Source organism: Rousettus aegyptiacus, unplaced genomic scaffold (genome assembly GCF_014176215.1).
Source record: "Rousettus aegyptiacus isolate mRouAeg1 unplaced genomic scaffold, mRouAeg1.p scaffold_m13_p_3, whole genome shotgun sequence".
NCBI lineage: Eukaryota > Metazoa > Chordata > Mammalia > Chiroptera > Pteropodidae > Rousettus > Rousettus aegyptiacus.
In genome coordinates this window covers 17,133,721-17,351,203 of record NW_023416306.1, presented here as the reverse complement: position 1 = coordinate 17,351,203, position 217,483 = coordinate 17,133,721, and the positions used below count along the sequence as shown (strand labels likewise).

General features: G+C 48.2%; 6 protein-coding genes, 2 long non-coding RNA genes and 1 pseudogene across 39 annotated transcripts; 5 read left to right on the top strand and 4 right to left on the bottom strand.

Annotated features, from left to right (window-relative positions):
• The first annotated feature begins 5,517 nt into the window (after positions 1-5,517).
• BSPRY (B-box and SPRY domain containing) lies at positions 5,518-23,757 on the top strand. Of its 3 annotated transcripts, none has more exons than XM_016126294.2 (6): positions 5,518-5,788; positions 9,108-9,206; positions 15,274-15,504; positions 16,670-16,695; positions 21,056-21,180; positions 22,441-23,757. In XM_016126294.2, the coding sequence occupies exons 1-6, from the start codon at positions 5,576-5,578 to the stop codon at positions 22,965-22,967; spliced, it is 1,221 nt and encodes a 406-aa protein (XP_015981780.1). In that variant the 5' UTR covers positions 5,518-5,575; the 3' UTR covers positions 22,968-23,757. The 3 variants fall into 3 exon arrangements, with proteins under 3 accessions (XP_015981780.1, XP_015981781.1, XP_015981782.1); XM_016126295.2 differs by having other exon boundaries at positions 5,531-5,788; positions 16,673-16,695; XM_016126296.2 differs by having other exon boundaries at positions 5,531-5,788; positions 21,056-21,100; positions 22,441-22,603.
• Positions 23,758-25,411: 1,654 nt separating this feature from the next.
• HDHD3 (haloacid dehalogenase like hydrolase domain containing 3) lies at positions 25,412-27,920 on the bottom strand. The gene is made up of 2 exons (XM_016126297.2): positions 27,775-27,920; positions 25,412-26,485 (listed from the first exon to the last, which is right to left on the bottom strand). Exon 2 carries the CDS (start codon positions 26,329-26,331, stop codon positions 25,576-25,578), a length of 756 nt encoding a protein of 251 aa, XP_015981783.1. The 5' UTR covers positions 26,332-26,485; positions 27,775-27,920; the 3' UTR covers positions 25,412-25,575.
• A 2,245-nt stretch (positions 27,921-30,165) lies between these two features.
• ALAD (aminolevulinate dehydratase) lies at positions 30,166-43,875 on the bottom strand. 5 transcript variants are annotated; one of them, XM_016126302.2, is made up of 13 exons: positions 43,768-43,821; positions 39,178-39,276; positions 37,893-38,071; positions 36,880-36,930; positions 36,315-36,411; positions 35,832-35,967; positions 35,643-35,726; positions 35,438-35,526; positions 35,092-35,147; positions 34,918-35,005; positions 34,743-34,829; positions 34,285-34,414; positions 30,166-33,704 (listed from the first exon to the last, which is right to left on the bottom strand). In XM_016126302.2, exons 3-13 carry the CDS (start codon positions 38,003-38,005, stop codon positions 33,646-33,648), a joined length of 990 nt encoding a protein of 329 aa, XP_015981788.2. In that variant the 5' UTR covers positions 38,006-38,071; positions 39,178-39,276; positions 43,768-43,821; the 3' UTR covers positions 30,166-33,645. The 5 variants fall into 5 exon arrangements, with proteins under 5 accessions (XP_015981788.2, XP_015981787.2, XP_015981790.2 ...); XM_016126301.2 differs by lacking the exon at positions 39,178-39,276 and having other exon boundaries at positions 43,768-43,875; XM_016126304.2 differs by lacking the exon at positions 39,178-39,276 and having other exon boundaries at positions 43,656-43,772.
• Positions 43,876-44,817: 942 nt separating this feature from the next.
• Positions 44,818-50,367, bottom strand: POLE3 (DNA polymerase epsilon 3, accessory subunit). Of its 7 annotated transcripts, none has more exons than XR_004956227.1 (6): positions 50,163-50,367; positions 49,974-50,059; positions 49,472-49,590; positions 48,996-49,197; positions 47,615-47,688; positions 44,818-46,725 (listed from the first exon to the last, which is right to left on the bottom strand). XR_004956227.1 is itself a non-coding variant. In XM_016126309.2 (5 exons), exons 1-4 carry the CDS (start codon positions 50,226-50,228, stop codon positions 49,025-49,027), a joined length of 444 nt encoding a protein of 147 aa, XP_015981795.1. In that variant the 5' UTR covers positions 50,229-50,367; the 3' UTR covers positions 44,818-46,725; positions 48,996-49,024. The 7 variants fall into 7 exon arrangements, 5 of the variants coding, with proteins under 5 accessions (XP_015981795.1, XP_015981797.1, XP_036094466.1 ...); XR_004956228.1 differs by having other exon boundaries at positions 49,020-49,197; XM_016126309.2 differs by lacking the exon at positions 47,615-47,688.
• An 80-nt stretch (positions 50,368-50,447) lies between these two features.
• On the top strand, positions 50,448-63,967 carry CUNH9orf43 (chromosome unknown C9orf43 homolog). Of its 3 annotated transcripts, XM_036238570.1 has the most exons (15): positions 50,449-50,561; positions 50,847-50,917; positions 51,509-51,708; positions 51,812-51,962; positions 54,309-54,375; positions 55,995-56,095; positions 57,469-57,532; positions 58,297-58,469; positions 59,107-59,257; positions 59,652-59,739; positions 60,003-60,085; positions 60,317-60,404; positions 62,510-62,589; positions 63,272-63,338; positions 63,549-63,967. In XM_036238570.1, exons 3-15 carry the CDS (start codon positions 51,558-51,560, stop codon positions 63,770-63,772), a joined length of 1,488 nt encoding a protein of 495 aa, XP_036094463.1. In that variant the 5' UTR covers positions 50,449-50,561; positions 50,847-50,917; positions 51,509-51,557; the 3' UTR covers positions 63,773-63,967. The 3 variants fall into 3 exon arrangements, with proteins under 3 accessions (XP_015981793.2, XP_036094463.1, XP_015981791.2); XM_016126307.2 differs by lacking the exon at positions 50,847-50,917 and having other exon boundaries at positions 50,448-50,561; XM_016126305.2 differs by lacking the exon at positions 50,449-50,561 and having other exon boundaries at positions 50,641-50,917.
• Positions 63,968-65,611: 1,644 nt separating this feature from the next.
• Positions 65,612-65,730, top strand: LOC118600660 (annotated as a pseudogene).
• Positions 65,731-78,821: 13,091 nt separating this feature from the next.
• On the top strand, positions 78,822-193,823 carry RGS3 (regulator of G protein signaling 3). Of its 17 annotated transcripts, XM_016126269.2 has the most exons (23): positions 78,846-78,978; positions 90,968-91,018; positions 93,507-93,565; positions 94,585-94,679; positions 95,645-95,713; positions 103,528-103,588; positions 104,688-104,778; positions 105,405-105,460; positions 112,001-112,082; positions 112,919-113,024; positions 113,773-114,124; positions 115,003-115,042; positions 119,905-120,101; positions 122,421-122,504; positions 127,743-127,854; positions 134,165-134,208; positions 139,368-139,490; positions 179,597-180,562; positions 188,044-188,108; positions 190,702-190,803; positions 191,206-191,267; positions 191,914-192,080; positions 192,868-193,823. In XM_016126269.2, exons 1-23 carry the CDS (start codon positions 78,900-78,902, stop codon positions 193,051-193,053), a joined length of 3,249 nt encoding a protein of 1,082 aa, XP_015981755.2. In that variant the 5' UTR covers positions 78,846-78,899; the 3' UTR covers positions 193,054-193,823. The 17 variants fall into 17 exon arrangements, with proteins under 17 accessions (XP_015981758.1, XP_015981755.2, XP_036094644.1 ...); XM_036238751.1 differs by lacking the exon at positions 78,846-78,978 and having other exon boundaries at positions 90,809-91,018; XM_036238752.1 differs by lacking the exons at positions 78,846-78,978; positions 188,044-188,108; positions 192,868-193,823 and having other exon boundaries at positions 90,950-91,018; positions 191,914-192,077.
• On the bottom strand, positions 146,773-155,957 carry LOC118615004. The gene is made up of 2 exons (XR_004956243.1): positions 155,721-155,957; positions 146,773-146,993 (listed from the first exon to the last, which is right to left on the bottom strand). It is a non-coding gene; the product is annotated as an uncharacterized LOC118615004 (long non-coding RNA).
• Positions 193,824-204,384: 10,561 nt separating the features above from the next.
• Positions 204,385-215,234, top strand: LOC118600420. 2 transcript variants are annotated; one of them, XR_004950078.1, is made up of 3 exons: positions 204,385-204,553; positions 213,737-213,951; positions 214,155-215,234. It is a non-coding gene; the product is annotated as an uncharacterized LOC118600420 (long non-coding RNA). The 2 variants fall into 2 exon arrangements; XR_004950077.1 differs by having other exon boundaries at positions 213,737-214,036.
• Positions 215,235-217,483: the final 2,249 nt, after the last annotated feature.

Sequence of the window (217,483 nt, the reverse complement as noted above, 5' to 3'; positions counted from 1 at the left end):
ATAAAAGCTTAATCCCTCTTTCCCACAACAACCTTCAAGCAGGAGAGACGGATTGCTTTGCCTTGGGGAATCAGGCTAGGCTAAGTACAGCCACGGAGTTGACTTATGAGGTCCATAACCTCAAGATGCTTCAGCTCTGGGGATATAGCCCCTGGAAGATGCTTTAGGCTTAAGGCACCTGAGACTTCCAAACTAGTATATCTAGCTAGACTTTTCTCAGACCTGTATATCCACCTGCTTCCTTCCCATTTCCATCTGGCTATGTAAAATACACCTCATCCTTGACGTGACTCACTGGAAACATTATCTTCCCCCCAAACCTGTTCTTCCTCTTTTCTTTCTGAATGCGGGGCACTACCATTCACCAATCACCCACGCAAGGATCTAAGAGTCATTTGTAACTTCACCCTATCTTCCTTGTTCCAGAACAATCCCCAAGACTTCTCGATTTTACCTCCTAAATATCCTAAAAATAAAAATCTCTTTACCAATCACCTCAGTTAAGGTGTGATAGATTAAAAATTATCACATATTCTTTGTAGCTTCTCCCATCAGGACTGGCCTTGTAACTTGTTTTGATCATAGAATGTGGTGAAAGTCACATTGTGCTATTTCTGAGTTTAAGCCTCAAAAGCCTTGTAGTTTCTGCTCTCATTTTCTTGGAACACTGCCACCATAAGAAGCAGCCCAGGCTAGACTGTTTAAGACATGGCCCATCCAATAACTAGTACCATATGTCAGATATGCGAGAGAGACCATTTTAGACCATCGCTCTAGCTGAGTCATTAGATAACTGCAACCACATGAGTAACCGTCAGAAGGACAGCCCATCTGAGCCCAGCTCAATTTTTCAATGCACAGAATTGTGAGCAAATAAACAGTTGTTATTTTAAGCCACTAAGTTCTGGGGGGGGGGGCTTGTTATACATAGTAAATAACTGATATCCAAGGCGAAGTCCAAATTCCTTCATTAGGTCTATCAGGTTGGCTATATATCTTTAGCCTCATCTTCTGCCTCTGCTACCCACACTTCAATGGTCTAAATTACTTGCGGCTCCCTGGCTCATTTTGCTGTCCTCTTTGAATCCTTGTACATGGTGTTGTCTCTGTTCAGAGCATCTCCTTATATCCCCTCACCTATCTTTGTCTGGATAACTATCCTTAGCTTAGAGACCAGTCCCCTCTCTACCCTCATCTTTCCTAATCACTCCTCTCCTCCTTCAAACTGAGTTAGCTATCCTTCCTTTATGCTTCCAAAGCCAGCACACTTTTCCCTATATAACATAATTTTTCATTTGCTTATCTCTCACTTGCCTGTGAGCTCCATGTGAGCAGTGACTAAGTCTTATATACACCTCTATTTATTGCTGGTCTCTAACCCAGGGTCAATCACAGCACTGTGATAAAACATTTACCATGATGAAAGTGTTCTATATCTGCACTGTCCAATATGCCAGCTCTGAGCCACATGTGGCTATTGAACATCTGAAATTTATCTAGTGCAACTTAAGAACTGCATTTTAAATTGTCTTTAATTTTAACTTTAAGTAGTCACATGTGGCTAGTGGATATGGTATTGGACAGCACAGGTCTATCACACAGTAGATCTTCAATGAGTATTTCTGAATAAAGAATAAAAGGGGAAGATAGTCATGGACAACCAATTAGGATACAGGATAGAAAACTCTTAGTGTAAGCAACCATTTCATGTCCCCTCTTGTTCCTCTTCACCCTTCATCCTGTCAACCTAACACTACCAGTGCCTCCAATTCTGCCTTATAGAAATATAATCCTAGTTCTTAGCTCTTTACTGCCTGAACTGGTTATTCTCTCCTGGACTTGCCCAGTTTGACATCGTCCCTCCTCTGAAGTGTGGTGATCCTAAGAGTCCTCTGGAAATGAGACCTTGTCTCATCGAGTCTAGTCTGGTCTGGCCAGGGCAGAAAGGATTCTCTCTTCTTGGGGGCCTGGACTTCATCACATGGAACCCATGTGGTCTGAGTCTGTCTGCCCTGGCAGGCTGCCAGATTCTTAAAGGTGACAGTTGAAGCTGGTTGTGCTGTGAAAACGTCACAAAAGAAGCCGCAGAATTGACAGTTTTCTTGCCACTCCTGGAAACCATGCAAACCCCAGTCAGATGATTTCCAGCCCCAACACCAGAGACGGTGGTTGGATCAGGGTCTGAGGAGGAAGGAGGCACAGGGTGAGGCGGGGCCAGAGATTAACCAAGAGCCCCACCTGGCAAGCAGAAGAGGGCTGGGTTCCCGGTTGAAGAGCAGGCCTGAGGCACAGTAAAGGCTGGGGAAAAACAGTCCTTTATGATAGAATTTCCCAAGTACTCATTATCAAAAAGGTGAAAAAAAAAATACAAAGCCAAATGTCATAAATGAGCAAGTGAAAAGGCAGGTTACAGAGCAGAATGTAAAGATAATCCCAATTTTTGAAAAATACTTTCCCCTCTATGCCATACAGTCAGGGGATAATGAATAAGTGAGGGTGTGTAAATATACCTGTAGCACCTTTTCAGAATATGAATTCTGTATGATTCTTTGGTGAGTGCAGAGCAGAGTTTATGGCATAAAAAGAAATTTTGCCCTTGCTGGTCCCTCTGTCTGGAAAGCTCCTTTTCCAGTTATTCAAGGCACGCTTGCTGTCTTTATCCAGGGCACAGTTCCAGTGGCACTCATCTAAGCGATCTCCTAGATCATCCTCTCTAGATCAGCACCTCCATCCAGCTCTCTTCTCTCCAATGTCTGAGTCTTTTTCACAGCTCTTATCGCTTACCGATGTTATATTACACTTTCATTTGTTTTATTTGTCCAGGAGAGTAGACTTTGTTCTTTACGGCAGTATGCTCAGTGTTTTAAATACGGCTGACACATAGATAGGTGCTCAATAAAATCTGTTGAATGATTAAAATGTAACAAAGGTGTCCATTCTTTTCTGTCCCCAGCTCAGGGGATCCTGCTTAGGCAAGCTTTAAAGTTCAAGCACAACCTTCCCCACTCCCACCAATGCTCCTGAGGTCACCTTTCAAACTTTTCTGACCATGACCCTCAGTAAGAAATACATTCGATCCCCAGTGTTCATAAATGTATATGTACTATATTTAACTGAAACAAAAAACTCTTAGTATGAGCAATGTTTTCTCTTTTTTCCCTTTTTTCTTTTCTTCTTCTTCTTCTTTTTTTTTTTTTCCTAAGATGCTGGTCTCCACCCCTTAAATTGATTTCACCACCTATTAAAGGGTGGCCACTGCCTTAAGGAGTGTTTTTGGTAGTCAGAGGGGTCATTTGTATCCTAGTGTCAGTGCAACTGCTACAAATGTGTGTTCCTGGCTTCCCCCCAGGATTGACAAAGGAGAATCTTACTAGAAAGTCTACATGCCCGCCAGGGTGATCCTGAAGCCCGATAAAGCTTCAGAGCCACCATGTGGGGGTTTATGAGTGTCCTGAGGCCTCATGTGGGGACATGGGTCGGCCTCGTGCACATTAAAGGAAGGGCCTCTGAATGGTGGAACAGATGATCCCAATTTTATGAAAGCAAATCCACTCCCACCTCCTAAGCTCCTTGCACTTCCTAGTCCCTCTGTGTGGAAGGACTTCTGGTGATTTTGCTGCTGCTGCTGCTTCTGCCCTTCTAGGGCCACTGACTGCTCCAGGGTTACACTCATTGAAGAGAAGCCCCACTCTCCCCACGGACCTTAACCCTTTCATCTTCCCCCTGCCCGCCACAGTCTCTTTTCCCATCACACAAAATCACTTCTTTGTTTTCTTTGTTTTTACCATAAGAGCAAATAGCCCTCCCTACCCTCAGTCCTTAGAACAAAAATTTCTAACCACAATCTCTAATTACGGTGGCTCATTTCCTTCCCCACCCCTAGAGGAGGGAAAATGCCGTTACGCAGTCTTCATCCCCCTATTGGGATTGCATTAGAAACTTCTTTTGATACCAGTAATGCTGCATTCCCAGCCCCCACCAAAGAACGTCACACAATTTACGTTCTAAAAAACTGCTACAAGTATACTTACTGATCCTTACATGTATAATAAAATATTTATTAGTCCCTAAGTGTATGCCATACACCCAAGCTAATAGATCTTTGCAGACAAGATGTCGTTTAATTCTTGAAGCAGCCCTCAGAGATAGATACTACTACACCCCCATTTTAGAGATGAGAAAACTGAGACACAGCAGGACCAAATAATCTGATTAAGATCCCTTAGCTGTTAAGTGACACAGCTCTGGTCTGTTAGCTGTTCTTACCCTCAGGGGCTGAAGCTGTAGGGACTGAGAGAAGGGAAAGTTTCTCTTTTGTGTAGCGGCCACTCAGAGGCACCTCAGGGTAGAGGTGCTTGAGCTCCAACAAGTTGCAGGATGCAGTGATGTTTCTCTTTCTGATTTTGCTCTCACAAGTGCCCAGTTCTTATGAACTCAGGATACTCTTTGAAGTCGAAGGCCTGGCTCCTTCTTGCTTTGGCTGAGTTCTCTCCTCAGCCCTCTGCCAAGACCTCCTAAAATATAATTTGGGGGTTGGGGAGCAGTGCTCTTCTTGTGTGCCCAGAAAGACTGGGCTGGAGCCCCAGCAGAGGGTTCAATTTGGGCTTAGACTGATTAATCAGATCCTAAGAAAAAAAGCTTCAAGACAGGTCACATACATATTAGCAGTGCTGTTGGGTTTTTCCCCCCCCTGGGGATGGGTTTTTCATCCTGGTACTTATTTGCATAGTCTAATTTCTTCAATAAACATGCATTAATTTTTTTTCAGTTCTAGTTCAGAATTTTTTCAAATTAAAATTTGAATGTAAATTCTTTGGGGGAAATCGGCCTAACATAGAAGTTCCTCATTAGGCTTTAATACGCGATTAAAATTATCAATCATATTAACCATATGTCAAACTGCCTGGTTTCCAATCTCATTGCTATCAATTATTAATGTGACCCCTGGCAAGTTACTTAAACTCTATAAAAATGGAAATCATAGTACTTCCCTTGTACTATCAGCAGACGCTTAATTGCAGCCCTGTCCGTGCTCCAGATACTGTTTTAAGTGTTTTAACTCATTTAATCCTCAGCACAAATCTGTGAGGTAGGTACCTTCCTTATCCTCCTTTTACAGCTGAGGCCCTGGAGAGTATTCAGCCAATGGGCAGCTATACGGGACTGGAGCCCAGATAGTTTGATAACAGAACCTACCTTCAAGCTAGCACTTGTCTAAAGCTGCCTCTCAAAGAAAGCCGTTGTATTACCTGATAGAACTCTTACAAAGCGCTTAGCAAAAGTCTGGTACTTACAAGTGCTCAACTAAGTTTTCAACGTTACATTAATATCTGGTGTTTCAGCAAAAAAAAATAATAATTAAAAAAATAAAAATAACTGCCGAAGAGGGCGGGATCTGGGCCAGTGTCCCGACGCGGATTCGCGGCGCCCACCCACGGGGCGGTGAGCGGTGGGGAGGAAGCGCGGTGACCGCGCGCGGGGACGCCCGTCGGGGCCCCGGGGCGGGGTCATCGAGGCCCCGCCCAGCAGCCACCTGCGACAGGTGGAGCGCGCGGCGCCCGGCGGGCGCTCGGCCATGTCAGCGGAGAGCGTGGGGCAGGGTCTGGGTCCGAGACCAGAACCTGGGTCGGGGTCCGAGTCGGAACCGCTCTGTCCCGAGCATGGCCAGGCTCTGAGGTGGTTCTGCTGCTCCGAGCGACGGCCGGTGTGCGCCGCCTGCGCGGAGCCGGGCGGCCGCTGCCAGGGACACCGCATCCGCCCGGCGCAAGAGCGCGCAGAAGAGCTGCGGGTGAGCGGGCGTGGGCGCCACAAGGCGGGGGTTCCGGAGGGAGGGCGCGCCGGAGGCAGGCGTGCTGGGCGAGACCCGGCGGGGCCCCGAGAGCCTGGGGCCAGGCTGACCGCGCGGCGGGGCCAGGAGCCCTGCCTCCGCAGTGGTACTGACGGTAGAACGAGGCGGTTAAGGGTGTGGCGGCCGGGGTCGGGCAGACCTGAATTTGGATCCCGCCTCTGTCTGTCCTTCTCCTGAGTCTAGCAACTCCCTGAATCTCAGTGTCCTCATCTGTAGTTTGGTGGCAACAAATTGCACGCATTTAATAGAGTTATACGATAGAAATAAGATTGTGAGATCACATACTGGTGGATTCAGCTGCCGTTTCTCCGTTGCTCTGTTGAACCGGTTGGGAGCTGGGCCTGGGCTTGGGCAATAAAGGGCTCTGCTGTTCCAGTTGCCCCAACTTCCACCCGGGGGGAAGCTGACCTCTGGTTAAAAATCCAGCCCCTCCTCACTCCTCAGCCCATCTGTTCAAAACCCCTCTCCTCACCCGCCCTTCAGGTTTCCTGGTGAGGCGATTTCTTTTCCTTTTCAGGATTGGCCTTGACTGTATGTACTTGAAGCTGGTGTCACCCAAGTAAATGGGGGAGCGGAGGAGGATATCAGGAGGTTCCTCCTGGAACCCTAGGGTTTCTCCCCGTCTCCACCCTCCACTTGGCTCCAGGCTGGTCACCTTTCTATCAACACCCCTGCCCTGAGCTGCTGAGATTGGAGAGTCGAAGTCACCTTGGGGCTTCCTTCTTCCTCCTACCCTACCTGTGGCCCCTGGGGATTTCCTTGCAGTATGATTAAAAGTTAATTTTCCCAACTTCTCCCTGGAGTTTGCCCAGCTGTGAGGCTGAGGACTCTAGCTGGGGACTTGCCTACCGTCTAGACTGTATCAAACACATCTGACAGGGTGCTGGGACCAGGAGGGATTCAGGTATTCAATGACACCTGTAAGCTCCTGGTTGGTCTTACTTGTCTCCATTATCCACAGTAGCGAATGGAAAGAAACTTGGATAATGTGGTTTAATAAACTTGCATAATGCATAGAAACTTTACAAGTTCCAAAGCACTTAAATATCATCATTTCATTTCATCCAGACCAAGCCTTTGAAGTGGTAGTCCTATCCACATTTTACAGATGAGAAAGTGGAGGCCCAGAACAGGGCAGTAACTCCTTCAAGGTTCCCACTGTTCAGAGGCTGGACCAGGGCAGTCATTGACTAGGCCAGAGGAAACCACTACCACTTTGCTTCAGTGGTTGGAGGGAGGAAGTGAAGCTAATGGGAGTGAGAGTTTAATGAAAACCTTTAAAAAGTTGCCCTTTGGGGCTGAATTCGAATGGTGGAAGAGGTGAAGCCTGGGGCAGGGTGGCGGGCCTGGTGCTTGTGTTGGAATGCACTCTACCTGGGGAGCCTTCCCTGGACCCTACTAAGCATATTCAGTGCTTTGCCTGGAGGGAGGTTCGTCTTGTCCTTTCTCCCTCCAATTTTGATTAGATCGTGACTTTTTTTTGTGCCCCTTTCCCTATCCCTTCAGCCAGCAAAGAAATTTCACCCCAGGGCAAGATTGTTTCTGAACTGGACAAAAAACAGCAGCCTTTCAAACAACTTCTCACTTACCTTCTGGATTTCTGCCCCTGTAGCTTTTCAGAAGCTAGTCTCAGTTCCTTCAGTCCCGTGTTGAAGGAACTCAGCTTCTTCCCAATCAGCTCAATTCTATGACTTTGTATTTCGGACTGGTGAGGTGTCAGTCTAATTCCTGATTGGGGCGGTGTGGGGGTGGGGGGTGGAAGGAGGTAAGGATTTACAAGGTCTTCCTAGAAGAGGTAGCTGAGTTGCCTTCTGGCAGACGAAACTAGGGCAATGCTCTTAGGAGAGATCGTGGAGGGGCTGCTGCTTAGAAAGGCTCTGGTTGTTATAAGGAGAAATGGAGTGAAAAAGCAGGGACCTGGCCATATCTCCTCGGGCAAGTCAGTTCCCTGTGGGCCTCAGCTTCTTCATTTCTAAAACTCTCCCCTGCTCTCATGGGCGATACTTACAGCTTTGGCAGCTGTAAACTGCTGAACTTCTTGTGTCAAGGAAGTGAGTTTCATTTATTCAACAAATATTTATTCAGGGCCTTCTATGTGTAGGAACTCTCTTTTAGGTAGTGGAACAAGGAGAGTAAGTCAAAGTCATGGTGCCTATGTTCCAGTGGTGGAGGGAAGAGGGCAAAAAAAAGGGTAAACAAACACATAATATACAGTCAGAGAGTGACGGCCCCAGGGAGAAAAATAGGCAAAATTAAGGGAATGGGATGTGGGGTGGTCAGGGAATGTTTCTGAATAAGTGACATGTGAATGGATGGGAGGAGCGAGACAGAGGTATATGGAAGAAGAGGTATAGGGAAGAAACAGCAGGTGCAAGGGCACTGAGGTTGGATAAATTTGGTGTGTTTATGGGACAGAAAGAAGGCCAGTGTGGAGAGTGGTAAAAGCAGAGGTACAGAGTCGCATGAGGTAGGGCCTTGTTGGCTAAGGTAAAAAGCTTGATCTCATCTCACTGTGGGTGTTTTGCAAAGTCATTGGAAAGTTTTGAGCAGGGACAGTGAGTGACCTGATCTGATTTTCTTACAAAGGTGGCAGTGTCTAGCTGTGGGGTTCAAGAATGGAAGCCCAGTTAGGAGGCTCTAACAGTGGTCATTGTGAGAGATAATGGTGATCTGGTAGATTATGGTAGAACAGCAGGAGTGGAGGTGAGCAGAAGTGCCCAGAGGAGAGAAGAGATTCTGCTGGTTTTTTTTTTTTCTTTTTTCTGAGTAATGAGGTTAATGATTGATGGTGTCATTTAATGGGGAGAATATTTGAGGAAGAGAAGCTTGAGAAGCCATGCTCGTCTGCTCAGGTGCAGGTATGGTGGGTCAGAGAAGTGGGTATGAAGAAGGACTGAGAGTACTTGCAGGAAAATGATTATAATGATAGGCCACCGGATTTCAGGAGAAAGATGGAAACGAGGCCACAAAAGAGAATGACGGTTGGCGAAAAGTGGTTAAGACTAATGTATTGGTAGCTCCAACTGAACCGAAGAATTGTTGGAATGGAAATTCTAGAGTGAGTGGTCCAGAAGGGTAGGAAGTGGTAGACAGGGTGTGGGGATCATTGAAATGAAGATTTTGGAGGTGGTATAGTTTTCAATAATGATGAGGTCTGGCATACGACAGAGGGTGTGGATGGCAGAGGTGGGGTAAAAGGGAAAACTCAATGGAATAGAGTGAATGGATCAAGACACCATGGGTGTCATTTGTGTTGCAGAACAAGATTGTGGACCAGTGTGAGAAACTGCAGTTACAGAGTGCCAGCATCACCAAGTATGTGACCGAGGTCCTGCCAGGGAAGAACCAGGGAGTAGTGGTATGTAATTCTTTCCCATTCTTCTCTACTCTGGACCCCCTCCTAGGATAAGACCCCAGCCTTAGGGGCTTGAACCAGTCTAGGGTTTCTTCTCAGCCTCACAGACTCATTGTGCTGCTAACAAAGCTGGATACCCCGGAGGGATGATTTCCTATTTCTCTGAGCCTTCGTTTTACTCTGGGCATAGTAAAACACTGGGTGCAAAGACTCTGCTAGAAGATAACTTCGTGGGGGGTAAGGGATCAAGAAGGGCAGCATTCTTCTATTATGTAATTATTTTGTGCTCAGCCTGAGAATTATGAAATAACCTAGGGACTTGTACATTGAGTATTCTTTATGACAGTCTTATGCAGTAGGTGGCAGTAACATCCCTGTTTACAGATGTGGAAACCCATAAAGGTTAATTGACTTCTGCAAGGTCCCACAGTTTCCTGCCAGAGTCAATTTTATGACCTGGATCTTGTGACTCCAAGGCCAGTGCTCCTTCTGCTACATTCCACTGCTGATCCTTTATTCAGTTGACTCATTGCCATGGCTACATTCCTCAAGTACGCCTTTCAGGGGCAGGAGCTATGAATTTTCTTCTGCACATTCCCTCTTTCCTTCCCCCATAGTACCTGAGAATGGACCTTTGGATTTAGTAACACACACAACATTGGAGATCCTGACAAGAGGAGTTTTGTAGAGTGGTGGATTGGAGTGGGTTTAAGAGAAAATAGAAGAGCAGTTTGGGGTGGTTGACACAGACAACTCCTGGGGAGCTTTGCTGTAGAAGGGAGCTGAGAAATAGGATAGTAGTAGAGGGGCTGTGGGATTGAGGGGAGCTTTGTTTGTTTGTTTTGTTTATTAGATGGTGGTAGAAATTACTCTATGTGTGTATGCTGATGGGAATTGTCCAGGAGAAAGGGGGAAATTAATGACGTAAGAGAAAGGGGAAAATTTGGTACAGCAAAGAAGGTAGGATCTAGCAAACAAGTGGAAAAGCACGGACAGTTTATCCACAGAGAGTCAGAGCACAGGTGCAGGTAGATAGGTAGGTGATGGGTAGAGCTCGTGGAAGTTCTTTTCCGATTGCTCCTATTTTCCATTATATGTTACCTTTTCTGTAGTTTCTTAATGATGCTGTTTGTCAGTTTATAGATATATTTTGTACTCTGTCAATCTGCGAATATGGTAATGTTTTAGTAGAGTTTCTAATGCCAAACCATCCTTGAATTTCTGGGGGAAACTGACCAGACTTGATCAAAATGTATTTTTTTAACTTTTAATTTTGAGATAATTGCAGATTCACGTATAATGGTACCATCTTGCCTGACTATGGCATAATGTCATAACCAGGAAACTGACATTGATAGGACACATTATTCAGATTTCACCAGTTTTACATGCATTCATTTGTGTGTGTGTGTGTGTGTGTGTGTGTGTATTCTATGCAATTTTATCACATGTATAGATTCATGTGACTTCCACCACAATCAATATACAGAACAGTTTCATCACAAGGATCCTTTGGGCTACACTTTTATAGCTACGCCACCCCTCCTCCTTCCCCTTATATTATTGTTACACAGAATTTCTGGGTTTGGATTGATATCTTCATTTAGCATTTTAAAAAAGAATTTTTGCATCTATGCTCAAGAGTAGGATTAGCCTATGAATTTCATTTTATAGTCCTTATCGGATTTTGGTATCGAGGTTATGTAAGCCTTATTCAATGAACTGAGAAACAGAACTCTATTTTCACTGGTGGAGTTTGTATAAGATAGGAATTATCTGTGCTGTTTTTTTGACTAGGATGTTAAATCAATTTATCACTTGTTTGGTAACTTCCTCTGTAACACTATCTGGACTTGATGGTATTTCTTTTGGTAGATTTTTAACTACTGATTTATTTTCCACAACTATAGGATTATTCCTGTTCTTTCTTTTTCTTTTTCTTTTTTGGTTTTAGTAAATCCTTTCTGGAAAAATGATCTATTTTGTCTGTTTTTAAATTTAATGGCATAATGTTGTTCTTAATCTTGATCAAAGTTGTCACAGGTTTGTCTACCATGTTAGTCTTATCAAAGAATCAGCTTTTAGTATTTTAATCCTTTCTTTTTTGCCTTTAAAAAATTATTTCCTCTTTATAAATTTTTCTTTTAGTTTTCGTTTTTACATATCTGTTGTGGTTCATCTTCCTGAGTTGAACCAGTCTGTTACTTTAGTCCTTGCTTCTTATTTCTCAAGGTGAGCATTTAAACCATATATTTTCTTCTAGGTGTTGATATAGGTACATCATATAAATTTGATGTCTTTTTTTCATATTCATTCAGTTATACATATTTCTAAATTTTCATTATAATTTGCTCTTTTACTACGAGTTATCAGAAATAGGCTTTTAAATATCCAAATGTAAGAGTGTGAACAGTTAAATATCCATAGATGACTTTGAGATAATTGTACATTCACATACAGTGAATTGCAGAGAAATTACTCTATATGTGTGTCAGTTTACTTTTAAAAATCTTATTATTAGGATTATTATTATTATTATGTTTTACTGATTTCTAACTTAACTACGTTGTAGTCTGTATGATGTGAATTGTTCGGAATTTGTTGAGGCTTGCTCCATGCCATATTCAATTTGGTGAATGTTTCAATTTGGGTGAATGTTTCACATACACTTGAGAAAATGTGTAGGGTTCTATATATGTCTATTAATTAAGCTTATTAATTGGCCCGAATCTTTTCTATACTTACTAATTTTTTATCTGTCAGATTTGTTGACTACCAGCAAAGGACATTTACATTTTCATATCATGCTGTGGACTTGTCTGTTTTTCCTTAATAATTCTTTCCTTAAAGAATAATTCTGTCAGTTATCCTTTTTATATTTTTATGCTATTTGTGTAATTTAGGTTTGTTACCTATTCTTGGTAAACCATTTCGTTTATCACTTTAGAGTGGCCTTTTATGCCCAGGAATTCTTTTTGCCTTAAAGTCTATTTCATCCTTTATTTATTACTATATCAACAATATTTTCCTGGTGTATCATTTTCTTTCCTTTTACTTTCAACTTCTATATGATCTCATGTTTTGGTTGTGTCTTATAACTGGATTTTGCTTTCTTTTTAAAAAATTCAATCTGATAGTTGCTGTTTTTTTTTAACTAGGGTGTTAAATCAATTTATCACTATTGTGATTGCTAATATACTTGGATTTATAACTGTCATTCAATTATGTTTTCTATATAGTATACTTTTTCTATGCTTTTTTTTCTTTATTTCCTGCCTTCTTTTGGGTTAATCAACACCACCTCCCTCTTCTTTCCTAGTCTGAAAGATATTTAGTCTATTTAAGGCCTTTTTTTGGTATCCTTAAAAATTTTAACACAAATACTTAACAATGTCTAAAATCAGTCAACTAGAATAATACAAATACCATAAAAATGTTTTAATCCAGCGACCCTTCTGGTCTTACATATTGTTGCCCAATATTTTAGTTAAAGTACATCTTTCAATAAATCCTTTCTATATATAGGAAATATTCCATTTTTGATTAGAGACATTTTATTGCTCTCTTTTCTGTATGATGGTTTAGATGAGTATACAATTTTAAAGTAAATCATAGGCTCTATCCTGGACAATTGAATCCTCAGCTCTTTTTTATTTTTAATTAAATTTGTTGGGGTGCCATTGGTTAATAAAATTATATAGATTTCAAGTGTATAATTCAATAATACATCATCCGTATATTGCATTGTATGTTTACCACTCAAAGTCGAATCTCCTTCTGTCAACATATTATTTGATCCCCTTTATTCGTTTCTACCTCACTCACTCCCCACTTTCCCTCTGGTAACCACTAAACTGTTGTTTGTGTCTATGAGTTTTTATTTGTTTTGTTTGTTTGTTGCATTCAGTTTTATATCCCACATTTGAGTGAAATCATATGGTTCTTCATTTTTCTTTCTGACTTATTTCGCTTAGTTTGATATTCTGAAGATCCATCCATGTTGTTGCAAATGGTAATATTTCATCTTTTCCTATGGCTGAGTAATATTCCATTATATATATGATGTGGTGTGTGTGTGTGTGTGTGTGTGTGTGTGTGTGTGTGTGTATCTCACATCTTTATCCAATCATCTATTGAAGGACACTTTGGTTGTTTCCATGTCTTGGCCACTGTGAACACAGGGGTACAAAAATCTTTACAAATAAATGTTTTCAAGTTTTTCAGGTAAGTGCCCAGAAGAGGGATTGCTGGGTCATATGGGAATTCTCTTCTTAATTTTTTTGTGGAACCTCCATACTGTTTTACATAGTGGCTGTACCTATTTACATTCCCACCAGCAGTGTGTGAGGGTTCCTTCTTTCCCAACAACCTCTCCAACACTTGTTATTACTTGTATTGTTGATGATAGCCATTCTAACAGGTGTGAGATAGTATCTCATTGTGGTTTTGATTTGCATTTCTCTAATAGCTAATGAACTCAGTTCTTGATTATACTGGTTTTCAGTTTCCTTTCTACTTTTGAACCCCAGGGGATTTTCTTTATTTAGCCACCAAAGCAGCTTCACTTTCAAGTTTTGGGCTCTTTTTCTAGCATTTCTATGTTTTTGTTCTAGGAGGATTTTCAGTTTATTCTGTCATATCTTCGGAAAGGGAACTTTTTTTTTCTTTTCTATTTATTTCTGGGAATGAATCAAGAAGTGTGTTAAAACTGACATCTTCTAGTCACGGAGTATCCGATGCCTCTTGGATCAAGGTCAGTTCTTGATCCTGATCACACAGTACAAACATGGCTGCAGAGACCCACCACCGTGGGTAAGGCATTAAGGAAGTACAGAGAGGAGAGCCGTAGCTGATGTTATTCAATAGTCATGTGCTGGCTCTGTTCTATTTACTATATACATATTAACTCATTTAATCCATCATAGTAGCCTTATGAGGTAGGTACTATTATTGCCCTCAGTTGACAGATTAGAAAACTGAGGCACAGGGAAGATAAGTAACATGCTTAAAGTTCCACAGTAAGTGAAGCAGCAAGAGTAAAACCTTGACATTGTCTCTAAAGCCTAATTTTCTAAGCACTCTGTCATATTGCCTCAAGAGAGCACTGAAGTTGGGGTCTGAACTCCTGGGTTCACATGGCCATCTACTTCGCACTCTCTCTTCCCCATTGGGGAAATTGCGGGTCACAGTTTCTCCCATTCATCAGGGATAATTTCCCCCGCACCGAGCAAAGCGGGTCTTCAAGGGCAAGGCACAGGGAAGCTGCTGGCCATCTCTGATTTTCTGGGTGAAGGAGACTGTTCTCACTTGTCCGGCAACAGTGTAGGTGCTTCATACAACAGACACCTTCGGGGAGGATTGGTTACCTGATGGCATTGGTGTAAGGAAATAGTGTTGGACTGAGCGTCAAGGGAACTGGGTTCTGGTCCCAGCTCTATCACTAGCTTGGCATGTGAGTGCTACCAAGAGATTTTTGACTAAGTCAGAAAAAATTTTCCCAACAGTTATTCAGTAGATATTTAAGTGCCTACTGTGTGCCAAACACTGTGCTAGTTGCTAGGGGACACCTATTAACGTCACTGGCTGAGAACTGATTTCAGGCCTCCTGTGTTGTAGAAAAAAATTCTACCATGGAAGCAGTTGGGTTGGACAGATTAAGAAATAATGAGGTTTTTCCCCTCAGACTTGGTCAAAAATATTAACTGGACCACTGTGAGTACAGATCCTGTTGATGGGGATGACTTTGTAGGTGCTCCTGCTCTGCAATTCTGTGATCTCTGACTTTGGTTCCTTCGCATCTGTGAAATAAGCCGGTGATTCCAGTGGATCTCTAGCTCTTTGATTCTGTGATCCTGCTTCCACGAGGTATGGCCTGGATGTCTGGATCTCACATTTCTTTACCCTGAACCATATTCATGAACTCTTAGGGCTGGCTGGGATGGCTTAGGCACCATTACTCCTGTTACAGGACCCATGGCAGACCTCAGCTCTCCTTCCGGCCGAGCCCAAAGCCTCCTGACTTTGCGTGGGGCTTTGCCAGGACCCGACTCCTTGTCTGATCCCTTGTTAGAGCACCGCCAGCGCCGCGCGGGAACTGGTCATCCAGCGGCTGGGTCTGGTGAGGGGTCTGTGTGAGACCGAGGAGCAGCGGTTGCTGGAGCGCGTGCATGGCGAAGAGGAGCGGGCCCACCAGAGTATCCTGACGCAACGAGCGCACTGGGCCGAAGCACTCCAGAAGCTCGACGCCATCCGCACCAGCCTGGTGGACGTGCTCACCCATGTGGATGACCTCCAGCTGATTGTAAGTCAGGCAAGGGCAAGGGCATGACCAGTTGGCCAGTCTTTCCAAAAAAATCTGAAAACGTTGAGTATGTTTACTGATAGGAGGTGGATAGATAATAATAATTTGGAGCAGGGGATGAGGCAGGGGAATAAAATTATGCAGATTTTTTTTTCTGCACCCAATAATTATTCTTTTAATAGTGAGCAAATATTTACTGAGTACTTACTATATGGTAAGCATTGTGCTGTGGAATGGAGTTACAGGATACAGCTGTCGGTGACTTACAGCCTTATAGAGGAGACAAATACATAAATTTATAGTGTATAGAGGGATATGTGCTGTGGTATATAACATTCCTAGGAGCTGGGGACCCCACAAGCCAGTCTTGAGGGAGTGGGTGGTGGTCAGGGAAGGCTTCCTGGATGAAGTGACTTAGAAGCTGATACCTGAAAGATAAGAGTTGCAGCTATGTTAAAGGAAGAGGGGAGGCGGTGAGAGTTTTGAAGCACACAGAGAGAACTCTGCACTTGGGAGAGCTGACAAGGGTGCCATATGAAGATATAGAGCTCACCTTTAATCCTACCACCTGGAAATTACAGTGATTAATATTTTGTTGCACATCCTTTCAAAGTATTTTATGTAGATTTGCAGATACCTGCAGTTTTAAGGGACAGCGTGATGTCTGAATAAATATGCCAAGCAGAGAAATGAGAATGCAGAACAACTGAACTGTCCCACTGCAATTCAAGTAGGACAGTTTCCATGACTGTCCTAGATTGTGCATTCATTCAGTCACACAGCTTCCACGTACAGAGCACATTCTGTCCCAAACACTGGGACAGTCACAATAGAAGATTCAAAAAGAGTCCCAGCCATCTAGTTGCTGACAGTCTTGATGGGGGCGTGAAATGTTGGGTAAATATGTGATTGTCCTGAAGTGTAGTTGAGGGAAACTCAGGACTCCCTGGGGAAAAGGGACAGTGATTCATTATGAGTGTGCAGGATGGGGGAGGTATGTGAAGAACCATACAAGCTTTGTGCTATGTCTTAAAGAAGTAAATTTTTTTTTTTATTTTGGGGTCTCTGTTCACGTGGAGCCCTCCACGCCAGTGGCATATATTTGTGTCTTGACTGCCTGCTAGGGTTCTGGTGCCAAGCCTAACTCTGTTTTCTTTTCTCACAGCAGAAGGAGCAAGAGATTTTTGAGAGGTGAGTATGGCTCAGTAATTTGCTTGGGCAGTCACAGAAACCATGGCTCTTAGGCCTCTACCTAGTTCATTGCATTCAGGCCCTGTTGCTCCTGGGAGAAAGCCGAGGACATGCAGCTGAGTGACTTCTCTGGCACCAGGCTCGATGGACAGGGGTCTTCCTGGCCCTTGCTTGGAGAACTGCTTTAGACCCGTGTAGAAAGGCAGTGAAATAAACACTTACTATTCAGGGGCCTGCCAGGGGCTTTCTAACATTATCCTATTAAAAACTGTACAGTCACCCTGTTGGAGGGTTTTACACCCCCATCTACAGATGAGAATGCTGAGGCTTGAAGAGGGGAAGGGACTTGCTTAAGCTTCAGAGCTCGGACTGGGACCCGCACTTGACACCCGTCATGATACTGTCTTCTCTACCTCACTCCCCTTTCTTTGATGAAAGAATCTTTGAAACAAATCTTCATTACCATTCAAAATGTGCATTTTTAATTATTCAATAATAAAAGAATTTCACCAGGTCCTACTTGGGTCCCAAAAGGCTGAGAGCCAAGAGCCTGAGAAAGTAGCCATGAAGATGTAATTTGCCAGGCAAAGAATTAAATTTATAATCTTCCATGCAAGATTTCAGGTCTATTCTTAGAAAGCACAGCCCATTCTTCTTATCTGTTTTTGTGTTTAAGTCTCAATAGCAATACATGTGTATGAGTGGTAAAAAATATTCCACCAATGTAAAACTATTAAAATTTAAAATGAATTACCCCTTTCCAATCCCATTCCCTAGAGGTGATCAATTTGAACAGATAGGTGTATTTTGGACTTTCCTATATATAGTCATAGGAGAATATGCAGGTTGGGTTCCCCCTGCTCTTTAAAATAATAATAAAAAAATGTTGTTTAAACACTGATGGGATCATTTTATACTTTCTATTCGTTACTTTACCTTATCAGGCTTTCTTGGAATCTTTCCATGTCAGTACACGTAGACTTACCTCACTTCTTGGAAAGCCTGCAAAGTATTCCACGGTGTAGATGCACCCACATTCATTTACTCCTTTTAATGTGTTTTGGCTTGTTCCTACTTTTTGCATCCTATAACCTTTCCACAGTTCTGTTAGTCTTCTCTTTCTCCTTTATCTTCACCATCTTCCTCTAACACAGTCTGTCTTCAATATCAGGCTGATGTGACTTTTGAAAACAACTTTGATCTTCAATTTTTTTGTTTGTTTGTTTTGAAATATTTCAAACTTATGGGAAAGTTGAAAAAATAGTATAATGAGCTTCACCTAGAAATACTAATTGTTAACATTTTGCCAGATTTGCTCTTTCCCACTCCTTTTTAAATTATCTATTTATCAAGTGTGTATATTAAAAACTTATTTTTTTTTGACCTGAGAGTAAGTTGCAGACAGCATCACCTTTTATCCTTAAATATTTCAGCATTTCTGTCCTAAGAACAAAGACATTCTCCTACGTAACCATAGTATAATTACAAAGTCCAGTAGTTTAACATTGATATAATACTATGATCCAATATACGACCCATAGTCAAGTGTCGCCAATTATGTCCAAAAAGTTCTTAACAGTGTTTGGCGTTTTTTTCTTTTTTCTTTTTGCCGGTTCTATCTAGTCTTTTATTCTGGTGGAATTGTTTCTTAGCCTTTTTCTTCTTCTTCTTTTTTTTATTTCTGTGTTTTCTTTTTCTTTGTTTTACATTTCTAATGGGTCTAGGACTATCGTTTTATAAAATATTCCTCAATTTGAGTTCATCTGATTAGGTTCATGGTATACACTTTTGGCAAGAATATATCATAAGCGATGTGTCCTCAGTCTATTAAATCAGGGGCACATGATGTCACTTTGTCCCATTATCAGGTATACTAATTTTGATAACTAAAGTGGTGCCTACCAGGTTTATTCTTCGTTATAAAATTATATCTTCCATTTTGTAATTACTAAGCAATTTGAGGAGATTTTTTTTTTGTGTGTAAATAGTCTATTTACCTTCAAACTTTCATCTAATAGTTTTAGCATCGATTAATGCTAAATTTCTTCCTGAATTATTCATTTATTTATTTGCTTGCTTGTTCATTCACTTATTTAGGATCAATATAAACTCATGGGTTCTTAGTTTACTCAGTGCATTATAATCTGTTATACTATTATTAATTTTGATCTTCAAACTGTCCTAGTATCCTTTGACAAGTCCCCATCATTCTTAGAGCATTTTCTTGCATTCTGGAACAACAATATGTCCCAGAATCAAATTGTTCTTTTTCTGCCTCAGACCTGGATTCCGCTATTTCTCCAGGGGATCTTGGTTCTTTTTAGTAGGGAGTAATATATAATAATATATAGAAACCGAGATCTGGGCATTAGCTGTGCATTGCAACTGATGTGTCATTGCTTCCAGGCCTTTTCAGTAGACAGCAGACAGAGCTGGGAAGTTTGTGTGTGGTCTGGTCCTTTTATTCGTGAGTCTGTATCACAACTTCTAATTTCAGTGGAACACCACAGCATTTTTCCTTTCCCTTCTCTTTCTCTGTTTATATCTTTATTCTTTCACAGTGAAAACCCAGCTCTCGAAAACAGCGATAGAGTGATTCATTTGTTTACTCTTACAGTACACACATAGTTGTTGGAGAATTGCCAAACTCGTACTACTATTGACAAACCTATTAGTAGAGGTCAAGATTTGTTTGTAGTTCTTTGTGCCTTTAGGTTGAGGGTATGTGCTCTCAAAGTACCGTGTTCAAAAGCGTTGTCAAGCGCGTTCTAGCTGGGAACTCGCTTGTCTGAGAAATGCCTTTGCTGGCTCCGATTTTGTTTCCATGTCCCCATCTGGGCTCAGCTCTGGCCTGTTATGGCAAGAGGACCTGCTGCACAGACCAGGCATTCTGATTCCAGCCAGTGCCCTGCTGTGTTTGAACCCCAGTTCACTCCCACTCCTTTGGAGTCATGAGTTTTCTCTTCTGTACCATGAAGTACCTGGATCAGCTGGTTCTCTAGATTCGAGTGTCTAAAATTGGCCTCATATTTGCCCTGGGATGACAGCTTAGCCCTGCTGATATTGGCTCCTCATTCCTCCCCACCTGAGAGCTGGGGCTCCTCCAGACCCAGCCTCGGTGCTTTGGGAAGGTGGCAGCAGATCCGCTGTTGTCCACAAAGAGCCTTTGTTACTAGAGCCCACTCTCGGCTTTTCTAGGGCTCTGCTCACTTTGTTCCTCCCAAGCCAGCAGAGTAAAAGATAGTCTCGCAAAGAGCTGGCACCCATGAGGAGACGTGCCTCACCTTTCTCCCTGCTCCCTTATTAATGGGAAGAGCCATGAGGTTTGGGGAAGAGAGTGCGTATTCTCAGAACTGCTGCCTGATCTCAAGGCCATCTTTCCAATCAGAGGTGGTTGGAAGCTCTTAGTTGGATCCCAGTTCAGAGGTCTGCAAAGCTCTGTGTTGAAACCTCACTTTGCTCTACAACCCTTTGAGATTTCATTTCAGGTCAAGGGAAGAATTATGTTGAATGGAGTCTGGACTCTAGCCTAGCTTTGTTCTTTTTTTTTTTTTTTTATGGAGGCAGGACTTGAATCCAGCTCCCCTTTTTAGCTGAGTGCCTTCTAGAAATCTCTGTTCTCTCCTGTCAAATGGCTAACAATTATCTCCCAGGTTATAGCAAAGACGCTGTGAGATTCTGCACAGAAAATAGCAAGCTCAGAGCCTGGCTGCTTAATAAATGGCAGCTCTCCTTGTTCCCAGATTCTCTCTGCAGCCAAATCCCAGGGTCCACTGTGAGCTGAGGAGAGGTGATTATTGGGAGCAAAGTGCTGTGAATAATTTATAGTTGGGGAGATAACTGATAGTCCCTTCCAATGGGCGTTTGCATTTTAAGATCAGAGAAACTGGCTGTACCTTTTGATTAAACCGAGGGTAACATAACTGCTGCAGCAGGTTTTGGGGGGAGGCGAGATTTTCTCTGGGCAGCATAGTGAAGTAGAAAGACTGCCGCAGAGGTCCAAGGCGCCCAGGTCCTAGTCCCAGCTCTGCTGCTCACTTACTGGAGACACTGGCGGGTTGTTTCCCCGACGGAGCACACCAACTCCATGTCCTCATGCACCAGATGTTTACTTGCCTGTAAATTGTTTGCCTTACTGGAATTGAGGCTCCTTGGGGTGGGATAAGGTGGGAGGAATGTCCACCTTCCCTTTTGGCTCCAGACCCCTTTAGAGGGCTCCTGTGTGAGGCCTGGGAGCAATTTTGGGAAAGGGATTTTCCTTCTGTCTCTCTCCTGTCACTGTGTATTGATCCAGATACACTTCCAGAACCTTATTTAATCTTTTTTTCTTTTCTTTTTTTTTTTTTTTTTTCTGTGTAAGGACCGAGGAAGCAGAGGGCATTTTGGATCCACAAGAGTCAAAAAGGTTAAACTTTAATGAGAAGTGTGCCCGGAGCCCACTGGTGACCCAACTCTGGGCGACAGCAGTTTTCGGGTCCCTCTCAGGTTAGCAGCTGCAAGAGCCCAGCACCAGTGGAAGCAGCTGGGCTTCTGCCTGTCTGTCTGTCTGTGATTTGCAATGGGGTCAACACTGGGGATCAGTGCATGTGGGATGGTAGCTTAAACAACCAGTGATGCTGGATGCAGGCTTGTCAGTGGAGCCAAGGTTCTGGACAGGCCTGGAGCACCTGGGCCAGGTCCTTCTTGTTTCCAGACCACTCCACTCTGTGGCTGGGTCTAAGATAAATCTTGTTCCTGTACATAATGACCTCCTTATGTCCTGCCCTGCTGGGACAGTTCAGTATTATTTCTTGGAAAACTAGTTTCTGTTTAAGAAGATAAAATAGATGGCCAACAGGAGGGCATCTGGAATGAGAATTAAGCTGCCTGAATTCACCTCCCTTAACAAACAGTGACTCAGGCTGACTGTGGGCCTGGCCTTGTGCTGCATGCCGGGGCCACAGAGGTGAATGTCACGTGGTCTCCCGCCTCCATGAATTCCCACTTAATGTGGGGGTTCTCAAAGCAGGCTTCCCCCAAGCTGGATGGAAGCTTCCATACTCCCAGTTTTGGTTTTTGCAAAATTCACAGAAAAGTTAGGTTAATTAATAGATCTATTTTTTTCCCCCTCAATTTTAATCCTCCCTTTCCCCAGCCCCTGTTATCCTTAAAATGTTAGTACAAGCTAGAGCTTGTCTTCTCTAGAATCTGGTATCAGTGCCTGATTTACCAGCAGTTCCATTTAGTTGTTGGAAACTGCATATCTGATGCTTCCGAGCTTCCAGGGGCCATGTCCCTAGGACAAGTCTGATCTGGAAGCCACAAATTTGCACAACTGGAATGCAGTATGATTACTGCTAGGTGCTAGATGTAGGAACAAAATGCTGAGTCTTAATTTTGCCCCTGCCATCAGCTTGTTGTGACCTTGGGCAACTTGCTTCTCTTCTCTGGGCCTTATTTCTATCAGAGTTTACAGACGAGTGTCTTAGATAACAATAACTACTGTTGTCACAGCCACAATTTATTGAGCACATATTATTGCTATGCACTTTCCATGTATCATCTCATTTGATCCTCATGTCCACCCTGTGGGAAGACCTACTTTGATCCTCATTTTACAGGTGAGGAAACTGAGGCTCAGAGAGAGTAAATGGCTTGTCTGAGGTCACACTGCCAGTAAATGGTAAAGAAGCCCTTTGCTAACTGGCGGGACCAATGTAGGGCTGAGGGTGGGCCTTGGGCAACTCTGAGAATTCTTTCTGGCAGGCACGGAGGATGTGCGTATTGACGAGAAGACTGTCAGTCCCTTCCTGCAATTGTCAGATGACCGAAGGACCCTGACCTTCAATGCTAAGAAGTCCAAGTCCTGTGCAGATGGCCCAGAGCGCTTTGACCACTGGCCCAATGCCCTGGCCACCACCTCCTTCCTGGCTGGGATGCACGTCTGGATGGTGAACGTGCAGAACAGTTGTGCCTATAAGGTGGGCGTGGCCTTAGGCCAGCTGCCCCGCAAGGGTTCTGGCAGTGACTCTCGTCTGGGCCACAACATCTTCTCCTGGGTCTTCTCCCGCTACGACCAGGAGTTTTGTTTCTCACACAATGGCCAGCACGAGCCCCTGGGGCTGCTGCGTTGCCCAGCCCAGCTGGGCGTGCTGCTGGACTTGCAGGCCCAGGAGCTGCTGTTCTACGAGCCAGCCTCAGGCATGGTGCTCCACACCCACCACGCGTCCTTCCCTGGGCCCCTCTTCCCGGTCTTCGCTGTGGCTGACCAGACCATTTCCATCGTACACTGACCTTTGTCCCAGATCTACCTCTCTACTACCCTTTTAGACCACATTTCTACCCAGCGTCCTTTTGCCGAATGTTGCCTATGCCCACTGGGCAGCTTAAGGAGGGGTAGGGATCCGTTTCAGATCTGGTACAACTGTTAAGTGCTGGATATCTGTGGGGAGCTTGCTACCTCCTGGCCTTAGTCTCCCAAATCCACCCTCTGAGGGTGTCTTGTTCACCACTTTATCTCTGGCATCCAGCATGGTGCCTGGTGAGTGTGCAGTAAATGTTTGGTGGTGAGTGGGTAGGTGGGTGGACGGGTGATTGGTTGACTCTTCTGGGGGCCTGTTGACTCTTCAGGCATCTGCCCCAGCTTCGAGCACATAGAAGTGGTTCTCTGGTAGAACAGCCTGTGTCGGAAACCCTTTCATCCTCTCAATTCAGTGCTTCTCAGTCCTTTTCATGACATGGCACATAGAGAAAATAATATTTTTCTAGCATACAAGGACAACTTGGAAGGGATTTAGAACTCCTCCCAGGCTGTTCCTAGTCAGAGGACTCTGGCCTGGGGAGCTGTGTCCTCCCTCAGGCCTGTCTGGCCTCTCAGAAAACAGAGGATTCCACCATGGTGACTGGGGTGAACTCCCGTCCCTCTAGCCTCCCACCACCTGCAGCTGATGAGTACCCCACCTGATGGCCCCTTCTGACATAATGTAGAGACCTGAGGGCCTTTAGGCCAGAAAGAGCTAAGGGAGTAAGAGAGCCGGCCTTAGGGAACGTGTACCTTATTAAAGGTTTTAAAAGACTGAAAAATTTCTTCCATGTTTTTTGTTGGTAATTGGGTAAATCCCCCAAGTGGCAGCTCAGATCTAGAGGTATGTTTGCTGGGAAATCGATGTCTTCCTCACCTGCATACACAGCAGAGAGCTTGGAGATGGTTCTGTGCCCTGCTCCACTCGGGCCCCAGGCCAGTGTTTTCCTGTTCTCCAAGGAGGTCACATTAGAATAGTGGTCCTCACCTTTTTGTTTCTTCAGGGAACACAGTTCAAAGGCAATCTTACCTATAACTTCAGGCTCTTGGGCTCAAAGATGGGGGCCAGAGCCCTCCCCACTCTTAAGTTTGCTCAGTCACTCACTTGGAACAATGGGAAGATAAATCTAGTTCACAAACCTACTGGCAACTTTTTTGTTTGCAACGACTGCTGAGGCCTTTGCAGTACTGAGACCACAGCTCGCGCCCCCGTCCTCACCGCCTGACACTAGGAAGGTGTCTGAGAAGACCTTCCTCACTTTCGCCTGGGCAAAAAACTGGGGCCCAAGCCAAATTCTTCCACACAGCACTCAAAGGCCGCTATGCCATGCTCCTCAAACCGCCAGCCCAACTCCCCACAGCAGCCCTCAGTCCACAGTTCACAGGCCTCCTGCTAGGGAGGAACTTCTTATCCTTCTGCCCATCTGAATAGCAGCCCCAGTTCAAGGTCCATTCCAGAGGCCTCTCTGGCTGTTGGCACCAGAACATACACTGTGTATGTGTCTGTGTGCTTTTCACCTATGGTAGCTCCTGTGCTTGGCCCTGGGTAGTGCACAGATGTAAATGCCAAAGAGAGAGACGTGTGTGTATAAAGGGGAGAGGCAGGAAGAGACACGGAATTTAAAAAACCCAACCTACTTCTTCAATCTCCAGTGATTTTTCCCCCCCATATTCCCAATACTGCCACCTGGGGCTCCGGTCCCCATTCTGTGTTTTCTTGTCCCACTTATGACTGGGGGTGTCCTTCAAAACTGACATCCTGTAGGACATCTCACCTTTTCTCCCAGGATCTCCACTGCACTATGTCTCATGTGACGTGGATCCCTTTCTACTTGCAAACTACTGGTCAAGCCCATGGGCTTTAGAGTCAGACATGCCTAAGTTGGAATCCCGGCTCCCTTAGGTACTAGCTGCGACCTCAGGCAGGCTACTTCCCCTCTGAATCTGTCTGACATAAAGTGGAGGTCACATTACCCATACCCACTAGATAGCTTTGAGGATTTTATATGCAAATAAAGGACTAGCAGAGTACCTAACACATGGCAGGCATAAATCGGTAGTTTCTTCTCATGATTGTAATTATGGTGTTCCTTGTCTAAAATCTGTGTAGTCTGTGTGGTCCTAGAGGACGACACATCGCTACAGTACAGCTTATCGCCCTGATTTTCAAACTATGTTCCTCTGACCTCAGGTTTTGGGGGTGTGGAGGGGCTTCAGGACCTCTGCTTCAACCCTACCAGTTTCTCTTTTTTTTCCTGTTTCGCATATTGAGGTTCCACATAAGATCTCGCACAACAAAAGGGCCCGGCTGCTAAAACAAAGTTCGAAAGTACCTGGTTTTGAAGCTAATTGTGCCCTTAGTGAATCTTGCTGGAGGTGAGGGGGACTCGTGGTAGAAAAGGGACACAGGTGTGATGAATGAACCATCTCAGAGACCAGCAGCTGGCCAGTGGGGCAGGGCTGAAAGCCCCACACTCACCGCTTTATAGTCAGAATGCGTTGTATAAAGACTGCAGGGAGGAGGCAAAGGCCAGGTCTTGGGAAGGAAAGGGCTCCCTGTCTCTACTGTTTGCTGGGTCCAGCCACTTCCCTCACCAGACTCATAGGCCCGGGGGTGAGCCCTCCAGGCGGTCAAGGGCAGGCAGGAGATGGGGCAGTGAGGGGAGTATATGTTCTTGGGGTACAGAATCCTTGACTTCAGAGTCTAAAGGCCCTGGACCAATCACCAGGAAGCTGTGCATGCCTACAGCCCGTGCCCCCCTGTAATCACATTGGTAACTGTCCCCAATATGGGCTGCCACTGCCGGTTCCACATGAGCAAGCCGTAAGGCCTCATGGAAAATGCGGGGGTCTGGCTTGGGCCAGCCAGTAGCCTCGGAGGTCAGCACAAAGTCGAAGTGTTCTCGTAGGCCAAGACCCACCAGGATGTCCTCTAGTCGCCGATCAAAGTTGGAGACCACTGCCAGTCTTAACCCTCGCTTTCGGCACCCCTTCAGGGTGGCCTCAGCCCCTTCCAACACCTGCCAGGTGGAGGGGCTGCTGAAGTCCTTGTACAGCTGGTCAGCGATAGGGGCCACAGCCTGGGCATCCCGGACACCCGCCAGGTGGAAAGTCTGTAGGACCACATCCAGCCACCACTGGCGGGAGGTGAGGCCGCGGCTCAGGCCATAGTTGGGGAAGCTGTGGCTCTGAGCCCTGTACGCCTGTCTGAAGGCTTGTTCCAGGGCCGCAGCCTCCACCTCCAGCCCGTGGGCCTGGGCCTTGGAGGCATATTCCTCTCCAATGGGGCGGCGGACTCTGAGCAGTGTGTCCTTCACGTCCCACGTCAGCAGTCGCATCTGTAGCCGGTGTGCCATGGGTCTGTAGGAGGGGGCCAAGTCTACTCCAGCTCCACCTAAGGTCCCAAGGGCCAAGGGGAAACCGACCTGGAGAAGAGCACCCCTCTTCTCTTTCCAGGACCCGTGGGTCAAATTTGCTGGGACTTGGGTAATGTCTTCACAGCAGAAGATCCTGGAATGAGATGGCAGGTGAAGTGGAAGTTCAGGCTTTAGAGTCATATAGACTGGGTTCAAATTCTGGCCCTGGCAACCCTAGGAGTGTCACTCTTTGAAGCCCTGTCTCCTCATGTATAAGAGGGACACACTGACCCAATCTCACAAGGTTGTTGAACTAAATGAGATCATCTGTTCATGTCACAACAAATTTCTGAGCACCTCTTAGGTGCTAGATGCTGGGGACAGTACAGGTTTCCAGCCCTCATGGCATTTGCAGGCATTAAATAATAAGGGATACAGACATTAGACAAAGAACTACACAAACATGGGTAATGAAGACAGCATGAACCATGAGGTTCTAAATCCAGGGACTGGATCTAGTCTTCCTCCGGGAACTTCCTAGGCAAGGGAAGTTTCAGTGGGGATCTGAAGAATGGCTATAAGGGAAAAGGAGATGGTTAAGTGTTCCTGGCATTGGGAGCAGCAAGTGTAAAGGCCCTGTGGCAGGGCGAGGAGTCTGGGGCTTTGGGTAGACAGGGACCGGCTCAGGCAGGGCTTTGTAGGACAAGGTAAGGAAACAATCACAATTGCTATTCCCATTGTTAGCGACGGCAAAGACAGAAACTCGCCTATGGTCAAAGCCAGGACTAGAACCCAAACTTCTAAACTCGGTGAAAGGATTAGTGACTCATGCACAGAAATCAAATTCCTCAGCCTGCTTACCAGAGGCTGGATGCAGCTTTTCACCCCAGAGTTGATTCAGGCTTCCAGTAAAAACCCCTGGGGGCCCGAGATCAGAGTGCAGCCGCGTGCTTGCACAGGGAGGGAAGTGGCTGGTGAATCTGGGGGTGTGTCTTAGGAGAAGTTGGTCAAGAAAATGAATTTAAATCTGTCTAGAACTTAGAGGGACCCACCCAAAGACCCTCTCACTTTGTAGGTGGAGAGATGGAAGAAGCCCAGTGAGGGGCAGAACTCGCTCAAAGTCACGCAGGGAGCCAGCCACTGGTACAGCTAAGACTGGGACAAAAGGCTCTGGATCCCGACCTAACGTATTTCCATTTTTGGAAGCCGGAGCTGGGGACTCTAGGCTACAGGCCTGAACGGCTCCCCCTTCTTCCCTACCTTCAGGGCTTGGTGGCGGCGAAGTCCACGTAAGCCTGCCATTAGAGAGAAACCTCTACAGCGTGACCTGGGGCGGGAGAGTCTTAGGGACACTGGTCGCAGCTGCGGCCGCAATCCTGGGTACCCCTTCTCAGCTCTAGCGCACTCTGACCGCTCAGCCCAACCCCGGGGCCTAGGACCCACCTGCCTCGCAGGGAAGCCGATCGAGAAGGAATCTGCAGCCGCTCGCCAGCTCAAGAGACAAAAGCTGATGTCCCACGGTCCCACGGAGCCAAAATCCGCCCGTCGCTAGGCCCCTCGCTAGGCCCCTCGCTGCTCCGTCCCGCCTCCCGCCGGCTCCGCCCCCTACGCCGCTCCTCTCTGCTGCCCTCCGCGCCCTCCTCCCGCAGCCTCCGCACCTTGACCTCGCTCCTCCCCACCCCTACCCGTCTCCGGCGCCCTCTGTCACCAGTTCTCACCGCGCTCCTTGGTCCGTTCTCCGCCTTGTCGTGAGACACCCTCTCAGTTCCCCATCCCGCGCCCTTCCGCCCCTCGCCTCGCCTCTCACGGTCACCTTGCACCCTTTCCGTCTCCCTGCGTACCCTGTCCTCTCCGTCTCCCGCCTTAATCTCCTTTCTGCCCTCTCTCCGCTCCCCCTTTCCCTCTTGCAAGCCCCTTCTCCTCCCTTGGGTCCGGACACTCCTGGGAGGGGCCCAAGATGACTTGGGAAGAGGGGGATTTGGGTCCCGGCTTGGCTTCCTGAGTGCTGTGTGGGCTTGGGCAAGGCAATGCCCCTCTCTGGTGAGAGTCTTCAGTCAGCACCAGGAGGGAAGTGCTTTCAGTTGGAAACTTGTCTAACGCAAGACAATTTGCTGAGGCTAGAGTCCTCCGCAGTACAACTTAGCTGGTTTGTTTGATTGTTTGTTTGTTTTTGATAAAAGTCAAAAAGTATTCATGCTCATCTCAAAAGTATTTAAAAATACAAAGTGTACGAAGTAAAAACCAAAAGCCCAATCTTATTCATTAAGTATTCACTGAGCATCTGTCTTCTGCTGTGTTTGACGCTGTGCTTCGCTGAGGATACAGTGGGAAACAAAAAGACTTTCTACCTTCATGGAACATTGGAGGAGCAGACACAAATCAAGGAAATTAACAAGATTTCAGATAGCGATGAGCGCTATGGAGGCAATCAAACAATGGTTTCATGAACAGTGACAGGGAGCCTCTTTGGATGAGGTGGTTAGGGGAGGAGCAAAGATCTGAATGGCAGCCAGGTGAAGATTAAGGGACAAGGAGCAAGTGCAAAGGTGCTGGGGGCCTAACCTGCTTACTGAGCAAGGGCAGTGGCCTTGGGGGTGGGGAGGAAGAAGGAGGCCTCCCTGCTCACAACCCAAGGGAAATTGCAGTGGCAGTTTTGGTTATTACGTGATCAGACGTTTTTCTGGAGCACATAAACATGCATATAATCCCCCCAGCCCCCCCCCCCTTTTTTTTTTTTAACAAAACTTCCTTCTGTATTCCAGGGCTGGTCTGTTCACTTCATTTAGAACTGCCTTGCCTTCACTGGACTCAGGCCTGGGAGGGAATACAAAGTGCAGAGTCACAGACCTTGGGCCTCAAAGGAGAGCCTGATTCCAGAGACTTCCTAGTAAACATCGTTATGTGTCGCAAGCATGATTTCTAGAAGCAAGAGTGGGAAGTGTGATTGGGAGGCCAGAGATCCATCTGCATTTCACAGAATCCAACCATGTCTGAGATTGTCCACTTTTCAGTCACCTAAAACCCAGCCCCTTAGGTTCTACTCCCAGCTCTGCCGTCTGACCCTCTGTGAGCCCTCCATTAAATCCTTTTCCTCTCTGACCCTCCGTCTCACAGTATGCAAACTAGGGGGATTGGACAAAATAACTTCCTGTTGAAGTCCAGTTTCACTTAAAAATTAAATTTCCAAGTTCGTTAACTTTGCCTATGGAACCCTCAGTTTCTCCTTATATTAATAGAGCATGTTTACTTCAGGATCAAACAAAAGCACATGGAAAAACTCTTTGAGAAATAGAAGATGATTCTTTTCTGTTGAAATAATTGAGTCTACTGAGCCATTAGGGTTTCATCTGATTACATAAGTATTTCAACTCAGGGCACCCATTGCACAAGGGGCTTATTTCCATTACAATCCATGTGAAAGCGCCCCCTGGAGTTATGGCCCTGACTTAACTGCCCTCTAGGTTCTGCCTATTAACTTTTTTAGCAGAGAAAAAGGAGCCTTGTGTGTCACAGGAAAGCTAATGACAGGTCCCTGCTATTCTGAAAAAAGCTTCTTTCTGATTTGCCAATTCAAAATGGGTACACTTAATGGGTGTAGTGTCTTCCCTAATCAGGTGACAGAACTCCTCAGAGGGTTTCATTGATCTCTTCTGTGTGTCCTGGCCTGGTGATTGCTTCTGGAGACACCCGACATGTCACTACACTGGATGTTGGTCTAAATTATTTCTCTTTGAGAAAACAAGTTTCTTACATGAGCGTTTTTCCCTTGAGATTTTCACATTGATAGCACTGAATAAACCCAGGCTTGGCACATCAGACATATGTCTCTCTCTCTTAAATTTTCATCTACTTATTTAAAAATTAATTTTAATTAAAATATATCACACATAGAGAACGGTACAAAGTATAAATGTCCTTGAATTTTTACAAGTTGAACATACCTATGCAACCAATACCAAGACCAAGAAAAAGAACATTTCCAGAACCCTGGAGCCCCTGTCATATTCCGGTCGCTTACCCCCAAAAGGGTAACCACTAGCCTGATTCCTGATTGCATATTGACTTGTTTTTGAACTGTATAAAAATGGAATACAACAGGCTGTGATGCCGGGAAGCCTGAGAATAATATGCCATACCGATGGTGAAGGCTGAGTTCTCTGCCCAGGGATAAAATTACTACTAGTAAGAGCAGGAAACACAGCAGAAGAACTGTGCAGGAGTCAGACTGCCCGAGGACCACCCAAACCCCTCCAGCTACCTGCCTGGTCATTATTGCCTCTGTAGATAAAGCATGGAGTTGCTGAAAGGGACACCAGGCTGGCACCCCAGGAGACAAGTCCTGACTCTAGAGGCGCCATTCACATAAACCACAATGCCTGAAGGCAACTTAATCCCTCAGTCTGGCCCACTACTGGAGTTAACAAAAGCATCATGTTAGATCCATAATGTTGCTGTTTATTGGGAGATGGTATGGTATAATGGTTAAGGTTAAAGGCCTTGGAATTTGGCTATATGGGTTGAAATCTCAGCTCTGCTGTTTTTGGTAAGTAGAGTTCTAGACCCAGCACTGTCACAAACTTTTGAGTAGCCTTGGGTGAGACATACAATCTTTCTAGATCTAGCTTCTTCATTCAAATCCCATAGATTGTAGGATTCCCCCTCCACCCTGACCCTCTTCCAATCTTTTCTGTCTCAGGAAATGGTCCATCAGCTACCCAGGAGCTCAAGCCAAGTTTGTCCTTCATATCTAATCTACCTCCTAAATCCATTCCTTCTCCATCCTGTTACTACTGCAGTCTCGGTCACGAAATTTCTCATTTGCTACAGTGCTGTCAAAATGCTTTTATAAAATACAAACAGAGTGAGTCATCCCCCAGCTTAAACGGCTTCTACTGGCTTTCCTTCCTCTTGGAATAGAGTTTGAAAAGGCTGCCATGGCTGTTGAGCCCCTGCATGGTTTGGCCCTGGTCTCTTCACTCAGTTTAGGCCACTTCTTCCTGGGGCCTTCCCTGAGCTTCAGCTCCAGGATTCCCTCTGCCAGGAATGCTCTTCCCCAGACATGTCTTCACTTGGTGGCTCCCCTTTCAGGTCTAGGTTGTCAGTCCCTCAGGGAAGCATTTTCTGATCCTTCAAATTAGGTCAGGTCCTGGAAACCTTCATAGCACCTATCATGTCACTGGTGACATGTGTGCCACCTGGTCCCCAGGGACACTCATTCCACTTAATGTTACCCCTTGGTAGGGGGTCTGGATACAGAGAGTCGTTTGCTTCCTATGTCTCTCTGCATCTAGAACAGGGTCAGCACTTGTACTCGTTTGGCAATGATGAATCTGCGATGCCCTTGAAGAACCTTCTCTTTCATCACGCTAGTCATTTTAACCAGAAATGAGCTCAGAGGCTAGGGGCCAGGAGACAGGAAGCCAAGAAGCTATGATAGTCACAGGTTCTGGTCTGAGCTAAGTCCCAAGGCCCATCAATGACTCACCTCCAATGAGTGCCTCAGGGGATTTGCCCCTAGGTGGTAAATACACTCAAGCTCCTTAGAAGCTTTGTGACTCTTCAAGCCCTGATTTTGGCTGGCCACTTTCTATTGGCTGAGAGTAGGTCTTCAGTTAAGTTGGCCACAGCTCTAGGAAGGACTACCAGGAGTCAGAGGAGGTTGGTCTGACTGCAGGAGCTGCCAGGAGTTTATAATTCTAAATTTTAAAATGGGTTGTACTGCTTTATGGTCCAAATTGAACTTGTGTTGGGCCTGGAGTTGGGATTCCCTGTCATTTTGCAGATGGGAAGGTAGACTTGCAAACGGGCCCCTCCCTTGCTGGGCCTTAACTTAAGCTAGAGGGAAACATTATGTCCTGTCAGACTCAGAAGAAAATTGAAACCATTCATCCAGTTGCTCACGTCAGAAACCAGGGAAGGCATCCTTATCTCTTCTTACTGCCTCATCTTTGACCCTTCCGATTTAAAGCATCGGCAAGATCTGCTACTTCTGTCTCTAAAATGTATCCCGAATACATTTGCTTTCTCCTACCTCCACTGCCACCACCATGGTCTGGGCCACTATCACTGCTCTCTGGAGTCTGCAGCAGCCTCCCAACCAGGCTCTCTCTAACCTTTCCATTTTCCCTACAGCAGCAGGATATGGGAAACTGAACCATATATAACTGGTTAAGATCCTTCAGATGGCTTTGTAGCAGATGCAAAATAAAATCCAAGCTTCCTAAATGGTGCAGGATCTACCTTTCCAGCCTCCAGTCCTGTCGCCCACCTTCCTCTTGACTCAGCACTGCCAAGCTCCTCTCACTGCATGATCTTTGCACACTCCGCGTCACTCCTGCAGCTTCTGGTAAGCTTCCTTCTGCTCTCTGAAGGCTCTTTCCTTGTCAGCCTCAGGGCTTTTCAACCACCCTCTCAAGAGAGGCTTCCTCATCTGTTATCTGTCTCACACCCTTTCTTTCCTTCAAAGCACTTAATACAATTTTTAACTGCTTCGTCTGTTTTCTTGTTGTTGTCTGTCTCTCCCATTCTCCTTGTACAGCTTTCTTGCAGAGAGACAAGCTGAGGTCTGTCCTGGTAGATGCTCAAGAAGTACACAGCACCGTGCCTGGGCACAGAGCACATGTTCTCAAAAAATATCTCTTTAATAAAAAGCCTTTTCGATGGCGACATTTCCAACAGTCAGGAATTCTCTTTGCTTCGGAATTTTGATCCTCAGGCAATGTTTCTGTTCATTAATGAGTAATTATCTTCCAGGTTTATGGCTCAGGGCAGAATAGGAAATCTCAGGCAGCCTGGCAGCCCCTGGCCTGTGTGGGAATCATCTTTCAGTGGAATCACAGCAGATCTCAACTCTAAACCCAGGGATGTCATTCTAGGCCTCAGTCTCAGCACCCAGCAATGCTGCCAGAGGACTCGGGCTTTCCAGAGCGTCTGAGGGTCCTCGATACAACAACTTCCTCTTCCCCTAATGTTCCAAGCCCCTCTCCCAGGCTCCACTGAGGCGGTGCCAACACTCCTGGGAACTTTCAAGTCGAAGCCACACCAGAGGAAGGAGCTGGAGTGACAGAGGTAGTCTCAGAGCTGACCCAGGGGAGTGTGGGGATGCTGGGGGAGCCCATGAAGATGTGGCTGTGAGTGGTAAGATTTGGCATGCCGGCAGAAAACACCCAGCAGTGCTGGGCACCTGCCAGCGTGTGAGCACGAAGAGGGAAGGATGGCAAAGTTTGAAAAGCAGGATTTACTTTGGTTTTCACTTCTCCAAGGTCCCTGGACCTTTTTCAAGTTCTAGTTCTTGGTTGTTGCACACTCTCTCTGTCATTCCTTCAGCCACTGCAATAGCTGAGGTGTGTAGTAGGTGATGATGACGTCGGCACCTGTGTGGGGAGAGAAGCAGGGGAGGGGCAGGACATCAGCTCTGGGCACAGTTCCTGGGAGCTGAGGGCCAGCGAGGGAAGAAGGCTACTATGAAAAGGGAGTCAGTGGGAGACACAAGACTGAGCCCGACTCTTGTTGGTTCTAACTCTGTATGAACTGTGGGCAAATCATTTTCTCTTTGTGGGCTTCGGTTGGGGAAACAGGTAAGCTGTAAGTTTCCTTTCCACCAGCAAAACCAGCTCCCAATTATGGAGTGACAAGCAGATGCCAATTACATATATCTCTCATTTAATCCACATAACAACCATGGATCAGGTATCTTATCCCAGTTACAGGTACTGAGGTTCGGAGAAGTGGCTGGGCCAAGGTCTCGAAAGCAAAAAAGGGGGCTCTGCTTTCTTCAATGCTCCATGTCCTGTTCTAGTTCCATGTCTCTTCGTCAGCCTGTGTCTGTTTAGATCACTGTTGTTTCCAGGCCTAAGACCCTGGGCTGTCTCATGACTTCAATTCCCTCTCTCTAAACGAAGTACCTATTAGTCCATGCGGCACAGGTCAAAAACCCCACCTCGGCCAGCTTACCTGCCCTGCGGAAGGCGGTCATGGCCTCCAGTACAGCAGCCTTGAGATCGAATGCCCCAGCTTGGGCTCCGTGCCACAGCATAGCAAACTCTCCAGAAACATGGTACACAGCGAGAGGAAGCTCAGGGTGCTGCAGAGAGGCAGCAGTAGGCAAAAGTGGGGGGTGGGTGTGCCTCTGGGAGTGTCCCTTCCTCTCCGCCCAATCTGTGACCATCTTGAGCCCCATACTTTGAGGAACTGATGCTGGCAGCCTGGCCCATTCTTGAACTATTAGAGCAGAGCTGTTAAAGGCTCCTGCCCACTGGTGGTTCTGGGCAGGAGCAGGGAGGGGAGGATTCCTATTTAGGGGCAGATTGCTTCCAACTCTGAGATTCTGCAGTCCCTTAATCTAAGGTGCCAGCGTCTATGGACACACCCTCTCGACTCCCTGATTCCCCCTTTGTCTCTGCTGTGCTTACCTTGTCCTTCACCTCCCGCACAATGTCCAGGTAGGGCATCCCCGGCTTCACCATGAGCATGTCAGCTCCTTCCCGCACATCCCGGTCCTAAGGGATAAGGTATGATGTGAGCGGTACCTGGGAGGTGAGGCGAGAGGGAGACAAGCTGGGTGAGGCTCAAGCTATGGTCACTTACCACTGCTCGGAGGGCCAAGCCTCGTGCTCCGGGTGGCAGCTGGTAGCAGCGGCGGTCTCCAAAAGCTGGGCTTGATTGAGCCGCGTCCCTGGAAGCAGAGACATCAAGGTGGGCTCCAGTTTTGGGTTAACGGGTCAAGGATTTAACAGAAGACCCCTGCCAGTTCCCACTCACCGGAAAGGTCCATAGAAACAAGAAGCAAATTTGGCACTATAGCTCATCACTGATACCTATGGGGAGACAATGAAGGTCGAGGCTCAGTCAGCACTTTCCAGATGCCCCTAGGGGATGTGGCAGGAAAAGGACCCAGGCTGGGAACTAGAGTGCCTGTGTTCCAGCCCCTTTGGAGCTCTGGGCCTTAATTTCTCCATCTGAGGTACAGAGGTTGAGAGAGATCTCAAAGGCCTTTCTACAGTGCTGTCTTCAGTTCCTTGATTATTGGCAGATGTAGGGGTGGGGCTGGTCCAGGCTCAGGCTCGCTCACCTCCCCAACACCCCTCCGCGTACTCCCTGCCCCTACCCTGTTGCCAAGTCCATGTGCCATCAGAGCCTCCTTGATGGCTTCCACGCGTCCATCCATCATGTCCGATGGGGCTACCACCTGACATCCTAAGGGGCAAAGGGTGGTCTTCAGGACTCTTGGGCCCTCCTATCCACCTTGCCACCTCCTATCCACCTTGCCACCACCTCCCAGAGGTGCGCATCCCTGCTGGAGTCTCACTCACCTGCCTTGGCATAAGCCAGTGCCACCTCCGCCAGCCGCTGCCGACTCTCCTCGGCCCGGAAAGCCCCATTTTCACTCAGAAGCCCTGCAGGTCAGACAGCTGGGTTTTAGGGAGCAATTTAGGCCCTGGCTTGTCCCCGCCATGGGGAGCACTGGGCAGTGGGAGTTCAGGTGGCAGGAGGGAACTCACCGCAGTGACCATGGGAGGTGTAGGGGCACAGGCAGACATCACAGGCCACCAGGAGGCTGGGGAAGGTCTTGCGCAACAGACAGATTGCCCTGATAGTTGGGGAGTCGTCGGCATCGGCTGCAGAGCCCCGCTCATCCTAGTGGCAGGGGAAGGACAAAGCAGTGTGTCTGTCACATGAAGCCTTCGGGAGGCAGAACAGCCCTCACAGAGCGCAGCTCTAGCCCTCTCCTTTTATCACCTCAGACTGTGGACAAGGAGGCGCAGTGAGGACTGCCCCCATTCTGCAAAGGGACTTGACTTGTCCCCTACTTGGTTTCCTGACCCTACATGGGTGCTGTCATAACAGCAGGTGCCTTGTCCATTCACTTGTGGCTGTAAGGCCAGCACAGGACTGGAACGAAGGTGTGGTCACTGTGGCACCTTAGCTCGCCCTCACCCAACCTCCCCTTCCACTCCCCTCTAACTCATCCTCTGATTCTTCACCTTGGGAACGCTGCTGGGGACTCCAAATACCAGGACACAGCGCAGGCCCTCTTCCACCAGGGGCCTCAGCATCTCTTCTAGCCGGTTCACACCATACCTGGAAGTGGGGTGGAGGGGCTGAAGTGAGGTGGATCCCAGGCAAGGGCCCACCCCATTCTGCCATACTGTGTCTCTGTGAAGAGCCAAGCTGGACATGGCGCCAGGAGGACTCAAGCACCATAGTATAGGGAGGGGCAGGAATGCATCCACCAAATAGATGGGGAAACTGAGGCCCCGAGCAGAGGAGCTATGGAATTCAGCTGTGGAAGGTCCCTCCAATGTTCTTATTGAATTCCCATTCAAAGTTCAGATCTCCTCCGCAAGACCGCTATGACATCTCTTACTTCATGAGGCTGCCTCTTCTGTTGTGGAACAACTCTGACCCTGAAAAAACCCTTCTCTCTAATGAGCTGAAGTCAGACTCTCTGGATCGTCTACCTTCTGGGTCCGCTTCTGCTTCCTGGCACCTCCACCTGCGACACCTCTCCCTTCATTATCCCCCTGCTTTCCCCACCATGTCTCCTACCTGGCCACTCCTGGGAGGCTGGCGATAGGCTGTACGTCATCAGGAACATCCCTGCAAGAGCGGGGGTGAGCTATGGATTGGTAGTGGCAGGAAGGGCCCATGGTGAGAGAGTGACTAGGGGGGTGGTGGGGACGGTTGGGGAGCTGGAAAGGAATATGTAAGTAGAGATGGTGGAAAGAGGATGGGGGTCCAGTGTCTGGTTCCCTTGCCTAGCCAAGCCCAGGGTCTGAAATAATAGGAACAACAACAACGAAACAATGAACGATAAGAGCAACTATACTGAGTAATCCCAGAGAGCAGTAAAGTAGTTAATAAATTGGACTCTGAAGCCACAAGGTCTTCACTTGTTATCGTAGCCACTTACAGACTGAATGACCTTGGCCAAGCCACACCATCTCTTCGAGTCTCAGGCCCTTTATCTATATATCCTGGGTGGATCCATTCATTCAGTCAACAAATATTTACTGAGCGCTTATTATATGCCAGGTACTGTGTTAGGCTCTGGTGATACAACAGTGAACAACAGAGACAAAAATGCCTGCCCTTGTGGAGATGACGTTCTAGGGGATAATGTCCATAGCGTTTTTATATAGATGCTGTCAGGACTGAATGAGATAATAGATGGACGTGCTTAGCATAGCACCTAGTACACAGTAAGTGCTCAATAAATGTCAGCCATTGCTATTATTAACAGTCATGACTGCCATCTCCTACACGCACACAGCAGTTTATAATCCACAGAACACCTTCTCGGCTTTCGTCTTCTTGTAAAAGCTCAGGAGGGATGGCAGGTAAGGGTTATTCTTATTCTCTTACTGGGAAGATCGTGTTCTTTTCAGGTTTGTTTTGTTCCTAAGATGGCTGTCCTTAAACCTGCAGCCACTTCCAATACCTTGAGCTCCAAGCCGACGGCTCATTTTACCTCCCAAAACAACACAGACGCCTGCTTTCGTCACATACACACCCGCCGACCCGCCCCTGCATCAGAGATCTGGCTCATTCTGGGGACTCACGTGACAAAGATAGGGTAGATGAGGTTGGAGGCATGGAGGGTGGTGGCAGCTGCCTGCCAGGTCCGAAGAAGTGGGTGGAAGTAGCCGCTGTGCAGAACCGACTGGGGCTGCATGGCGGGCAGTGGGGGCGCAGGGCAGCCAGCTGGAGGGCTCCTGAAGTATCTGCTGCGTGCTCAGCTCTGTGGGGACAATGAGAGACACGTGAGACATGATCCTTGTCCCCAGGAGGTGGTCCTCTACGTCCAGGCTCTTCGAGATTCCTGCCTCCCCTGTGCTCTACCCGAGTACCCCTTTGAGTGTGGGTCACCAATCCCTGCCAGTCTGTAAGTGGAAAACTGAAAGCAGGCCTTAAGAAACTTTCATGGCAATTTGAACCTGGTAATATAAAATTTAGGTTTGTACTTGAGATGATCTCTCTTCTTTATTTTAAGTAACATTTTTCCAGTAACTAATGTTTATTTTATTTTATCAAACAATCAATCTGTGATGGACTGGAAATTAGAATGAGGAACAATGATCTAGCCAACATTTAAACTTTGTTTATTCCATGAAAAATGTCCATATGCTTGGCAGAAATTTTAGATAAGCCAAAGGAGAAAAATCTCCTGTAACTCTACCTCTAGAGAAAAGCACTGTTAACCCCTTGGAACATGGACTTCTTGTCAAGCAAGACATACACTGAGAGGATTAAATACCACCATACCTGGCAGACAGACAGACGCCCCGAGGAGTAGCCACTGACCACAGTCTTTTCCATCCCTAGAGCCTCCTGCTGCTCCCCAAACACAAGCCACGTTTGGCGAGCGTCTGGGTCTGCACTCCGTGTTCCTTTATCTAGAAGGCTGTGTTCTCTCTGCAACCTCCCCACCCCAGGGCCTATCTGGTTCTCCACAGGGCACCCCCTACTTCCCTCTCCCACGAAAGCTTCTCTTTTTGCCCAGATCACATTCTCTCTTATATAACAGTTCTTTGTGGACCCGCCTTATCTCGTTCCAGTAGACTGAGCTTTTTGCAGAGCAGGGTCCATAGTGAATCAATTTTTGCCTCCTCCATACACTCTGCCACATAGTAAATATTTAATTACAGGAAATACCAGACAGTGTTCCCTAATGCCAAACAAGTATGGGATAAAAGACAGAAGGAAGCTGGGGCATTATCATTTGTTTCTTGAGCACCTACTGTGTGCCAGGCCACACAGGACATTGGCACATATTACTCATCAAGTTGGTACTACAGTCCTGAGAGGGAGGGCTGACTGAGTGCACCTAGGAAAGGCGGAGCCTACCGAAAAAGAGTCGTGCGTTCCAATGTGAGTCTGGAGGCCAGAAGGAGCTCGTTGAAAGATGAGGACTTGAACTTGGTTTCGCAGGCTGAGTGGGTTCAGCTAGGCAGTGAAAAGGGGGAGAACATTTCCTCAGCAAAGGAAGAAGGAAGTAAAGGTGGGGAAGGGGGGATGGTCGTGGACTCTTCTCAGGACCTGACCAGGTAATCAAGCCAAGTGTGGAGGGGAGAGGATGAGACGGGGCCAGGCTGAGGACAGGGGAGATTTCTGACTAGGGGGTGTGGGAGTGGTCAGAGCTTTTGGAAGAAAATTCTCACAGCCTGAGTACAGCAGATTGGAAGAGGGAAGCATAGAGGCTGTGGGGTCAGAGGGGCGGAGAAGGAAGGGCCATCATAAGGCTGCCAAGAGGCAGTCTCTTGGGGTGGATGGTCGAAGTTTGTTTGACCTGGAGGGTGACGGAGACAGGGACAAGGCAGGAAGGGGGCAAGGGGGAGAGCAGACTTGGAGAGGGGGTGGAGAGCTCCATTTCAGACACTTTCTTTTAGAGGTGTGTATAGATGTTGATGTGAACAAAACCGACTCCATCTTTGTATGCCTGCTTTTGTTTTTCCATGCTGAGAACTCTGACCTAACTCGTCTCAGCCAGTACCAAAGTCTCAGTTAATGATTAGCTGTGTCCTGTAAGCTTACAAAATTAACCTTGAAGATTCCTGTCAGTAAACGGCCAGAATGGCATAGCAACTGAGATAAATATCAAACTAGTGTCGGCATCAATTCTAAACAATTATCCATTATAAGACCACCTGTCTTATACTGCATTCCTGTCTTGTACTGCATTCTTTGTCCCCTTCTCTTGTCAATCATTAGTAGTTCAGTTATACTATAAAATGTTTCCTGTAACAACTACCTAGCATCCAAGAATAATCTGTGCAGGCTGCTGCTGGGTCCTCTCTTTTACTTCAATCTAATCTTCTTGTAAGTAAATTACCCTGTAATAAATTCTGTTATTCAATGGACTTGTCTGCTTCGTTTTTCAGTTTTAAGACACCTTTATAGTTCAGTGGTCACTATACCTCCATTCTACCTTCAAACAAGGTGCCTAGGGGAACATCCATTAGCTGAGTAGGTGGAAAAAAAAAAAAAAAAAAAAGAGCCACCAATCTCTTCTGTGTAAATGGAACCTGAAGGTCCAGAGAGGTTCACACACTCCCTGGGCCTGGGGGTGGGGTGGGGGGTGGGGTGGGTGCTTTAGGACACTGATGATGGCTGTCTTCCAGGCACCTTTAGCTCCCTCCCAATCAGCTCTGGGGCCCATTTTATCGGATTCTCTTCTCTGGCAGTGCTGGGGTTATCTGCACCCACACAGGAACCCACCCTACCACCCCGCCCTTGAGCCCGCCACATCATGATGCAGGAGTAAGCCAAGCCTTCCTAAAGATACCCCAACCACCAAATGAGCAATCGTTCAACAGTTACAAAGTTCTGAGTGCTCATTTTGTGTAAGATTTTACTCTCAGGTCTGCCAAGGATTGGCCTAAATCAGAGAGGTTAAGTCGCTTACCCAAGACTACACAGCTAGTTAGTAATCGAGCTAAAATTTGAATTTGTCCTAGATAATGAGTGCAGGGTTTTGTCTACTATACTCCATAGTACTGGTAAAGACTTGATTCAGTAGGTATCTCTCTTCCTCTACTATCTTTGCGTTGGAGGCTAGAGAGATGGAGGCAACAAGAGAAAATATACCATGTGTGTCATGTGCTGGGCACTGGACTAGGTACTTTATATATACTGTATACATTATTTCATTTAATTGCAGAAAAGCATTCTAACTTTTCGCAATAAGGAAATGGAGGCTCAGAGAGGTTAGGGTAGTGACTTGCTCACTGTTATTCTGAAGTCAAGTCAGATTGTGAAGCTGGGTCTACACATCTCTGATTCAATTTTCAGAGAACAACATTTGTAGTAGGCCCCTGGCTTCTGGAATCCAAAGCTGCATTCCACTGTCCTTAGCTCTGCAGCTCCTTTAGAAGGCTGAGGGAACAAAATACCTTCTGTTTATCAGAAGCAACAGGGCAGGGCTGCCTAGGAGCTTTGCAGTCTGAATTTCACCCCAGGGAGACTGGGGGTTGGGGGTAGGGGACAAGGGAGGAGGGTGAGAGTGGTGATGGGGAGGACTCACTAGGGCAGTTCCACTTTATACTTTTTTTTTTTTAAATTTTAGGGTTCATAGAGAGATTTGATTTGAGAAATGAGTGTCAGTAATGAAAAAGTTAAAAAGTTGAAAATCATCAATCCTGTTTATATCTTACATTCCGATGTGGAAAATTGGGTGCAGAGAGGTGACAGGACTTGTCTGACATCACGCAGCAAGTCAGGTACAAAGCTGGGGTTGACCACGGGGTCTTCCGGCTTCTAGCCCAGTGCCCTGTGACCTATACCACACACGGCCATTCTAGTACAACAGGTGCTTAATATCCGTGAAGTAGAAAAACACCCGACTAACAGAGTTGTAGTTCTGTTTGCAGAGCCAAAGCCAGGTGGAGGTTTGGCTTTCCAAAAAGTCCTTTGAAGACTGGGAGATTTTCACACACTTGGGAGGGCACTTCTCCCAAATCAAAGGAGCTTGCAAGTCACAGCTTAAATCCTATTATACCACACTGAGGTTGAGAGCAAGTCACCAGGGGACACAGCACCTACGGTTGCCCATGTTAGAACAGGTTAGCTTAACTGGAAGGCAGTATACAGTGGTGCAGAAAGAACCATGTTTCAAGGTCAAATAGTCCCAGGTCTGTGCTCTGTGCGTGCCTTTGAGTAAGGTTCCTGGCCTTTGAAAGTCTTTATTTTGTAATCTATAAAGTGGGAGTGATACTATCAAACTAGCAAAGCTGCAGAGAAGATTAGATAGGGAAGAGGTACATGCCTAGCTGCACAGTAAACATGTAGCTACTTTTATATTAGAACTAGGCTAAAACTAGGTCTCTTGGCATGCTCCTGGAGTGCCATCATAGCTGTGCCTTCTGCACCACACCCAGAAGGATAAATTTTCACTATACCTGTGTAGGCCACAGCGTCTTCCAAAATATCCAAGGATAGTGTGTGTGGGGGGGTCCCCTGCCTTCCAGCAGCTTATGTGGGGAGAGGAGAAATAATCAGCACACAGATGCTATAGTAGAGGGGTGGACCAGGTGCTATGAGAGGAACCTGTGTCTCTGGAAGTCAAGGATAGCTTCATGGAAGAGGGGACACTGAGGGATAAGTAGCTTTTCATACTGATTGAGGTAATCTCCTTCCTTTGAAGGCAACTTCCCCAACCTGAGAGTAACCTGTTGGCATCCAAGAGCTGCCACTACCAGGGGCTGAGAAAGAGCTGCAGTACCAGAACCTTCCATGTTATTCTTGGTTGAGGATACCAGAGGCTGTGGTCTTGGCATAGACAGGTGGGAGCTGTTGCCAGCTCTGGCAAGCTGTGCCATTAGTTGGGGAGGAGGCAGTCAGGAGGGCCAGCTAGGTAGAAGGTGGCCAGGGCTGAGAAATCCAAAGCCCCAGAGGGGCCCAGAACAGCAGCTGTCAGGCAGTACTGAAAAGGAACCAACTTGTTTATTCAACTCTCATTTCCTGAGTCTCTACTCTGGACCTGCTCAGTGCTACATACAGGAATTAAAAAGAAGAGTGAGACCCAGGCCTTGACCTAGGGCTTTGAAGAACTCAATTTCCTCTGAGCTTAGCTATTTGGAGCTATGAAGAGAATTTGCAGGTCCACAGACTCCTAAAACTTCTTGGCTAAGAGGATCTTTAAAGCTTGTTGATTACATCATAGAAATGATGGTGAAACTGAGCTCAGAGAAGAACAGACACAGGCCCAAAATCACACAGGGGGTCAGTGGCAGATCTAGGACTAGAATTCTGGACTCCAGCAGCCCAGTTCCCAATGGCCACTATTACCCCTTGATACTTTAAGTACAGATTTCAAAGCTCACAGCAGAATTGGGTTGTGGAGAGCTCTGGGTGAAGGGGTTGGGGGAGAGAAGTAAATAGATTGGTGACTTTGGACGAGGCTGCAGCTGGCAGCATAACGGTAAAGTGTGTGGGTTTTGGAGTTTGTACTCATGGGTTCAAATCTTAGTTCTGTCACTTTCCAGCTGTGTGACTTCAGTTTCCTCATCTGGTAAATGAGGACTCAAACCGCCTTCAATGGGCTGTTAAGACTGAATAGACCAATGCCTGTAACGTACGTACAAGTATAGTACAAAGCGACTGTTATTATTACCACCTCCCTCCTACATCAGCGATGGCACCGCGCGCTCCTTATTTATTTATATACAGCCCGCACCAGCAGTCTCCAAGGGAGTGGACCTTAGAGAGTAAACGCGGAACCCGAACCGAGGCCCCCAAGGGCTACGGCCACGTGGAGACCCCGACCCCGGCTGCAGCACGACATTCTACCTCTAAGAGACCAAACACCGGCCCCACAGGATGGATACCTCGCTGCACTGCCAGCGCTTCAGCACAATTTAGGTCTGGGGAAGCTGGATTCTTGGTGCTACAGCCCCCGCCTCCAAGTCCGCCATCTCCCCGAGTCCGGACCCAGCTCACCTGCCTCCCTAAGGGCTCCGAAGAGACGGTCCCGCCACCGGAGTCGTGCACTCCCTGGGCCCACGTGGGGGCGGGGCGGCTCTCCCGGAAACAGGCCCCTCCTCCGCCTCACCAACAGGGAGGCCACGCCCCCTGGGGCACTTTGCCGGCGGGCTGGTCCCCGCCAGCCGCGGCCTCGCACGCGCACGTTAGACGTGAGGCCTGGCCAATCGAGTGTGCCGAAGGGCTGGAGAGCCTGCCCCTCCCCACGCTGGTGCCCGCTCATGGGTGGGGAAAGCCCGAAGGAGCCCACCTGAGGGGCACAAGAGAGGCGCAGGGGATCCTACGAGTGAACCTGTCTTGCAGTCCTCTCCCCAGCCTAGCTCATACTTGGTGGTTGGTTAATTATTTGTTGAAAGAATAATTGGACGTCAAAGACATTAAAACAACACCATAATGTCTAACACAATAGCTAAGTCCATTTTTTGCAGACTGAGCATTTTAAAGTTGAGTTCAGCAGCAGGCTGCCTTCCAAGTTTTCAGAGAGAATTTATTCCAGTGTACTTGCTCAGGGTCTACTGTGTGTCATGTTTTGGGAGATGTGATGTGAATGACAGGGATACTTTGGGCATCAGACCTATGACGGTTACAATGGGAGTTCTGACCAGAGGGTTGAGGCAGGCTATATGCAGGCGCAGGGGGAACCTACTGAGGCTTTGGGGGCTTGGGTGAACTGGTAAGTATGGTTCTGAATCAATGCCCTAGTGATGGAATGCCTTTATAAAGGTGAATAAGAGATTATTGAAAAGTTGACTTTAATCTGTAGAGGATGCCAGTGAATTGTACTACACTTATTCTCAGCTTTGCTTTTCAAAATCTTTAACCGAAACCTGTTTTATACCTCTTTATATTCCAAGTTAAAGAGGTAGAGAGACTTAATGCTATGGAAATATGACACTGCTTAATTTCCAGCTACTGGAGTTCTGATCTGTGTTTAAATAAGAAAGGCGGTGGGAAGGAAGGAGGAAGAGTGAAGAAATAAAATGAAGTCACTGTGATCAAGCTGCTAAATTGTTAAAATCAAGTAAGGCTGAGGCAAGAGGAAATGATTCTATTCTTGCTTTGACTAGCCTGGGAACTTAAACTTTTTAGTGTGCATCAATGCCTGGACATATATTAACGCCACAGAGAACCATCTGAACAACTCAGGAAAGAATATCCCATTAACCGGACCACTGGATACCTGGAAGAGTATCACCTTGGATCAAGTCAGAGGCTAAGAATGTGGGACTGGTTCTTCTCGAAAATGTACTTTTTATTATAAAACGTTTCTTCTTCTGAATACTTTGGGTATTGCCTAGTTGTGTTTCCTGTTTCCAGTTTGCAAACCCTAAGACCCTTGAATAAAACTTTCCTTTTAATTTTAGCAAAGCCTCCTGATTCATTTACACACAGTTGACAGGAAGTAATGTGTTGTGTATGTGTGCACTGGAGTCAGAGACAGTACCATATATTTCACATTCACTTACCTAATTTTGATGACAATATCCTCATTTTATATATTGGGAAAGTAATTATTAGGGATAAATAATTTGCCCCACATTACACTGGGCTTTTTCTGCAGTGCCTGCTAAATGATCATGCTCCTTCAACTCTAGGGATAATTACTGCTCATCCCCCCATTCCATTTAGATCCCGGGCCCAACATTTCTTTCATGACACCTGTTCCATGTCTGAGTTTATTGATAACTGAAAATAATTAGGACTATCTAAGATCCCAGAGTCAAAAAATTTTAAATGTTGCTGTTTGGTGTAATCTATTTTTCCTGTCTCTCATTCTTGATAGAAAGACTTGTTCCTACCCCCAACTCCCACTAATTTTACCTTAATTTTTCACTCTGATCCATAAGAGTATTGTGAATGCAACAACATGAATATGTCTTGAAACAATGTTGAGCAAAAGGATTCAGACACAAGAGTACGTATTTTATGATTTTGTTTACATGAAATACAAACAAGCAAAATTAATCTGTGCTGTTGGAAGTCAAGACAGCAATTACCACTGGGGAGAGAGTGACTAGAAAGGAGACCAAAAGGGCTTCTTAGGGTGCTGGTTTTATTTATTGATGTAAGGGTGAACTATATGAATGTGCTGATGTTTATGAAAATTCATCAAGCTCTACACTTACCTGTACCTTTCAGTATGTAATTTTTTTAAAAAAGTAAACAACCAACAAAAAAACCAAAAACCCCATTTAACTATTGTGCCTCCCACATAGGTACATGGGATTTTGCTAAATGCTGTGAAGAGCATAAAAAGAAACAAAGATTAGGAGTTGCCAGACACTGGGGAGGGAAACATGGGGAATAACTGCTTTGACGAGTATGGAATTTTGGAATAATGAACATGTTTTGGAACCACATAGAAGTGGTGGCTGTACATCATTATGACTGTGCTAAATGCTACTGACTTGCTCATTTTAAAATGGTTAATTTTATATTCTGTGAAATTGATCTCAATTAAAAAAGAAAATTGGTTCACCAAATGCCCCATAGTATTCTGGGGGTGGATCTTGGAACAGAAAAAGGATGTTAGTAGAAAAACTGGTGAAATACAATAGTTTGGCCAATTTTATTCATAGTTTTTTTTCCTGTTTTGAGAAATGTACCACAGTTATGTAAGATGTTAACATGAGGAAAAGTTGGGTGACGGTTATATGGGAATACTGCACTACGCAATTTTTTTGTAAATATAAAATTGTTCCAAAACAAAAATTAAAAATAAAATAAAATAAAAAAAATAAAAAGGCTGTTGGCCACTGTAACAGGAGCCTAGCTTGCATAAATTAGTGATACGATCTTGAGCAAGTTGCTTCTCTGCAGCAAAAACAGATTAGGCTACGTGAGTAATTTTGCATGGGTAAGGATGGTATCCCAATGTCCCTCCAAATCCAGGTCAGAATCTCCAGGCATGAAGAGCTGTGATTAAAAACAATGAGAAACATTACCTTAGCCTACTGAGGAATCTTCGAAATCCAGATACCACTACAGGGATGACAGAAGTGAGAAAACCGATGGATGACCTCAAAAATTCTTTCCAGTTTTTAAATTCTGACTTTTCACTCTTAGGAAACATAACTTTTCTTGAGTAGTCAAAGTTTGGTTAAGAACTAAAGCCATGTAGGAGTTTTTTTTGGAGGATTCATTTTTGATTAGAGCCTTGTGTAAGAGTAGAAGCGGATTAGAATAGATGGCAAGGTGAGTCCGTTTAAGCAGGCTTTGAATAACAGGTTTAAGTAGAGATTTGATTTAGTAGGAAACGGTAAGGGACTGTAACAAAGCAATGTTCCAGGAAGATCCACTTGGCAAGCAGAACACAGGGGGAGCTAGGGGAAGCTGAGATGAGGCAGGAAACTGAGCTCAAAGGAAGCCACATGAGTCCAGATAGGACTAGAGGACTTAGCTGAGTGGCATTCATGGGAAATACATGATATTTCTGCTGTGGAGAAAGAAAAAGCCACTGGGTCTAATGATTCTTGGAGTTCTATCTTTGTGAAATGTTATTTGTAAATTCATGATTTGAGAAATCTATGTAGATTAGAGAGGTAATACAGTGTTATAGTTGAGATCCTGGGGATAAGAGCAGTACGCCTTCATAGGGTTTACGAGTTAATACTTGAAAGCATTGGGAAGAGTGCCAGGCAGAAAGGAGGAACTCAGTAAATGTCTGGAGTTGCTAAGCATCTGTATGTACAGGGTGCTGAGCAGAGCCATGGAAAGCTCTTGCTGTTACAGAAGAGCAGCGCCCTTGCCTGTGAAAGAGCAGCATCTGCTGGTCATCCAAGGTGATGCAGGATCCCATACTTACAAAGGTCTGGCCCAGTTCATAATCCAAACAAACATTGTAAAGGGCATGATCAGTGGGTCTTTCCCAAAAGCACACTACAAACAAGCAGGATGAAACAGTAGTCATTGCTTTGAACAAGAATGCTCTTTATTTGTACAAAGCACTATAATTTTCTCAACATTCTTCACTCATTTCAACAATCTTCACTGTATTCATTAAACAAATTAAGTGTCAAACTACACTACCTGTCAACCGCCTTAGAGACAAATATGTGCTTGGAGCACTAAATGGAAAGAAAAAACTAAGAAAGGACAACAGAGATACTTGAGAAGCAGTTAAAAAAGACAGTTGGTGTGTGTGTGTGTGGGGGGGGAGGGATTAGATTCCTGAGTGCCATTGGATTTCTCTTAAGGTTCAGTGAGTTTTACAAAATCATTTTTAAAAGACATGAGATTGGAATTAAAAAATCAGAGGAACCTGAACTTCGGGATATTAAGTAGGTGAACAAAGTTTCTGGACTGGCAGAAGTGAGAAAAGGAGGGAGAAAGTGGGAATGGGGAGAAGAGAGGCAGAAGAGAGACAAATGAGCAGCACAGGAGAAAGCTATGCCTAGAAGAAATAAAGTTTGGAACCTGTCATAAATTGGAAGAATGAAAAGCCATCGTCACAAGTCTAGGAGATGGATTACAAGATGACAAAGCCTGGAATTTTATACCTTCCAGGTGACGAAAAATCCTAAAGCTATATAGCAGCAGACAGTGAAGTGCATATAAAACTAAACCATCTTCTAAGAGTAAGACACTGGCATACTTCTTGACTAATTCCACTCTACACTGCCGATTTAAAAGCATATGTGCCCAGAGTGCAGCCACCGCACAGGTCAAATGCCTGTAGGTAATACAGAAGGGCCCCAAGCCAAGTGGGTCTGTAAAACCAATATTCAATTGTCAAGTGAAGAGACCACAGCTTTTTAGTAGTTTCCTAAAGTTAGGCCATTCTGACCACTTGTAATAAGCTAGTATTGCCAAATACTGTGCAAACAGGCTGACCATGATCTAAACCTCAATCTTTCCTGAGCTTTTGACTGCCTCGGTGATCTGGAACACAGCAAGTGGGAGGGAACTGGGAATCAAAAACTGCCTAATCATAATATAAGTAAACAAGAGATCAAACCAATTGATTAAATTATCCATTCAGAATCCCTCTTGCTAAAAAGTCATAACCTTTAGACTGATTAAGCATAACAGGATTCTGCTACTCAGATGATCTGAGTCTGGGAAGCGCTGGTTTTGATAATTCTAGCCAGTTTTCATTTCGATCTTCTTAGGCTCTTCAGCCTCAGGCTGCTCTGTCCAGTAGGAAAAAGCTTCATATAAACATATACCACATTTCAGAGTAGTACCTTTCAAGGTGCCAGTCTCCTCACCCTATTCAGTTGTCTACTTCCTCGTCCTCATTCTGTTCTTCTTCTTCCAGTCTTTCCTCATCTTCATCATTGTCCTCATCCCTACTCTTGTCTTGCTCTTCTGAATCTGTTTTTTTGTCTTTGTCTTTCTTCTTTTGCTCTGAGGCTTCCTTCTTGCCTTTCTGTTCCCTCCTATAGGCTGTAAAGGAGGAAGGAGGTAGGCAGGGTTGAACCAAATGGATTGCCACCACTAATTCGACTCAATAACTGGAAAAGCTGAGACAAAGAGGGAAAAATAACCTGCCCAGTATTATAAAACAGACCTAAGGTGGTGCCAACTGAATTGGTTCTGAGTCACATCTAATACTTGCTTAGTGGACTTAAAGGGACCCAAGGTGAAAAGACTTAGGACCAGGTGAACAGGTAACACAGGATGAGCATCCACTTGACGCAGAAAATAAATAGGTCATTACCTTCCAGAGCTTCTTTTAACGGGGTAATGAACCGCTGGAACTCCATCTCCTCCATGGCTGAGAGCACATCACTGGCATTCAGTGTCTTGCGTTTCCCTTTCATTGCAAAGTTGTTGGCACTGAAACAACAAAAAATATTAAGGGCCATCAGACCCTGTCTTGCCGCCTAGAGAATGGGTGGAAAAAGAAGCACCCAGAGATGGAATGGGAAAGCTCATGTCTTAGATGCATGGATTTATGTGACATGGTAACTCTCTCCTTTCCTGTACAAAAAGATTAAAGCAAAGTTATTTCGGTGTTTTACTTGCTTCAGAACTTGCAAAAACTGGATGAGAGCTGTGAACCTCCCGCCACTGAAGTAGGTCACATTACGGGGGGAAGGGGCGGGGGGGGGGGGTCGGGGTGTGAACTAAAAGCCAACAAACTCCGACCCAGGGGTTCTCTTTGCATCTCCCTTATGCCACAGTCCCAGCTAAGCTCTAGCTAGCTCTGCCCGCCTCACCAGGATGTGGCGTAAAGCACGAAGACGCTGGCGGCGCGGGAGATGGCGCTCCGGGCCTCCTTGGAGATGTTAACACCGTCCGGGAGCTGTGAAAAGAGCGGGGGTGAGAAAAGCTGCCAGCCCAAGACCAGCTTCCCTCCCACTGTCCGTTCGTCCGCCCCTGGCCCATCTGTCAGTCCAGATGCTCACCGCCTCCTTGATGATCCTTGTGATGACGGCATTGGGTAGATTTAGGTCCTCGGGCCTCTCCGCCATTGTCGCCGCTGGGGCCGGCCCTCCTCCCCAGGCCTCTTCTTCAAGCAGCTACCGAGTCCGGACTTCCCGCGTCGCCACGGTCTGACCCAAAGAGGCTTCCGTCCCGCCCCACGTTGCCCACATTGTGTCCCATACTGCCCCGCGCGCTACAGCCTCCCTCTTCCAGCAGCTCCGCCTCCACCTCGAGTTGCCGGTGCATCTGACCGTTCCATGCCGATGTGGTTTCGGGCCGCCGAGATTTCTGTCCGGCCCCGCTGACATCCGGCTTCCCTTCCTCAAGTCGTTTGTCTGCTTCAAGCCACCATCGCGTCTGGAACTTTCTCACGAAATTAAGTAGGGCTCACTGGGGCTTCCGTCCCTTCCCCATAGTGCTGTGCGCCGCTGCCTAGCGACGGCGCAGCCTGGCGGCTAGCTTGGGAGACGGAAGCGAAGACCGAGCTGCTGGGGCGGGGCTCCTTTGCTTGAGAGGCGGGGCCTGGGGGAGGGACCTACAGACCTCCCAGCCCCTGGAGGAGCGAGGTTTTCCAGTGGGCTTTGGACTCCAGTGGTGCGGCGCCTGATTTGATTCCGCGTAACTGCAGCCCTTCGAGGCCAGATTCTCCCACTTGTCTTTTCCAGAACGAAGTGGAGACTCTTTCAGCGCTTACCGGAGCTGAATTCCCATCCTTAATCATTCCCCTCCCAACTTGGTAATAATAGTTAAGAATAACAGTTAGTAGAATTTTTGAATGCAAAAGTTGCCAGCACAGCGTCAGTGCTGGCAACGTAGAGATGAACATGCTAGACCTCGGGGATCAATTCGGGCTGGTTAGCTGATGAAGGGCGCCAGGCAGCTGTTTCTAAGAATAATACATCACATTCGCGTTCGAAAACAAACCCTGTTAAAATATTATTTAGTTCATTAAATTGTTCATCAAAGATCTTTACCAGTTAAAAACATTACCATAGCTTTACAGTGGCTTTTTAAGTTGTATATTTTCATATTATGTACATACAAATAGTCCTCATTCCCACTGAGTACTAATTCTTTATTTTCCTTGAAACGTCTCAAGTGACCCTTTTGTTTTCCTGCTTTTGATAATGAGTATAGAGAAATATTTCCCTATTATGAGAAAAGCAACAGCAATTTAAGGATAAATGGCAACCGAAACTGTAGGTTCTGGTGGGAAAATTCCACTTGAATAGAACAGACCTGGTTTTATGCTTTGAGTCCAAATTAAGATCTAGACTGCATGGCTAGTGTGTAATACTCCATAATTATGTGGTTACTGTTTCTGCAGAGGGCTAGAAAGCTGCAAAGTTTGCTTTTGTCCTAAACCATTTGTAACCATGGACTTGCCGGATGACAGCCAGTGGGATGAAACCACCTGTGACTTAGCTGTTTGTCAGCATCCACAGTGTTGGGCAACTATCCGCCGGATTGAGAGGGGCCACCCTCGAATCCTGGGCTCACCTTGCAAAACTTCTCTGGATGCTAATGGTGAATTAGCCAGTCCCTGTCTCCTTCCTTATAAGATCTTTGAACTGTTTCTGTTTGGCTCCCTTTTGACATGTTACATGTTTTCTTTGGTCTGCTTTCTCAGAGAAACTCCCGGTGCTCACCACTGTAAACATCTCAGATTCCTTCTTCCGGGCCAAGAGACGTGCTCCTCATCATTTATCAGGATTTACCTTCACTAAGCCTCGCTCTTTATTGTATCAGTGTTCAAAGTTTTACTCCAAATTTCAAGGCAGGTAAATTATCATGGAATCTTCTTTTAGGAGCCTACTATCTCAAAATTCTAGGTTGACTTCTTTTATGTATGTAGTAGACTTTGGGGAAGCTAGATTGAAAATAAAACACCAGTTGGGTTAAAAGTGGTGAATATACAGTGGGAAATTAAAAGAAAACATTTTTATTGTGTTCTAGGAGTTGGTTAAAACGGGGGCGGGGGAGGGTCTTAGTTTGCTAGGGTTACTGTAACAAAGTACCACAGACTTGGTAGCTTAAATAACAGAAATTTATTTTCTCAAAATTCTGGATGTTAGAAGTCCAAGATTAAGGTGTTGGCAGATCTGTTTTCTGCTGAGGCCTCTCGCCTTGGCTTGTAGGTGTCATCTTCTTCCGAAGTCTTAACATCGTCTTCCCTCTGTTTGTGTCTATGTCCTAATCTCTTATAAGCACATCAACCATGTTGGATGAGGGCCCATCTATATGCCCTCATTTTACCTTAGTTACCTCTTTAAAGAACCTATGTTCAAATACAGTCAAAATCTAAGCTACTGGGTTTAGGACATCAACTGAATTTTGATGGACACAGTTCAGCCCATATCAGTGAATATCTTATCAACTTCTATAGGTCATCAGAAAACTCTGCACATACTGTCTTTCTTATCTTTTATTTTTAGGTATGAAACTATTTGTAAGCTCCTGAAGGCGGAAGCAATGGCTTTTTCTTTTGAATCTCCTACAAAGCTTAGGTGCCCAGTTAGTGCTTGCTGATACGTGAACCTAAGGGAAAAGTATCTGTAGAAAACTCAGACTTTTAAAATTCGAAGACCCTGTTATCTGGCATCAAAGCACTAATGGTGGCTCTTGTAGGGTTTCTTGTCTCCTGTTCTATTTGAGGAGCCTCTAATGACTTCTCTTAGGCTAAAGATAGTATATGAAAGAGTAGGACTACTTTCAGGTTGTCTAGGACTTGAGCCCTGGGAAAACAGCAACTTCTCCCCATTAGGGCCTATGAAGGTAAAGACCATGGTATCATTTGTTTAGTCACTCATTGAATTCACAGGTATATTGTAGTGGGGGCCGCTTTACTGGGCACTGAGGATACAATGCAATGGTAAACAAGATATGGTTTTTACCCTCAGGGGGCTTTTAGCAAAGAACCATTCATTGTGATGAGTGTGGTGAGAGGAGTGCCACCTACGTGTATGGAGGCACACAGGAAGGGTTCCTAACCCAGGGAGGACAGTGTCTTCTGTATAGGTGGCATTTGTGCCTAGACCTGAAATTAGAGCAGTTTAGTGAAGTAGGGGTTGCAGGTGGGATGTGGACAAGAAGAGTTATAGACTCTTCAACTTCAGACTACAGAAATAGCACATGTAAATCTGGGAAGCAAGAGGAAATTCTTTAGGTATCAGGAAAATAGTTCATTGTGTTTGGAACATAGACCAGGGATGGGAGATGGTCAGAGATGAGGCTGGGGAGCTGGAGTCAAAAGCAGGGGCCTACATTATGTAAGAGTTGGGTCTTTATCTTACACTTCTTTGCAATATTCATTCATTTATAGATTTAACTTGTTTTTTAAAAATATTGCAAGCAATATGAAAATGTAAGGGGATGGATGATATTATTTTTTTTATTATGGTAACTATATATAAAATAAAATTTACCATTTTAACCATTTTTAATTGTACAATTTAGTGGCATTAAGTACATTCACAGTGTTGTGCACCCATCACCATTAACCATTTCTAGAACTTTTTCATCATCTCAAACAGGAACGCTATACCTATTAAACAATACTTCTTCATTCCCTTCTCCCTCCAGCTTCTGATAATCTCTATTATATTTTCTGTCTATGAATTTGTCTATTCTAGTTACCTCATATAAGTGGAATCATACAATATTTGTCCTTTTGTGTGTGATTTTTTTCACCTAGCATAATGTCTTCAAAGTTCATCTACATAGTAGCATGTACCAGAACTACACTCCTTTTTAAGGCTGAGAAATAGTCCTTTTTGTGTATATACTACATTTTGTTTATTTAACATGTTTTTGAACATCTGCATCAAAGGTACTTAAACTTTGGATGTAACTGTATATATATAGAGAGAAAGAAGCATTGGCAATGAATTCAGTTTGATGCAACAAATAGTTGTAAAGTATTTGCAATGTGCAATGTCTATTTGGGAGCTGTTCTAGGAAAAACAAACAAAACTTAAGAAGATGGTGAGCCCCTGCATTCATTTGGTAAGTATTAAGCCCAAGGTTTTCACAGATAAGTAGAAGGCTTTTCTTTATGGCACTGACTTTGTCATCCTAAGAAGTTCTTTGTGTCTCTGTTTCATGTTTGGAAACTCATTTTTTTTTAGGCCTCAAAAGGATTTACCTGACAGAGATTTCATCAGACCTCCAAAAATAGGTCACGGATTGAGAAAGGTACTTCCTCAGCATTTTCTCTTTATTAGTGGGAATAAAATATTTTCCTTTATTTAGCATTCTTCCTTGGGATTACTGTAATCTGAATGATGATGGTGATGATCATGGTGGTGGTGGTGGTGGTGGTGGTGGTGGTGGTGGTGGTGATGATGATGATGATAATTATCTAACATTGGGCCCTAACTATATGCTAGGCTCAGTGCTAATGGCTTTACATGCTATACTGTTTCCAGAAATCTCAGACTCAGTGGTTTTGATTTCTGACATTTGGCATAGGTGGGAATTTTCTGTTCCTATCCTACATAGAACGTGTTCAGCTACTAAATACACATTGTCATCTCATAATACAGGGGAATTAGAATACTGGAATGTCAGATCTAAATTGGGCCTTGAAGTCATCTACTCTGATGACTTTCAAATGTTTTTAGCTATTACCTACAGTAAGAAATACATTTTAGAACAAAAGTGTCATGGAACAATCCTTACCTTTAACTGTATGTGATATACTCTGATATTTTCTGTTGTGTTCTATTTTATTCTATTTCACTTTTAAACAACGTAGGCTACAGTTCACACAATTTGATTTTATGACCCATGAATACGTTGCAATTATAGTTTGAATAACATTACTGTGGTCTATCTCATATATTTTACAGTTGAGGAAACTGAGGCCCAGATAGGAAGTGATTTGCTAAAGCAGTTACTAGTTATAGGCAGAGCTAAATTAGAGTTTAGGAAGAAAAATCCTTCTACTTATCCACAGTAAGAGAGATCTGCTGTTTTTGCAGTCCTACTATTGATGCCTTTTATTTTTTTCATGGGAAACTTCACTTTTCAACGTTAGGTGGAGAATGTCAGGGACTAAGAGAGGGTATATGGGTTTGGATGGTTGAATGAACAAAGCATTTTTCTCTCTGACCACTTCAGAACAAGAGGGTTAGATTAAATTAGTTTTAAATTAATTATTTGAATAGATGATACATACACATGGTTCTAAATTAAAAAGGCATAAAAAGGTTTACAGTACAAAGAAATATACCCTGTTCCCCTGAGCCAATCAGTTCCTTTTCTTATTTTTAACCACCCTCCTTTTCCTACTAGGGTTATGGACTAGGTGATTTGTAAGGTGTCCTTGAGCATCAGTGTTTTAGTATCCTAAGTGTGAAAAGAGTTAAGACTTTAACTTTTATGTAGACACCTATAATTGTAGACAGGCTCTAAAAGTAGAAAACTTGCTTTCATCTCTATCACTTCCCTTCCCTGCTCCGAAATTGTATTGCATTCTCTCCAGAGGCTCTAAGTCTTTGGAGTGGAATGGGCAGAATGAGTAGTGTTCCCGTAGGTAAGTCCCAATGTACCCTCATATGGGATGGGGTTGAGAGTTGCTAAATGCCACTCTAATGCCACAGGGAGGCAGGGAGACTATGCACTTAAAAATGCTCACTCTTACAGTACCCGTACTAATATCTGGTTTCTTGGGATGAGAAGTGTCTTTTCATCATCTTGTGAACCACCGTACCCTTTTGGTTAGCATGATAATTCAGTCCTTAGTCTCGTACTGAATACCATCAGGAGCTGGTACCTTTAAGCCATACATAGGCATTTTATCTTCCTGTTAGCTTCCTGTGCTGAATTTGAATGAAACACAACTTCCTTGCCCTCAAGGTGTTGGAAATATGATTGTAATCTGGATCCCTGAAGAACCAGAGAAGCATGTGAGGTGAGTATCATATCTAGAACTTAGAGATCTTAACTCTTATGTTCTACAAATCCCTACTGTCCTCTGCAGGCCTCTTTTTTGTGATGTTTTTAGCCACCTCACTGCAAGTAGCAGGAGGCCAAGCAGAGAAAGTCATAGTCTCTTGCATCTGCCTCTTGCTACAGTGGAATTCTATTTTGATACACTTTGAGATTTGTGCCTGGGGACTTCTCTACATCAAATTCTATGTAGCACTAAATAGCATACGAGATAGGGCTAATGTATTTGTGAAGTTTGATTAAGAAACAAATCCTTTCTGACTTAGTTTTTCTTATTATCCATCAGCAACCAGTAAAACAGTTTTCAGTGAAGTACATGATTCTTTGGTTTCAATCCCAAGGCTTAGTACAGTGACAAAATCAATAGCATATGGAACTTGTGTATAAAACAAAATATGACAAAAGCAAAGGCCTGAAGACTTGCTAATATTGACAGCCTTTAAAAGAAAGTGTTTTTTTTTTGTTTTTTTTTTTTTGGAGGGGGGCACTGCTGAGGCTTTCAGATTTTGTTAAGTCACTGTTTAGAGATGATGAGATTTAAAAAATTTAATTTAATTTTTTAATGATCATGTGACTACTTCTTTAGATATGCATTTTTGTATGTATGGTGTGTATATATATATACACACACACACACACACATATACACACACACACATATATGTGTATATATATGTGTGTGTATGTACGTATCATATATAAATATATAGTGTAAAAAACAAAAACGTAAGAGTTCATTTCCTTTCATGCAAAAGAAGCCCAGGTGTAGGCGGGCCAAGGCTAGTATGTCAGGTCTATGAGGTAGTCAGAAACCAGAGTTCCTTCTAGCTTTCCGGGTCATTATCCTTAGCCATGGCTTCCATCTTCAAAGGTGCTTCATGGGGGCTTTTAAGGTCTCAGAGGCTGCTAGGGCTCTAGCCATTATAAGAAGGGGAGGAAGATGACAGAGCAAAAATACTTAAGCATCTTCACATGCTAGGCAGTGAGAATTCAGTGGAGAACCAAATAGACCTGGTCCCTGTCCTCCTGGAGTCTTATGGTGGTGGTGGTGCTGGGGAGAATTCAGACATTACAAACATCACCACACCTAAGGATATAATTACTAATTTGGATTAACACTGTGAAAATAAATAAGTAGATTATATGAGAGAATGGTGGGGAACCTAATTTAGAAGTGAGGGCGGGGGTCTTGTTTTTAGCAGCCTCTGAGCAACAGGTACCGCTGGGCTCCCAACCTCCCATCTTTGAGTACTGAATAGACGATAGAAATCTTTATGGTCATCACTCTGTTGTTTAAGATGTCTGGGAATAAGTTGTGGTTATTCTTATTTCAAGTCCAGCTGAGAAGTGTATGGTTCCCAGCCAGGACGGGAAGAAGAAAAGAAAGACATCTACAGCGGTCAGTTTGATGTTGTGGCCAAAGCTTTATGATATTACTCTGTAGAATTGACTCTTGTTTTCCTTTTAGATACCTGCCCCCTTCCCCTGTTCTCTCTTTAAATGAACAAAATCTGCAAAAGGAAACCCTTGTTAAGAAATAATTCCCAAGTCATTTTCTATTCTGAGACTCTTTCCCTATTTCTTCCCTGTAGGAAAGTGAAGAGCACCTTGAGATGTTAGGAGGAACTGTTGGGTATTCAGAGGGAATTTTTAGTCAATTAGAAACTAATTCCCAGTATTACTGAAATAGAGTTTCAATGGACTAGGAGTCAGAATAGACCTGGGCTTCTAATTTGAATTCTAGCATTTATAGCCTTGGATGCGTTACAGTACTGGTAAGTTTCTACGTCCATGAGAATGGTGTCTTGGTCCATTTTGTCCATTGCTGAATCCCAGCCTTAGTCCTATGCTTGACACATTGTTGGCCAATAAATATTTGTTCCGTTTGTTCAGTGAATAAATTAATAACCTTTTGGGGAAAAAACCCTAACAAAACAGCTAATCTCCATGTGGTCTGAATTCAACAATAGGATTGGGGAGCAGAAGAGAGGAGAATGTGGTGTCCCTCATAGTGCAGTCTAAGGAGGGCGCTGCTGCTGGGGTAGGCTGGAAACAAGGAGCTTCACATATCTGGGTTGCGTTGAGGCTGGAAGGTGGGTGGGAAGAAGTGGCATTGAAGAGAGTGCTTCAGGTAGTTAGTTCTTCCCATGGTTTCTCTTCCAGAAAGACAAGCCACCTTGGGTTCTCTCTAGAAAGCAGAACACAGAAACACGGTTGAGACCTCCAGGGATAATCGTGCCTCCCTCCTCCCCAGTACACACGTTTGAGCAACTAAATTCAGAATTCATTCCTTTCTGGAACCAATTTGACATGTTACCTCAGGAACTGCTGAAGAAGTAAGTATTATGTAAGCCTGCTTTTCGTTAAAGCTGAGGAGGGTCTAGGCAGTGTGCTCTTTCTGAGTAGGGAGGAGAGAAAACTGTCACACTTTTTGTTTACTGAGTTCTTAGACTTACCAATATGCAATGGTGACAGTAATCACCACCATTTATCAAGTACTTACTATCTGCCAGGCCCAATGCTAAGTAAGCACATTATACATATTCTCTCATTTAAACTTCCACTAGGAGGTCGCCCTAATTACACTCTTCTTTCTATAGCTGAGTTTTGGTAAATAGGAGGCAGAATGGATATATGATTTGGTGTGAGACAAACTTTGCATTTTATATTGAAACATATACTGGCTTTATGAATTTTGGTAATTTATATAGCCTCTTCAGGCTTCATTTTCCTCATTTGCAGGGTGTTGTAAGGATTCAGTGGTATAGAGCACATGAGCCTGACATATAGTAAACACTTAATCTATATAGCTGTAATGATCGTAGTTGCATCCGAAAGCTTTTAGTGAATGATCATTTTTAGACCCCGAGTGGACATTTCTTCAAATTTAGAGCCCTTCTCATCTTTTTCTCCTTAACCACATTATCCTAAAAGAGCTGTTGCTGACTGTCTGGCTGTCTTTGTTCCCTTCAGTCTTTTGTCAGATGAAGGGAAAACTAACCTTAGTCCAGAGATGAAGACACAATTGGCCATGATGAAAAAGAAACCTCCATTGGAAAAGAGCCGACCTGACAGTGCCATTTCTGCTAAGATGTTTTTATCTGTACACCGTCTCACCCTGCAAGTAAGAGCTGGGGAGCCTCAGAGCAAGATGTCTGCATGCAAGCCTAAACTTATCTCTCTTCCAGGCTGTAATGGTTGACTTTTTAATTTTTCTTTCTCTTCTATCTTTCTACTCTGGACCCAAGCCCCACAGAAGGGCTGGGCTGTATGTAGGTGAAAGCAAATGTATGGGGAGGGGTCTGAAGAGAAGAACATTCTCTATTTCTTCTGCATTTTGTTCCCCACAACTTTTCCCTCTCCAGAGCCCCTGGTACAGTAACACACACACCGAGTTCTCGAAAAGTGCTTGTTGACTATAAATGCACTGGGCGGGGGGTGGGGGGTGGGGGGGTGGATGGGGATACATTTTGGGAAAGAAAAAGACCTATAGTAGAGCTTTTCTTCTTTTTCTGCAGAGACCAGCATTGAGATATCCTGAATATTTTAGGAAATTACATTATAACCTGAAGACAGAAGGCAGGTCTGCTGCTGCCAGGTCTCCAGGTACCATTCCCCCTCAACTACATTTCTCATACTTGATATTGGTGCCAGTTCAGTTATATTTGTGGCCACAGTCATACAGGGTCACATGTAGAACTCAAGAAACTGCAGTTTTAAGAAGCAGCCACCTTGTACCCTCTGGCTGCCCGGCTTGGTCCTGACCAGGGAGAAAGTTCCACCATGGTGGAGCAGGGCACAGCAAGTAGCCCAGGGGAGGGTGGGAGCTGTCAGGGAGAAGAGGATTGAGCTGGCCGACTGGTTACCAGGTCATAAGAAGCCACCACAGCAGCAGTGGCAGCGGCAGCAGAAGCAGCAACAGAGGAAGGCGAAGACACCTACTAAGAAACAGGTAGAGCGGCAGTGAGAGGACCCTTAGGACCTGCTGGGACTGGGACAAGTGGGTGCAGCCCGGGACGGGAAGGGATGTATGAGAGGTGGCATTCTCCCTGTTCTCTGACTGGTTATAGATACAAAGTTCCTGTCTGGTTGTAGATGTTAACTTCCTTTTTAAGACTTCTTAAAAAAAACTTACCTTAATTTCCAAAAGTCCTAATTTAGTTCCTCTTCATGTGTGTTTCAGGAGGCTAAAAAGAAACCCAAGAGTGATCTAGGGACCCAAAGCCCTTCGCATAAACATGTCGGTGCCATGGCGTATGACCTGTGCTATTGTAAGGAGAATATGGGTTGGGAGTGACAGAATCCCAGCATGTATCTGAGGGCAGGAAAAACTGAATATGTTTGTCATTTGAGGACCCGCCTTGTCAGGCACTTAGAATTCTCCTTGGAGTGCTTTGTTTTGGCTGAACTTCCATGTATCATTCTTCTATCAAATATTTATTAAGCAGGCAAGCTGGGCCAGATGTCTGCTTCACATGGGATTTGAGAGAGGACCACGAGCACGAATCAGAGCCATTTTCCCTCAGTTTCTACTATAGAAAAGGCAGAGTGGATTGAGGAAGATAAGCAAGCCCAGGTTACTGAAGTGAAGACTCCTGAAGGCCTGTTGGCTAGTGACGCAGTGGGGAGCTGGGGTCCTTCGCTAGAGCCCTGAGAGAGTTCTAAGGAAGCAGAGTCCAGGGCTCTCCACTTCTGACACAAGTTAATCTCTGCAGCCTTAGGCCAAAATCAACATACTGTCTAGCCCCATGTAGGAGACAGGTAGCCATTTCTTGACAGGTGATCCTTTTCCTCTAGTGTTCATGCTGGAGACAAGAATGGGTGTCTCACCTTTTTGGAATCCTTATCATGTCTGAGCTGAAGGATATATTTACCCCAGTCCCTCTGATATTTCTCAGCTTGTGTGCAGAATGGGAAGGAAGGCGGGAGAAGGAATCCTCTTAAACTTTAGAAGATTCTTCTGCCTTACTCAGACTGGACACTGCTGACTGTAATGTGAAAATAACTGTTTAATCATCAGAATTCACTGTCTAATCCTGGGGCATTGGGAGGGTTCAGGTGAGGTGTTGCCTGGGAAGAATGCTGCTCTCTTGGTTTATTTCCTATCCCACTGAACTCTCTGATAGCAGTGGTGACCTCTAACTCAAGGATCTAAGAAGACTTCCGACCTTTACATGGGAGGTAGATGGAACCAGGGCTGGGTCCAGGGTGAGAGGTGACTTGTCCAAGGTTGATACCCCATCCAGGTGATCAAAACTCTCCCAAATTCTACTATGGTGCATTTAGGTTCTCTTCCTGATGCCTCCAATAGGAGCAGTTTTGCTTGGGTGATTGACATGCCCCTTTGAATCATGTTCTTAGAGCAGTGGCCTGTCCTCACTGAGTTGAGACAGGCCTTATGGAAGAGGTGATTTTTGCATTGTATCTTGAATATGTGTAAGAATTTACCTGATATGGAAGAGAATTCCTGAAAGTGGAAATAGCCTGTACAAAGGCATCTTGGAGCAGCATAGCTGCTCAGGGAACACTGAGTTGTCCATTATGGCTTTGGAGTTAGGTCTTTAAGAGGTAGGTAAGGGCTTGTATAGGCTAAGATTTTTGACCTTTATTCTCCACATCAATGGTGTTCCATCTTGATTGCATATTGAAGTCAACCGAGGAGCTTTGACAACCCTCATTCCTGGGCTGCACCCTAGACCTATTAAATCAGAATTTCTGGTATTGGGACCCAGGCCTCAGTGTTTTTTAAAGCTCCCCAGTGCTTCCAATGTGCAGCTAAGGTGGGAACCAGCATTGTCAGGGAGTCAATCCAAGTGTTGAGCGAGGGAGTTCCTTAACTTGCTTTGCCTTTTAGCATAATACCTCTGGTGGCTGCTTAGAAGATGTTCATTTAGAAAAATGATAATGGAAAGAATGAATGCATTTCGGGACTAACTGGGCATACAGCTGAAGCAAAAGAACCCTAGAACTAGAGCTTTTTGGGGGGGAGGGGCTTCATTTTCAGAACCCAATATTGGGTACATTAGAGATAGAGCAAGAAGGTCAGAGGAGTATTCAAAGGCAGAAAAGGTAGAGTTAGGGCTTCTTTTGCTGCTACGCTGTTCAGGTTCCTGCCCCTTAGTTTTCTTGGAGGAATCCTAGATCTTTTAACATACACTTTACCTTAACCTCTAAATCTGTAATAGATATGGGTATAGTCCTAGGTGAACCGAATCACAAATAGAACTCAGAAGGCCTATCTCCCCTTAACATGCCTCTGAGGTCCTGTCTTGTCCTGGATGGGGAGTCATTTGTAGACTAGGGGTCAACAAGAAGCCCAGCAATGGGATATGATAAACCAATAAGAAGAGAACTGAGTTGACTTTGTGGTCACTAGGTCCCAGAACTCTACCAGGTTGTGAGAGTGACAAAAAGCAGCAGCAGCTGATGAAGATAAATGACCCCACTTTCAAACAGGTGAGAGTGTATGAGGGACATTCTGCTAGGACCCCACTGTTATCCAGTACTACATAACAAACTACCCCAAAGCTGAAGCCATAGTGGTTTGTTATTTCTCATCGTTCTGTGGGTTGACTGGACAGTTTGTCAGATCTTGCCTGATGTCACTCATGCAGCCAGATTTCATCTGGAGGCTGGCCTGGGGCTGTTGATTGAATTGCATTAGTTATTTCTTCTGTGAGGCCTCTCCATGTGGCTAGTTTGGGCTTCTTGACAGCACAGTAATCTCATGCAAGCACTTTCTTAAGGGATGGGCCTGGAACTGTAACAGTGTATGTCCATCACCTTTTTTTTTTGGTCAAAAATGATAAGTCCAGCCCAGATTCTAGAGGAGAGGAAATCGACTCCATCTCTTAATGGGAGGAATAGTATGTGCATACAGGAACGGGAAGGATTTTTGGCAACCACCTTTGGAGGCAATCTGCCCTTAGCTGATGGCTGGGAAGGGGGAAGAGTGGATTCTAGCTTCATCTGGTCAGCCTGGAGGGCCAGGGATGTGGTACAGACTTCTCTTCAGTCTCAGTGGGTGGGATTTTCTCCTGTCATTGGATGTTAATTTCTCCAAGAAAAGCATCATTTAGAAAAATCTTTTGTTTTCCAAAGTTTCAAGTTTCCTCACACTTACTCTAATGAATTCCAGGATTCCACAGAGAGACCACAGGTAGACTATGCTGAGAACTCCCTGGATTCCTTCTCCAGTGAACAGAGTAAGTTGCCACAGTAGATGAGCCTTAGGAAGTACCTGAGGACAGGGAGAGCTGAACCTGTGTGGACCAGGATGGTTCACCTCCCTGGATGACACAGTCCTCATCCCTTAGAAGGGTTTTAAAGACACTCCAGCCCTTCCTTTTCTGTCCTCCATTTGTCATAGTTGGGAAAAGGCTACAGGTACAATTAATGGCTGTATCTTCTTTTAGATACTGAACTATCCCAGGAAGAAGCCACTAACGAGGACATCGGTACTCAGATGGAGGTTGTGCAGGAAGCCCTAGAGAATACCCCAAAGCACCTTTCAGCCAGTACGTCTAGAGCAAATTGGAACCCTGAGCTCAAACTCCTGAAGATTCTTCAGGGCACTGATTATGAAGACGAGGAGAACCAGGCCTCTGGGATACAGAGTGAAGCGTCTGTGGAGGCATAGACAGAAGACATCATTGGGGTGGCCTTATTTTACAGCAGGATGCTTAGAATGCTGAGGACAGTGACCCTGGACACAAGGACTGAAAGGAGAGAGGACTTCTGCTCCCTGGAACCTTTACCAGGGCCTGAGCTTAGGGATTCTATTTGCTTCACTCACTTCTACTTGCCTCTAAAATAAATAAGGGAGAAACTTAAATTTTTTTTCTCTTCCATTAGGGCCAAAATAGGTTTGGGGATAAAACACAGCTGCTGCTTAATCAAAAGACTCATTCTTGTTTCTGAGAGGAGGGGGGAAATATTTCTTGGCATCTGTTTTCTGAGTCACCTTTATCTCCTCTCTGAAGCTCTGAAAGGTTTCCAGTTGTAGGAAGATGAATTTGACCTGTGGGAACCCCTTCTATGTTCCTAGCTTTTCCTCATTCTCTGGAAATGGTTTCTTTTGAGGATGGCATCCACGTCATTATCCAATAATATTCATTGTGTTATGTGTATATGCATTATGTGTAATATTCCTGTGCATGTGGCACAGGACTCGTATTAACCTGAAAGAGTGTGAAGCTCTAGCTTCTAAGCTGCTGAATCTCCAGGGGAGTTTCACTGATGCTCATGAAGACTGAGAATGTCAGTCTCAGTATTGCTTGAACTTGATTTTTGGAAGAATTTTTTTTTTAAATGTTTTTTTCTTAAAACTTTTTAATACAGAAAATTTACAAAATTGCATAAAAGTAAACAATTATATAATGTTCTTGTGCACCCAATAAAAGCCCTGAGCCCTATGCCCCATGAGCTGGGCCAGGGGCAGTTGGGGCCCAGGCATTTTCAACAGTTCTGTACCCAAGGTCAAGCTTCCTTCCCACAAGTGGGGGCTGGGTAGAAGAAGAGAGCCCTCACCTATAGGACGTACTAGCAAGAACTTAGCCTTTGCAACAGGTAGCTGGGATTAAGATGAGAAATGACAATATTCTGTCCCTCCTGGGAAGACAGCTCTCTGACTTGGAGCTGAGGGGAGAGGAAGCCCTGTGTTCTCAGGCTGCAGCAGCCTGCAGTAGAGTTTGTCTCACTGAAGTGGGGCGGGGTTGGGGAGAGGGAAGGCTTAGGTCCAGGGTCACCATAGACTCCTGCAGTTCTTTTACAGATTTTCTTGAACAAGTGTTTCTTCAGTTTGCTGTATATTCTTAGGGTCATTTCCAGAGACTTAAAAAATAAAAATAAAAATGTCCCCAATTTTCACTAGAGAGCATTCCATGGAGCTCCTTAGACAATTATGCCAGAAGTGGAACCCTGGGTTGGGCCTAAGGTCTTTTTATAAAGAGAAACTTATTCCTCATCAGTTATTTGGTTACCCTAAGTACAGTTCATGCAAGAAAGCCAGATTAAATGTTCAACTCCTTAACATTGTCTCAAAACAAGACTAAATTAGAAGGCTCAAACTGCTGCCTACCCATTCCTCTTTTCCAAGCCAAATCAAAATTATGTGACATCATTTGTGTTACTAGACTGAACTGAGCTGAATCTTCATAGTAAGAGAAATCTGAGAGGCATTAATGTACATCGCAGAATGACTTCTGTGGGCTAATGAAAAAATCTACAACTTTTTCACTTTTCCTTAGCCTACCCTCAGACCTGTCCTCCTGAGCAAACCCGATTTTCAGTGGTCGGTAGTGGAGTTGAGGATGGGGAAGGGCTTAGCTTTCATTTGCTCTTTTATCTGAAGGCTGAGAAAGTCTGTTTTATAATTAATTCAATTACTTTAATTAGTAAAGCATCTCCCAGAAATTGGCACATTCTTTTAAGTCCTCTTAATGAGCATAAAGTCACCTTTTAAATCATGACATGTTTTATCTATAGCCATGCTACCCTGAACAAGCCCGATCCCATCTGATCTCGGAAACTAAGCAGGGTTGGGCCTGGTTAATACTTGGATGGGAGACCACCTAGAAAGACCAGGTGCTGTAGGTGTAAAAATTGAAAAAATAAGGGATTGTAAGCTGATAAGGTTCTTGTAATCTGTGAGGTCAATCAAGGGTTGCCTTGCCTAAAAACAAAAAAAAATCATGACATATTTTGAGTGAGAAGATATTTGCCATCTGAACACTGGCTTGTGCTTCTATTTTCAAAGGGAGAGAAAACATTGGCAGGCTGGAACTTGTTTCATTTTTGTTATACCAATTCCTCAAATTTGGATAATCATAAATAGAATTTAGGAAAACATACCACAGTTTTCAGAGTTCTTTACATCCACTATTTTGGTTGGTTCTCTGGCCAGCTCTAGATAAATGTGGATTGTCTCTGTTTTCTAGATTAGGAAAGCAAGGCTCAGAATACAGGGCTGATGATAGCCCATTTGGGGCCTTTGAGTGAATTAGAAAAAAGATACCCTTTAAGACACTTTTTACCAACTGCTGAAAAATATCTTGATCAGTATAGAAATCTATGGTGATTACAACATGAGCAGCACCTCTAGAGTTTGTCCACAACCTTCACAACAGTTTCTGGTGGCTTTGCTGGATTAGTTAAATAATTTGCTGAAAGTCAAAGGCCAGTCAGTGAAGGGGGTTGGACCTAGAACCTGGGACCTCACTATCTCGTCTACTGGATTCCAATACCTCTCTGAGTCCTTCTTTTTAGCGTATAGTCAACAGTCTTAATCAGAAAGGAAGGATGAGGCCATGTAGAAAAGAACTGATGGAGGGAGAGGAGCCCTCATGAACCCTTTGCTTCAGCCTCCCTGTGTTCTAAGAGAGGAGGAGCCAGGTAACTGTTGCTAACTGCCATTTCCCCATCCTCTGGGTCACAGGACCTAGGGGAATTAAGGCCCAATAGCCAGAAGGCTCCAGCCAGAATCCCACAGAGATGCGCTTTACACACTTAAGCAGGCAAGAGGACTTAAGACTTAGCCTATTGAAATAATATCCTAGGAGGCTTATATTCCTGAGAAACTCATCTCTGTTTTTTACTTTCTTTGTGATCCCTACTAGGTATAGGCCACTTCGTTTGGGTCACCATGGTTTTCTAGGCACTCTTCCCGATGACACCTGCCCCAGTTTGACCTGTGTGTAGAAGCATAGTTAATGAAAGCATTTTCAGATTTTCCATGTCCACACCTGCCTCCTTGCAGAGCCAGTCATCTTTTGTGTCGGTATTGGTCCTGACATCTGGGGTAACAGACTCTGTCTTTCATTGTTTTTGGATTACAGAAAGCTCCCTTGAGTGGGAGGGAATCAAGGTTTCATCCATGACAGCAGTAACCCTTAGAAAAATCAGTTTATTAATGCACCTAAGGAATTGTTTGCTAAATTAAGGACAGAAATAACTTTAGCCTTTAGATACAAATGATTGGAGGCCCTTTGGTGTCCAGGGAAATCTGGGGAAGAATTTATACATTTTCTCTTTCAGTTGCCAGAAGGTATTAGGGTATGAAATGAATCTGTCCTTCTGTTTATACATTTGCTTAACAAATATAGGGTACCTATTATATATTAGAGAATCAACTCCTAGATTATCTTGTTAGAGAAAAGAGACGATCTGGAGGGGACAGTGGAGAGTCATTCCCAGGAATATAGCTTGAAAATTTCCTGGATCAATCTGTAAAGTTATTGGGGACCACTAGGTGGCGATATTATGTTATGAAAATGACATCCTTCACAGACTGGAGGCCTCTGCTTATTTCTGAGGCCAATGTCTACACAGTTAAAGAGACTTTGTGAGTAAATGGAGAAAAATCTACATTTCACCATTTGCATATGTGATCCAATGTAAATGCTTTAGGGGACTAGTAGCTCCTGGAGGGATGGGGGCTGTGTATATTGTCATGCAGGTTCAAGCCCTAGCATGTTGTAGCTCCTCAATCAATACTTGACAAATAAATGAATTAATCTTTGAACAGTTTAGATTGTCATTGGAAGAACTATTTTAAGAGTGTGGAAAATTCTAGAACATGCCCAGTGGCCTAGGATTTAGGGAATTTGGGAGCTATTGATGATCCTGACAGAGGTTGGGCAGAGATTTAAGGAAGCGGCACTTGGAAAGGTAAAAATATCAAAAGCAATCTGAGGCTCTACTGCTTTGTATCTCCTAAACTTATCTTGATCAGATTTTACCTGTTTAAAAATACAGGGAGGGTGTAAACCAACACATTCAAGTTATTTTTCTTGAGTCTGTATTACTTCTCAGGATGGCTCTATCTTGGAAAAGAGCTCCAAAAATAATGTACTCTACTTTTCTGAGCCTCTCATTCATTAGTACCTTTGTTCATTCAATCATTTATTTGTTATTAAGTTCTTCCTTCCACAAATATCGAGCACCTATTATGTGCAAAGCACTCATCTGGGCTATGTGATCATCTCCGACCTTTTTCTCTTGTGGCCCCTTTGAGTTCAATTAATCACCAAATCGTATTAGCTGAAGTTTCCAAATCCATGCTCCTCTGTTCCTTCTGCTCCTACTCTCGTCCAGGTCTCCATCTTCATTCATCAGGATTACTGCGTTAGCCCCCTTTCTTTACTGCTGCCATCCATGCGCCCAGCTTTCCAACATGCAAATATAATCCTGATACTCCTCTCCTTAAAACTCTCCCTTGCCCTCAGGATCAGACCCAACCTCTTTTACTTGTTTCACAAGACTTACAAGTAAATGCTGTGACTTAGCTGGGCCCTGCTTGTCCCCCCTCACCCCCATTTCCCCCACTCTCACCTTGTTCTATGTGATTCAGCAATGATATATTTTTTTGCTCCTTCTAATGAGTCCTGTCCTCTCTTCAGACTTTTTTCTTTCTGTACTTTCCCTCGATTTGTAAAATTCTTTTCTTCCCTGATCTGCCTAGCTACTTCATACTCATTCTTTAGGTCTCAGCTTCCATGCTACCTATTTGGGGAAGCTTTTTCTGACCAATATCAGGGTGAGGCTCCCCTCTTTCACTTCTCTCATAGCCTCTATGGACTTCACAGCTTATTTGTTGCTACTGTCCACGGCTGATCTCGCTGAGTTCTGTGAGTGCTATCTGAATTCACTGAATATCTTTAGCATCTAGTTGAATGCCTGATACATTGTAAATGCTCAGTAATATATGCTGAGTGAGCAATGAATAAAAAACATATGACATATCTCCTTTCTTCAGAGCACATAACAATGAAGGAGAATGAGCCAAGTGGTGAAAAGGAGTTATAGAGATGAGAAGAAGGAGGGGGCACTTTGGATGCTACCATCTGAAGCTGAGTTAGGTTTTGGCAAGTGGAGATGTTTGTGGAGGTGGCCTTTAGGTGGAGCGAAGTGACACAGGTGGGAAAAGTTTGGAGGATAGGTAAGGAGTGTTGAGTTCCTGTCTGGGAAGAGTAGATAGTAGGGCTAGAGCTGGCTTGTGGCTAGTTGTCCAGGGCCTTGAATGTCAGGCTAGAGAAAGCAGACTCTATTTGATAGCCATCGATGGCTTTTGAATAGGGGAGTTATAGGACTAAATTAGTGCTTTAGAAAATGTTAATCTAATGTCAGTGAAACATGAATTAGAGATGGGCAAAACCAGCGAAATCAGTCAGGAGGCTATCGTAGAAGTCAAAATGGGAAGTGATCAGGGTGTGGCTTATGTATTCAGCGGTAGGAATGGAGACAAAGAGGAATTGTCAAAGGAAGAATTAATAGAAACCTGGAAACTGGAAAGAGAGGGAGAAGGAGGAGTTAAAGAATTTTCAGCCTGATTCCGTGAAGTGCTGTCATTAGGAACTGCGAAGTCAAAAGGAAGAGCCAGGTTCAAGAAAGATCAGCCTTTGATGTAGTTGGAATCTCTGAACATCAAACTTTTACAATGGAGTTACTGCTATATATGATTTTCACGTATGGGAATTCAATCAATGTGCAGGGCCTAAAAATGAAGCACAAGTGGGAGGGAATGACAGAGAGAATATAATGCAAGTGGTGGGGGCTGTTCCAGCTCTGCCACTCAGCGAAAGTACATCCCAGAGGGAGTGCGAGGTAGGGAAGGTAAATTTGCTGTTCCTCTTTTGATTTACAATGCCCCGTGCATTTTATGGATGACTAATGGCTTATTTGAGGGTAATTTTGGCTATTCGCAATCTATGTCTTATATACTGATTTTAGATCCGAATTCCCCAGCAAGATTGGGCTTTTTTTTTTTTTTTTTTTTTTTTTTTTTAATGTGCGCCAAACACTAGGCTGGGCAGTAGGCAGCTACAAAGAAGACATATCTCAGTTACTGCACTAGATTTGCCTGCAGTCTAGCTGGATAGAAAGATGTGGAAGCAGACAATTAGGGATACAGACTATGTGAGCAGTTAGAGATGAATGCTGAAAGGAAGGGGTTTGTTGGTTAATGTGTCAAAGCAGAGTGACCCTGGGTCCTGGGGTAGAGAGAGATCTGGGTCATCATCAGAACGGATAAAAGTAGCAATAAGAGTAGATGAGATCTCAGAGGGGGAGAATATTGGAGAAGAAGGAGACAAAGGGCACAACTAGGTAGTATACTCTCACTAGAAGGAAGAGCCATAAAAAAGGAATTATCAGAGAAGTGGGAGGAAAACTAAGGAAAGGTGGATGAGGACCGAGGAGACCCACATGATTTTCATAATTAGGAAGTCAATGTTGACCTCTTAGTGGACAGTTTCAGTAGAGTTGTGGGTAGAAAAAGAGGTCCAAGAGTGATTGGTACAAATTTGGAAGCAAAGGGAATACTTGCCCCCTCTCTCAATTATAGCTCCAGTAAAACCAACCTAGATCTAGTCCACAGTTCTCAATGAAATTTCCCTGGAGAATATTTGTGACCTCTGGATGCTATGACCTCTGTTTCTGTACGATCTGTCCACTGGCAGGGCACTTTATCATCACAGTTTACTGATCCAGAAATTGGCTTTGCGCTACATAAGCCTTATTTTTAAGCCTGAGTGGAATCCAGCTGAGCTACAGATCTCAGCTGTGGTCGTTGCATTTTATACTAAACATAACTATATTATTTTCTTCCATAAGTAGAATCCACATTCCACATGATTGCAAATGCTAACTTGCTAACAGCTTCCCTGGAGTTTGCTTCTTGCAATTACCTCATCAGAATTTAGAAAAGGCAATATATAACAATTTATTCCAAGATGCAGGGAGCTCTGGGTGTTTTTTTAACCAATGGTTCCTAGTTATATTGTTCTTTTAAGGAGATTTAAATAATAATAAAAAACTCTTTCATATGTACCCACGTAGTTACCATTTCTGGTGTTCTCTTCATTCCTCTGAGTAGATCAAATCTTCCATAAGGTAAACAGTGCTGGTTTGTCGATGTTGAATTCATTCAGCTTTTGTAAGTCTGAGAAAATCTTTATTTTTGCCTTCATATTTGAAAGATATTTTTACTGGGTAAAGGATTCTAGGTTGGCAGTTTTTTTTCCTTTCAATACTTTAAAGATGTTGCTTTACTGTCTTTTGGTACATATTTCTAATAGAAGTCCAATGTCTTTCTTTGTTCTTCTGTATGTAATGTGTTTTTTTTTTTTTTTCTGGCCACTCTTAAGATTTTTTCTTAATCGCTGATTTTAAGCAATTTGATCATGATATGCTTTGGTATGGGTTTCTTTATGTCTTTCTGCTTGGAGTTCATTGAGCTTTTTGGATTTTTGGGTTTATAATTTTCATCAAATTTGAGAAATTTTCACCCATTATTTCTTAAAATATATTTTCTGTCCTTTACTTCCTTTAAGGATTCCAATTATGTATTTATTAGGCTGCCGCAGCTCAAGGATGCTCTGTGTTATCCTCCCCTCCTTTTTTTTTGGTTCCTTTTTTTCTTTGTGTTTTATTTTGGATGATTTCTATTGCGATGTCTTCAATTTCACTAATCTTTTTCTCTTTCCTGCAGTGTTTAGTCTAATCTGCTGTTAGTCCCATCCTGTAGGTACATATGTGTGTATGTGTGTGTGTATACATACACATATATATTATCTCAGACATTATATTTTTCACCTCTAGGTGTTCAATTCGGCCTTTTTAAATATCTTCCATGTCTCTATTTAAAATACTCTTGAATGCTTTTTGAACATATGGAAAACAGTTGTAATAACTATTTTAATGTGTTGTCTACTAATTCTGTCATCTGTGTCATTCCTGGATTGGTTCTATTGATTTTTCTCCTCATTAGAGGTCACATTTTCCTGCTTCTTTACATGCCTGGTAACTTTTTATTGGATAGCAGACACTGTGAATTTTACCTTGGGTGTTGGATATTTTTGTACTTCTATAAATATTCTTGAGCTTGTTCTGGGATGCAGTTAATTTACTTATAAACATTTTGATCCTCTTGGGTCTTGCTTTTAAGCTTTCTTTTTTTTGGACGGGATAGAGCATTGTTTAGTCTAGGGCTAATTATTCCCCACAACAGAGGCAAAATCCCTTCAGAGTACCTACCCAATGCCCCACGAAATTAGAAAGTCTTTCTACTCTGGTTTAAGAGAATAAGAATTATTCCTGGTCTTTCAGGAGCTTGAAAGATTGTTCCTTTTAATATTTTGGGGAGGGGGGGAGGGTTCTTTCCTCAGGGTACTTTTCTTATATCCATGAGCTCATCAGCACTTACTTGAAGATTTGAGCAAAGACCCTTTGCAGCTCCCCAAGTTCTCTCTTTGTGGAGCTCTTTCCTTTTTGATACTCTGTCCTATGAGCTCTAGCTGCCTTGGCCTCCTGAACTCCTCAACTCAAGGATTTGGAGTTGGCCTCTGTTCCCTGTCCTATTCAGAAAGTCTATCCAGGCAATAAGCTGGGGCAATCACAGGGCTCACCTTGTTGGTTTTCTGTTTTTCAGGGATAACTGCCCTTTGTTGGTTGATGTCCAATATCTTTTCATATATTTTGTCCAGTCTTTTAGTTGTTTCAGGTGAGAGGGAAAATCCAGTTTCTGGATTGGATCCAGTCCCAAGATATTTGTCCATCTCAGCTGGAGCCAGAAATTTTTGTGCTTGAAAACTTTTTGTGGGCATTTGGAGCCTTTGACTAAGCCAACCCAAGCTGCCTGTTATCAGGTCAGGAAAGGGGGTGCTTCCTGAAGAGGCCAAAAGGGCTTCCAAGATAACTACAAGGACACTGAGCCATTCTAAGAGAGACAGAGGACTCTGCCCTTTTCTTTCTAGCTCTTTGGCTTTTATCTTTGGACTCAACTTACTATTTCACATCTTTGTGGCAGTGAAGGTTTTGGTCTCTTCTACTTTGAAATAACATCTCTCAGCTCACTCAAAACCTTGAATTTTTTACTTGATTCCCATAGGTTTTGTTTGTGTATTTAGGTCACCAAAGGCTTCTACATCTGAAGCAAATGAAAGTTTCTCAGTGGTATTTACAGCAACCAGCATCTGCTTCTGCAGAGAACCACTACCCTAAAGATACTGCATTCTAACTTGAGGATGAATTGCAGACATACTCTTAAAAGCAAATCCTGCATATCAAGGGTGAATAAAATACCACTTAACAAAGCATTCCAGCTGGTTAAATTTAGGACGAGAAAAAAACCTGACCCAAGAATATTCTCTGGCTTTGAGCCCAGGGTATTTTTCCTTTTAGAGTGAATTTGGTACATTTTCATTCATGTGGAGCTGTTGCTTCCCAGAATTTCATTCTGGGATGGAAGGTTAACAATCATTGCTTTGTTGCTAAATCCAACGGACACTTCTCAGTTATTAACCTACTTGACCTCTCAATTTGACATGGTTGACTATAATCTCCTTCTTAATACACTCTCTGGCTTTCCTTCTCCCTTTCTAGCCTTTCTTCCTCTGCCTGTCTTTTCAGCTGGTACTCTTCTTGGCTCTTTCCTGAGCCGCCTTCTCATGTTAAACATTCTCCTTGGGCTCTCTTATTGAGAGAGAGAGAGTGATTGAGAATTCCTAAATCTATATTTCTAGCCTGAGTATTTTTTCTGAACTTCTCCCCAGTACATTCAGCAGGTCACTTGACACCTGCATTTGTACAGCACATAGGTAACTCAACCTCAGTAAGCTCATAGTTGAACTCATCAGGTCTCCCTTCAGCTCTTCCTCCCATGTTCCCCATTTCTGTAAAGGACACTTTCAAACATTTAATTTCTCAAGCCAGGATTCCTTGCATTTTATCTTCCAATCAATCACCAAGTCCTGTTGACTCTACCTCTTTGCATATTACTTCCTCCCTCGCACTATAAGTTCCCTGCCATGCATTGTTCAGTTCCACAAACATACAATGATCTCATTTTCTGACCTTTGCATATTTTGTTCTTTCTGCCTGTAACCCTTCCTTCACCTCCTTTGCTTGACTACACCAGGTCACTTTCTTAGAGAAGTCTTCTCTGACTTCCTTTATCATCCTGTTCTGCCAAACTCCCCAGACTGAGATGTTAATCTGTGTTTTTGCAGGTTGCCTTGTTTCCTCTATCGTAACAGTCATCCAGTGTCTCACTAGATTGTAAGCCCCATCTTGCTCACTCCTATATCCCCAACACTAAGTATAAAGCTCATCACAACATGAGGGCTTAGACTGGCAAACATTTGCTGAATTGAATTTGAATGTGTCAGTAGCCATGGAAGTCTCAGTGCTATGGGTTTGTAGCCTAACCACTCTGAATAGGAGGAGCTGTGTGAAAGATAACGTTCATAGTGGTTCTTTGGCTGGATTCTTTTTTCTTCACTACTTATTTACTACTTTAGCAACTTGATCCATTTAATAACTCTGAACTTTACTACCCTCATTAATGAATACAAGTGCTTGAATTTTCTGAAGGCAAATGATGGGACCAGATGATTTTTTTCTTTTTTCTTTCTTCGGTTGCTAGTATTTTATGCATTAGTCAATTATTTTTCTCTTTTGTGCAATGATTATTCCTGTCCTTTGGTACATGTATATTTTTCTCACTAATTTGTAAGTCTTCTTTGTACATATATACATATTTTAAAAATATTTTAAATTCATTTTTTAAATTTAAAAATCTTAATTTTTTATGTACATAAAAAAGCTTTTAATTTTTTGGATTTTTCATATTTTAAAATATGATATCCATTCTTAGCTCACTTGCTGCACAAAAATAGATAGTGGGCCAGATTTGGTCTTGTAGGCATAGTTCGTCTACGCTAAAGTATTCATTAAATTTGAACCATATCTACATTCCTGGAACAAATACCATTTGATCGTGATTTTACTGCTGGTTTTAATATGCTAATATTTTATTTAGGATTTTTGTGTTTATATTCATAAGTCGGATAGGTATGGCAGAGATTTTAAACTCATTCCTGGGCAGAGATTCATTTTCTTTGGCCTACATAATATTTTTAAATTTTTGAATGAATAGCCAATATTAAGCAATTGGGAGATATTCTATTAAAAATTAGAAATTTCTGGTTTTTCTTTAAAAAAATGGAACGTCAAAACTGGGAGAATGTGGACCCAGTTTAGTCACATTTTTAATAGCTCTTATCTATGTATGTTTTCTATTTCATTAATTTCTACTCTTATTTTTATCTTTGAACTTTGCTCTATAGTTTTCTGTTGCTAACCTTATCTAGTTTTTGTCTTTGCCTAGACTTGTACTTAGCACTGAAAAATCTTTCAGTTTTTCCTAGTTCTGAAACAGTTTAAATTACATTGGCATTATCTGTTTCTTGAAGGTCTTATAGAATTGACCTCTAAAACTATCTGGGTTTTCTATAATTTTGTCAGGTAGAGTTTCGATTTCCTTTTGTAGTTTATCTATGGTTAGTGAGCTATTAAAAATTTCAGGCTCTTGTACCAATTTTAGTAATTAATACTTTCTAGAAAAAAATCATTCATTTTCCACCCCACGCCAGATTTTAAAATTTATCAATAAGGTTACAATGATTCTCTCTTATAATTTAAAGAATTATCTTTGTATCTTGGGTGTCTTTCTCTTTCTTAAATTTGTTTATTTGTAGTTTTCTTTGTTTTAGCAGAGTTCTATTGTATTGTTTTTTTGAAAGAACCAGGCTTTGATTTTGTTTTGTTTTTTTAAATAGACTGTAACTTTATTATTTCCTTTTAAATAATAAAAGGAAAGTTCCTCTTCTAACTTCTTGAAATGAATCTTTAGTTTAAATATTTTTTGAAAATTTTCTTCTATTCTAAATAAAATCATTTTCCTCTGTGAACTTTCTATTCTATTCCATTGATCTGTTTGTCTTCTTTCTAGTACTACATTATTATAATACTGTTTTACATTTGGTAGTCCATATCCCCTTTATTATTATTTTTCAAAAGTCATTTGGCTATTGGGCCAGAAGATAGTTATAGGCACTAAGATTCTTTAATAGCTAAGGTGAAAATGCACCCAAATAAATCCCTTTAGTCCCTTCCCTTCAAACCCAAGTAGCCCTTATTCCTCTAGATAGAGTCAGTCTTAAAAAAATGCCTGTAATCAATTTTTGCACGTGAATGTGCTGTATTTAAGTGTTTGTGTGTGTTTGCGTGTCTATGTGTATTTAGGTGTTTGTGTGTATGTGTGTATGTGCATAGGATGTATGTATAGTGTATGGGGTGTGTTTGTGTAATGTGTGAGGTACATATGTAGTGTGTTTGATTGTGTGTATCTGGTGTGTATGTGAATATGGTGTGTGGTATATTTGTGTTTGTACATGGGAAGTATTGTGGAATGTATGCTTGTGTGTGCAGTGTGTTTATATTGTGTGTATAGTATGCTTATGTATGTGTGGGGTGTGCGAGGAGGAAGAGAGACACTGAGGCCCAAGGCCAGGGGGTGCTAGAGTGCTTAGGGCATGTCAGAAAGCCTGGCTTGGTTCTCGAACTCCTTGCCTTCTTGGGGAAAGGAAGGCCGTAACCATGACCCTTTCTGATGTCTCCTGTGGCCAGCAGTATGGGTTAATAGGACAAGTCTCTCCTGCAATGGCACTGCCTGGGTTCCCACTCATTTCTTTCCTCTTTCTCCTGAGAAAAGAGTGATCTGCTCCTTTAAGAGAAGGAAGCTTCTAGTGTTCTACTGAGTAAGGGGCCTTACTGTTGGTGGTAAAGGTGGTGGAGGTGGTGCTACTGCAGGGGTCTCACAGGAACTTACAAGGCTGTGAGACTTTGTGGGGGTGAGGTGCCCAGTGTGGTTCTCAGGCTTTTCTCACCCAGGCCACATACCGCAACTCTGCCCTGCTCTTTTGCTGGGTCCTACTCTCCTGAGGGTGTATTTACAGGTTGTTCACAGCTTCCTGAGTTCAGGGTGGTCTTCTTCAGTGTGGACTCTACAGTGGTCCCTGGCAGAGCTGTGAAGGGGCCACCGTGACCTTGGGCTCATCACTCTCCCCTTCCCTGTGGACCTCCTCTAATTCCTACTGGGAGAGAACAGCCCTCTCAGGGGGCATCCTTAGGCCATGCCTAACCACGTTCCCATCTTGCTCCTGCAGGTCTATACCACCTTCGGCCTCAGAGTCCTGTCTTCATCCTGTGGCTTGAGCCTGAGGTTGCCCATTTTCCCTGGCTGGATGGAGTCTCAGAGGTGGGATACCTCCCTAACCAGAAAGGATGCCTGGACTCAGACTTCCCCAGCCAGAAGGAGGATCGGGCACACTAAAATCCAGGGTGCAGGTAAGTCTGCCACTGGGTTGGGGCCAGAGGAGTAGGCTTGCCCCTGCTAAGGGTAGTACTCATGGTTTGAGGGCTGGCTGAAGAGCAGAGTCTCATGAAGTGCTAGGATTCAAACAATTCACTGACCTTTATATGACTTATTTGCACTTGACCACTAGTTTGCTAATTTCGGGGCACCTTCTCCAGTTTCTGCTCCCTGCTGGTGGCCAGCTGGCCCTATGGGATCTAGTTTCCTTACCTGCCTCAAGAAGGCAGGTCTGCTACTTCCACCTGCTGTTGGCCATGAATCAGGTATGGAGGCCAAGGAAGAACAGAAGGAGGATGCCCTTAAGGGCAGACAGAACTGAGTTCAAATTTTAGCTCTGCCAACCTTGGAAAAGTTTACTCTCTCTGCCTGAGGTTCGGATTTACCCTTGGTAAATTGGGGCTAATGCTTTCTAGGGTTACTGTGAAAATTAAACGAGACGATGTGTACAAATTGCCCAGTACAGCCTCTGGCACACGATACTCAATACATACAACTCTTCCCTCCACGTTCTCTGTTGCGTCCCCCACTCCTGTCTTGAGTGGATCACTGAGCCACAAATACCCATTTGGCAACTTCCAACACTTCCCATTTTTAGACTTACATAAGACCAGCAGCTTTCCCTCCCACAGCAGCAGCAGTCAGAGACTGGTAGAGCAGATGTCTTGGTGTGAAACTGCTCCCAGGAGGCGTCCTGTGAATGTTTGCCGACAAAGCAGCACAGGGGCCGACCTTCTTTCTAGCTCTGCCTCCTTGCATCAGGCTCTGGAGACCGAAGGCATCTACCACCTCTGCATACGGTGCATTTCTGTCCCCTCAGATGCTGGGGGCCTGTCCTCTTCTCCCAGGGCAGATGCGGGGCTATGAGGCTGGCTGGAGCAAGCTGCTCTGGTCTGGACCTATCCCAGGCTGCTCTCATCTAAAAGGAGCCTCAAGAGGGAGATGGAGAGGGCAGGGTTTGGGAAGGGGCTGCAGCCTGGTGGGTGGGCCCGTCCATGTGTGGAGAACACTTTCCCAAAGCCCCCCGACCTGGGCCGGAAGGGTGCTCTTTTGCCTATGTTCGGTCCAGCGATTACAGGTCTGAGCTTCAAAACATGTTACAAACCTGGCTAATTGCTGGCCTGGGGAAACTGGACGAGCAGGCCTAGCCCGCCCGAGTGTGCAGCCCAGGGGCTGAGGGCCTCTCGTGGGGATGGCGCCCCTAGCCTGGAACGGTCTCAGAGTCAGAAGCCCTGGTGTGACAGCCCGGTCCTGCGAGCTTCTGGGGAGGACTGCCGTCCAGGCCGCGAGGACTGTCCTCGCAGTTGGGGCACCAGCGCGTCCCCGCCTTTAACCAGCGTCTGCTCGGTCAGGTGGAAACCTCCCCATTCAAACTTGCGCGGGCCAATCAGAGCCCGGCGCGCCCGCCAGTTCAAATGCGTGCTTCAGCGGGGCTTCAGCGCCGGCCTCCGAGACCCTGCGTTGGGGGCGGGTGAACCTGCTGCCTCGGTTACCGTGGAGCAACACAGACGCCTCGGGTTACAGGCGCACCCTCCCGGCCCGGAGCGGGGCGGCCATGGAGCACTCTCTGCACCGCGTCTCTCTGGGGAGCCGGCGTGCCCACCCGGGCTTGTCCTTCTACCTCACCACCTTTGGTAAGTGTGCCTTGGGCTGGCTTCCAAGGCTGCTGCGCCCTGCACTCAGCGCCCAGGAAGGGCGCAGGTGAGCCTTCTGTATGGGGACACCTTCTCGGGCTCTTTCCTCCTGTGGTTGCCCAGGACGGGCTCAGAGCAAGGGCTCAAGCACAGGCTCAGGCCAAGCAAGCCGCCGGGCACCACCTGCTGCCTGGCCACTGGTGCCAAGTGCAGTTGGTTCTGCCTCACTGGGCTGGAATAATCATGCCCCAGTTAATCTTTCAGAGACTTGGTTTGTCACCACTGAGTTTCCCATTAGCAAGCAGCTCAGGCTTAAATCAAAGTCTTATTACTACCCCGGCTGAGCGTCTCCCAGGTCCTCTTTCCTTTGAGCAGGAACAGTGCAGGTGCCAGGTTGGCCCACTGGCCTTGCCTCCTCCCCGGCTCACTTGGGAAGCTGCATTGTGACTGCTTCAGGGGATCGCTGACCCACAGCAGAGATGGGAGAATTCTCTCCTTCAAGAGTGACTAGGCTCTCAGAAAGGTCCCAGGTCTACCCTAGGGGCTTGCGGTGGAAAGAAATGGGCAGTAGGCTCTTGCTCCCAAGTGCCTAGATAACAGAACTGGGTTCCCCCAAATAATAGCTGGGCAGCAGCTCCCCAACCGTCTAGGCAAACCCAGCCTTCCAAGTAGCCCTACTAAAGATACAGCCTTCTACAGCTCTCCATTTGTTTCCTCATGGGTTCTGCAACACCTTGTGAAGAGGGGGTTATATTTCCTCTGTGAAGACTTGAGATCCAGCGAGGGGAAGTATTCCTAGTGAGCCAGTTGCAGAGTTGGAACTTGAGCTCAAGCCTTTGGAAACGACCTGTCCAGTACAATTTTTTTTTTTTTGAATTTGTATGCCATTTTATGTATGAAGGTTTGGGCAGTTACTGTAACATAATTGGACTTTGTCCAGAATTCAAAGACATAGCACCGAAGAACTAGGCCCTCCCTCGGGTTCGGGCCCCCCTACTCTACCTCTGTCAGCACACTTGACTCTTCACAACCTGCCTTTTTCTCTAGGGGTAGGGAAGTAATGGGAAAGCAGAAATGGCCTGTGGTCTGGCATCCTGGAGTTCAATGGTCCAGTTGGTGGACGATAACAATGAGAGTAATTAACTAGCCACCATTGGTTGGGCCCTTACCATGTGCCGTGCCTTGTACCACGTGCGTTACCTGCATTACCTCATTTAATTCTCCCAACACTTAGAGGCAATTCCTGTTAACTCTACTGGGATGTGGAACTGTACCAGACAAGGGAGGTGTTTGGGATGGTCTAAGTTGGTGGGGCTGGAAAGAGTGTCAGGGAGCTGTGAGCCCCTGTACCTTAGCTGTGTCCTGATTGAAAAATGAAAATATGTTTCATTGGTTTTTTTCCTCTCTATTATCATGGTGAGATGTATTCATTGTTGAAAACTTAGTGAAAAGAAGGAAGTAAGAATCACCTGTAATCTGTAATTTGACTCCCCAGAAAAGACCATTGTTGATATTTTGGTTTATATCCTTCCAGACTCTTTGTTTCTGTGTGTGGGAGTGTTGTGTCTAATTTTAACAAAATCGAGATCATATTGTAACTACAATTTTATAAATTATAGCATTTCATTTCCTTATTGTTGTGATGTGATTATTTCCTATCAGTTCTACATTCTTCTGTTGACTTAATTTCCCTGCCAGATCTGGGAAGTAGAGGGGTGTCCAGTACAGCAGGCAGTGGATACCCTGCCCAGCCATGGGTTGGGTGGGTGTCAGGGAAGGTTGCTGCTTGAACCAGTGACTGTGACCTGAGTATGCAGTGGGCAGGCAGGAACCTGGTGGGGTGGGGAGCCTCCCGCTCTTTTGTATGCAGTCCCCTCTTAAATCCGAGGACATTGATTGACACTGGGGAAGTTCTTGTTTCTTGCATTAATTGTTTTCTTGACATATGCCACCTCTCCTCCGGGCCGATGACTTTCTTCACACACTGAATGATCTTTGCTTGTCTCCTCATGAACGAAGATTCATATCGGTGGTTACCAACCTGGCCAATTATCAGAAGCACCTGGGAGCCTGTTAAAAACACAGATTCCTAGGATCTTCTCCCAGACATCATAGTTTAATAGGTCTGGGATGGGACCTGAGAATCTAATTTTAAGACGCCGCAGAAGTATTTTGACCATCAGGCAGGTTTGGAAATTTTGGATTCAGAGTCAATTTTGGCAGTCAGCTCCCCTAATGAGAAGGTCTTTGCTAAGTTTTCTTCAGTTCGCTGGCCTCTCCGCAGCATGGCAGGTAGCCCCTGGCCTTAAGCAGTGGGCTTTGTCCTGGTAGAACTAGATGAAGTGCTGCCTAGCTGGTAGTTCCCTGAGCATAACCATTTAAATTGATTTTTATTTTTATTTATTTATTTTCGATTATAGTTGGCATTTAATATTATATTAGTTTTAGGCGTATAGCATAGTGGGTAGACATTTATATAATTTATGAAGGGATCTCCCGATAAGCCTAATACCCACCTGGTTCCATACGTAGTTATTACAATATCATTGACTATATTCCCTGTGCTGTGCTTCACATCTCATGACTATTTTGTAACTGCCACTTTGTACTTCTTAATCCCTCCATTTTTTTTACCGAGCCCGCTAACTCCCTTCCCTTCTGGCGACCATCGGTTTGTTCTCTCTATCTGTGAGTTTGTTTCTGTTTTGATTATCTTTTATTTTGTTTTTTAGTTTCTACACCTAAGTGAAATCATATGGTTTTTGTCTTTCTATGTCTTAGTTATTTCACTTAATGTAATATCCTCTAGGTTCATCCATGTTGTTGCAAATGGTAAGATTTCATTCTTTTTTATGACTGGGTAATATTCCATTGTATGTATGTACCACCTCTTCTTTATCCAATTGTCTATTGATGGGCACTTATATTGCTTCCATATCTTGGCTATTGTATATAAAATGTTCTTGTCACTTTTATAGCCTTTATTTTAAAGTCTATTTGATATAAGTATTGCTAAGACCAAACTTTTAAAGGGAGTTAAATTTCCAGCATCTCTGAAACTATGGAGACAAAATTGTTTTGAATAGAATTCCTTTCAGGGAGAGTACTATGTAGTATAAGTTGTGGTTTATGTATTGTGTGTGTGTGTGTGTGTGTGTGTGTGTGTGCACATGCGCACCTGAATATAACCCCTTACCCCCAATGAGGGACATAGTCAAGTAACATTAATTGGCAATACATTACCTTCTAAGGAGGTGACCTGGCCTCAGGGGTGAGAGTATGTAAACTGGGGCTAGAACCCAACTACTCCAGAAGGATTTTTATTTATGAGAAATAATGTAATTTGAATAAGTCCCGGTAAGTGTATGCAAGTTTTTTTTTCCTTCAGGATTATATCTTTTAATTTTATTAGTATATTTGCTGACATGTTTTTTAAAAATAGCTTTTTTGAGATATATTCACATATATACAATTCATTCATTTAGACTGTATAATTGAATGGGTTTTAGTATATTGACAGAGTTTTGTAATCATTACCACAGTCAATTTTAGAACATTTTTATCACCCCAAAAAGAAACACTGTACCCCTGAACTTATTATCCCCAATTCTTAGTCTCCCCTTTCGGCTGATCCTAAATAATCACGAATCTACTTTCTGTCTCTATAAATATGCCTATTCTGGACATTTTATTTGAGTGGAGTTATATGTATATATTTTTGTGACTGGCTTCTTTTGCTTAGCGTAATGTTTTAAAGGTGAACTCATGTTGTAACAATGAAGCGTCAGCACTTCATTTTTATTCATTTTACGAATAATATTTTATTATATAGATATACCACATTTTGTTTACTTACCCATTAGTTGATGGACATTTGGATTGTTTCTGTCTTTTGACTATTATGAATAATGCTCTGATATGAACATGCATGTACAAGTTTTCGTGTGGACATATGTTTTCAATTCTTGGCCTATATACCTAGGAGTGGAATCACTAGGTCAATGGGGGAACTCTAGGTTTAACTGTTTGAAGAACGGCCAAACTCTTTTCCAAAGTAGATGCACCATTTTACATTTCCATCAGCAGTGTATGTGGGTTTTTATTCATCAACACTTGCTGTTATCTGACTTTTTGATTCTAGCTATCCTATGGGTGTAAAGTGGTACTTCACTGTGGTTTTGATTTAAATTTCCCTGATGATCAGTGACATTGGACATCTTTTCATGTATTTATTGGCTATTCGTATATTGTCTTTGGAGAAAAGTTTATTCAGATTCTTTGCCCATTTTTAAGATCCTATGCATCATTTTTAAATTAGGCTATTTATCTTTTTATTGTTGAGTTTTATGTATTCTATATATATATTCTAGTAACAAGTTCCTTATCAGATATATGATTTACAGATATTTTCTCTCAATCTCTGGGTCTTTTGATCCACTTTCTTAATAGTGTTCTTTGAAGCTCAAATGTTTTTATTGTGATGAAGTCCAAATTATCTATTTTTTCTTTCGTTGCTTGTGCTTTTGGTGTCATATTTCAGCATCCATTGTCAAATCCATGAAGATTTACCGTTATGTTTTCTTCCAGGAGTTTTATAGTTTTGACTCTTACATTTATGTCTCTGATCTATTTTGAGTTAACTTTTGTATATGATGTGAGGAAAGGGTCTAGTTTCAATCTTGTATGTGACTATGTAGTTGCCTTGGCATCATTTGTTGAAAATACTATTATGTCATCATTAAAAGATCTTGGCACCCTTTTCAAAAATTAATTGACCATGTATACATGAGTTAATTTCTGGACTCTTAATTCTATGTGTCTTTTCTAAGGCCAATACCATACTGTTGCTTTGTAGTTTTGAAATTGGGAAGTGTGACTTCAATTTTATTTTTCTTTTTCAAAATTGTTTTGGCTATCCTGGTTTCCTTGAGTTTCCACATGAACTTTAGGCATGGTATTTTATATAGAAAATATACTCCCAAGTTCACAAAAACATCTGATAAGTATTTAAAGAATATCTTCTTGACGGTATACCAACTTAGTAGGTTACCTGAGGCAACATATTATTAACCTGCCTAGAACTTTTGGTCTGGGGCCAGGATGTAGTAAGTGGTCATGGGAGAGAACAGGTTGCCTTTCCTCCAAGGTGACTGGGGGAGGAGGAGACAAGCAGGCTGGCCATGTTCTGAAGGCTACAGGGAGCTGTGGACGTTGGGTGATACAACCCTTCTCTTTCTAGAACTGTTATTCCCAAGGAACCAGCAAGGTGAAGGCCATGGGAAGCAGCTGTGTGTGTAGGCTGTAGCAGAGTGCCTGGAATCTTTGGTTTGTCAGAGGAAAGTCAGGAAGATGTGGTTCTTCAGGCAGAGTAGACTAAGGAATGACATCAATGTGCTGGGCATTTTCTGTTTGTTGTGGAAGCATAATGTTAGCTGGGGCCCTATCCCACTCTCTTCTCTGCCTCACAATAGAGGCCACAGAGAATTTTTAAAAAATCCATTTTTCTGTAGTGAGAATGAAGCTTGGGAACAGATGCCAGCCACCTGCTTGGTGTGTTGGGCAGTGCGAAGGCAGGCTCTGAACCGGAGGCTCCTGCCAGCTGCTCACCTGCTGCTCTGCGCCTGAGACATTCCCTAGGCTTGACTGGGACAGCCATCCAACTATTTCTCAAGAGCTCATCATTTATTGGTCAGAGTCCTGAGCATTTATTGGCTTTTCTGTCCTTTGGAGTCCATCTGCTTGGGAGCGTTCAGAAATTCTATTTCTGGCCTTTTGTTGGCCCTTTGTTTGCTTTTCCAATTCTGCTCTATATATTCTTTTTAGAAAACCTTTTTATTATGAAATATAACACACATACAGAAAAATTTCCCCCCAAATGATGTGCAGTTCAGTTATTTATCACAAGCAAAGCCCTGTGTAACTGTCGATGGGGTCAAAAATAGAAAGGACATTGACAGTGTCCAGAAGCCTCATGTTTGAAGGTGTGTAGCCCTTTTTTTCCTTTTATCATTCAGCTAAAAATATTTTCCAGTTTTCATAGTCATTTCTTCTTGACTCCATGGGTTATTTAGAAGTATATTTATTAATTTCCAAATATTTGGAATTTTCTAGTAATATTTTTATTCCTTATCTTACTTTTTTCTCAGAATACATGCTCTGCATATTTTTAGTCCTTTGATAGCTCAGCAACTGGTCAGTTTTTTATAAATGTTCTGTGTATACTTGAAAAGATTGCATAGTGATTGCGTGTAGTGTTCTTTGTATGTGTCAGGTTTAGGTCAGGTTTGCTAATTATGTTGTTAAAATATTCTACATCCTTGCTGATTTTTATTCCCTATTTGTTCTATCAGTTACCGAGAGAGGTGTGTTAAAATTCCCACTGTGATTGTAAATTTGTTTATTTCTCATTATAGTTATGTCAGTTTTTCCTTTATATATTTTGAAGCAGTATTAAAAGCACACACATTTAGAATTATTATCTTTCTGGTGAATTAAGACTTTTATTATTATGAAGTCTTCTTTTATTGTTAGAAGCCTTTTTTATTTCTAATGGAGATAAATTCTGCTTTTACTGACGTTAACCTGCCCAGCTTTCTTTTAGTTAATAATTGTGAGGCATAACTTTTTCCACCCTATTTCTTTCAATCTTTTTGTTTCTTTATGTTGTATGTGGCTGTGTCTATTACAAATGGTAGGTACAGAGTTGATTTTCTCCTTAATTTACACCTAGGATATCTTCCTTCAAAAAGATCTTTATTTGCTTCTGTCAGGTGCTTGAGGTCACTTAGCAATCTGGGATAACCTTAATTAAATGTTATGGATTGAGATTGTTTGAAGTTGAGCTGCAGTCCCTTGAGGAACTGTGTCTGATCATGGTTTACTCTGTTCCTAGAACAGAGCAACCCTTGAGGGTTCTAGCTCAAAAGGTAGAGGGTCAGAAGGATCCCACTTCTGTGCAGGCCGAATCTCCACCTCCTGTTCTTCTAGCGCTGTGAGCCAGAGAGAAACTCTGCTCAGCCTCTCAGCCTTTCGGTCACCTCTCTGGAATTTTAAAACACCCCCAGGAGAAAATTAGCTCTGGAAAACATTTAACTAAATTCCACGGACCTCCATTCCCCCACATCCTGCTTTATAGTTTTCCACTGCCTCGTTACATCTCTAAGATGCTGGTTTTAAATATTTTATCTAGTTTTTCTAGATTTCCTCAGTGGGTCTGTCATCCCAGAAATAAAAATCTTCTAATATGTTTTCTAATTTTTCTGAGTTTTTTATCTTCCTTCCTTCCTTCCTTCCTTCCTTCCTTCCTTCCTCCCTTCCTCCCTTCCTCCCTTCCTCCCTTCCTCCCTTCCCACATTCAGTGGGAGTACCTTCTATTTTCCAGGTGCTAAACTGAGAACTAAGAGTTAGTTCTTGGTTTTACAACAGCCCTATTAGAACTGTATTATTATTATTCTTTCCATTGTACAAATGAGGGAACCAAACATGTAGTCGTTAGGATCATCAGTGGTGGAACCAGGATCCAAACCAAGTCTTACTGACTCCAAAATCCACACGTCGCACATGGTTCCATGCTTCTTCTCTTGTGTTTTATATATTAAACTTATTCTTCTAGAAAACTTTATCTGACCATGAAAAAAGTAACACAAATATAAAACATAATGAAAATAAATAATTGACTCCATTGTGTGACTTAAAGCTACCTGCAAGCACATAGTCGACATTTGTCATTGTAAAATAACATATTTAACTATGGAGAAAAAGTCTGTACTATGAAAAAGATAAGGAGGCTGAGTAATTTATAAAATGAGGTAAAACTGATAATTTGGCATTAGAATTATATGACTTTATATCTGACTTAAAATTAATTACAATAAAATCTAAAGGAAAATTGCGAAAGGCAGAGTAATGTGAATTTTTATATCTTATAGCATTGCACACAAACATATATAAAAAGAAAGTGTTTGCTCTGTAGGTGAAGCATTTTCAGGCACATGATTGAGTTAACGTGGGACAATTCCAGATTTTGCAGTTTAGTGGTAAATAGTGAGGTTTAAATCTATCAAAATTCTTTATTAAAAACTAAGGTTCTCAAAAGCAGATCTTCCGTTTCCTTAGTCCTAATACTGATTTACCTTAAAACGGTATTTTTTTAAATTCTAAAATTGACAGTTGCCTCAGAATTGATCAAATTGATGTCACCCGACTGCAGAGGCGATATGGGTTTGTATCAGTTCCACACTGCTTCATCACAAATTATCCTGATGTCTATTGGCTTAAAAAACAAGCACCTGTTATCTCACTGTTTCTGTGAGCCAGGAATTTGGGAATGGCTTAGTTTGGGCAGTTTTTGCTCAGGGTCTCTCACAGGGGTGTAGTCAGGACGCTAGCTGCCTTATAGATTGCTGGCTAGAGCAGTCTATTCCTGGAAGGAACAACAGCTTGAGAAACCACAGTAATATCAGGTTTCACAGGAAGCAGAGAGTCAAATGAAAGGGGTTGAATTGAGCCATCATCATTTTTATCCTACCACAGCAGCTCCCTGCTTACTTTTGCTCTGCGGGTCTCCTTCTGCCAGTGGGCACCATCGAAAGCCAGAGCTGCTTCTCCAAAAGCACCTCAAGATTCTCTCTCTTCAAAGCAACAGGCACCTGAAATTCTCCAGGGCTACATTCTAAGAGCTTTGTGGCTCCCAGCTCCCCACCAGGCTGCAGCCTACCTACCATTTCTCCCTTGGAGGGCAGAAAGTAAAATTGACAAACATGCATAACCCTCACTGAGCCTCAGTCAGGCTGCTCTGTGGGTGAAGCAGCTGGGGACCACAGTGGAGGGAAGTGCCTGGCACCTGGCTAGGCTCCCTCCCACCCTCCTGCACTCACAGCTGGAGGGTCAGACTTGTCCCCACAGATGGAGGGAAAATCTGTAAGTGTTAGTGGCTGGTTAGGCTTCATATAAACTCAGTCTCCTTTGTTCACTTGGCCTGAAATCATCCTTCTTCCTGTGGCTTTCAACACATGACAGTTCTTAAATGGGAATCGCTTTTGGGTTGGATTGGGTTTTGACTTGACTTTTGCTTTATGCTAGCCAGATAATTTCTTCATAGGTGTATTCTCTGCACACCCTGGGGTGGCGTGGGGTCTTTCCAGGACGCATTCCTGCTGACCCGAGTCCAGTAGGGCTGGTGTACAGCCCTATCTTCTTACTTCGTTTTCTGAGTATGTCTCTTCCTATGTCCTAAGAGTCAGAGTTCATCTTCCTGTGGTCCTCTACCGAGGAAGGACTGCCAAATTGAATTTCTTTAACCAGCTCCCTTTGCCTCTGGGCCCCAGGTCTCTGGTGCACTCCTGTACCTTCTCTAGACACCTGTCACTACCACCCTTTGCAGGTAGAGTCAGTGCCCTACTGCAGCTCCATGAAAACTGGGAACATAGCCTCTCCAGTGCCCCCAAAAAGGATGACTTCAGACCTTTTACCCTGAACATTCCTGGGTACTCCCATAGGCCACACTCTCAGCCTGGGGAGAAAGAGAGGATATTGACAAGACCAGAGATTTGAGGAGCTTGATTAGATGGTATCTATGAGGGGCCTGATTAGCTGGTACCCAGGGATTCAGCTGACTTCTCTTCTCCTGGTGGTTTATTTCTCTAGACTTGGGGACATTTCTTGGAGCCTGCCCTCTTTTGGCTTCCTCCTGGATTCTCTAGCAAAGCTGTGGCACCTTATCCTGTGCCTGATGGCTCTCTTTGCCCCTGAACCCCAGGGCTGCATTGGCAGGTGCAATGGTGCACATCAGAGGGCTGTGAGTATTGTAGGAGACTGGCTCAGTGCACAGGAAATGGTGCTGGAGTCAGGGCAGAGTTCTGGTCTTCAGTTCTGGCTTGGTCTACTCTGGTCACTCTGGGCTCAGGGCAAGTCATCTTCCATTGCTGGGCATGACTGTTTTGACTAACAAATGAAGAGGTTGGACAAAATGCCATCATAAGCCTCAGTCATTTGATGGAATGGCCTAAGAGAGGAAGACAGGGGACAGGCATGGCCAGGGGAAAGGTCTCATTTTCCATCCTGCCTTCATCAGTGAGCCTGAGGATGGGCTGTGAAAGGGTGTGTCCTGTGCTGGGGCCTGCAGCCTGGCCTGCTGAGTTTGGTTCCTCTGCTGTAACAGGGTATAGGGCACCCGGGCCCTCACTGAGGAGAGGAGTCCTGTTTGGCGGGGCCTGGAGGGGAGCTGCACAGACTCACCTGACCTCTGAGCCAGTCTTCGCCCCAGGCCCATTTTCCGCTCCAGTTTCGCCCTTGGCCTTGCCCACGCCCAAGTCCTAGTTCCTGCGTTGTGAGCTTTCTGGGGACAGGCACCAGGCTGTTCCCATCTGCCCTTCCTCACTCAGGGCTTGTGCAAGTGCCGGACAAGTGTATGTTTGTCAGATGGGATTAGTGACATTTGTGTTGGGAGATTTCTCGATCTCGATTTCTGGGAAAGGGCCATTGCAGGTGGTAGGCGATGTGCAGCACCGTCATTCCCATGGCTTTGGAAAGCAAATGTGTTGAGGCCAGAGCCGGCTTTCCGGCTGATGTGTGGGGTTGCTGCACTGGTGCCAGTTTCAGAAAAAAATGTTTCATGTTAAACATAGAGAGAGGCCTTTGGGTCAATGAGACTGGATCAGCGACTGCTTGGCCCTGTTTATCTGTTTCCATCCTCCCTTTCCTACCTCACACTGGACGGGGCACAGTTTTCGTAGGAGGTTTCTCAGCCCCAAAGTAGTAATTGCTCAGCCCTTGAGTTAATAACACCGTGGATTCTCCTGGCGCCTTTCATCCAAGGACCTCCTCACCCTCCAGCGTTACCTGAACCCCACACAGCAGAGAGTGTGATAATCCCTATTATTAGCGCCATTTCACAGCCGTTGGACACTGTGGCTCTGAAACAGGAGATTAGTTGGGTCCGGAACTGGAACAGGTCTCCCGGCTTCTGAGATCAGCGTCCCGGGCAGGAGAGCAGCGGGAATTTCCGCTGGGTGGAGAGCTAGGCTAGAGTCTGCTGGAGCCCGGATTGCTTGGGCGTGTAGCGAGGAGCAAGGGGTTGCCACATCGCAGTGGTTGGTGGGCTGCGGCAAAGCTTCCTGCTCTCCCGTTCGCCAAACCGTGTATAGCCTTCCTCCGGCCAGCAGCAGAGCACAAGCCCCAGGCATCATCCCGGTTCCGTGGGGCGTGTCCAGAGATGAACAGTTTGGGATGACGAGGAATGTTGCGCCGTGCCACGAGGAACAGTGGAAGAAGTGTTGACTTTGGTCTAGAGGAGAGATTTCAGACCGCAGGGTGAGAGCCAGTCAATGAAAGTTACTGAGAGGCCGCTTTTGGCTCGGTAAAGGTGGAGCAGTGAGCAATCAGAGCTATGTCAAAAGCAAAAGGGCTCCCATTTGAAGAAGCGAGCTCCCCATCACTTGAGGTGATCGGGCAGAAGCAGATGACTGCCAGACACAGCTGTCATGGATGGAGAAGATGTGAGGACTTTGCAGTTGGTGTGCGGGGTCGCCGTAGGCTGGGAGGCCCCGCCCCGCCCTTCTCGCATGTCTCCAGTGCGTGTCCACTAGATGGATTGGGTTCAGTAGCTTTTTGAGGTTCCAGGAAGAATGTATTGGACTAAGGGGATTTTTCAACATGTCGTTGAGGAAGACGAGTGCGGACTTCTCGCTCCTCTGTCAATGCTGGAGGGCCACTGGGTATCTGTGAGGATGGATGACCTGGTGTTTTGTTTTGGGCTGCGTTGTAAAGTAACGAGCTCCCCATCACCAGACGGATGTCAACCTAGGCTGGAGAACTACTGCTGAAGGTACTATAGAAGAGACTCCTGATGGGTTGAGGAGGCTGAACTAGATGGCTTCCGAGCTCCCTTCCAACCCGGAGACTGCCCGAATCTTTGAATCTCTTCACGTGAGCAAAGAGCTTTCCCATCACCATTACTCCCGTGATGTTGTTTCTGTTCTTGTTTCCTTAGGTCAGCTGAAGCTGTCGATCGATGCCCAGGACGGGGTTCTGCTTCTCCACAGTGAGTATGGCTGTGTGCCAGGCCTACCGGAAGAGGACGGGCCACTCAGCTTCCCTCCTGGAGATGGTGTTACCATGGGCCATGGCTTCTTCTCTCATCTTTTTATAGTGTCCTGTTATGTACCCATTAAAAAGAAGAGGGTATTCACTTGGGACTCTTTCTAGGGACACCTCCTTGGTCCTGTTCCTGATATGATGGTGGAGTCTACACAGTGGGCCTTTCTTCCCCGCAGGCTGGAGCTGTCCCTGGCTCCAGGGAAGCAGGGCCACAGGAGACTTCTCCATCCTCCCTCTCTAATACCTTACTGCCGAGTGACCTTAGGCAAGCTCAGTACCTGTCTTGTGGGCTGTTATAAAGATTAAAGGAGTTAATATTTGTAAAACACTTGAGACAGTACCCGACATGTAGTAAGCCGTATTTTAGGGTTTGTTAAATAAGATAGAAAGGTGTAAATTCCAAAAACAGTGATGGAGGAACAGGCCTGAGCCAGGCAGAAGGGAGCAGGAAGGCTGCCTGGTCTAGCTGCCTGGTATCCTAGTTACTGTTCCATGCAGGGAGAGTAGCATGTGCAAAGGCCCAGGAGTCAGAGAGATGCATTTGAAGAACGGTCTAATATGACTGGGCACAGCACAAGATGAGAGGAAGGGTAACCTGGGGCCAGGTGATCATGGTCCTCTGGTGTCACCCAGAGGATTTTACACTTTACCTGTCCATTTACCCATTTGTTCAGCCTTCTATCCACCATACAAAGAGTCACTGAGCTTCTGTCATGTCCCCCGCTGCCAGAACTCTTCTCTTCGGCCCCAGAGGTTTTGCCTATCTCTCTGGCCTCCCTGTCTCTTGCCACTAAAGACACTCTTCACCCCCTGTTCTATCCAGTTTTGTGTACCTCCTGCCCCTTGAATGCATCATGCTCGCTCGTGCCTCTGTGCCTTTGCACCCTCTGTTCCTTGCATCTGGAATAGCTTGCCTTCTGTTTGAAGTCCTTTTGAAAAATAAGTCTCCCTTCCTCTGATTTTACAAGAACTATGCCTGCTTTCATCATCCAGACTCAGGACGGAAGGCTCATTTTGCCTCATGTTTTTCCTTCTAGGAATCACCCCCTGACCTACCTGCCTGGGCCGTTTGTTGCTTCTTCCTCCGTGTCTTCATCACAGCCCTGAGTACACTGTGTCACCCTGGTCTGTCCAGGGTCTTTTCTTCCCCACTACAATGGCAGTGCATCCCCTGAGAGCCAGGGAGACTCTGGGCTCATCAGGCCTGGATCCTGCCCTTAGGGACCACACCCTCAAGGGGAAGCATGTGCCAGGAACAGTAACTAGGATACCAGGCAGCTAGACCAGCAGGCGCCTGAGGTCCTGTGGTCCTGGCCTTGGGGGGCCCAAGGTGAAGTTCCCAAGGACCAACAGAGGGGGGTTCTTTGCCTGCCAGAGCCTGACTCCAGCTGTGCAAACAGTTTTTGCAAAATGCATGTTGGCCTCCATCACTCCATTTGTCCTGCACAGTTTTCTTTGGCTTCGCCCCAGTCTGAGGCCTTCATCCCGTCCAGCCCGTTCCTCTCTCTCCTTTGCTTTCCCGGCCTCACGACACAGACTACGGGAGCTCCATCTAGGCCAAACCCCAGGGCTCCATCAAAACTAAACATGAAAGAAAATAGAAAAGAGGCTCAGTTTCTGTGAGGTCTGTTGTCTGATTTCTGCAGACTTCAGGCAAACGGGCCATGCTCGCCTTCAGGGCCAGACCTGCAGCCCACCCCCACCTACCCCTTGTCTTTATTTATTATTCTTTTCTTTAACTACACTTTGTTGAGCAGTTATTTGTTTGCCAGGCTGTCTACTAATCACTTTCAACACATTATCTCATTTAATTAACACAACTACCCTGTGAAGTGGATATTATTATCACAAATCCATTTTAACAATTGCAAATTCCGTCTCAGAGAGGCAAAGGGACTTGCTCTGGCTCGCATGGCCAGTTAGTGTGGGGCCGGGATTCATGCTCGTGTCTGTCTACCTCTGGACACAAGCTTTTTGCCTGCTGTGCTACACTGTCCGTCAGTGACAGCGCAGGTCACTGTGCAGGGTACGTTCTCTGGCCTGGCCCCTCCATTCCCAGGAGATTTTCTTGTGTGATGGAAAGAACACTGGCCTGGGAGTCAATAGACATGGATCAAAACCCATATCAGTCACTCCATTGCTCTGTGACTTTGGATGAGTTTCTTACTGTCTTTGGGCCCCCCTCATAACCTCATCTTCCTCGTTAAACGAGGGGTTGGACTCAATAAGTTTTATGCTCTCTTATAGGTGTTAAGATTCAGGGGATTGACTATACCTTATAACGTCTTGGTGAGGGTGCTGCCTGAGTGTGGGAGACGGTGGGAATGGACTAGACCAGAGAGGGGTTAATATCCAATGGTGCTTATGCAGATTAAAGGCGTGGTAATAATCTTTCCCACCCACTGACCCCAACATTTTAATTCTCTGTTTAGTCATAGAATGCAAAGGTCTGATGAGCAAATATCCTGGCAACTGTGATCCTTACGTGAAGGTAGATGATGAACTGGAGGTGGGGGTGGGTATGGGTGGGGTGGGGTGGGATGAGGGGCCCAAGATCCCAGCAATCTGTCGGCCTGGGGCCATTTCCGGTGGTAGTGACTGCCTCTTCATTTGGCCAGTAGTCACTAATTAGGCCCAGGAATGGGGACCCGAGCTAGGATAGACCCCTTCTTTTAGCCTGGCTTGGTCTTTAGGGCTTTCTGTAGGAGCAGGAATCTTACAGGTGGTGTTGGTCATCCACTTAGGTGAGCATCATGAGCGTGTGGGTGGTGTAAATCCGCAGATAATCCCAGTTCCTCTCATAACAAGCAATACCTTCACCCCTCTCCTCCCTCAAACCAGAGGCAGGATGTCCAGGTTTGAGTGGCAGAGTGAAGGAGCGTCCCTGAGGCCTGGAAGATCCGGCAGAGGCCCCATGGGTCAGGCGCCTACTTCCAGCCAGAACCAAAGGCCAGGCATGCGGAGTGGTGGGAGTCGGGATGCCAAGCCCTGATCCATCCCTCTGCAATCTTTCCAAAGCTCCCAGGCTGTCAGAGATCCCTGTGGGCAAGGACTTGGTCAGAGCAGGGTGGGATCCTGAGGCAGGGGACAAGTGCACTAGGGTGAGAGCATGGATTGGGGGCCTTGGCAGAGGCTGACCTAGAGCCTCTGGTGAAGGGGGCACTCAGCAGCTGCTGGGAACTTAGAAGAGAGGAGACTTGTGCTTTGGGAGTAACCTCTGTGCTTGGAGGAAGAGCAGAGATGGTCAGGTTGTACCCATCTCTGGCTCGGCCGGTGACTACCTTCTTGGTCCCACCTACTAAGGGGCCCTGTCCAGGCATCTGACTCCAACGCCTCTGGCCTGGGGCTTCTCCTTCTTTCCCAGCATCTGACTAAGGACTCCACCCTGTCCTGTGCAGAGGCTGGTGTGAAGGACACCCAGAGAGACTTCAACTCAGAGTCAGCCCCTGAGCTTATTTAACAACCTAGCCAGGAGTAATCATCTAACTGCTTACTCTTCTCCAATTCAAGATTTCTTTGATCCCCGAGGATAATCGACTACGCCATCAGAAGACGCAGACCATTCCAAGCTGCAGAGACCCAGTCTTCCATGAGCACTTCTTCTTGTAAGTCTGGTGCCAGAGGAGAGGGAAGGAGTGTTTATCTGGAAACAGCTCTGTTTGCCAAATCTAGAACTAGATCTAAGCAGAAACACAGTGACTTCTAAAGGATGTCTTTGTTTTCTCATTCACTTGTGTCCTTGCATCGCTGGCACCCCTCCCAGTGGTGAGGTCCACAGAGATAAGGTCTCACTTGGCTGGTTCTCATAACTGAAGTGCCCAGCCTGAGGCTGGCAGCCCCTGAGGAGTAGGCAATTTCCCACTGTGCCTCAGGCCAAGCAATCTCCAGCTGAAGGAATTTCCAAACTGAGGGATGTTTTGCCTCCCTGCTTGTCTCTCACCCCGCTTTAAAAACTTGCTAACCTCTTCGAGTCCTGGCTTTTTTATTTGTAAAATGTGGCTAATAATAGTGCCAACCTGGGAGAGCTGAGGTGTAAATGAGACACCTAACGTAAGCTGTTATTGTCGTTATTATTATTATTATTATTATTATTACTACTATTTCTTTCCTCCATCCCTGAACTCTGGGGCCGATGTGAAGGTAATGGGCATTTTATATTTTCCCATTAATGAAAGTTATTATTTTGTTGTTTTTCAAACTATACAAGGCAATAATGGAAAATACAGATAAGCAAAGAGAAGAAAAAACACCTTTAGCCCTACTACTCACTGATATGCCTTGGTTTATTTCTTTTCAGATCTCTGAATTTGTGCGTGTGTGTGTGTGTTTAGAAAAATGGAATTATTATATAACGTTGTATGTTAACCTCCCTTTTGTCCTTAACAACATAATGTGTACTCTTTTACGTGTCAATACTCACCTCCCATGCTCTTTGTGCTTAAGTTTTTTAACCACCTCCTTATGGTTGGATGTATAGGTTATTTCCAAATGTTGCGATTATGTCAGACACCGTGGGTCTGGCCTAGTGCTTGGCCCTGCAAACACTCTGACCATCTGGTTTGCTTTGCAGTCCCGTCCAAGAGGAAGATGAACGGAAACGCCTCCTGGTCACTGTGTGGAACAGGGCAGGTGACTCCAGGTGAGTGGAGCTGCCGAGCAGGAGGAGAATTCATGCTCTAGGCCTGTGTGTGGGTGGCAGTCGGGCGGCCAGCACAGAGCACAACCGTGAGTGGTGGTGGCAATGCTAAGTTTGCTACTCCCTGAGACCTTGTCACTCTCGATGACGCCAAGGATTGTGTTATCAAGGAGCCTTTGTTGAGCAAGACACTGCGTTGGCCACGGGGATGACAACCAGCCCGCATATGAGTTCTGCTCTCAAGGCACCTGCTTTCAGGAAGGGACACCAGACACTGCTGGGAGACACATTACAGTAACAACGCACGCAGGCCCGGTCCCATAGGAGGAGAAACGCCATGGAAAGTAGGCCCACTCTTCTCTTAATCACCACCGGACCCAGTGCCTAACACAGAGATGTTTAGCGAGTATTGGTTCAACGAATACGAGAATGAAAACGTGTAATAGGGCAGCAAACGTGGTAAGAGGGAGCATTCGTTGTCGGCTAAGGTAATCAAGGAAGCCTTCATGCAGAAAGGAGGATTCTGAACTCGGGGCGGAGACCGAGAATAAGAGAAGGAGAGAAGGTTAGAAAGGGCATTCCAGGCAGCGCATAGCATGAGCAAAGGCAAGGGAGCAGGGATCTCCCTTGGGGGCTCAGACTGCCGTGAGGAGGCCAGTGTAGGAGGTGCGGAAGTTTCGTGTGGGAGAATTCCAAACGGCCTGATCCTGCAGGCGGCCCAAACACAGGAGGCCAGCTGTGGTCATTACTTATAGCATTTAACACAAGGCAGAGGAGGGGTGCTAGGGGGGTAAGGGTGAGGATTAGCCGCTCAGGAAAGGGGGGAAAAGCACTCCACCGATGGCCATGGCACTTGACTACGAGCAGCAGGGGCTCATTTACCTGGTGTAGCTCAAGAAATCTGAGAGACGCTGTGGCCCTTAATATTTGTCAAGCAATCAGAGAGCCAGATAGTGACTGAAAAAGGGTCGAGATAAATGAAAATGGGCTCAACTCACTAGCTTAGACCTAGAGAACATTTTTGGGTTGAATGCTTTTTAATACCCTGAATTTTATAGCTACTATGCTTTTTAAAGTTGAGCCTTATTCAGCCTTCATAATGAAGGAGTTATCTTTTAAAAGAGCATCTACTTTTTATCAGGGAATGGTGCTTACAGTTGCGTAGACCTCATTGATTGAGCTGCCATTTCCTGGGTGCCAGTGTGGCAACATCATTGTAAGTGCTGGGGACACATGGGGCAGTGAGAGACTGTCCTCCTCTTGCAAAGATCGCTGATAGAGACTTGGGGGTGTGGGTGAGGGGAGGACGTCACATCGTCACATCGATAGGAGCAACAACTTACCTGGTGTTGACACAAGCCAGGTGTTAACAGTGGATTATCTCATTTAATTCTTAAGACGACTCTGAGAAGAGTATGTTTTTGTCTTAAGTTTTTAGAAAAGAAGACCGGAGCTAAGAAAGGAGTAACTTGCCCAAGGCCACACAGCTAGTGAGGAGCAGAGACAGAAAGGGAACCCAGGCGGTTAGATCCCAGAGTCTCCACTCTCAGAACTATATTGCCTCCTGGATGTGTGAGTAAAAGGACAGAAGAAAGAACCAGTAGAGTGTAGAAGGCAGGGCAGGGCAGGAGTGGGGAGGGATCTGCAAACTCAGCAGTGTTGCCGGAGGGTCCAATATAAAGTAGGGACTGGCTAGGGATAAGATAAAGAAGTTGATAGGAGCCTAGTCCGATTATTCTATAGGTTTTCTTTGGACTGTGGGTTTTCTCCTAAGGGCCAATGGTAGTCAGTCCTGGATATGCATTAGAATCATCCGAGGTGCTTGTAAGGAACACAGGTGCCCAGGTGCCATATCTGAATCTTCATGGGGAGGGCCTAGGAATCTGCATTTACACAATTCTCAGGGTGAACCTCATGGAGCCAGCTGGTGTTTGGGAATTTGGCAATGGGGAGATGCTGAAGGGTGTTGAGTAAGAACATGACAGATGTGGATTCTAGATCTATCATTCTGTTAGCTCTTTGAAAGGTTGGGGAGGAGCTAAGAGACTCTTGGTGATCTGTGAGAAAGAAGATTTAGGGTTAGAGAAGAGGGAAAGAGACCCAGGACATATTTAGGGGATTAAATCAAAAGTACTGAGCAGTGATTTTGCTGTGAGAGCAGTGGGAGAAGTCAAGGAGGACTCCTGGGATTAGATGGTGTCCCCTACAGAGCCACAGTGTCTTGGAAGGGAGGAGAAACCAGCTCTGGATACGGCGAGATGGAGGTACCTGGAAAACAGCCAGGGGCGAACTGTGAGGAGATCTGCCTTTGCTGACCTGGAGCTCAGGGGAGAGAGATGTCTGTGGGAACCATGACCACCAAGGCAGTGGGTGAAATTCTGAGCAGGTGAGGCTGCCCAGGTGCCAAGGATTCAGGGTCAGAATCTTGTCTTGAAGGGAAAGCTCTGAAGGAGCCAGAGGAGAGTGTCAGAGAAACAGCTGGCCAGCCCACTGCGTGGAGGCAAGGAGTGGAGCAGGTGCTGTAGGCAGACACCAAACTGGGAGCTTCCGCTCGCTCCACTGTGATCCGCCCTCCTGCTAGACCAGAGCAAGCTGAGAGAGCTGCTGGAGGAGAAGCCAACAATGCATTTCAAGGTTTTTGGGAAAGAAAGTGAAGCCAGGGAGAATGAGTCAGCGCCCCGCGAGGCAGTGTGACAGAGGCAGTGAGTGTCTCCACTTGTTGCCTATTTTGGGAAAGTGAGATTCCTTACTAAACAAAACACAGTTGAACTCGTGGTCATAGTCCCAACCTAAAGCTCCAAAGGGACAGATCAGGCTCAGACAGGCCTGCTTTCAGAACAGAGGGCCCTGCCTTAGCGGCTGGCACCACAGAGACCAGCTCAGCCGGTGAGAGACACAGTATTGATCCATCAACTCTGCCTGAACTAGCCTCTGAGCTGAAGGAGGCAGACAGAGGGATTGCAGGGAACTTCTGTCTTGCTCAACGCTTTCAAATCAAATTGTGTTTTTCTGAAGGATGGACATTCAACTTATCCACATGAAAGACAATTAAGGAAGGAAGGAAACAAACATTTATTGAACTCTTCTGTATGCCAAGCACTTTACATACATTATCTCCTTTAATTCACATAACAACTCTGAGAGGTAGGAATTATTATTGTCCCTCTCTTCAGAGAAGAGGAAACTGAAGCTCACGAAGGCCCAGGAACTTGCCTGAGCTTATATAAAAGCTCATATTTATTAAGCACTTACTGTCCACTATGTGTGGACATTAAGCGTATTTCATGCACTATCTAATTTCCTCCCCACGAAATTATGTAAAGTAGGCATTACTATTATCGCTCATGTACAGGTGAGGAAACAGAGGCACAAAGAGGTTAAGTAACTTGCCCATGGCGACACAGCAGGATACAGTGGAAACCAGATGCAAATCGAGGCAGTCTGGCACCAGAGCTGCGTACCTGTAATCACATCCCAGTGCCCTTGACCGTCCCGTCCCGTACGGGTGAGAAATGACTCCACGGCCATACTCTTTCCGTGTCAGCACACGTGCTCCTCAGGCCTCAGACTACTTCCCAGAGCATTTATAATGTCGTTGTATATAAGTCGCCTGGATGAATATGGGGCAGCTGCATTTTGAAACTGACAGGAGATAGAAAGGGAGAATCTGTTTCATGAATTCTCTCGACCCTTTCAGTGATGCCTATAAACTCGTATTAGGAAAGCAAGATGATCTGCGAAGAAGTTCCGGGGAAGGGCTGGATCATGTCAGCTCATCATGGTGATCGTAGTAGGAGCTGAGGAGAACTGGGCTCAGAGCAGTTGAGTTTAGCTTAGCTCTCAACTCTGTGAGACCATGAATAATTAATTCCCTTCCCTGTGCTGGGCCTCAGTTTCCTCATCTGTAAAATGCACCGACGTCAAAGGTTACTTTCAGCTTTAAGGTTCTATGAGTTGTTAAGAAATTATAGACATTTTCAGATGTATGGAAAGGTAGCAAATGTATAATAAACCCTCATATACTCAGACTAGCTTAATCAATTATCAACATTTGGCCAATCTCATTTTATCTATGTCCCCACCCACTTTCTCCACCTTCAATGGATTATTTTTAAGAAAATCCCAAACATCTCATCTCAACTCATCTCTATATCTCTACAAAAGATGGCTTAAAAAAAACAACCACGATGCCATCATCACGTTTAAAACTTAACAGTAATTCCTTAATGTCACCGACTATGGAACCGAGCTATTTAAAAGTTTTGTTTGATAATGTGGTGAAAGCCGAACTGAAGCTTCTGGTGTCAGTCGTAGTGTTTTCAGAACTCGTGGCCAGAGAACAATCTCGGAATTATGATGTTACGCACCGAGTTATAAAACGATCACGACACACACACACACACACACACACACACACACACACACACACACACACACATGTTTGAAGCAAGTAGTGTGCCGACAGTACCTACATTTGTGGAGCAGCCGCATGCGACATGTCACTTACTGTCCTGGGCGTTCTCAGTGTACTGCGCTCTCTCATAACCTACTTTATAAACAGGTCCTCGGTGCCAAGTAGAGTGCCGTAATGTTAGAAAGTTTGTGACTAGAGATGGCAGCTGAACCTAAGGAAAGAAAAACCGAGTGGAAAAATGTGTCCGATTTATTTTAAGCCATCAAATTAAAAATAAATTGAGATGAAATGGAGTAACCCTGCAACAGGAATGGTTTAAAGTCCCTGAGAGAGAGAGAGAGAGAGAGAGAGAGAGAGAGAGAGAGAGAGAGAGAGAAAGAGAGAAGTAAAGTGCCTTCCCTCAAAATAATGCCTTTTCTTTTTGCAGTGTGTCTCCTGCTTTATGCTCAAAAGTAAAGTGAGCCGAGTACTGTTCCCCATGAAGCCTTACCTCCGAGCCTTTGTACTGGCTGTTCCCCCTGCCCGGAATGCTCTTCCTCTCGTTCTCTCTGGCTTAACTCTTCAGGCCTTCCTCAAGCGCTTTGGCCCTAAGCTACCTCTTGCTTCCCTGAGCTTTCAGCATTTGTTGCCTGCACTGTTCATCTGTCAATCTCACCCTGTCTAGTGACATCCCCTGTATTGCTGTCTTGAACTGCTATTTAAATTCCTGCATGTTTATCTTGTTTCCTTAATGCTGGGCTCCTTGCCCAGTGCCTGCCAACCATGGGCATGATGGATTCATCCATTTGTCAAGCCTTCACTGAGTGCACCAAGCCCCGAGCTCAGGGTTCGGCATTCAGAAGTAACCAAGGCTTAGCCCCTGAGGCTTTGTGCCTAGCGAAATTTCAGGCATTCCCCAGGGCGAGAGCAGTTTCCAAGTTTATAAGCTGACTGGTGTATTGCGGGGTACTCAGGCTGCATGTAAAAGAAGTCTTTCTTCCTCCAAAGGTTTTTCAAAGGCAGGCTCAAGAAGTAGCTAACTGAAGAACACTTAGAGAGAGGGTTCTGATTATGGATTGTGAGGATTTACTCTGCCTGAATTACCTTGAAGTCATTGGAGGCCCCTTAGCAGGAGGCGAAGTTCACAGGAGGCCATTAACCATTTAGCATTCTCTAAGCACTAGGAAATGAAAATTCTACTTACTGAGGAGCAAAGAGAGGCAGACTTTGTCACAGCTAAGGCATTGCGCCTGGAGATTTAGAAAGTTACAGCCATACTGAGTGTAGAAGAAAAGCATGTAGCCAGGCAGTGCAGGCACCTGGATCCCAGCTGGCTCTCTCTTGAATGTGTTGACAGCAATTAAATCGGCAATGAGGACTTTGGCAGTGTCTCGACAGTGGCATCTCATATCAGTGTCTGCGCTCCTGATGGTCCTTGTGACTACCCTTTCCCCTTAGTGCTGACTTGGCTACTTGCCAGGAGGGAGGAGTATGTTTCTGTGGTGGGCTGGGGAGGTGGTTGTGGAAGGGTTGCTTTACTGGGTCGACCACACTGTCCTCTGGGTAGATTATTAATATGGCCTTGTATGATGCGAGGGGGTGAGGAGGAGGGGGGAGTAGGTAGAGGCCAGGCTGTAGGAAATGGGGGGGGGGGCGGGTGGAGAGAGAGAGAGAGAGAGCGAGTGAGCGAGCATGAGTGCGAGCAGGGAGAGGAGCAGAGTGAGAGTGACTGCTGGTGGGACCCTGCCAAGTGCAGAATGTTTGTCTGCAGGGCGGCCACACCTGTTCTGAGGACCAGGCCCCAGCATTCTGCATCCCCACCCCTCACTTGGCTTGGGTGCTCTTAAGAAGCCGGTTTTGTTTTCCTTAGGACTATCAGGTGGTGAGCTGCCACCCTTTCCGGAGAATCCAAACAATATGTATTTATAGAGGCTTTCTAGACCACTGGTCCTTGACTGGGGCAGGCATGGGCGGGTGCATTCTCCAGATTCACAAGCCTGGACCCTGCCTCGGATCTGCTGCGTCTGGATTCCTGGGAGCAGGCTCTGGGGCACAGGACTGGGACAGGCTTTTCGGGGAGGGGGGGGGTGCTGTGGTACAACCTTGGCTAGAGCTTCAGGCCTGCTCGGGGCCCCTTAAGCAGGGTTCCAGGGAGGCACATCTCCAGGGAGTTCACTACCCATCCAGGAGCTCATTCCATCTTTGGCTCTGATATTGTGCTTTCCACAGAACGTGCCAGATTTACGCGGGTCCCTCAGATATTGAGGTCAACCATCAGGGTTATGCTCCAGTCTAAATACCCCTGTTGTTTCTTGATTAACAGTAAGCCAATCTCTGATGGAGTCTGAGTTGGGGATGTGCTAAGAGAGAAGAGAAAAAAAAAAAAAAAAAAAACCACCTCTATCTAGTGTTAGGGTAGAGAAAAATGTGGTGGAACAGAAATACTTTCAAATACATTTACACTGTTTTTCTTCTCCTGATTACAAAAGTACTGCTTGTTCCCTATGAAAATTTGAAAACACTGAAAACCTGAAGAAAAAACAAAACCCTCTCTAATCTTGCCTACCAGATACAACCATTCTTAAAATTTTTGTGGGTGTCTCTCTCATGAACGACCACGGTGAATATTTTTGTGGGAGTCTTTCTCATTATACTACAGATTTGTAAATTTCCTTTTCTCTCACAGTAGGGAGAATATCTTTTGCATTTTATTGATATTGATCTGTACCGTCATTAGTGAAAGCTGCCAAGTGTCAATCAGTCCCTGACTTTGGGACAGTGGGACAGTCTTCAGGAACTTTGAGTTACTCTTAGCCAAAAAGGACCTGACCAAACTCTCCAGCCCGTTGCCACGGTGTGACATCCCTGCAAGGCCTGGCCCTGGTTTATGGCTACTTGTCCAGCTCGACCCCCAGGTCAGACTGGTCTTGGAGACTTTTGTGCTGGTTTGAACCTTGATCTGAAACTGTCCGAAGACTGCCGGGTCCTGCCTGGACCTCAGACAGAGCTTCTTGAGCTTGAGGTCCTATAACTTTCCTCCTTGATTGAAATTCCCTCTGGGGACCAGCTCTTCAGATTTGCCTGGACCAGACCAGTTAAAACCTATGAGGTAGCTCTGGGCTTCTGTGGGTGATGGAGGGCGTGCTGCCTCATGGCCTAGGACACCTGGGTTTCCCGTGGGACTCTGCTACTTATGAGTCAGGTTGCCTTGGGAGGGGACCAACTCTAAGCCTCAGTTTTTTCCTCTGTGAAATAGAGAAATAATTCCTCTTCAGCCTGACAATTGTAAAGATCAAATGAAATGAGGCACGTAAAAGCACTTTGTAAACCACAGTGCATCGAGCAAACCTATGTTACACTTGATAATAGACCCCTCAATAATGCCCAGTGAAATGGTGCTGACTCAGGCCTCTTGCTCTCCCAGACAGAGTGCACTCATTGGCTGCATGAGCTTTGGGGTGAAGTCCCTCCTGACTCCGGACAAGGTAGGTCCTAGGGAAGCTTCTGGGAGGGTCATCCCACCTAGGCCAGGGTTGGTACAGGTGGGGCCTTTGTCTGGAAGCCCTCAAGTGGTGTTTCCGTCTTTGAGATGGTGCTCCACTGAGACAAGTGCCATGTGGCCCGAATAACACTGTATTTGTCACCTGCGTGACCAAGGGGTCGAGCCCCCTTCTTGGTTTGATCTTGTCAGAGAGCAGTTGTTCGGCAGCCCCAAATCCTCCCAGGAAGCTCTGGGTCTGGAGTCTGCTGTTAAAGACACTGGCAGGTCCTTTGGAATGCAGAGCACTCCTGGGCCTGCCCTCAGGAGGAGGGCCGGGCGCTTCCTGTGGTCTGTTCCAGGGGTCATCATCGTCTGCCAGGCCTCGTGTTTCTGGGCCTAGCAGGTGCATAGCGGATGGACCGAGCATCCTCTGTGGACCTTTCTTTCCAGTTAGCTGGGGACTCTTTGGGGTCTAGAGGCACCATCCTTTCTACTCTGCATTACACCCGAAGGCTTTTGAGCAAGGAAGGGACATATTCTTTTTGCACATCCTTGGGGATGTCCTAGTGGCCTGCTGCATGGTTTTGCCAGGTGGCCCTGGAAGTGAAGTCTAGAGTAGGTGGCTGAGGACCTCTTATCCTGCACGTGGGTCCCAAACGTCTTGACTGCAGCCTCAGCTTTATTCCCTCCTGGGAGAAGATGTTCCCCTCTGCCGACTGCTCAGGAGCCTCAGGCTGCCCTCACTCCTTTCTGTCTACATTTGTCTGGCTCCTTCTGTATACCAGGCACAGGGCTGGGCACATAAAAGAGTCTGTGTACAGTCTAGTGGGGGCGGCAGCCATGCAAATAGACTGTTCTCTGGGGATCGGAAGCTGTGGGAGTTCGGTAGAAAGGCAGACCAGCTCTGCCAGGAGTATCAGGGAAGGCTTCCTGGAGGTTCAGGCATGGCAGTGCCCTTTGGGGCAGGGAGGCTGGAACGTCTGTCTCTGCAGAGATGCTGCTTCCAAGGGAGTCTTTCCAGTTGCTGCTTTTTGGTGGGGGATTGGTGGCTGCCTGACCTGTGCTCTCTGCCTCCTTTGAACCTATCACTTCTCTTGTGACAGGAGATCAGCGGCTGGTACTACCTTCTGGGGGAGGCCCTGGGTCGGACCAAACACCTGAAGGTGGCCAGGCGGCGACTGCGGCCCCTGAGAGGTAGGTGCACACCACCTTTGGCTTCTGCCCAGACACACTGTCCCCCTAAGGCTTCCCCCACCCCTCCCTTCCCGGGTAGTAGCATCAATCCCTGCGTTTTGTGGCACGCTTCACCCCAGACTGCAACCCAGACCGTGGGGCCAGGGACTTCTCATGAACACCTGCTAGAATGTAACCTGTAGGCAGCCTCTTGCCCACAATATCTTTATTTGGTGGGACTTCCCTTGGAGAGAGTGATAGGACTGACCCTATGTGGTTTAGCTTCCCCCACCCCTAGCTCATGGAGGGCTGGGTTTCAGGAGCTTCCTGCGTGGCCTCTTCCCAGGGTCAGTGATCTCAGGATCCCTTTTGGCCTCCTTGCTGACCTTGGGCCGCCTGCCTCTGTGGACAGTTCTGAGGCTCAGAACTTGGATTTCGTGGCCCCTCTATTCTATCCTTCCCACATGCAGTGCTGGCTCTCGAGCCCTTTGTCCGGCCCGAGCTCAGGCGTCCCCACATTCTAGGGGCCAGGAGTGACCTGGGCAGCCACATGGGCCTGGTGCCCTGGACTCGTCCTCCAGGCGATCTGTGGAAAGGACCCTTATCTGCCAGCAGAAACTTTTTGACGCTGCTCTTTCACCTTCTAGACCCGCTGCTGAGAATGCCAGGAGGTGGGGACACTGAGAATGGGGAGAAACTCAAGGTAGGTGGGACCAGCCTGGGCAGGACTCACGGGACCTGAGCGCTGCCGTGGGCTCTGACCTGCTCCAGGTTAGCTCATTGGCCCAGGAGACCCCTAAACAGGGCAGCGTTCGGTGCCCGAGACTCGCGTTTACTTGGTGCTTGGAAACTCAGCAAGTCATGCATTTGTGAGGGATTATTTTTTGTACTTTTCTAGTGTTGCTCATGCGTGGGGCAGAGGTGGGGAGAGCTAGATCCTGGACCTGGACATGGAGGAGTCTGGGTCTTCCTGACTTTCGGTCTCTTGAGGCCGAGTCCTCCCTTTCCCACGGGTCCCCTCAGATTCTTTGCTTCCCCCGGCACTGTGGTCCAATCAGCCTCTCAGGTTAGGCCCACTGGATATTAGGGAGCAGCCTCGAGTCTGAACCCGAGACCAATGGTTCTGACTCCATCAGGGCTTTGCATCTAGGGAGGAGCTTCACGTAGGGATTGGAGAATTTCCCCAAATTCATTCCATCTCTTCGCAGGACACCGTAGGTGATCCACGATTTTCTCCAGCAACTCAGAGAGGGACAAACAAACTCCCAGAGATCGAGCGGCCCCTCTGTGTCCGGCGCCGTAGTTATTGGGTTTAATCCTCACTGTCACCTCCGAGGTGGTTGTTACTTCCCAATCTCGTAGACGCGGGGGACACGGAAGGTTCAGAGATGTTAGGCCACTTTCCACGGCCGTACAGCCAGCAAGTGGCGGAGGCAGGATGTGAAGCAAGGTCTGGCCGCCCCCTTGGTGCGCTGTGCCACACCACTTCCTGATTGCGGCTCAGTCGGGAAGATACGACGGTGATATTTTACATAATAATATCTTATGTATAGTTGTATGATAATCTACGAAACACTTTCCCTTTCATTTACTCCACTCATTCCCTCACTCATTCATTCTTTAAATATTTATTGACTATCTACATGGCTCGGGCCTTGTGCTGGGTCCTGGGATACAGCTGTGAACAAATCAAAGTCCCTGCCCTCCTGGAGGGTACAGTTTAGAGCCACGTGGCCCAATGAGAGAGCCACTGGCCACCTGCGGCTATCAAATGTGGCTAGTATGACTGAGGTCCTAAACGTTTATTTAATTTTAATTAATTTAAATTTACCTTGCACGTGTGTCTAGTTGCTACTATATTGCATAGCACGGTATTAGGGTAACTTACCAGTTACTGTTTTCTGTGGCTTCATTAGGAGTTTAAACTGTCCTCTAGCATTAGCTGGGGAGCTGCAAAACCCCTCTTCCTTCTCTCTGTACTTGCAGAGCACAGAGGACAGTGAGCAGGGAGCCTAGTTGGTGATTTGTGGGAATTACAGGGAGAGCAACACCACAGGTTTCTCTGTGGCTTGGGAAATTCCTGCTTTTGCACACAGGTCCTCGGTGCAGGGGGCATTGTTGTGAGGTGCATTTGATTTTTCCTGGGCTTACCCACTTAGAGCTGTCCATAGCACTCAGCTAAGTGGCAGTGATTGTCAGAGGCTTGGTTGGGGCAGGGGGAGAGACCCCAGAGGTTACCTGTTCAACTCGCCCGTCGTGCAGATGGGGAGATGGAGGCCCAGAACCTGGGTGACCGGCCCATTGTCATGGCACCCAGAGCTGGGCTGGACCAAGGGACACTCTCTGTCCTCAAAGATGTGGGTGGGTCGGTTTCCCCAGGGGCTCCAAGGTGGGCGTAAGGGGGCCTGAGCTCACTAGCTACTGCTGTATGAGGCAGTGGACAAGAATGGGATTCTGGTTTCAGCTCCATCCTACCCTGCTGTGTGACCTAATGGCCCTAGGAGGCTGGGTCATCCTTTTTTGCCTTGTCTTTATGGACTAGATGTCATCAGATCCTAAAGCAGCCCACTAACATGAGTGAGGAAACTGACTTTTAAGTTGCTGCTGAGTGGCAGGCAGGTCCTCAGAATTCAAATGTTTCATGTTCCCTGTCATGAGGTAGGATGTCTGTGGGTACAACCCCCCAAGGAATCCTTGCATTCTTTAGGCTGAGTTAGTCCCCTGGATTTGCTATAGGGACCCTGGGATTTGCAGGGGGAGGCGGTGTTGTTATGGAGTGGGCTGTGTTTTCTGCCGGGTTCTCCTCTGGCCAGGGGTGTTTGTGAGAACATTGGAATCACAAAGTGGCCCGTGGCGGAGAATGCAGCCAGAACAAAGGCGCCCTCTCCCCGCAGGGCCCGGGGAATACTAACTAGTTGACAAGAATTTTAATATAAAACTCTCCCTCTTCCTTGTCATTCTGAGGTTTCAGGAAGCCTTCGGGCTTATCGTGCAGAGGCACACAGCACAGACAGGGCTTGGGGAGGTGAGAGGTGATTTCCTGCCATTCTTCTGCGGGGCGGGCTTCCCAGGGCGGTCATGCCAGGCTGACGGGGCGCAGTGCGGGCTCCCACTGCTGGGGGGGAGAGCTGGGTTTTCATGGGGCGGCAGCCGAGGCAGGACCCGCAGCCATGAACCGCTTCAATGGGCTCTGCAAGGTGTGCTCGGAGCGACGCTACCGCCAGGTGGGTGCTTGGCCCCTTGGGGGGCTGCGTGGGGTTATCGTTGGAGGTCAGGGTTGGGAGTTCACCCTAGCGGGACTTCTCTCCCCGCAAGGCCTTCTTTGCCCCGTCCTGCTCCTTACTGGCTCATTTTGATCCAGGCGGAGTATAGAAGCAGGAGCTGGACCAGAGGTCCAGCCTTTATCCACCACCTCTCTCTAGGGGCAGACGAGGCCCAATTCTGTGTTGCCCTAGCCACTGGCTGGGTATTGTCACAGTGAGACTATCTGTCTATTTTCTGTGATTTTTATTTTGGGGGAGTGTGTGTTAAAAAAGCATCCCAAGGCTGAGAATGGACATGGCTAGTTTGCAAAGCAGCTAGGTTTTCTGTTTATTTTTGCTAACTTTGTATTTTTTGCTAACTTTCCCTACTTCTGATGGGATGGCAGTACCTGTCCTGCATTGTGTGTGTGATTGCGTGAGCGTTTCTGCCTGCTTTGGTGTGTGCTTATATGTGAGACAGGACGTTTCTATGTATATGTACACAGATGTGATTTTCCGTGTACGTGATCGCACATGGATATGCACACACGATTTTTTTTTCTCCCCAGTCGTGCCTTGCTGCAGATCCAGAGTCCTCTGGCTGTGGAGCCCAGTTTCACTGAGAGGGTCTGGCCGCTCGGCCTCCAGTCTTAGGATGTGGGGCAGAGTGGGAGTGATGAGCCGTTAGCCTCTGAGCTTCTTCGGGAACTATGATAGACATTTTTTCCTTATAAAAATAGGCATGGGGTCAGGGAGGACAAAAGCAAGGGATGTCTAGATTCGGGGAATGGAAGAGAGCTCAGGAATGGTTCTGATTTCATTCTTATAGAAAAATCCCTCTGTATGTTTTGATGATGAGACCAGAAACTGTCCTGACTCCTTCGGACAGGCATCCCACGGAGGTGCCCAGAGGGGCCTCCTGCGCTCCGGCCCCACAGCTATGGGATCCACATATTCTCCCTTTCGTTCTTCCCAGCTCTCAGCTCCCCTGCATGGCCCAGCCCTGCACAGCCCCACCCTGCCCCCCGCCCCCACCCTCATGCAGCCAGGCAGAGCAGCTCCTGCCACACCAACATCTGGGTGGCAGAGTGGTGAGGCCGAGAGGGCACTGAATGCGAGGTTCATAAGTCCTTGGTCACCTTGGGACTATGGGCCAGAAGATAGGGTCACACTTCAGTGTGAGTGAGGCCAGTCATGAGTGTAGGCTGGGCTTGGGGCTCTGCGACTCAAGTTCAAGGTAGATCCTACACTAGTAACCAGTGCAGGGGTGAGAGCACCAGCTTTTTGTCGGACTTGAGCCCTGCTCTTCTTTATCTGTGGCTCTTCTGCTCGTCCCTTTACCTCCCTGAGCCTCAGTCTCCCTGTCAGGGGAATAGGGCTGATAATGTCCAATGACGATGCCGGGAGGGTAAATGGAATGGCGTATATGCAGTGCTTGGTTCGGCGCCTGGGGTGTACCTGTGGGAGGGGTTCAATAAATGGTGGCAGTTGGAGATGGAAGTCTAGGCATGACAGAGGACCAGAAACCACAACGGAAGGCGTAAGTGAGGTGCCGGCATGGGCGAGATCTGAGAGCACTGGCAGTTGCTGCCCCGGACAGGAAAGAGCAAGAACCACCCCCAGGAAGGATAGCCTCTGCCAGGAGCCCTCAAGGTCCAGGACTCAGGGCAGGGCTCTCCTTACCTCCTGACCCTGAGACCTGAGGTCAGAGAGGAGGGCCGAGAGCTGGAGGTGGCCACTTACTTTCTCAGGCCTCAGTTTCTTTCTCTGCAAAATGGACGTACTAAACAAACCCTGCATTCGGCTCAGGGCTGCAGGGATGATCAGGTTCTTTGGACACTTACTTAAATGTGGCCTTTGCTCATGATGTAATTCTGCTTTTTTCACGTGGTCCCACCCCATCACACGGAGCCAGGAGAGGAGCTTGCTTCCTGATACAATCTCCTCTTCCCTCCCTTGCCCACCCCCCCAGCTGGTTTGGACTGTTGTCCGGCTGGCTCCTCATAGGTTGGTGCCCAGGAAGGCAGAGGGAGCACCAGGCCACAGTTTCACCTGGGTGAGGGGACCAGGGCGTGGGTGCGGGAGGCTGTTTAGCTGGAGCACATGCCTTTTCTTCGTATTCGACTGTGGGGCCAGTCCCCAAACTGTTAACATGGAGCCCACGGGTGCCGGGAACTGTTTCCAGAGCAGGCGTGTGGGCCAGAGGGGCTGTGGTCCTTGTGGGGTAGGACTGGAGAAGTGCTGGTAAGACTTTGGAATCCCAGTGTCTGCTCGGATGGAGGGTGGGTCACCAGGCCCCTAAAATCCCTGCTGGTCTTATGGAGTAGACGGGGCTCCTGACAGCTTCCCTCGGCCTCAGCCTGGGCTTTCCGCACTCACTCCAGAGTTTGTTTTTCTTTCTTTCTTTTCATTATTTTCTCTTCCTGTCTTAGCTACGTGTTTTCCCAGAATTCTTATGGGAATGGGGTATTTTCCTGCCCCCTCCCCCTTCCCCTTGTCTGTTAGATTTCCTGTTTTACAAACTCGCTTTGAATCCAGGCCCAGGGCTGGTGGGAAGCAGAGCCTCAGGGGCCTCCCGGCAGCTTCCACAGGCCTTGATCGCCCTGGGCCCCCTGGCCCTCCCCTTCCTCACACCCGCCTGGCCTTTGGAACAGCTGGCAGGCGAGTGCCAGGCACCCAGCCTTGAAGAAACAACTGTGAATGAAGGAGACAGGATCTCTTGACAAGGCTGCTGGCCCTTGACCTTTCTTCAGGATTGCTGCACTGGCTTCTTTCTTAGTCTACCTGGGATGCCTTCCCTGTGCCTCACCAGGGCCCACTTCACAGCCACTTCCAGGGGAGTCTCTTGGGACTCCACTAAACCTCTTTTCTGATTTTCGCTCCCTTCGGTCTGTTGCTCTCATACACCTGCTCCTAGCAGCCTGGAATTGCTCTTTGGGTGGGCAGAGCTGGGTCTCTGTACCCCGCCCAAAGCCTAATTAAGGGTACATAGAAAGGGAGCATAGCAAGGCTGAACCGAACTGGGCCAGCGGGCTGCACTGCACCCTGCAGCTCCCTGCTGCCGGTGCGATGCTCCTGGGCTGTCCTCATGAACTTAGCACTTGCCGAGTTCCTGCCCTGCTCGAAACCAAGCGCAAAGGACTGATCCTAACACTGTCCTCGTGTTTTGCTCTAATGCTTGTCATGTCTTTCTTTGCTTTGGAGAGATCCGTGTACCCTCCTGTCCCTCTGGGAGGCAGAGACCGAGGCCTCATGTTTTGGTACTTCAGCAGAGTCTAGCATGAATAGGAGCTTCATAATTGACTGTCGCTTTGTAAAGAGCATCCAGACGGCAGATCCCTTTCAGGGGATTTCTGAAAGGGGTTGTGGAGTTGCCATACATGTGGACCTCTGCAGGCACAGTGAGGTCAGCGGCAAAGCTCAGGGTCAGTGTTCTCACTGCCCTTCTAGCTGGCAGCCTTCGCTGGATGCCTTGTGGACTGCCCTGAGCACCCTCGCTCTCGTTCCCTGACCTTTGGTTTGAGGTTGTGAGTGCGTGCGTGCGTGCGTGCGTGCGCCCGTGTCTTCTTTTCTCTGTTCTCTGGGAGAGCGGCGACCAAGTTGGCTTCATCTCTGAGTTCTGTGACCCTTGGGGGGGAAGAGGAAGGGACAGAGCAGGCAGTGGATCACGGGCAGAGTGGCTACGTGCAGGTCCAGTAAGCCCGTTGGCAAAGGACTGCATGTCAGCCTGGGCTGAGGAAGGTGAGGTTTTGCCCTTCCAAGACTCTGTGAGTCCTGGCCTCCCACACTGGCCAGGGTTTGCCTCCTGAGCTCCCAGCCTTCCTGCTTGGCCCACAACCCAGTGCTCAAGATGCCCAGGCCGAGATAGGGATGGCGAGGGGCTGGCCGGACTCCTTTTTGGCATAGTTCCCTTGGAAAGGAGGGTGGCTCTGGGGTGGGGCCTGTGAGCTTCTAGACCTTGGAGCAGCTTCTAGGAGTAACTGGGTTGGGCTGTGTCCTAGATCACCATCCCGAGGGGGAAGGACGGCTTTGGCTTCACCATCTGCTGCGATTCTCCGGTCCGAGTCCAGGCTGTGGATTCCGGTGAGTGTCTCGGGCAATGCCAGCCCTGCTCGCCTGCCATGCACCTGGGCTCTGCAGACCCGACCTTAGAACTGGAAGGGGTGCCCCACACTGGAGCAAAGTGTCTCCTCATTTTTCAAAATGAAAAGAATAATATTTTTAAGTAACTACAGATAAAACTGAGGCTTATGAAAATATACCCATTCTTTTTTTTTTTTTATTGTTTTTATCAAAACGAAAATAGATTTTTATATTTTGTTTCCCAAGCATTTCAAACAGGAACTAAACCTATATTTTCAATAACGGCTGCATGGGAAAATGAGTCATTTCTGAACTCCGGAGTCAGTATTTTATCCTATTCTAAGACTGATTAAAACTTAAAAATAGGCATTCCTTCCCCATTTTTCACAAAGAAAAGACTTCTCCTAATCATAGAGTGAACATCTTCAGAGGAGAAGCCAGGGCCCAGTGATCTGGGTAACCCCCAGTGCCCGCCCGAGAGTGAGGCATGAGGTCGGTGCTCAATGAATGGTGTTGAAGGAATGAATGAAATGTGCGAGCCTGCTGACAAGGGAGGGTTCTTAGTGAGGTGGGAGCCCCGGGGGGTGGGGGCACGGGGCTGGCTGGAAGGGTGGACAGCAGAGAGGTAGGAGCAGGTAGGGAGGAGATGAGGGTAAAGGGTGTGTTCCTTCAAGGCCCCTGAGAACCACCAAGGTCAGCCCCTCAGTTCACAGATGAAGAAACAGACAGAGGCAGTCCTCGTTTGAGGTCGCTGGAGAAACAAAGTATCCCAGGTCCTCTAAGTGGGTTGTGGGCTTCAGGAGCCTCTGAGTGGCTTTTTCTTTTGATCCCTACAGGGGGCCCGGCAGAGCGGGCAGGGCTGCAGCAGCTGGACACGGTGCTACAGTTGAATGAGAGGCCTGTGGAGCATTGGAAATGCGTAGAGCTGGCCCATGAGATTCGGTGAGACGGGCAGGGGGCAGCCCGGGGCCTCAGGGTGGTGGCACACCTTTCTTCCCCAACCTTGGGCACGGGGCCTTACCCTTTCCTCCTTTGTCTAGCTGTTAGCAATTCACTTCACACCTCAGGGAATCAGTTTCTTGGCCTGAAAATGGAAGGTTCAGGCTCAGAGCAATTGTGGATCCCAGAGCCAATAGCAGGAAGAAGCTCTCAAACAGACCCCCGTGGTTCCCAATGGGACTCCAGGGGGTGCCTTTCCACTTTAGTACTTATTTAGCTAATTATTGCTGATACCTCAGAGCTAAGCCCATTGTTTTTAAAAGATGTGTAGATGTTGCAGCTGTTTCAATTGCACGATTAAAAAGTTACTCTTTAAAATGTTGAGGTTCTCTAAATGTTGACCTACTGGGGTAGAACCCTCATGGCCCATTGTAGGGGTTGCGTGTAGGTGGTTTGTTTACTCCTCTTTGCTTATACTTTGCTCACGGCGGACGGTCACTAGTTGAATTTGATACTCCTTGTTTACCCTGGCTTTGGTCTCAGCATCTTTCTCAGTCTCTGCCAGTCAGAGTGACTTAAGGGATCCCCGCGCTGTCTCTGCCTTACGTGGCCTCTATCCCCCTTCTGCCCTGACATTACTACTCTTCACTACTCTTCTTCTCTTCCCCTGAAGGCCCCTACCCTGGCTGATTTCCCGGTCTCCCCCAGACTCAATTTCTTTATGTAACTCCCTCCCCCCACCAACTTCCAGGAGCTGCCCCAGTGAGATCATCCTGCTCGTGTGGCGCATGGTCCCCCAGGTCAAGCCGGGGCCAGATGGCGGGGTCCTGAGGCGGGCCTCTTGCAAGTCCACCCATGACCTCCAGTCGCCCCCTAACAAGCGGGAGAAGAACTGCACCCATGGGGCCCAGGCACGGCCTGAGCAGCGCCACAGCTGCCACCTGGTATGTGACAGCTCCGATGGGCTGCTGCTCGGCGGCTGGGAGCGCTACACCGAGGTGGCCAAGCGCGGGGGCCAGCACACCTTGCCTGCGCTGTCCCGTGCCACTGCCCCCACCGACCCCAACTACATCATCCTGGCCCCGCTGAACCCTGGGAGCCAGGTATGGACAGCTGGTTTGGAGAAGGCGCAGGGCATTGGGCCCTGTGTGAGGCCAGGAAAAGACTTGAGGCGAGGCGCCTAAGAGGGGCTGGGAGCGTCGACCTAGGAGGCAGGGTGTGTGTTAGCTCTGCTGCCGCAAGGCTGTTCTGGGTAAAGAGAGCAGGTGGGTCTTCGTGGTCTCAGGGCATAGGTGTTTAGGACCAGGGGATGTCACAGAGGGGAGATGGCACCTCAAAAGAAGGAAAAGCTTTGTGCCAGTCTGCACTTTTCCCCAGTGGAGTGGGTTGCTCTGCGTGGTAGGTGGGGAGCCCCCTGTCACAGGGGTGTGAGAGCAGACGCTGAATGATGGCCTGGTGGGGTGCATGCCCCAAAACATTAGTCCCACGAGATACTCTGGGAATAAAGTGTTCTGAGGTCAAATAAGTTTGAGAAATATCCCATACTCTTCCTTTTCTGGAGAGTCGCCATGCAAATTAGCCTCTTTGAGGCTCTGAGGACATCCTGTAGTGAAGAGAGTGGTTTAACGCTGTTTAACTCAGCATTTCCCAGACTCCCCTGCTGGTGCTCCCTTTGTGGCAGGGTTGTTAGCGTCCCGCAGTGCCAGTGTTCCATGGAATGCACTTTGGAACAAACTGCCATCAAGGAAGTCGGGAACTTGGCCAAGGGATGACAGCGAAAGCCTTGTTCGACTCTAGTGTTCTGGAGGATTCTGGGCTCTGCGTTCCCTCTGAGCCCCCTCTCAGCGTGTAGCATGACTGCTGTTTTTCCCGCATTACCTGAGGTGTTCCCTTCTCATCCCCAGGCTGGGGGTGAGCAGCCTGTCTAGTTGACCTGCCCCGTTCCCGGGGCTGAGGTGGTTCTCCTGTCTTTCCCCTGCAGCTGCTGCGGCCTGTGTACCAGGAGGATGCCATCCCTGAAGGTGAGTCTATCTTCTGCTGTGCCCTCCCAAAGCGCAAGCGCTGGAGAGACTGTGAGGTCAGCTGGGAGGTCAGAGACAGCCTCCTCCTCGGAGGTCGGAGGCCCTCTCAACAGAGGCAAGATACCCTTGCTGGTTGACGTAGACTCTGTTTCCTTTGGTACATTTTCTCCCTCACTGAACTAGTGTCTTTCTTCCTTGGAGTCTGCCTACGAAGGAAGAGAGATCTTAACCAGAGCAATCGCAGACATGGTGATTAGGACTCAGGCTTTCAGTTGAGATTTATCCAATTTTACTGAGCAACCAATATATATTAGGCGCTGTGGGCAACACGATCAGGCCTCCATAGAAGGGAGGCATGGAGTTTGGAGCTGGGAGATCTCAAGTTGGAGTTCTAACCGTGTGACTTTGATCAACTCGTGTCCCCTCACTGGGCCTCGGTTTCTTCGTCTATAAAATGGGGCTGATAATTCTCATCTCAGAGGGCCGTGGGAGGATGAAATGGGGCAGTGGTTGTGAGGAGTGGCCTGTATCCCGAGGGTAGTTGCCTTTGAAGCGCATGGATGTCTCTGCTGTTTGAGTGATTCTTCTTTGGCCTTCAAATCCCGGCCCTGTCTTTTAAGGGGCAGGGGAAAAAAGCCGGACTCGGATCAATTCCTTCTCTCAGGAAGCCCGAGATATCAGTCCTAATGCTGGAGTGGGCCGGGCATTCTGTTAGTCCCCCTCTGTGCCTGCGGGAGACCTCTGACACAAGGACCTAGAAAGCCGAGACCAGCCCTGCCAGGTGGTCTGTGATGCCTACCTGGAGTGTGCCTGAGCCCTTCTCCTAGTGCCAGCGGAATTCCCTTGGACCTCCTTCCTTGAGAGTGGCCTTCTCCCAGCCACTTGTACCTGCTTCTGTGCTCTCCCCCTCTAACGGTACTGTGAAGATGATGTTTGCTTAGAGTGGGTACTTGAAGGAATGCGTGTGCCTTTTTGGGAGAAACGGGCTCTTATCAGGCTCAGTGCTGCTGATGGGAAAAATCTTCATTCTCTCCAGGCTGAAGCATTTGGGTGTTGGGGCCTCTTCTGTCAGAAACGAATCTGTGTTCCTTGTGGAGAGGAGTCTGATAGTGATTCAACCCTGACTTTTTTTTAAAAAAAGCTTTTAGCCGGTGCATTAGGTTCAAGTGGAGATGCCACTACTGAATGGTGATTTCATTAAGAGCAGGGCCTGGGTCGGCTCTGTGTGTCCAATGCCGGATGCGTGACAGAAGACAGAATATACCCAGTAGAATTTCTGTTACTCAGATGACTGAAGGAGAATGATTCTGGTTGCCTCTAAGGGTTTGCAGCCTGGTCACTGAGTAAGGGGGCGGGAGAGGTGTGTCACCTGTGGTGGGCCAGTGGTTGACAATTGGTTCCCTCTCAACCCGAGAGATGACTCTGAGTCTCCCTGCCATCCTCCTGACCTGTGTCCACATTTTGCTTCCCCTCTGAGAACACAGCACTTAGTGACCCAAGAAGGGCACAGTCATTTAAGCCGTGGGGCGTAGGACGAGAAAGGTAATGATGATGATGTTAATGACGACGATAACTATTTGAATGCATTATATGAAGAACTTGACCTTCCTTCATAATAACGGTCTTTTCGGTATCCAAGAACATCTGTGTTCTTTACCAGGGATCAACTCTTCATAGCTCCCAGTCTTGGGGTCCAGAGGAAGGGGTGGATTTCAGGGCACCAAGCTTCATTTAGACGCACTCGGGGTTCTCCCGAGGCTAGGCTGCCACCAGGGTGCTGACTTCTTTCCCCCTCTCTGGCTGGGCTTCCTGGCCTTCTTTCAGGAGGGAGTTTTGAGCCATCCTGAGTCGAAGGGGGTCTGGTGCTCTTCCGGGGCCTGAGGCGCCTGCCTGCCTGTGGTTGACATGTTTTCCAGGGCCACTGGTGCACTTGGCATTGTCCTGTGCCCTGTGAAGGTGGCCTGGGCCTCAGATTTGCCTCTGCCGGGGCAGGATGGCTGCCAAGATTTGCCTCGGAAGCCGGAGCAAAGCCAAGTAATTACTGTGTTTGGTCAGTGAAGCAGGTGTTAGAGCAAAGAGGAGTGACGTGGAGTTTGGGAGCGGAGATGATAAGAGGTCGCAGGTGGGAAATCAAGGAGTTTGCCGTCACGGAGCTCAGTAGCTGGGTGCAACCTGGACTGTTTTAAAGAAAATACTTAAAAAAAAAAATCAGTTTTGGAGATCCATGTCCACTAGCCAGCCACACATTATTTAGGAGTGTGTAGAGATGGGGCCCATGGGCATGACGGCCATGTAGGTTGGGCCGATCCCACCTTGTACCATTTACTGGCCAAATAATCTTAGGCAAGTCACCCAACTACCCCAGGCCTAAACTGTCTTGTCTATAAAATGAGGCTGAGCAGATCTTTCCCACCCGAAGGCAGAGGTGTACATCAAGTTGCTTATTCATCGCTCTTCAGGCCCAAGGTGAAGATTCGGTGACAGCCGTGTACAGCTAGGCTAGGGAAGGAAAGAAATGGATTCTTTTAAAAGTCTGAGACTAGGGGGCACAGGGCCCCGATTTTGGCATAAGCAAACAGTTCCCTTCTTTAATTTTGGTCTGTTTTGCCGTAGTCGCCTGCTCGTTGGTCCTCTGTGGTTTTGCCGTCTCTGGTCTAGGCTTGGCTGCGTGAAAGTAGACTGCCTGGTTGCAGACTCACAGTATGGTCTGAGGCTCAGCAGCTTTGTCCTAAACCCGGCCCTGATGGCTGGATTATTCGTCGGCTTGGGGTTTGTAGTAGTCCCTCGTGCACTCCCACTCTGGTGTCATTCGCCAAGCCCTTTCCCGTTGGGTCCCTTGTGTGTGCCCCCCACACACCAGCCCTGGGACAGGCAAGGCAGCGTTTTGTCTACTCTACACTTTGCAGTGGAGAAAACTGGCTCCGAGGGGGAAGGAACGTGTTCGGGGTTGCACGACCAGTCTTTGGGGAAGCCTGTGCTCAAGTCCAGGTGTCTTGTTCAACTCGAATCCTGAGAGACCCAGGATGGGTTCTTTCAGCAAGGGGCCAGGGCCTGGCAGCACGGAACCCCCTGGGGCATATGTCATGGCCAGATCAGACCATGAGCTGTGTAACTACATCCATGGATCTGTCCACCCTCCCCCTGCCCCTGGCCTGGGTTCATGCTCTTTCTACTTTTCTCGAAGCACCTCCCCGAAGAGGCAGGAAGTGGTTTAAATGATTATGGTTTGAGTGCTGCCCCAAGATACAGCTGGGATCCGTGGTCACTTGTGTGTGTGTGTGTGTGTTGGGGGGGGGGGGGAGTCAACTTGTTTTTCTCACCCTGCTCGGTGAGAAGGGGGACAAGGTGGGTGGAGGAAACTGGTGTGAAACCTTCTGAGTTGAGTTTTTCCTCTGAGGTTGTGGACCTCGCGTTGGTGGGGAGCTTCCCCCAAATGTAGCTGGGGTCAGGCCACATGTTTACCTCCTGGCTGCAAGGACAGGGGGTGGTGGAAAGATGCCTGGGCTCCGTGACATGGGCTGGGCATGCAGGTGAGGGATGGCTAGTTAGTCAGCTGCCCACCTGGCAGCAGGAACCCTTGGAGAAGCCAGGAGTGGGTAGAGCCTGAATGCTGCAGAGTATGACTCCTACCTGCTTGTGTCCAAGAATCTCTGACTTTTGAGCTGTTCTCTGTTTTGCTTCTCTGCCCATTGGACTCTATTGACAAAGAACTGCAGGACGCCACTGTTCAGTGTGGGGGTGTGTCTGTCTGTATCCTCTTAAAGAGGAACCCCCTGCATCCTTTCTGCTCTCCTCCCTGGGGGTGTCTCCCACACTCTGCTTTCTTTCCTTTTTCTGATTAGAATATTTTGTGAGTTGGTGGCCAAGCCAGGAGGAACTCCTGGCTGTGATAAAACCTGGAATCCCCAGACGCCCTGAGACACATGATCGACTTGCTTTTCCAAGTGGAGGAATTACAACAAGCACCACGATAAGTTAGCAGCTGACTTTTATTGTGCACTTATAGGTCCCAGGTCCTGTGCTTAGAGCATCTCATTTAATCCTCACGGCAACCCAGTGAGCTTGAAACTGTTATTACGGTTGAGGAAACCAAGACTCAGAGGAGGGAAGTGAGTTGCTGGAGGTCACCAAGCGAGTGAGCAGAGCAGTGGGATTTGGGCACAGCCGTCTGGCTTCTGGCTGGTGCTCTTTCCTGAGAAAGGGAGTAGCAGGAGCCGATCCTTGTTCTAGACTGACTTCAGTGAGTCAGGTCGCTCCAGCTCCTTTGGCTGATGGAGGGAGAACCCTGATACATCCCGAGGAAGCCCACTGTCTCTGCTACCACTGCAGAGACCTGGTTTCCAGTCCTTTTGTCCATGGGGCCCAGGAGGAGATGGGATGGGAGAGCTGTGCTAGGTGCGTGCAGGGAATGGTGGGGACGGGGTGAAGGGGAGACCACGTGCTCTGCCACCTGGGCAGTTGCTGCTCTGTCCCAACTGATTGTCCTTGGTGGAACTGTGGTCCTGGTGAGGTCAGATTTACTGATTTTTAAAAGTATGAGACCAAACTGATACGTCCGATTTGGGCCCTGGGTCACCAGGTGTGGACTGTAGTCTCCATCACAGACGGTCGCTCCCAGCTCCGTCCAAGCCTTGGGGTTGTTTACTCATGTGTCAGTATCTCTCACGGATTGTGAGAGAACTCTTTGAGGCCTGAGAGCCTTCTGAGGCCTCCTCGTATTCTTAGCACCTTGCACAGGGCCTGGCACATAGCAGATGCTCACAGCAGTGGCTGTTGACTGAGTCTGTCCCCTATTTCTGCAGAGGGGATGCCTTTGCAGGGGTGATGGAAATGCGTCACGGTCCCCCATCTCTGTTCCACAGAATCAGGGAGTCCCAGTAAAGGGAAGTCCTACACGGGCCTAGGGAAGAAGTCCCGGCTGATGAAGACGGTGCAGACCATGAAGGGCCATGGAAACTACCAGAACTGCCCAGTCATGAGGCCGCACACCCCACACTCAAGCTATGGCACCTATGTCACGCTGGCCCCCAAGGTCTTGGTGTTTCCTGTCTTTGTTCAGGTGAGCTGGTGAGTGCCCCCAAGGGAGGTGAGAAAGAGGAGGGTCCTTCATCTCAGGACGCAGGGATGGTCCCTCAATCCAGGACTGGGGACCTGGCCCCTTTTAGGGAAAGACAAATGGCATCAGACGCTTAGGATTCTCGGGGTTGTACTGAGGGAGCCCAGGTCTCTAGGAGGGTGGGGGCGGGGAAGCCCCACAACAAGGGGTGCCCTCCCTGTACCCACTGACCTCCCCTTTCTTTGGGGACAAGCCAGGCACACTACGGCTGCTCGTGTTGTCACTGGGCCTCTGTGCTGAGGCTTCTGCTTCCTGGCTCATCCATCCAGTTTCATTCTTTGGAAATGATCAAGGGAGAGCCTCGAACTCTGATATCTTGTCTGGCCTCCTTGGTCTTGGCAAACATGTCTGGCCAATAATAGCCGGAGGCCTGAGATTCCCTTAGATCTCCTCCTATTTTTCCCTCTTCTTTCTCTTCCTCCCCATTTCCAAACCTTCATTTATTCTATCACCCATATCTAACCAGTGTGAGCATTTAGGTGTCTTACTATCCATTTTTTATCCTGTCGCTTTTTTTTTTTTTTAAATGAAGGTTTAAATAAAGGTTTGCAGCAGGAATGTTTCCCATGTTATTAAATACTTTCTGAGCCCGTGTTTGGTAGTGGCCGCACACTATTCTATTATATGGTTGTACCATATTTATTTAACCAGTCCTCTATGCAGACGCTTATGTTATGTCTACTTCTCTTGCTATTATTGTAAATAATTCTGCAATGAAAACCCTTGTGTATGACTTGCCTCTCTGATTATTTTCCTTGGACGAGAGTCCTGGAAGTGAAATGACTGCGTTATGGGTCATAAGCATTTTAAAGGCTCTTTAAATATATTGACAAATTACTTTCCCTAAAGGCTTGATTAGTTTTTCCCTGAGGTCATCAGCAACATAGAGGTGACCATCCCAAGGGCTTCGTTTCTGACCATTATTTCCTTGTCTGCTGTTTCTGGCACCCCACTCTAGGCCTGCCATTGTCTAGTGGACCGTAGGACTCACAGTTTTTAGGAACTGGCACACCTCTGGCAGGTGACACATTTCTCTTTGGCTTTCTTTTGGGCTCTTCTCTTTCTTGGGATGTAACCACAAAGGTCTTGGCATCCACTAGGGGTTATTTTTTCTTTTCCTTTCAAAATTTTTACAAAAATTAACATTAATTTTTAAAAAGTTATGAAAACTTTTCCACCGTAAAATATATAAACCAAAAAATGCATGACACTTAAATGTACAGTTTAACGAATGATTTTAAAGTTGATATCCACGAGGAAAAAGGAATAGACCATTGCTATCCCTCCAGAGGCCACGTATATCCCTTCTGGGTCGGAATGCCTCCCTCCCCAGCAGAGTACCCGCTAGCGTGACTTGATGATAATCATTTTCTTGCTTTTCTTTAGTTTTCCCATCTATGTGTGCTTTCCTAAATAACACGTGTGGTGTGGCCTCTTTTTGAATGTTATTTAATGAAACCATACTGCATATATTCTTTGGGGCCCCGGTTCCTCTGCTTCTATATTATTTGTAAGATCCACCTAAGTCATTGTGTGTAGTTGACATTTGTTCAGCACTTTGCTTGGTGTCAGGTGCTTAGAAGCCCTATTATAAATATGCATGCATGAGGATAAGTCCTGCTGGGTAGTCCAGAGCTTTAGGGAGCTTTCTCTGAACTGGGCAGGGCCAGGTGGTGGTGGTGGGGGGGGGGGCTCCTCAGTGGATGTGGGGGAGGGTGATGGGGTAGGGGAAGGAGTTCAGGTGAGAACTGGCCCCTGGGAACTGATGGCTGAGGAGTCAGTAACCATGTGTTATGAATGTAGAGCAGGGATGGCATGGCTTTGAAGGGACTCAAGTGACCGAATCTGGCACAGTGTGGTATCCTGAGACCTCTCCAGAGGTATCCTGAGAGCCTGGACCTTACAGCAGAGAGCATCCTGGGAGGCATGGACAGGACAGATGGGGGCACGTGGGGCCTGGGAAGTCCCAGGAGCCCAGAGTAGTGGGGGAGCTGGGGGGAGGAGGACTGCAACATGCGGTTGGACTTCCTGCCAGAGAGCGTAAGGCTCACAGTGAGGGCTGGCGGTGAAGGTGGCAGCAACAGTTCCGCCCAGGACAAGAGTATCTGTCTTTCTGTTTCCATCTGGGTATGAGGGGGCGAGTGGGTTCTTGGGGTGTGGGGAGGCCTGGCAGTCTTTTCTGTGTCTGGCTCTGCCAAGCTGTCTCCCCCCACCCACAGCCATCTCCATCAGGCCTCTTTGAACTGCACACTTTGTTTTCAGCCTTTAGATCTCTGTAACCCTGCCCGGACCCTCCTGTTGTCAGAGGAGCTGCTGCTGTACGAGGGGAGGAACAAGGCTTCTGAGGTAAGGCTTACACTTGTGCTTCCCAGTCAGGGTCTTCTGGGAGGCTTCGTTGGCTATCCTCTTCCCGATGGTCTTAGAATTATACAATCTCGGGGTGAAAAAAACGTGGAAAGTCTTTCATCCCCCTCCATACCCTCCTTACCAAACGGTGACCCAGCTTTTTCTTGTATATTTGTAGTGATGAGGATCTCACCCCTTTGCAAAGCTGTTTAGCCCACGTTTGATAGTTGGAAAGTTTTCCCAGCCCCGTAAAGACATCTTATGGCCTATCCCAGCTTCCTCCAATGAGCAGAAGAGAAGGCCATTCACCCCAGCTTTAATGAATGACCTTGTGGGTGAGAATTTTAGAGGAGCACCAGTTACCCAGGTTTTCTGGTTTGTTTTAAGCCAAATCTCAAATCCCCTTCTGAGGAATAAGTCTGTGATTTCTCCTGGACTTCAGAGTCTGGGGTGTCGAGATCCTGCCACCCTTCCTGGGTTCTGGTCCCCGCTGATGTCTGACTGGAGGAATTTCACTCACCCACACAGTCCCCAGTGCTGGCCAGGCTCCAGCTCAGTCCTGTGAGCTTGACTCTACTTGGGCACAGAAGTTGGTGCCCTGGGATTTTCAAGACTACCTGAGGGTAAGGGGCTTGCTGTAGATCAGGCCCTCACTCAACACTGCCAGTGTGGCCTGGCTGCATTGAATGACAGCTTGAGGTAGTGTGGAAAGATCAGGAAACTTGAAGGCAGGACGGACCTAGCCAGCTCCTGCTCCGCTGCTGGCTCGCTCGTGACTTCTCCCTCCTTCTTCAGTCTTCTCATCTGAACAGTGGGTGTGTATCTGAGGCAGCTGGGGGTTGGTTGCTCTCTAAGGGTCCTTCCAGCCTCAGCATTCTGGGACCGTATGCGTAATTGTGGCTAAAGCAGTGGCTGCTTTTATTTTGTTTTTGAATAAGCAGACCAGAACTCATATATTCCAAAACGCACATCGTCTCTTTCAAGGGAACTCCTTGGGGAGACTGCATTCTTATTTCTACCACCCTCGAATTGCTCACTACATTTCTGGACCTCCTCGTGGGGAACTTTCTTAAGAACCTTGGCATATCTTCTGAATCGCCTCTAGGGGAGTGTAACTTCATCTGTCGAGGGGGATTTGAGTTTTAGGAACACGAAATCGCTGGGCGCTGTGCTCGGTGAAGAAGGGTGTGGTGGATACAGTTGGGTGACCAAGGGTCAGAAAGCAAGGTGGGGCTATAAGTTCACAAGATTCTCAAGAAGGCATTTAGAAATGGCAGCCACCCTGAAATATATGCCTATGTTTACATTTGCTCTTTTGTTTGTCCACTCACCTTTAGGTCTGCAAACCTTGAGCACTTACTGTGTTACTCTATGTGCATTTTACATATTAGATCTCATTTAGCTCTTGAAGCAGAGGCACAATTGTCCTCACTCTAGAGATGAGGAAACTGGGGCACCAGCAAGATTAACTGGGACCCGAGGGTCTCAAGGCTCGTAGGGGATGGAGCCAGGATTAGCACTCGCATCTCCGGCTCAGGCATGCTTTCCATGATACTGTGCTGCCTCTGGCCTGTCTGTTTAAAAACTAACTAGTAAACACAAGTGGAAGCCATAGCCTGATTACAATCTGTCCAAAAACTCTTTGTTTCATGGTTCTTTAGAGCCTTAGAACTGAGAGACCCCTTTTGAAGATCAAAAGAAGCAATTTGAAGATGAGTAAAATAAATGGATTTCTTTCTTGATGTATGCAAGGAAGCACGTATGTGCATGTTAGTGTCCTGTCATGTTATTCAGGCCAGAATTATGAACCAGTCCAAGAGGGGCTTGGATAAATTTGCAGAATTGCGGTGTTGGTTAGTCCTCAGGAGCCGTCTGTTCTGATTTCTTCCCTGTGACTACTAGCTGACGGTTTTCCAGCCAGTTCTTGAGTCTGCAGAGGCAGCCCCTTGAGGCATGGGTTTTGTTGCTGGAGAGTGCTAAATTGTAGAAAGTTCTCTCAAGCTCAACAGCAGTCTTTATTCCCCCTCTTGGTTCTTGGTTCCTTCTCTGCTCTGAGCCTGCTCCAGTTTGCTAATGTCTGTGAGCTGATCCAGACCCACACTGTGAGCCGCCCTCATTACACAGCCTCCCAGCAGTCACAGACTTCATTAATATGCTCTGAAATCAAATCAGCCAAACAAGGTAGCCTCATTTATACATTTTAATAATAGCTATTGAGCATCTACAATGTAGCCAGGCCCTGTGCTTGAGCTTCCAGGAGTACTATGGGGCCCAAGACAAACACACCCTCACTTTACATACTGACTCACTGAGTTTACCATTAACTAAGGCACCAAGGTCTTTTCTGCAATCCCTGCCCTTAGGCCAGCTTCCCGGAGGAAGCTTCTTTAGGGCTACTTGGGAGAAGGAACCCTCCAAGTTGCAAGGATTCTCTAAGGAAGTGATCCCTCAACACTTGACCCTTTGGGAAAACAGTGTAGGGAAGACAGCTGGTAGGCAGCAGGTAATTGGGCTATGGAGATGGGTGTCACTCCACTGTGGGCTGCTGTGGCTCCTGCTGGAGCAAAGCCAGCAGGATGCTGGAGAGATGGGAGAGGGGCTCAGCTGCCTTCCCCTGGCACGCTTGCCTCTCTGCCCTGCCTCCAGCCGTGTGCCAGCTCTGTTCTTTCCCTGACCTGACCTTTGGGGAAATTCTTCGTTCATGCCTTAATCACTTCCTGTCTAGACCACATTTCCAGTTCTGGGAAGCAGGGCCAGAGCGGCAGCCTGGGGCTTTTCTCACCTTGCCCATGGGTGCTTGCCATCTATGCAGCCCTTTCTGGGCTGGGGCTGTTTTCAAATTTTTTTAGGCTTCTGACAGACTGTTTAGTCCACCCCTTATGCTGCTAGCTTCACTGCGGGTCTGCAGGTGACTTCCAGGTTTTCCTTGAGTGGGTCGGGAAGCCCAGGGTCTGCTTGTGTTAGGCTAGTTGAGAGCCTTCTTCTTTTTACTGCTTGAACTTTGAAGACTTCCTCTCAGACAACCAACCCCTCAAATTCTTCTGAACTCTCAGGTCGTCACCCCTGCCCCCCGCCCCAACTTCATTTATTTTTTGGTCTCCTTTGCTCCTCTTTTTTTGGTCCTTGTTGGATTCTTTCACAATCAGAGACGAGACAACTGAAGGTATATTGCTATCTCTCTGTATAGTGAGCACTTGGTGTCAGCCAGACCTGGGCAATAGTCGCTGGCTGTGCGGCCTTGGACAGGTCACTTAACCTTTCTGAGCTGTAGGGTCCTCATTTATAAATGAGAGCAATGACGTTATTTTCAAGAGAGGATCCACTGAGCAGAAAGTAAGTGCTCAACAAATGGAGGCTTCTGTTGGGCTGTGTTGGGACAGGGCCGTGGTGGGAGGCGGTTTGGATAGAGTCATCACCCAGATCTTTGCCAACCCAGGGTTCCAGAGCCCTCAAGTTTTGGTCCCATTAGGGGAGCTAGAGGCCCTGAGAACCTCCCGCTCGAGGACACCCTGTATTATCTCTGTGGCTGACATTCTTCAAATCTCTTGTTTGCCTTACGCTCAAGAAGCCAAGTGGTCCTTTGGAAAATATTTATATACTTTTAAATTACACAAAAGTAACAGATTCCTGTTGCAAAATAATGCAAATTAAGCAGAAACGTATACAGGAAAATCCACTCCCCAGAGCGAAGAGTGTGGTATCTTAGACATTTGAAAAATGTTAAATATAGACAGATTTGTAGTTTTGTTTCACAAGATTGGATTATCCACTAGGTATTTTTGGATATTGCACTATTTTGACTCGTGTTGGACAGATTACAGCTTCCGTCTATACGTAGCTCTACTTTATCCTTTTAATAGTTGCACAAAATTTTACCATATGAAGGTAGCATAATTTATTTTCTCCATCCTCTCTTGATGAGCGTTTGTTCTTTTTTTTCTTTTACCCTTCCCTTGTTTATTTGATTACATTCTTTTTTCTACATCATCCCCATTCCCCACTTCCATTAGTTTATACACGTTTTCTTTTATCACAAAATATTGCTAAGAACATCTTTATAGGTTCATATTTATATAGCTTTATAAATATTTCTGTTGGATAGTCTCAGAGGTGAAGTCGTTAGGTCGCTTTTAACAGTCGGATAGCTAAATGTTAACACACTGGCTTTTTAAACTTCAATGACAATCCAATACATACTCACTGTGGCCCTTACTCGTGCATGCCAAGCCCTCCTAGCTGACTCTTCTTACTTCAGAAGAGATAAAGTGTCAAATTTTGACACCTCAAAGGGAAATTCACATAATTAATTATACTTTGTTTTCCTCAGAGAATCTAAAATTGGATTTTATTGCTCTTGACTACAGACCACTGCAGGATTTACAAAACAAAGAATAGTGTAATCTTTAGTGGCATTAGAGGATCAAGGGGATTTTTCTAACACAAAAATATGCTGAGCATGCCTGTTGGTTTACCTATAATGTCTAAAAATAGATTTCGCCTTTATTTTTGGAGCAGCTAGTGCATAAAAGGGATAAAAGTTATGCACACGTCTGTATTGGAGCATAAGTAACTGGCTTTTTCTTGAACTGATTGCGCATTACTGCAGTTAAAATTATCTGCAAGGAATTGGGTTGTCACAATATCTCACACCGCATGATGCTTCAATTCACAGTCTGCACAGAGCTTGTGAAAGGAGCCTGTGGGGAAACTGGGCAGGGTCTCTGCCCCTGTTCATACGGATGAGAAAACTTATGGGACTTAACCAAGTTTTCATGGCTGCCTAGTGGGATAGGAGCCTCATGACTTTTGATTTCAAATCCAGTACTCTTACAGCCAGATGTTTAGAGGAGAATCCAAGCAGATGTGGAACATCCTGCAGCTCGAGGGTGGCTCTAAGCCAAGGGTGCCGGGCTGGAGATTCCAGGGGCTTTTGGCCAGAGAGGTGGGCCTGTGGGGTGTCAGGCCGCAGAGAGGCTTGCAGGGGCCATCTGCCATGGAGGGTGAGGGTCATTTCTGTCGTTTATTATTATTTTTTTCTACTGTGAGGTGTGGAACTATAGAAAACTGTAGGATGAAGGGGCAGTCCAGGTCTCTGCCCTTGGGCGAGGCCACACTAAGTCCATTCTTGGTTCTGCCTGAGATGATGAGGGATCCTTATCTGGACCTCTAGGAGAGGCTGTGGCTCCTGGACTCTGGGACAGCTGAAGAACCAGTTCTGTTTGCTCTTGCCTGACGTAGGTGACGCTGTTCGCCTATTCGGACCTGCTGCTCTTCACCAAGGAGGACGAGCCTGGCCGCTGCAACGTCCTGAGGAACCCCCTCTACCTCCAGAGCGTGAAGCTGCAGGAAGGTAAGTGTGTGCCCAGGATGTCCCGGGCCCCCTTCTCACTTGTGCCAAATCCACTGCCCTGGACACTCTAGAGGCTCAGTTTGGGTCCAGCCCCTCTGGTGCTGAGCTGCTAGCTGTCAGTGAGGCATCTGAGCGTGTGCCATCCGGTCCTGTCCCGGGGCTGGTGGGCTCTCAGACACTTAAGTTCCATTCTCGGCTGGCAGACTTCCCATACACCCTGAGTTTTGCTGGGAGGTTTCTTTTCCAGAGATGTTTAGGGAGGCTGGGGAGTAGAGTGTGAAGAGCTTTGGACTTAGACCTGTGTTCGGATCTCGGCCCTGCCCCTCGCTACTTATGTGACCTTGGGCAAGTTACTCAACCTCTCTGCACCCGTTTCCTCATAGGTAAATGTGGGATAGCAATAGTATCTCAGAAGGCTGTTGTGAAGGTTAAATTAGGTCATATATGCAAAGTGCCTGACCCACACCAGGTGCCCAATAAATGCTACTTGCCACCACACTCACCACACATATCCGGAACAAGAGACCACTGCTCCTTCTCTCTCGGCTGCATTGCTCTGGCCAGAGCCCAAGGAATCTGAAGCATATGTGGCTGGGGGCTGGCGAGCAGGAACACATGGGAGCTCGGAGTGAACCTCAACCCCAAACTTTCCATCATGCCCTCCTCCCCTCGGGAACGGGAAGCCGGCTGGGAGAGTATCTGTTGAGTGGTTTGGTTTGGCGCCTGAGGTCTCTGCTGAAAGGGGCTTGATTTCCTCTCCCAGATTATGAAAACAACAACAGACCTGTTTGAGCATGAGTGACAGGGGCAGGGAGGAAAATATTACCCAACGAAAGAATTCTGTTTTGACGGGTTTTGCTCCAGGAAAACTTCCTGCCTGTTTGCAAACCCGACCTGTGCGCTTGGCCCCTGCTGGCCTTCCTCCTTAGACACTGGGCAGTGTGAGAACCAGGAAGTACTTACAACTTCTTCTCTGCCTCTAGCTTTCTCCTGCCCACTGACCAGGGCGGCCACTGAAAGGAAAAAGCAAGTCACCTCGCTTGGGGCCAGCCCCTCCCTCGGGGCGGGTTCCATCTGACTAAAGTCAGTGGTGAGGAGCAGATCTCTGAGCAAGTTCAGCTCAGACCCTGGCATTGCAGGGACCTCCCTTGGGAGAGGGGCAGGTGAGAGCTACTGCCCTTGGCTTCCTGCTGCTCTGTCTTTTCCGCCCTCCCTCACACCAGCTTCCCCTACATGCCCACTGTCGTGTCCCTCCCACCCTCCTGCACAACACCGTGCAGCCCTTTCCTCTGCGTATCTGCCCATCCTCAGCTCAGATAATCTGGGACCCTGTCGGCTGTGAGGAGTACTAGGGGGGCAGCGCCAGGTAACGTGGGCTGATTGATTATAGAATGGAAACCTTACTGGGGGGAGGGGGCAGTGCTCAGCCTCCTGCTAAAGGGAGAGAGAGAAAAGAAGCTGGGCTCACGCTGTTTGTGCTCTGGGTAGGGTTTGCGATGGGAGCGACGGGGGCAGTGGAAGAGCCGAGGGTAACAGCTGTTTGGGGTCTGGGCTCAGCTTTGCCGCTAACGTGCTGAGTGACCTCAGCTGGCTCTTTCCCTTTTCTGGGCTTCAGCTTCTCTGACTGCGAATCAAGGGTTGGGCCAGGCCTTTGTGTTCCCTCCCAGCCCTGGTTTCCCCAGACAGACCCTGAAGTGCTATGAGAAGCTTGATAGTGCCCGTATGTCTTGCCTCCACCCCTTGAGGGGGCCTTGACTGCAAATTGGTTGGATCGTCCCCTCCTAGAGTCCCCAGACCCAAGGTTTGGAATTAGAAGCAGAGCGAGCTCCAGCCTCCACTGGGTGGTGGATGGTCATGGTGGGTGGTGGATGGTCATGTTAGGTGGTGTGGGGACTTGAGGTTTTGCAGAGAAACCTCCCAGATGCTGAGCTCGTGCGAGCAACAGCCTTGTGCAGGCATGGCTTCCTTGGGCTGGAGACCACATCCTTTCCCCGCAGATGACAGGCATCATGATGGTAGTAGCCAAGGCCAGCACTCCTCAGGGGAGATGACCATGCCATGAGAGCCTGTTGGGTTGGCATGAGAGGGGTGTGTGTGTGTGTGTGTGTGCGCGCGCGCGCGTGCCTGTCCTGGGCTTGCTGGGCAAATGGTTTGGTGCAGACAAATTGCCTTGCCCTTCTCCAGCAGTGGCAGCAAGCAAATAGTGAACATGGCTCCCTAGGGAGCCCATGAGCTGCTGAGAACAAAGGAAATGGCTCAGTGACACTGAGTGAGCACTCAAGGTGCACATTCCACCGCTTAGATTTCTTTCCAGGCATTGGCAGAGCCCTCGCCCTTCCCTGCCCCCGTGTAGCTGGGACGCTAGGCTTGTGGGTCCCGGGGGTTTGCACAAATCCAGTGACTCCTGCAGTTGGAGTTGGAGCCACAGGACCCAGTGTCCTGAGTCCTGGCGCCTGATTTCCTGCCTGACTCCCTTGTGCCCCCAGAGACCCGCTGTGCTGCGGCAGCAAGGGCCTGAGCGAAGCTTTTAAGAGATGCATTTGGGACTCAGCTGGAGCTTCTGTTGGCCGAATGGTCTCTGATTAACATCGCTCACTCTCCTGGGTTTCTTGTCTCTTTCAAATCAACATGTATGGAGAGTTCAGTCTGGGGCAAGGAAGATGGTAAACAAGGAACACACCCAGGCTTTCCTGCTAGCTGGGGCTGGGGTTGTTCCCTGGCCAGGGAAAATCTGCCCCACCCCAGGACTAAGAACTCCCCCGGGACAAAGGACACCCCCGTGTGACTTCTCTGAAGGGTGCTTAGCTCTGCTGGAAAAGCATTCTCCCAGGGTTTAGCACTGGGCCCAGAATATCATAGGTGCCTAAAGAAAGTTTGTTGGGTGAATGAATGAATGAATAAAAGGAGACCGGAAGCACTGTGTTAGCTTGGGGCCTGGGAGTATACTCCTCTTGCAGGGCTTCAGCCGATGGTCCCTTAAACCTTGCCTGCCCTCCTCCTGCCCAGCTTCCCCAAAGCTTCAGCAGGGCTGCATGGCAGTGTAATGGGAACAGGCGGAGAGCTGGCACTAACAATTGGGACATCTCCGGTCAGCCGGGGCCCATTGTGGTCTCTTCCTGCCTCTGCCACCCACTGGCTTTGCTGCTTTTTGTGTTTCTGTCTCCTAGGCGGCCAGCGTCCCGCCCACAGTGTGTCCTCCTGGCCTGCTCTGGTCTCTCAGGATGGCCTGGAAATGTCCAGCTGATTCTCGGCCTCTCCATCCACCCTGGGAGCCAGGTGCCCGGTCTTGGAAACTCAGATGCTTAGGCCCTAGCTGCTGGAATGGAATGCTTGGTGTTAAATTTAGTTGATTGACATTTTCTGAGTACATCCTCAGCCCACATCAGTGCTGGCCGCCAAGGCGAGAGCCGTGGAAGAGACACGTTTCCACTTCTGGAGGTCATGACCTGGTGAAATGACAGGGAACTATGCTGGTCGGGGGCAGAAGTAGGACACGGCGGTCAGAAGCCAGGCCGTGGAGGCAGGCAGTCCTGGGTTCGGACCTCGGCTCTGCCACTTTCTCACGGTATGCCTTAGATAAGTCGTTTTCCTCTCCATGCTTCAGTTTCTGCATCTGGAAAATGGAGACGTTGACCCTCTTGGCTTGTCTTGAAGGGTAGAGAGGGCTTGGTGAACAGCTGAGTGTGGGGTCTCAGGCCAGGCTGGAGAGAGGGCCCTGGGAAGATGACGGAGGGGTCAGACCTGGGCAGGGAAGCCCTCTCCGGGCCCTGCCCAGCCCGTGACTGGGGATTCCCCCTGCACAACCCACAGGGTCATTGGTGGGAAGCAAGGCCCACCCAGGAACCAAATGGCTCCTTGTTACTTTTTCGAAATGGCCAAAGCATTTGGGGTGTTGGAGGGAAACCCGAACGTGTGCTGCCTTCCTTTTCCTTTACACTCGCCCCATTGCCACTCTGGAGAGGCCAGAGCTCAAGCTAACGTTCCGAGGGGCGTCTGGTGGGGCCGAGGTCTCTCTCCCGGCTCAGCTCCCTCGCAGCCTCCTTTGCCACAGCTGCGGCTCCCTCGTGGCACCCTTGGCTCTGGAGGCTTGTCATCCTTTCATGAGGCGCTGAGCCATGCCGGGCACTGCCCCCATTCCTTCTTTCTCTCACAGTGCTGCCAGCACAAGGCCAGGATGTGGACTGGACGTCAGTGAAAGTTTGGGGTAATGCAGGAGGGCGGCGGCGGGCGGTGTTCACAGCTCAGAAAAGTTGTCAAGGCAGTTAGTTGCCAGCCGTCCCGCTCTATCGGGAACGTGTTCCAGGCTGTGGCCCCCAAACTCGGCCTCCTGTCTCCTCGAGGCTCCCATCTCCTTGGCTTTCCCCTCCCTCTGCGAGCCTTCTTTTCTCTCACCACCAACTTCTAAAACCCAAATTTCTATTTTCTTATGTAGATCTTTTTCTATTTCTCTTGGCACTGAGGTCTGCTTCTGGAAAGTGAAGGAAATGTCCCAGTGTGTTTTAAACAAAACAAACCACCTTCTTTTGTTTCCACCCTCAGCAGCATAAGGAACTGGCAGAAGCTTTGAAATGACAGGTTCCTTAAACATGACGGCTTCTTAGGCAGGGCTCCCTTCCTCCCTCCCAACCCACCTCTAGGTGGGGAGAAACTAGAGAGGATTCATCCTCTCTAAGGCCAAAGTGAAGCCCATTTACTCATGGGCTGTTTTTATCTGGCTCTGGTTGACACCTCTGGCATTAGGGGTGGTTTTGCCCTGCGGGAGCTGGCCACATGCTTTTTCTAAGGGGGCCTGGCCTTCACTCACAGAGGGTCCTCACTCATGAATTTTCCTAGGAATAGGCTTGACCTGCTTTCTCTGTTTGTACCTTGGCATCTTTATTTTGCAACACATTCTGCAATTCCTTTGACGATTTCTTTGATGCAAGTATGTGTGGAGGGGTCGCTTTGAGGCCAGGACTGGGCCTGGTTCCTTGAGGGGGCAGAGGCATTTGAGAGGCTGGTGCATAGGGGTTCAGAGCGTGGGCTCTGGAGCCAGGCTTCCTTGAGGTGGGGGAGATAAATCCGGGTTCTTCGCCTTTCTACCCGGGGCTTGTCACTCAAGCCATTTGTGCCTCAGTTTTCTCGCATGAATCATGGATGGTAATAACCCCTGCCTCGGCGGGTGTTGTGAGGGTTAAGCTCACACAGGTAAAACATTTGGTCGGCACATAGCCCTGTGGTACTCTCAAGTTCTGTGGCACTCGAACCGTTTGCTGTTGTTATACGTGCTGTATTTTTGCTTCCCTCAAAACTGACAGCCTGCCTGGTGAGGTCTATTGCTTGAAATACAGGAAGTTACTAACCATCCCTGGCCAGTACCCAGATAATAGTGCCCAGCGGGGAGTGTTACTGGTTTCTGAGAAGCAGCCTGCAGCTGTCAGGGGAGGTGTTCTGGAGAAGAGGCAGGGCTTCTTCATCACCCTCGCTATCCCTTGGGCACGTCTCGTGCTTCTCCATCTCTGTGCCTTTGTCCACGCCGTTCTCACCTCCCGGTGTGTTTATTCTTCTCGTCTTGAGTTCAAACTCAAAAGGACCTCCACCAGGAAGCCTTCCCCAACAGCTGGCAGTCATCTCTTGGCCCTTGTGCTTCCGAAGCACTCTGACCGAATCACCTTCTGCGGTAGGGTAGGTATGCCACCTTAGCTCCTCTGCTGCAGGGGAGGGGAGCAGCCAGCGGTCCCTCCCAGCTGCATCCCAGGTGGGGAGGGTCCCTCCCCGAGGGGTTGGGCCTGGTCTGGGAGGCCATCCCTGGGCTCCACCCAGCCCATGATTGGGGATCCCCCACCTTCATGGCCCATGCAATCCTTAGTGAGACACAAAGCCTGCCCAGCGACTTAGTGGCTCCTTATTGAGTGTCAGAATGGTGAAGGCATTTGGAATGTTTAAAGGAAAACCCAAGTATGCGCTACCTCCCTGTCCCTCATCGCAGGAAGGAAGAGGCCTCCTGGGGCGGATGACAGCTCCCTGTACCTAGCTGTTTGATGCCCAGAGGAGCCTCTGGCTGCCTCTCATGGGGATGAGATCTCAGCATTCCTTGAGTCAGGCTGACCTGCAGGCAAAGGCCTTACAGCTGTGCCTCAACTTGGTTAGTTGTTAAGAAGCATTTCCTCCAGAGATTTCCCTGTCCCCTGTGCCTGCTTCTTTCTTTGTCTTTTTTTTTCCAGGAAGTACCGCACACAGCCCTCTGGGAGAGGCAGCCGGCTCTGCTCAAGCAAACCCCTGAGACTCTGTAACCAATTGTAATGCAAGTCTTACTTTTTGTCCCCTGAAGGTTCTTCGGAAGACCTGAAATTCTGTGTGCTGTATCTAGCAGAGGTGAGTCCTTCCCTCCGAGTTTGAGGAGAGAGATCTGAGATCTGGTGCTTGAGGGGGGATTTTGGGCGAGGTTCTAGTCCAGAGTTCTGATGCTGCCTCCTCTCCACCTTGTCCTGGGGCAGGTCCTGATGGAAACAGTGGTCCCTGGCCCTGGGTCTCTTACCTCCGTGTAGAGGAGCAGTGGGCACGAAAGTGCATAGAGGGGTCGGGGGACATTGATCTCCTGGTTAGGACCCCCCGGGGGTCCTAATGAGAGTGTGGCCTGACAGCTATGCATCGCCCTATTTATTTATTTGGGAGCCCTTCCTCTGGAGATTGCTCTGAATCCTATGCCTGAGTCTTTTGTCCTCTTTTTCCAGGAAGTACTATCCAGGACCTCTCCTAAGGGTCTTGTCAGTGTTTCAAATGGCCTGAAGGTAATCTTACCTTTACCTGGGCCAGATAATATAGGCTGAAGAACACATCAAGTGTCAGGGTTTGAGGCTGGAACGACACCTGCTCACTGTGATTGGTGTTTCTGGTTATCTTGGCCTGATCAGAAGCTCATATGGGCTGTGCTCTGCCTTTTTTTGAGCAAAACTGGGCAAATAACTCATTGCTCGATATGATTTGGCAGATAAAATATCATAAAACCATGGCTTTAATCAAAGAGGTTCTTGGTGATAAAAAAGTGGAGAGCCACTGAGCCATAATATCCTTTTAGATTTTCGGTTAATTTTTTATTCCCAATCTCATGTCTCTGTTAATATGAGCAGTGGTGCTCTGTTTCAAGCAAGGATTCATTAGACCCTTCCTGTCTTCTGCCTTAGTCTGTTCCACCAACAGCCCTGGGAACCTGCCAGTCTTGTGGGAAATTCCCTGTGGGTGGGGCATGGCTCACACTGGCTGGCCAAGAGGAGTATACTCTTTTGAGAAGGAATGTGTGTGTCATTTGTGATTGAAAATCATTCCTTCAGTTGCTCGCGAAGAGGTACAAGACTTCCAGAGAGTCCCCTCGGGTGAAGACCCCTGAAGGAGAAGACGGAGTTGATAAGTTAGCTTCGGAGAGCTCCAAAGGGCAGTGGATGTTGTTACTGCTCAGCTGGGGACCCTTGCTGCCTAGAATGGCAAGCCAAGGGCCAAGAAGTCATTGGATATCCTCCCTTGCATCAGCACATCCCACCAGGCACTGGAAGGAGCTGGCAGAGGCACTTTAGAGCTTGCGGGTGTTCAGTTCCATAGAGCCCAGCGAGCCGCTTAGAAGCTGTGAGCCAGGCTGGGAAGAGCCAGAGCCTTTGCCCTTCCATCCTCACCCCTCTTGATTCTGATTCACTCTGGCAGGGCCTGAAATGAAGCTCCCGGTTCTTTAGTGCCAAGAGAGCTTCCTGCCAGGCGGGGTTGTTTTTCCCAGAGAGAAGCACTTCTGCTCATCGGTTTCCTGGGAGCTGTGACCTCCTAAGCCCTCCAAAGATTGATGAAGGGATATTGATCTGGGGCTTTTTATTTCAGTAAAGTGCCAGGTGATCTGACCCCAAGGGGCTGGGGAGTTGAAGCTCACAGGCAGCCAGAAACCTCTCTTTTCTCCTAATGGGTTGCTATTTATGAAAGGCATTTCTGTAATGAAGGGAGACAAGATGCCTGTGTGCTTCGTAGCCTGGGACAGGCTTGACACTACGGAGAACCCCAAACTCACATTGTAGTTGGAACTTCCAACAGGTGGTTTCTCTTTATTGCCTGACAGGCAGGTGGCACCCGGAGAAGAAACCAGGGCAAAGAGTCAGGATTTGGAGAGGGTTTTTCCCAGGCACTGAGAAAGTCCCAATTGCTTGGGTGGCAGCTGCTCTCTGATTATACCCACCAGCAGTAGGTTATGGGTGGGGCCGCCCTAAGTAGCCATTGGCCCTGGGTTCTCAATTTCTCTGGACAGGTGTCCCTCAGCCCCTGCAAATCTATGGGACAGATGACTTCAAAGCACCAAGAGCATTGGGTCAAAGTGCATGTTGACCAGGGACCATTTCCTCACCTGGAATCTGATCCTGGCTCCATTAATCTTGATCCGCGCTCTGGGGTTAAGAGGACCTGCATTTGAATCTTGGCTCTGCCATTTCCTAAGTTAGCAATCTGGGCAAGTTACATCCTCATCTCTGAAACAAGGCCGATGAAGCCTATCTAGCAAGGTTGTTGTAATGATTAAATGAGATTCAATAAGATACTATGTCCAATGCACTTAGCTCAGAGCCTGGCACACAGTGAGCGCTCAACAAATGGTAGTTGTTATTATCGTCAGCTTCATAACAGGGGCAGAGCTTTTCATATTCCTTTCCTCTCCATTAGAGACATCACCCATGAGTTATCGATCTTTTAAAGAGAAAGCTAAGAGGAATATCTCTGTTTGTAATATACATATGCAGTTATACAAATGTGGCAAGATAGTAGGCTCTGGAGGAGACAAAAGACAGACTTTGAATGTCTCCTCTCCTGAGACCTCCTGGGGCTGCCAACCTAACCTTTCTGAGCCTTAGTTTTCTCAACTGAAAAGTGGTAGCAACTGTGCGTTTCTTTCCTCCCTGTGTCAGAGGGTCATTGGGAGAATTAAAGGGAGAGAACATTTGTCAAAGCAGGTGAACAACTGTAAATCACTGAAGAAAGGGTTTCCGTGTTTACAAAGATAATATTATTTCAGGAACAAGTGGGTGAGGCAAGATGGGGGTTTTAAAGAGAAGAGGAGTCGGGCCTCTGGTTGGATTTGGGAATGCTCATGTTCGAATGCAGAGGCCCAGGCCCAGTGCTGCTGCACCTGGAGAGAGCTCTGTGCTTGGCTAACCACCCTGCAGTCAAGAAGCGCTGCCTCTCAACGAGTTACATGAGAATGCTTTCAGGGTAGCTTGCACCCTTGAGCTTGGAGCCTGGTACTGAGGGCAGAGTGTGCATGAGCACCGCAACCAGCATTGGGTTGGATCACAGAGTGTATTAAAACTGGCGGTTCATGTGCGGGGTCAGCCAGGACAGCGCTGGGGCCCTCATTTAGATAGAGTTAGGCAGCTAGGAATTCAGCCACCCTGGAGGGAGCTGGCTTCATGCTGTCTCTCTTGGCCAGGCCAGCCTCCAAAGCTCCATGCAGCATGTAGAGAGGAGCCTTGAGAGCAAGTGCTTCCCAATAATGTGTGCTCATCTAAGACAGCCCACCTGCAGGCCAGGCCTGGGGTTAGGTCCTTGAAATTCGAAGCCTTTCTTGAGATCATGGGTGGGAAAGTGCTTTTTAAAATGGATAATTAGATAAAAGGAATTATTACGATGACAGAATTCCTACTTCAGAACTAAAAGAAACAGAGGAGGATTCGGGGCTCAGGGAGATGAAGGGATTTGCTGAAACCTAATCACCTAGGTGGAGGCCTCGCACATCCACCCAGTTCCCAGAAGCCCAGGGGTGGGGCTTTCTTCCTTCTGAGGCTTTTAGGAAGATTAGCTTCTGGGCACTTTTGGGCAGGAGAGGAAGGGCTGCACCTAGGGAACACTTAGCATGGGAGGTGGCCCTGCCCCAAAGGTGGTACCCCTAAGAGCTGGGTTGGATAGCAGGGTAGAAAATGTCCCTAAATGCTGTTGGATGATGCCAATAACCACCCCGGATAAGAGCCTTTGTATTTGTTGTTTCTTCTTCCAGCACTTCCCTTGCTGGTACTTATCATCCAAGCCTTTGCTGGGGTGTTGCCCCTTCAGAGAGGCCTGCTCTGACCACCAGGCTCAAGTAAGACTGCTCCGGTTGCAGTCTTTCCACAGTTGCAATTATATTGTTTAGTCGTTTATTGGTTTATTGTCTGCCTCCAACCCCAGGGCAAGAAGTCTGTCTCTCTTGCTTCCCCCTTTACCTCCAGGGCCTAGTACAGTCTCTGACACATAGCAGGTGCTCAGTGAGTATGTGTTAAAGGAATGAAGCCCTGAGTAGTAACCGTGGTAGCTATTCGTGAGACATCAGATGGCCCTCACTGCTTGCCTCCCAATAGCTCTGAGAGGTGGGCCATAGCGTTATCATTCCATTTCATAGACTTTCCCGAGGTCGTCAGCTGGGAAGTGGCAAGGCTGGGATTCAGACCAGGCCTGTCCAACTGCAAAATGAGGAAGGACTGCACACAAACACCATCTTCTCCGTTCCAAGCCGTCCAGCTCATGCTCTTAGCTCCCTGGCTGAGTTCATCTAATCTTAGCCCTGTGAGGCTATAATCAAATTCCAGCGGAGTCAGAAAGAGCTCCTAATCCCCTGATCAGAGTGTCCTGTGGTGGATAATGCGGGGCATGCTGCACCGCCTCTCCCCGCCCCCAGCACATTCTGACAGCTTCTGGCCCACTCGCTGGGTCGAGGCAGCTCTCTGGTGCTCAGGCCAAGCTGGCCTCGCTTTGACCTCATCCCGGAAGTCCCTCCAGGGAGCCAAAGCTTACCGAGGCTTTACTTGCCAAGCACTATGCTAGGTCTGGATGAAAAAGGCCTTCCGAGAAGGAGTTTCTAATCTAGTTGCGGGGACGAGACTGCAGCACTTAACAAGGTTAGATAGCCAAGCAACATTTAAATGACAGCAGTGCCAGGGACTGTTGTTGTACTCAGTGGAGCTGAACAGCCGTTGATCAGACCCAGCTCAGGTGCCAGGCAGTAGTGGGGCTGTGGACGGCCACATGACTCTGCCTACCAAAGACTTCCAAAGGGTTCTGTTGGTATGTCCAGCCAGTCAGCCATCTAACCTTGGCCCGGTGACCAGCTGAGTGTGCCCTAGGTCGGGGAGGGGGTCCTGGCTCCGCAGAGCATCAGAGGGGCGGGAACCTTGGCCCTCTGGGTTCCTTCCCCGTGTGCCCTCCCAGCTGCTGCCTTGTGCTGCCTGTCCCCGGGAGTGACCTCACCATTTCTGTTCTGTGGCTCTCCACAGGCCTCCACTGTGTAGGGAACCACTGCCTCCCTCCCTTCCCCCAGCCTGTGTGCATAAGGCTCACAAGCTGGCCTCCAAACCAACTTCCCTGCTCCTCTGGCTGCCTCGATGTCGCCGGGGATTAATGTGCATTTGTGGCTTTTAGTGGGCACTCCACTCCCTGCTGCGGCCTCGCCCTGCGGAACCGAGGGATGGGCTTGGGCCTGGGAGCCCCCTGGACCAGGGAGCCGTCCTGACCATCCCGTTCTCTTTTTTCCCTGACGTCAGAAGGCAGAGTGCTTATTCACTTTGGAAGCGCACTCACAGGAGCAGAAGAAGAGAGTGTGCTGGTGCCTGTCAGAGAACATCGCAAAGCAGCAACAGCTGGCAGCCTCTCCCCCACAGAGCAAGGTAAGGGACTAGCCAGTGGCTGCAGCCCTGGCTGTCTGGCTTCCTCCTGGCCAGCCTGGACCCTCAAGCCTACGAGCTTGGGACCAGCCCGAGCGCAGGACTTGGATGTGGACAATGAGATCTTGGCAAGGAGGCCTGTGCTCGAATGTCTCTCCCCCTAGGCATTTCACTGGGTCTGTCGAGTGGGTTTCACATTGCTTGGGTCGAGTGACAGAGCCAAATTGAACATGACCCATCAATTCTCAGCTCTGTTCTTTGGTTTGCTTACGACAAGGTCTAATTTGGGCTGGCCTCCCTGCTGCTGCTGGGCATGTGGTCCCCCTCTGCCACTGGGTGGGTTGTGCCAGGGGTGGCACACTGGTGTTTAACACTGGCCCAAGGCAGATGTAATTGGGAGGGGATGTTTGCAGCTGAAGCTGTTCTAGTTCAATGCAGGTCACAGCCCACTGGAGCCAAGTGGAGCTTGCTGGAGCCTGGGGGCCGGCCTGCTGGTGTATCAGGGAAGATTAGAGGCTTCCTGCTGAGGCTGATCTGGGACAAGCCCCCTCCAGCCGGTCCTGTGCCTGTGGAGGGGATGGGATGGGAACTAGACCACAGCCTTCCCTTTTGTCGCCTGGATGCCAGCCACAGGCACAGTTGTATTTCCCCATTTGTGGGTCACTCAGGTCCCTCCTCTTGCTAAAAGCGTTGGGCATTTGGGGGTTTGGCCTGATTGACTGCAAAAGGAGCAGAGGGGTTGGTCTGCCAAACTGGGGGGAAGAGGATAAGTGAATGTGCGTGGCAGCCCGTGGACCTGTTGGCCTCATTGCTCCTTCCTGATGAGTTCGGGCCCACTGTGCCACAGGGCGGCAGGGCCATGGTGGGAGCAGTGGAATCAGGCCCGCTGAGGGCAGGAGGCGGGGAAGAGGTGGCTGGGAGGCGGTGGGCAGCAGCTCCCCAGCCACTCACTGAGGGAGTAATCATCTGAGAATTACATAATCTCAGACTCGACAGTCACCTTGTTTTATGCTAGCCAGGGGCAAGAATAACTTTGATGAGGGGGGATAGTGGGAAGAGCTTGGACTTTTTGGGTTGCACTCTGAGGCTGACTGGCGGTGTGACCTTGGGCAAGTTGCTGTACTAACTTGGAGTTTTAGTGTCCTCGCCTGGGGGCAGTAGTTTCTCCCCCGAAGAAGGGTCACGGTGAGAATTAAATGGGATGCTGCGCATACAGCTCATAGCACAGTGCCCGGTATGCAGTAGGTGCTCAATAGCTGTGGGCAGGGCACTGCCCCCGCCTCCAACAACGCTGTTGGTTGCTATACTACCTGGTTCCCACTGTCAGGTCCTCCTCCTGAACAAAGACCCGTGGAGGCTGTAGGCCGTTTCGCATTCTCGATCCTGGGTTGGTTATATGCAGAAACCAGGCGACTTCCTTTTCACTGTGAAAGTCGCTGGGATGTCGCACGGATGAACCCATGTTCCCTAGCTTTCTTGGGTCTCGGGCCTAGCTCCTTCTGGTCTGGGGGAAAGAGTTCTTGCGGTCACAACGGCAGAGTGTGCGGGCTTGGAATGTGTTGATATCAGCCTTCTCAGTATCTTGGGGAGTCTCTATCATCAGGTGACTGAAGGTAGGCTGAGTTTCTGAGACAGGCTCTGGTCCCCTGCAGGGCTGCAGGCCCTGCTGACTGGCCCTGGAAAGTCCCCAGGGTTTGGGGCCGGGCTTTGGGGCCACACTAAGATATATGGGCATCCTGGGTAGGCAATATTTGGATGCCTCTTCAAATTAAAACTCTTTAAATGCGGAGCTGTATACTGGACGGAGAAAAGTGGAGAAGGAGAGGCCGAGCGCTGGAACCATCTGTGGATCGCCTCCTCGCCTGAGACCTGGGCCCTGCCCCAGCCTTGCACACCCCACTTGGCCCACCCTCCTTAGCAGACAATTAGGTCGTCATCTTTCACGAGGCGGGCCCCTTGTGGTGTCACACTGCCCGGCTTTCCCCACCCTCACCATATGCACTTAAAGACTCTTAGCAACTCATCCCTCTGGTCACTCACAGAATGCTCCCCGAGAGGAGTTTGGTAAATATGATTTTCTCCAGCCCCATATAGTTGCAGGAATGCTTTAGTAACCTGGATGACTAGGCCCAGGTGGCTGTCCAGCTGGCCACTGGTCATCCACTTGTGCTCAGCTCCGTCAGGTCCTGGTGGCCTCAGGGGTGACCATGAACCCCTGCTAAGGGTTGGACCACAGCCTTTCCACCAGGGTTACTGTCCTCCAGGGGACAGAGAAGAGGGAAAGCCAAGCGGAGCTTGGACACCAGGCTTCTTGCTTTTCAGGCAAAAAATGTCCTGCTAGACCAATTTGTCCTGACTGAGGAGCCTGCCTTTTTCTTAAAGCCTTTTCTTTTTCCTTTCTGTGAATGCTCTGCCTTCTGCTGCACAATGGAAACTGCTGCCCAAGCCACACCCTCCTGGCTCCCAAATGCCTCTCTGGGGAAAAGGATTTTCAAGACAACTCCCCAAACTCCCATGCTGCCGCTGCTTAACTCTGTTCCTTTCAGCAGCGGTTGCTGACATCTTGGAATGGGGAATCTTCAGACATCTCAAGGAACGCAACGTTCTTCTCAAATTTGCAAAACATAACAAATGTGATATGCTCCGAACACGAAATGCTTGTTGGGAAGGACAGAGGGAACTGGAGGAAGATAGAGAGGCAGGTGTGCCACTCACTACCCACTGTGTGACCTTTGGCAACTGCTCCCCACCATGGCCTCAGTGGTCCCACCTGTGCGTTGGTCTGCTGACTCTTTCCAGCTCTTTGAGCTTTGCAGTTATCATGAAAGCTGAGGGCCTGAGGTCATCCAGTCTCCATTAGGGAACCATACCTTGAAGATGTCTGTGAAATCTGTTGACTTAGGGGCCAGGTCTGTCCCTCCCTTTAGGATGGAAAGGGGCAGGCACAGGCTTTCTGTGCTGTCTCTGAGATGCCCGTGGCCTGTGGGTCGCAGGGTGTGGGTCCTGGTTGTGGTAGGGTAGACACAGTGAGACAGGCAGCAGGCAGACTGAATCCAATGACGTTTTTGCTCACTCTCGGCTGACCATTGTAGGTAGGAGGCCGCTCTGGGCTGGCCCGCATGCTCTCCTTTCTGTGGAAATAAATGGCCTCCTCCCTCTGCTCTCCCAGCCTCCTTTTTTCTGCTCACCACTCCCTTCTTCCTCATTATCTATCTCTTCTCTTGCTTCATTATCTCTTCCTGGAGGGAACCTACCTTTCTTCTGCCTGGAATAACTTTTACTAAACTCCCTGCATGGGAGTGCTGTGATCCGTCTCATTTAAAATGACTCACAGAAGGTCCTACCTGTCGCCGTTGAGGTTCTAAGCTAGTAGAGACAGACAGATACATATTACTTTGGTTGTTCAATCAAATATGCACAGTAAATGCCTGCTCTGTGCCAGACACTAGTTTAGGTCCTTTGGGGTCCCAGGGATAAATGAGACCTGGTACCTGTTTTTATGAAATTCTCCTTTAATTAGACAGCTGTGACAAGGGCACAAGAGCGGCAGTCCAAGCCTGACAGGTCCTAAGAGCGGTCCAGTGGGGTCTTGGCTGCACATTTGTCGTCCACTCAGTGACCCTCTCCTGAGCCCCACCACGTGCACAGTGCTGGGCTGGGCAGCGGGAAGCCTCTGAGGAGAACGGGCTCTTGACCGAGCCATCGGGGATGAGCAGGAGGTGCATTGCGTGAGGCACTACCCTGTTCTCAGGGCACGCCCTGGGCTCCATGGTGGCAGCGCATGGACGAATCTGTCACACTCTTTCCGTGGGAGATCACAGCGGTGAAGAGAGATAAGCCAACCGATCATTAAAAAGTAACGTAGCAAGCGATATGGGAGATGTAAACTCTTACTGCTCTGTGGCCTCAGGCGAGGCACCAAGCCGCTTTGAGACTCGGGTTTTCATCAGTAAATTGTGTGGATTAACAGGGTTCTCATGAGGATTAAACTCATGTCGTGCGCTTAGCAAAGTGGCGCACAAGAAGAATTCTGAGAATTATTATTAAAGTTATATCTATATAGGAAGATTCAGCCAGTGGTCTTGTTTATTGAAGCTGAATGCTGCTACCCTGAGCACATGTAACGACTGCTGCCTGTCACTTTCTGGTGCCACCAGCTGTATGCCAGGGCCCAGGCAGGGAAACTGAGGCCTCCTGGGTCTGCTTTGGCTGTAAGACTTCTCCCAGATGTGACGCCGAGGTGCCGCGCCACCTTGTCATTTCTACTGGGCAGCTTGAGACGGGGCCCTGGAGATGCGAGGGTCTGTCTGAGCTCCTAAGAAAGGAGCAGGGGCAGGTCCTGGAGTCAGGCAGCCCTGGCCTGAGTAGACAGCAAGCTAATTCCAGTTCTGTCTGGTTCCACAGAAACTCCACCCTTATGGCTCTCTCCAGCAGGAGATGGGGCTGGCCAACTCAACCAATGCTACCCAGGATAGAAGCTTTACCTCATCAGGACAGACTCTGATTGGCTGAGCAAACCCAAGGGCGGGACTCTGCTTCTGGCAACTTAACCCTTTCTTGGGCATCCCCTACCACACAGTAACCTCACCTCAACTGGACCCAAAAAGGAGGACCAAGATGGTGGGCCTAAGGTCATTTGAAGAGAGTGGCCCCAAGGGTGTGTGTGGACTGGCCTCAGAAGGACCACAGTGGTGTGAGAGGCCCTGTGGGCACATGCAGAATGGAATTAGAAAGTCCCAAATGAAGACAACACAGAAACTTATTCCCCACAAAGAAGAAGGAGGTGAAATAGCATCTGGGCTTCTGGTGGTTCCAGCGCCTGCCTCGGGGGCAGCAGGAGAGGCTCGGAGAGGTCAGCCCTGGTGGGGAACAATGCTATGACCCTCTGCTGCCAGAAGACACCTTCGCCCATTCGCTCATCTGTACTCGTTTATTCATTCCTTTATTCAGTGGATGTTTTGGGGGCATTTACTTTGTGCCAGGCTCTGTGCTAGGAGCTAGGGATACTGTGGAGAATGAGATAGAGGTGGTCTCTGCTCTTATCAAGATTTCTGCCCTAGTGGGAGTCAGCATTAAATAAATCAACATACACGTACGTACTCACATGCACTCAACGTGATTACAAACTGTGATAATCCGCAAAGGAAAAGGACAGATTTCTGTATGAGAGAATGGTATTTCGATTGCTATGTGTGTGGAGGTGGGGTGAGGTGGGGGAGACCATGACTTTTGACCTGGGGCCTGGAGGCCAGAAAGGAGTCAGCCAGCCAGGGACTTTGGAGAGAATGTTCCAGGCAGATGTACCCGAGATGGGAAGGAACTTGGCATGCTGGAGGGATGGAGGCCAGGCCGGCGTGGCTGGAGCTTAGTGAGAAGGCAGATAAAGTGGGTGGGGGCCAGATCACACAGGGCTGTGGTGGTTACTAGTTTATCGATTTCATTCCAGATACAAGGGAAGCCACTGAGGGCTTTGGAGAAAGGGAGTCACAGAGTTTCGGGTACATTTCTAGAAGATCAGTTCCAGGAGGGGCCCAAGTGGGTGTGAGGAAGTCAGGAGGTCCCTTCAGTCCTCCAGGTGAGGGGAGATGGTGGCCTGACCTAGATGGTAGCCGGGGAGGTAGGACGTGAATGCCCAAGACCCTGGCATGCGATGGAGGCTCTGGGATGAGAAGAGAAAATTCTCTGCCCCTTCATCCTCTGTGTCCTCCTCTTCTGCTGTGTCTTGCTCTTTCGGAGGATGCAAGTGAAGATCGGGGCCTTCCTTCCAGAGCCCCATCCCAGCTAGGCCTGGGTAGCGACCAGTGCTGAGTTCTGGGGATGTCCCTGAAGTTGGGAGCAGTGAGTGAGTGCTTCATCTGCCAAGGTGGGAAAGTTCACAGCCTCCAGCCTCAGCCAGGCTGGCCTGGGCTGTCTCTCCATCCAATGCCGGATGGTCTGATGAGAAGCTGAAACATAGCCATCTGGAAGTTGACTTGGTTGGTTTTATGAAGAGCTTTTAAGGTCGGAGACTGGGACTAGGTGTGGCTCAGCACTCCAGAGGAGACTGTTCTGCCACAAGACTAGAGAGACCTACCAAGGGGGTCAGTGATTAGAGAGCTCAGCCCGCTTGTTCCCTGCCTGCTGCACCATACTCTGGAACCCAGGGTTGGGCAACTCTCACACCCCTTCCTACCTGCCAAGACCGAGAGGGAGGGAAGCCCAAGGTGTGAGCCACAGAGCTCAGCACAAAGGGGACGTGTAGGATCAGGTCTGCTTGCCTAGGAAAAGAGGGTGAGAAAGGCTGGAGAGGTGGCTCAGGCCAGAGGAGCCCCGGACTCTGGGCACTCTCTGCATCTTGTCCTGTAGGACTTTCTGAGTGTCTTTGGAGAGGGCTCTTGTCCTTGCTGAGTTTGCTCTGCTGCTGTGAAAGGGGCCCAGAAGAGAATTCGTCCTTTACTTCCCACTTGCCCTCCTCCCAGCCTAGCAGAGATCAGGCATGTGGCATCAGTGGTCAAACAGGGGGTGAGATGTATCTGCCCATGACCAGGCCAATGCCCCCCGTCCAGCAGGCAAGTAGATTCACCTGAAGTGGGACAAGTACACAGTGTCCATCACACGGGACTCAGCCTCCGGGTTAATTCTGAGAGGCTGAGCAGCTAAGCCTACGCGGACAGCAAGCTGCACTTTGATTTCATTTGATTCCCTTACAAAATGACATTAAGTGGAATGTGGGGCGCAGGAGAATCGCCTGTCTGGAAAGGCAGCAAGCTTGTCTCTCCGAGACCTGGTGGCCTACCTCTGTCCACCAGACAGGTGCAGAGGACAGGAGTTCTAGCCACAGAGACATGGAGAATCTGAATGCAGCATCCAGCCCTGGGGACTGGGCTCTCTTCCCACTTGTCCCAGGAAGCTGCTGAGCTGGGTGGATGCCTACGTCAGGGTCCTTGGCCCGGCCGGCTGCTGGGAAAGCAGACATCAGCTCCCGGAGGCCCCGTCTTCCCAGCGACTGTGGTGAGCCAGGGTGCCATCGCTGCTCTGCTTCTCCAATCGATGACACAATTAATTTGGCTCCACGGGCTTGAGAAGATGAAATATGACCGGCACCCACTGCTCTTCAGCAACCCCGTCCATCCCAGCCCTCCAGGATGATGAACAAGCTACGAAAATGGCCTTTGAGAGTCATAATCACGGGAAACGCAGCCGAGCCCCTCCCTCTACATCAATCACCCCGAGAAGCACACACAATGGTTTCTTTCCTGATGGGCCAATTGTCTGGGTTTGGTGTCTCAGGGCCAAGGAGCTGGGAGGATGGGAGCACAACCATTTATTGTTGAAAGGGCCATCTGTGCGATTTGAATACAAAGTGATCCTTCTAGTTACCCCAAACACACACCCTCTGATCCCGTTTTCATGTTTTCTTGTGTCTCAGGCTCAGGGTCTTTTGAAACTCTGGATTTTTTCCTGTTCACAGTCGTGCCTGGGGCTCTGCTGGCCTGGGTTTTTTTTTGGCCCTTTGGGAGTTGGAACCTGTTGGAAATAACGAAGACATTTATTTATGTATGTCTAGTTTTTTTAAAAAAAGTCCTTATTTTTAATTCTTTTTCATACATTCTGCCACCGAAATCCTTACATCTCACACACGTTACCAAGAGGGTTCTATAAAGTGAAGGTGCAGGCAATTTCACACTGTGGGAGGGCTTCCTCCAGGGGGAGATGGCAACTGAGGTCCCCCTAGGGGAGACATCATCTCCCCTAGGACTCCCAGCAGCCTTGTTTTACGGATGAAAAGGGTTAGGACTCAGAGAAGTCGAGTGATTTATCCAAGGTCACACGGCTGGTAAGAGGCTGAGCTAGTTCTCAAACCAAGGTCTTTGAACCTCATCCATTGCTCGTTCCAATGCAAAGATTTGCCTTTTAGGGATGGAAGTGAGAGAAATCAGTCATCTCCTCCAGGAAGAGGCAGGAGGAGACCATCCCTCCTCTCTGCACAGAAGTTGTGGCCCTTTAAGCTTAAGAGGGATGCTTTAGGACAAACAGATGAGATGCCATGTTCTCTACACCGTAGAGAAGGAACTTCTAGAGTTCATATTCCTGAGGGGTGGCCCAGGTGAAAAGACCAAGAGCGTCACACAAGATTCGAAGAATCTTAAGTGAAAGACAAGGTGGAGCTCCTTAAGCGAGGCCCTCAGAGGGCACTGGGATGGCAGGGGGACCCCCTTCCCCTTTTGAGTCTGGCCTTCAAGAGAACCAACAGACATAGCCTTTTGATACCCAGCAACGATGGGCCAGAGGCAGAGTCGGAAGGCCCTGGCCCAGGTACACTGAGCAAGAGTCCAGAAGGAGGACTTCAACCCGAGCCCCATTGATGACGGGGAGAACCCGCTCCAGGTTCTGGGCCTAGATTTTGCTAATTGACTGCTTTAAAGTTTCAACCCTAACTACCTGAGAATCAACTGGACTAGATTTCAGACGTCCCCCCAAAGAAGCAGACTCTGTCCTAAAATACTCAGCTGTTTCCCAGTCGCCCTCCCTCCCACCCTCCTATCTGTAGGTCTGGCTGGGTAGACTGCCTTCTTCAGCTTCTTGCCCTTGGACTCAGCCATCTTACTATTCTCTTCTTAGCTCTTAACAAAGACAGCACAACCTTACCATCTATGCCGTCTTGAGCTCATCTTCCCTCAAGCCTTTCTCTGAATAGGGCCACTGTCCTTCAAATTGTTCCCAGACCCTCGGTTTAAGGGTAGAATAATAATGCTAGGTACTTTGGTAAGCCTAGCACTGTGCCAAGCTTTTGACCTACATTGTCTCTTTAATTCTCACTATAGGCTCATGGGGTCCACTATCCTTGTTACGCCTTTATTCTCATTATACCTAATTGGTAAATGAAGGTGCCGGGTCTTAGAGAACTTAAGAAACTTGCTCGAGGTCACACAGCTAGTGGGACTGGAACCTGGGTGGCCCAGGTCCAGAGCACCTGCTTTCGATTGCTCTGTTCTACTGTTTCAGCAATCGTGGCCCATCCAAGTTGGGAGGGGTTGAGGAAGGTGAGTAGTCGCAGTCCTGCCTCAAAACCATTGTCGGGGACCGTCGTCTTCAGAATCAAGGCCAGGTCTCAGCTTGTCTCTTGAGGCTCTCCATGGGTGCACTGTGCTCCTGCTTTGCACCTGCCCCCCAGCCACACTGGATTATTCTCCTTCAAACTCCCCGTGCAAATTCATGTCAGGCTGTTTCATCCGTCTGGTGTTGCCTGCCCTCTTTTGCTGTCCCTGCCAGATGCAATCCTCAACCTTCAAGGCTTGGTCCCTCCCAGATACACCTTTCCCAGGCATGCATCGGAAGTCGTGCTTCCTGCTCTGTGTTCCCATAGGGTTTTGTTCATCCACAGCAGAAGCTGTAAGCAGACGTTTCTTCTCTGCAAGACTGTGAGCTCCTTGGGAGCCAGTGGAGGTCACCTCTTATTTATTTTTGATTCTGTTACTGCCTGGTCCTTAGTAGGTGCTCGGTAGATGTAGAGTTAAATTGAATCACATGGTCCAAACTTGTCATGTTCTAGAATCTAGATGAGGAAACTCAGGCTCAAAAGGGAAAGTGACCTCTGGCCAGAGTCATGGGAGAAGTTAATGGCAGAGGCAGGGCAAGAACTCAGGTCTCCCAAATCCCTTGGCTCAGAGTTTTTTCTGTTGCATCCCAAGTTGGTGAGACTGGAGCCTAAGTCCCCACTTGGTTTATTAAGCAATCTGGCCAGGTTCACTTCAGGGTCATGGATTCTGCCGTATTCTGTGCTGACTGCTGTGCATCCTTGGAGGGAAAAGAGACCGGATCAGAACTACTTCCATGGTTCTCTTCCCCCTCTCACTGAGCCCCTGGCCCTCAGAGAAAACCAGAGTAGGAATCCGAAGATCCTGGTCCAAATTCTGATTTTGCTGGTAACGCACTGTGTGACTTTGGGCAAATTACTTCACCTTTCTTCAACACAAACCCCAAATCACGGGATATAGTGTTTATTTTGCGAGCGACTGGAAAATTAATAGAACCATAAAATCTTTGAAAGTGGAGCTGAAAAGCTCCTTCCTCCTTCACCGAGATCAACTGATTAATAAGCTGATTTGTAAACTAAGACCAAGAGAGAGGCAAGAATTTGGCCAAGGACGCGTGGTTGGGGCTGGAGCTGGAGCAAGGACACAACCTTCTACCTTCTAGGCCAGCACTGCTCTTTGGTGACTTTTAAAAAATAATTAAAAAAAATTTTTAATTACAAATGACATGCAACATTGTTAGTTTCAGGTGTGCAACATAGTAATTAGACATTTATATAACTTACAAAGTGATCACCCGAATCCAATAACCTTTGAAGATTTTGCCAGGTTGGGATGAAGGAGGGACATGGATTATCTTATCTCATTCAACTGTGTTGTCATTAGGAAAAGTAAGTCACCACTTTGGGCTGTAATGGAAAGCGAAATGGCCCCACTAAAGGTGTGGGGAGAGGTTGTCTAGTCGGCTGTCTTGTCTACAAATTCCTGCCGTGTTCTTGCTGGAGCGGAATGAATGGGCTGCTGTGTTCTACCTGAGCTCCGAGCAGAGCAGGGCTGGGAGAGATGCTCCCTGCAATCTGTTCTATAAATAGCAGTGGGAACAGAGCTGAGGGGAAGAGGAGGGGGCACCTTTAGGAGTTGGGTGGGACGCCTCACCCCCTTCCTCTTCCTGCCAGGCCCTGTGTGAGGAAGTGCCATAGAGTCAAGAGAATTTACATCTGGGAGGGTCCTGGAGCCGGCAGCCCTCACACCCCCTCCTTACACGGAAGAGAAGGCCCTGGAGCCCGGGAGAGGGGAAAGGACTGGCCGGCAGCCGCCAAGCCCAGGGAGAAGGTCCCAGATGGCAGGCTGTCTTCCTCCTGCTGTTTCAGGCCTTGTGAGGTTCTCTCTCACTGCCTCTGGGGGAGCACAGGGCCTGGGAATTCCTGGGGCCGGATGTGGTCAGGCTTCCTGAGAGTCGCCCAGCAGGCGAGGAGTCCCCGACTAGTCTGCCCTGAGCCCTGACCTCGGCCAGGCCAGCGGGCCTTCCAGCGCCACGCCTTCCCTTTGCTAGTGTCCCCACCCTTTGCTGATTTGTCCTTCTGTCGACCCCCTGGGCTGTCTGCAGGGAGGGAGGACAAGAGCCAGCATGGAACTGGCCTGCAGGACAGCGGGTCTGGTGGACTGCCCCAGGAACGGAGGCAGCTCACGGAGAGGCAGGGGCCTGGGTTTAAAGACAGGCAGGCCAGGGTTCAAATTCCAGCTGTGTCTCCTACTAGATGTGGGTTACTGACTGGTCATCTAGCATCCATCTGTCAAATGAGATGAGGATACCTGTCTCAATGGGTTCTTGTGAGTATTAAAGGGATGGTCTGTGCAAAGTGCCTGGCATGCCGAGGTACTCAGTAAAGGTAGCTGTAGCTGTCATTACTGGATCAAGCACGAGCACATTGGCTATCTTGACTATCTTGACTCTCTACAACCCCTTCCTGGGGGCCTTCTTCCATGGGGGGATGGCAGGCGTTTGTTTGTGTGTTTGTTTTTAATGCAGTTGACCTTTTTTGTGTGTTATTGCAAAAGTTATCCATGTTTATTATGAACAAAACATATCATATGGATGAACCAGGAGAAGGAAATGAAATTCAGTCTTAATTATAATACCCAGAGAGAATCACTGTTAACATCTTGGGGTGTATCTTGTCAGGCGTTTGTTTACACACAAATGCATATATCTTATTTGCAAATTGGGGTTACTGGTGCACACGATTTTCTAACTTGCTTTTTTCCATTTAACAATGTAGAGTATACAAGTTTCCATGTCAATAAATGTTCTACAATATCATTTTTACTGCCTGTAGAGTATTTCATCATGTAGATGAAGCAGGATTTATTTAAATTATCTCCAGAAGTTCAATGTTTAGGTGGTTTCCAATTTTTCATTGTTACGAAAACCTGGTATTAAAGAATCCTTGTAGATATATCTTGGTTATCTCCAGTATCCAGTGAACATGATTGACCCTGCACAAATATTTGTTGAATGAATGAATATTTTGTTAGAATAAATTCCTAGTACTAGAATTGCTGCATTAAAGGTTATATATTTATTAAAGAGGTTCTTGATACCTATTGCCAGGTGACTCTCCAGAACAGTGGTACCATATAAGCAGTACTTTAGACTGACCAGTTCATCTGGCTTTGCCCAGAACTTTCCACATTTAGCACGGAAAGGCCTGCTTCCTGGGAAACCCCTCGGTCCCGAACAAAGTGAGACAGGCTGGCTAAGAGAATGCCCATTTCCCCACACCCTCTCCAACATTGTGTGTTCTTATGGTTTTTAGTAGGTTCATTTCTTTGTTTACTGGAGATGTTGAATATTTATTCATACGCCTTTTCAGTCACTAATGTTGCCTCTTTTTGAGTTGCCAGTTCAATTCTTTTTATTCCTTAAATTCCACATATAAGTGAAATCGTATAGTGTTTATCTTTTTCTGTCTGGCTTAAATACCTTCTACGTTCATCAAAGCAATATCTTTTTCCATCCCCTTCCTTTTCATATGTAGGGGTCTTGTTTTCTTATCCTTTCAGCCACAGTATCTTTTGGTTGGAGCACTTAATTCTTTTCCTTTTAAGGTACTTGTTGATAGGAAGGTAGTTGTTAGCATTCTTTATTCCTGTTTTTGATACATGTTTTTTCTTTTTGAAGAAGTCCCTCCAACATTTCCTATAATATCGGCTCAGTGGTGATAAATTCTTTTAGCTTATTTTTGTCTGGAAGCTTTTTATCTGTCCTTCAACTCTGAATGCTAGCTTTGCTGGATAAATTATTCTTAGTTTCAAGTATACAATACATTGGTTGGACATCTATGTAGTTCATAAAACGATCCCCCCAACTGCATCCTCCCTCCCCTGGCCCTCCACCTGGCCAACATGTTAATGCTAACTGCATTCCCTGTGCCATGCTCCCCATCCATGACCATCCATCAGCTACTAATTTGTACTTTAACCCTTCATCCCATTCTCCTAGAGTCCCAGCCTCCTCTCCTCTGACCATGCCCAAATTGTCCACTATAATTTGTGAGTCTGTTTTTGATTAGTGTGTTCTTTTCATTCCTTAGATTCCGCATATAAATGTGAAATCATATGGTATTTATCTTTCTCTGTCTGACTTATTTCACTCAGAACTCTGGGTCTATCCATGTTGCTGCAACAATTCAATTCTTTTGCTCATTTTTTTTTATTAGGTTCTTTATAGTTTAATTATTAATTCACATTAGCTCTTTATATAACAAAGATATTTGTGTTAGCCTTTTGTTTTTTATTATTTTTTAAACTACAGATGTTTCTGATTTATAGAAAGTCATATCTATAAATTGCTTTGGTAGCAGCTTCATTGGGATATTCCCATGTCATATTCATCCATTTAAAGCATACAGTTCAGTGGTTTTTTTTTTTGTATATTGATGGATGCAAATTTTACAGTATTTTCATTATCTCCAAAAGAAACCATACCCTTTAGCTGTCATCCACCAATTACCCCATCTCCTCCAGCCCTAAGCAACCACTAATCCACTTTCTGTGTCTATAGATTTGCTTCGTTTGGACATTTTATATAACTAGAATCATAATATTTGGTCTTTTATAATTGACTTCTTTTACTTAACAATGTTTTCAAGGTTCATCCATATCGTAGCATGGATCATTCCTTTTTATGGCTGAATAATATTCCATTGTACGGATCTATCACATTTTATTTATGCCATCATCTGTTAATAAACATTTCAGTTGTTTTCACCTTTTAGCTACTATGAACAATGCTGCCATCAACATTTGCGTGAAAGTTTTAATGTGGACGTATGTTTTCATTTCTCTTGTATATATACCTATGAGTGAAATCACTGGATCAAATGATATCTCTATGTTTAACTTTTTGGGGAACTGCTAGGCTGTTTCCCAAAGTGGTTGCACAATTTTACATTCCCACCATCAGTGTGTAAAGATTCTATTTTCTTTACGTCCTCTCTACCACTCGTTATTTTTCCATTAAATTATAGCCATCGTAGTGGATGGGAAGTAGTATCTCACTGTGGTTGTGAATTCTGTTTTCTGATGACTAATATAATTTCTATACATTTTTAAAAATATTTTTTCCTTTGGTGTTGTGCTTGTCACCCCAGGAGTACATAATAGTCACTGCCCTTCCCTTGAACTTATGGTTTTATTTTTTTTAACTTTTAACATTTTAGTCCATCTGGAGTTGACCTTGGCATATAGTAAGAGGCAGAATGCTTTTTATTTTTTCCAAACAGTTATTTGTTCCAATGCAATTACATTGTTAGCATAAGTACCCTCTCATTCTTCTTAAAAAAAAAAAATTTATTTTCTATTCTCACATATTTCTTCTTTTAAATGAAATGTAGTATAATTTTATTCAGTCCCCGCTCCTCTCTGCCCCTGCCCCAAAATCTCATTGAGATTTTGATTATTCTTACATTAAAAATATAAATAAAAAGGGGAGTATTAAAGTCTGCACAATACTGTTTTTTTTTTTTTAATCCAGGAATAGGATTATGTCTGTTCATTTATGCAAATCTTCTTTTAGGACTCCCCAAGTAAAGTTTTGTAAAAAAATTTTTCTTAAAGATCTTGCACATTTTTTGTTTAACTTATTTTAGGAAATTAAAAATTGTAATTTATATTACAAATAGAAATATTATTTAGCATTACATATGTTCTTCGATAATATACTTGTATAAAACTTATACAGAAAATCCAAAACATTAATGAAAGTTCTAATGTGGACGTATGTTTTCATTTCTCTTGTATATATAAAATAAAGAAAATCCTGTATTTCCCAAGCCCTTTCCTCATCGGTAGCCACTGTTATCTGCTATAAGTTTGGTGTAATCCCTCCAAATGTTTTCCATGCACATACGTAGATAGTGTGTTTTATTTTACTAAATAGTATCATATAACATAAAAGTTTCTGTAACTAATTTTTAAAACTTAATATAGCATAAAAATCTTTTACACCAGTACCTAAAGTTCTCCCTCCTTCTTTTTAGTAAGCGGTGGACCATCATTCATTGAGCTGCTCCCATGCTCACAGTCCGGTTGTTTCCCATGTTTTGCTATTATGAGCAATGCTGCTCTCAACATCCCAAGAGTGTCCTGTGTATTACATCTAGCCACACTTTTCTGCTGGACAGACTGTGACACACACTACCAAAGTGCCCTACAAATGCTTTCCTTCTGTGTAAACATGTCATCGGCCCAAAACTATTCTCATTATCCCCATTTTACAGATGAGAAAACAAAGGAAGGTACAGACAGGTTAAGCGGATGTATAATTTACATTCTTTTTAGCAATGAATGGGAGCGCCTGTCTCCCTGCACCCGACCTAATATTAGATGTTACAACTCTTTTAATTTTTCGTTAGTATGAGAAATGAAAATTATATTTCATTTTAATTTGCAGTTATTGGATTACTAGTGAGAGTGAGCTTCTCTTCACATTTATTAGTATTTACATATTTTTTCTTTGGCTCGTCAGTTCATATCAGTTGCCCAGTTTTCTACTGGGGATTTTGTGTTATTTGTAAGAGCCCTTTATGTGGTTAGAATATTAACCATTTCCTTATTAAATAGGTTACAAATATCTTTTCCACTTGCCTTTTTACTTTATTTATAGTACCTTTTATTATTCAAAAATTAACACTTTTTTGTAATCAAGCCTTTTGGGGGGTGTGTTGAGTAGACGGCTATACTTTTTAAGGCCTCTCCTACTACAAGATTATAAAGAATATTCTTCTATATTTTATTCAAGTCCTTTTATCCTTTTATTTTTTACATTCATATTTTCAATTTATCTGCAATTAATTTAATGCCTGGTGTCAGATGGAACTCTCATGAATTTTCTCTCCTAAACAGTTAATCGGTTTTTCCAAACCTATGTTTTGAATTGTCCTTCCTTTTGTTATAGGCCATGCACGGGTGGGTGAGTTTTTGAAAGCTCTTGTCCCCCTCATAAATCTGTCTAATCCTATATCAGGCTGAGCCTTGGTTACTGTAGCTTCATGTTTTAGTAGTAGTGAACATCCCAAGGCCAACCCTTATTATTCTGCAAAATTTCCTCTCAAGTCGTACACCCTAATTCTAGTCTGCCAGTGTTTTATTCTTACCTTTTTCACCACCGTATTTCAATGTCAGAAATGACACTAGATATAAAATAACGTGTCCTTACCTCCTGCTGCCCATAATGAGTGCGTCATCGGCTCTCCCAAACTTCTCTTTGCTTTTCTCCATGCCTCCTCGGTATTATTGAAATCATCTACGATTTTAGTTTCTGATCGCTACTGTTTTAAAACATTAGTTCTATTATGTTTAAGAATCATTTATTTAAATCACGTTTAACTTCTCCATTATGTTGTCAGTAGTTAAGTGTATAAATGTTTCTGTCTCCATTGCCTGTCAGTCTCTTGAATACCACGTCATCTCACTCTTGACTTCTTGATTTTGTTTCGTTTTTGTCTGGATTGCTTTCTTGAGTAATTTTTCCCCGAAAGGGTCTGTGGGTGGCATACTTTCTTAGTCTTTGTAAGTCTGAAAATATTTGCCCTTTTCCTGACTAGCGAATTCTAAACTAACCAACAGTCCCTCTCCCCCAGCAGCTCTCCTCTGCCCCAGCATCCAGCATTCTGACAAGGGCAGTGCTCCCTCGATGCTCTAAAATTTCTTCATGGAAATGAGCAGGATGTCTCTTTCTAATCTTCGGAATTTAGAAATTTCATCAGATTCTTTCTAGTTGTTCTCTTTTGCTAATTTTCCCTGGCACTAACTTCAGACCTTTCAGCCTGAAGACTCAAGTCTTCCCTTAGCTTGGGGAAATTTTTTTATTAATTTTTGGAATTGTGTATTTTCTTCTATGGGTTCAATGTCCTCTTTCTGGATGTCCTACTACAAATGATAATAATATAAATAGGATAATGGCACCTAATATTTGTCAAATGTGCTTTTTTCTTCTGCCATAACATGTCATCTGCCCGACACTATTATTATTTTATAGATGAAGAAACGAAGGAGCAGAGAGGTTAAGTAGGTTGTACAGGTCTCATAGCTAGAAGGTGAAGGCCTTAATCCGAACCCAGATGTCTAGCTCCAGAGCCCCTGTTCTTAGCCACTACACTCTACTCCCTGCTTGTCAAATCCAACCCTGACCGCAGTACCCTTCAGTAAAAATGTGACTGTTGACAGTGGGAGAAGACATGGGGTGCTAGAAGCATGGAAGTGAAACCGATTAGGAGACTAAGGACCAGAGAGGAGATGGGATCATCCAATGTTCCCCAGTGAATTCAGAGTTGGGAATCTTTCCCTTCCTCCCTTTCCCTCTGTTCAGCCTCCCCCTCCAGGCCTCATCGCTGTCCCTGGGACTACTTACTGTATGTCAAACTGTGACTCTCCCTGTTCCTTCTTCTGTCCCTTTAGTCACCTCTCTAAAAGGCAGCCAAGATGACTTTTCCTAAAGAGCAAACCAGGTCACTTTCTTACCATGGAATGTTTGTCGAATGACTATATAAGTGAATAAATAATTTCAAGGTGTCTTTTGTATGTCAGACACCGTGCAAAGTACTGGTGATACGGTATGCATTAGTCAGGAATCTTCCAGTTGCAAGCGACATGAACCCAACTGAAATTAGCTTCAGACAGGAAATGGAATTTATGGGATTAGGGAGGGCAGCATAGCTGGGTTCAGGGCCTTGAGCAATATCACCAAGAACTGGCCTCACTTCCTCCATCTCTTGGTTCTACCTGCTTATGTGTTGGCTCACTCCCTTAGTGGTGGCATTATACCTGCCAGAAGTACCAAGATTATGGCCTCTGATTTGATGGCCTGAGCTTAGGCCGAACCGTTTCAAGTAGGGAGTGGATGTGGGGGCGTGTGTGGGCGAACTGCATCTAGCAGCCAAGGTTACAGTACGGTCCTCCACATACCTGAGTCAGTTCCTCTTTGCCTAACACTTCCCAGGAACGCGGGTAATCAAGACACAGCCTGTCCCTGGAGCTGGCAGGCGCATAGTACATTGAGGATTGCTCCCAAAAGCCTGGAATCTCAGGCCAGCGTGTGGATGATTGGACTGGAGCCAGAAAGGGAGATGGTCATGGCTCTTGGCCATTTTGTGCTGCTATAGCTGCCCAAGGTCAAGCTGAGGCTACCAAGGTGACTGTGATGTGTGCCCCAGACTGGAGCAGAAAATCTAGCTAGTAATAGCTCTCCAGGGGAACATTTGGTCTCCTGGCTTTCACTGTATGTGGGCTTCTCCTTGCTATGGCTGGGAGATACAATTCCCATGAGCAGGCTAGGAATGTCCTTGCTGCCTGAAGTTGCCAAGGAGGAGGCAGATGGCGAGTGGAGAGATTTTTCAAGAACGTGGGTCGAGGGGCAGAGCATATAGGTTAAAAGCATCAGCCCTGGAGCTATACTGCCTGTTTGCCATTTCTTTTGACATGTAACCTTCCTGTACCTTGGTTTTCCCACCTATAAGATGGAGAGATGATAATAGCCTGTTGCTCAATAACTTCATGATTATCAGCTCTTACTACACGCCAGGTACTATGTTAGGCCCTCATCCCTTAGATCCTTGACAGATATCATCACATTTAACTTTACTGTTTAATCCAGTCCTCTTAAGGTAAATTCTATCCTTTCACAGATCATAGCCACAACAAAGACAGCACAACAATGATGATCTTATTTATGAGCACTTACCGTGTGCCAGGCACTCCACACACACCACCTCGTTTAGTCCCCACGGGGCCCAGGGGGGGCGCATTGTCATAGCCCCATTGTACAGACATGGTAACTGAGACTCAGAGCTATTAAAATGACCTGCCCAAGATAACTCACACTCAGATTTTTTGGACTCCAAAGCCTGTGTACTCTTTCTAAATACCACTGACTGAAACTACTACTTTAGTGAGAGAGCTCAGAGGCGTCTGGGACTGACCATCGAAGGGGAGAGGTGGGACTCAGGCATCCCTGTGTGGTCTCATTTTAGAGATACACCTCTGAGGCTGAGAAGGGGGAAGGGACTTGCCCTGGGATCTGCACACTACTAGCCAGACCTCTTTGTGAGTTTGAACCTGAAGATACCTGCTCTGTCCCTCCCCACCTCACCACTTGCAGTGTGTGCCCCAACACCAAGGCAAGTGCCACCAGGAAGGGCTGGGTGCATGCCCGTAGGAAGCAGTGGGAGACTGTGTCCCCTGTCCTGGTGTTAGGGTTGTAGAGGCCAGACTTGGCCAGACAGTCCCTGCTTGCAGCATCTCTGCCAGCGTTAGCCACGCTCACTTTCCAAGTCAGATCCCAGGAGCAGGCTGCTTCCCTGTCAGTCTGTGTCCATAGTTCTGAGCACAGACAGCCTCTAGCACACAGTAGGGATCCAGTGGCTATTAAAATAACAAATCAATGTTTCTCGATGGACTCTGGTGGGAGGGCCTTTCATCATGGAACCTGTAGATCCCCAAATTAGGGCTATGAGACCCAGCGAGTAAAAGCCCAGAACTTCCTAAGGAGGTTAGCAGATTCAAAGCACGGGCTGGGTGGGAGCATACAGATAATTCCCCAGTTTCACAGGGAAGCTCAGGGTCATCACCCTTTTCTGTAGCAGGTTGGGGCAGGGGCAGGTCTCTGTAGAAGCAGGGGCTAGTGTGTCCCGGCTCAGGCTTCCATTACCCTAGACGGCTAAGTGCAGGCCTGGCCTTTTCATTGTCCAGGGGTAATGAAAACCTGAGCAGCTGCTGCTTGGGGGCTGGGGGTGGTCTTAGTCCGTCATATGCTCTGGAATTCCTAGGACCACACCTCTCCTTGGCTCGTGATGTTTCTGCCATGGCAGCATCCTCATTCTCTCCACCCCGGAACAAAATCACAGTGGGCTTTGGATCAGGAGCCAGGAAGGGGAAGTTCATTAAAGCCTTGGCAGGTACCTTCCTTCTTTGAGGAGGGCATTGCCAAGGCTCGGCCTCCCCCAGGTGGTGTCTGTAGGGGAAAGGTGGGTGGGTTTCATCTGTGCAGGGCTCGTGGTGGAATCTTGGGAACACAAACCTGGGTGTACCAGGCTTAATGCAGTGAAGGCAGTAAGGGAAGATGTTGGAAACCTTGCTTTGGCACAGGCTGCAGCAGAGAGGCCTGTCTGGGGTGTCTGGGTTGCTTCCTGCTGCTGCCATGAATCCCTAGGGCCTTGACTGAGCCTTGGGTTCTTCCTGGGGGAGCTGTGCCCAAAGACCTGAGGTGTACACACACTGGATCCCTGCTGACCCTCTGTGGTCCCAGCTCTGAAAGCTGCTGCCAGCCAGCCAGCTTCTCAGGATAGCCGAGGGGCTCGTCTGTTCCATAGGCTGCCTGCGCAGTAGTGCAGGGCAGAGTGGACGGTGGATTGGGCTTAATGATCTGAAGCTGTGCACTTGCTAGTGTGTGACCTTGAGCAGGTTTCCTAATATCTCTATGCTCTGTTTACTCATCTATAAAATGGGGACATTAGACATCATATCTGATCAGGATGTGAAGATTTAATGAGTTAATAATAACCAGGAAGTGCTTTGAGCAGTGCTGATACCCAGTAAGCGTCAAAAATGTATTTGGTAAATAAAATGTGTAGATCAGTAAATGGGGCCCAGGCACCGATCCCTGTGGCCTATGGGGCATTTAGATCTTGCTGCTCTCTGGATCACAATTACTCCTGTACTGAACAGCATCTTCACTCATGTAGGTCTGAGAAGCGTTCGGTTATGCTGGAAGGAGCACTGGACTAGGAGATTGCATTCTCCCGTCCCGGCCCTGCCACTCAATTGCTGTTTCTTTGGAAAAGTCACTTTCCCTCTCTCTGGACTGCAGTTTCACTGGCTGTAAATGGAGAATAAGAGTGAGAGATCTCCCAGGGCCCTCTGGCTTAGAGAGCCTGGCTGTCAGCGACTACCGCATCCTGCCCCAGGCTGTGCACTGCGAGGGCCCACCCGCTCCTCTGATTTGTGTCTGGAACTATGGGGAGGCAGAAGGCAGTGGCTGCCTGGGGTCTCCCACTAGATGCTCTCCCGGCCTGGCAGGAACCTGTGCCTGAGAGCGTTGACTGCTCTGCCCTTCCCTGATGAACCTTGTGGTCCAGAGCATTGATGAATGAATGCATCCTGGATCTGCTTTGGACCCAGCGGCCTGTGCTGGCAGAGCTGCTCTGCCCATCGTGGCACAGTGCCTGATTATGGCCTCATTAATCCGACTGCGTGGCTGACGTTGGTCTCCCTCACTGGATGCTCAGCCTTGTGAGTTCAGGGCCCAGTCCCCAGGGCCCAGCACAGAGCCTGGCATATAATCGGTGTTGTGGAACTCCCCTCTCTTCAGGCTCTCTACCCTAAGTCTTATTCCAAGCACCAGAAACTTCATCCTGGAACCCATTAGCCCCACTGAGAATTGGTCATTCCTGTTGGAACTGGCTATTTCCTGAGACTCGCTTTCTTAGTTTCCCAGGACAAGGGTGGGCCCTGCTTCCCAGGAGCCTTTAGGATGACAGCCTTCCAATCTGGAAACTTCCGGCAAGAACTGCCCTGGCTCTGCCTCCAGGGACAAGACAAAGCGCTGATTAGAGTTTGTAAGTGTCTGACTTGATAAGGGCTGTTCTGAGGCAACTCTGATTAAGGATTTTCACTTATACCACCATGCATGTGTATGCTTGTATGTGTGAGAAAGACAGGAATAGAGTCAGACAGATAGGGGCCAGGAGACAGGCAGAGAGTGACATTTGGAGACATTATTGCGACTAGTAATAGGGAGAGCAGGGGCCAGAGGGACAGCACTTCAGCCCAGGGCGGCCGAGATTGGGTGAGGTGGGAACGAGGATGACGCTCTTCCTGCCAACATCTCGGGGGGCCTGCCACTCCAGGAGTAAGCACATTCCGGTCGGAGCTGGCTGTGGGATGGGCACCTCCCAGCCTGAGTCCTAGGCCCAGCCCGAGGTGTGTTGATTGACATCAGGCAACCAACCGCAGTAGCCAGAGCCATGGCACCAAACAGCTCTGTACTGACAAAGCAGCTTCCTGCAGCGCTGGGGCAGCACGGTGGCTAGGAGTGGGCACCCTGAGTGCTCGTCAGTCCTGGCTCCACAGCCAACTACTCGTGTGACCGTGGGCCACTTCCTCTGCCGTCCTCTACCTCAGGTTCTTCACCTATAAATAAAACAATAATAGTCGCTGCTTGACAAGGTGCTCGTGGGGATTAAACGAATTAATGAAGGCCAAGCTCTCAGAATAGTGCCTGGTATGGGATCACTGAATCTTCTATTGATCCCGTAGGTGGGCAGGTCAAGGGTTGTCGGTCCCAATTTGCAGTCGAGGAAACCAACGGTCAGAGTGGGCAGGGACTTGCTCAGTGAACGCAGCCAACTAGCGCTGCAGCTAGAACTAGAATTGGGGACCCTCGCCTCCCAATCCTGTGCTCTTTTCTCTGCCTCCCCGTGGTTCCTCTGTTTGAGATGTCTCCTTCACTTGTGGCCCTCACTCTTGGGCTGTTGTAAAGTGACAGCAGAGGAAGCCCCAAGCTCTGTCTCTCTCCGATCCCCCAGAGTTTGGTACACACAAAAGCGCTGAATAAAAGCATGTGTCCAGCTGCACTGGCTGGGGCTGCTGGGAGGTGACTTGAAGCCGCCGCTCCCCCACCCCGGGGCAGTGGCATTCTCAGAGTCAGCCTGTGTTGGCTGCAGGACCCTGAGTTGAATTGCAGCCACCCACTGAGATGAGAGCAGCTTGGGCGTTGGGGTGTGGTGGGGGAAGCCTCCATGATTGGCTCTGTCCTGCCAGAGCAGTGGCCAGTGGTTTTGTGCTGCCCCCGCAGGGGGAGCCCTTAGGATGTGAGTGGGGTGCAGCCGGCTTGGGATCCCAGTGCCAGAGAGTGCCGCTGTGAGTGATGGATGCCTCTGCCTCTAGAGCCGCACTTCGGGGGCCAGCCTGGGTCCTGAGGAGGGGAGGCAGGGGAGCCAGAGCCCACGAGTGTGAGGGGATAACCCAGGAGCTGGCCGGGCCCCGTGAAGGCTGAAGGACCGGCTGGCTGAGGACTCTTTCTCAAGACATCCCAGACTCCTTCTTGGATGAAAGTGGCTTGGGAAATCACAGAGTTTTCTATTTGATGGAAGAAAGAAATTCAGTCTCTCTCCAGAGTGGCAGCCGCCGCCGGCTGGACAGGGTGTGTGTTTGGGAAGGGCGCTGGAGGAGGAGGAGGAAGAGGAGGAGGGCAAGGAGGAAGAGGAGGAGGGACGGGTGATGCAAGGGTTTTGAAAATGCTACCTAGATGTGGGAGGTGGAACCTGGTCATTTGGTTCTGCTTTTCCCAGCAGGTATCGCTCCCCTGGGGAACTTGGGTAAGTCCATAAATAGCTCTGCTGACACAAAGGAGCTCTGTCTGGGAAGGCAGCCGCTTGACACGGCCGCCAGGAGCTGCCACCAACACGGCTACCCGCCCGCCCGCCGGTCCGCCTGCAGGAGGAGCTGGGCAGAGACCCGGGCGGGCGGGCTGGCAGAAGCGGCAGCCCCGAGTCGCCTGGCTCCCTGCCGGAGTGTGCTGGGTAGGTGCCTCCGAGACAGGGTGTGTGTGTGGTGGACGGGTGGGTGGGGGGCTCTGGGTCAGGCCACCTCATGCCCCTGTTTCTATTGTTTCTTCCCCAGGGCAGCCATTGATGGGTATGTTGCAACCCAACTGTGTGTTCTGCTCTGAGATAGCTGCGTGCGTGCGTGTGTGTGTGTGTGTGTGTGTGTGTGTATGTCAGGGGGAGGGGGCCCCTGCAGGGTTGGGCCATGCTTCCACTGTGTGTTGCCTTCCACTTTCAGGCTGGTCAGCCAGCATTTCCTTCTGGGAGAAAGGAATGTTTAGTGACTAGAAGTGGGGAGCTGCCTGGGGAGGGAGCGCTCCGCTTGCGGTGTTGGTGATCGTGGCAGGGATGCTGACTGCACGCCGGGCACCAGGGATGGCTGCTCTTGCCTAGTTCCATGTCAGGGACGGAGGTGGGTCTCAGGGGCTTGTCCCTTGGGGGGGGGAGGGGGTCGCCTCAGATCCCTGAGACTTTTGCTAAAATGTCCACTGGAAGCACAGCAGGGATGCTCTGTCTCCCGAGCCCTTTGGGAAAGGTGCTGCTCCCCTGGCTCCAGTTGAGACCCGTAAGGAAGAAGGTAATGGTTAGGGACCTGCTCACCCCACAGTGCCACTGTAAACAGGCAGAGACCAGTTCTTTTCTCAACTTGGAGGCCCTGTGTTTCTACTCTTGTCCTGAGGTATCCAGGAAGAGTCCTTGCACCTGGGAGCTCAGGGCTGAGGAAGAGCCTGGGTCCAGAGAGGGGAGGAGCATGTCCAGGTTCACACAGCAAGTCTGTGTCCATGTCTGCCTCCTGAAACAGTGAGGACAGGATATGTGGGTGCCATTACCCCAACCTGAGCTATGTAATTCAGCTGTGAATCTGGTTCTCCTGGCTTGAGATGCCTAGCTGAGTACGGGGCCACCAGGCCCCTCACTGAAAACTTTCCACATCCTGCTGCCCTCAGGCCCTATGGCTGGGGGGGCTATCAGGTTCCATTCTCAAGATGGCTGGAATGGGTGTATCTCCTGGAAGGAAGGAGCTGCAGTGCCTGCCCCACCAATGCCCGCAGGATCCCAGCCAGGGCACTGCGACCATAGTCAAAGTTTCCACCAGGGCCCCTGGAGTCCTCCATGCCCAGCCAAGGGGCACCTCCCCTCTTGCCCAGCCCAAGCACGTGGCATGGCTTAGCCCAGGGCGGACCCTTCAGGGAGCCAAGCTCCGCAGCACGGCTCGCTCCAGGCCCAGCCTGGCATCTAAAGCCGCAGGAAGATGGTGAAGATGGAGGCGGCTCAGGCGAGCGCCCTGTTGGGAAGTCTCTAGGGCTTTGATGGGGCTTCTGATTCTGAGTACTGGTATCAAGGAAACCACCCCACTCCCGGCTTTCTTACTTTTGCACACGTTTCTGCTCTGTGGAAAGCCCTTCTCTCCTCTCCTCTCCCGGTCTGAATCCCACCCGGACTGTCACAACTAGAGCAATTACTCACTCCAGTTGCAATGTCTGTCCATTGGTGGTGGCACTCATGGTGGTTGCTTCCTGTGCTATTTATGTGGGATCTGGGGCTCAGGGCACGGGAGGAAAGGGCTGGGATAGGTTTTACTTGAGGATAAGCACTGATGTCCAAGTCAGCTCTCTGCCCATTTCCTAGCCCTGCCTGGCAGAAAGTGGGCATGACCAACTTGAAGGCCTGGCAAGGAATCCTTATGGAGCGGCCACTCCCCCGCCCCCGGGGCACTGGCATCCTCAGAGTCCGCCTGTGTTGGCCACAGGACCCCGGGTTGAATTGCAGCCACCCACTGGGATGAGAGCAGCTTGGGCGTGGGGGTGTGGTGGGGAAGCCTCCGCGACTGGCTCTGCTGACGCATGTCAGTGTTGCTTCCACAGGACCAAGGGGTTGGAGGATGGAATTGACAGGAAGTGAAGCAGGGAGACTCTTGGCTTCAGCTTGGATGAGGCCACAGAGAGAGCCCGCCCAGGGGTCATGCTGGGCTGGCATGGTGTCCACACCATGGCCTGGGCCAGCGAGGGTGGAAGGGGCAGCCCTGGCTGGTCCGAATGCAATGCTTGTGGTCCCTTGCGCAGACTGCAGTGGCTTGGAGCACAGTTTGGGCCTCCTTCAGATGGTGCCAACCAGGGAGGTGGATCTGGGCGTGGCCAGTGTTCTCTCTGGCTCCCCCAGAAGAGGTGCAGCTGAGGATGGGAGTGCGCATGCCCAGCTGGGTTTCTGGGGATCCTTAGAACTTTTTCTAGTTGATCTCCAAGGCCCTGGAGATGGCTGGAGTCTGTTTGCCTCTGGACATGGTAGGGGACTGAGGCAGGGGAGCAGGGACTTGCTTGAAACTTCGAGCTTCCTTGCAACTCTATGCAACTCGGCAGCACAGTGGGGATAAGGCCCAGGTCTCCGGCTCCCCAGCTCAGGTCTCTCCCTGTCACACCAACTGGATGACTCAGAGTACCTGGCTTTCGTCTTAGTTCTCCTTTTATTTTTTTTTGGACTCCCCAATGACACTCACGTTCCTTTCGAGGATCTTTGGGCTTACTGGCGAGAGCCCGGCTCTCCTCTGAAAAGGCAGAGGGTCCAGTAGAGAAAGGCTTTGGCCGGTAGGCTGGAGACTGAGGCATGTTCTAGTCCCTGCTCACTGGAAGATCTCAGGCAAATACATTTTTTTCCCCCTGTGGTTCAGTTTCCCCCTTGGAGCAACCAGGGACTGGACCAGCTATTGCCAAGCCCCTTCTAGCCGTTGGTTTCTTTGATTCTCTGCAGACTATTTCCTCTTCTTGGGTTCTGAGAGTCATTGGTCAAGGCCAGGGTCTGGCTTAGCAGGGAAGCAGCCTTCAACCTGTTACACAGGCACTTCTCGTGCAAGCTGGAGCTGGGGCTGAGGCCGGGATGTTTGTTGTTGTTTGTGGAGCCAGGCTGTTTCCAAGATGTCATTGCTCAGGGAAAGCCATCATTCCTCCCAGGGATAAACAAGGCTGCTTAGGGCTCAGCCTGCTCAGCCCAGAGAGGCTGGAGCCACTCACAGCAGGCCAGCCAGGCTCAACCCCAGGGAGCCGCCAACTTCCCCTGCACAACCAGCTGCACCGAAGTATCAAGATCAGGTTGGGGGTGTGGCAGGGTTGGGGAGAGGGGTGCTGGGGCCATGAGCCACTTGTGAGATCAAAGCTTGCAGGCATGGAGGAGAGGCGAAGGGGTCCCAGGATACCCTCTTCCTCTGGCAATGGACCTGGGTCCTCACTCCAGATATGTGGATAGCTGCCAGGTGTGTCCTTTGCTCCAGATGGCCAGGGTTCTCCCCTCACCCTGCCTGCCATGGGCCAGCCTGCTTGCACCTGGCACTGTGGCTCGGGCTGCTGCTGGAGAACTGTCAGTGGCTCCCAACATAGAAAGGCGACAGGGTTGCAGTAAGTAATTTGGAACTGGGCATGCTTTCCCCCATGTAGGCAGGGCCCTCCGCGGTATCCTCCTTACCTCTGGGTGGGGCTAGCCTCGGGCTAAGTGTAGAACTCAGGCACTTGGGGGAGAGAGGCAGAGAAGAGCTGAACAGAGCCGCTGGGAGCCAAATGGCTGGCTGTAAACTCGAGAAAAGGCTGGAGGCAGCCAGAGGGACAAACCATGCGGTGGAAGGTGGCATGGTCCTGCCACTCCACACCTCAAGGGTTGGAACTGATGTCCGTCTGGGATAGGAAAACCTTCACTGCCCTGACCTCAGTTAATGAAGTTCCTAGTTGATCCAAAGAGCTTCTCTCTACTTGCCCCTCTCTGTCTGCCTCCCTCTTTCCCTCCCTCCCTCACTTCCTTCCTTCCACATGTGTTTAATACCTACTGTGTAGCATGCATTGGTGAGTACTAGAGGTATAGACATAAAAGACCCAATATTTAATCTAGTGTCAGGATAGGCATGTAATGGATGGTAACAACACAGCTTTGGGGAAGGAGCTGTGGGAACCCTGGGGAAGGCTCCAACTTGGGAGCCTCAGTGTAGCTTCCTGTAGGAGGTGAGGCTCAGTCTGGTTGCATAGACACTTGTCCATCGAAGGAGCAGGTCACCATCCAGGTCTGTCCACACCTCTGAGGTGTACATATGATTTCTGCGTGGCCATAGAAATCATCTGTGTGCATCGGGCCACATGTAACATCTCATCCTGGGGAGGCTGTATGATGTGTTGCATGTAAGTGCGTGGACTCCGGGCTTGAAGCAGGCTCTCCCACCTCACAGTTGCGTGCCCTTGGCCAAGACACTGAGCCTCTTTATGCCTCCACTTTCTCAGGCAATGGCCCAAGCCCATCAGGGTTAAACGAGATGATGCGCGTACCTGGAATGCTTCATGCACGCTGACGTGGCATCTTGCTAGCAGCGGGAGTGGACTAGCACCTTACTTATTGGTGGCTGTTATTGAATGAGGTGGTGTGGGTGAAGTGAGGCTCTTGGCATGGGGTCTAGCACAGAGTGGGCATTCGGTACACGGGAGGCGGCGCAGCGGCTTTCTATAGAGGGGTAGTCGGTTGGAATGCGTCAGAGACATGTACAAATGAAAGGGGCTCGTGGAGGAAGGAGTGACTGCCTCAACCCAGGGGGCAGGGGAGACACTGGAATGAGGGCTTTTGTCCGTTTTAAAAATAAACTTGTAAGTTGAAGTGTAACTAATGTACATACAGAAAGATTAGAAGTATATAGCCTATGAATTTTCACAAAGTGGGCACACCCTCCAGGTCAAGAAATAGAACCTTCCAGTACCCCAAGAAACCCCTTCTTGTGTCCCATTTCAGTCACTACTGCCTCAGAGGTAACTCCTTTCCTGACTTCTCTCATTGATTTGTGTCGCCTGTTTTTGAACTGTGCACACATGGAACCATTGATATGTATTCTTTGATGCTGACTTCTTTCAATGAGCATTCCGATGGCAAGATCCGTTCATGTTATTATATGAAGTTTATTTTATTCCTTTTTATGGCTGTATAGTATTTCATGGTGTGGATATACCACAGTTTATCCGTTCTGCTATTGATGGATATTTGGGTTGTTGCCAGTTGGAGGTTATAATGAATAGTGCTGCTATGAATATTCTTGCACATGTCTTTTGATGCACTAGATATACTTTTCTGTTGGGTAAATACCTAAGTTTGCAATTGCTGAGTCATAAAATTATATATAATTAGCTTTAGAAGATACCATCATATAGTTTTCTAAAGTGCGCCGCCAGTACACCCTCCTGTTGCTCCACAGTCCTTACCAATATTACTGGTATCGGATATGGTGATATCTAACTGTGGTTTTCATTTTCATTCCTCGATGACTAATGAAGTCCAATGCCTTTTTATATGTTGATTGGCCATTTGGATAAGCTTTTTATGCCCGTTCAAGTCTTTCTCTCAGTTTTTTTTTATTGGATTGTCTGCTCTTTTTCTTATTGATTTGTGGGAGCTTAAAAATATTCTGGGTAGCGTTCATTGGATACACACTTCAAATATCTCCTCTCACTCTGTGGCTTTTACTCTCACTCTTTTAAGGGTATCTTTTGAAGAAAGTCTTAATATAATGAAGTCGAACTTGTCAGTCATGTTCGTTATGGAGAATGCTTTTTGAATCCTGTTTCTTTGCCTATTACAAGGCTATGGATATATTCTCTGTTACCTTCTAAAAATTTAATTGTTTATTTTTCATATTGAGATCTAAAACCCACTTGAAATAGATTCTTATGCATGGTGTGATATAGAATTTGACACTCCTTTTCTCTGAGCGGATATCCAGTTTATTTCAAAGGCCATTCTTTCTCACTGTAGGGCAATATCACCTTTGCCAGCAGTCAGGGGCAATACATGTATATATGAACTGAGTTTTGAAGGATGGATATTAGTTTACCAGATAGACAAGGGTGAGCAGGGTGTTCTAGGTAGGAAGTACAATAAACACAGGTTTAGAGATGCCTGAGAGTAGAGTGTGTTTGGGGAAATACAAATATAGATGAACTTTTAACAACATGGAGATTAAGGGTGCTGACCCTTTGCACAGTTGAAAATCCATGTATCACTTTCGACTCCCCCAAAACTTAATGGCTAATAGCCTCCTGTTGACTGGAAACCTTCCCAATAATGCAAACAGTCAATAATACATATTTTGTATGTTATATATATTATATACTATATTCTTACAGTAAAGTAAGCTGGAGAAAAGAAAATGTTATTAAGAAAATCATAAGGCAGAGAAAATACATTTATAGTATTTATTGAAAAAAAAATTGCACATGAATGGACCTGCGCAGTTAAAACCCATGTTGTTCGGGGCAACTGCAGCTCAGACTGGCTGGAGGGAATGAGGAGAAATGGTATGGCAGGGAGGTTGGTCAGCAGAGGCAGAACGGGCAGCATACGGAGCTGGGACTCTCTCAGAGGGATGGGGGCGGGGTTTTAAGCAGAAGAGGAATATAGTCAGGTTCGTGTGAGGGACATGGGAGAAAGTCCCACGACAGAATGAGGATGGGAGGATGAGTTCGGAGCAGACTGTGAACCCAGGCAAATCTAACCTCTACATCACCCCTCAGCAGAGACAGAGCGTGTCTGCTTCAGGGCTGCAGTGATACAGGCAGTTGCGTGCCTGGGGCCACGGAGAATGACCTTCGGCTACAGGGTTGCGCATGAGTCCACCGGCCAGATGTCCACTCCAGTGTCCTCAAGAGGAAGAGCCTCCTTTCCCCCTCAAGTGCCCCGCAGGAGGAGATATTTAGGAACTGGGGCAGACAGACAAGGCCAGGGGGTCTCTGGAGATGAGGTGCTCTCTGCTTCTCCTGCCTTCGATGCACATACAAGGAGAGCTGGCCACACCGTGGGCCCCGTGATCTGACTCCCCCAGGCTGGCTGAGATTCAGAGCTGGACAAACTCCCTCTGGGAGGGTGTGGCCCAGAGAGGGCAGTAACTTGACTCAGGCCACATGGTAAGCCAGCCTGACCTGGCCTAGGGGAAGCCGAGTTCCTCCAGGGCCTTTGATAGGGGCCTTGGTTTCCTTCTCAAAAAGTACAGATAATGGTGCCTCCGCCCTCAGGCTATTGTAAGGGTCAGAATGAGTCAAGTGCCCTCTCCCAGAGTGGGATGAGGGGGAGGATACTGATGATATTGATGATGATGATGAGAGTGATAATTCTGACCGCAGGAATCGTGAATGTTTATTGAGCACCTACTGTGTACCAGGCCCCTTAATCTGGATTGTCTCCCAACCGCACTGTGATGTGGGTACTTGATACTGGTATCACCAGTTTACAGATAAGGAAAAAGCTTTGCTGAGGTTAAGCAGCCTGGCCAAAAGCACTGAGCTAGGAGGTGGCAGAGCCAGGATTTGAACCCAGATTTGTCTGTCTCCAGACCCCAGTTCTTCACCAGCAATAGGTTTTCCTCCCCCACCCCAGCTCTGAAGGTGCTCCCTGTTCTCTGAGCTGTCGCTTGGAGTTGAGCCATAGATTTCAGGGCCCACCATGAGGGAGGGTCAGGCAGTGCAGAGGAAGGGCACAGTGGGCTGAGCACGCATGCTCCAGGCCCTGCCTCCTGCCCCACCGCAGCCCTGTGGGGCCGGCGTCACATTGATTCGGCCACACAGTTAAGAGTCAGCCCCAGGCCTGCCTGATTCCACATCCTGGGCTCATGACCGCAGTGATGTTTGTGACCTTCCCTGGGGTCCTCTTAGCTTGGCAGAGCTCTTTTGTGTGACCAACCTAGTATAGATATCACAGAGAGGCCACACATTTCTAGCTCTGCTGGTAAAGTGGTCCTGGGAGGGAGAGAATTTGGGAGGGTCATCAGGTGTATGGAATTCTTTACCCCCCTTCCCCATCTAGGTGAGTTGGACATCTGCCCCTCAGTCTCTACCGATTTGGGGAAAGAGCAGGACCCCTGCATCCGGTACTGCTCACCATGCCTAGCATAGTGCCTGGCCCAGGTGCATGCTCGGTAAAGTTTTTTGAAGGAGGAGAGGGAGGGAGGGCAAGAGGAAAAGCAGTGAAGGGGGCAGGAAAGGAGATCATGGGGCAGTAGAAAGTGCAGAGCTTTGGAGCCAGGCAGACCATGGTTTTAATTCTGATGCCTCTACTTACTTCTTCCTGATCTTGCACGAGTCATTTAACCTCTCTCAGTCCCAGTTTCCTTATTTGCAAAATGGGCCATTGATATGGACCTCGCAGAGCTGCTGGAAGTGAGAGATGTATCTAAAGCAACTGTCACAGTACCTGGTGTCTAGTAGATGCTCAATTGATGGCCTCTCTTCCCCTCTTCCCCATTCCTCCTCCCCGCCTCCCTCCTCCCCCCGCCCACCCCACCTCTAGCTCCATCTTCTCTATCTTCACAGCACCAAGTTCACACTGCTTTAAGGGCAGAGTCCGAATTCCTTAATGTATCCATGCTTCTGCTCCGTGGAACCGCCTACGCTTCTTCGAATGTTCCATGCTATCTCTGGCTTCGGCCTGGATATCTTCTCCCGTCCCCTTCCCCATTGCCTCCTCCAGGAGCCACCCAGTCTTTCCTGCTGCCTTTGTGCTTCCACAGCCCCTAGGGTGGTGGCAAGTGGGTGGGAGATCGCTTTGGCCCTTGACCTGGTTCTACCCAGGGCCTTCAGTGGAGGGAATGTGACTTGCCATTGTTTGGCTCCATTGCCCGCACAGGCCCTGGCTCATGGCTGGGGCTCGGTAGGTATTTGCTGAGTAACTCTGGGGGTGGGGGTGAGTAAGCCAGAGACTCAATCCCAATGAGCCGAAGCGGATCCTGCCCAGGGCCATGAGAGCAGGGCAGGCCAGGCATTGGCAGGAGAGCAGAGGCCTCTAGCCAGGCCATCCCAGGGAGCATTTAGCTGGGCTCCAAAGGATGAACAGGAAATGGGCTTGAGGAGGTAGCGATAATAGGGAAATTTTCTCTCAGGCAGAGAAAGAAGGTGCCAGATGGGAAGGGATATGGTAGAGCCTGCAGGTGAACTGGTTCCTGAGCAGAGAGCTCAGGGTGGGGCAGGTGCTCTCCTTCTGACAGAGGCGTCAGTCACCACAGGGACAGGAAGAGGCTGGGGGAAACCCCTGCCTTCAGTTCTCATGCCTTTCAGATGAGAAGAGAGATGGAGGTATGGAGGGGTCACCGGGTCTGTGTGATGGGGGGCAGGGACTGTGAGTCGAGCACCCCTCCATCCCCTCCCCGACCCTCCATGCAGTGAAGAAGCGGATGAGTCCCTGGAGAAGAAGGCGCTTGACGCGGTAGTGACAGAGCTTGGTTCTGGAAACCCAGTACTTGGGAGCTGCCTCCTCCTGCCCACTGAGAGGCTGGGCGTCTGGGAGGGTGTTGGGCATCTCAGCAGGCTCCAAAAGCCAGGCCTAAGGGTATGTCCTTCTGGCTCAGCCCCATGGTCGTGCCAAGAGCAGGGAAGGCTTCTACGAGGACTTTCCTCTCTTCCCTTACCTCAGGGCTTCCTCTTCTCATACCTCAGGGATTCCTCTTCCCTGCGCGTTGGCTTTGCCCTGAGAGTTTCCGAACTGGGTGAGCTACTTCTCCTCTGAGCCTCAGTGTTGCTTTCTGCTGAATGAGGACACTCCCTGCTGTGGGTGTCATGCTCCCGAGCCCCTGAGAGACCCTCGAGTTTCTGTGCTATCCTTTAGGAACAGAGAATTTTCTGTCTGCGGTCCAATTCCTTCTTCTTCTCGCCCGTCCTGCAGTTGGCCCTCTGTTTCTAGGGAGCATGAATGCGTAGCTGACTCCAGCAGGCTTGCCAGCTCCCCATCCTGGGACAAGGGCTGCTGAGGTCATCATGCCTCTTCTCATGGGCTTCCCGTTAAAGAGCGAGCAGTGTCCCACACTAGGTTCTGATCTGGATTCTGTCTAGACACTGTAATGTGACCTGGGGCATGTCACTTACTTTCTCTGGGCCTTACCTCACCTGTTAACTGGAGCTGCTCCCCAGAATTATCTGGAGAGTCAGAAAAAAATTGAGATGCCTGGGCCCTACTCTTAGGGAATCTCATCCAGTAGGTCTGGAACAGGGCCCAAATAGAGATATTTTTAAAATCCTTTACAGGTGTTTCTACAATGTTCCTCTCTGCTGAGAACCAATAGTCTGGATCAGTCTTTTCTAACTTTAATGTGCAAATTAGTCACCCGGGATCTTGGTAAAACGCAGATTCTGATCCAAGAAGTGTGAGTTGAGGCCTACAATTCTGTATTTCATATGAACTCCTGGTGCTTCTGCTGCTGGTTCGTGGGCCACACTTTAAATAGAAAGAGTCTAGATGGTCCTGTGAAGTCCATTGGATTGCCCATCCGCCCGTCCATCCACCCATCCTTCCATCCACCCATCCATCCATTTATTCATTCATCAAACACTTAAGACGGGGAGTGGTGAGAGATGAGCCTACAGGGAGGACAGAGCCCAGAGTCTCTCAGGGCGATCGAATTTGTACTGTATCCGGATGGCACTGGGGAGCCATGTCAGATTCTAAACAGAAGAGCGACAGGGTCAGATTTGCACATAGACGTCTCCCCTGGCACCGTGCGGAGGGATCTAGATGGCATCAATCCCGGTGGGAGACGATGGTTGCCTGGAGGGAGGTGGTGGTAGCGAAGATGGAGAGAGTGGAAAAAAATCATTATTTTTAAAAATAATCTTTATTTTTTAGAGCAGTTTCAGTGGTTGAGAGGAAAGAACGGAGAGTTCCCGTATGCTCCTTGGCCCCACACATGCATAACCTCCTTCAGTGGAATGATTCTTAAGCTTTTACGAGGGACGATTGGGAGGATTTGGTGATTGGCCAGCAGGGTGGAAGGGAAGGAAAAGGAAAGGAGAATGATACTCGGGTCCCCGGCTCGGGCAGCTGGCGGTGGCATCATTGATACAGAGACTCTGAGAGGAGGAAGGGCCTCAGGGGAGCACCACACATTCAGTTTGGGCACGTCGAGTTGGGGGCAGCGGGGGGATATCCAGAGGGAGGTCTGCATCTCTGTGGCGGGGCTCCGGCCGCACAGGCACCCTATGCGTTCCACCAGGCGCTGGCCTTCCTGGCTCAGGGCTTTTGCGTCTGCTGCTTCCTCCTGGTCCAGTGAGTGGATTTGGGGCTGGGTGTCATTCCTCAGGGTGGCCTTTGCCACACGCCCCTTTCTTCTCTCTCACAGCACATTATAGCTTCCCTTCATGTGATGATCACAGTTCGTATGCATTACACGTTCCTGTGGGCGACAGCTTGGTTCATGTCAGTCCTTCCTCTCCAGCCTGTAAGCTCTCTGGGGCAGGGATTGTGTCTTTCTCATTCCTCTCTATGTGCACCTTGCCTAAAACACTGTTTGGGAGCAGCACTGTCCCACGAGAGCGTCACAAATGCCTGCCGATGGGACTGGTCTCAGGAGGCAGGTCCGGGCTGGCCGCGAGGACGGGTTGTTGTCAGCGGGCGATTGTAGCCTGGGGAGTGGATGGGTGCCTGAGAAAGCACGCAGGACTGAAGCGACAGGGGATGGGTTCCAATGAACAGGCAGTGACGGAGTGGAGAAGGGGTCATCGGATCTCTCAGGAGAAATCCTGGGAGGCCGATGTCAGAGCTAAGCTAAACTGCGGTGGTCGTGGCTGCCATTTCATGGAGAGCTTTGTGTGCCGGCGCGGTGCCGAGCTCCGGGTGTATGTCAGCCCCGTCACTCCTACCACAATACTGTGAGGAGCTGTACTAATCCCATGTCATGGCTGAGGAAGCTGAGGCCCAGAGGGGTTATACCTGAGGTCGCCCAGCCAGTAAGTGTGAAGTCAGGAGGAGTGCCCAGAGCTGGCAGCCTCTGGATGTCAGGAAGCCAGGCCGAAGGAGCTGGGTCAACACTAAGGTGGGGCAGCCTAGTGTCAGCTGAGCAGCTGAGGTTCCTGGAAGCCAGCATTGAGCCCAGGACGTAGAAACCAGACCCAGAGCATGACAAACTTGAAGGAGCAACCCATCTCAAAAGTCACGCCGAGAGGCCAAATGCTGGGGGGCTGGAATCCTAACAGCTCCTTCCTTGCTCTAAGGATTTCTAGTTCACAGGACACTTTTCTGTCCTTTCTCAGACTTGGTCCCCTTAGCTCTCTGGGACAGAGGTCAGGAGGCATCCTCACCCCATTTTATGGTAGGGAAAACCAGAAGTGCTAGCCTGGGAAATGATGGAGTGGGGATTCCAGCCCAGGTCTTCTGGCTTAATGTCCAGTGCGCTTTCTGTGTAAGAGCTACCCTGAGATGGAGGCCAACCCCAGTTCACACCCCCTGCAGGCCCCCCTGCACACACACACCTCGTGCCGGAAGTGGTTTAGAGGGCATATACGGAGCCAGGCATGTGTGGTAGATATGATGAATCATCTCAGAGTGAGAGCTGCAGGTCGATTCTGGGGTTAGCCGACCAGGCTCCACATTTAGTAGCTGTGTGACGTTGGCTAGGTCACTTCCAGCAGCCCGCCGCCACTCTCAACCCCAAGAGCAAGTGGGGGTCCGGGGCTGATGAGACAGAGCTAGTGTGAGTAGGCACTCTGGTGTCATACCTGCCACCCTTCCCCAGCCTGTGCTGAGCCCTGGATTGGATTGGAGAGAGGATTTGATTAGATCCTAAACAGCAGCTCCATTTAGAGGGCCTGGTTCATTTCCTGTGTGCTTCTAGTAGGCGAGACGTGGACAGAATTAACCTTGGTCCAGCCAAGCCAAAGAAGTGGTGGGTGGGAGAGAACTCCCCGCAGGAGGGGGCCGCCACACCAGTGACCCTAGATCCAGGGCCCTGGGCGAGCAGGCTGGTCTTTCTGGGGTGCCTTGGCTGGATTCTTGTCACCCCAGTCAGTTGCAACAGCTGCCTCCTGGGTATCCCCAGCTGCCTGCACTTCATCAGAACATTTACCACACTTGTTAAAAACAATTATCTAAACTCTTTTTTTCTGCTCAACGGAGGGCAAGGATTATGTCTCACTTGTCCTCTGCTATCCCCCAGGGCCTCACTCAGCATCTGGAGAATGAATAAACACATGTATGTGCGCATGCATGCAAGTCCCAGCCCCTCGCCCCACCCCGAGCAGTTGTCATGTAACATGGCTCTGTAAATGTCATTCCTTTGCAAACGGGACAATCCTATGCCTAGCATCTATTGTGTGGCATATTCTCATCTTTGTCTCTTCTGTGCTAATTTTCTCACTTGCCACCCCTCCAACCAGACTTCTGAGGTTTCCTGCATTTGCTCCACAGGTCTCACACCCTCTCCCCCCACCCCACCCCCCCCCCCCGCCCGCCCCGACCCTCCTACCGCCAGTTCTTACAAGGGGAACTCCAGCCTGACCAAACCTGCCTGAGCAGCCTGTCCAGGAGCACAGGACAGAACCAGTGAATCCTGGTCCTTGTTTGCTGGCGTCTAGTTGTGTGCGACGGGCCCGGGGTTTGGTAGTGCTCAGCCTGCTCCCCCTCCCTGTATATCCCTGGGGTTCCCAAACACTTGTGCAGAAGGGAGCAGGGAGAGAGACCCTTGGCCAGGAGACATGACTTCTAATACTGAATCACCCTCCGATTTCTTAGGTAATTCCCTTAGCCTCTGGGACCTCAGTTTCCCCATCTCGATAATAAGACTAGACTGATAATAGCCACAATTTCATCAAATGCATCACCCGGGCCAGGCCCTGTGGGGACTCGCTCCTGTGGGTCCAGTGTGATATCCTGGCTCTGTGTCTCCGAGAGGTCGCGAGGCTCGGCCAGAGTTGCACAGCTGGAACGTGGCACCAACAAGGGGCAGAGCCAGTTTCTGACGCTGACGTCCGAGCACCAAACTGCTGGGCCCTCTGCGAGCCCTGCAGTCCTTGGCGGTTTCTCAGCTGCCCCAGGCAGGGGCCCTCTGGGGACAGAGGCACTTCCCCTCCCTGCTTTGTTTGATTTGGCCTCAGTTTGGGGCGAGATTGGCAGAGGCAGGCTGACTTGCATTTCTGGTTTTGGGTCTGCTGCTGCAGTTTCCCGAAGGGTGGGCGGGCTCAGGCAGGCAGCAGTCACAGTTGGGACAGGCCTGGGCCCCACCCTCACCCCCCAGGAAAGGGGAAATGCGTGGGGTCCCCTCTCGGGGCCACTCTGTGCCCCCTGAGGACACCGGTTGCTGCTTCCTTCCGTTGGTCCTTCCAGTTGGGGGTGAGCGAAAGCGGGGCCCCGGGGAGCTGGCTCGGGCAGCTTGTTTTTCTTGATGGAGAACGCTCCCTGGTGGGTGGGGCCAAGGGCAGGGATCTGGGCCGCTCTGGGGACTGAAATCAGAATTATGCTTGTGAAGAAGGAGAGAAAGGCCTGAGGCTCAAGGCTCTCACCCCAGCCCGCTCTGATGTGTGCCTTTGGGCAAGTCCCTAGGTCACCATCCAGGCTGGACCAGCAGTCTTCCTGTCAGTGCAGTGGAGGGTCCCTCTGTCTTGGGAGCAGCCTAATGGGGTGATGTCTAGCCTGTGGTTTCCAGATGAGATTTCTGGATTGGGGGGCCTGGTATCATAGCCATCAACTTTGATTCTGGGTGTCCGGCCAAGTTTACTTCTAGGGGTCTGTGAGAAAGGTGTGCCACCGTTTGCGGTCTGTGCTCTCAGCATTTCCCTCTGGATCCATTCTTTAAGTCACCACCATCGTCCCATTGAGAGCTTTGTGCTTTCTGTGGTATGTTCTCCTGCTTGTCACTTGGGCACGTTGGTTGTTTCATTGAATAAGTGGGGACTTTGAGGCCCAGGGGGTTTAGTGACTGCCTCTGCCCGGTCCCCCCGTGTCAGTCTAGGTTGGCACCTGCCCCTCTCTGGGCTCAGCCTCCCCTTCTGTGCAATGGGGACTAGGGATCGCTGATGTTTCAGAGTCTGAGGCTGGGAGGTCCAAGGGCTCCTGGGTGGTATCATCTCCCAGCTACCAGTGGGATTTCCAGGGCAGGGAGTCCACGGGCTGAGTGGGTACCTGTCTTTGGCTGTGCCTAGTAACCAGGCCCTAGCATCATCCTAGAGTCCTCTGAGGCTTCCCCTTCCTTGCTCAGCCACCTTCTCTGCTGAGGAGGCGGGGACTTTCACCTTCATGCTCCCAGGCGGTGGCTCTTACCCACACTGTGCTTTCACATCCGCTCTGGTGCTCCCAGATGCCCGTGTGACCCATGACACGTGTGTGCAGCACCCTGCAGCTGCCCTGAGCCTTGGCTGGCCGCTTACTCCCAGATGTGAGGTCTGGCTGGGGCTTCGCTGGCACAGACTCCTGAGGGCTGAACGGGTTTCTCAGCTTCCGGCAGAGGCTTTTGGTCTCTGGGCAGCTGTGCAGTAGTGGATAAGTCACGGCCCTTTGGCTCAGCTTTCTCACCTGTCGAATGGACATTAAGGGTCTCTACAGCAAGAGCTCTTAACCTGTGTTCTGGGGGCACATGCTCCTGCAATTCTTGGCATGTGTATTCGTGTGTGTCTGTGTATTTATGCACACACATTCTCATGTGTCTGTACGGTTCCCGAGTGTGTGCAGTGTCTTTTTCATTAGTTCTAGTTGGTTATGGTCTCTTCATGGGCGAAACCTGGGCTCTAAATAGTTCTAGCAACAGTAAGTCCTTGACTCTGATGAGGGGCCCAGGCCAGGCCTGAGACCTGCTTCCTCTGTGTGGCTGTGGTGCTGTGGACACTCCTGACCTTCGCTGAGCCCCGGTCTTCACGAGAGGTAGCTGTTTTTCAGACTTCATCAAGGACACTCTTCTTCCCTTTGCACACGAAACGTGTAGGAACCCGGCAAAAACTCTGAGCATTCTGAGAGTTATGTGCAAGGCAGAAAAATGCTTTCTTTTGTGTGTGTGTGGAACTTTTGAGGTTCCTCCAAAGATAGTTTAAAAGTCGCTGGGTGGATGATCCCTCAGTGAGGTTCCATGTGTCTGTGACACTTGTTAAGTCCAGAAGTGGGTAATATTTTGAAGTTACAGTTTCATTCCAGTTTACTAGTTTCAAATACTTAAACGTTGAGAGCAAATTCTTATTCGAATGACTCGCTAGGAATTAAAAAAAAAAAAACTTTGGTTCAGGTAGAAGATATCTTTTGGTTGGTTCTAAGATTCTCCTGCTTAGTGATTGCTCTGGCTTGGGGCTTGGTTTGGTTCTGGTCCATGAAGTCAGAGACTTTCTGGTCCTCCTTGACTGGTAGAAGTGACCTACAGAAGGACCATGACACTTGCGTTAGAGGGCCGTTGGGAAGATTATGTAATACTAAGGGTTTAATCTGGCATTGCCCTAGTATACAATAGTAGCCTGATAATGGTGGTTTCCTCTCCTTCTTCTTCCCTAAATGACCAACCATGTTTTTGATGGGGCAGAAGTTTTAAGCAAAGAGATAAGGCTGGGACCCCTTTTATAGCTAAGCCAAAGGGGCTTTCGATTTCCATCTGGTGCTTTGCCTTTCAGACTGTGGGGTGCAGGGTGCAGGCTGTGGGGTTCAGGCCACTGTCTGATTTTGTTTCAGCCCCTGTAACGTTGGCTGGTGCCCAATACCTAACATCTCATAGCCTCCTCTTATGAATTTTTTTTGTTTTCTCTTTGTTTTCCAGATGTTTGAGTCAGAGACGAATGAGAAGACAGAGATGCCCTTGGAGGAAGGGAAGGGGCCAAGTGCTGAGGACCCTCCACCCAGCAAGGACCCCTCTCCTAGCCAGGAGCTTCCTCCAGGACAAGACCTGTCGCCCAACAAGGACCCCTCTTCTCTCCCGGAACCTTCTCCAGGCCAAGAATCTCCATCCAGCAAAGACTCACCTTCCTCTAAGGAACCGCTTCCAAGCCGAGAACTCTCCCCAAGCAAGGACTCCCCATCATGCCAGGAACCCCCTGCATCCCCAGCCCTCCCTCCTTCCCAGGACCATCCTACTGGGCAAGAGCCTCCTCCAAGCCAAGACCTCCCTGCCACCCAGGACCCCACTGCCCAGGACCTTCCGCCATGTCAAGACTTGCCCTCCAGCCAGGGCCCCCTGCCAGCTGAGCCCCTTGCCGAAGAGACCACAATCCCTGGGGACCCACCAGCAGCCACTGGGGACCTGCCTGTGGCCTCCAGGCCGACCTTTGTGATCCCGGAGGTCCGGCTAGATAGTGCCTACAGCCAGGAGGCAGGGGCGGGCGGGGGTAGTTCGGGCGATGAGGGGGATGCAGAAGAGGCCGAGGAAGGAGATGAGGGGGACGAGGGGGAGGAAGATGAGGACGAAGACACGAGTGATGACAACTATGGAGAGCGCGGCGAGGCCAAGCGCAGCAGCATGATCGAGACCGGCCAGGGCGCGGAGGGCGGCCTCTCGCTGCGGGTGCAGAACTCGCTGCGGCGCCGGACACACAGCGAGGGCAGCCTGCTGCAGGAGCCCCGCGGGCCCTGCTTCGCCTCCGCCTCCGACACCACCCTGCACTGCTCCGACGGGGAGGGCGCCACGTCGCCTTGGCCCATGCCTTCACCCCGCACCCTCAAGAAGGAGCTGGGCCGCAATGGCGGCTCCATGCACCACCTGTCCCTCTTCTTCATGGGCCACAGGAAGGTAAGAAGGCCAAGGGAGCAGGCGTGGCGGGGATGGGCGCAGAAGTCACAGGGAAGAAGCGGTCATTTGTCCCCTGCTCTCTTCTAAGCCTTTTAACGTGCTCTTCCAATGAGCCTTCTGCCCACTGGACAGAGGACAGAACTGAGGCCCGGAGGGACCCAGAAGGCGGAAGCTGGACTTAAACCTGTGACTTCATGCCTCCAGGTGCTGTGTTCTTACAGCTCCATTGTACTGGGGGTCCCCACAGGAAGCAGGACAGGCGTGGCTGAGGCCAGGACACTGTGTGTATTTGGATCTAGAAGATCCGAGATCGTAGCTAGAGAAAGAGTTATGGTTTAGACTCGGTCCAGGCCAGGCCTAGCCAGCCTAGAAATCCGTCAGCCAACAACAATGACAACACATATTTATTCTGTGCTGGCATTAGTCTGGGCGATTCCCCTTAACTCGTGAATTCTTGCAGCGGCCCTGTGAAGCAGATGCCATTGCTGTTCCCTACAGATGAGGAAACCGAGGCCCTGAGAGCTTATCTCACTCGCACCCGGTCACACGGTTTATAAATGTCGGAACCAGAATTAGAATCAGGCTCCAAGGCTGGAGCTCTTAACCACCATGCTGTTTGCCTCCTGCAAATATTTATAAATAGAAGAGTAACTGTTTATTGATTTCTTGCTGTGTGCCAGGCTCTGTGCTCTGTGCCACAGCAGGGGCCCCCAGAAAAGTGCGAGAATGATCTCAGCCTGAGAAGAGCGAGTTATCTGTGCGGGCCAGCAAGGTGGCCTAACCGTGAAATGATTGCACCATGTCCTTGAAGCCCATTAGCCGGCTTGAGTCTGGGTTCTGTCTTTTACTTACTGTGCGGCCTTGGGTGAGTCACTCAGCTCCGCTGAGCCTTAGTGTCCTTCTCTGAAAAGCAGAGATTGATCGTACTCATGTCCTAGGGTGGCCGAGGATGAATGGGAAGAGTCTGGGGCCTGATGACATTAGCGCAGGCACTAGGCAAATGCTGTTGAGGTGTTAACAGCCAGTGCAGTGCAAGGTGTCATTATGACGGCTGTGGTGAGGCTGGACAGGTAGGAGTGGTCAGTGGTCAGTGACCCGCAGAGACCTGGGAGTTCAGGGAAGAGAGACCCGAGGGGCCGAGGGCCATCAGGGAAGGCTTCTGGAGAAAGATGCTTCTTAGCTTGGCCTTGAAAGTTGAGCAGGTTTGGAATAAACAGGATGAGGCAGGCATTCTGTGAGACAGGACATGACCTGGACAAAGCTGTCCATAGAAGCCAGTTCAGCTAAAGCAGGGGATTCCTCCAATGCAGGGACGGCACGCACATGGCACTCCCGCTGCCATTCCTGCTGCCAGGCCCACGACAGGTATGACTGACGGATTCCGGCATGCTTCTCCATCGAGCTGGGACATGGCTTCGGAAACCTTAGCTTCTCAGCCACTAGCAACTTGGCACTTGGGAGAAAACCTGCAGAAGGGTGGTGGGGCCCCCAAAGCCAGGCTGGGGTCCTCAAGAAAAGGGCCTTAAACGTTGGGTCGAGGAATCGGAACTAAATCCTGAAGGAATTGGGACCAAGTATCAGTTTCCTCATCTGTAAATATATGTGATTCTCAAACTTTGATATGCTCCGAAGTCACCAGGAGTTGGTTAGTAATACACAGCTTTCCAAGTCTCCAACCCCGGACTTTTGAAATCAGGATTTCCAGGGAGCGGTGCCCAGACTCTGCATTTTAAACAAGCCCTACAGGAATGTGATATTTCTCATAGTTCGAGTATCACCATATTAGGCCATTTCTTGATGCAATTGTTATAGGAGAGTCCAGACCTCTGTCCTACCAAGGTGAGGCCTCAGGCTGACCCCACTTTTCTCTGAAGGGTGGCTGAAGTGCAGGGCCTCTCCACCTGCTTTAGGCACCCCAATCCTGATCCGCCCACCAGAACCTTCTTAATTCTCTCTCCTCCCCCCTTATTCCAATACAAATATTTATATACAGATAAGTTCACACATTCATGCTTACACTTCTAGTTCCTCAAATTAGTTGAACGCAGCTCCTATTTGGGGGCAGATAGTTCCGCCTGGGAGTCCAGCGGGGAAAGGCCAGCTTTCTCTTGTATCAGCTTCCTCCTTTGGGTGCCCAAAGTTCCCGCTGGCATCCTGTCCTCCCCTGCCTTTTTCTGGCCTGTCCCTTCCTTTCTTGGGTTTGAGTCACCGAGCTGGCAGGGCCTCAGAAACTGCCCCCAGTTCTGTGGTGGCTACTCTTTGGTGTGGCTTACGCGAACCAGACCTTCAGTCCATCATCAGTCATATGCTGCTCCCTCCGGCCAGCTACCCTACCCTTGTCAAGGGGAATAAGTTCTAGGCTGGACAAGCACCCGGGTCTTGGTCTATGCCTCACTGGCGGTGGGCCTGGGGCAAGTCCTTGCCCCTCTCTGAGCCTCAGTTTCCTCATCAGTGAAATGGATATGATAATAACATGTCCTTTGCAGTGTTGCTGGGAAGATTAAATAGCCCAACTTGGATAAAGTGTTTAGGGCAGTACTCGGGACTCAGCTCCTGGTGAGTGCTCAATTGATGGGAATCATATTGACAGTGAGGATGAGGATAGTGACAGTAAGAAGAGGAACAGGTACCCCAGCATTCACCCGGTGCCTCCAGCTCCCTTTCCTAGCCTTCACTATGCTACTGCAAGCTGGGCCCAGCCGTACTTGTCTCACAGCGGGGAGCCTGAGGCCAAGGGAGAAGTGTTTGGTCCAAGCCACACAGACTATGCCTCACCCTTGTCTAGTGCTCTCTGACTCTACTCCAGACCCTGCATTCCTCATGCCAGCGAGGGGCAGGGGATGGAGACTGGCAGCTGGGGAGGCACGTGGGAGAGACAGCCAATGCCGACAGGCAGTGCCGGGCAAAGGGTGAAGAGGAAGGGGGTGAAGTCTTTAGGCTGTGGAGTCAGACAGACCTGGGTTCAAGTCTCTGCTCTTTCTTCTCCTTTCTGGTCCTGAGACGTTGGCCAAGTTGTATCTTTCTCTGGGCTTCAGTTTCCTCTGATAAAGTGGGAAGGATTGAATCTGCACGGAGTTGTTCAGGAATCAAGAAGGTTGCAGTATAGAGGAACCTCCGTGCCTGGGGCACTGATCCTGTGAGGACATGAGACCCAGGAGGGCTGGACACAGCTGGTGTGGCCTTGGGTTGGTCATTGTGCTGCTGTGTAGCTAAGCTGCGGCTGCCCAGAACCCAAGTTGCCGGTCACAGGGTGACAGTCACTACGTTGTCCCTCCCCCAAGCTGTCATCCTGCCCTCTTGTTCGCTGAGCGATTTCTACCGTGAGTACGAGTATCCGAACCAGACAGACCTGAGAGATGTCTGCTGGGCCATGGTCATCTTTACAGACGGGCCGCCTGAGGTCCGGAGAGGAGAAGACCCCCCAAAGTTATCCGAGAGTCAGGCCCTGGCTCTGGCTCCTTGTGCTGAGTTGTCTCACAGTGCCCTCTGCTGCCAGACCCCCACCTTGCCGGCTGTTCCCTGGAGACCATGCAGGGTGGACCCACAGGCCTGCGTCTGCCCTTTTCCTGGGAGCCAGTGAAGCCTGAGACTAGAGACTATCAGTGTCTGGGCCCAGGATGCTGCCATTGAATTCCACTCTGGCCTGGCTCAGCCCAGAGTCAGGTCATTCTTTGATAGTGAGGAGACAAAGGCTGGGGCTCCTCCCTGGCCATTCTTCCTTCTCCCCTCCTTCAGGGGACTGGCTTGGGCAGGGGCTATCAGCGGACGGTGCCAGCTTCCCGCGTAAGCTAGAGGTCACATAAGAGGGCACCTACGATGCCTTCCAGCTCCAAGGTGCGATAACACCTTCTGGCCTCCTATTTAAGAAAAGCCAAAAGAAAACATTGTGCCCTATGTCTAAACAAATGAGTGTAGAGTTTAGAGCCAGTGTTTCTACAAGGTTCCATGGGGCCTGCCAGGCTGGGCTGGTCAGAGGGCAGCCAGGCTTGGCCATGTGGCTCCAGAAGTCAGGTAAGGACCAAGAGGTAAGGTCCTGCTCACAGGAGAGCTTTCAGTCAAGGGTGGGCTCTGGAGCCAGGCCTGAAACTCTCTGCTCCTTGCCAGCTCGGAGCCCAGGCAAGTACCTGAACTGCTCCGGGCCTCAGTTCCCTCAGCTGTAAACTGGGGAAATCACAGCAAATAGCTCTTGGAATTGTTGCGAAGATTAAATTGGGTAGTCTGTTATGACCCTTTAGCTCAGTCCCTGGCACATTGTGAATGCTCAACGAATAATAGCAGTAACTTCAATGGCTAGTAGTTATGGAGCACGTCCACGGACATGCACTATGCCGAGCACTTACTTCACACAACAGCGCTTTGAGGTGGGTCTAATTATCATCCTCATTTTACAAATAAAGAAACTGAGGCACAGAGAGGGGATGCAACTTGGCTAAGTTCTATTAGCTAATAAATGACTGAGCTGGGATTCAAATCCAGACAGTTTAGAATCTACAGTCTTAACCACCACTATGATTATAGTTCTAATTACAATAAAAATTATAATTATTATTCCAAGAAGCAGTTAGTTCCCAGTCCCTGGAGGTGGCAGGGTGGGGCTGGGCAGGCCCCAAGGAGTGCTGCTTGGAGTAGAAACAGGGCCGGATGGTTTGGGGCTTACCTCCATTTACCAATCAGCAGAGAGGGGCACGCAGCGTGGGGATAGTAGGGAGCAAATGGGGAGGAGAGTCCCTCTGTGTGCTGGCCCGGGGCAGGCCTTACTGCAGCCCCCGGAGAGAGGAGCTTTTGGAGACACTTTGGGGCTAGAAATCAGAACCCGACTTTCCATCTTAATTTCTTCATTTTCTGCGCCACCCTCCCCCCTCCCCCGCCCCCACCTTGGTACCTGGGTTCCCCTGGCTGCTCTGGGGACTGACTCCGGGGGCTCGAGCTGCCTGGCCCCGCTATCGGGCTGCCTGGCGTGAAGGGGCCCTGCCAAAGATGACCCTCTCCCAGCAGTGGAAGGAAGAGCCCATTTCCCAGCAGTGCAGAGGCTGGGGGTGGAGGGCGGGTGGGAGTGGTCCCCAGGCCCATTGTGTGGGCCCGATAAAGTGCGGAAGCTGAGGTTAGAATGGGAGGAAGCCCAGCAACCAGGGCCCTTTCCCACGGGTGGGGGCTTAGGCACTGCCGAGCCAGGCCGGCGTGACCACAGCCTGTATGGCAATGGGATGCCGACAGTAACACTCACTGGGCAACCAACACCAGCAGCCCCTGGTGACCGAGGGTGTCCTGTGCTGGGGCTGCGCCATGGGGGCCCAGACTTCTCCCTGCGGAATCTTCCAACAGTGAGGTGTGTGGTTGTCATTACGCCTATGCTAGAACTAAAGAAGCTGAAGCTGAGAGGCTGAGAAGCGCTTCCAAAGAAGAAGGATCTATATACCCAGGCCTGGCTGCAAACCGAGCTCCGGAATCACACACCACAGATGGGCGTGTGCCTGTGTGCGCACGTACACACACGTGTTTACAACCTTGGTGGGGCAGCATTCTCAGGAAGGAGGCGGCATTTCCCCGGAGTCTTTCACTGAAAACATTCAAAATGTGTCCTGTCCTTGCATTTGAGTAGCAGCATCCTCTGGCGGAGGGACCCAGCTTGAATTCAGACAGACCTAGATTCCAGCTCTCAGTTAAACGCTGGGTATCCTTGGGCAAGTGACTAACTTCTCTGAGCCTCTGTTTACTTTATGGACTACTCTGAAGATTACTGAGATAGTATCTGGTTAATGCTCATTCCAAGATCTGGCCTATAGTACAAGTTTTATAAATGATGCTATACTTTATCTTGCTATTCGTTGGTCCAGCCATCCATCTAGCCACTTGGGCTAGTAGCTCCCCCTGCTGGCTATATCTGGATTACTTTCCTTTCCAGAATTAAGAACACGAGTATTTTAAGGCTTAGCCCATTTTCTTTATTTTACAAATGAGGAAACTGTGGGAGGGGCTCCCGAGGAGTCTGAGCTGAGATCCACACCTGGTGGCTTTCTGTCTTGTCTTGGGACATAGTGTCTCAGCCCATCCATCCCTGAGCTCTAGTTCTTCTGCCTTTCAGAGCATTTCCTGGGCTCCTGCTCTGGGGTGGGTGGCATGGTTGGGGCCCTGGGTTTCTCCCCGAAAGAAGACAGACAAGCATAGGCAGGGCAAGGGAGACAGGGCAGCCCCAGCAGAGATGGTGGGAGTCCGGAGTGGTCTGGAGGAGAGGAAGTGGAGGGCTGGGGGCAGGTAGAGACTGGGGAAAAGAAGAGAAGGCATTCCAGCAAGGGAGCACAGCATAGGCAAAGCAAGGGAATGGGGTGAAGGGAGTGGAATCCGTGGGCTGCAGTGAGGCGGTTGAATAAAGTTTCAGGCTTTGAATCAAGCAATGAGGGCCTCAAGATGCATTTTCCCCAGCCTGCTTTCCTTCTTGGTTGATTCATTTATTCCTTCAACACGTATTTATTAAGCTCCTAATGTGTACCAGGCCCATGAGAGTGACTCAGACAGAGGTGAAGACAGACAGAGGCCTTGCTCTTGGGCACTCACTGTCCCGTGGAGGAGACAGATGTGGAACAAGCCATTTTGGGTGTAGCGGGAACTTCGAAAGGGATGAAGGGGACACAACCTTGGTCTAGGGGTCAGGGAGGGCCTCCCAGGTGAGGAGACTTATAAGCAAGGCTTTCCTGAGGTCTGGATTTTTCCTGAGGCTGTATCTTAGGAGGAAAGGGAGATGGGAAAGTCACAAAGCCATCCCCTCTTGGAAGGAACAGCACATGCAAAAGCCTGAGCTGAGAGGACAAGGCGGGTAAGGACATTCTGTCTAGTTGGAGGGCATGGTCATCGAGGCTGCTGGAGAGGTGACTGAAGGAGTTGCAACTGATGTTAATATGGAATTTTCTGCCCGTATCCTAAGATGATAGACTCTGTACGTCATGTTATGGTGTTCGGACCTTTTCCCAGGGGCACTAGGGAGCCATGGAAAGTTTTAAGGCAAGAGAGGTGTTCTCAGGCCTGTGTAATAGCTCACTTTACATACTGCTGACCAATCCCAGGTCTCTTTCAAACCTCAGTATCCTGAGTTAGTCATTATGATTTCAATTTCGAAATTAAGGAATAGAGGCTCTCAGAGAGGAACAGGGATTGGGCCAAGTGACACAGCAGAACCCTGACTAGAGCTCTGCTCTCTGGCTGGCCCTACTGCTTGTGGTGATGCCTCCGCCCTGGCCCTTCCCTAGCAAGCTAGGTCCTGAGCACAATAGGAGGAGACCCCTTCTGGTGGAGGCTCTGCCATACCAGCTGCGCTCCGTGGGTAGTTTCCAGTAGTGGAGTCTCTTTCCCTCATCTGTTCTGTGAGAGGTAGGAGCTTTGGGCGTGGGGAGCTGGTTCGTAGGAGCTGTTGGATCCTGGAGCCTCTCTTTGCTCAGGCAGCAGTTCCTGGATACCCAGGCTGCAACGTGTCTGTCTTTTCTCTGCAGATGAGCGGGCCCGACATGGTTGGGGATGATGACGAAGGATCTCGGAAGAGAAAGAGCAAAAACCTGTATGTCTGAAAGATCCATGGTCCTCATCCTTGTGGTCAGGGAGGCTCCCCGCACCCCTCTTCCTTCTTTGCCCTGGGGCTTGTCTCTCCTCCAGGGGTATAGGTGGGGAAGGTGCTATACCCAGTCCTACCCCAGACAGATACCAGTGAACAGGAGGACCTTGGGACTTAGCAGTGGCTTCAGGGCGGGGTCACCAGGGTCCTGAGCATCTGGCACTGCCCTCAGCATCCACACAGCGTAAAGTAATGTGCTGATTCAGTACCTGGAAGCCACAGGGATCCAAGCAGAGGCAACCAGCCAGGTTGCCCTGGCCTAGACCCAACCTCTGAGCCAAGCAGTGGCCGAGTGACCTCAATAGGTTCTTCACTCTCAGAAAGGGCTGAACAGACAGTTCATAGTGTTTCCCTTTCTCCTCCTGAGCTCTTGAATGCTAACGGTCTCTGGCATTGCCAGGAGGGGGCGCTGCTGGCTCAGATAGTGTATCTCATGTTCCCCAAGCCTTTCTAGCTGCACCCAGGGCCCCTTACACTTCCATTTTGGACGTTTGTTAGAGGTGCCAATTAATGGGGAGTGTGGAGAATCTCCTTGGGTCTCCTTGTACCCCCAGGCCCTGGAGACTGCAGAGAGAGAGACAGGAGGAGATGGTAGGGCCCATGGAACTCCCTTCCCTCCAGGTCCTATAGAGCCCACCATTATGCACAAATTGGGCCTGGGAGAGAAGAGGAATCTTTCCCAGATGCCTCGTGCAACCTTCCCTGGCCTTGACCTTAGCCAGGGTCCACTCTCCCAGCTCCCCTGCCCTCCCTAGTTTTCTGCGGCAACTACAGGCTTCTCTCTGCAGCCAGGAACGATCATACTTTCCAGGAAGGTGAAACGCACTAACAAAAAAAGTCCTTTGCACCAGCCGCCAGGTTCAGGCCAGAGCTGCCGTGATGGCACTCCCAGGGGTGAAGCAGTGGGGGACAGTGGAGGGCCACCCCAGGGATCTCCGAGGGTCCCTATCCTCACCCAGAGGGCTGCCAATCCCTGGGCTCCTGAGCCTTATCTCATTGGCTTGGTACCTGCTAGAGCAGGGTCTCCATCTCTGGGCAGCTGCCCCAGACCCTACGGACACGTGTGGGACTCACTCCTAAACTAAACCCGAGCACTTTTGCCCGTGGCACTGTGCTAAAAGCTTTATGTGCATTTTCTCCTTGCCTTGAAAGAACCGCAGCAGATTAGGTAACTTTCATCATTCCTGGTTAACAGATGAGAAAACTTGACACTCAGCCAAGGTTAGGTAACCTGACAAAGGGCATACAGCTGGTAACTGCTAAAGCTAGGATTTGAACCTGAGGCTGTCTGGCACCAGAGTCTCCCTCTTAACACTTACTGGGTATTAGCTACTTCCCTTGGTGACACCGGGTGTCCCATAGGTCATAGTGCATTTGAAGCTTGAATAACGTCAGAAGCATCAAAGCTACAGACTTACGAAATGCATTTGAAAGTTGAATTATTATATCTCTGTTATACTTACTTAGCTTTGTGATTTTGCTTATACATTTTAAACTTTTGGGTTTAGTCAGTATTTTTCATCTTTAATCAGAAGGCTGGAGACCAAACATTTTTTCAAAATTTATTGTTCAAAAATCGTAAAACTAAATGTGCCTTAAAAATTTAATGATTCAACTTTCAAAAGATGTTTTTTGAAAGTTTATAGGATTTACACTTCTGAAGTTATTTAAGCTTAAAACTGTACTAAAACTTTTGAGGTGTCCTGCATGTGTGTGGATGGAAGTATCCAAAGCCAGGGATGGAGGCCGAGAGGCCGGCTGGCAGGAGCTGTTCTCCGAGAGGTGCCCAGGGTAGGGGGTCTAGGGATGAGGAAGGGGATGTGAACAGGAGCCTTCAACTTTTAACCCCTTTCCTGCCACCACCTTTGCTGAGTGCTGAAATCTCAGCAAGGCTAAAAATAGTTCTTGGCTAAAAATAGCCAGCCCTGCCACCCTGAATACAGAGCCTTCTTTCCCTCCCTCTCTTCTTCCCTCCCAGCAATTTGCTGACTTGTTTTCTCCTCCTTCCCCTGGTGCTGCCATGGTAACGGGGGAGGCCAGTCACAAATAACTGGGTCTGGCTTCCTGCCTGGGCGGGCCCCAGAGGCCACCCCTTGCAGACACATGCCCCTTTCACGGGATCCCTGTCTGGGTTGGCCAGGAGGGATATTTTTTTTTTTCACTCCCTGTCCTGGTCCCTCCCATTTCCTGGCTCCTCCTGTCTGAGTCCCAGCCCAGCCTGTGCCTGGGTGTCCAGTCCTCCGGCTGGGATCTCAGTGACTGCTCAGCTGCAGCCCGCACTGTTGCTGCTCGCCTTCCGCCCGGTCGGGGTGGGAGACAAGAGCCCAGGGGTGCTTCCTGCATACCTTCCCGGGCCCCAGGGTGGGGCGGCCCTCCAGAGATGCTCCGAGGCATGTACCTCACTCGCAACGGGAACCTACAGAGGCGACACACAATGAAGGAGTAGGTGCCCCTCGTCACAGTCCACGGCCTCCCTACCCTGAATTTTCAGGGGTGATTGCCAGGCTGACCGACTCCCTTCTCTGCTTCTGTCCTCCAGAGCCAAGGACATGAAGAACAAGCTGGGTATCTTCAGGCGGCGGAACGAGTCCCCGGGGGCCCAGCCAGCGGGCAAGGCAGACAAAGTGATGAAGTCATTCAAGTAGGTCTTCCTTAGCACCCCATGGACCCTCAGGCACTCACTGGTCCCCAGGGGGACAGGGCTGGTGGTAGGGTTAAGGGATAAGGGGTGCTGCTGGCTTGATCCAGCTCCAGGTTGGATGGAGACCCTCGTAGAGGGAGCCTGGTATCTGTAAGCGGCAGTCCTCAGGTGGGGAACAGCTGCCCTGGGAAGGACTGTCAGGTAGGGGTGGAGGTGGGGGCTGTAAGTGATGCTGGCCCCGAGAAAGGGCGTGGGCCCCCCTCCTGGGCTCCCCCTTTGAGCTCCGCCACTGCCTCAGCCAAGGGCCGCCGAGAGAGGCTGCTGAGACCCAGCCGCCTCACTTTCCCAGAGCCTCTTGGTGTCTTCACTGTGCCCTCACTGTCCCCTTGCCTTCCCCCTCAGGCCCACCTCAGAGGAAGCCCTCAAGTGGGGCGAGTCCTTGGAGAAGCTGCTGCTTCACAAATGTAAGTGAGGGCCGGCTGGCCCGTTCTCCCTCCTTGCACGTACTTTCTCCCTCTCTCCTGTTCTCCTCTCCCAGACCAGGGAGTGCGACTGGGCCTGGAAGGGTCGCCTTCACCCCCATTTTCTTCCCTGAGCCCAGTCAAGTGTCCCTGCTTGTTGGATGAGGCTGAGCCCAGGCGGAGGCCCTTGGTTTGCCTTGGAGCTGGCTCCTGCCCGCCCCTCCCTGTCCATGGGAGCTGGCACTGCCTGCCTGCTAGAGGCCGTTGGGACCTGTGTGCTCAGACCCATGTTCCCAGAATAACAATAAACATTCCCACGAACTGAGGGCTTACACTGGGCCAAATGTGCCCACCATCTCATGGGCAGGATCCCCTCGGATCCTCACAGGGCTCCGGGAGACAGGCTGATGATCCTCATTTTACAGGTGAGGAAACTGAGGCACAAATAGGAGGAGACCTGGCCAAAGCCCACAAAGAGGCAACGGGAGGGGTGTGACCTCACCCCAGGGCCGCTGGCTCTTGGGAACAAGTTATCTTACTAAGCTCCCATTGTCTGTACCCTAAAGGCTCTGGGAGGGTAAGCTGGTAGGCCTGAGGGCCAGAGGGGCTTGTTCTGCCTCTCACCCAGGGTCTGGGCTTCTCCTCACAGATGGGCTAGCGGTGTTCCAGGCCTTCCTTCGCACTGAATTTAGTGAAGAGAACCTGGAATTCTGGCTGGCATGCGAGGACTTCAAGAAGGTCAAGTCACAGTCCAAGATGGCAGCCAAGGCCAAGAAGATCTTTGCTGAATACATCGCAATCCAGGCGTGCAAGGAGGTAGGACCTCAAGCTGGGTCTTCAGGCCCTTGTCCCTGTGCCCAGTGGCCTCAGTCATTGGTGGTGCATGGCAGCCTCAAGGAGGAGCTCAGGAAGGGGAGTCGCCAGAGTGATTCTTAGGGGCTGTGTGCCCAGAGTGGAAAGGAAGCAAGCTGGGGCCTTGGGAAGAATTGAATTCCATTGATAACAAAAAGGGCCTATTGAAGCGCTAATCCCTTTATGAATGGGCTTTCGGATTTAACCCTCATGACAACCTGCAACATAGGTTTTATTATTATCTCCATTTTTAAAACGAGAGAGGTTTCAGAGAGTCTAATCATAGTAGCTAACATCTATTGAGTGCTTACTGTGTGTAGGTGCTGTGTGCAAAGTCACAGGGATGATCTATTGATTTAATCCCTGTCTATTTAAAATGGATGATTTTGCTTAATTTGTACGACTCTTCGAAGAATGTATTGTTATTCCTAATCCATATATAGATAAGACAAGCGAGGCCCAGAGCACTTAAACAATTTGCTCAAAGCCACACGCCTGGATTCAGCACTACTGGGATTTGAACCAAGGCGCCACCTAGAGGTGGTGTTTTCAGGCCCTCCAGTAAGTAACTAAGCCAGGACTCAAGTCTGCTGGCCTGAGGGCCTCCACTCTGAACCTTAAGATGTAGAGCAGAAGGACTTGAGGGCGAGAGGCTTGGATAGGTCCAACCCCTCCCCGCCCTCCCCCGCCGCCTCTAGTCCCCAGGGTCAGCCCCCTTGCAGCCCTAACTTTGCTGCCTCTGCCCCTGCAGGTAAACCTGGACTCCTACACACGGGAACACACCAAGGACAACCTGCAGAGCGTCACTCGGGGTTGCTTCGATCTGGCGCAAAAACGCATCTTCGGGCTCATGGAAAAGGACTCGTACCCACGCTTCCTCCGCTCTGACCTCTACCTGGACCTCATTAACCAGAAGAAGATGAGTCCCCCGCTTTAGGGGCTGCTGGGATAGAGCTCAGCATTCACACCAGGCGGGCTGGGCCCCCTCCCACGTCTCCCTCTCCCCTGCAACAGAGGGGGCAACGAAGCCCCCGGAGGCCGCGTCTCCGGGCAGACAGATGGACATTTGGATGAGAGGCCTGGACCAGCAGAGGTTCAGGCCATTGGAGGAGAGAAGGACTGGCCCTGTTGGGTCCCCACTGCCCCGGTACGAGGGGGCCCAAGGGCCCCGGCAGGTCGGGGGCCCCGGCTGAGCTGGATCTGGAGCTGCTGCTCCCTGCTGCGGAGACCTCGCATTGACCAAGTTCCTTAAAGAACTGGCTGGAGGGGCAGGAGCAAGGGCCGGGCTTCGGGGCGCTCCAGGGGCGCCACTGGGGCTCACGGCTCGGACCCCGGCCTCGAGTTTTATTTATTTAAACAGTAGTAAGATGCTTGGCATGTCGTCCTATAATAGGAAACCTTTGCCTCATCAGTTTTCCTAATTTACAAGTGCAATATTTTAACCAACGCCTTGTGAACAGCCACCTTGCAGAGGAGGTGGACATCGTTTTCTAGTTTCAGGAGATTTGCTGGTCCCAGGCACTAGTGGCAGGCAGCTGGGCCTTCTGGACTGATGAGGCCTGGAGGGGTGGGTGCTGCAGTCCGACCTCGCATGGAAATCCGGCACCCCCAAGTGAGGTGTCCCTCAGGGGCTCTGGGAAAGCATGATACCCTCAGACCACACAGCAGCCGAGTTCTGGAGCAAATAAAAGGCCTGTGTTACTTCTCGTTCTTGACCCTTTCTGTGTGTTCCTGGTTCGAAGCTTCCCAGGGTGGGAAGGGTTGCTGGTTCTGCTGTTGGCCCAGCTTCTCCTCTCCAGTCATCACTTGCCTCGCATCCTGGAGCCACAGACGTGACACTCTGGCGAGAGCTGCTCCCTTGACAGACGCTGTCTCCGTGCCAGGTGCTCTGCCATGCTTGTTCCATTTATCCTCTCATCTCAGCAAGCCTGGCACGTGGGGGTTATCCCCATTTTACAGGCGAAGAGAGTGAGGCGCAGGCAGGTAAGGTGAGTTGTGCAAGGTCACACAGCTGGCAAGTGGCAGACACAGGGTTCAGCCTAAGCCCGACTGGATCTCTGTCCTCTATCAGCTACATGACAGAATCCTAACTTGGCCACTAACTGGCCGTGTGACCTTCAGCAAGTTCCTTCACCTCTCTGCCCTTCCATGCCCTGAGATTCTAGTGGAACTTGCAGGTGGCACAGGAATGGTTGGTAGAGGTGGATGGGGCCAAAATCTGGCAGGGGATTGGCTCCAGACGGGCAGGCTCATGGAGGCCTTTAGGACAAGAAGGGACAGCTTGGGACATGATGGGGTAGGGTTCATGGACAGTCCCTCTGTCCATGAACAGAGGGGAAGGATTCTCCCTCTGTTCCTTCCTGACAGGAGATGCAGATGTAGGAAAGGCCTGGTCCAAGGCCACAGGTGAGGGCAGGCCCTGGACCACTTTTCTGGAGGGTGGAAGAGAGCCCAGAACCCAGGCCAAGCTGATACCCAAGCCGCTCCTGATGACTGTGCATGCAACCTGCCAGGGACTGGGGCCAGGGCCCAAGGCATGGCCTGGAGTAGGGACTGGCTCAGCGGGGCTGACTTAGATAAAGCTGGATAGAGTTTGTGCGAGAGGGGCTGGGACCCATTTCCTTGGATCTTATTCGCTGCCTGGGGTCCTGGGTTCAGGTCTGCTCAATGGGGCCTTGAAGATGCAAAGGGCATGGGCTGTGCAGCCACTCTCCTCCCTGATCTCCGGTGGGCAAAGCTACTGCCATGCTCCCTTACAAGGAGAGCATCAGGAATGGTGGTCTCTGGAGGCCTAACCTGGGGCCCAGCATACAGTAGGTGCTCAGTACGTGTTGCAGCCTTTTCCCATAGCACCAGAGTATGAGCATCTCCAAGAATGAGCCTGCGTCCTCTTCTGAGCACCAGACCTGGGCGGTGAGCACTATTTGGCTGTGTAAACAGTGAAGGGTTTTCCCACCTGTGGAACTACCTGCCAGTGCCTCAGAGAGGCTGGACAGGGAGGGAACAGAGGCGAGCTCCTAATTGGGAGCGAGGGCATCTTCTGCTTGGAGGGACATTCTGCCCGTAAGGAGACTCACCTTTTCCTTTCTTTGTTCCAGGGGTTTAGACCCCTCTAGGCCGTCCACCTTTCCACCCTTAAGTTGCCATAAAAACCAAGGTCCAGGAGAGCAAAGTCAGGCAGATGGAATTCCCATTTCAAGGGCCCCTTTGCCTGGTTTCCATTTTTCATGCCCTGTCTCTTGACCTCAGAGGGGCTTTGGCTACTCTGGAGAGCAGATGGGAAAGCCTCCTGGATCCTCCTGCCCTGGCTCCCCTCTGGGCTCCCGGAGGCCCCTCTCAAAAAATGGGCTGGTCTCCATTGTTCTTTCACAGGTGAGGAAGGACCAGGCTTCTTGGTCTCTGGTAAACCCAGGCTGGTCAGTGTGGGATCTGGGAGCTCTGAGGTCAGTATGCCCAGCCTCCTCCCCATCCCACAGGTGGGAAGACTGGGGTGGAGGGGGTGGAACAGCAACCCTGTGAGGTGAGAGGCCCAGAGCCTGCACTCAGGCTCTAGAAGTCGGCTCCTGGCTCCACCAGTAACTACTAGCTGCACATCTTTGAATCAATCATGTAGCCTCAGTTTTTTTCATCTGTTAATTGTGCATATTGGCAGCTACCCCAGCGTCGTGATGACTGAGCCAGGTCAGGCCTGTGGCAAGTGTAGCCCGGTCGCTGGCACAGGAGCGTACTCCTTCAACACGAGCTACTGCTAGGAACATCCTTATTCATGGTCACAGGGAGGTGGCGAAGCTCATTCTCCGGTCACCCAGGCCCAGACTCTCCCCTATCGGAGTGGACAAGGAGCCTTTAGTCTCAGACCCTATGTCCCTATCCTTCCAGGAACGGTTTTGCTGGAGGACAAAACCAGCTTTTTCCAGGCAGCAATGCAGAACAGGCTGTCCTGCGCCACTGCCCAGTCTTGGCCTGGCTGGGTGCAGTTGGGGTCAGCTGGCAAACACAGTGTGAAGCAAGGAGAGGGGAGAGGGCACAGCAGTGCCACGTGGTTGGATGCCAGTGGGAGGCGACTCGGCGCTGGCCTGCCTGTGCCAACTTCAGCCGACTCTTCATGCGCTTGGCCTATTGGCCTGGCTTGAGGCAGATATGGCCTCCCAGACTCTCCATCTGGTCCAAACTCTTGCCTGGTGCTTGGGGCCCCTCTTGGGTTTCTGCTTGCATCCCCTCTGTTAATAGGGAGCTCATTATCTCTGGAGGCAGCTCAGGAGGGCTTGGGAGCCTCTAAAGAGTTCTAAAGGTCTTTCTCTGCGAAGTCAGGATCCTGGGGTGGGGGTGGGGCGATGCAGGAAGGTCAGCCCCATCCTCACACTTCAATCCTCCCTCCTCCCTTCACCCTCACCAGACTCCTCCGAGCTCCCTACCCCCACCTCCATGCCTTGCTCCCTGGTCCCTTGGCTTACTACCCCCTCTCTGTGGGTCCTTCTCACTGACATCCTACCCTAGCAAGCTTCTCTGATTCACCAGCCCCCTCCCCCAAAGCCTGCCCCAGGCCCTGCCTCTCCCATAGTGCTCCCGAGCCCTCAAGCAACAGCCCTTGGGCCTCAGAGGACCCACCGCTGTACCTCTGTTTTGCTTATAGTCAGTAACATCTGGAAAACATCTGGCTTTGCCTGTCCTCTCCCTGGACCAGCAGGCGGGAGGGAAGGGGGTACCCTGGGCCCCTCCGCCACTGAGGTGTCCCTTCTTTGGATTGGAGGAGGGGGTGTGTGGATGAGGAAGAGTTGCTGGGCTGATCTGGGCCTGCTCCAAGAGGGTCCTACTTGCCATTGCAGGAGCAACTGAATATCACCTACGCTGTCAGACAGCTGGCCTGCCCCGGGTCTGTCCCAAACCCTCCTGTGACCTTGGATGAGGCTCCTCCTCCTTCCTGTTGGTTTCTTCTGGAAAACAAGGAAAATCAAGCTTTTCCTCCTGTCTGAAGACCTTGTGAAGGGGCAGATGGCGCTTTGTGAAGTGGAAGGGGCTGGGATCCAGGCCAAAAGTGTTTCTGCATGTGAGGTGTGTGTGTGTGTGTGTGTGTGTGTTCATGAGTTGTTAGGACTCTAAAAACACTTTAGCCACTTCCCCAGAGGACTGAGGAGCCTACTTGGATGGAGTGGTCTGTTTACCACCTGCCCAGAATCCGTATGGTTCATGCCCCTTGGGACGCTGTCCTACGTGTCCTCTAGCCAGGCAGAGCTGAGGAGGATCTGCTGGTTATTTACAAACTCCTTCCCTTGCGGTAACGTCCTCACCTCAACCTATTTCTGCCACACACTCGGAGACATGGAGCGGGGGCCAGAGAAGCCCCTGGGTAGGGAGTGGGGGAGAGGCTCAGTTGTACCCTGGGGAAGACATAACAATGTGAAGGGGATGGAAAGGGCAAAGCCGACGGTCCCTGAGCTGGGAGGAAGGAACCCAGCACCCAGGTGCGGTTATGCTGCCAATTTGTGGCAAGTCCCTCCCATTACTGAGCCTCACATTCCCCATCCGAAAAATGGGTTGGGATGTTTGAAGTTCTTTCTAGGAGCCAGCTGACTCTGTAGTTACTTCTCTCGCTGTTCTCATAATGGCAACTGGGTCTATCCCCAGAGTCTGTCTACTGCAAGGCAGTGGAGGACGGTGACTAGGAGCATGGGCTTTGGAGGCTGACAGACCCGGGTTCGAGTCCAGGTTCAGATGGTTATTCACTGTGTGACCTTAGGCAAGTCACTTAGCCTCTCTGAGCCACAGTGCTCTCATTTATAAAGAGGAGATAATAGTTCCCACTAATAGGATTGTCGTGAAGAATAAAAACAGGCTACAAGCTCTGCATACGGCCCTTCTGGTCTGCCTTCAGGTCCCCAAATGCACTACACTTCCTTCCATCTCAAGACTTTTGTATGTGAACTTCCCTTCACCTACAACACTCTTTACCTCTCTCTCTTAGTTATTAATGAGAATGATGATGATGAGAATAGCTAACCTTTATTGAGCGCTTAGTATTTGCCAGGCACTGCGCTGAATACTTGACTAACATTTTCTTATTTTCTGCTCATAACAACCCCGCGAGTTAAGAACTGGCATTATGAACCACTAGAGTGTGGTGTTCTGAGGACAGACTCTGGACAGGTTGCTTGGGGGTAACTCCCAGCTCTTGCCCCTAGACCTGAGGTAAGTTGCTTCACTTTCTGGGCCTTGGTTCACCCATCTGTACATGAGGATAGGAATAGCACCCGTACCATAAGATAGCTATAATGAGAACTAAAAGAGTTAATACCTGGAATACTTGGAACAGTGCCTGGCACTTTGTAAATACTGGATAAGCGTTTTATTAACTACATCTCTGTTTCTCAGACAAGAAAACTGAAGCATGGAGGGATTGGACCTTGCTCAAGTTTATATATACGGTGACAAGAGGGAGATGGGATTTGAACCCAGCTTGGTTGGCTTCAGAGCCCATGCTCTTAGGAGTTAGGCTATATTTTTTCCATTTCTCCCCAGAGCTCAGTTGAGATGTCACTTCCCCCGGGAAGCCTTCCCTGATAGCCCTTCCTAGAGAAGAGCTCCTGCTGTCTTGTCACAGAGTGCTTTGTGTCATAGATTGTAATTACTTATACATATGTGTTCATTTCATTATCATCTTCTCTTCTTCTCAACTATAAAGTCCTTGAGGGCAGGGACCACATATGTCAAACTCTTTATTGTTTCCCTAGCATTAATACATTGCCTGATACATAGTAAAATGCATAATACTTAATAAATACTTATTTAGTGGATGGAAGGCATATAGTGCCTAGCAAATTGGTTGCACAGGATAAGCTCATGAAAAAGGGTAGCTTAGCACAGATAAGAAGTCATTGTAAGAAAAGATTGAGTTCTGTTTTGGCAGAAAACAGAAGATAGAAGTTCGTATCTCTCTCACATAAAGAAAATTCAGATGTAATCAGCCTGGATCTGGTCTAGTATCTGTATCACCAAAAGAAATCCTAATTCCTTCTAATTTGTTGCTTTGCCAGCCTCGAAATGTAGATTCTACCTCATGTTCAACATAACTGCTTGAGCTCCAGCCATCACTTCTGCATTCCAATCTATGGGAAGAATGAAGTGGCTAAGAAAGAGGGGGCAAAGGTGAATGTCAGTTCTTTCTCAGAGGTGTTCAGAAACTGTCACATGACTTTCCCTTACATCCTGTTGGCCAGAACTTAGTCACATGGCCACTCATTACGAGAGGCTGGAAATGTAGTGTTAATTCAGATAGGTACATGACTAGCTAAAAATCAGAACTATTCTTACTCCTGGGTAACAGAAGGGTAAAACAGATGTTGGAGGATAACTAGCTGTCTCTGCCACTGTTACCAATGACAGAAATCCGTCCTCTAAGGGCTGTGGATAGGAGGTGAAGCAAAGGGCATCTACGGTTAACTCTTGTCACACTAGTGTTGCAAAACGAACCCTCCAAAGCTCAGTGGCTTAACACAATAATCACGTGTTCTACAGGGCAGCGGGGGTCACCCAGTGCAGGAGGAGCCAGCTGGACTTGGCTCCTCCCTGTGGACTGGGCTCAGGATGGCTCCACGTGACTCTTCTCCCCAGGCAGAAGGGTCAGCCCTACTCGGGGAAACTTCTCACCGAAGTGAACGTGGTTTGGGGTTATTTTTAATTTTGAAATAATTATGTATGCACAGGAAATTGCAAAGATAGTAAGCTATATGCCATGTACCCTTCACCTAGTTTCCCCCAATAGTTAACGTCTTCCATTTTGATATCCGGTTCCGATATCGAAACCAGAATCTGACAGAGGTCCCATGTGCTTGGATAGTTCTATGTTATCTATATTGTGTGTAGATTATGGCACTACTACCGCAATTAAGATAGAGAACTGTTTCGCCACAAAGCTCTTCCCGACAGTTGCTTATAGTCACCCCCATCTCCCACCTCAACATCCCTAACCCCCGGCAACCACTAATCTTCTCTCCAGCTATATAATTTTGTCATTTTCAGAATGTTATATAAATGGAATCATGCAGTATGTGACCTTATGAGATTTTCTTCTCTTGTCATCATGCCCTTGAGATCCAACCCAGTCGTGTGTGTTGGCAGATCGGTCCTGGTTATTTTTGAGTTGTGTTCTGTGGTATGGATGTGCAACAAACAGTTAGTTTCAACATTCACTTGCTGAGGGACATTTTGGTTGTTTCTAGTTCTTGGCTTTTACGTATAAAGCTGTTATGAAAAATTACCTCGAGAGCTTTATGTGGAAACAAGTTTCTTGTATTTGGAATAAATGTCTAGGAGTGCAATTGCTGTGTTGTGTGGTAAATTTAGGTTCAATTTTTTAAGAAACGGCCAAAGTATCATTCAGAGTAGCTGTACTATGAGATATCCAGTTTCTCTGCATCCTTGCCAGTGTTTAAAGTTGCCCCTCTGTTCTATTTTATCTGTTCTAATAGGTGTGAGGTGAGAGCTCATCGGGTTCTTAATTTGCATTTCCCTAGTGACCAGTGATAGTGGACATATTACATGTACTTACTTGCATCTGTATGTCCTCTTTAGTGAAATGTCTCTTCATGTCTTTTGATCATTTTCTATTAGAGTGGTTTTTTACTGTTGAGTTTGAAAGCACTTTACATAGTCAATGTATAAATCCTTTGTCAGGTACGTGATTTGCAAATAATTTCTCTCAGCCTGTAGTTTCTCTTTTCATCCTCCTGATGTGTCTTTTGCAAAGTAAATCCTTTTTAATTTTGATCAAGTCCAACTTACATATATTTTTTCTTTTATGGATCATGCTTTCAGTGTTATGTCTAAAAACTTTTCACCAATCCTTGGGTCTTGAAGATTTTCTCTTATGTTTTTTTTTCCTCAACATTCTATAGTTTTACATTTAAATCTGTGGTCCTTTTTAAGTTAATTTGTGTATAAGATGTGAGGCTTAGGTTGAAATTTTTTTTTTTTTTTTGCATAAGGAGTCCAATTGTTTCACCATTATTTGTTGAAAAGACTATCCTTCATCCATTGAATTGCTTTTTAAAAACCCAGCTTTATTGAGCTATAACTACACATCGTATGATTTACCCATTTGAAGTGTACAATCGAATGGTTTTTAGTATATTTGCAAAGGTGTACGACCATCAACAAAATCAATTTTAGAACGTTTTCATCAACACCTAAAAAACTCCATACCTATTAGTAGTCATTTCCTTCTCTATACCCCAACTTTCTCAGCCTTGGGCGACCACTAACCCACTTTCTGTCTCTATAGATTTGCCTACTCTGAACATTTTGTACAAATGGAACATTATGTGGTCCTTTGCTGGCTTCGTTCACTTAGCATAATGCTTTCAAGTTTCATCATGTTGTAGCCTGTGTCAGTACGTAATTCCTTTTTATTGCCTGATAATGTTTCATTGTGTATATCCCATTTCAAATACCACATAATATATACCACATCTTATTTATTCATTCATCAGTTGATGGACGTTTGAGTTGTTCCTGCTTTTCAGCTATTATGAATAATGTTGCTATGGACATATGTTTTCAATTCTCTTGGATATATACCTGGGTGTGGAATTGCTGAGCCATAAACCAACTCTAGATTTAACCTTTTGAGGAACTGCCAAACTGCACCATTTGGCATCACCACTGGCAGTATGTGAGGGCTCCAATCTCTCCAGGTCTTCGCCTGGTCTTGTTATAACGTGTTTTCTATTATAGCCATCCTAGTGGTTATAAAGTATTATCATTGCATTGCTTTTGTACCTTTATCAAAAATCAGTTGGGCATAGCTGCATGGGTCTAGTTCTAGATTCTCTATTCTGTTCTGTTGATCTATGTTTCTCTCCCTCCGCCAAAGCCCCACGGTCATGATTATTGTAGTTGTATTACTGTAAGTCTTGAAATTAGGTCCCACCTTATTCTTTTTTTTCCAAAATGGTTTTAACTATTCTAGTTTCTTTGAATTTCTTAATAAATAATTTTAAGATAATCTCACCTAATCTATAAAAAGTCTTCCTAAGATTTCAATAGTAATTGCATTAAACCTATATTTCAATGTATGGAGAACTGGTATCCTTACTATGCCGAATATTTCAATTCATGAACATGGTATAGCTCTCCATTCATTTAGATATTTGATTTCTTTCATCAGCACTTCATAATTTTCCACATACAAATCTTGGGGTTTTTTTTAGATTTACACTTAAGTATTTTATTTTTTTAAGTAATTGTAAATGATGTTCTATTTTTAATTTCAATTTCCACATGTACATTGCTAGCACAGAGAAATATATTGTGTTTTTGTACATTGATCTTATAGCTTGTGACCTTGCTGAACTCATCTAATAGTTCTAGGAGATTTTTTGTAGCTGTCATGGATTTTTCTACATAAATGTCATGTCATCTGCAAACAGATACAGTTTTGTATTTCCTTTTCTGACCTGTGTCATTTATTTCACTTTTTTGCCTTATTGAGCTTCAGTCTTTCATCAGGAAGTATGATATTAGCTGTCAGTTTTTGGTATATGTTATTTATTTATTTATTTATTTATTTAGGAAGCTATTTTATTTACTTAGTTATTTTATTTACATAGCATGTTTATTTATATATTTATATTTACAAAATGTTTACATAGGACATTTCCTTTTTATTATAGGGAATTGCCTTTGATTTTGAAATTTTTGACAATTTTTGTAAATGAGTGTTGAATTTTATTAAATTTTTTTTTTGCATCAATTAATATGATCATATAGCTCTTCTACTTTAGCCTGTGAGTATGGTGATTACACTGATTGATTTTCAAATATTGAATCAGTCTTGCATCTCTGGAATAAATGACATTTGATAATGGTGTATAATTTTTAATGTTTCCGAATTCTATTTGCTAATATTTTGTTAAGGATTTTTGCATCATTTAGATGACGGATATTGGTTTGTAGTTGCTCTTTGTTTATTTGTGTATTTATTTATTTATTTTTTAAGCCTACAGCACCTGGCCTTCCTAGGTGGTCTCCCATCCAAGTACTAACCAGGCCCAACCCTGCTTAGCTTCCGAGATCAAATGGGATCAGCTGCGTTCAGGTGTTTATTTATTTATTTTTCTTGTACTGTCTTTCTTTGTGCGGCTTAGGTATCAAGGTAATCCTGGCTTCCTAAAATAAAGTGCTCCCTCCTCTTCTTTTTCTAAATGAGATTGTGTAGCATTGTTGTAAATTTTTCTTTCAGATGCAAGTGTGTTTTAAGCCTCTGTTTGAAGCTTGTCTGCTAATATCCCATTGGCCAAAACAAGTCATGTGGCTATTCCTGATGTCAAGGGTGAGAAGAGCTGTGAGCTCACAAGGCAAAGGGAGCAGGTGAGGGAGGGGTGAAGAACTGGGACCAAGGAGACCATTGCAGAGGCCTTGGGAGGTGAGCTTTTCACTCCAGGCTGCAAGCACCCAAAGGTCTGTGCAAGCTGGCCTTCCTGGAACCCACGTCTACCTGCCTGGATCTTCCCAAGCGGGGCTTTGGGATGCTGCCTGTGCAATATAGACACCCTCGGTTTAAGCACGGCTTATAAACAAAACCCCTCAATGTACAAATTGTACAAGGCCTCCCTTACAGAATTATCAGTCATTAAATTCCCAGGCTCTGAGTTTAAAAAATAGGATTTAATCTATTCAGGTTGGTTGATTCCCATTTTCCCAACAATTTCATTCACCAACGTTTCTGTGGGTGACAACTGTGCTTGTGTCCGTGAGGGATTCGGAGAAGGATAGAATCTGGCCCCCAAAGACCTCTGCAAGCTCATGAGCCCCACTTGCTGCTCTCTGCCTGGAACAGCCTTCCTGCCACCTCTTCACCTGGCTCTCTCTTCTTTAACCTTTGAGACTCAGGGGCTGTGTCCACAGACCTTTTGCTGATGTCCCAAGTCAAGAAGAAGGCCCTTCCTTGGGTTGCCCCGGCATTGTGCTCAGGTGACTCAGCCCCCGAGTTGCTTCTTCACTTGTCTGCTTCTCTTCTAGACTGTGAACCTCTCAAGGGCCGGAGCTGAGTGGCCATCAGTGTTCCCAGCACCCAGTCCAGAGTGGGTGCTTGCAAGCTCACAGTTGAAGGCCTGAGTAGCTTGCAGGCTGACTTTGGTGTTTACGGCCCACAGGCAGAGCCTCTGGAGTCCACCTGAGGTGTCTCTGATGAGACACTCCCTTCCTGAGGCCAGGAGGGCCACACTAAAGGCAGCTCTCTCAGTCCTCACCAGCCCTCGGCTCCTCCCTCAGGGCTGTGACTACTCCTTAGAAAGGAGCACTCAAAGGAGGCCCTAGAAGGAGGTGATGGGACCCACTCCCCAGGGCACCTCCTTGAAGATCAGGAGAGCCTTGCCTGGCATTCAGGGCCCTGTTCTACTGAACCCGAGTGTCCCTCGAGGGCTCACTTTCTGTGCGACCAGGTAGACTTTCCAAAACCTCTCACTGTTCTGTTCAGCCTCATCCCTCATCTCTTTACTTCTTCTGTTCCTACCACCTGGAATGCCTTCCCCTGCTTCTCTTTCCTTTGCCAGTTATGGCCTGTTCTTCTAGGCGCTTCCTCCAGACCCGCCACAGACCGAGTCTGAATGTCTTTACTAAGGCTCTGCCCTCAGGGAATTACAGCTGGCCTCGAATTTTCCACTAAATATTTTCCGGGTGTGAGTTTGCACTCTCCCCTGAGAGTGATCTGGGAGCTGGCCAAGCTGGACTTCCTCCAGAGTAGTGGCCAGGAAGAATGGGGCAGCTCCCAACCCCTGGAGTGAGATAAGCAGCTGGACCCCAACACTTCACTGGGGCTATTTTTAGCAGCTGGTTCCCGGCAGGCCTGGCCTGGTTCAGGCCTGGAGGGAGAACAATGGGCCATTGAGCCTTATCCAGCCCTAAGCCCTGTGAGGCCGAGTGGAAGGTAACGACAATGTGTATGTTGAGGATGGAGGGCCGTGCTCAGAGGCAGGGGACTGAGGTTGCTTGCTCCCCATGTTGACCAGCAGGAAAAGCTTCTATCATGAGCTTTTTGTTAGATTTCCTGTGGGGCTAGGTGCTGGGCTGGCTGGGCGATTCCAGAAGCTTGGACTCAGTAGAAGCACCATCACCACTGCCACCATTTTTTAGAGCTTTTTCTGTGGGCCAGACCCATGTCCTGTCTCATATTTGTCAGTCTCATTGTACAGATGTGGAAACTAAGGCCCCAGCTCAGAGAGGTCAGGAACTTGCTCACACACACACACAGCAAGCAAGAGGAGCCATCAGGATTCAACCTAGATCCTCCGTCTCCTTCCAGAGGGCAAAACACTGTAGAACCTTCCTACCCCTGAGAGAGGCTTCCCCTCTCAGGTCTTCCTGGTCTCTCCTCTCTAATGGCTCTGACTTCATGAATGACCTTGGGCATGTCAGTGGCCTTCCCTGAGCCTCAGTTCATTCATCTGTAAAGTGGAGGGGAGCCTTTCTTTCAGGGCTGCTGAAGGTGGAACCAGAGGCCAGGCACGATGGCCCATCACAGATGGGGCAGGGGATGGAGTGAGGAGGGGATGTGTACCATTGAGTCTCCTCCCTTCCCAGCGTTTGATAACTTAACGAGCCCATGAACCAAATTCTGTTCATCCCGGAAGGTGTTCACCCAGGCAATGCTCTCTGAACCTCTCGGGGTGTGGTGGGCCCAAAGCTCCGGGAATGAGCAGGTCAGATCTGCCCAGTGCGTTTGGGGAATTCATAGCCTGAAAGGGAGACAGGCCCATAAACAGGTGACGATATCGCAATGGGAGAGGTACACAAAAACATCTGTATTAGCTTTCTGGGGCTACCATAACAGAGTGCCACAGACTGGGTGGCTTAAACAACAGAAATGCATTTTCTCACAGTTCTGGGGGCTGGAAGTCTAAGACCAAGGTGTTAGCAGGCTGGTTTCTCCTGAGCCCTCTTTCCTTGGCTTGCAGGTGGCCTCCTTCTTCCAATGTCTTTATATCGTCTTCCGTCTGTGCACATTTGTGTCTAAGTTTCCTCTTCTTATAAGGACACCAGCCCCATGAGATTTGGGCCCACCCATATGACCTCTAACTTAATCTTTAGAGGCCCTATCTCCAAATGTAGTCACATTTTGAAGTACAGGAGGTTAGGACCTTAATATATGAATTCGGGGGGCACAATTTAGTTCAGAACAACAGCTATTTAAAATAACTGACAGCAGCTGCTTTTGCTTGTTCGCTGAGAGTGACTCTTTCTCAGGTGAGGCTGGCAGTTCTGAGTCTCCCAGGAGTCAGCCAGAGTTCCTACCAGAACATGAGGAGGGGGAGGGGTTTCCAGAACACTCTTAGAGGTCAGATCCCCCTACCCCAGCTGGTGAGAGATTATATGGGTGAGGGCGGTTGACGAATTCCTAAGAATTGCGCTGTACGACTCTTAACATGAACTTATTTTGTGCTCAGCACTGAAATTGCTCTCTGCCATCTCCAGAATGTCAGTAAACTCTGTTATCCAAATTGATTCTGCATTGCAAGCCTTTTGGGATAAGGCAAGGGTAGGATGTCTTCAGAATGGAGCCCCATGGGCCACTGGCGCAGAGGGAAGCTATAGGGGTTAAGAAGGAAGTGCCTGGTGGCATTAATGATCACATAGGAACTGGGGAGAGAACATGCGAGGCCTGAGAATGGGGACTGGAGTTACCTCATCCAGACAGGACAACAATGACAGGAAAATCTGGGGATGCCAGGCAGCCCTACTTGGGAAGAGGGCACCTACACTGGCCCGGAGGGGTAGGTATCAAGGCAGGCTTCCTGGAGGAGGTGAAGATTAAGGGGGCTCTTAGATCGCTAGAGGGCAATGGCATTCTAGGCAAAGGATCCTGCTGGACCTTGGTGTCTCTGCAGACTCTGGCTCATGGCTTCCTGAGCAATTTCCTGTGTGCTAGGCCCCAAACTAGGCTCTTCCCATAGGTAATGAAAGTATGTGGCAGTGCGGGACTGGCTATAGCTGTTTTGAGGGGCGCAAGGTGAAGAGAGGTGCAGGAGAGAGCATGGGGGTCCTGGCCAGGCTGCGAGGGGCCTGGAAAGCTCAGGCGCAGACTAAGAGCTCAATGCCTAGAGTGTAGAGCGGAGGGGCTTAGGGCAGGGAAGGCTCAGGTAAGGTGACCTGGGGACAGAACTGCCTGATGGCATTTACAGGTCTAGGGGTAGACACAGAGCAGTGAATGGGACCATGGAACTCAGTGAAAGGCAACTGAGAGGTCACAGAGGGTTGGTGTGGCCGCCAGGAGACATCTTGACGAATGGCCCGCTGGTTCCAGGGAGGGCTTGATGGTGGCTTTCCAAGAACTGTTGTTTCTTTCTGCCCTGCAGCTTCTGCTGGGGCCAAGAGGGGAGGGGCCTGGGGCAATCGAACCTTGCTTGTCACTTGTGCTGACCAGAGCAGCCAGGGATGGGAACAAGACATACGTCCATTAAGCGCCTCCCTCATGTCAGGCCTGTGCCAAGTTCTCCACACACCAGCACATGATGTCTTAATTGTCCCAAGAGGTGGATGTCATTATCCCCATTTTACAGAGAAGGCTCAGGGAAGAAAAACCTGTCTCCAGGCTGGGAAAACCATGAATCTTCATCTTTCCACTAGAAAAGCCCATCCCCCAGAAGCTCTCCTTGGCCTGAGTTGGCTGCCACAATTTCCAAGAAGTAGGGAGTGAGCCTCTAGCAGCCCTTGCAGCCTGGGGATAAAGAGGATACATTGGTAAGAGGGAGCCTGGCTCAGCTGAGCTGCCAGAGAATGACGAAGAACTGGTCAGGGGACAAGCCTGCATTCCTGCTGTGTCCAGCTCCGTCCAGGCAGGGCTTGCATCCTTGCAGACAGAAAAGAGGAGGCAACGCCGCTCATGGAGCTAAAACCTTACAAGCCCGACTTTCCTGCTTGATCTGCAAAGCCAAGAGGCTGCCCTCCTGACTCCAGGGACTTCCCCTCTTTATGTGGCTGCCAGGGTCCTCCTTTCACCTCTGTCTCCTCTCTGAGCCTGTTTCCTCTTCTGAAAAAATGGGGCAATGATTCCGCCTTGATGGATGGGTTTGAGAGGGAAGCAAGGCCATGCTTGGAGAGAGCCCAGGGCCCTGGGTGCTGACTCTAGGCACTGTGACTAGGTCTGCTGTGGTCTTTGCTGTTGTCACAGCCTTTGCTTGCTACCTCTTTGGCAGTGAAGGCCATTTGGCCATGGATAGGAGGAAGGGGCTCTGGCTTCTCTGAACTTTAGCTTTGTTGCCCGCAGCTCTCTGGGCTGGGGATTTTAGGCCTGGTTGTCATCAGAGACAAAGTCTAGTTCTGACATTAGGGGCAGTGTCTGGTGGGGAGCAAGTTCGTGCAATGGCTTCTTTCCCTTTAACTACCTTCTTTATCCATCTTGATTTCCCTAACAAATTGCCCCGGAAAGATCTCAGAAAGGTGCTACTTTGCACGAAGTGCGGTGGGAAGCAGGGACACCCTCCCTGACACAACCGCCCCTCTAGAAATGGTCCAGCCTGATTACAGCATTCACACACTGCGCAAATCAAACACACGCAACTTACACATACACATACCCTACCCTACACAGAGCACATAGCAAACACACACACACACACACACACACACACACAACACAAACCATACCACAAGTACACACGATACACATGAACATGCAAACACACAACACATACACATAGACACACTCCATCACACATCACACATACAGACCATATTCACATACATAACACGGATTTACACACACACACACACACACACACACACACACCCCAGAACTCTGGTGCATTTTGCACCTTTCAATTGAGAAAACGCATTTCAACAAACCTCTAGGAGTTCAGTGATGCTCGAAATGATTTGGTATTTTGTTCATCCCAATAGTATCTTCAGACAGTTGAAAACTAGGCACTCAAAGATACAGCAAACACATTTTTTATTCTGGTCCCAGACAATGCCCAGGTCTTATGGATCCAGGGACCCCAGTGGGAATGCTGCACAACCCAGGACTTGGGTGCAAAAGTGGAGACCCTCTGGTTTGAAGCACCATTCAGTGACCTCCTTCCAGGCACTTTGGGTGCCAAGTTTCTTTTGCTTCTCCACTGTCCTTTATCCAGTGCATGGCTTCCCTCTCCCTGAATCACAGACCTGAGGTTGTGTGCGTGAATCTGGGCGCTGCAGCATGTGTGTGCATTTGGGGTTCCCTGTGTGTTGGGGAGGGAGGCGGGCATCAGGCCGGCGGCCTGCCCTGCCATATCTATGAGCTCATAAACTGCTGTCCTGAAGGGTCCTCCTGCAGAGAAACTTCCCTGCTGGCTCCGCCCAGTAGGGAGAGCAGATGGAAAATTGGAGCAAGCCCTCGTCTCCGGTCAGGAAAGAAAATATTCTTTTTTTCCCCTTCTCTCTAAAAATATGCTCAGGGTTTTTTTGAGCCTCGATGCAATAAAAACCAGCTGTGGCTCAAAAGTCCCCCCTCTCCCTCACCCCCGTCTTTGCACAGGGAGAAAACAAATAAAAACAGCCTTGGAGGCAGGCACCCGACCCGACTCCAGAACCTCTGACTTAGAATTATGTCCTAAATGGGCACCAAACATTCCTTATTTGTTTGTCCTGGTATGGGCTCAGGGCACCAAGGGTCGCTTGCTCTTAATTCTTGGTGCTGAGGATGACAAAGTGACCAAAGATGTATATGACTTCAACCCCGCCTCCAGGTACTTCCCCATCTCCTGGGGCAGACAGATGGGCACTTGAGGTACCTAGAGTCAACCTACAGGACTCCTCTGGTAGCCTAGAAGAAAGAGAGGCCATGTCCAATTTGGGGAGCAGGACGGCTTCTCGGAGCAGGTGACACTTGAATGGCCTTAGAGGGAGGAGAAAGGGAAGGGTGTTCTAGGAGAAATCAGTTTCAATAAAAACTTAAAGATGGGACACTGCTTACTGTGAGTCCATTTAAGAGGAAGCTGCATTTTCTAACTGAACTTTCTGGTACTTTGGTCCATCCCCGTAGCATGAGCCCCTCTGGAGGAGAGTGTGGACAGGTGCCCGGGATTTGGAGTCAGGAGATCCGAATTCTAGTTCTGACTCTGCTGTAGACTAATGTGGCCTTGAGTAGATCACTGTCCTTCCTAGGCCTCTAGTTTCCCACCTGTTAAAAAGGACCATGAAGTCTTTTCTGTTGCCAGGAATGTCAGTGCTGGGTAGGCTCATGATGCCCTGATGGACAGATGGGGAGGAAGATGGACCCCAGAGGGGGTGTTTGTCTTTTCGTCTTCTGCTTATTTTCCCTAGCATAATGTCCTCAAGTTTCATTCATGTTGCAGCATGCATCAGAATTTTCTTCCTTTTTAAGGCCAAATGATATTCCGCTGTGTATATATACCACATTTTGCTTATCTATCCATCTAGTAACAAACGTTTGGGTTGCTTCCACATTTTGGCTACTGCGAATAATGCTGTAATGAACACGGGTGTACAAATATCTCTTCAAGACCCTGCTTTCCATTCTTTTAGATATATACTCAGAAGTGGAATCACTGGATCACACTGTAGTTCTATTTTTAAATTTTTGAGAAACTACCATACTGTTTTCCATAGCAGCTGTACCATTTTACAATCTCGCCAACAGTGCACAAAGAGTCTGATTTCCCCACATTCTCTCCAGGACTTGTTATTTTCTGTTTTATTTGGTAGTGGCCATCCTAATGGGTGTGAAGTGCTATCTCACTGTGGTTTTGATTTACATTTCTATAATGATTAGTGATGTGGAGTATTTTTTCATGCATTTTTACGACATCTCGGACAGGGTGGCCACTTTCTTCTCCTTTCAGCCCCTAACTCTGGCTCCCTGTGTCTGGAGAGGCCCCCTTTGTGCACCTGCACCCCTGAGGCCCTTCAAGACTTGACCTCGACAGTCACAGGATCTTGGATTCTCACAATGTGAAGGGCTCCTAGCATTCTCCAGGTCCAGCCTCTCATCATGGAGATGGGAGGACCACAGTCCAGAGAAGTCCAGGGCTGTCCTGAGCTGCGTGAAGGTGCTGGATGCTGGCGCTGCCAGTGGTTGGCACACTCTGATCTTCGAGCCCTTTCTTCCCACTGCTTCCCTGGAGCTCTGCTCTGCAACCACTCGCTTGCATTTCTGCAAAGTGATGTCATCTTCAGATAATGATTTTTCCATTCGTGGTGGAGCAGGAGATCCAGATATTGCGCTTTGGGGGAGGGGCTCAGGAGAGCTGATTGCCCACCCCTCAAGCATAGGGAGCTGGGTAGCCCCCCCCCCCACTCCTGACATCCCCATCTGAGGTACAGAAGTCAGGCCCATTGCCTCAGGCCTCCTGGTTTCCCGAGCCATGAATGAAGAAAACTTGCGAGGGCTCCAGAGAGGAGCCTCTCCACTTCTTCCTTATGCAGATGGGAATCTGAGGCCCAGAGAGCAGGGCCTTGCCTGAACTCACACAGCATTTAGAGGCAAAACTTGGACTCATACCCAGACTCCTAACCTCGTGGGCTACTCGTCCATAGCTCAGGGTCTCTCAACCTCAGCACTGTTGACATTTTAGGCAAGGGGGCTTTGTCATGAGGTGCTGTCCTGTGCATTGTAATATGTTCAGCAGCATCCCTGGCCACCACTCACTGGATGCCAGCAGCACCTCCTGAGTCGTGACAACCAAAAACACACCCGGCTATTGCCAAATGCCCCCTCCCACCCCCAGGAGACAGTATATTTATCTCCCTTGAGAACCACTGCCATAATTGCAGAACTTGGCAGAAATCGCATACCCACCACCCTCCATTTTTAGATGTGTTTTTGGGTGGGGGAAAGAGGAGAGGCTGGGAAAAATTCCTTTGTCCGCAGGAAGAAAGTAACCCTCCACCTTCTGAGCCTTTAGTCACGGCTATGGGCAAGAGAGGGTTCTTGAATCTGAAGCCCAAAGGTGCTTTGTCTGAGGACTCGACTCCATGCCCCACCAACACCTTCAGGATGTCAGGACAGCCCTGAAGGGGGCTGCGAGGAGCTGGCGGGAGTTCAGGACCAACTCCCGGCTAGAAACACTGCTTCCTCCGACCACTTTTCTTGGAGCAAACCTGCTGATTTATTTTCTTGGGGGAAATAAAAATAAATGCTGGCTTTCGTAATCTCAGCCCCAACCCCATCTGGAAAAACCAGGCTCACACAGCTTGGCAACCGGGGTGTTCGGGGCTGTGTATGGTGGAACCTGGAGTCATCATGGGTGCTCGAACATCAGAGCAGGCACGGCCTACATTTCCTTTCCTGTTACAAGGTTCCTTGGAATGCAAGCAGCCCCAGGAGGCAGTCCGTGGGTGGGCAGCGGAATGTGGTGGAAAGAAGCCCTGGGCAGGCCAGAGGCCAGCTCAACTTCTGACTCTTTGCATGACTTTGAGTCATTGCTCTTTTCTCGCTGGGCCTCAACTTCCCCATCTGTGAAGTGGGAGGAGCAGTTTTCTTTGAACCACATACATCGAAATTTCTTAAGGAATGTGTTTAAAGTGCATATTCTTGATTCCTCCTCCAGATGTCCTAATGTGGTTTATGAGCATCCATGTAATTTAGATGTGCTTAACTTTTGGGATCCATTGCCCCAAGGACCCAGAATTTTCCCTCCAGGCTTCAAGTTTGAACAACACTACAGTTCTGCAGGGTTGCCATTTCTGCCTCATAACCAGTATGAGGGTCACTCCTGAGGCGAGAGGGTAAAAGTCATGTGGTGGGTCTGGACAGGGCATTGCTCCTGAAAATGATCTGCTATCAAGCCCCTGGCAAATTCCCTGAGGTCTTCAATCCAACTGAAGTCGCTGTTAAAGCACTTTATTCCTGCAGCGATGAAACTCTAGCAGCTAGTTACAGATTCTGGTTTCAAAATTGTGCCATTTATTATTTTGGTTGGATTGGCTTGTAAACCCTTGTGTGGTCATACATCATTTATAACTGCATTATTCCACAAGAATGCATTTTCCAGATGAGGTCTATTCCTTCTGTGAAAAAACTAGAAAAAAAATTTCTTTCCTTTTATATGAAGTGGAAGTCTTTTACAATGTATACCTATTTATGTCGTCCTAAACGAAGGTCAGGGAACATAATTTTACTAATTCCTGATGACCAAGGGCTGTCACTGTGAGCCTCAACTATTGTAGGCATGCTACTTTTAGAGATTCCTAAATTGTATTATCACTGTGCTTGGGGGACACTAAGTGTCCCCCAATATGCCAAATCTTTGTGTTTGTTTCTTAAAGTTTCGTTTTGATTTTATTTTTATTTTTTCTTTATATAGCGCTTCCGTAGTTGCTTCTTACCAATATCATGACAACGCCCCCTAGTGGAAAACAAATAACCCATGTGTATTAGAATTGTTTGTAGTATAAGAGTTAATAAACAATGAATGAGAAGATCCCCTAATAAGTTAGAGGCACGGACCTTTTACTTTTATTTTGGCAGCTGGGAGTAGGAGGTAGTTCTCCCGCCTCCTCCCTCTAATTTGAAGCCTAATTCCAGATGCCTTTGATAGCTTTCTGGAAAATGAGGAATTAGTGTAGATAACTTTTTCCATGTAACTAATTTACATTCCAGGTGGATTTGTTTTGTGTCTGCATTACAGATGTCGTCATTTCCTCCTCATCCACACACTCTTCTTGGAGAAGCTGCTCCGCCCCTGGCCCCTGACACAGGACCCAGCTCATAGGCCACCTGATTCTACCACTCGGGCCAATCAGATTCTCTGGCCAGAAAATTTGCACCTGGGATTTAGAACTGAAAAAGTTACCTGCGTGGAGCTGAACTTGAAGGCCATGTGACTCAGGGGCTGAGACCACCGTAAGGAGCCACCCTCATGGGTCATGAGTAAGCCCAGAATGAGCTCAGAAGCCAGGCTGTGGAGCCTCCCTGGGCAGAGATCCAGGTGTGGGGGAGGGGTCAGGGGTGGGGAGGCAGGAGACGCAAGGGTGCCAAGCCCCTGGTCAAGCCACAGAAAATCAGGGCAAGGAAAGCTCTGAAAGAGCCCCGACTTCTCCCTACAGTTGGGAGACTGCGATCCTGGGAGGGGCAGAAACTGACCCCAGATCATCCACAGAGGAAGCGACTTAACTGGACCCGAACTCTGCCACGCTTCCGATCCAGGCACCTGGCTCAGAGGATGGACAGACCATGTCTCCGCTCTCTCATCTGCCACATTCTCTTCCGCTGGGAATCTGAGGCCTAGGCAGATGCCATGGTATGGCATGACTTGCTCCCAACGTCTCCCTAACAGCTGGTCACAGCTCCTGCAATTCTACCAACTCCCATTTCCAGAAGCAGCCTTGGGCAGGGGAACACCATACGTCTTGTTCACAGGAGGAATTAAACAATGGGTTAAAAAATCCAAGGTAAGGGCATCCACATTTATTGAATCCCCAGACAATTTATACTCATCACTTCCACACAGGAAAAAAAAAATTAGGCTCAGAGGGGCAAGATGACTTGTCCAAGGTCGCAAAGCAAGTCAGGAGCAGGGCTCAAATCTGCTTCCAGAGCCCAGTCTCCTTGCTCTACAGAGCGCAGGTGCTGAGTTCTGGAGCCAGGGATAAGCTGAGGAGGGGGACAGATACAAGATGACCGTGTGCCATGGAATCATTCATGGAGCAGAGTCTTGGCCTAGGAATTAGCGCCAACTCGCTCCGTCACCCTGGACTCCTTCCTGGGCCTCGATTTCCTCACCTTCAAAGGAAGGCTAGACTGGATGTTCTCTGCAATCCCAGAGAACTCTACAGGCTGAGGGTGGGGCTGGGCTCTGGAGCCTGAAGCAGGAGGACCTTGGGTCTGTCCACCCAGGGTTCAGATTCCAAGTGACCAGACAGTAAGAGCAGGGACTCTGGGGCTCAAGTGCCAGGCTTCGAATCCTCCTGCTCCATTCAATACTACCGCATGGGCTCTAGCCTTGGTTTCCTCATTTACAAAATGGGGATAATAGTATCTAGCCCATAGTGAAGGATTAAATAAGTTAATTCATGTAAATGCCTGGCACTAGTAAATGCTCAGTGCATGTTGATTATTGCTTCCATCCCCCATGCCCTGTGGTAGCCCTTGGGGGTGAGAAGGTTTAAGCTTCTAGTCCTGCGGATATCTCCTCCCAGATACGAGGCAGCCCTGGGATCCAGCAGCTGGTCCCTGCAGGCCTATTTCCTGATCGGAGTGAGTCCATGATCACTCAGACATGACACATGGCCTGGCCACCCCCACGGTGACCGCAGGCGGCCAGTCCTGGGCTAAAAATACCACTTTCATGAATGGAGCCAGGAGGGCCATTCTGGGACCCACAATTAGTGTTTGTGTTAAAACTGAATCTCTGGCTCTCCACCCCTTGGTACCTCCCCTTCTGTGCTGCTACTTTGGGGAGACTCACTCAGGACCGGGGGGATTGTGCGTGGTGGGGGAGGCGCCGAGGAGGGGTAGAGTGTGCTGATGGCTCCTTTAACAAATAAGGAACCAGCAGACTGTCCCCCAATTCCCCTATAACTCTGAGAGGTAGGAATAAAGTTCTCTCTTCATGTGGAGGAAGTAGAAGTTTTCAGAGTTCACATCCAGAGGGTATTCAATCAAATTTTGGCTCTGGATCTGTGTCCCATGCCAAAGTGTCTTTCCCTCCACCTGCAGCTGCCATGGGACAGACCATTGTGGAGGGACGCTGACTGGGGTGCGAGGCTGGCCTGAGCAGGCTTTCTTCTTTCCCTGAGACCCAGAGGTGTGGTCATCTTATGAGGCTCAGGAATAGAAAGGAGGGTCCAGCTCAGGGAGCAGTAGAACCAGAGCTGAAGCTGAACTGGAGATACCCCAATGGGGCATGAGGTGAAGGACCACGTCTGGGGTGGGCAGGCAGAGCAGCAGGACCAAGGTGTCAGGAAGCCAAGGCAGGCAATAGTCTCGGGGGGCCCACCAGCCTGCTACCAACTGGAGCCTCCAATATTCTTCCTTCTGCGGCATCTGTGGGATGTGACCTGGGTTCAGCTGGTAGGTGGGGAGGCAGTTAGTGGCAGGGCAGAAGGTCAAGAGGGGTCAAGCCTGGCCATGTCACTGCCCGGATAAATCCCTTCCAGGGCTCCTTAGTGCTTAGGTGTCTGTCTTCAGCCAGACTGTGAGCTCTCTAAAGGCTGTATGCTTTGAAACAAATGACAAGGAGGAACTTTGAGGCCATGGCCCCAGACGCATTGTCCTTTCCTAGAGAAGAATTAGGGCCCCAAAAGGGGCATGGAGAACAGTGGCGGGCTCAGAGGGGCATGGAGAAAGACTACAGTCCAATTTACTTTGCTCAGGGACTCCTTGGACTCCTTGTCACAGAGACTGCGCTGAACTCAGAAAATACTGCCCCCTCCCTTGACCCTCAGGTATAGCCATGCCTAAAGAGGTGGCTGCAGCCCCTGGTCATAGAAAAAGCAGGAGATAAAGATGATCCTTTTATGATCCTCAAGCTAGATTCCATGTAGGCCCAAAGTGGGTTTTGGAGGGTTTTAGAATTTGAGGAGCTGAGTGAGGCCTTTGAGAATTTTGGAAACCTTAGAGCTTTCACAATCTTTAGAAGTCTTGAAATCTTGGAGATGTTAGAACCTTTGGAATTTTAAAATGTGGAGCCCTTTTAGGATCTTGGACTCTTCTGACATTCTAGAATGCTGAGAGATTTAAACTGGGGCTCTTTCAGTCCCAGAGTGGAAGATGACCTTTTGGTGTCAAGACAGGTAGTCACCGGCAGATCCGACCCCTCTCCTTCCACCAGCCCTCGGAGCCCAGTATTTCAAATATCCTGATCTCATGCAGTTTTTGATTTCAGATTTTAAAAACAAAATTGTATCAATCATCTTAAGTTTTTGATGTTGTGTTTCTTAAACAAATGATGACAATATTTTTTGACTTATTGGATTTTTGAGATTCCAGGGATTTTTTAAAGATGAATTTTGCCCCTTATGTCATGGATACACCAATATATTCACCCTGGGTTGGGATGTAGAAATCAACTACTTGTACAGATAGAGAAGCTAAGGCCCAGATAGGGCACAAGATTTGTTTAGGATCCTACAGTGAATCAGAGTCAGATCTGGGCTTTTTGGCTTCTGGATCTGAGCCGTACCCCCGCCTCCCCACTGCCCACCCAGCACTCCTGTTCTTAGTTACTGCCCCATGCCCTCAGGCTGAGGATGCTCAATGCCTTTCCTCAGAGCTTCCTCCCACTTCCAAGTTCCCCCCTGCCAAACGGGGCCAGGGATTCTTGAGCTAGGCCCAGGCCCACGTGCCTGGAACGTGAGATGTGTGTAAGGAACAGAGATACTGCCAGGCTACTTTCAGCAAGCAGGACGCAGGAGGAAATGAGGAAAACAGAATC

Coding starts and splice junctions, on each gene's coding strand:
- BSPRY (XM_016126294.2), top strand. CDS start 5,576: ATGTCAGCGGAGAGCGTGGGGCAGGGTCTGGGTCCGAGACCAGAACCT. Junction 15,505..16,669: donor TGGATGACCTCCAGCTGATT/GTAAGTCAGGCA, acceptor CTTTTCTCACAG/CAGAAGGAGCAAGAGATTTT. Junction 16,696..21,055: donor GAGCAAGAGATTTTTGAGAG/GTGAGTATGGCT, acceptor TTTCTGTGTAAG/GACCGAGGAAGCAGAGGGCA.
- HDHD3 (XM_016126297.2), bottom strand. CDS start 26,331: ATGGCACACCGGCTACAGATGCGACTGCTGACGTGGGACGTGAAGGAC.
- ALAD (XM_016126301.2), bottom strand. CDS start 38,005: ATGCAGCCCCAGTCGGTTCTGCACAGCGGCTACTTCCACCCACTTCTT. Junction 36,931..37,892: donor ATCTACCCTATCTTTGTCAC/GTGAGTCCCCAG, acceptor CCGCTCTTGCAG/GGATGTTCCTGATGACGTAC. Junction 33,705..34,284: donor GACCGCCTTCCGCAGGGCAG/GTAAGCTGGCCG, acceptor CTCCCCACACAG/GTGCCGACGTCATCATCACC.
- POLE3 (XM_016126309.2), bottom strand. CDS start 50,228: ATGGCGGAGAGGCCCGAGGACCTAAATCTACCCAATGCCGTCATCACA. Junction 50,060..50,162: donor CAAGGATCATCAAGGAGGCG/GTGAGCATCTGG, acceptor CTCTTTTCACAG/CTCCCGGACGGTGTTAACAT. Junction 49,591..49,973: donor GTGCTTTACGCCACATCCTG/GTGAGGCGGGCA, acceptor TTGTTGTTTCAG/TGCCAACAACTTTGCAATGA.
- CUNH9orf43 (XM_016126307.2), top strand. CDS start 51,558: ATGGACTTGCCGGATGACAGCCAGTGGGATGAAACCACCTGTGACTTA. Junction 54,376..55,994: donor TAGGTCACGGATTGAGAAAG/GTACTTCCTCAG, acceptor TCTTCCTGTTAG/CTTCCTGTGCTGAATTTGAA. Junction 62,590..63,271: donor ATGACCCCACTTTCAAACAG/GTGAGAGTGTAT, acceptor AATGAATTCCAG/GATTCCACAGAGAGACCACA.
- RGS3 (XM_036238751.1), top strand. CDS start 90,847: ATGGCTTCCGAGCTCCCTTCCAACCCGGAGACTGCCCGAATCTTTGAA. Junction 104,779..105,404: donor GCGACTGCGGCCCCTGAGAG/GTAGGTGCACAC, acceptor TTCACCTTCTAG/ACCCGCTGCTGAGAATGCCA. Junction 191,268..191,913: donor GAAGCTGCTGCTTCACAAAT/GTAAGTGAGGGC, acceptor TTCTCCTCACAG/ATGGGCTAGCGGTGTTCCAG.